Here is a 288,358-nt window from a genome sequence, read left to right on the forward strand (position 1 = left end):
AAACCACTTTGAACTCCACAGCTCTTCCAAGGGCATTGATATTGTCTTTTTATTCCACTGTAACCTCCACCATTCTTCCAAGGGGTATTGATATTGTCTTTTTAATGCACTGCGACCTCCACCACTCTTTCACGGGGCATTAAAACCATCTGGTTAAACCACTTTGAACTCCATAGCTCTTTCAAGAGGCATTGATATTGTCTTATTATTTCACTGTAACCTCCTCCACTCTTTCAACGTGCATTGATATTGTCTTTTTATTCCACTGCAACCTCCACCATTCTTCCAAGGGGCGTTAAAACTGTCTTGTTAAGCTACTGCGACCTCCACGTGTCTTCCACGGGGCATTGATATTGTCTTTTTAATCCACTGTGACCTCCACCACTTTTCCAAGGGGTATTAAAACCATCTTGTTAATCTAATGTGACCTCCACGTCTCTTTCAAGGGGCAATAAAACCATCTGGTTAAACCACTTTGAACTCCACAGCTCTTCCAAGGGGCATTGGTATTGTCTTTTTATTCCACTCTAACCTCCACCACACTTCCAAGGGGCATTGACATTGTCTTTTTATTCCACTGCGACCACCATCATTCTTCCAAGGGGCATTGATATTGTCTTTTTATTCCGCTGCCACCTCCATCACTCTTCCAAGGGGCATTGATATTGTCTTTTTAATCCACTGCGACCTCCACCACTTTTCCAAGGGGCATTAAAAACGTCTTTTTAAGCTACTGTGACCTACACGTCACTTCCGATCGGCATTAAAACCATCTGGTTAAACCACTCTGAACTCCACAGCTCTTCCAAGGGGTATTGGTATTGTCTTTTTATTCCACTCTAACCCACACCACTCTTCCAAGGGGCATTGACATTGTATTTTTATTCCACTGCGACCTCCACCATTCTTCCTAGGGGCATTAAAACTGTCTTGTTAAGCTACAGTGACCTCCACATCTCTTCCACGGGGCATTGATATTGTCTTTTTATTCCACTGCGACCTCCGACACTCTTCCAAAGGGCATTGATATTGTCTTTTATTCCACTGTAACCTCCACCACTGTTCTAAGGGGCATTAAAACCATCTTTTTAAGCTACTGTGACCTCCACGTCTCTTCCACAGGGCATTGCTATCGTCTTTTTATTCCACTGCGACCTACACCACTCTGCCAAAGGGCATTAAAACCGTCTTGTTAAGCTACTGTGACCTCCACGTCTCTACCACGGGGCATTGATATTGTCTTTTTATTCCACTGTAACCTCCACCACTCTTCCAAGGTTCATTGATATTGTATTTTTAATCCACTGCAACCTCCACCACTCTTCCAAGGGGCATTAAAACCGTCTTGTTAAGCTACTGTGACCTCCACGTCTCTTCCAAGGGGCACTAAAACCGTTTGGTTAAAACACTCTGTACGCCACAGCTCTTCCAAGGCGCATTGATATTGTCTTTTTATTTCACTGTAACCTCCACCACTCTTCCAAGAGGCATTGATATTGTCTTTTTATTCCACTGCGAACTCCGCCACTCTTCCAAAGGGCATTGATATTGTCTTTTTAATCCACTGTGACCTCCACGTCTCTTCCAAGGGGCATTAAATCCGTAAATTTAAACCACTCTGAACTCCACAGCTCTTCCAAGGAGCACTGGTATTGTCTTTTTATTCCACTCTAACCTCCAACACTCTTCCAAGAGGCATTGACATTGTCTATTTATTCCACTGCGACCTCCACCAATCTTCAAAGGGGCATTAAAGCCGTCTTGTTAAGCTACAGCCACGTCCATGTCTATTCCACGGGGCATTGATATTGGCTTTTTATTCCACTGTAACCTCCACCACTCTTCCAAGTGGCATTGACATTGTCTTTTTATTCCACTGCGACTTCCACCTCGCTTCTAAGGGGCATTGATATTGTCTTTTTAATCCACTGCGACCTCCACCACTCTTCCAAGGGGCATTAAGACAGCCTTGTTAAGCTACTGTGACCTACAGGTCTCTTCCAAGGGGCATTAAAACCGTTTGGTTAAACCACTCTGAACTCCACAGCTCTTCCATGGGGCATTGATATTGTCTTTTTATTCCACTGTAACCTCCACCACTCTTCCAAAGGGCATTGATTTTGTCTTTTTATTCCACTGCGACCTCCACCACTCTTCCAATGGGCATTGCTATTGTCTTTTTAATCCCCTGCAACGTCCACCACTCTTCCAAGCGGCATTAAAACCGTCTTGTTAAGCTACTGTGACCTCCACGTCCCTTCCACGGGGCATTGATATTGTCTTTTTATTCCACGGCGACCTCCACTACTCTTCCAAGGGTCATTGATATTGTCTTTTTAATCCACTGCGAACTCCACCACTCTTCCAAGTGGCATTAAAACCGTCTTGTTATGCTACTGTGACGTCGTCTTCTCTTCCAAGGGGCATTAAAACCATCTGGTTAAACCACTCTGAACTCCACCACTCTTCCAAGGGGCATTACAACTGTCTTCTTAAGCTACTGTGACCTCAACGTGTCTTCCACTGGGCATTGATATTGTCTTTTTAATCCACTGTGACCTCCATCACTTTTCCAAGGGGCATTAAAACCATCTTGTTAATCTACTGTGACCTCCATGTCTCTTCCAAGGGGTATTAAAACCATATTGTTAAGCTACAGTGACCTCCACATCTCTTCCACGGGGCATTGATATTGTCTTTTTATTCCACTGTAACCTCCACCAATCTTCCAAGGGGCATTGATATTGTTTTTTTATTCCACTGCGACCTCCACCACTCTTCCAAGGGGCATAAAAACAGTCTTGTTAATCTACTGTTACCTCCACGTCTCTTCCAAGGGGCATTAAAACCGTCAATTTAAACCACTCTCAACTCAGCAGCTCTTGCAAGGGGTTTGATATTGATTTTTATTCCTCTGTAATCTCCAGCACTCTTCCAAGGGGCATTGATATTGTATTTTTATTCCACTGTAACCCCCACCATTCTTCCAAGGGGTATTGATATTGTCTTTTTAATGCACTGCGACCTCCACCACTCTTTCAAGAGGCATTAAAACCATCTGGTTAAACAACCCTGAACTCCATAGCTCTTTCAAAAGGCATTGATATTGTCTTTTTATTTCACTGTAACCTCCACCACTCTTTCAAGGGGCATTGATATTGTCTTTTTAATCTACTGTGACCTCCACCACTTTTCCAAGGGGCATTAAAACCGTCTTGTTAATCTACTGTGATATCCACGTCTCTTCCAAGGGGCAATAAAACCAACTGGTTAAACCACTCTGAACTCCACAGCTCTTCCAAGGGGCATTGGTATTGCCTTTTTATTCCACTCTAACCTCCACCACTCTTCCAAGGGGCATTGACATTGTCTTTTTATTCCACTGCGACCTCCACAATTCTTCCAAGGGGCATTAAAACTGTCTTGTTAAGCTACAGTGACCTCCACATCTCTTCACAAGGGGCATTGATATTGTCTTTAAATTCCACTGTAACCTCCGCCACTATACCAAGGGGCATTAGTATTGTATTTTTATTCCACTGCGACCTCCACCACTCTTCCAAAGGGCATTGATATTGTCTTTTTAATTCACTGCGACCTCCACCACTCTTCCAAAGGTCATTAAAACCATCTTGTTAATCTACTGTGACATCCATGTCTCTTCTACGGGGCATTGATATTGTCTTTTTATTCCACTGCGAACTCCACCACTTTTCCTAGGGGCATTGATATTGTCTTTTTTTTTTACGGCGACATCCACCACTCTTCCAAGGGGTATTGGTATTGTCTTTTTAATGCACTGTGACCTCCACCACTCTTCCAAGGGGCATTAAAACCATCTGGTTAAACCACTCTGAACTCCATAGCTTTCAATAGGCATTGATATTGTGTTTTTATTGCACTGTAACCTCCGCCATTCTTCCAAGGGGCATTGATATTGTCTTTTTAATCCACTGCGACCTCCACCACTCTTCCATGGGGCATTAAAACAGTCTTGAAAAGCTACTGTGACCTCCACGTCTCTTCCAAGGGGCATTAAACCGTCTGGTTAAACCACACTGTACTCCACAGCTCTTCCAACAGGCATTGATATTGTCTTTTTTTTTTATTGTAACCTCCACCACTCTTCCATGGGGCATTGATATTGTCTCTGTTTTCCACTGCGACCTCCACCACTCTTCCAAGGGGTTTTGATATTGTCTTTTTTATCCACTGCAACCTCCACCACTCTTTCAATGGGCATTAAAACCGTCTTGTTATGCTACTGTGACCTCCACATCCCTTCCACGGGGCATTGATATTGTCTTTTTATTCCATTGCGACCTCCACCACTCTTCCAAGGGCATTTAAACCATCTTGTTAAGCTACTGTGACCTCCAAGTCTCTTCCAAGGGGCATTAAAACCGTCTTGTTAAACCGTTCTGAGCTCCACAACTCTTCCAAGGGGCATTGACAATGTCTTTTTATTCTATTGTAACCTTCTTCACTCTTCCAAGAGCATTGATATTGTCTTTTTACTCCTCTGCGACGTCCACGACTATTCCAAGGGGCATTAAAACCATCTTGTTAAGCTAGTGTGACCTCCAAGTTTCTTACACAGGGCATTGATATTGTCTTTTTATTCCACTGTAACCTCCACCACTCTTCCTAGGGGCACTGATATTGTCTTTTTATTCCGCTGTAACCTCCACCACTCTTCTAAGGGGCATTGATATTGTCTTTTAAATCCACAACGATCTCCACCACTGTTCCAAGGGGCATTAAAACCGTCTTGTTAAGCTACTGTCACCTCCACGTCCCTTCCAAGGGGCATTAAAACAGTCAATTTAAACCACTCTGAACACCACAGCTCTTGCTAGGGGCATTGATATTGTCTTTTTATTCCAATGTATCCTCCAGCACTCTTCCAAGGGGCATTGATATTGTCTTTTTATTCCACTGCCACTTCCACCTCTCTTCCAAGGGCCATTAAAACCGTCTTATTAAGCTACTGTGACCTCCACGTCTCTTTCACGGGGTATTGATATTGTCTTTTTATTCCACTGGGACCTTCACCACTCTTCCAAGTGGCATTGATATTGTCTTTTTAATGCACTGCGACCTCCACCACTCTTCCAAGAGGCATTAAAACCGTATTGTTAAGCTACTGTGACCTCCACGTCTCTTCCAAGGTGCATTAAAACTGTAAATTTAAACCACGCTGAACTCCACAGCTCTTGCAAGAGGCATTGATATTGTCTTTTTACTCCACTGTAACCTACAGCACTCTTTCAAGGGGCATTGATATTGTCTTTTTATTCCACTATGACTTCCACCACTCTCCCAAGGTGCATTAAAAACATCTTGTTTAGCTACTGTAATGTCCATGTCTATTCCACGGGGCATTCATATTGTCTTTTTATTCCACTGTATCCTCCACCACTCTTCCAAGGGGTATTGATATTGTCTTTTTATTACACTGCGACTTCCACCTCTCTTCTAAGGGGCATTGATATTGTCTTTTTAATCCACTGCGACCTCCACGACTCTTCCAATAGGTATTAAAAAAGTCTTGTTAAGCTACTGTGACCTCCACATCTCTTCCAAGGGGCATTAAAACCGTCTGGTTAAACCACTCTGAACTCCACAGCTCTTCCAAGGGCATTGATATTGTCTTTTTATTCCACTGTAACCTCCACCATTCTTCCAAGGGGTATTGATATTGTCTTTTTAATGCACTGCGACCTCCACCACTCTTTCAAGGGGCATTAAAACCATCTGGTTAAACCACTTTGAACTCCATAGCTCTTTCAAGAGGCATTGATATTGTCTTATTATTTCACTGTAACCTCCTCCACTCTTTCAACGTGCATTGATATTGTCTTTTTATTCCACTGCAACCTCCACCATTCTTCCAAGGGGCGTTAAAACTGTCTTGTTAAGCTACTGTGACCTCCACGTGTCTTCCACGGGGCATTGATATTGTCTTTTTAATCCACTGTGACCTCCACCACTTTTCCAAGGGGTATTAAAATCGTCTTGTTAATCTACTGTGACCTCCACGTCTCTTTCAAGGGGCAATAAAACCATCTGGTTAAACCACTTTGAACTCCACAGCTCTTCCAAGGGGCATTGGTATTGTCTTTTTATTCCACTCTAACCTCCACCACACTTCCAAGGGGCATTGACATTGTCTTTTTATTCCACTGCGACCACCATCATTCTTCCAAGGGGCATTGATATTGTCTTTTTATTCCGCTGCTACCTCCACCACTCTTCCAAGGGGCATTGATATTGCCTTTTTAATCCACTGCGACCTCCACCACTTTTCCAAGGGGCATTAAAAACGTCTTTTTAAGCTACTGTGACCTCCACGTCACTTCCGATCGGCATTAAAACCATCTGGTTAAACCACTCTGAACTCCACAGCTCTTCCAAGGGGTATTGGTATTGTCTTTTTATTCCACTCTAACCCACACCACTCTTCCAAGGGGCATTGACATTGTATTTTTATTCCACTGCGACCCCCACCATTCTTCCTAGGGGCATTAAAACTGTCTTGTTAAGCTACAGTGACCTCCACATCTCTTCCACGGGGCATTGATATTGTCTTTTTATTCCACTGCGACCTCCGCCACTCTTCCAAAGGGCATTGATATTGTCTTTTATTCCACTGTAACCTCCACCACTGTTCTAAGGGGCATTAAAACCATCTTTTTAAGCTACTGTGACCTCCACGTCTCTTCCACAGGGCATTGCTATCGTCTTTTTATTCCACTGCGACCTACACCACTCTGCCAAAGGGCATTAAAACCGTCTTGTTAAGCTACTGTGACCTCCACGTCTCTACCACGGGGCATTGATATTGTCTTTTTATTCCACTGTAACCTCCACCACTCTTCCAAGGTTCATTGATATTGTATTTTTAATCCACTGCAACCTCCACCACTCTTCCAAGGGGCATTAAAACCGTCTTGTTAAGCTACTGTGACCTCCACGTCTCTTCCAAGGGGCACTAAAACCGTTTGGTTAAAACACTCTGTACTCCACAGCTCTTCCAAGGCGCATTGTTATTGTCTTTTTATTTCACTGTAACCTCCACCACTCTTCCAAGAGGCATTGATATTGTCTTTTTATTCCACTGCGAACTCCGCCACTCTTCCAAAGGGCATTGATATTGTCTTTTTAATCCACTGCGACCTCCACCACTCTTCCAAGGGGCATTGATATTGTCTTTTTAATCCACTGTGACCTCCACGTCTCTTCCAAGGGGCATTAAATCCGTAAATTTAAACCACTCTGAACTCCACAGCTCTTTCAAGGAGCACTCGTATTGTCTTTTTATTCCACTCTAACCTCCAACACTCTTCCAAGAGGCATTGACATTGTCTATTTATTCCACTGCGACCTCCACCAATCTTCAAAGGGGCATTAAAGCCGTCTTGTTAAGCTACAGCCACGTCCATGTCTATTCCACGGGGCATTGATATTGGCTTTTTATTCCACTGTAACCTCCACCACTCTTCCAAGTGGCATTGACATTGTCTTTTTATTCCACTGCGACTTCTACCTCGCTTCTAAGGGGCATTGATATTGTCTTTTTAATCCACTGCGACCTCCACCACTCTTCCAAGGGGCATTAAGACAGCCTTGTTAAGCTACTGTGACCTACAGGTCTCTTCCAAGGGGCATTAAAACCGTCTGGTTAAACCACTCTGAACTCCACAGCTCTTCCATGGGGCATTGATATTGTCTTTTTATTCCACTGTAACCTCCACCACTCTTCCAAAGGGCATTGATTTTGTCTTTTTATTCCACTGCGACCTCCACCACTCTTCCAATGGGCATTGCTATTGTCTTTTTAATCCCCTGCAACGTCCACCACTCTTCCAAGCGGCATTAAAACCGTCTTGTTAAGCTACTGTGACCTCCACGTCCTTTCCACGGGGCATTGATATTGTCTTTTTATTCCACGGCGACCTCCACTACTCTACCAAGGGTCATTGATATTGTCTTTTTAATCCACTGCGAACTCCACCACTCTTCCAAGTGGCATTAAAACCGTCTTGTTGTGCTACTGTGACGTCGTCTTCTCTTCCAAGGGGCATTAAAACCATCTGGTTAAACCACTCTGAACTCCACCACTCTTCCAAAGGGCATTACAACTGTCTTGTTAAGCTACTGTGACCTCAACGTGTCTTCCACTGGGCATTGATATTGTCTTTTTAATCCACTGTGACCTCCATCACTTTTCCAAGGGGCATTAAAACCATCTTGTTAATCTACTGTGACCTCCATGTCTCTTCCAAGGGGTATTAAAACCATATTGTTAAGCTACAGTGACCTCCACATCTCTTCCACGGGGCATTGATATTGTCTTTTTATTCCACTGTAACCTCCACCAATCTTCCAAGGGGCATTGATATTGTTTTTTTATTCCACTGCGACCTCCACCACTCTTCCAAGGGGCATAAAAACAGTCTTGTTAATCTACTGTTACCTCCACGTCTCTTCCAAGGGGCATTAAAACCGTCAATTTAAACCACTCTCAACTCAGCAGCTCTTGCAAGGGGTTTGATATTGATTTTTATTCCTCTGTAATCTCCAGCACTCTTCCAAGGGGCATTGATATTGTATTTTTATTCCACTGTAACCCCCACCATTCTTCCAAGGGGTATTGATATTGTCTTTTTAATGCACTGCGACCTCCACCACTCTTTCAAGAGGCATTAAAACCATCTGGTTAAACAACCCTGAACTCCATAGCTCTTTCAAAAGGCATTGATATTGTCTTTTTATTTCACTGTAACCTCCACCACTCTTTCAAGGGGCATTGATATTGTCTTTTAAATCTACTGTGACCTCCACCACTTTTCCAAGGGTCATTAAAACCGTCTTGTTAATCTACTGTGATATCCACGTCTCTTCCAAGGGGCAATAAAACCATCTGGTTAAACCACTCTGAACTCCACAGCTCTTCCAAGGGGCATTGGTATTGCCTTTTTATTCCACTCTAACCTCCACCACTCTTCCAAGGGGCATTGACATTGTCTTTTTATTCCACTGCGACCTCCACAATTCTTCCAAGGGGCATTAAAACTGTCTTGTTAAGCTACAGTGACCTCCACATCTCTTCACAAGGGGCATTGATATTGTCTTGAAATTCCACTGTAACCTCCGCCACTATACCAAGGGGCATTAGTATTGTATTTTTATTCCACTGCGACCTCCACCACTCTTCCAAAGGGCATTGATATTGTCTTTTTAATTCACTGCGACCTCCACCACTCTTCCAAAGGTCATTAAAACCATCTTGTTAAGCTACTGTGACATCCATGTCTCTTCTACGGGGCATTGATATTGTCTTTTTATTCCACTGCGAACTCCACCACTTTTCCTAGGGGCATTGATATTGTCTTTTTTTTTTACGGCGACATCCACCACTCTTCCAAGGGGTATTGGTATTGTCTTTTTAATGCACTGTGACCTCCACCACTCTTCCAAGGGGCATTAAAACCATCTGGTTAAACCACTCTGAACTCCATAGCTTTCAAGAGGCATTGATATTGTGTTTTTATTCCACTGTAACCTCCGCCATTCTTCCAAGGGGCATTGATATTGTCTTTTTAATCCACTGCGACCTCCACCACTCTTCCATGGGGCATTAAAACAGTCTTGAAAAGCTACTGTGACCTCCACGTCTCTTCCAAGGGGCATTAAACCGTCTGGTTAAACCACACTGTACTCCACAGCTCTTCCAACAGGCATTGATATTGTCTTTTTTTTTTAATGTAACCTCCACCACTCTTCCATGGGGCATTGATATTGTCTCTGTTTTCCACTGCGACCTCCACCACTCTTCCAAGGGGTTTTGATATTGTCTTTTTTGTCCACTGCAACCTCCACCACTCTTTCAATGGGCATTAAAACCGTCTTGTTATGCTACTGTGACCTCCACATCCCTTCCACGGGGCATTGATATTGTCTTTTTATTCCATTGCGACCTCCACCACTCTTCCAAGGGCATTAAAACCATCTTGTTAAGCTACTGTGACCTCCAAGTCTCTTCCAAGGGGCATTAAAACCGTCTTCTTAAACCGTTCTGAGCTCCACAACTCTTCCAAGGGGCATTGACAATGTCTTTTTATTCTATTGTAACCTTCTTCACTCTTCCAAGAGCATTGATATTGTCTTTTTACTCCTCTGCGACGTCCACGACTATTCCAAGGGGCATTAAAACCATCTTGTTAAGCTAGTGTGACCTCCAAGTTTCTTACACAGGGCATTGATATTGTCTTTTTATTCCACTGTAACCTCCACCACTCTTCCTAGGGGCACTGATATTGTCTTTTTATTCCGCTGTAACCTCCACCACTCTTCTAAGGGGCATTAATATTGTCTTTTAAATCCACAACGATCTCCACCACTGTTCCAAGGGGCATTAAAACCGTCTTGTTAAGCTACTGTCACCTCCACGTCCCTTCCAAGGGGCATTAAAACAGTCAATTTAAACCACTCTGAACACCACAGCTCTTGCTAGGGGCATTGATATTGTCTTTTTATTCCAATGTATCCTCCAGCACTCTTCCAAGGGGCATTGATATTGTCTTTTTATTCCACTGCCACTTCCACCTCTCTTCCAAGGGCCATTAAAACCGTCTTATTAAGCTACTGTGACCTCCACGTCTCTTTCACGGGGTAGTGATATTGTCTTTTTATTCCACTTGGACCTTCACCACTCTTCCAAGTGGCATTGATATTGTCTTTTTAATGCACTGCGACCTCCACCACTCTTCCAAGAGGCATTAAAACCGTATTGTTAAGCTACTGTGACCTCCACGTCTCTTCCAAGGTGCATTAAAACTGTAAATTTAAACCACGCTGAACTCCACAGCTCTTGCAAGAGGCATTGATATTGTCTTTTTACTCCACTGTAACCTACAGCACTCTTTCAAGGGGCATTGATATTGTCTTTTTATTCCACTATAACTTCCACCACTCTCCCAAGGTGCATTAAAAACATCTTGTTTAGCTACTGTAATGTCCATGTCTATTCCACGGGGCATTCATATTGTCTTTTTATTCCACTGTATCCTCCACCACTCTTCCAAGGGGTATTGATATTGTCTTTTTATTACACTGCGACTTCCACCTCTCTTCTAAGGGGCATTGATATTGTCTTTTTAATCCACTGCGACCTCCACGACTCTTCCAATAGGTATTAAAAAAGTCTTGTTAAGCTACTGTGACCTCCACATCTCTTCCAAGGGGCATTAAAACCGTCTGGTTAAACCACTCTGAACTCCACAGCTCTTCCAAGGGCATTGATATTGTCTTTTTATTCCACTGTAACCTCCACCATTCTTCCAAGGGGTATTGATATTGTCTTTTTAATGCACTGCGACCTCCACCACTCTTTCAAGGGGCATTAAAACCATCTGGTTAAACCACTTTGAACTCCATAGCTCTTTCAAGAGGCATTGATATTGTCTTATTATTTCACTGTAACCTCCTCCACTCTTTCAACGTGCATTGATATTGTCTTTTTATTCCACTGCAACCTCCACCATTCTTCCAAGGGGCGTTAAAACTGTCTTGCTAAGCTACTTTGACCTCCACGTGTCTTCCACGGGGCATTGATATTGTCTTTTTAATCCACTGTGACCTCCACCACTTTTCCAAGGGGTATTAAAACCGTCTTGTTAATCTACTGTGACCTCCACGTCTCTTTCAAGGGGCAATAAAACCATCTGGTTAAACCACTTTGAACTCCACAGCTCTTCCAAGGGGCATTGGTATTGTCTTTTTATTCCACTCTAACCTCCACCACACTTCCAAGGGGCATTGACATTGTCTTTTTATTCCACTGCGACCACCATCATTCTTCCAAGGGGCATTGATATTGTCTTTTCATTCCGCTGCTACCTCCACCACTCTTCCAAGGGGCATTGATATTGTCTTTTTAATCCACTGCGACCTCCACCACTTTTCCAAGGGGCATTAAAAACGTCTTTTTAAGCTACTGTGACCTCCACGTCACTTCCAATCGGCATTAAAACCATCTGGTTAAACCACTCTGAACTCCACAGCTCTTCCAAGGGGTATTGGTATTGTCTTTTTATTCCACTCTAACCCACACCACTCTTCCAAGGGGCATTGACATTGTATTTTTATTCCACTGCGACCCCCACCATTCTTCCTAGGGGCATTAAAACTGTCTTGTTAAGCTACAGTGACCTCCACATCTCTTCCACGGGGCATTGATATTGTCTTTTTATTCCACTGCGACCTCCGCCACTCTTCCAAAGGGCATTGATATTGTCTTTTATTCCACTGTAACCTCCACCACTGTTCTAAGGGGCATTAAAACCATCTTTTTAAGCTACTGTGACCTCCACGTCTCTTCCACAGGGCATTGCTATCGTCTTTTTATTCCACTGCGACCTACACCACTCTGCCAAAGGGCATTAAAACCGTCTTGTTAAGCTACTGTGACCTCCACGTCTCTACCACGGGGCATTGATATTGTCTTTTTATTCCACTGTAACCTCCACCACTCTTCCAAGGTTCATTGATATTGTATTTTTAATCCACTGCAACCTCCACCACTCTTCCAAGGGGCATTAAAACCATCTTGTTAAGCTACTGTGACCTCCACGTCTCTTCCAAGGGGCACTAAAACCGTTTGGTTAAAACACTCTGTACTCCACAGCTCTTCCAAGCGCATTGATATTGTCTTTTTATTTCACTGCGACCTCCACCACTCTTCCAAGAGGCATTGATATTGTCTTTTTATTCCACTGCGAACTCCGCCACTCTTCCAAAGGGCATTGATATTGTCTTTTTAATCCACTGCGACCTCCACCACTCTTCCAAGGGGCATTGATATTGTCTTTTTAATCCACTGTGACCTCCACGTCTCTTCCAAGGGGCATTAAATCCGTAAATTTAAACCACTCTGAACTCCACAGCTCAACCAAGGAGCACTGGTATTGTCTTTTTATTCCACTCTAACCTCCAACACTCTTCCAAGAGGCATTGACATTGTCTATTTATTCCACTGCGACCTCCACCAATCTTCAAAGGGGCATTAAAGCCGTCTTTTTAAGCTACAGCCACGTCCATGTCTATTCCACGGGGCATTGATATTGTCTTTTTATTCCACTGTAACCTCCACCACTCTTCCAAGTGGCATTGACATTGTCTTTTTATTCCACTGCGACTTCCACCTCGCTTCTAAGGGGCATTGATATTGTCTTTTTAATCCACTGCGACCTCCACCACTCTTCCAAGGGGCATTAAGACAGCCTTGTTAAGCTACTGTGACCTACAGGTCTCTTCCAAGGGGCATTAAAACCGTCTGGTTAAACCACTCTGAACTCCACAGCTCTTCCATGGGGCATTGATATTGTCTTTTTATTCCACTTTAACCTGCACCACTCTTCCAAGGGGCATTGATTTTGTCTTTTTATTCCACTGCGACCTCCACCACTCTTCCAATGGGCATTGCTATTGTCTTTTTAATCCCCTGCAACGTCCACCACTCATCCAAGCGGCATTAAAACCGTCTTGTTAAGCTACTGTGACCTCCACGTCCCTTCCACGGGGCATTGATATTGTCTTTTTATTCCACGTCGACCTCCACTACTCTTCCAAGGGTCATTGATATTGTCTTTTTAATCCACTGCGAACTCCTCCACTCTTCCAAGTGGCATTAAAACCGTCTTGTTATGCTACTGTGACGTCGTCTTCTCTTCCAAGGGGCATTAAAACCATCTGGTTAAACCACTCTGAACTCCACCACTCTTCCAAGGGGCATTACAACTGTCTTCTTAAGCTACTGTGACCTCAACGTGTCTTCCACTGGGCATTGATATTGTCTTTTTAATCCACTGTGACCTCCATCACTTTTCCAAGGGGCATTAAAACCATCTTGTTAATCTACTGTGACCTCCATGTCTCTTCCAAGGGGTATTAAAACCATATTGTTAAGCTACAGTGGCCTCCACATCTCTTCCACGGGGCATTGATATTGTCTTTTTATTCCACTGTAACCTCCACCAATCTTCAAAGGGGCATTGATATTGTTTTATTATTCCACTGCGACCTCCACCACTCTTCCAAGGGGCATAAAAACAGTCTTGTTAATCTACTGTTACCTCCACGTCTCTTCCAAGGGGCATTAAAACCGTCAATTTAAACCACTCTCAACTTAGCAGCTCTTGCAAGGGGTTTGATATTGATTTTTATTCCTCTGTAATCTCCAGCACTCTTCCAAGGGGCATTGATATTGTATTTTTATTCCACTGTAACCCCCACCATTCTACCAAGGGGTATTCATATTGTCTTTTTAATGCACTGCGACCTCCACCACTCTTTCAAGAGGCATTAAAACCATCTGGTTAAACAACCCTGAACTCCATAGCTCTTTCAAAAGGCATTGATATTGTCTTTTTATTTCACTGTAACCTCCACCACTCTTTCAAGGGGCATTGATATTGTCTTTTTAATCTACTGTGACCTCCACCACTTTTCCAAGGGGCATTAAAACTGTCTTGTTAATCTACTGTGATATCCACGTCTCTTCCAAGGGGCAATAAAACCATCTGGTTAAACCACTCTGAACTCCACAGCTCTTCCAAGGGGCATTGGTATTGCCTTTTTATTCCACTCTAACCTCCACCACTCTTCCAAGGGGCATTGACATTGTCTTTTTATTCCACTGCGACCTCCACAATTCTTCCAAGGGGCATTAAAACTGTCTTGTTAAGCTACAGTGACCTCCACATCTCTTCACAAGGGGCATTGATATTGTCTTTAAATTCCACTGTAACCTCCGCCACTATACCAAGGGGCATTAGTATTGTATTTTTATTCCACTGCGACCTCCACCACTCTTCCAAAGGGCATTGATATTGTCTTTTTAATTCACTGCGACCTCCACCACTCTTCCAAAGGTCATTAAAACCATCTTGTTAAGCTACTGTGACCTCCATGTCTCTTCTACGGGGCATTGATATTGTCTTTTTATTCCACTGCGAACTCCACCACTTTTCCTAGGGGCATTGATATTGTCTTTTTTTTTTACGGCGACATCCACGACTCTTCCAAGGGGTATTGGTATTGTCTTTTTAATGCACTGTGACCTCCACCACTCTTCCAAGGGGCATTAAAACCATCTGGTTAAACCACTCTGAACTCCATAGCTTTCAAGAGGCATTGATATTGTGTTTTTATTCCACTGGAACCTCCGCCATTCTTACAAGGGGCATTGATATTGTCTTTTTAATCCACTGCGACCTCCACCACTCTTCCATGGGGCATTAAAACAGTCTTGAAAAGCTACTGTGACCTCCACGTCTCTTCCAAGGGGCATTGAACCGTCTGGTTAAATCACACTGTACTCCACAGCTCTTCCAATAGGCATTGATATTGTCTTTTTTTTTTAATGTAACCTCCACCACTCTTCCATGGAGCATTGATATTGTCTCTGTTTTCCACTGCGACCTCCACCACTCTTCCAAGGGGTTTTGATATTGTCTTTTTTATCCACTGCAACCTCCACCACTCTTTCAATGGGCATTAAAACCGTCTTGTTATGCTACTGTGACCTCCACATCCCTTCCACGGGGCATTGATATTGTCTTTTTATTCCATTGCGACCTCCACCACTCTTCCAAGGTCATTAAAACCATCTTGTTAAGCTACTGTGACCTCCAAGTCTCTTCCAAGGGGCATTAAAACCGTCTGGTTAAACCGTTCTGAGCTCCACAACTCTTCCAAGGGGCATTGACAATGTCTTTTTATTCTATTGTAACCTTCTTCACTCTTCCAAGAGCATTGATATTGTCTTTTTACTCCTCTGCGACGTCCACGACTATTCCAAGGGGCATTAAAACCGTCTTGTTAAGCTAGTGTGACCTCCAAGTTTCTTACACAGGGCATTGATATTGTCTTTTTATTCCACTGTAACCTCCACCACTCTTCCTAGGGGCATTGATATTGTCTTTTTATTCCGCTGTAACCTCCACCACTCTTCCAAGGGGCATTGATATTGTCTTTTAAATCCACAACGATCTCCACCACTCTTTCAAGGAGCATTAAAACAGTCTTGTTAAGCTACTGTGACCTCCTTGTCTCTTCCAATGGGTATTAAAACAGTCTGGTTAAACACTCTGAACTCCACAGCTCGGACAAGAGGCATTGATATTGTCTTTTTAATCGACTATAACATCCACCACTCTTCCAAGCGGCATTGATATTGTCTTTTTATTCCACTGCGACCCCCACCACTCTTCCAAGGGGCATTGATATTGTCTTTTTAATCAACTGCGACCTCCACCTCTCTTCCAAGGGGCATTAAAACTGTCTTGTGAAGCTACTGTGACCTCCACTACCTTTCCACTGGGCATTGATATTGTCTTCTTATTCCACTGCAACCTCCACCACTATTCCAAAGGGCATTGATATTGTATTTTTAATCCACTGCGACCTCCACCACTCTTCCAAGGGGCATTGATATTTTCTTTTTAATCCACTGTGACCTCCACGACTCTTCCAACGGGCATTAAAACCGTTAATTTAAACCACTCTGAACTCCACAGCTCTTCCAATTAGCACTGGTATTGTCTTTTTATTCCACTCTAACCTCCACCATTCTTCCAAGGGGCATTGACATTGTCTATTTATTCCACTGCAACCTCCACCACTCTTCCAAGGGGCATTAAGACGATCTTGTTAAGCTACAGTGACCTCCACAACTCTTCCATGGGGCATTAATATTGTCTTTTTATTCAACTGTAACCTCCACCATTCTTCCAAGTGGCATTGATATTGCCTTTTTAATCCACTGCAACCTCCACCACTCTTCCAAGGAGCATTAAAGCCGTCTTGTTAAGCTTCTGTCACGTCCATGTCTATTCCACGGGGCATTGATATTGTCTTTTTATTCCACTGCAACCTCCACCACTCTTCCTATTGGCATTGACATTGTCTTTTTATTCCACTGCGACTTCCACCTCTCTTCTAAGGGGCATTGATATTGTCTTTTTAATCCACTGCTACCTCCACCACTCTTCCAAGGGGCATTAAAACAGTCTTGTTAAGCTACTGTGACCTCCATGTCTCTACCAAGGGGCAATAAAACCGTCTGGTTAAACCACTCTGAACTCCACAGCTCTTCCAAGGGGCATTGATACTGTCTTTTTATTCCACTGTAACCTCCACCACTCTTCCAAGAGGCATTAATTTTGTCTTTTTATTCCACTGCCACCTCCACCACTCTTCCAATGGGCATTGTTATTGTCTTTTTAATCCCCTGCAACCTACACCACTCTTCCAAGGGGTATTAAAACCGTCTTGTTAAGCTACTGTGACCTCCACGTTTCTTCCACGGGGCATTGATATTGTCTTTTTATTCCACTGTGACCTCCACCACTCTTACAAGGGTCATTGATATTGTCTTTTTAATCCACTGCGAACTCCACCTCTCTTCCAAGGGGCATTAAAACTGTCTTGTTATGCTACTGTGACGTCGACTTCTCTTCCAAGGGGCATTAAAACCATCTGGTTAAACCACTCTGAACTCCACAGCTCTTCCAATTAGCACTGGTATTGGCTTTTTATTCGACTCTAACCTCCACCACTCTTACAAGGGGCATTGAAATTGTCTTTTTATTCCACTGCGACCTCCACCACTCTTCCAATGGGCATTAAAACCATATTGTTAAGCTACAGTGACCTCCACATCTCTTCCACGGGGCATTGATATTGTCTTTTTATCCCACTGTAACCTCCACCAATCTTCCAAGGGGCTCTGATATTGTTTCTTTATTCCACTGCGACCTCCACCACTCTTCCAAGGGGCATTACAACCGTCTTGTTAAGTTACTGTGACCTCCACGTCTCTTCCAAGGAGCGTTAAAACCATCTGTTTATTCCACTCTGAACTCCACAGCTCTTCCAAGGGGCATTATTATTGTCTTTTTAATTCCACTGTAACCTCCACCACTCTTCCAAGGGGCATTGATATTGTCTTTTTATTCCACTGCGACCTCCACCAGTCCTCCAAGAGGCATTAAAACCGCCTTGTTAAGCTACTGTGACCTCCACGTCTCTTCCACGGGGCAATGAAATTGTCTTTTTATTCCACTGTAACCTCGACCACTCGTCCAAGGGGCATTGATATTGTCTTTTTATTCCACTGCGATCTCCACCACTCTAACAAGGGGCATTAATAATGTCTTTTTATTCCACTGCGACCTCCCACACTCTTCCAAGGCTCATTGATATTGTCTTTTTAAACCACTGCGACCTCCACCACTCTTCCAATGGGCATTAAAACAGTCTTGTTAAGTTATTGTGACCTCCACATCTCTTCCATGGGGCATTGATATTGTCTTTTTGTTTAACTGTAAGCTCCACCACTGTTCCAAGTGGCATTGATATTGTCTTTTTATTCCACTGTTACCTCCTTCACTCTTCCAAGGGGCATTCATATTGTCTTTTTATTCCACTGCGACCTCCACCACTCTTCCAAGGGGCATTCATATTGTCATTTTAATCCACTGCGACCTCCACCACTTTTCCAAGGGGCATTAAAACCGTCTTGTTAAGCTGCTGTCACCTCCACGTTCCTTCGAAGGGACATTAAAACCATCAATTTAAACCACTCTGAACTCCACATCTCTTGCAAGGGGCCATGTCTCTTCCACAGGGCATTGATATTGTCTTTTTACTCCACTGGAACCTCCAACACTCTTCCAAGGTGCATTGATATTGTCTTTTTATTCCACTGAGACTTCAACCACTCCTTCAAGTAGCATTGACATTGTCTTTTTAATCCACTTCGACCTCCACCACTCTTCCAAGGGGCATTAAAACGGATTTGTTAATCTACTGTGACCTCCACGTGTCTTCCAAGTGGCATTAAAACCGTCAATTTAAACCACTCTCAACTCCAAAGCTCTTGGAAGTGGCTTTGATATTGTTTTTTATCCCACTGTAACCTCCAGCACTCTTACAAGGGGCATTGATATTGTCTTTTTATTCCACTGTGACTTTCACCTCTCTTCCAAGGGACATTAAAACCGTCTTGTAAAGCTACTGTGACATCCACATCTCTTTCACAGGGCATTGATATTGTCTTTTTATTCCACTCTAAACTCCACCACTCTTCCAAGGGGCATTGATATTGTCTTTTAATCCACTGCCACCTCCACCAATCTTCCAAGGGGCATTGATATTGTCTTTTTAATCCACTGCGACCTCCACCACTTTTCCAATGGGCATTAAAAACATCTTTATAAGCTACTTTGACCTCCAAGTCAATTCCACGGGGCATTAAAACCGTTATTTTAAACCACTCTGAACTCCACAGCTCTTGCAAGGGGCATTGATATTGTCTTTTTATTCCAATGTAACCTCCAGCACTCTACCAAGGGGTATTGATATTGTCTTTTTATTCCACTGCAACTTCCACCTCTCTTCCAAGGGGCATTAAACCGTCTTGTTAAGCTACTGTGACCTCCACGTCTCTTTCACGGGGCATTGATATTGTCTTTTTATTCCACTGTAACCTCCACCCCTCTTTCAAGGGGCATTGATATTGTCTTTTTATTCCACTGGGACCTTTACCACTCTTCCAAGTGGCATTGATATTGTCTTTTTAATCCACTGCGACCTCCACCACTCTTCCAAGGGGCATTAAGACCATATTGTTAAGCTACTGTGAACTCCACGTCTCTTCCAAGGTGCATTAAAACCGTCAATTTAAACCACTCTGAACTCCACAGCTCTTGCAAGAGGCATTGATATTGTCTTTTTATTCCACTGTAACCTACAGCACTCTTTCAAGGGGAATTGATATTTTCTTTTTATTCCACTACGACTTCCACCACTCTCCCAAGGTGCATTAAAAACATCTTGTTTAGCTACTGTAACGTCCATGTCTATTCCACGGGGCATTGATATTGTCTTTTTATTCCGCTGTATCCTCCACCACTCTTCCAAGGGGTATTGATATTGTCTTTTTATTCCCCTGTGACTTCCACCTCTCTTCTAAGGGGCATTGATATTGTCCTGTAAATCCACTGCGACCTCCTCCACTCTTCCAAGAGGCATTAAAACAGTCTTGTTAAGCTACTGTGACCTCCACATCTCTTCCAAGGGGCATTAAAACCGTCTGGTTAAACCACTCTGAACTCCACAGCTCTTCCAAGGGGCATTGATATTGTCTTTTTATTCCACTGTAACCTCCACCATTCTTCCAAGGGGTATTGATATTGTCTTCTTAACGCATTGTGACCTCCACCACTCTTCCAAAGGGCATTAAAACCATCTGGTTAAACTACTCTATACTCCATAGCTCTTTCAAGAGGCATTGATATTGTCTTTTTATTTCACTGTAACCTCCACCACTCTTTCAATGGGCATTGATAATATCTTTTTAATCCACTGTGACCTCCACCACTCTTCCAAGGGGCATTAAAACTGTCTTGTTAAGCTACTGTGACCTCCACGTGTCTTCCACGGGGCATTGATATTGACTTTTTAATCCACTGTGACCTCCACCACTTTTACAAGGGGCATTAAAACCATCTTGTTAATCTATTGTGACCTCCTCGTCTCTTCCAAGGGGCAATAAAACCATCTGGTTAAACCACAATGAACTCCACTGCTCTTCCAAGGGGCACTGGTATTGTCTTTTTATTCCACTCTAACCTCCACCACTCTTCCAAGGGGCATTGACATTGTCTTTTTATTCCACTGCGACCTCCATCATTCTTCCAAGGGGCATTGATATTGTCTTTTTATTCCACTCTAACCTCCACCACTCTTCCAAGGGGCATTGACATTGTCTTTTTACTCCACTGCGACCTCCACCATTCTTCCAAGGGGCATGAAAACTGTCTTGTTAAGCTACAGTGACCTCCACATCTCTTCCACGGGGCATTGATATTGTTTTTAAATTCCACTGTAACCTCCACCACTCTACCAAGGGGCATTGATATTGTAATTTTATTCCACTGCGACCTCCACCACTCTTCCAAAGGGCATTGATATTGTCTTTTTAATCCACTGCGACCTCCACCACTCTTCCAAAGGTCATTATAACCATCTTCTTAAGCTACTATGACCTCCACGTCTCTTCCAAGGGGCATTGATATTGTCTTTTTATTCCACTGCAACCTCCACCACTCTTCCAAGGGGCATTAAAACCGGATGGTTAAACCAATCTGAACTCCACAGCTCTTCCAATGGGCATTGATATTGTCTTTTTATTCCACTGTATCCTCCACCACTCTTCCAAGGGGCATTGACAGTGTCTTTTCAATCCACTGCGACCTCCAACACTCTACCAAGGGGCATTAAAACCGGATGGTTAAACCAATCTGAACTCCACAGCTCTTCCAATGGGCATTGATATTGTCTTTTTATTCCACTGTATCCTCCACCACTCTTCCAAGGGGCATTGACAGTGTCTTTTCAATCCACTGCGACCTCCAACACTCTTCCAAGGGGCATTAAAACCGTCTTGTTAACCTACTGTGACCTCCATGTCTCTTCCACAGGACATTGATATTGTCTTTTTACTCCATTGGAACCTCCAACACTCTTCCAAGGTGCATTGATATTGTATTTTTATTCCACTGAGACTTCAACCACTCCTTCAAGGAGCATTGACATCGTCTTTTTAATCCACTTCGACCTCCACCACTCTTCCAAGGGCCATTGATATTGTCTTTTTAAGCCACTGTGACCTCCACGTCCCTTCCAAGGGGCATTAAAACCATCAATTTAAACCACTCTGAACTCCACAGCTCTTCCAAGGAGCACTGGTATTGTCTTTTTATTCCACTCTAACCTCCACCACCCTTTCAAGGGGCATTGACATTGTCTATTTATTCCACTGCGACCTCCACCACTCTTCCAAGTGGCATTAAGACCATCTTGTTAAGCTACAGTGACCTCCACAACTCTTCCATGGGGCATTGATATTGTCTTTTTATTCCACTGTAACCTCCACGACTCTTGCAAGTGGCATTGATATTGTCTTTTTATTCCACTGCGACTTCCACCTCTCTTCTAAGGGGCATTGATATTGTCTTTTTAATCCACTGCGACCTCCACCACTCTTCCAAGGGGCATTAAAACAGTCTTGTTAAGCTACTCTGACCTCCACGTCTCATCCAAGGGGCATTAAAACCGTCTGGTTAAACCACTCTGAACTCCACAGCTCTTCCAAGGGGCATTGATATTGTCTATTTATTCTACTGTAACCTCCACCACTCTTCCAAGGGGCATTGATTTTGTCTTTTTATTCCACTGCGACCTCCACCACTCTGCCAATGGGCATTGTTATTGTCTTTTATTCCTCTGCAACCTCCACCACTCTTCCAAGGGGCATTAAAACCGTCTTGTTAAGCTACTGTGACCTCCACGTCCCTTCCACGGGGCATTGATATTGTCTATTTATTCGACTGCGACCTCCACGACTCTTCCAAGGGGCATTGATATTGTCTTTTTAATCCACAGCGAATTCCACCATTCTTCCAAGGGGCATTAAAACCATCTTGTTATGCTACTGTGACATCGACTTCTCTTCCAAGGGGCATTAAAACCATCTGGTTAAACCACTCTGAACTCCACAGCTCTTCCAAGGGGAATTTGTATTGTCTTTTTATTCCACTCTAACCTCCACCACTCTTCCAAGGGGCATTGACATTGTTTTTTTATTCCACTGCGACCTCCACAACTCTTCCAAGGGGCATTAAAACCATATTTTTAAGCTACAGTGACCTCCACATCTCTTCCACGGGGCATTGATATTGTCTTTTTATTCCACTGTAACCTCCACCAATCTTCCAAGGGGCATTGATATTGTTTTTTTATTCCACTGCGACCTCCACCACTCTTCCAAGGGGCATTAAAACCATCTTGTTTAGTTACTGTGACCTCCACGTCTCTACCAAGGAGCGTTAAAACCATCTGGTTATACCACTTGATCTCCACATCTCTTCCCAGGGACATTATTATTGGCTGTTTATTCCACTGTAAACTCCATCACTCTTCCAAGGGGCATTGATATTGTCTTTTTATTCCACTGCTACCTCCACCAGTCCTCCAAGAGGCATTAAAACCGTCTTGTTAAGCTACTGTGACCTCCACGTCTCTTCCACGTGGCATCGAAATTGTCTTTTTATTCCACTGTAACCTCCACCACTCGTCCAAGGGGCATTGATATTGTCTTTTTATTCCACTGCGACCTCCACCACTCTTCCAAGGGGCATTGATAATGTCTTTTTATTCCACTGCGACCTCCACCACTCTTCCAAGGCTCATTGATATTGTCTTTTTAACTACTGCGACCTCCACCACTCTTCCAAGGAGCATTAAAACTGTCTTGTTAAGCTATTGTGAGCTCCACATCTCTTCCACGGTGCATTGATATTGTCTTTTTATTTAACAATATCCTCCACCACTGTTCCAAGGGGCATTGATATTGTCTTTTTATTCCACTGTAACCTCCATCACTCTTGCAAGGGGCATTGATATTGTCTTTTTATTCAACTGTAACCTCCACAACTCTTCCAAGGGGCAATCCTATTGTCTTTTTAATCCACTGCGACCTCCACCACTCTTCCAAGGGGCATTAAAACCGTCTTGTTAAGCTACTGTCACCTCCACGCTGTTATGCACACGCCCGGACTGACTGGCATGTGCGGGAGAAGTAGTTCCACTGGACCATGAACCGGAGAGTGCCTGGAGGGGTGTGACTAAGTATCTGGCCGATCCGACCAAGGTGGCACGACGGCATACGACGCCAGTGCACCAGGGAGAAACCGGGCAGAGGGACCAGGTGCTACTCCAGGTCAAACTCCGGACACGGGGGTTGACCCACACAGGGATTACTGGAACTGGCAGGTTAGGCTGGCTCAGACTGGTGGATATAAGCGAACACGGCAGGTATGCAGACGGGTGGATACAAGCGAGTATGCAGGCAGGGAGGTACTGGCAGAAAGGACGGGCTGGAGCTCAGAGAGGACAAGGCCCAGTACAGACTGGGACACAGAAACAGAACCGCAGATGCGGTAGCCAAACACAGCAGAGAGGGAACGCCCGAAGCGGTGGGCAAGAGCAGAGCAGGACGGGACTGCCGGAGCAGCGAGCACAAGCAGAGCAGGACAGGACTGCCGGAGCAGCGAGCAGATGCAGAGCCGGACGGGGCTGCCGGAGCAGCGAGCAGAAGCAGAGCAGAAACCGCAGGAGCGGCAAGCAAGGCAAGAACAGAGTGGAAACCGCAAGAGCGGTAAACAAGGCAGGAGCAGAGCGGAAACCGCAGAGTGGCTAAGAAGGCCGCAGCAGAGCGGAAACCGCAGAGCGGCAAACAAGGCAGGAGCAGAGCGGAAACCGCAGAGCGGTAAACAAGGCAGGAGCAGAGCGGAAACCGCAGAGCGGAAAACAAGGCAGGAGCAGAGCGGAAACCGCAGAGCGGCAAACAAGGCAGGAGCAGAGCGGAAAACGCAGAGCAGCAAACAAGGCAGGAGCAGAGTGGAAACCGCAGGAGCGGCAAGCAAGGCAAGAGCAGAGCAGAAACCGCAAGAGCGGCAAGCTAAGCAGGAGCAGAGAGGAAACCGCAGAGCGCTAAACAAGGCAGGAGCAGAGCGGAAACCGCAGAGCGGCAAACAAGGCAGGAGCAGAGCGGGAACCGCAGAGCGGCAAACAAGGCAGGAGCAGAGCGGGAACCGCAGAGCGGCAAATGAGACAAGGCAAGGAGATAGGACTCTGTTCACAAAGAACAGACAGAGAAGGAAAGGCAGAACCAGAAGCACACAAAGTACTTACAAAGAAGTAGCGAGCGTACACTAAATTCACAACAGAGGTACAGAGACGACGAGAAGGAATTTAGGAGCAAGTTCAGACTCTGTAGAAAGGCGCAGAAAACAGACATAGAGGGAAAAGGGAGAAAAGGCTAAAGTAGAAACGAGGCACAGACAACTGGGAACAGAGGAACGGGAACAAATACAGCAAGGCTGGGACACAAACAGGACTCTGTTCAGACGGGAACAGATACCGCAAGGCACAGACAACTGGAAACAGAGGAACGGGAACAAATACAGCAAGGCTGGGACACAAACAGGACTCTGTTCAGACGGGAACAGATACCGCAAGGCACAGACAGGCAGATCTAGGAATACAGCCCCTAGAAGGCGAAAGAACAGGCTAGAAGCGTGTTCACAAGAACAGACCACAGTTCAGAAACAGAACTGGAGAACAGGCAGGAAAACAGGATAGGACCTGGCACGTCAGAGACAAAAAGCCAACTGACAGGACACAATGCTCAGGCGCCATCTTGAGGAAGAAGGTGGTATAAATACCCAAAGATGGACAGCAATAGGCTGAAGGTGCAACAGGGGCATGTCCGCAGCAGGTACAAGAAACAGGAAGTTCAGCGGGTGTCACCCTATGCAGCCAAAACAGACAAACAGACAGCAAGGAGGGAAGCCAGAGAGACATTCTGGACTGAAGATCAAGTGCGCGCTCTTGCACAGTGGGAGATGGACCACCATGCAAGGACGCCGCCAGGTATGTTACACACGTCCTTTCCAAGGGGCATTAAAACCCTCAATTTAAACCACTCTGAACTCCAGAGCTCTTGCAAGGGGCATTGCTATTGTCTTTTTATTCCAATGTAACCTCCTGCACTCTTCCAAGGGGCAATGATATTGTCTTTTTATTCCACTGCAACTTCCACCTTTCTTCCAAAGGGCATTAAAACCGTCTTGTTAAGCTACTGTGACCTCCACGTCTCTTTCACGGGGCATTGATATTGTCTTTTTATTCCACTGTAACCTCCACCACTCTTCCAAGGGGCATTGATATTGTCTTTTTATTCCACTGGGACCTTCACCAATCTTCCAAGTGGCATTGATATTGTCTTTTTAATACACTGCGACCTCCACCACTCTTCCAAGGGGCATTAAAACCACATTGTTAAGCTACTGTGACCTCCACGTCTCTTCCACGGTGTAGTAAAATAGTCAATTTAAACCGCTCTGAACTCCACAGCTCTTGCAAGAGACATTGATATTGTCTTTTTACGCACTATTTCAAGGGGCATTGATATTGTCTTTTTATTCCACTACGACTTCCACCACTCTCCCAAGGTGCATTAAAAACATCTTGTTTAGCTACTGTAACATCCATGTCTATTCCACGGGGCACTGATATTGTCTTTTTATTCCACGGTATCCTCCACCACTCTTCCAAGGGGCATTGACATTGTCTTTTTATTCCACTGCGACCTCCAGCATTCTTCCAAGGGGCATTAAAACTGTCTTGTTAAGCTACAGTAACCTCCACATCTCTTCCACTGGACATTGACGTTGTCTTTAAATTCCACTGTAACCTCCATCACTCTTCCAAAGGGCATTGATATTGTCTTTTTATTCCACTGCGACTTCCACTACTCTTCCAAGGGGCATTAAAACCGTCTTGTTAAGCTACTGTGACCTCAATGTCTCTTCCACAGGGCATTGATATTGCCTTTTTATTCCACTGGAAACTCCAACACTCTTCCAAGAGGCATTAATATTGTCTTTTTATTCCACTGAGACTTCAACCACTCCATCAAGGAGCATTGACATTGTCTTTTTAATCCACTTCGACCTCCACCACTCTTCCAAGGGGCATTAAAACAATCTTGTTAATCTACTGTGACCTCCACGTCTCTTCCAAGGGACATTAAAACCGTCAATTTAAACCACTCTCAACTCCACAGCTCGTGCAAGGGGCTTTGATATTGTTTTTTATTCCACTGTGACCTCCAGCACTCTTCCAAGGTGCATTGATATTGTCTTTTTATTCCACTGCGACTTTCACCTCTCTTCCATGGGACATTAAAACCGTCTTGTTAAGCTACTGTGACATCCACGTCTCTTTCACGGGGCATTGATATTGTCTTTTTATTCCACTGTAAACTCCACTACTCTTCCAAGGGGCATTGATATTGTCTTTTTATTCCACTGCCACCTCCACCACACTTCCAAGGGGCATTGATATTGTCTTTTTAATCAACTCCGACCTCCACCATTTTTCCAAGGGGCATTAAAAACGTATTTTTAAGCTACTGTGACCTCCACGTCACTTCCAATGGGCATTAAAACCGTCTGGTTTAACTACTATAAACTCCACTGCTCTTCCAAGGGGCATTGACATTGTCTTTTTAATCCACTGTTACCTCCACCACTCTTCCAAGGGGCATTGATATTGTTTTTTTATTCCACTGCAACCTCCACTACTCTTCCAAGGGGCATTGATATTGTCTTTTTATTCCACTGCGACCTCCACCACTCTTCTAAGGGGCATTGATATTGTCTTTTTAATCAACTGCGACCTCCACCACTCTTCCAAGGGCCATTAAAACCGTGTTGTTAAGCTACTTTGACCTCCACGTGAATTCCACTGGGCATTGATAGTGCCTTTTTATTCCACTGTATCCTTCACCACTCTTCCAAGGGGCATTGATATTGTCTTTTTAATCAACTGTGACCTTCACCACTCTTCCAAAGGGCATTAAAACCGTATTGTTAAGCTACTGTGACCTCCACGTCTCTTCCACTGGGCATTGATATTGTCTTTATTTTCCACTGTAACCTTCACCACTCTTCCTCGGGGCATTGATATTGTCTTTTTAATCCACTTCGACCTCCATCACTTTTCCATGTGGCATTAAAACCGTCTTATTAAGCTACTGTGACCTCCACTTATCTTCCAAGGGGCATTAAAGCCGTCAATTTAAACCACTTTGAACTCCACAGCTCTTGCAAGAGGCATTGATATTGTCTTTTTAATCCATTGTAATCTCCTGCACTCTTCCAAGGGGCATTGATATTGTCTTTTCATTCCACTGCGACTTCCACTACTCTTCCAAGGGGCATTAAAACCGTCTTGTTAAGCTCCTGTGACCTCCACGTCTCTTCCATGGGGCATTAAAAACGTCAATTTAAACCACTCTGAACTCCACAGCTCTTGCAAGAGGCATTGATATTGTCTTTTTATTCCACTGTCACCTCCACCACTCTTCCAAGGGGCATTGATTTTGTCTTTTTAATCCACTGCGACCTCCATCACTCTTCCAAGAAGCATTAAAACCATCCTGTTTAGCTACTGTGACCTCTACGTCTATTCCACAGTGCCTTAAAACCTTCTGGTTAAACCACTGTGAACTCCACAGCTCTTCCAAGGGGCATTGATATTGTTTTTTTATTCCACTGTAACCTCCACCACTCTTCCAAGGGGCATTGATATTGTCTTTTTATTTTACTGCGACCTCCACCACTCTGCCAGGGGGCATTAATATTGTCTTTTTATTCCACTGCGACCTCCACCACTCTTCCAAGGGTCATTGATATTGTCTTTTTATTCCACTGTTACCTCCACCACTCTTCCAAGGGGCATTGATATTGTCTTTTTATTCTACTGCGACCTCCACCTCTCTTCCAAGGGGCATTAAAACCATCTTGTTAAGCTACTGTGACCTCCAAGTCTCTTCCACGAGGCATTGATATTGTCTTTTTATTCCACTGCGACCTCCACATCTCTTCCAAGGGGAATTGATATTGTCTTTTTTTTCCACTGCGACCTCCACCACTCATCTAAGGGGCATTGTTATTGTCTTTTTATTCCACTGCGACCTCCACCACTCTGCCAAGGAGCATTAAAACCGTCTTGTTAAGCTACTGTGATGTCCACGTCTCTTCCACGGGGCATTGATATTGTCTTTTTATTCCACTGTAACCTCCACCACTCTTCCAAGAGGCATTGATATTGTCTTTTTATTCCACTGTAACCTCCACCACTCTTCCAAGGGGCATTGATATTGTGTTTTTATTCCACTGCGACCTCCACCACTCTTCCCAGGTTCAATGTTATTGTCTTTTAATCCACTGCGACCTCCACCACTCTTCCAAGGGGCATTATAACCATCTTGTTAAGCTACGGTGACCTCCACGTCTCTTCCAAGGGGCACTAAAACCGTTTGGTTAAACAACTCTGTACTCCACAGCTCTTCCAAGGGGCATTGATATTGTCTTTTTGTTTCACTGTAACTTCCACCACTCTTTCAAGGGGCATTGATATTGTATTTTTATTCCACTGTGACCTCCACCAATCTTCCAAGGGGCATTAAAACCGTCTTCTTAAGCTACTGTGACCTCCAAGTCTCTTCCATGGGGCATTAAAACCGTCTGATTAAACCGCTCTGAGCTCCACAGCTCTTTCAAGGGGCATTGACAATGTCTTTTTATTCCATTGTAACCTTCTGCACTCTTCCAAGTGCATTGATATTGTCTTTTTAATCAACTGCAACCTCCACCTCTCTTCCAAGGGGCATTAAAACCATCTTGTTAAGCTACTGTGACCTCCAAGTCTCTTCCACGAGGCATTGATATTGTCTTTTTATTCCACTGCGACCTCCACATCTCTTCCAAGGGGAATTGATATTGTCTTTTTTTTCCACTGCGACCTCCACCACTCATCTAAGGGGCATTGTTATTGTCTTTTTATTCCACTGCGACCTCCACCACTCTGCCAAGGAGCATTAAAACCGTCTTGTTAAGCTACTGTGATGTCCACGTCTCTTCCACGGGGCATTGATATTGTCTTTTTATTCCACTGTAACCTCCACCACTCTTCCAAGAGGCATTGATATTGTCTTTTTATTCCACTGTAACCTCCACCACTCTTCCAAGGGGCATTGATATTATGTTTTTATTCCACTGCGACCTCCACCACTCTTCCCAGGTTCAATGTTATTGTCTTTTAATCCACTGCGACCTCCACCACTCTTCCAAGGGGCATTATAACCATCTTGTTAAGCTACGGTGACCTCCACGTCTCTTTCAAGGGGCACTAAAACCGTTTGGTTAAACAACTCTGTACTCCACAGCTCTTCCAAGGGGCATTGATATTGTCTTTTTATTTCACTGTAACTTCCACCACTCTTTCAAGGGGCATTGATATTGTATTTTTATTCCACTGTGACCTCCACCAATCTTCCAAGGGGCATTAAAACCGTCTTCTTAAGCTACTGTGACCTCCAAGTCTCTTCCATGGGGCATTAAAACCGTCTGATTAAACCGCTCTGAGCTCCACAGCTCTTTCAAGGGGCATTGACAATGTCTTTTTATTCCATTGTAACCTTCTGCACTCTTCCAAGTGCATTGATATTGTCTTTTTAATCAACTGCAACCTCCACCTCTCTTCCAAGGGGCATTAAAACCGTCTTGTGAAGCTACTGTGACCTCCACGTCCCTTTCACGGGGCATTGATATTTTCTTTTTATTCCACTGCGACCTCCACCACTCTTCCAAGGGACATTAATATTGTCTTTTTATTCCACTGTGTTCTCCACGTCTCTTCCAAGGGGCATTGATATTGTCTTTTTATTTAATTGGAACCTCCACCACTCTTCCAAGGGGCATTGATATTGTCTTTTTCTTCCACTGTAATCTCCACCATTCTTCCAAGGGACATTGATATTGTCTTTTTATTCCACTGTAACCTCCACCACTCTTCCAAGTGGCATTGATATTGTCTTTTTATTCCACTGTAACCTCCACCACTCTTCCAAGGGGCATTGATATTGTCTTTTTTATCCACTGCGACCTCTACCACTCCTCCAAGGGGCTTTAAAACAGTCTTGATATGCTTCTGTGACCTCAACGTCTGTTCCAAGGGGCATTAAATACGCATGGTTAAACCACTCTGAACTCCACAGCTCTTCCAAGAGGCATTGATATTGTCTTTTTGTTCATCTGTAACCTCCACCACTCTTCCAAGTGGCATTGATATTGTCTTTTTTTTCCACTGCGACCTCCACCACTCTTCCAAGGGGATTTGATAGTCTTTTTAATCCACTGCGACCTCCACCACTCTTCCAAGGGATATTGATATTGTCTTTTTATTCCACTGCAACCTTCACCCTTCTTCCAAGGAACATTGATATTGTCTTTTTTTTCCACTGTAACCTCCACCACTCTTCTAAGGGGCATTGATATATTCTTTTTATTCCACTGCGACCTCCACCACTCTCCAAGGGGCATCGATAATGTCTTTTTAATCCACTGCGACCTCCACCACTCTTCCAAGGGGCATTAAAACCGTCTTGCTAAGCTACTGTGACCTCCACGTCTCTTCCAAGGGGAGTTAAAATCGTCAATTTAAATGACTCTGGACACCACAGCTCTTGCAAGAGGCATTGATGTTGTCTCTTTATTGCACTGTCACCTCCACCACTCTTCCAAGGGGCACTGATTTTGTCTTTTTAATCCACTGCGACCTCCATCTCTCTTCCAAGAAGCATTAAAACCATCTATTCCACGGTGCCTTAAAACCTTCTGGTTAAACCACTGTGAACTCCACAGCTCTTCTAAGGGGCATTGATATTGTCTTTTTATTCCACTGTAACCTCCACCACTCTTCCAAGGGGCATTGATATTGTCTTTTTATTTTACTGCGACCTCCACCACTCTACCAAGGGTCATTAATAATGTCTTTTTATTCCACTGCGACCTCCACCACTCTTCCAAGGGTCATTGATATTGTCTTTTTATTCCACTGTAACCACCACCACTCTTCCAATGGGCATTGATATTGTCTTTTTATTCCACTGCGACCTCCACCTCTCTTCCAAGGGACATTAAAACCATCTTGTTAAGCTACTGTGACCTCCAAGTCTCTTCCACGAAGTATTGATATTGTCTTTTTATTTCACTGCGACCTCCACATCTCTTCCAAATGGAATTGATATTGTCTTTTTATTCCACTGCGACCTCCACCACTCTTTGAAGGGGCATTGATATTGTCTTTTTAATCCACTGTGCCCTCCACCACTCTTCCAAGGGGCATTAAAACAGTTTTGATAAGCTACTGTGACCTCCACGTGAATTCCAAGGGGCATTAAAACCGTCTGGTTAAACAACTCTGAACTCCACAGCTCTTCCAAGAGGCATTGATATTGTCTTTTTATTCGACTGTAACCTCCACCACTCTTCCAAAGGGCATTAAAACCGTATTGTTAAGCTACTGTGACCTCCACGTCTCTTCCACTGGGCATTGATATTGCCTTTATTTTCCACTGTAACCTTCACCACTCTTCCTCGGGGCATTGATATTGTCTTTTTAATCCACTTCGAACTCCATCACTTTTCCATGTGGCATTAAAACCGTCTTATTAAGCTACTGTGACCTCCACTTATCTTCCAAGGGGCATTAAAGCCGTCAATTTAAACCACTTTGAACTCCAAAGCTCTTGCAAGAGGCATTGATATTGTCTTTTTAATCCATTGTAATCTCCTGCACTCTTCCAAGGGGCATTGATATTGTCTTTTCATTCCACTGCGACTTCCACCACTCTTCCAAGGGGCATTAAAACCGTCTTGTTAAGCTCCTGTGACCTCCACGTCTCTTCCATGGGGCATTAAAAACGTCAATTTAAACCACTCTGAACTCCACAGCTCTTGCAAGAGGCATTGATATTGTCTTTTTATTCCACTGTCACCTCCACCACTCTTCCAAGGGGCATTGATTTTGTCTTTTTAATCCACTGCGACCTTCATCACTCTTCCAAGAAGCATTAAAACCATCCTGTTTAGCTACTGTGACCTCTACGTCTATTCCACAGTGCCTTAAAACCTTCTGGTTAAACCACTGTGAACTCCACAGCTCTTCAAAGGGGCATTGATATTGTCTTTTTATTCCACTGTAACCTCCACCACTCTTCCAAGGGGCATTGATATTGTCTTTTTATTTTACTGCGACCTCCACCACTCTGCCAGGGGGCATTAATATTGTCTTTTTATTCCACTGCGACCTCCACCACTCTTCCAAGGGTCATTGATATTGTCTTTTTATTCCACTGTTACCTCCACCACTCTTCCAAGGGGCATTGATATTGTCTTTTTATTCTACTGCGACCTCCACCTCTCTTCCAAGGGGCATTAAAACCATCTTGTTAAGCTACTGTGACCTCCAAGTCTCTTCCACGAGGCATTGATATTGTCTTTTTATTCCACTGCGACCTCCACATCTCTTCCAAGGGGAATTGATATTGTCTTTTTTTTCCACTGCGACCTCCACCACTCTGCCAAGGAGCATTAAAACCGTCTTGTTAAGCTACTGTGATGTCCACGTCTCTTCCACGGGGCATTGATATTGTCTTTTTATTCCACTGTAACCTCCACCACTCTTCCAAGAGGCATTGATATTGTCTTTTTATTCCACTGTAACCTCCACCACTCTTCCAAGGGGCATTGATATTGTGTTTTTATTCCACTGCGACCTCCACCACTCTTCCCAGGTTCAATGTTATTGTCTTTTAATCCACTGCGACCTCCACCACTCTTCCAAGGGGCATTATAACCATCTTGTTAAGCTACGGTGACCTCCACGTCTCTTCCAAGGGGCACTAAAACCATTTGGTTAAACAACTCTGTACTCCACAGCTCTTCCAAGGGGCATTGATATTGTCTTTTTATTTCACTGTAACTTCCACCACTCTTTCAAGGGGCATTGATATTGTATTTTTATTCCACTGTGACCTCCACCAATCTTCCAAGGGGCATTAAAACCGTCTTCTTAAGCTACTGTGACCTCCAAGTCTCTTCCATGGGGCATTAAAACCGTCTGATTAAACCGCTCTGAGCTCCACAGCTCTTTCAAGGGGCATTGACAATGTCTTTTTATTCCATTGTAACCTTCTGCACTCTTCCAAGTGCATTGATATTGTCTTTTTAATCAACTGCAACCTCCACCTCTCTTCCAAGGGGCATTAAAACCGTCTTGTGAAGCTACTGTGACCTCCACGTCCCTTTCACGGGGCATTGATAATTTCTTTTTATTCCACTGCGACCTCCACCACTCTTCCAAGGGACATTAATATTGTCTTTTTATTCCACTGTGTTCTCCACGTCTCTTCCAAGGGGCATTGATATTGTCTTTTTATTTAATTGGAACCTCCACCACTCTTCCAAGGGGCATTGATATTGTCTTTTTCTTCCACTGTAATCTCCACCATTCTTCCAAGGGACATTGATATTGTCTTTTTATTCCACTGTAACCTCCACCACTCTTCCAAGGGGCATTGATATTGTCTTTTTATTCCACTGTAACCTCCACCACTCTTCCAAGGGGCATTGATATTGTCTTTTTTATCCACTGCGACCTCTACCACTCCTCCAAGGGGCTTTAAAACAGTCTTGATATGCTTCTGTGACCTCAACGTCTGTTCCAAGGGGCATTAAATACGCATGGTTAAACCACTCTGAACTCCACAGCTCTTCCAAGAGGCATTGATATTGTCTTTTTGTTCAACTGTAACCTCCACCACTCTTCCAAGTGGCATTGATATTGTCTTTTTTTTCCACTGCGACCTCCACCACTCTTCCAAGGGGATTTGATAGTCTTTTTAATCCACTGCGACCTCCACCACTCTTCCAAGGGGCATTAAAACTGTCTTGTTAAGCTACTGTGACCTCTACGTCCCTTCCACGGGGCATTGATATTGTCTTTTTATTCCAATGCGTCCTCCACCACTCTTCCAAGGGGCATTGATATTGTCTTTTTAATCCAGTGCGACCTCCACCACTCTTCCAAGGGATATTGATATTGTCTTTTTATTCCACTGCAACCTTCACCCTTCTTCCAAGGAACATTGATATTGTCTTTTTTTTCCACTGTAACATCCACCACTCTTCTAAGGGGCATTGATATATTCTTTTTATTCCACTGCGACCTCCACCACTCTCCAAGGGGCATCGATAATGTCTTTTTAATCCACTGCGACCTCCACCACTCTTCCAAGGGGCATTAAAACCGTCTTGCTAAGCTACTGTGACCTCCACGTCTCTTCCAAGGGGAGTTAAAATCGTCAATTTAAATCACTCTGGACACCACAGCTCTTGCAAGAGGCATTGATGTTGTCTCTTTATTGCACTGTCACCTCCACCACTCTTCCAAGGGGCACTGATTTTGTCTTTTTAATCCACTGCGACCTCCATCTCTCTTCCAAGAAGCATTAAAACCATCTATTCCACGGTGCCTTAAAACCTTCTGGTTAAACCACTGTGAACTCCACAGCTCTTCTAAGGGGCATTGATATTGTCTTTTTATTCCACTGTAACCTCCACCACTCTTCTAAGGGGCATTGATATTGTCTTTTTATTTTACTGCGACCTCCACCACTCTACCAAGGGGCATTAATAATGTCTTTTTATTCCACTGCGACCTCCACCACTCTTCCAAGGGTCATTGATATTGTCTTTTTATTCCACTGTAACCACCACCACTCTTCCAATGGGCATTGATATTGTCTTTTTATTCCACTGCGACCTCCACCTCTCTTCCAAGGGACATTAAAACCATCTTGTTAAGCTACTGTGACCTCCAAGTCTCTTCCACGAAGTATTGATATTGTCTTTTTATTTCACTGCGACCTCCACATCTCTTCCAAGTGGAATTGATATTGTCTTTTTATTCCACTGCGACCTCCACCACTCTTTGAAGGGGCATTGATATTGTCTTTTTAATCCACTGTGCCCTCCACCACTCTTCCAAGGGGCATTAAAACAGTTTTGATAAGCTACTGTGACCTCCACGTCTCTTCCAAGGGGCATTAAAACCGTCTGGTTAAACAACTCTGAACTCCACAGCTCTTCCAAGAGGCATTGATATTGTCTTTTTATTCGACTGTAACCTCCACCACTCTTCCAATGTGCATTAAAACCGTCTTGTTAAGCTACTGTGACCTCCACGTCTCTTCCAAGGGGCATTAAAACTGTCTGGTTAAACCATTCTGAACTCCACAGCTCTTCCAAGAGGCATCGATATTGTCTTTTTATTCCACTATAGCCTCCACCACTCTTCCAAGGGGCATTGATTTTGACTTTTTAATCCACTGCTACCTCCATCACTCTTCCAAGAAGCATTAATACCGTCTTGTTTGGCTACTGTGACCTCCACGTCTATTCCACAGTGCCTTAAAACCTTCTGGTTAAACCACTGTGAACTCCACAGCTCTTCCAAGGGGCTTTGATATTGTCTTTTTATTCCACTGTAACCTCCACCACTCTTCCAAGGGGCATTGATATTGTCTTTTTATTCTACTGTAACCTCCACCACTCTTCCAAGGGGCATTGATATTATCTTTTTATTCCACTGGGACCTTCACCACTCTTCCAAGTGGCATTGATATTGTCTTTTTAATCCACTGCGACCTCCACCACTCTTCCAAGAGGCATTAACACCGTATTTTTAAGCTACTGTGAACTCCACGTCTCTTCCAAGGTGCATTAAAACCGTCAATTTAAACCACTCTGAACTTCACAACTCTTGCAAGAGGCATTGATATTGTCTTTTTACTCCACTGTAACCTACAGCACTCTTCCAAGTGCATTGATATTGTCTTTTTAATCAACTGCAACCTCCACCTCTCTTCCAAGGGGCATTAAAACCGTCTTGTGAAGCTACTGTGACCTCCACGTCCCTTTCACGGGGCATTGATATTGTCTTTTTATTCCACTGCGACCTCCACCACTCTTCCAAGGGGCATTGATATTGTCTTTTTAATCCACTGCGACCTCCACCACTCTTCCAAAGGTCATTGATATTGTCTTTTTAATCCACTGTGACCTCCACGTCTCTTCCAAGGGACATTAAAACCGTCAATTTAAACCACTCTGAACTCCACAGCTCTTCCAAGGAGCACTGGTATTGTCTTTTTATTCCACTCTAACCTCCATCACTCTTCCAAGGGGCATTGACATTGTCTATTTATTCCACTGCGACCTCCACCACTCTTCCAAGGGGTATTAAGACCATCTTGTTAAGCTACAGTGACCTCCACAACTCTTCCATGGGGCATTGATATTGTCTTTTTTTTCCACTGTAACCTCCACCACTCTTCCAAGGGGCAGTGATATTGTCTTTCTAATCCGCTGCAACCTACACCACTCTTCCAAGGGGCATTAAAGCCGTCTTGTTAAGCTACTGTCACGTCCATGTCTATTCCACGGGGCATTGATATTGTCTTTTTTTCCACTATAACCTCCGCCACTCTTCCTAGTGGCATTGACATTGTCTTTTTATTCCACTGCGAATTCCACTTCTCTTCTAAGGGGCATTTATATTGTCTTTTTAATCTACTGCGACCTCCATGACTCTTCCAAGGGGCATTAAAACAGTCTTGTTAAGATACTGTGACCTCCACGTCTCATCCAAGGGGCATTAAAACCGTCTGGTTAAACCACTCTGAACTCCACCACTTTTCCAAGGGGCATTGATGTTGTCTTTTTATTCCACTGCCAACTCCACCACTCTTCCAAGGGGCATTGATATTGTCTTTTTAATCCACTTCGACCTCCACCACTTTTCCAAGGGGCATTAAAAACATCTTTTTAAGCTACTGTGACCTCCACGTCACTTCCAATGGGCATTAAAACCATCTGGTTTAACTACTCTAAACTCCACTGCTCTTCCAATGGGCATTGATATTGTCTTTTTAATCCACTGTTACCTCCACCACTCTTCCAAGGGGCATTGATATTGTTTTTTATTCCACTACGACCTCCACTACTCTTCCAAGGGGCATTGATATTTTCTTTTTATTCCACTGCGACCTGCACCACTCTTCCAAGGGCCATTAAAACCGTGTTGTTAAGCTACTGTGACCTCCACGTCTCTTCCACGGGGCATTGATATTGCCTTTTTATTCCACTGCAACCTCCACCTCTCTTCCAAGGGGCATTGATATTGTCTTTTTAATCAACTGTGACCTTCACCACTCTTCCAAGGGGCATTAAAACAGTCTTGTTAAGCTACTGTGACCTCGATGTCTCTTCCACGGGGCATTGATATTGTCTTTTTTTTCTACTGTAACCTCCACCACTCTTCCAAGGGGCATTGATATTGTCTTTTTATTCCACTGCGACATCCACCACTCTTCTTCGGGGCATTGATATTATCTTTTTAATCCACTGCAACCTCCACCACGTTTCCATGTGGTATTAAAACCGCCTTATTAAGCTACTGTGACCTCCACTTCTCTTCCAAGGGGCATTAAAGCCGTCTATTTAAACCACTCTGAACTCCACAGCTCTTGCAAGAGGCATTGATATTGTCTTTTTATTCCATTGTAATCTCCAGCACTCTTCCAAGGGGCATCGATATTGTCTTTTCATTCCACTTCGACTTCCACCACTTTAAAAAGGGGCATTAAGACCGTCTTGTTAAGCTGCTGTAACCTCCATGACTATTCCACGGGGCATTGATATTGTCTTTTTATTCCTGTGTAACTGTCACCACTTTTCTAAGGGGCAGTGATATTGTCTTTTTAAACCACTGCGACCTTCACCACTCTTCCAAGAGGCATTAAAACAGTCTTGATAAGCTACTGTGACCTCTACGTCTCAAACAAGTGGCAATAAAACCGTCTGGTTAAACCATTCAGTACTCCACAGTTCTTCCAAGGAGCATTGATATTGTCTTTTTATTCGACTGTATCCTCCACCACTCTTCCAAGGGGCATTGATATTGACTTTTTAATCCACTGCGACCTCCACGACACTTCCAAGTGGCATTGATATTGTCTTTTTAATCAACTGCGACCTCCACCTCTCTTCCAAGGTGCATTAAAACCACCTTGTTAAGCTACTGTGACCTCCACGTCCCTTCCACGTGGCATTGATATTGTCTTGTTAATCCACTGTGACCTCCACCACTCTTCTAAAGGTTATTGATATTGTCTTTTTAATCCACTGCGACCTCCACCACTCTTCCAAGGGCATTAAAATAGTCTTGTTAAGCTACTGTGACCTTCACGTCTCTTCCAAGTGGTATTAAAACCGTCTGGTTAAACCACTCTGAACTCTACAGCTCTTCCAAGGAGCATTGGTATTGTCTATTTATTCCACTCTAACCTCCACCACTCTTCCAAGGGGCATTGACATTGTCTTTTTATTCCACTGCGACCTCCACCACTCTTCCAAGAGGCATTAAGACCATCTTGTTAAGCTACAGTGACCTCCACAACTCTTCCACGGGGCATTGATATTGTCTTTTATTCCACTGTAACCTCCACCACTCTTCTAAAGGTTATTGATATTGTATTTTTAATCCACTGCGACCTCCACCACTCTTCCAAGGGCATTAAAATAGTCTTGTTAAGCTACTGTGACCTTCACGTCTCTTCCAAGGGGCATTAAAACCGTCTGGTTAAACCACTCTGAACTCCAAAGCTCTTCCAAGGGGCAATGATATTGTCTTTTTTTCCAATGTAACCTCCTAGACTCTGCCAAGGGGCATTGATTTTGTCTTTTTATTCCACTGCGACCTTAACCACTCTTCTAATGGGCATTGATATTGTTTTTTTAATCCACTGTGACCTCCACCACTCTTCCAAGGGGCATTAAAACCGTCTCGTTAAGCTACTGTCACGTCCATGTCTATTCCACGGGGCTTTGATATTGCCTTTTTATTCTACTGTAACTTCCACCACTCTTCCACGGGGCATTGATATTGTCTTTTATTCCACTGTAACCTCCACCACTCTTCTAAAGGTTATTGATATTGTATTTTTAATCCACTGCGACCTCCACCACTCTTCCAAGGGCATTAAAATAGTCTTGTTAAGCTACTGTGACCTTCACGTCTCTTCCAAGGGGCATTAAAACCGTCTGGTTAAACCACTCTGAACTCCAAAGCTCTTCCAAGGGGCAATGATATTGTCTTTTTTTCCACTGTAACCTCCTAGACTCTGCCAAGGGGCATTGATTTTGTCTTTTTATTCCACTGCGACCTTAACCACTCTTCTAATGGGCATTGATATTGTTTTTTTAATCCACTGTGACCTCCACCACTCTTCCAAGGGGCTTTAAAACCGTCTCGTTAAGCTACTGTCACGTCCATGTCTATTCCACGGGGCATTGATATTGTCTTTTTATTCTACTGTAACCTCCACCACTCTTCCAAGGGGCATTGATATTGTCTTTTTATTCCACTGCTACTTCAACCTCTCTTCTAAGGTGCATTGCTATTGTCTTTTTAATCAACTGCGACCTCCACCATTCTTCCAAGAGGCAATAAAACAGTCTTGTTAAGCTACTGTGACCTCCACATCTCTTCCAAGGGGCATTAAAACCGTCTGGTTAAACCACTCTGAACTCCTCAGCTCTTCCAGGGGGCATTGATATTGTCTTTTTATTCCACTGTAACCTCCACCATTCTTCCAAGGGGTATTGATATTGTCTTTTTAATGCACTGTTACCTCCACCACTCTTCCAAGGGGAATTAAAAACATCTGGTTAAACCACTCTGAACTCCATAACTCTTTCAAGAGGCATTGATATTGTCTTTTTATTTCACTGTAACCTCCACCACTATTCCAAGGGGTATTGATATTGTCTTTTTAATCCACTGTTACCTCCACCACTCTTCCAAGTGGCATTGATTTTGTTTTTTATTCCACTGCGACCTCCACTACTCTTCCAAGGGGCATTGATATTGTCTTTTTATTCCACTGCGATCTCCACCACTCTTCTAAGGGGCATTTATATTGTCTTTTTAATCAACTGCGACCTCCACCACTCTTCCAAGGGGCATTAAAACTGTCTTGTTAAGCTGCTGTAACCTCCATGTCTATTCCACGGGGCATTGATATTGTCTTTTTATTCCAATGTTACCTCCACCACTCTTCTAAGGGGCAGTGATATTGTCTTTTTAAACCACTGCGACCTCCACCACTCTTCCAAGAGGCATTAAAAACATCTTATTAAGCTACTATGACCTCCACGTCTCTTCCAAGGGGCATTAAAACCGTCTAGTTAAACCACTCTGAATTCCACAGCTCATCAAAGGGCATTGATATTGTCTTTTTATTCCACTATAACCTCCACCACTTTTCCTATGGGAATTGATATTGTCTTTTTATTATTATTATTATTATTTATTATTATAGCGCCATTTATTCCATGGCGCTTTACATGTAATAGGGATATAAATAACAAAAGCATTTACATAATCTTAACAAAACGAGTCAGCGACTGGTACAGGAGGAGCGAGGACCCTGCCCGCGAGGGCTCACATTCTAGAAGGCATGGGTGAGGATACATTAGGTGAGGGTAGAGCTGGTCGTGCAGCGGTGGTTACAGCAGGTTGTAGGCTTGTCGGAAGAGTTAGGTCTTCAGGTTTCTTTTGAAGGTTTCCAGGGTCGGCGAGAGTCTGATGTGTTGGGGTAGAGAGTTCCAGAGTAGGGGGGATGCACGGGAGAAATCTTGTATACGATTGTGGGAGGAGGAGATAAGAGGGGAGTAGAGAAGGAGATCTTGTGAGGATCGGAGGTTGCGTGCAGGTAAGTGCCGATAGACTAGGTCACAGATGTATGGGGGAGACAGGTTGTGGATGACTTTGTATGCCATGGTTAGAGTTTTGAACTGGATTCTCTGGGCAACGGGGAGCCAGTGAAGAGATTGACAGAGAGGAGAGGCCGGGGAATAGCGCGGGGACAGGTGAATTAGTCGAGCAGCAGAGTTTAGGATTGATTGGAGAGGTGCAAGAGTGTTGTAAGGGAGGCCACGGAGCAGGAGGTTGCAGTAGTCGAGGCGGTATATGATGAGGGCATGCACTAGTGTTTTTGCAGAGTCTTTGCTGAGGAATACACGGATCCGGGAGATGTTTTTGAGTTGGAGTCGGCAGGAAGTGGAAAGGGCTTGGATATGTGGCTTGAAGGAGAGATCAGAGTCCAGGGTTACTCCAAGGCAGCGAGCTTGTGGGACTGGGAAGCGTGAACAGCCATTGATGTTGATGGCTAGGTCAGATGGGGGATGTGAATGAGAGGGTGGAAAGATGATGAACTCTGTTTTATCCATGTTGAGTTTTAGAAATCAGTCAGAGAAGAAGGATGACATGGCGACCAGACATTGTGGGATTTTGGTTAGTAGGGAGGAGATATCGGGTCCAGAGAGGTAGATCTTTGTGTCGTCAGCATAGAGGTGATACTGAAAACCGTGAGACTCTATGAGCTTTCCCAGGCCAAAGGTGTAGATGGAGAAGAGCAGAGGTCCTAGAACTGAACCTTGGGGGACACCGACAGATAGGGGGCGAGATGAGGAGGTGGTGCGTGAGTGGGAGTCGCTGAATGTCCTGTCTGTTAAGTATGAGAAGATCCAAAATAGAGCCAAGTCCGTGATGCCAAGAGATGAGAGAATCTGGAGTCAGAGGGAATGGTCCACTGTGTCAAAGGCAGATGACAGGTCCAGAAGGAGATGGATGGAGTAGTATCACTTGGATTTGGCATTTAGTAGGTCGTTGGTGACTTTGGTCAGGGCAGTTTCAGTCGAGTGATGCAGTCGGAAGCCAGATTGCAGGCGGTCGAAGAGGGAGCAGGAGGAGAGGTGGGAGGACAGTTCAAGGTGGACATGTTGTTCTAGTAGTTTTGAGGCAAACTGGAGGAGTGATATGGAGCGGTAGCTAGTCAGAGAGTAAAGATCAAGGGAGTGCTTTTTGAGGATGGGTGTGATTGCGGCATGTTTGAAACATGAGGGGAAGACACCGGTTGTTAGTGACAGATTGAAGAGGTGGGTTAGGGTTGGGATGAAGGCTATGGTAAGGTTAGTGATGAGGTGGGATGGGATTGGGTCAAGTTCGCAGGTGGTGAGGTGTGACTTGGAGAGTAAAGAGGAGACTTGACCTTCTGTAATGGTGGAGAAGTGGGATTTGGAGGAGGAGGGTTGAATAGATATGAGGAGGGGTTGTGTGGACTTTAAGCAAAAGTTTTGTCTGATGGTGTCAATCTTCTGTTTGAAGAATGAGGCAAAGTCGTCGGCTGAGATGAGAGAAGAGGGAGGAGGTGCTGGGGGACGAAGGAGAGAGTTGAAAGTGTTAAATAGCTGTTTAGGGATGTGAGATAGGGAGGATATGAGAGATGAGAAGTAGGTTTGTTTTGCTGTAGTGAGTGCGGACTTGAAATTAGTGAGGGATTGCTTGAATGCGATGAAGTGCTCAATGGAGTGAGACCTTTTCATCTCCGCTCCGCAACCCTGGAGGCCCGGCGCAGTTCTTTAGTAAGTTTAGTGTGCCAGGGTTGCCTGTTGAATATGCGAGATGTGGTGTGTGTGAGAGGGGCGATCAAGTCTAGAGCTGCAGCTATTGTGGTGTTATATGAAGCAGCAGCAACATCTGCATCGTGTAAGGAATTTATGTCTGTAAGAGGGAGGAGGGATTCAGAGAGTGAGTGTAAGTCAAGGTGTTTGAGATTTCTGCGAGGGTATGCAAGTTTGTGGAGTGGGGATTGTTGCCACGGGGAGAAGAGAGACGAGAATGTAAGTAGACTGTGATCAGAGAGAGGGAGAGGGGAGATAGAGAGGTTAGATAGGGAACAGAGGTGGGTGAAGATGAGGTCCAGTGTGTGGCCATCTTTGTGGGTGGGTGTGGAAGACCATTGAGTGAGTCCGAAGGAGGAAGTGAGAGATAGGAACTTAGAGACAGACGAGTGGGAAGTGTTAATGGGGATGTTGACGTCACCCATTATGATAATGGGGATGTCAGTGGAGAGGAAGTGAAGCAGCCAGGTGGTGAAGTGGTCTAAGAAGGTGGTGGCTTGCCCTGGGGGTCGGTACACGACGGCCAGTTGGAGGTTGGAGGGGGAATAGATGCGCACACAGTGCACCTCAAAAGAGGGGAGTGTAACAGAGGGTGGCAGTGGGATTTGGGTGAAAGCGCAGTGTTCTGATAGGAGAAAACCTACGCCTCCGCCATGTTTACCGTTGGGGCGGGGGGTGTGGGAAAGGTGGAATCCGCCATATGAAAGTGCAGCTGGGGAGGCTGTGTCAGAGGGATTGAGCCAGGTTTCAGTGATGGCGATGAAGTTTGTTTGTAATGAAAAGATCGTGGATGAAGGAAAGTTTGTTGCAGACAGAGCGAGCGTTCCATAGAGCACCTGTTAGAGCAACTAAGGGAGTGGGGATAGGTTGGATGGGTATGAGGTTAGAAGGGTTGCGACAGTTTGTGGAAGGTCGTGGATAGGAGGAAGAAGTAACTGTGGGGATATGGCGAGGAGGACCAGGATTTGGAGAGATATCTCCAGCAGTGAGGAGGAGCAGAGAAAGTGTTAGCAGGTGGGAGCAAGAGAGAGCATGAGGTGGCTGTCTGTGTTTGGAGATCCAGGATTGAATGTTTAGGAATAATTTGGAGGAGGAGGTGAGATGAATGGAGAGAATGGAGGGAGAGATGAAGAGTTTCTTATTAGGTGTAGAGATTTGAGGGGTTAATAGAAAGTGGAGGACTATAGAGGAAAAAGGGAGAGCTAACAGAAACATAGTTAAAAGAGAGTAAGTGGTCAAAGTGTTGGTTACCTGACTCCTGCCCTGACTAACTGCCTCTGAAATAACTGCCACTTATCTCCGAAGCAACTTTGCACAAGAAGACTCGTGCACACCCCAGCACAAGTGCACCCCTTACAGAGCTTCTAAATATATAGGGCACATTAAACTATCAGGTGAAGGGCATTGTGGGAGCTGCATATGGCTAAATTAGCAGCTGGTCGTCTCACCAGGAGATGGCTGGGTGATCAAACACAGAGCTAGGACTCTAGTCTCTGCAGTTTAGCACCTCTAAAAATCAGATAAGATCTATAGTGGGGAAGGGACAGACATATGTGGGTATTGAATGGAGTGGGACAGATAACGCAGAGAAGTTATGCAGAGCATGAACCAGTGAGGTGAATCAGCAACGCAGAGCATTAGATTACAGCAGACACAGCAAGCAGAGAAGTTATGCAGAGCATGTACCAGTGAGGTGAATCAGCAAAGCAGAGCATTAGATTACAGTAGACACAGCAAGCAGAGAAGTTATGCTGAGCATGTACCAGTGAGGTGAATCAGCAAAGGAGAGCATTAGATTACAGTAGACACAGCAAGCAGAGAAGTTATGCAGAGCATGTACCAATGAGGTTATTCCACGGCGACCTCCACCACTGTTCTAAGGGGCATTAAAACCGTCTTGTTAAGCTACTGTGACCTCCACGTCTCTTCAACAGGGCATTGTTATTGTCTTTTTATTCCACTGAGACCTCCACCACTCTGACAAGGGGCATTAAAACCGTCTTGTTAAGCTTCTGTGATGTCCACGTCTCTTCCACGGGGGATTGATATTGTCTTTTTATTCCACTGTAACCTCCACCACTCATCCAAAAGGCATTGATATTGTCTTTTTATTCCACTGTAACCTCCACCACTCTTTCAAGGGGCATTGATATTGTCTTTTTATTCTATTGCGACCTCCACCAATGTTCCAAGGGGCATTTAAACCGTCTTGTTAAGCTACTGTGACCTCCAAGTCTCTTCCAAGGGGCATTAAAACCGTCTGGTTAAACCGCTCTGAGCTCCACAGCTCTTCCAAGGGGCATTGACAATGTCTTTTTATTCCATTGTAATCTTCTGCGCTCTTCCAAGTGCATTGATATTGTCTTTTTATTCCTCTGCGACGTCCACGACTCTTCCAAGGGGCATTAAAACCGTCTTGTTAAGCTACTGTGACCTCCAAGTTTCTTACACAGGGCATTGATATTGTCTTTTTATTCCACTGTAATCTCCACCACTCTTCCAAGGGGCATTGATATTGTCTTTTTATTTTACTGCGACCTCCACCACTCTTCCAAGGGGCATTAATATTGTATTTTTATTCCACTATGACCTCCATGTCTCTTCCAAGGGGCAATGATATTGTCTTTTTATTTAATTGGTACCTCCACCACTCTTCCAAGGGGCATTGATATTGTCTTTTTATTCCACTGTAACCTCCACCACTCTTCCAAGGGGCATTGATATTGTCTTTTTATTCCACTGCGACCTCCACCACTCTTCCCAGGTTCAATGTTATTGTCTTTTAATCCACTGCGACCTCCACCACTCTTCCAAGGGGCATTATAACCATCTTGTTAAGCTACGGTGACCTCCACGTCTCTTCCAAGGGGCACTAAAACCATTTGGTTAAACAACTCTGTACTCCACAGCTCTTCCAAGGGGCATTGATATTGTCTTTTTATTTCACTGTAACTTCCACCACTCTTTCAAGGGGCATTGATATTGTATTTTTATTCCACTGTGACCTCCACCAATCTTCCAAGGGGCATTAAAACCGTCTTCTTAAGCTACTGTGACCTCCAAGTCTCTTCCATGGGGCATTAAAACCGTCTGATTAAACCGCTCTGAGCTCCACAGCTCTTTCAAGGGGCATTGACAATGTCTTTTTATTCCATTGTAACCTTCTGCACTCTTCCAAGTGCATTGATATTGTCTTTTTAATCAACTGCAACCTCCACCTCTCTTCCAAGGGGCATTAAAACCGTCTTGTGAAGCTACTGTGACCTCCACGTCCCTTTCACGGGGCATTGATAATTTCTTTTTATTCCACTGCGACCTCCACCACTCTTCCAAGGGACATTAATATTGTCTTTTTATTCCACTGTGTTCTCCACGTCTCTTCCAAGGGGCATTGATATTGTCTTTTTATTTAATTGGAACCTCCACCACTCTTCCAAGGGGCATTGATATTGTCTTTTTCTTCCACTGTAATCTCCACCATTCTTCCAAGGGACATTGATATTGTCTTTTTATTCCACTGTAACCTCCACCACTCTTCCAAGGGGCATTGATATTGTCTTTTTATTCCACTGTAACCTCCACCACTCTTCCAAGGGGCATTGATATTGTCTTTTTTATCCACTGCGACCTCTACCACTCCTCCAAGGGGCTTTAAAACAGTCTTGATATGCTTCTGTGACCTCAACGTCTGTTCCAAGGGGCATTAAATACGCATGGTTAAACCACTCTGAACTCCACAGCTCTTCCAAGAGGCATTGATATTGTCTTTTTGTTCAACTGTAACCTCCACCACTCTTCCAAGTGGCATTGATATTGTCTTTTTTTTCCACTGCGACCTCCACCACTCTTCCAAGGGGATTTGATAGTCTTTTTAATCCACTGCGACCTCCACCACTCTTCCAAGGGGCATTAAAACTGTCTTGTTAAGCTACTGTGACCTCTACGTCCCTTCCACGGGGCATTGATATTGTCTTTTTATTCCAATGCGTCCTCCACCACTCTTCCAAGGGGCATTGATATTGTCTTTTTAATCCAGTGCGACCTCCACCACTCTTCCAAGGGATATTGATATTGTCTTTTTATTCCACTGCAACCTTCACCCTTCTTCCAAGGAACATTGATATTGTCTTTTTTTTCCACTGTAACATCCACCACTCTTCTAAGGGGCATTGATATATTCTTTTTATTCCACTGCGACCTCCACCACTCTCCAAGGGGCATCGATAATGTCTTTTTAATCCACTGCGACCTCCACCACTCTTCCAAGGGGCATTAAAACCGTCTTGCTAAGCTACTGTGACCTCCACGTCTCTTCCAAGGGGAGTTAAAATCGTCAATTTAAATCACTCTGGACACCACAGCTCTTGCAAGAGGCATTGATGTTGTCTCTTTATTGCACTGTCACCTCCACCACTCTTCCAAGGGGCACTGATTTTGTCTTTTTAATCCACTGCGACCTCCATCTCTCTTCCAAGAAGCATTAAAACCATCTATTCCACGGTGCCTTAAAACCTTCTGGTTAAACCACTGTGAACTCCACAGCTCTTCTAAGGGGCATTGATATTGTCTTTTTATTCCACTGTAACCTCCACCACTCTTCTAAGGGGCATTGATATTGTCTTTTTATTTTACTGCGACCTCCACCACTCTACCAAGGGGCATTAATAATGTCTTTTTATTCCACTGCGACCTCCACCACTCTTCCAAGGGTCATTGATATTGTCTTTTTATTCCACTGTAACCACCACCACTCTTCCAATGGGCATTGATATTGTCTTTTTATTCCACTGCGACCTCCACCTCTCTTCCAAGGGACATTAAAACCATCTTGTTAAGCTACTGTGACCTCCAAGTCTCTTCCACGAAGTATTGATATTGTCTTTTTATTTCACTGCGACCTCCACATCTCTTCCAAGTGGAATTGATATTGTCTTTTTATTCCACTGCGACCTCCACCACTCTTTGAAGGGGCATTGATATTGTCTTTTTAATCCACTGTGCCCTCCACCACTCTTCCAAGGGGCATTAAAACAGTTTTGATAAGCTACTGTGACCTCCACGTCTCTTCCAAGGGGCATTAAAACCGTCTGGTTAAACAACTCTGAACTCCACAGCTCTTCCAAGAGGCATTGATATTGTCTTTTTATTCGACTGTAACCTCCACCACTCTTCCAATGTGCATTAAAACCGTCTTGTTAAGCTACTGTGACCTCCACGTCTCTTCCAAGGGGCATTAAAACTGTCTGGTTAAACCATTCTGAACTCCACAGCTCTTCCAAGAGGCATCGATATTGTCTTTTTATTCCACTATAGCCTCCACCACTCTTCCAAGGGGCATTGATTTTGACTTTTTAATCCACTGCTACCTCCATCACTCTTCCAAGAAGCATTAATACCGTCTTGTTTGGCTACTGTGACCTCCACGTCTATTCCACAGTGCCTTAAAACCTTCTGGTTAAACCACTGTGAACTCCACAGCTCTTCCAAGGGGCTTTGATATTGTCTTTTTATTCCACTGTAACCTCCACCACTCTTCCAAGGGGCATTGATATTGTCTTTTTATTCTACTGTAACCTCCACCACTCTTCCAAGGGGCATTGATATTATCTTTTTATTCCACTGGGACCTTCACCACTCTTCCAAGTGGCATTGATATTGTCTTTTTAATCCACTGCGACCTCCACCACTCTTCCAAGAGGCATTAACACCGTATTTTTAAGCTACTGTGAACTCCACGTCTCTTCCAAGGTGCATTAAAACCGTCAATTTAAACCACTCTGAACTTCACAACTCTTGCAAGAGGCATTGATATTGTCTTTTTACTCCACTGTAACCTACAGCACTCTTCCAAGTGCATTGATATTGTCTTTTTAATCAACTGCAACCTCCACCTCTCTTCCAAGGGGCATTAAAACCGTCTTGTGAAGCTACTGTGACCTCCACGTCCCTTTCACGGGGCATTGATATTGTCTTTTTATTCCACTGCGACCTCCACCACTCTTCCAAGGGGCATTGATATTGTCTTTTTAATCCACTGCGACCTCCACCACTCTTCCAAAGGTCATTGATATTGTCTTTTTAATCCACTGTGACCTCCACGTCTCTTCCAAGGGACATTAAAACCGTCAATTTAAACCACTCTGAACTCCACAGCTCTTCCAAGGAGCACTGGTATTGTCTTTTTATTCCACTCTAACCTCCATCACTCTTCCAAGGGGCATTGACATTGTCTATTTATTCCACTGCGACCTCCACCACTCTTCCAAGGGGTATTAAGACCATCTTGTTAAGCTACAGTGACCTCCACAACTCTTCCATGGGGCATTGATATTGTCTTTTTTTTCCACTGTAACCTCCACCACTCTTCCAAGGGGCAGTGATATTGTCTTTCTAATCCGCTGCAACCTACACCACTCTTCCAAGGGGCATTAAAGCCGTCTTGTTAAGCTACTGTCACGTCCATGTCTATTCCACGGGGCATTGATATTGTCTTTTTTTCCACTATAACCTCCGCCACTCTTCCTAGTGGCATTGACATTGTCTTTTTATTCCACTGCGAATTCCACTTCTCTTCTAAGGGGCATTTATATTGTCTTTTTAATCTACTGCGACCTCCATGACTCTTCCAAGGGGCATTAAAACAGTCTTGTTAAGATACTGTGACCTCCACGTCTCATCCAAGGGGCATTAAAACCGTCTGGTTAAACCACTCTGAACTCCACCACTTTTCCAAGGGGCATTGATGTTGTCTTTTTATTCCACTGCCAACTCCACCACTCTTCCAAGGGGCATTGATATTGTCTTTTTAATCCACTTCGACCTCCACCACTTTTCCAAGGGGCATTAAAAACATCTTTTTAAGCTACTGTGACCTCCACGTCACTTCCAATGGGCATTAAAACCATCTGGTTTAACTACTCTAAACTCCACTGCTCTTCCAATGGGCATTGATATTGTCTTTTTAATCCACTGTTACCTCCACCACTCTTCCAAGGGGCATTGATATTGTTTTTTATTCCACTACGACCTCCACTACTCTTCCAAGGGGCATTGATATTTTCTTTTTATTCCACTGCGACCTGCACCACTCTTCCAAGGGCCATTAAAACCGTGTTGTTAAGCTACTGTGACCTCCACGTCTCTTCCACGGGGCATTGATATTGCCTTTTTATTCCACTGCAACCTCCACCTCTCTTCCAAGGGGCATTGATATTGTCTTTTTAATCAACTGTGACCTTCACCACTCTTCCAAGGGGCATTAAAACAGTCTTGTTAAGCTACTGTGACCTCGATGTCTCTTCCACGGGGCATTGATATTGTCTTTTTTTTCTACTGTAACCTCCACCACTCTTCCAAGGGGCATTGATATTGTCTTTTTATTCCACTGCGACATCCACCACTCTTCTTCGGGGCATTGATATTATCTTTTTAATCCACTGCAACCTCCACCACGTTTCCATGTGGTATTAAAACCGCCTTATTAAGCTACTGTGACCTCCACTTCTCTTCCAAGGGGCATTAAAGCCGTCTATTTAAACCACTCTGAACTCCACAGCTCTTGCAAGAGGCATTGATATTGTCTTTTTATTCCATTGTAATCTCCAGCACTCTTCCAAGGGGCATCGATATTGTCTTTTCATTCCACTTCGACTTCCACCACTTTAAAAAGGGGCATTAAGACCGTCTTGTTAAGCTGCTGTAACCTCCATGACTATTCCACGGGGCATTGATATTGTCTTTTTATTCCTGTGTAACTGTCACCACTTTTCTAAGGGGCAGTGATATTGTCTTTTTAAACCACTGCGACCTTCACCACTCTTCCAAGAGGCATTAAAACAGTCTTGATAAGCTACTGTGACCTCTACGTCTCAAACAAGTGGCAATAAAACCGTCTGGTTAAACCATTCAGTACTCCACAGTTCTTCCAAGGAGCATTGATATTGTCTTTTTATTCGACTGTATCCTCCACCACTCTTCCAAGGGGCATTGATATTGACTTTTTAATCCACTGCGACCTCCACGACACTTCCAAGTGGCATTGATATTGTCTTTTTAATCAACTGCGACCTCCACCTCTCTTCCAAGGTGCATTAAAACCACCTTGTTAAGCTACTGTGACCTCCACGTCCCTTCCACGTGGCATTGATATTGTCTTGTTAATCCACTGTGACCTCCACCACTCTTCTAAAGGTTATTGATATTGTCTTTTTAATCCACTGCGACCTCCACCACTCTTCCAAGGGCATTAAAATAGTCTTGTTAAGCTACTGTGACCTTCACGTCTCTTCCAAGTGGTATTAAAACCGTCTGGTTAAACCACTCTGAACTCTACAGCTCTTCCAAGGAGCATTGGTATTGTCTATTTATTCCACTCTAACCTCCACCACTCTTCCAAGGGGCATTGACATTGTCTTTTTATTCCACTGCGACCTCCACCACTCTTCCAAGAGGCATTAAGACCATCTTGTTAAGCTACAGTGACCTCCACAACTCTTCCACGGGGCATTGATATTGTCTTTTATTCCACTGTAACCTCCACCACTCTTCTAAAGGTTATTGATATTGTATTTTTAATCCACTGCGACCTCCACCACTCTTCCAAGGGCATTAAAATAGTCTTGTTAAGCTACTGTGACCTTCACGTCTCTTCCAAGGGGCATTAAAACCGTCTGGTTAAACCACTCTGAACTCCAAAGCTCTTCCAAGGGGCAATGATATTGTCTTTTTTTCCAATGTAACCTCCTAGACTCTGCCAAGGGGCATTGATTTTGTCTTTTTATTCCACTGCGACCTTAACCACTCTTCTAATGGGCATTGATATTGTTTTTTTAATCCACTGTGACCTCCACCACTCTTCCAAGGGGCATTAAAACCGTCTCGTTAAGCTACTGTCACGTCCATGTCTATTCCACGGGGCTTTGATATTGCCTTTTTATTCTACTGTAACTTCCACCACTCTTCCACGGGGCATTGATATTGTCTTTTATTCCACTGTAACCTCCACCACTCTTCTAAAGGTTATTGATATTGTATTTTTAATCCACTGCGACCTCCACCACTCTTCCAAGGGCATTAAAATAGTCTTGTTAAGCTACTGTGACCTTCACGTCTCTTCCAAGGGGCATTAAAACCGTCTGGTTAAACCACTCTGAACTCCAAAGCTCTTCCAAGGGGCAATGATATTGTCTTTTTTTCCACTGTAACCTCCTAGACTCTGCCAAGGGGCATTGATTTTGTCTTTTTATTCCACTGCGACCTTAACCACTCTTCTAATGGGCATTGATATTGTTTTTTTAATCCACTGTGACCTCCACCACTCTTCCAAGGGGCTTTAAAACCGTCTCGTTAAGCTACTGTCACGTCCATGTCTATTCCACGGGGCATTGATATTGTCTTTTTATTCTACTGTAACCTCCACCACTCTTCCAAGGGGCATTGATATTGTCTTTTTATTCCACTGCTACTTCAACCTCTCTTCTAAGGTGCATTGCTATTGTCTTTTTAATCAACTGCGACCTCCACCATTCTTCCAAGAGGCAATAAAACAGTCTTGTTAAGCTACTGTGACCTCCACATCTCTTCCAAGGGGCATTAAAACCGTCTGGTTAAACCACTCTGAACTCCTCAGCTCTTCCAGGGGGCATTGATATTGTCTTTTTATTCCACTGTAACCTCCACCATTCTTCCAAGGGGTATTGATATTGTCTTTTTAATGCACTGTTACCTCCACCACTCTTCCAAGGGGAATTAAAAACATCTGGTTAAACCACTCTGAACTCCATAACTCTTTCAAGAGGCATTGATATTGTCTTTTTATTTCACTGTAACCTCCACCACTATTCCAAGGGGTATTGATATTGTCTTTTTAATCCACTGTTACCTCCACCACTCTTCCAAGTGGCATTGATTTTGTTTTTTATTCCACTGCGACCTCCACTACTCTTCCAAGGGGCATTGATATTGTCTTTTTATTCCACTGCGATCTCCACCACTCTTCTAAGGGGCATTTATATTGTCTTTTTAATCAACTGCGACCTCCACCACTCTTCCAAGGGGCATTAAAACTGTCTTGTTAAGCTGCTGTAACCTCCATGTCTATTCCACGGGGCATTGATATTGTCTTTTTATTCCAATGTAACCTCCACCACTCTTCTAAGGGGCAGTGATATTGTCTTTTTAAACCACTGCGACCTCCACCACTCTTCCAAGAGGCATTAAAAACATCTTATTAAGCTACTATGACCTCCACGTCTCTTCCAAGGGGCATTAAAACCGTCTAGTTAAACCACTCTGAATTCCACAGCTCATCAAAGGGCATTGATATTGTCTTTTTATTCCACTATAACCTCCACCACTTTTCCTATGGGAATTGATATTGTCTTTTTATTATTATTATTATTATTTATTATTATAGCGCCATTTATTCCATGGCGCTTTACATGTAATAGGGATATAAATAACAAAAGCATTTACATAATCTTAACAAAACGAGTCAGCGACTGGTACAGGAGGAGCGAGGACCCTGCCCGCGAGGGCTCACATTCTAGAAGGCATGGGTGAGGATACATTAGGTGAGGGTAGAGCTGGTCGTGCAGCGGTGGTTACAGCAGGTTGTAGGCTTGTCGGAAGAGTTAGGTCTTCAGGTTTCTTTTGAAGGTTTCCAGGGTCGGCGAGAGTCTGATGTGTTGGGGTAGAGAGTTCCAGAGTAGGGGGGATGCACGGGAGAAATCTTGTATACGATTGTGGGAGGAGGAGATAAGAGGGGAGTAGAGAAGGAGATCTTGTGAGGATCGGAGGTTGCGTGCAGGTAAGTGCCGATAGACTAGGTCACAGATGTATGGGGGAGACAGGTTGTGGATGACTTTGTATGCCATGGTTAGAGTTTTGAACTGGATTCTCTGGGCAACGGGGAGCCAGTGAAGAGATTGACAGAGAGGAGAGGCCGGGGAATAGCGCGGGGACAGGTGAATTAGTCGAGCAGCAGAGTTTAGGATTGATTGGAGAGGTGCAAGAGTGTTGTAAGGGAGGCCACGGAGCAGGAGGTTGCAGTAGTCGAGGCGGTATATGATGAGGGCATGCACTAGTGTTTTTGCAGAGTCTTTGCTGAGGAATACACGGATCCGGGAGATGTTTTTGAGTTGGAGTCGGCAGGAAGTGGAAAGGGCTTGGATATGTGGCTTGAAGGAGAGATCAGAGTCCAGGGTTACTCCAAGGCAGCGAGCTTGTGGGACTGGGAAGCGTGAACAGCCATTGATGTTGATGGCTAGGTCAGATGGGGGATGTGAATGAGAGGGTGGAAAGATGATGAACTCTGTTTTATCCATGTTGAGTTTTAGAAATCAGTCAGAGAAGAAGGATGACATGGCGACCAGACATTGTGGGATTTTGGTTAGTAGGGAGGAGATATCGGGTCCAGAGAGGTAGATCTTTGTGTCGTCAGCATAGAGGTGATACTGAAAACCGTGAGACTCTATGAGCTTTCCCAGGCCAAAGGTGTAGATGGAGAAGAGCAGAGGTCCTAGAACTGAACCTTGGGGGACACCGACAGATAGGGGGCGAGATGAGGAGGTGGTGCGTGAGTGGGAGTCGCTGAATGTCCTGTCTGTTAAGTATGAGAAGATCCAAAATAGAGCCAAGTCCGTGATGCCAAGAGATGAGAGAATCTGGAGTCAGAGGGAATGGTCCACTGTGTCAAAGGCAGATGACAGGTCCAGAAGGAGATGGATGGAGTAGTATCACTTGGATTTGGCATTTAGTAGGTCGTTGGTGACTTTGGTCAGGGCAGTTTCAGTCGAGTGATGCAGTCGGAAGCCAGATTGCAGGCGGTCGAAGAGGGAGCAGGAGGAGAGGTGGGAGGACAGTTCAAGGTGGACATGTTGTTCTAGTAGTTTTGAGGCAAACTGGAGGAGTGATATGGAGCGGTAGCTAGTCAGAGAGTAAAGATCAAGGGAGTGCTTTTTGAGGATGGGTGTGATTGCGGCATGTTTGAAACATGAGGGGAAGACACCGGTTGTTAGTGACAGATTGAAGAGGTGGGTTAGGGTTGGGATGAAGGCTATGGTAAGGTTAGTGATGAGGTGGGATGGGATTGGGTCAAGTTCGCAGGTGGTGAGGTGTGACTTGGAGAGTAAAGAGGAGACTTGACCTTCTGTAATGGTGGAGAAGTGGGATTTGGAGGAGGAGGGTTGAATAGATATGAGGAGGGGTTGTGTGGACTTTAAGCAAAAGTTTTGTCTGATGGTGTCAATCTTCTGTTTGAAGAATGAGGCAAAGTCGTCGGCTGAGATGAGAGAAGAGGGAGGAGGTGCTGGGGGACGAAGGAGAGAGTTGAAAGTGTTAAATAGCTGTTTAGGGATGTGAGATAGGGAGGATATGAGAGATGAGAAGTAGGTTTGTTTTGCTGTAGTGAGTGCGGACTTGAAATTAGTGAGGGATTGCTTGAATGCGATGAAGTGCTCAATGGAGTGAGACCTTTTCATCTCCGCTCCGCAACCCTGGAGGCCCGGCGCAGTTCTTTAGTAAGTTTAGTGTGCCAGGGTTGCCTGTTGAATATGCGAGATGTGGTGTGTGTGAGAGGGGCGATCAAGTCTAGAGCTGCAGCTATTGTGGTGTTATATGAAGCAGCAGCAACATCTGCATCGTGTAAGGAATTTATGTCTGTAAGAGGGAGGAGGGATTCAGAGAGTGAGTGTAAGTCAAGGTGTTTGAGATTTCTGCGAGGGTATGCAAGTTTGTGGAGTGGGGATTGTTGCCACGGGGAGAAGAGAGACGAGAATGTAAGTAGACTGTGATCAGAGAGAGGGAGAGGGGAGATAGAGAGGTTAGATAGGGAACAGAGGTGGGTGAAGATGAGGTCCAGTGTGTGGCCATCTTTGTGGGTGGGTGTGGAAGACCATTGAGTGAGTCCGAAGGAGGAAGTGAGAGATAGGAACTTAGAGACAGACGAGTGGGAAGTGTTAATGGGGATGTTGACGTCACCCATTATGATAATGGGGATGTCAGTGGAGAGGAAGTGAAGCAGCCAGGTGGTGAAGTGGTCTAAGAAGGTGGTGGCTTGCCCTGGGGGTCGGTACACGACGGCCAGTTGGAGGTTGGAGGGGGAATAGATGCGCACACAGTGCACCTCAAAAGAGGGGAGTGTAACAGAGGGTGGCAGTGGGATTTGGGTGAAAGCGCAGTGTTCTGATAGGAGAAAACCTACGCCTCCGCCATGTTTACCGTTGGGGCGGGGGGTGTGGGAAAGGTGGAATCCGCCATATGAAAGTGCAGCTGGGGAGGCTGTGTCAGAGGGATTGAGCCAGGTTTCAGTGATGGCGATGAAGTTTGTTTGTAATGAAAAGATCGTGGATGAAGGAAAGTTTGTTGCAGACAGAGCGAGCGTTCCATAGAGCACCTGTTAGAGCAACTAAGGGAGTGGGGATAGGTTGGATGGGTATGAGGTTAGAAGGGTTGCGACAGTTTGTGGAAGGTCGTGGATAGGAGGAAGAAGTAACTGTGGGGATATGGCGAGGAGGACCAGGATTTGGAGAGATATCTCCAGCAGTGAGGAGGAGCAGAGAAAGTGTTAGCAGGTGGGAGCAAGAGAGAGCATGAGGTGGCTGTCTGTGTTTGGAGATCCAGGATTGAATGTTTAGGAATAATTTGGAGGAGGAGGTGAGATGAATGGAGAGAATGGAGGGAGAGATGAAGAGTTTCTTATTAGGTGTAGAGATTTGAGGGGTTAATAGAAAGTGGAGGACTATAGAGGAAAAAGGGAGAGCTAACAGAAACATAGTTAAAAGAGAGTAAGTGGTCAAAGTGTTGGTTACCTGACTCCTGCCCTGACTAACTGCCTCTGAAATAACTGCCACTTATCTCCGAAGCAACTTTGCACAAGAAGACTCGTGCACACCCCAGCACAAGTGCACCCCTTACAGAGCTTCTAAATATATAGGGCACATTAAACTATCAGGTGAAGGGCATTGTGGGAGCTGCATATGGCTAAATTAGCAGCTGGTCGTCTCACCAGGAGATGGCTGGGTGATCAAACACAGAGCTAGGACTCTAGTCTCTGCAGTTTAGCACCTCTAAAAATCAGATAAGATCTATAGTGGGGAAGGGACAGACATATGTGGGTATTGAATGGAGTGGGACAGATAACGCAGAGAAGTTATGCAGAGCATGAACCAGTGAGGTGAATCAGCAAAGCAGAGCATTAGATTACAGCAGACACAGCAAGCAGAGAAGTTATGCAGAGCATGTACCAGTGAGGTGAATCAGCAAAGCAGAGCATTAGATTACAGTAGACACAGCATGCAGAGAAGTTATGCTGAGCATGTACCAGTGAGGTGAATCAGCAAAGGAGAGCATTAGATTACAGTAGACACAGCAAGCAGAGAAGTTATGCAGAGCATGTACCAATGAGGTTATTCCACGGCGACCTCCACCACTGTTCTAAGGGGCATTAAAACCGTCTTGTTAAGCTACTGTGACCTCCACGTCTCTTCAACAGGGCATTGTTATTGTCTTTTTATTCCACTGAGACCTCCACCACTCTGACAAGGGGCATTAAAACCGTCTTGTTAAGCTTCTGTGATGTCCACGTCTCTTCCACGGGGGATTGATATTGTCTTTTTATTCCACTGTAACCTCCACCACTCATCCAAAAGGCATTGATATTGTCTTTTTATTCCACTGTAACCTCCACCACTCTTTCAAGGGGCATTGATATTGTCTTTTTATTCTATTGCGACCTCCACCAATGTTCCAAGGGGCATTTAAACCGTCTTGTTAAGCTACTGTGACCTCCAAGTCTCTTCCAAGGGGCATTAAAACCGTCTGGTTAAACCGCTCTGAGCTCCACAGCTCTTCCAAGGGGCATTGACAATGTCTTTTTATTCCATTGTAATCTTCTGCGCTCTTCCAAGTGCATTGATATTGTCTTTTTATTCCTCTGCGACGTCCACGACTCTTCCAAGGGGCATTAAAACCGTCTTGTTAAGCTACTGTGACCTCCAAGTTTCTTACACAGGGCATTGATATTGTCTTTTTATTCCACTGTAATCTCCACCACTCTTCCAAGGGGCATTGATATTGTCTTTTTATTTTACTGCGACCTCCACCACTCTTCCAAGGGGCATTAATATTGTATTTTTATTCCACTATGACCTCCATGTCTCTTCCAAGGGGCAATGATATTGTCTTTTTATTTAATTGGTACCTCCACCACTCTTCCAAGGGGCATTGATATTGTCTTTTTATTCCACTGTAACCTCCACCACTCTTCCAAGGGGCATTGATATTGTCTTTTTATTTTACTGCAACCTCCACCACTCTTCCAAGGGGCATTAATATTGTCTTTTTATTATACTATGACCTCCATGTCTCTTCCAAGGGGCAATGATATTGTCTTTTTATTTAATTGGTACCTCCACCACTCTTCCAAGGGGCATTGATATTGTCTTTTTATTCCACTGTAACCTCCACCACTCTTCCAAGGGGCATTAATATTGTTTTTTATTCCACTATGACCTCCATCTCTCTTCCAAGAAGTATTAAAATCGTCTTGTTTAGCTAATGTGACCTCCACGTCTATTCCACAGTGTCTTAAAACCTTCTGGTTAAACCACTGTGAACTCCACAGCTCTTCCAATGGGCATTACAACAGTCTAGATAAGCTACTGTGACCTCCACGTCTCTTCCAAGGGGCAATAAACGGTCTGGTTAAACCACTCTGTACTCCACAGCTCTTCCAAGAGGCATCGATATTGTCTTTTTATTCGACTGTAACCTCCACCACTATTCCAAGGGGCTTTGATATTGTCTTTTTATCCACTGCGACCTCCACCACTCTTCCAATGGGCATTAAAACCCTCTTGTTATGCTACTGTGACCTCCACGTCCCTTCCACGGGGCATTGATATTGCCTTTTTATTCAATTGCGACCTCCACCACTCATCCAAGGGGCATTAAAACCGTCTTGTTAAGCTACTGTGACCTCCAAGTCTCTTCCAAGGGGCATTAAAAATGTCTGGTTAAACCGCTCTGAGCTCCACAGCTCTTCCAAGGGGCATTGACAATGTCTTTTTTTTCCATTGTAACCTTCTGCACTCTTCCAAGTGCATTGATATTGTCTTTTTATTCCTCTGCGACGTCCACGACTCTTCCAAGGGGCATTAAAACCGTCTTGTTAAGCTACTGTGACCTCCAAGTTTCTTACACAGGGCATTGATATTGTCTTTTTATTCCACTGTAACCTCCACCACTCTTCCAAGGGGCATTGATATTGTCTTTTTATTCCACTGTAACCTCCGCCAATCTTCCAAGGGGCATTGATATTGTCTTTTCATTCCACTGCGACCTCCACCACTCTCTTAAGGGGCATTGATATTGTCTTTTAAATCCACAACGATCTCCACCACTCTTCCACGGGCCATTAAAACCGTCTTGTTAAGCTACTGTCACCTTCACGTCCCTTCCAAGGGGCATTAAAACCATCAATTTAAACCTCTCTGAGCTCCACAGCTCTTGCAAGGGGCATTGATATTGTCTTTTTATTCCACTCTAACCTCCATCACTCTTCCAAGGGGCATTAATATTGTCTTTTTATTCCACTGTGACCTCCACATCTCTTCCAAGGGGCATTGAAATTGTCTTTTTATTTAATTGGAACCTCCACCACTCTTCCAAGAGGCATTGATATTGTCTTTTTATTCCACTGTCACATCCACCATTCTTCCAAGGGACATTGATATTGTCTTTTTATTCTACTGTAACCTCCACCACTCTTCCAAGGGGCATTGATATTGTCTTTTTAATCCACTGCGACCTCTACCACTCCTCCAAGGGGCTTTAAAACAGTCTTGATAAGATTCTGTGACCTCCACGTCTCTTCCAAGGGGCATTAAAACTGAATGGTTAAACCACTCTGAACTCCACAGCTCTTCCAAGAGGCATTGATATTGTCTTTTTATTCAACTGTAACCTCCACCACTCTTCCAAGGGGCATTGATATTGTCTTTTTTTTCCACTGCGACCTCCACCACTCTTCCAATGTGATTTGATAGTCTTTTTAATCCACTGCGACCTCCACCACTCTTCCAAGGGGCATTAAAACCGTCTTCTTAAGCTACTGTGACCTCCACGTCCATTCCACCTGGCATTGATATTGTCTTTTTATTTCACTGCGACCTCCACCACTCTTCCAAGGGGCATTGATAGTGTATTTTTAATCCACTGCGACCTCCACCACTCTTCAAAGGGACATTGATATTGTCTTTTTATTCCACTGCGACCTTCACCCCTCTTCCAAGGAACATTGATATTGTCTTTTTTTTCCACTGTAACCTCCACCACTCTTCTAAGGGGCATTGATATTTTCTTTTTATTTCACTGTGACCTTCATCACTCTTCCAAGGGACATCGATAATGTATTTTTAATCCACTGCGACCTCCACCACTCTTCCAAGGGGCATTGATATTGTCTTTTTAATCCACTCTTACCTCCACGTCTCTACCAAGGGGCATTAAAACCGTCATTTTAAACCACTCTCAACTCCACAGCTCTTGGAAGGGGCTTTGATATTGTTTTTTATTCCACTGTAACCTCCAGCACTCTAACAAGGGGCATTGATATTGTCTTTTTATTCCACTGCGACTTTCACCTCTCTTCCAAGGGACATTAAAACCCTCTTGTTAAGCTACTGTGACATCCACGTCCCTTTCACCGGGCATTGATATTGTCTTTTTATTCCACTGCCACCTCCACCACTCTTCCAAGGGGCATTGGTATTGTCTTTTTAATCCACTGCGACCTCACCACTTTTCCAAGGGGCATTAAAAACGTCTTTTTAAGCTACTGTGACCTCCACGTCACTTCCAAAGGGCATTAAAACCGTCTGGTTTAACTACTCTGAACTCCACAGCTCTTCCAAGGGGCATTGATATTGTCTTTTTAATCTGCTCTTACCTCCACTACTCTTCCAAGGGGCATTGATATGGTCTTTTTATTCCACTGCGACCTCCACCACTCTTCTAAGGGGCATTTATATTGTCTTTTTAATCAAATGCGACCTCCACCATTCTTCCAAGGGCCATTAAAACCGTGTTGTTAAGCTACTTTGACCTCCACGTCAATTCCTCGTGGCATTAATACCGTCAATTTAATCCACTCTGAACTCCATAGCTCTTGCAAGGCGCATTGATATTGTCTTTTTATTCCAATGTAACCTCCAGCACTCTTCCAAGAGGCATTGATATTGTCTTTTTATTCCACTGCAACTTCCACCTCTCTTCCAAGGGACATTAAAATCGTCTTGTTAAGCTGCTGTGACCTCCACGTCTCTTTCACGAGGCATTGATATTGTCTTTTTATTCCACTGTAACCTCCACCACTCTTCTAAGGGGCATTGATATTGTCTTTTTATTCCACTGGGACCTTCACCACTCTTGAGGTGGCATTGATATTGTCTTTTTAATCCACTGCGACCTCCACCACTCTTCCAAGGGGCATTAAAACCGTATTGTTAAGCTACTGTGAACTCCACGTCTCTTCCAAGGTGCATTAAAACCGTCAATTTAAACCACACTGAACTCCACAGCTCTTGCAAGAGGCATTGAAATTGTCTTTTTATTCCACTGTTACCTACAGCACTCTTTCAAGGGGCATTGATATAGTATTTTTATTCCACTACGACTTCCACCACTCTCTCAAGGTGCTTTGAAAGCATCTTTTTTAGCTACTGTAACGTCCATGTCTATTCCACGGGGCATTGATATTGTCTTTTTATTCCACTGTATCCTCCACCACTCTTCCAAGGGGTATTGTTATTGTTTTTTTATTCCACTGCGACTTCCACCTCTCTTCTAAGGGGCATTGATATTGTCTTTTTAATCCACTGCGACCTCCACCACTCTTCCAAGGGGCATTAAAACTGTCTTGTTAAGCTACTGTGACCTCCACATCTCTTCCAAGGGGCATTAAAACCGGCTGGTTAAACCACTCTGAACTCCACAGCTCTTCCAAGGGGCATTGATATTGTCTTTTTATTCCACTGTAACCTCCACCATTCTTCCAAGGGGTATTGATATTGTCTTTTTAATGCACTGCGACCTCCACCACTCTTCCAAGGGGCATTAAAACCAAATGGTTAAACCACTATGAACTCCATAGCTCTTTCAAGAGGCATTGATATTGTATTTTTAGTCCACTGCGAACTCCACCCCTCTCCAAGGGGCATTAAAACCGTCTTGTTAAGCTACTGTGACCTCCACGTGTCTTCGAAGGAGCATTGATATTGTCTTTTTATTCATCTGTAACCTCCACCAATCTTCCAAGGGGCATTGATATTGTTTTTTTACTCCACTGCGACCTCCACCACTCTTCCAAGGGGCATTAATATTGTCTTTTTAATCCACTGCGACCTCCACCACTCTACCAGGGGGCAATAAAACCATCTTGATAAGTTACTGTGACCACCACATCTCTTTCAAGGGGAGTTAAAACCATCTGGTTATTCCACTCTGAACTCTACAACTCTTCTAAAGGGCATTATTATTGTCTTTTTATTCCACTGTAACCTCCACCACTCTTCCAAGGGGCATTGATATTGTCTTTTTATTCCACTGCGACCTTCACCAGTCCTCCAAGGGGCATTAAAACCAACTTGTTTAGCTACTGTGAACTCCACGTCTCTTCCACGGGGCATTGGGATTGTCTTTTAATTCCACTGTAACATCCACCACTCGTCCAAGGGGCATTAAAACCGTATTGTTAAGCTACTTTGACCTCCACGTCAATTTCACGGGGCATTAAAACCGTCAATTTAAACCACTCTGAACTCCACAGTTCTTGCAAGGGGCATTGATATTGTCTTTTTATTCCACTGTAACCTCCACCACTGTTCCAAGGGGCATTGATATTGTCCTTTTAATCCACTGCGAGCACGACCACTCTACCAAGGGGCATTGATATTGTCTCTTTAATCCACTGTGACCTCCACGACTCTTCCAAGGGGCATTAAAACAGTCTTGTTAAGCTACTGTGACCTCCAGGTCTCTTCCAAGGGGCATTAAAACCGTCCGGTTAAACCACTCTGAACTCCACAGCTCTTCCGAGGGGCATTGAAATTGTCTTTTTATTCCACTGTAACATCCACCACTCTTCCAAGGGGCATTGATTTTGTCTTTTTATTCCACTGTGACCTACACCACTCTTCCAAGGGGCATTGATTTTGTCTTTTTATTCCACTGTGACCTACACCACTCTTCCAAGGGGCATTGATATTGTCTTTTTATTCCACTGTAACCCCCACCACTCTTCCGAGGGGCATTGATATTGTCTTTTTATTTCACTGCGACTTCAACCTCTCTTTTAAGGGGCATTGATATTGTCTTTTTAATTCACTGCGACCTCCACGACTCTTCCAAGGGGCATTAAAACAGTCTTGTTAAGCTACTGTGAACTCCATGTCTCTTCCAAGGGGCATTAAAACCGTCTGGTTAAACCACTCTGAACTCAACAACTCTTCCGAGGGGCATTGATATTGACTTTTTATTCCCCTGCGACCTATACCACTCTTCCAAGTGGCATTGATATTGTCTTTTTAATCAACTGCGACCTCCACCTCTCTTCCAAGGGGCATTAAAACCATCTTGTTAAGCTACTGTGACCTCCATGTCTCTTCCACGGGGCATTGATATTGTCTTTTTTTTCCACTGTATCCTCCACCACTCTTCTAAGGGGCATTGATATTGTCTTTTTATTCCACTGCGAACTCCACCGTTCTTCCTCTTGGCATTGATATTGTCTTTTTAATCCACTGCGACCTCCACCACTTTTTCATGTGGCATTAAAACCGTCTTATTAAGCTACTGTGACCTCCACTTCTCTTCCAAGGGGCATTAAAGCCGTCAATTTAAAACACTCTGAACTCCACAGCTCTTGCAAGAGGCATTGATATTGTTTTTTTATTCCATTGTAATCTCCAGCTCTCTTCCAAGGGGCATTGATATTGTCTTTTCATTCCATTGCGACTTCCACCTCTCTCCCAAGGGACATTAAAACCGTCTTGTTAAGCTGCTGTAACCTCCATGTCTATTCCACCGGGCATTGATATTGTCTTTTTATTCCAATGTGACCGTCACCACTCTTCTAAGGGGCAGTGATATTGTCTTTTTAAACCACTGCGACCTTCACCACTCTTCCAAGGGGCATTAAAACAGTCTTGATAAGCTACTGTGACCTCTACGTCTCTTACAAGAGGCAATAAAACCGTCTGGTTAAACCATTCTGTACTCCACAGTTCTTCCAAGGAGCATTGATATTGTCTTTTTATTCGACTGTAACCTCCACCACTCTTCCAAGGGGCATTGATATTGACTTTTTATTCCACTGTGACCTACACCACTCTTCCAAGTGGCATTGATATTGTCTTTTTAATCAACTGCGACCTCCATCTCTCTTCTAAGGGGCATTAAAACCGTCTTGTTAAGCTACTGTGACCTCCACGTCCCTTCCATTGTTCATTGATATTGTCCTTTTAATCCACTGCGACTACGACCACTCTACCAAGGGGCATTGATATTGTCTCTTTAATCCACTGTGACCTCCACGACTCTTCCAAGGGGCATTAAAACAGTCTTGTTAAGCTACTGTGATCTCCAAGTCTCTTCCAAGGGGCATTAAAACCGTCCGGTTAAACCACTCTGAACTCCACAGCTCTTCCGAGGGGCATTGATATTGTCTTCTTATTCCACTGTAACATCCACCACTCTTCTAAGGGGCATTGATTTTGTCTTTTTATTCCACTGTGACCTACACCACTCTTCCAAGGGGCATTGATATTGTCTTTTTATCCCACTGTAACCCCCCCCACTCTTCCGAGGGATATTGATATTGTCTTTTTATTTCACTGTGACTTCAACCTCTCTTCTAAGGGCATTGATATTGTCTTTTTAATTCACTGCGACCTCCACGACTCTTCCAAGGGGCATTAAAACAGTCTTGTTAAGCTACTGTGAACTCCATATCTCTTCCAAGGGGCATTAAAACCGTCTGGTTAAACCACTCTGAACTCCACAGCTCTTCCGAGGGGCATTGATATTGTCTTTTTATTCCACTGTAACATCCACCACTCTTCCAAGGGGCATTGATTTTGTCTTTTTATTCCACTGTGACCTACACCACTCTTCCAAGGGGCATTGATATTGTCTTTTTAATCCACTGCGACCTCCACCACTCTTCCAAGGGGCATTAAAACCGTCTTGTTAAGCTACTGTGACATCGAAGTCTCTTCCAAGTGGCATTAAAACCATCTATTTAAACCACTCTGAACTCCACAGCTCTTCCAAGGGGCATTTGTATTGTCTTTTTATTCCACTCTAACCTCCACCACTCTTCCAAGGGGCATTGACATTGTCTTTTTATTCCACTGCAACCTCCACCACTCTTCCAAACGGCATTAAGACCATCTTGTTAAGCTACAATGACCTCCACAACTCTTCCACGGGGCATTGATATTGTCTTTTATTCCACTGTAACCTCCACCACTCTTCCAAGGGGCATTGATATTGTCTTTAAATTCCACTGCGACCTCCACCACTCTTACAAAGTGCATTGATATTGTCTTTTTAATCCACTGCGACCTCCACCACTCTTTCAAGGGCATTAAAACAGTCTTGTTAAGCTACTGTGACCTCCACGTCTCTTCCAAGGGGCATTAAAACTGTCTGGTTAAACCACTGTGAACTCCTCAGCTCTTCCAAGGGCCATTGATATTGTCTTTTTTTTCCACTGTAACCTCCAAAACTCTTCCAAGGGTCATTGATTTTGTCTTTTTATTTCACTGCGACCTTAACCACTCTTCCAATGGGCATTGATATTGTCTTTTTAATCCACTGCGACCTCCACCACTCTTCCAAGGGGCATTAAAGCCGTCTTGTTAAGCTACTGTCACGTCCATGTCTATTCCACGGGGAATTGATATTGTCTTTTTATTCCACTGTAACCTCCACCTCTCTTCAAAGGGGCATTGATATTGTCTTTTTATTCCACTGCGACTTCAACCTCTCTTCTAAGGGGCATTGATATTGTTTTATCAATCCACTGCGACCTCCACCACTCTTCCAAGGGGCATTAAAACAGTCTTGTTAAGCTACTGTGACCTCCACGTCTCTTCCAAGGGGCATTAAAACCGTCTGGTTAAACCACTCTGAACTCCACACCTCTTCCGAGGGGCATTGATATTGTCTTTTTATTCCACTCTAACCTCCACCACTCTTCCAAGGGGCATTGACATTGTCTTTTTATTCCACTGCGACCTCCACCACTCTTCCAAACGGCATTAAGACCATCTTGTTAAGCTACAGTGACCTCCACAACTCTTCCACGGGGCATTGATATTGTCTTTTATTCCACTGTAACCTCCACCACTCTTCCAAGGGGCATTGATATTGTCTTTAAATTCCACTGCGACCTCCACCACTTTTACAAAGGGCATTAATATTGTCTTTTTAATCAACTGCGACCTTCACCACTCTTTCAAGAACATTAAAACAGTCTTGTTAAGCTACTGTGACCTCCTCGTCTCTTCCAAGTGGCATTAAAACTGTCTGGTTAAACCACTCTGAACTCCTCAGATCTTCCAAGGGGCATTGATGTTGTCTTTTTTTTCCACTGTAACCTCCAAAACTCTTCCAAGGACCATTGATTTTGTATTTTTATTCCGCTGCGACCTTAACCACTCTTCCAATGGGCATTGATATTGTCTTTTTAATCCACTGCGACCTCCATCACTCTTCCAAGGGTCATTAAAACAGTCTTGTTAAGCTACTGTGACCTCCATGTCTCTTCCAAGGGGCATTAAAAACGTCTGGATAAACCACTCTGAACTCCACAGCTCTTCCAAGGGGCATTTGTACTGTCTTTTTATTCCACTCTAACCTCCACCACTCTTCCAAGGGGCATTGACATTGTATTTTTATTCTACAGCGACCTCCACCACTCTTCCAAAGGGCATTGATATTGTCATTTTAATCCACTGCGACCTCCTCCACTCTTCCAAGGGCATTAAAACAGTCTTGTTAAGCTACTGTGACCTCAACGTCTCTTCCAAGGGGCATTAAAACCGTCTGGTTAAACCACTCTGAACTCCACAGCTCTTCCAAGGCACATTGATATTGTCTTTTTATTCCACTGTAACCTCCAAAACTCTTCCAAGGGGCATTGATATTGTCTTTTTAATCCACTGCGAACTCCATCACTTTTCCAAGGGGCATTAAAACCGTCTTGTTAAGCTACTTTCACGTCCATGTCTATTCCACGAGGCATTGATATTGTCTTTTAATTCCATTGTAACCTCCACCACTCTTCCAAGGGGCATTGATATTGTCTTTTTATTCCACTGTGACTTCAACCTCTCTTCTAAGGGGCATTGATATTGTCTTTTTAATCATCTGCGACCTTCACCACTCTTCCAAGGGGCATTAAAACAGTCTTGTTAAACTACTGTGACTTCCACGTCTCTTCCAAGGGGCATTAAAACCGTCTGGTTAAGCCACTCTGAACTCCACAGCTCTTCCGAGGGTATTGATATTGTCTTTTTATTAAACTGTAACCACCACCACTCTTACAAGGGGCATTGATTTTGTCTTTTTATTCCACTGTCACCTCCACCACTCTTCCAAGGGGCATTGATATTGTCTTTATAATCCACTGCGACCTCCACCACTCTTCCAAGGGGCATTAAAACTGTCTTGTTAAGCTACTGTGACGTCGAAGTCTCTTCCAAGGTGCATTAAAACCATCTGGTTAAACCACTCTGAACTCCACAGCTCTTCCAAGGGGCATTTGTATTGTCTTTTTATTCCACTCTAACCTCCACTGCTCTTCTAAGGGGCATTGACATTGTCTTTTTATTCCACTGCGACCTCCACCACACTTCCAAGGGGCATTGATATTGTATTTTTAGTCCACTGCGAACTCCACCCCTCTCCAAGGGGCATTAAAACTGTCTTGTTAAGCTACTGTGCCCTCCACGTGTCTTCGAAGGGGCATTGATATTGTCTTTTTATTCATCTGTAACCTCCACCAATCTTCCAAGGGGCATTGATATTGTTTTTTTACTCCACTGCAAACCTCCACCACTCTTCCAAGAGGCATTAATATTGTCTTTTTAATCCACTGCGACCTCCACCCCTCTACCAGGCGGCAATAAAACCGTCTTGATAAGTTACTGTGACCACCACGTTTCTTCCAAGGGGCGTTAAAACCATCTGGTTATTCCACTCTGAACTACACAGCTCTTCTAAGGGGCATTATTATTGTCTTTTTATTCCACTGTAACCTACACCACTCTTCCAAGGGGCATTGATAATGTCTTTTTATTCCACTGCGACCTTAACCAGTCCTCCAAGTGGCATAAAAACCATCTTGTTAAGCTACTGTGACCGCCACGTCTTTTCCACGGGGCATTGGGATTAGCTTTTAATTCCACTGTAACATCCACCACACGTCCAAAGGGCATTAAAACTTTATTGTTAAGCTACTTTGACCTCCACGTCAATTCCACGGGGCATTAAAACCGTCAATTTAAACCACTCTGAACTCCACAGCTCTTGCAAGGGGCATTGATATTGTCTTTTTATTCCTATGTAACCTCCACCACTCTTCCAAGGAGCATTGATATTGTCTTTTTATTCCACTGCGACCTCCACATCTCTTCCAAGGGGCATTAAAACCATCTTGTTAAGCTCCTGTGACCTCCAAGTCTCTTCCACAAGGCATTGATATTGTCTTTTTAATCCACTGCGACCTCCACCTCTCTTCCAAGGATCATTCATATTGTCTTTTTATTCCACTGCGACCTCCACCACTCTTCCAAGGGTCATTGATATTGTCTTTTTATTCCACTGTAACCTCCACCACTCTTCCAAGGGGCATTGATATTGTCTTTTTATTCCACTGCGACCTCCACCTCTCTTCGAAGGGGCATTAAAACCATCTTGTTAAGCTCCTGTGACCTCCAAGTCTCTTCCACGAGGCATTGATATTGTCTTTTTATTCCATTGCGACCTCCACATCTTTTCCAAGGGGAATTTATATTTTCTTTTCATTCCACTGCGACCTCCACCACTCTTCCAAGGGTCATTAATATTGTCTTTTTATTCCACTGAAACCTCCACCACTCTTCCAAGGTGCATTGATATTGTCTTTTTTTTCCACTGCGACCTCCACCTCTCTTCCAAAGGGCATTAAAACCATCTTGTTAAGCTCCTGTGACCTCCAAGTCTCTTCCACGAGGCATTGATATTGTCTTTTTATTCCACTGCGACCTCCACATCTCTTCCAAGGGGAATTGATATTGTCTTTTTATTCCACTGCGACCTCCACCACTCTTCTAAGGTGCATTGATAATGTCTTTTTAATCCACTGCGACTTCCACCACTCTTCCAAGGGGCATTAAAACAGTCTTGATAAGCTACTGTGACCGCCACGTCTCTTCCAAGTTGCATTAAACCGTCTGGTTAAACCACTCTGTACTCCACAGCTCTTCCAAGAGTCATTGATATTGTCTTTTTATTCGACTGTAACATCCACCACTCTTCCAAGGGGCATTAAAACCGTCTTGTTAAGCTACTGTGACCTTCACGTCTCTTCCAAGGGGCATTAAAACCGTAAATTGATATTATCTCTGTTTTCCACTGCGACCTCCACCACTCTTCCAAGGGGCTTTGATATTGTCTTTTTATCCACAGCGACCTCCACCACTCTTCCAATGGGCATTAAAACCGTCTTGTTATGCTACTGTGACGCCCACTTCCCTTCCACGGGGCATTGATATTGTCTTTTTATTCCATTGCGACCTCCACCACTCTTCCAAGGGGCATTAAATCCGTCTTGTTAAGCTACTGTGACCTCCACTTCTCTTCCAAGGGTCATTAAAACTGTCTGTTTAAACCACTCTGAACTCCAAAGCTCTTCCAAGGGGCATTGATATTGTCTTTTTATTCCACTGTAACCTCCACCACTCTTCCAAGGGGCATTGATTTTGTCTTTTTATTCCACTGCGACCTCCACCACTCTTCCAATGGGCATTGTTATTGTCTTTGTAATCCACTGCAAACTCCACCGCTCTTCCAAGGGGCATTAAAACTGTCTTATTAAGCTATTGTGACCTACAGATCTCTTCCACGGGGCATTTATATTGTCTTTTTATTTAATTGTAACCTCCACCACTGTTCCAAGGGGCATTGATATTGTCTCTAAATTCCACTGTAACCTCCATCACTCTTCCAAGGGGCATTGATATTGTTTTTTTATTCAACTGTAACCTCCACCACTCTTCCAAGTTGCATTGATATTGTCTTTTTATTCCACTGCGACCTCCACCACTCTTCCAAGGGGCATTCATATTGTCTTTTTAATTCACTGCGACCTCCACCACTCTTCCAAGGGGCAAAAAAAAACGTCTTGTTAAGCTACTGTCACCTCCACGTCCCTTCCAAGGGGCATTAAAACCGTCGATTTAAACCACTCTGAACTCCACAGCTCTTGCAAGGGGCAATGATATTGTCTTTTTATTCCAATGTAACCTCCAGCACTCTTCCAAGGGGCATTGATATTGTCTTTTTATTCCACTGCAACTTCCACCTCTCTTCCAAGGGGCATTAAAACCGTCTTTTTAAGCTACTGTGACCTCCACGTCTCTTTCACGGGGCATTGATATTGTGTTTTTATTCCACTGTAACCTCCACCACTCTTCCAAGTGGCATTGATATTGTCTTTTTATTCCCCTGGGACCTTCACCACTCTTCCAAGTGGCATTGATATTGTCTTTTTAATCCACTGCGACCTCCACCACTATTCCAAGGGGTATTATAACTGTATTGTTAAGCTGCTGTGACCTCTACGTCAATTCCAAGGTGCATTAAAACCATCAATTTAAACCACTTTGAACTCCTCAGCTCTTGCAAGAGGCATTGATATTGTCTTTTTATTCCACTGTAACCTCCACCACTCTTCCAAGGGGCTTTGAATTTGTCTTTTTAATCCACTGCGACATCCATCACTCTTCCAAGAAGCATTAAAACCGTCTTGTTTAGCTACTGTGACCTCCACGTCTTTTCCACTGTGCTTTAAAACCTTCTGGTTAAACCACTGTGAACTCCACAGCTCTTCCTAGGGGCATTGATATTGTCTTTTTATTCCACTGTAACCTCCACCACTCTTCCAAGGGGCATTGATATTGTCTTTTTATTTTACTGCGACCTCCACCACTCTTCCAAGGATCATTAATATTGTCATTTTATTCCACTGCGACCTCCTCCACTCTTTCAAGGGTCATTGATATTGTCTTTTTATTCCACTGTAACCTCCACCACTCATCCAAGGTGCATTGATATTGTCTTTTTATTCCACTGCGACCTCCACCTCTCTTCCAAGGGGAATTGATATTATCTTTTTATTCCACTGCGACCTCCACCACTCTTCCAAGGATCATTAATATTGTCATTTTATTCCACTGCGACCTCCTCCACTCTTTCAAGGGTCATTGATATTGTCTTTTTATTCCACTGTAACCTCCACCACTCATCCAAGGTGCATTGATATTGTCTTTTTATTCCACTGCGACCTCCACCTCTCTTCCAAGGGGAATTGATATTGTCTTTTTATTCCACTGCGACCTCCACCACTCTTCCAAGGGGCATTAAAAGAGTCTTATTAAGCTTCTGTGACCTCCATGTCTCTTCCAAGGGGCATTAAACCGTCTGGTTAAACCACTCTGTACTCCACAGCTCATCCAAGAGGAATTGATGTTGTCTTTTTATTCGACTGTAACCTCCACCACTCTTCCAAGGGGCATTGATATTGTCTCTGTTTTCCACTGCGACCTCCACCATAGTGTTGAGCCACCCCCGTAGTGTTCGAGTTCGGTTCGGTTCGTCGAACACCCGTGTGTTCGCCGAACTGTTCATCGAACTGTTCGTCGAACACCTTCGAACACCGTTAAAACCAATGGCAGGCAAACAAAAACACATAGAAACACATAGAAAACACCTTCAAAGGTGTCCAAAAGCTGACAAACTGCTCAGAAGACACAACTAACACATGGAAAAGTGACAAGTACATATAGTCATGCGAAAAGAAAAGAGGTGGAGGAGTAAAAGGAGGGGGAGACACAGATATAGGCATGTCATGCCCTTCTAAAATCCAAAAAGTGAGAAGCCGACACGTTCAGTCCGCTCCTGCCCGTGCCACCTCCGCGTCGCCGGGTTTGTGCCAGAGCCGCGGTGAACCCTGATGGCCAGCCCCTCTCTCCCAATACTGGTGCCTGTCCGCTGGTGGGTCGAGCGAGCCCCCCTGTGGTGGAGGCAGCTCTAAGCTTTTTAATTTAAATTGTCTCTCTAATTTGAATGAATACACTTTAAATCCATTTACAAGGATCTATTGGAGGGCAAGTCTCATGCCAGCAGCCGCGTAATTCCAGCTCCAGTAGCGTCCACTAAAGCTGCTGCAGTTAAAAAGCTTTTATAAGGATCGAGCTCGGCTGTCCACCGCAAGGCATCCTACTGCCAGTCCCAGCCCCTATGCCTTGGGGTGCCTCCTGATGCTCTTCACTGAGTATCCCGTGGTCCCGAAGCATTTCCTTTGAAAAAATTAAGTGTCCAAACTACAGGTGGTGTAGCTTGGTTAACAGCCGGGATAATCCGCTGACTAGCAGACACTGCTACTAGGCACAAAGTATTTCCTGGGCTAGATGCAGTTAAAAATTTGTAATTAGATACTCTCGTTGGATGCTGAGAAAGCATTCCATAGAGTCTCCTGGCACGCCATATATGATTCTCTTAAAAAGCTTGGGGTAGGGGTCTAGGGGACCCTTTTATAGCCAAAATCACGGCCCTGTATCGCAATACGTCACCTAGGCTGAAGATAAATGGAACTGTAGCACCCTGAGGGCTCGGTTGCTACAGAGGTATTGCACCTCACCCAGAGGTGTGATATCTCACTCTCAGGTAAGGTTGTAGTGTGGATCAGGACCCGACACCTGCATGCATTACACCACATTGCCGTGGGGCAGGGCGACCAATATGCCCCTGAGATGGGCACGACAGTCCCTGTCCCTGGCTGGAGTGGGGGGAGGGAACACTGAGGAAGGGGAACCCTGTAGTGCAGGAGCAGGGAGGAAGCAGTTCCTGGGTGCATTGAGAAGGGAGTATAAAAGGTGGGCACCATCTTAGTTCAGTGCAGAGAAGTCTGAGCAGAAGTGGCAGGGAGCAGGGGCTCTGCATGAGCTCTGCTCCGGAGGCGGGCCTAGTAACAGAGGCCCAGGCCTGGAAGAGGGAGAAGGAAGGAAGAGGAGCGGAGAAGGCTCCAGGAACGAGGAACGAAGGGATCTCAGGGGTGTGGACGGGCGAGTCGCCACCGCACGCCCGAATCCACCTGCGTGGAGGGGTCAGGCCAAAGGGGGAGACCGGTCCCCGAAACTAGTGGAGGCAGGAAACGACCCTCAGCTAGAAACAGGAGGCTGTGACATTTTATGTGGCGCAGCCCCTCGCTACACCCGCTAGGAAGGCACCACATAGGGTCAGGGAAACTGGCGCCAAGTTTACCAAGAGGAGGCCCGAGGCAGCCGGACAGAAGGGTTGCTAAGAAAGGCCAGACAAAGGACACACAAAGGGGGTCCTGTGAAGCGCTCCAAAGTTATCTGGGAGTTGTCTGAGCCCCTCACCTGGTGAGCACAGTACGACGTGGGCAGCCGTTACCTGCAGACGTGGTCTGGATAATAAGAAATGTGAGTAAAGGCCCTGAACTGCATCACTGACTCCGTGTCATTACTGCTGCTGCCCTGCACCATCACCCCCATCCTCCGCATACACTGCCCTGAGGCTATACTCCTCCCGTGGGGAGTTATGCTACGCTCTGCTGCACCCACAACACCAGCCTCAGCGGTCTGCCCTGGAGCGGCGGTTCACTCTGACCGCAATCCACGGGTGGCGTAGTCGGACATTTAAACATCAAAACCACATAAATAGTTCCGCCACTGGTTTGACTGCCCTGAGCCACGGAACCGGGTTGCCGCCACGGAGACTACAACCACCAGCATCCACCAAAAAGGGTCCGGCTCCGGGTGTCCCAAGGCCCAGGGGGCACGTCAGAACATTTTCATCACCTTTCACAATCACCAATGGGACAAGGCAGGGATGTTCTCTGTCCCCTCTCTTATACATCCTAGTGACGGAGCACCTGCTCTCATCAATTCGCCATAACCCCAATATTAGGTGGATTGAGGTGGGAGGCACCGAGTACAAGTGCTCTCTATTTGCTGATGATGTCCTAGTATATATCACTCAATCACATATATCCATCCATGCTGTTATGGCTGAAATAGATCACTTTGTTACATGGTCAAATTTTAAAATCAATGCAGCGAAGTCTGAGGCCCTCGATGTCTCCCTCCCCAAATCCATATAGGATTCCATCCAGTCCAACTTTCCCTTTGCCTGGCCTTCACAGGGTATCAAATACTTAGGAATTCCTATTCATAGAGACCTCTCCCATCTATGTTATCTTAATGTTGGGCCCTTTATTGAACAACTCCATACAGACCACGGTTGGCAAGTTAGAACTGTAAGATTCACTACGTGAACCACTGGTGTTTTGTGGAAAAGCACATGTACACTGTGTTCCAAATTATTATGCAAAAAGTGTTTAGGAGTGATAAGGGAAGAATTTGTTTGTTTGGCAGTTAAACTCATTGATGGTGATGTGTGTCAGGGCTCTTTATATCACTGTAAGCAATTGCAGACACCTGTGCTAATTAGTTTGGCAGGTGTGTCCAATGAAAGGCAAGACTACTTAAGAAGGCTGTCTCACATTATTAAGCAGCCTACATTTTCTGCCAAAATGGGAAAGAAAAAGGATGTATCGGCTGCTGAGAAGCAACAAATTGTGGAGTGTTTAGGTCAAGGCATGACTACAATCAACATTGTGCGATGATCAGGATGAAGTGTCTTGGCAATCAAGAAGTATGTAGCTGATTCACAGTACACACGTGTGCGTGCTGATAAGGGCAAATTGAGGACTCTTTCCTACAGGCAATTACGTCAGGTTGAAAGAGCAGCGGCAAAAAAGCCTTGTCATAGCAGCAGACAAGTTTTTGAAGCTGCTTGTGCCTCCAACGTCCCCCGAACAACAAGATGCAGGGTCCTTCAGAGGTTTGCAGCTGTGCATACGCCATCCTGTCGACCTCCTCTATCCACTTCACACAAGCAGAAACTGCTCCAGTGGGCCAAACATTACATGAAGACTGATTTCAAAACTGTTTTGTTCACGGATGAGTGCCGTGCAGCGCTCGATGGTCCAGATGGATGGAGTGGAGGATGGCTGGTTGATGGACACCCCACGCAAACACGGCTACAGCGCCAACAAGGAGGAGGTGGAGTAATGTTTTGGGCTGGAATCATGGGGAGAGAGATTGTCGGCCCCTTTAGGATCCCTGAAGGCGCTAAAGATGAACTCCATAATGTATGTGGATTTTCTCAAACAGCACTTCCTGCCATGGTTCAAGAAGAAGAACCGTGTATTTCACAGCAAGATCATTTTTCTGCATGATAATGCACCATCTCATGCTGCACATAAAACATCTGCATCTCTGGCTGATATGGGCATAAAAGGGGACAAACTTATGGTGCGACCCCCATGCTCCCCTGACCTCTACCCCATTCAGAACCTTTGAAGCATCATTAAAAGGAGTGTCTATGATGGCGGGAGGCAGTTCACATCTAAGCAACAGCTCTGGGAGGGTATTCTGTCCTCATGCAAAACAATTGAAGCAGAAACCATCCAAAACCTGACAAATTCAATGGACGAGAGAGTTCAGAAGCTCCTATGTGAAAGGGGTCCTATGTGAAAATGTAACATCACCTAGAATAAAGTTTTGAGTTGAAAACTGTTTGATTTCAGTTTCTAACAACCTGCTAATGCTTATAATTTCAAAAATGACCATTTTTTTGGTCTTTATTAAAATGAAAAGGTTGATCGAAAAGTTTGGGGGATCTAAGAGTGTGGCAACCCAGTAGTCATGATTACTTCGAATTCTGACAATATGAGGGTCATGCTGCAGGTAGTGCAGCAAGAAGGCACTTATGTGTCTTGCGCATCTCGGAGCCCCAAAATTATTTTCCGGGCTAGATGCAGCTAAAAATTATTATTAATTTTAAATCTGGTGAAGCTTTAGTATAGATGGCCTAATAGGATCAGTGCTGCACACTGCTACAAAGCCCAAATTATTTTCCAGTCAAGATACAGATAAACATGATTAGTAATTTTAAATCTGGTGGAGCTTATTATAGATGGCCTAATAGAATCAGTGCTGCACACTGCTACAAAGCCCAAATTATTTTCCAGCCAAGATACAGATAAACATGATTAGTAATTTGAAAGCTTAAAACGGTTGGTAGGGTGATTTTAACCAATCATCAAGCTTTTACTCTCCCCAGGATGACACAGGGGTAGAAAAGTCGTTTCGGATCCATGATTTGTTCATCTTTATGAACGTGAGTCTGTCTACATTATCAGTGGAGAGCCGCGTGCGCTTATCTGTCAGCACACCACCAGCAGCGCTGAACACACGTTCAGACAGAACGCTGGCTGCGGGTCATGACAAGATCTCCAAGGCGTAAGTGGCTAGCTCTGGCCATTTATCCAGATTGGAAGCCCAAAAAGAGCAAGGGTCCAGTGACACAGTCGTGGCTTCAATGTTTACTTGGAGATACTCCTGTACCATCGTCTCTAGGCGTTGACTATGTGTCAGACTTCTTGTCTCCTGTGGCCTTGCAAAGGATGGGCTAAAAAAGTGGTGAAATGATTCCGCAAAATTGATGTTACCAGCAGATACTGTGGTTCTGTTACGGTTTGAGTGCTGAACACTTGACGGTCCCACGGTTGGCAAGTTGGAACTGTGAGATTCACTACGTGCACCACTGGTATTTTGTGGAAAAGCACATGTAAGATTCTGCAACAGTCTCTGCTGATACTCCTGCATGCGTGCATCCCTTTCTATGGCAGGAATAATTTCTGCAAATTTACTTTTGTACCGGGGATCTAACAGTGTGGCAACCCAGTAGTCAGGATTATTTCTAATTCTCACAATTCGAGGGTCATGTTGCAGGTAGTGCAGCAAGAAGGCACTCATGTGTGTTGCGCATCCAGGAGCACCAAGTCCCTGTTGTGTTGGTGGCGAGGTAACAATCATGCTTCCTTCCTCTGTCCTCTCCCCCCAACCTCGCACAACAGAAATGTGATCAAGGTCTCCCTCATCTGATGAGTCTTCCATCAGTTCGTCCTCCACTTCTTCCTGGGCTCCTGCACCTTCCTCACTAGTTTGGCTGCTACCATGCGCCCTGGTAAAACCATCTCCCCCACCCTCACATGCCTGCCGCCTTGGTGCTGCCGACCGTCTGGACCTTGCAGATGTTAGCCCTTCCGCATACAACTCCTCCTCCTCTACTTCCTCCACCTCCTCTTGTGCCACCACCTGACTCCGAATTCTGTTTAACATGTGCTCCAGCATGTAAATCACCGGAATGGTCATGCTGATAATGGCATCGTCAGCACTAAACATCTTCGTCGCCATTTCAAAACTGTGCAGAAGGGTGCATAGGTCCCTGATCTGAGACCACTCCTCCAGCGTGATTTGCCCCACCTCTGGATCTCGTTGGCCCAGGCTATACGTCAGAACGTATTGCACCAGGGCTTGTCGGTGCTGCCACAGTCGCTGCAACATGTGCACAGTTGAATTCCACCGGGTAGGCACATCGCATTTTAGCCGGTGAAGTGGCAGGCCCAACGACTTCTGTAGAGATGTAAGTCGCTGAGCTGCGGGATGCGAACGGCGAAAGTGAGCACACAGCGACCGTGCCCTCTGCAGAAGGCCATCTAGTCTGGGATAGTGGGCTAAAAATTGCTGGACAACCAGGTTCAACACGTGAGCCATACAAGGCACGTGTGTGACATTGCCCCGGCGAAGGGCCGCACCCAGGTTTGCAGCATTGTCGCACACGGCCTTCCCTGGTTTCAGGTCCAGTGGAGACAACCATTCATGAAATTGCTTCTCCAGAGCTGACCACAACTCCTCAGCTGTGTGACTCACATTTCCCAGACATTTCAATGTAAAAACCGCCTGATGACGTTGAGCCCTACTGCCAGCATAGTAAGGAGGTGTGCAGGATCCCTTCTGCGCAGTTAGAAAGCTTGTGGCATGACCAGACAGGCTTTGGGTGCAGGTGGAAGACCGAGAGGAGGTTGAGGAGGCAGAAGCAGTGGAGGAACTTTGACATAAAGAGGATTGACGCACAACTCGTGGGGACGGCAATACTTGGACAGCAGCCCCTTGTCCTGCTGTCACCATAGTTACCCAGTGCCCAGTCAGCGACATGTAACGCCCCTGTCCATGCCTACTCGTCCAAGTGTCTGTGGTGAAATGCACCCTGTCACACACAGAGTTTCTCAAAGAAGCGGTGATGTTGTGTGCGACATGCTGGTGGAGCATGGAAGTAGTGCCGACTGGGCATCTGGTACTGGGGCACTGCGACGGACATAAGGTCTCGAAAATCCTCTGTGTCCACCAGGCGGAAAGGCAGCATTTCTGTAGCCAAGAGCTTGCAGATGGTGAAATTCAACCTCTTAGCTTTCTCATGGCTAGGAGGAAATGGTCTTTTACTTGTCCACATCTGAGGGACCGAGGGCTGGCTATTGTGCTTAGACAGGGTTGATAAGGGTGTCCCCGGCAAATTGCCGGTCTGTGAGGAAGATGCAGGCGGACATGTTAGGTTGCCTTGATCCAAAGGTGGTGCTATCGATGTCGGACAGCGCTCAACACCAGCTGGTGTTACCACCTCCAAAGAAAATGATGACCTGCCAATCACGCTGGCTGTTGCGGGTAAAGAGGTGGCAGGTCTGCGCCCAAAAACAGGTGTGACTGCTGTCCCCCCAGTCACAGAGGATGAAGAGGCCGCGGATGCACAAGATATGGCAGACGGTGGTTGGCCCGGCCGGCTAGGCCGCATTGTAGCACACTGAGCTTCCCACTGCAACTTATGCTTCATGTCCATGTGCCGGTTCATGCATGAAGTACTCAAACTATGTATTTTTTGGCCTCTACTTAGCTTTTGCTGACAAATGTTACAGATAACACGAGTTGGGTCATCTTTATCGATCTGAAAAAATGCCCAGGCTATGCAAGGCTTAGCACCCATGCGACCTGAAGAGCCACCACGACTTGTGGTGAGAGGCAGAGTTGTGTTTGAGGATGCAGTTGTTGACGTGCTTCCAGTACTACGTCTCTGTCCAGGAAGGCGCAACCTGACCTCGTCGTCACTAGCATCTTCCTCCACCTCCTCTGCTGACCTCATCTCTTGGCTGACTGTGGGTTGACAGTAAGTGGGATCTCCAACCTCATCATCATCACCCTGTGCGTTATCACACCCGTCGTCCTCAGAGCCAACCTGTTCCTGCCCTGACAAAAAACTAAAGTTGTCGCTCCAATCAGGTATTTGAGTCTTATCATCGTCTTCCTCATTGTCTCCACCAACAGGAGTTACAGTTTGGGAATGAGGGTCTACATTATGGTCAGAACCTTCTGCGTCTGGTCCTGGATCCGACTCATAAAGATTCTGGGCATCAGTGCAGATCATTTCCTCGTCTGGATTCACAGAAGCGCTGGAGTCGACCTCTGTTTCCCAGGCTATAGTATGAGTAAACAGCTCTGCAGACTCAACCATCTGTTCTACCTCATACTCAGACGGGCAGCTGGAGATTTGGGAGCTGTGAGGAAGCAAGTGCGATTGGGGTGACACCTTTGAGGACTGGAGTATTTGTGATGTTGAAGTTGATGTGGAGGAGAGCCCACTTAAAGGAGCACTTGATATCCGTTGAAGAACCTGCTGTTTTTGTGCCTCATCTGGAATTTGTAGCGATTGGCGTGGCCATAAGAAAGGGATCTTATCACATTGTCCGCTAAAAGAAGTAGACATTTTAGTTTGGCTGGAAGATGGTCTTTCTTCTGCAGATGTTACTGTTGCTTTAACACCTACCCCACGGACACAACCTTTTTTCCCCTTCCCAACACGCCTATTCCCCTTTCCACCAGCAGCAGGCCTTTTTCCACTCATTTTGGTGGTTAACTAATTCACAACTCTGGAGTTGTTTGCACAAAAAAACAATGGATGGGAACCGAGCAGAGCTGAGTAGCCAAACTGTGATATTAGGCCAAAACTATTGGCTGGGTTAGATGCAGAAAAAAATTATATTCAATTTGCAACCTGATGGAGGTCAGTATAGATGGACTAATAGAGAAAGTCCCACACACTGCTAGAAGGCCAAATATTTTTTCAGAGCTAGATGCAGATAAAAATTATTTTTAATTTGCAACCTGATGGAGGTCAGTATAGATGGACTAATAGAGAAAGTCCCACACACTGCTAGAAGGCCAAATATTTTTTCAGAGCTAGATGCAGATAAAAATTATTTTTAATTTGCAACCTGATGGAGGTCAGTATAGATGGACTAATAGAGAAAGTCCCACACACTGCTAGAAGGCCAAATATTTTTTCAGAGCTAGATGCAGATAAAAATTATTTTTAATTTGCAAACTGATGGAGGTCAGTATAGATGGACTAATAGAGAAAGTCCCACACACTGCTAGAAGGCCAAATATTTTTTCAGAGCTGGATGCAGATAAAAATTATTTTTAATTTGCAACCTGATGGAGGTCAGTATAGATGGACTAATAGAGAAAGTCCCACACACTGCTAGAAGGCCAAATATTTTTTCAGAGGTAGATGCAGAATAAAATATATTCAGTTTGCAACCTGATGGAGGTCTGTATAGATGGATTAATAGAACAAGTCCCACACACAGCTAGAAGCCCAATATTTTTTCAGAGGTAGATGCAGAAAAAAATATATTCAGTTTGCAACCTGATGGAGGTCAGTATAGATGGACTAATACAACAAGTCCCACACACAGCTAGAAGCCCAATATTTTTTCAGAGGTAGATGCAGAAAAAAATATATTCAGTTTGCAACCTGATGGAGGTCTGTATAGATGGATTAATAGAACAAGTCCCACACACAGCTAGAAGCCCAATATTTTTTCAGAGGTAGATGCAGAAAAAAATATATTCAGTTTGCAACCTGATGGAGGTCAGTATAGATGGACTAATACAACAAGTCCCACACACAGCTAGAAGCCCAATATTTTTTCAGAGGTAGATGCAGAAAAAAATATATTCAGTTTGCAACCTGATGGAGGTCTGTATAGATGGATTAATAGAACAAGTCCCACACACAGCTAGAAGCCCAATATTTTTTCAGAGGTAGATGCAGAAAAAAATATATTCAGTTTGCAACCTGATGGAGGTCAGTATAGATGGACTAATACAACAAGTCCCACACACAGCTAGAAGCCCAATAGTTTTTCAGAGGTAGATGCAGAAAAAAATATATTCAGTTTGCAACCTGATGGAGGTCTGTATAGATGGATTAATAGAACAAGTCCCACACACAGCTAGAAGCCCAATATTTTTTCAGAGGTAGATGCAGAAAAAAATATATTCAGTTTGCAACCTGATGGAGGTCAGTATAGATGGACTAATACAACAAGTCCCACACACAGCTAGAAGCCCAATAGTTTTTCAGAGGTAGATGCAGAAAAAATATATTCAGTTTGCAACCTGATGGAGGTCTGTATAGATGGATTAATAGAACAAGTCCCACACACAGCTAGAAGCCCAATATTTTTTCAGATGTAGATGCAGAAAAAAATATATTCAGTTTGCAACCTGATGGAGGTCAGTATAGATGGACTAATACAACAAGTCCCACACACAGCTAGAAGCCCAATATTTTTTCAGAGGTAGATGCAGAAAAAAATATATTCAGTTTGCAACCTGATGGAGGTCTGTATAGATGGATTAATACAACAAGTCCCACACACAGCTAGAAGCCCAATATTTTTTCAGAGGTAGATGAAGAAAAAAATATATTCAGTTTGCAACCTGATGGAGGTCAGTATAGATGGACTAATACAACAAGTCCCACACACAGCTAGAAGCCCAATATTTTTTCAGAGCTAGATGCAGAAAAAAATTATATTCAATTTGCAACCTGATGGAGGTCAGTATAGATGGACTAATAGAATGATGCTATGCCCAAAAGATTTTACTTCACTAGGTGCAGTAAAAAACTGGTATTCTATACATGGGTCTTATATCTTGCAACACAGATAGGCTACTCCACTGACTAACACACTCTGCAATAGGCCAAAAAGGATTAGCTTTGCTAGATTCAGCCAAATGCTGTGAAAAAAACTTGCACAGCACTGGCACAGACCTGCCTGGCAAAAACTGATAGGAACTGATGTAACCTAGTCCTGAAAAGGACTCCAATTACAATTAGTCTTTACTCCCACAATCTATCTATTTAAGAGCACAGACCTGCCTGATAAAAGTCGTAGGAAATGCTGTAACCTAGTCCTTAAAAGGACTGCAATCACAACCATTCCCTACTCACAAGCTATCTGTAGATTTGTGCGAAAATTGGCTTGAAATTAACAAGGTATAGCGCACACAGCAACAGCGGTGCCGTCTAACACGCAGCTGCAGCAGTGAGAAAATGGTGGCGACGGGGAAAATGGCTTGGTCTTATAGGGCAAGGACATGTGACATACACTGCCAATGACACATGCCCTTGCTTGTGTGAAAAAAAGCACTTCGCTCCGTGTGTGCGCTGCTGATAGGCTGACAGATTGCACCTCCCCACTGTAAATGCGGGAAAGAGAAAAAAAAAATGGAGATCTTCATTGTTCCTGCAGAGATCCATCCCCTGCCCCTCCCCCCACCCCGCTGTACACTCAAACTGCGTATTAACATTAATTTTCATCATTACTGAGAAAAAATCCAGTTATGATTTTGGTGCACGAACAGTTATCGAACATAATCTCGAACAGCCGAATTTTTCTCAAATTGTTCGTGTTCGCCGAACGGCTCGAACACCCCCCAAAACAGCTCGAATTTGAGATTGGCAAACAGTTCGAGTAGAACAACGCTCATCTCTACTCCACCACTCTTCCTAGGGGCTTTGATATTGTCTTTTTATCCATTGCGACCTCCACCACTCTTCCAATGGGCATTTAAACCGTCTAGTTATGCTACTGTGAGCTCCACGTCCCTTCCACGGGGCATTGATATTGTCTTTTTCTTCCATTGCGACCTCCACCGCTCTTCCAAGGGGCATTAAAACCGTCTTGTTAAGCTACTGTGACCTCCAAGTCTCTTCCAAGGGGCATTAAAACTCTCTGGTTAAACCGCTCTGAGCTCCACAGCTCTTCCAAGGGGCATTGACAATGTCTTTTTATTCCATTGTAAAGTTCTGCACTCTTCCAAGTGCATTGAGTTTGTCTTTTTATTCCACCGCGACTTCCACAACTCTTCCAATGGGCATTGTTATTGTCTTTTTAATCCCCTGCAAACTCCAACACTCTTCCAAGGGGAATTAAAACCGTCTTGTTAAGCTACTGTGACCTCCACGTCCCTTCCACGGGGCATTGATATTGTTTTTAAATTCCACTGCGACCTCCACCACTCTTCCAAGGGGCATTGATATTGTCTTTTTAATCCACTGCGAACACCACCACTCTTCCAAGAGGCATTAAAACCGTCTTGTTATGCTACTGTGACGTCGACTTCTCTTCCACGGGGCATTAAAATCATCTGGTTAAACCTCTCTGAACTCCACATCTCTTCCACGGGGTATTGGTATTGTATTTTTATTCCACTGTAACCTCCACCAATCTTCCAAGGGGCATTGATATTGTTTTTTCATTCCACTGCGACCTCCATCACTCTTCCAAGGGGCATTAAAACCATCTTGTTAAGTTCCTGTGACCTCCACGTCCCTTCCACGGGGCATTGATATTGTCTTTTTATTCCACTGCGACCTCCACCACTCTTCCAAGGGGCACTGTTATTGTCTTTTTAATCCCCTGCAACCTCCACCACTCTTTCAAGGGGCATTAAAACCGTGTTGTTAAGCTACTGTGAACTCCACGCCCCTTCCACGGGGAATTGATATTGTCTTTTTATTCCACTGCGACCTCCACCACTCTTCCAAGGGGCATTGATATTGTCTTTGTAATCCACTGCGAACTCCACCGCTCTTCCAAGGGGCATTAAAACCGTCTTATTAAGCTATTGTGACCTACACATCTCTTCCACGGTGCATTGATATTGTCTTTTTATTTAACTGTAACCTCCACCACTGTTCCAAGGGGCATTGATATTGTCTTTAAATTCCACTGTATCCTCCATCACTCTTCCATGGGGCATTGATATTGTTTTTTATTCAACTGTAACCTCCACCACTCTTCCAAGGGGCATTGATATTGTCTTTTTATTCCACTGCGAACTCCACCACTCTTCCAAGGGGCATTCATATTGACTTTTTAATCCACTGCGACCTCCACCACTCTTCCAAGGGGCATTAAAACCGTCTTGTTAAGCTACTGTCACCTCCACGTCCCTTCCAAGGGGCATTAATACCGTCAATTTAAACCACTCTGAACTCAACAGCTCTTGCAAGTGGCATTGATATTGTCTTTTTATTCCAATGTAACCTCCAGCACTCTTCCAAGGGGCATTGATATTGTCTTTTTATTCCACTGTAACCTCCACCACTCTTCAAAGTGGCATTGATATTGTCTTTTTATTCCACTGGGTCCTTCACCACTCTTCCAAGTGGCATTGATATTGTCTTTTTAATCCACTGCGACCTCCACCACTCTTCAAAGGGGCATTAAAACAGTCTTGATAAGCTATTGTGACCTCCACGTCTCTTCCAAGGGGCATTAAAGCATCTGGTTAAACCACTCTGTACTCCACAGCTCTTCCAAGAGGCATTGATATTGTCTTTTTATTCGACTGTAACCTCCACCACTCTTCCAAGGGGCATTGATATTGTCTCTGTTTTCCACTGCGACATCCACCACTCTTCCAAGGGGCTTTGATATTGTATTTTTATTCCACTGTAACCTCCACCACTCTTCCAAGGGGCATTGATATTGTCTTTTTATTTTACTGCGACCTCCACCACTCTTCCAAGGATCATTAATATTGTCTTTTTATTCCACTGCGACCTCCACCACTCTTCCAAGGGTCATTGATATTGTCTTTTTATTCCACTGTAACCTCCACCACTCTTCCAAGGGGCAATGATATTGTCTTTTTATTCCACTGAGACCTCCACCACTCTTTCAAGGGGCATTAAAAGAGTCTTGTTAAGCTACTGTGACCTCCACGTCTCTTCCAAGGGGCATTAAACAGTCTGGTTAAACCACTCTGCACTCCACAGCTCTTCCAAGAGGCATTGATATTGTCTTTTTATTCGACTGTAACCTCCACCACTGTTCCAAGGGGCATTAATATTGTCTCTGTTTTACACTGCGACCTCCACCACTCTTCCAAGGGGCTTTGATATTGTCTTTTTGTCCATTGCGACCTCCACCACTCTTCCAATGGGCATTAAAACCATCTTGTTATGCTACTGTGAGCTCCACATCCCTTCCACGGGGCATTGATATTGTCTTTTTATTCCATTGCGACCTCCACCACTCTTCCAAGGGGCATTAAAACCGTCTTGTTAAGCTACTGTGACCTCCAAGTCTCTTCCAAGGGGCATTAAAACCGTCTGGTTAAACCGCTCTGAGCTCCACAGCTCTTCCAAGGGGCATTGACAATGTCTTTTTATTCCATTGTAACCTTCTGCACTCTTCCAAGTGCATTGATATTGTCTTTTTTTTCCTCTGCGACGTCCACGACTCTTCCAAGTGGCATTAAAATCATCTTGTTAAGCTACTGTGACCTCCAAGTTTCTTACACAGGGCATTGATATTGTCTTTTTATTGCACTGTAACCTCCACCACTCTTCCAGATGGCATTGAAATTGTCTTTTTATTGCACTGTGACCTCCACCTTTCTTCCAAGGGGTATTGATATTGTCTTTTTATTCCACTGCGACCTCCACCACTCTCCTAAGGGGCATTGATATTGTCTTTTAAATCCACAACGATCTCCACCACTCTTCCAAGGGGCATTAAAACAGTCTTGTTAAGCTACTGTGACCTCCTCGTCTCTTCCAAGGGGCATTAAAACCTTCTGGTTAAACACTCTGAACTCCACAGCTCTTACAAGAGGCATTGATATTGTCGTTTTATTCGACTGTAACAACCACCACTCTTCCAAGCAGCATTGATATTGTATTTTTATTCCACTGCGACCTCCATCACTCTTCCAAGGGGCAATAATATTGTCTTTTTAATCCACTGCGACCTCCACCACTCTTCCAAGGGGCATTGATATTGTCTTTTTAATCAACGGTAACCTCCACGTCTCTTAGAAGGGGCATTAAAACAGTCAGTTTAAACCACTCTGAACTCCACAGCTCTTCCAAGGAGCACTGGTATTGTCTTTTTATTGCACTCTAACCTCCACCACTTTTCCAAGGGGCATTGACATTGTCTATTTATTCCACTGCAACCTCCACCACTCTTCCAAGGGGCATAAACACCATCTTGTTAAGCTACAGTGACCTCCACAACTCTTCCATGGGGTATTGATATTGTCTTTTTATTCCACTCTAACCTCCACCACTCTTCCAAGGGGTATTGATTTTGTCTTTTTATTCCACTGCGACCTCTACCACTCTTCCAATGGGCATTGATATTGTCTTTTTAATCCACTGCTACCTCCACCACTCTTCCAAGGGGCATTATAGGTGTCTTGTTTAGCTACTGTCATGTCCATGTCTATTCCACGGGGCATTGATATTGTCTTTTTATTCCACTGTAACCTCCACCACTCTTCCAAGTGGCATTGACATTGTCTTTTTATTCCACTGTGACTTCCACCTCTCTTCTAAAGGGCATTGAAATTGTCTTTTTAATCCACTGCGTCCTCCACCACTCTACCAAGGGGCGTTAAAACAGTCTTGTTAAGGTACTGCGACCTCCACGTCTCTTCAAAGGGGCTTTAAAACCATCTGTTTAAACCACTCTGAACTCCACAGCTCTTCCAAGGGGCATTGATATTGTCTTTTTATTCCACTGTAACCTCCACCACTCTTCCAAGGGGCATTGATTTTGTCTTTTTATTCCACTGCGACCTCCACAACTCTTCCAATGGGCATTGTTATTGTCTTTTTAATCCCCTGCAACCTCCACCACTCTTCCAAGGGGAATTAAAACCGTCTTGTTAAGCTACTGTGACCTCCACCTCCCTTCCACGGGGCATTGATATTGTCTTTTTATTCCACTGCGACCTCGACCCCTCTTCCAAGGGGCATTAAAACCATATTGTTAAGCTCTAGTGAACTCCACATCTCTTCCACAGGGCATTGATATTGTCTTTTCATTCCACTGTAATCTCCACCAATCTTCCAAGGGGCATTGATATTGTTTTTTAATTCCACTGCGACCTCCATTACTCTTCCAAGGGGCATTAAAATAGTCTTGTTAAGTTACTGTGACCTCCATGTCTCTTCAAAGGAGCGTTAAAACAGTCTGGTTATACCACTCTGAACTCCACAGCTCTTCCAAGGGGCATTATTATTGTCTTTTTATTCCACTGTAACCTCCACCATTCTTCCAAGGGGCATTGATATTGTCTTTTTATTCCACTGCTACCTCAACCAGTCCTCCAAGAGGCATTAAAACCGTCTTGTTAAGCTACTGTGACCTCCACGTCTCTTCCACGGGGCATTGAAATTGTCTTTTTATTCCACTGTAACCTCCACCACTCTTCCAAGGGGCATTTATATTGTCTTTTTATTCCTCTGCGACCTCCACCACTGTTCCAAGGGGCATTAAGATGATCTTATTAAGCTACAGTGACCTCCACAACTCTTCCATGGGGCATTGATATTGTTTTTTTATTCCACTGTAAACTCTACCACCCTTCCAAGGGGCATTGATTTTGTCTTTTTATTCCACTGCGACCTCTACCACTCTTCCAATGGGCATTGATATTGTCTTATTAATCCACTACAACCTCCGCCACTCTTCAAAGGTGCATTAAAGACGTCTTGTTAAGCTACTGTCACATCCATGTCTATTCCACGGGGCATTGATATTGTCTTTTTATTCCACTGTAACCTCCACCACTCTTCCAAGTGGCATTGTCATTGTCTTTTTATTCCTCTGCGACGTCCACGACTCTTCCAAGGGGCATTAAAACCGTCTTGTTAAGCTACTGTGACCTCCAAGTTTCTTACACAGGACATTGATATTGTCTTTTTATTGCATTGTAACCTACACCACTCTTCCATGGGGCATTGATATTGTCTTTTTATTCCACTGTGACCTCCACATATCTTCCAAGGGGCATTGATATTGTCTTTTTATTCCACTGCGACCTCCACCACTCTCCTAAGGGGCATTGATATTGTCTTTTAAATCCACAACGATCTCCACCACTCTTCCAAGGGGCATTAAAACAGTCTTGCTAAGCTACTGTGACCTCCTCGTCTCTTCCAAGTGGCATTAAAACTTTCTGGTTAAACACTCTGAACTCCACAGCTCTTACAGGAGGCATTGATATTGTCGTTTTATTCGACTGTAACATCCACCACTCTTCCAAGCGCCATTGATTTTGTCTTTTTATTCCACTGCGACCTCCACTACTCTTCCAAGGGGCATTGATATTGTATTTTTAATCAACTGCGACCTCCACCTCTCTTCCAAGGGGCATTAAAACCGTCTTGTGAAGCTACTGTGATCTCCAAGTCCCTTCCACGGGGCATTGATATTGTCTTTTTATTCCACTGCGACCTCCACCACTCTTCCAAGGGGCATTGATATTGTCTTTTTAATCCACTGCGACCTCCACCACTCTTCCAAGGGGCATTGATATTGTCTTTTTAATCCATGGTGACCTCCACGTCTCTTCCAAGGGGCATTAAAACCGTCAATTTAAACCACTCAGAACTCCACAGCTCTTCCAAGGAGCACTGGTATTGTCTTTTTCTTCAACTCTAACCTCCACCACTTTTCCAAGGGGCATTGACATTGTCTATTTATTCTACTGCGACCTCCACCACTCTTCAAACGGGCATAAACACCATCTTGTTAAGCTACAGTGACCTCCACAACTCTTCCATGGGTCATTGATATTGTCTTTTTATTCCACTCTAACCTCCACTACTCTTCCAAGGGGCATTGATTTTGTCTTTTTATTCCACTGCGACCTCTACCACTCCTAAAATGGGCATTGATAATGTGTTTTTAATCCACTGCTACCTCCACCACTCTTCCACGGGGCATTAAAGCCGTCTTGTTTAGCTACTGTCACGTCCATGTCTATTCCACGGGGCATTGATATTGTCTTTTTATTCCACTGTAACTTCCACCACTCTTCCAAGTGGCATTGACATTGTCTTTTTATTCCACTGTGACTTCCACCTCTCTTCTAAGGGGCATTGATATTGTCTTTTTAATCCACTGCGACCTCCACCACTCTACCAAGGGGCGTTAAAACAGTCTTGTTAAGCTACTGCGACCTCCAAGTCTCTTCCAAAGGGCATTAAAACCGTCTGTTTAAACCACTCTGAACTCCACAGCTCTTCCAAGGGGCATTGATATTGTCTTTTTATTCCACTGTAACCTCCACCACTCTTCCATGGGGCATTGATTTTGTCTTTTTATTCCACTGTGACCTCCACAACTCTTCCAATGGGCATTGTTATTGTCTTTTTAATCCCTTGCAACCTCCACCACTCTTCCAAGGGAAATTAAAACCGTCTTGTTAAGCTACTGTGACCTCCACGTCCCTTCCACGGGTCATTGATATTATCTTTTTATTCCACTGCAACCTCCACTTATCTTCCAAGGGGCATTAAAACCATATTGTTAAGCTATAGTGACCTCCACATCTCTTCCACGGGGCACTGATATTGTCTTTTCATTCCACTGTAACCTCCACCAATCTTCCAAGGGGCATTGATATTGTTTTTTAATTCCGCTGCGACCTCCATTGCTCTTCCAAGGGGCATTAAAATCGTCTTGTTAAGTTACTGTGACCTCCACGTCTCTTCCCAGGAGCGTTAAAACAGTCTGGTTACACCACTCTGAACTCCACAGCTCTTCCAAGGGGCATTATTATTGTCTTTTTATTCCACTGTATCCTCCACCATTCTTCCGAGGAGCATTGATATTGTCTTTTTATTCCACTGCTACCTCCACCAGTCCTCCAAGAGGCATTAAAACCGTCTTGTTAAGCTACTGTGACCTCCACGTCTCTTCCACGGGGCATTGAAATTGTCTTTTTATTCCACTGTAACCTCCACCACTCGTCCAAGGGGCATTGATATTGTCTTTTTATTCCACTGCGACCTCCACCACTCTTCCAAGGGGCATTCAGACCATCTTGTTAAGCTACAGTGACCTCCACAACTCTTCCATGGGGTACTGATATTGTTTTTTTATTCCACTGTAACCTCCACCACTCTTCCAAGGGGCATTGATTTTGTCTTTTTATTCCACTGCGACCTCTACCACTCTTCCAATGGGCATTGATATTGTCTTATTAATCCACTGCAACCTTCACCACTCTTCAAAGGTGCATTAAAGCCGTCTTGTTAAGCTACTGTCACTTCCATGTCTATTCCACGGGGCATTGATATTGTCTTTTTATTCCACTGTAACCTCCACCACTGTTCCAAGTGGCATTGACATTGTCTTTTTATTCCTCTGCGACGTCCACGACTCTTCCAAGGGGCATTAAAACCGTCTTGTTAAGCTACTGTGACCTCCAAGTTTCTTAAACAGGACATTGATATTGTCTTTTTATTGCACTGTAACCTCCACCACTCTTCCAAGGGGCATTGATATTGTCTTTTTATTCCACTGTGACCTCCACCTATCTTCCAAGGGGCATTGATATTGTCTTATTATTCCACTGCGACCTCCACCACTCTCCTAAGGGGCATGGATATTGTCTTTTAAATCCACAACGATCTCCACCACTCTTCCAAGGGGCATTAAAACAGTCTTGTTAAGCTACTGTGACCTCCTCGTCTCTTCCAAGGGGCATTAAAACCGTCTCTTTAAACACTCTGAACTCCACAGCTCTTACAAGAGGCATTGATATTGTCATTTTATTCGACTGTAACATCCACCACTCTTCCAAGCGGCATTGATATTGTCTTTTTATTCCACTGCGACCTCCACCACTCTTCCAAGGGGCATTGATATTGTATTTTTAATCAACTGCGACCTCCACCTCTCTTCCAAGGGGCATTAAAACCGCCTTGTGAAGCTAATGTGACCTCCAACTCCCTTCCACGGGGCATTGATATTGTCTTTTTATTCCACTGCGACCTCCACCACTCTTCCAAGGGGCATTGATATTGTCTTTTTAATCCACTGCGACCTCCACCACTCTTCCAAGGGGCATTGGTATTGTATTTTTAATTCACGGTGACCTCCACGTCTCTTCCAAGGGGCATTGAAACCGTCAATTTAAACCACTCTGAACTCCACAGCTCTTCCAAGGAGCACTGGTATTGTCTTTTTATTCCACTCTAACCTCCACCACTTTTCCAAGGGGCATTGACATTGTCTATTAATTCTACTGCGACCTCCACCACTCTTCAAAGGGGTATAAACAACATCTTGTTAAGCTACAGTGACCTCCACAACTCTTCCATTGGGCATTGATATTGTCTTTTTATTCCACTCTAACCTCCACCACTCTTCCAAGGGGCATTGATTTTGTCTTTTTATTCCACTGCGACCTCTACCACTCCTTCAATGGGCATTGATATTGTCTTTTTAATCTACTGCTACCTCCACCACTCTTCCAAGGGGCATTAAAGCCGTCTTGTTTAGCTACTGACACGTCCATGTCTATTCCACGGGGCATTGATATTGTCTTTTTATTCCACTGTAACCTCCTCCACTCTTCCAAGTGGCATTGACATTGTCTTTTTATTCCACTGTGACTTCCACCTCTCTTCTAAGGGGCATTGATATTATCTTTTTAATCCACTGCGACCTCCACCACTCTACCAAGGGGCGTTAAAACAGTGTTGTTAAGCTACTGCGACCTCCACGTCTCTTCCAAGGGTCATTAAAACCGTCTGTTTAAACCACTCTGAACTCCACAGCTCTTCCAAGGGGCATTGATATTGTCTTTTTATTCCACTGTAACCTCCACCACTCTTCCAAGGGGCATTGATTTTGTCTTTTTATTCCACTGCGACCACCACCACTCTTCCAATGGGCATTGTTATTGTCTTTTTAATCCCCTGCAACCTCCACCACTCTTCCAAGGTGAATTAAAACCGTCTTGTTAAGCTAATGTGACCTCCACGTCCCTTCCAAGGGGCATTGATATTGTTTTTTAATTCCACTGCGACCTCCACCACTCTTCCAAGGGGCATTAAAATCGTCTTGTTAAGTTACTGTGATCTCCACATCTCTTCCAAGGAGCGTTAAAACCGTCTGGTTATACCACTCTGAACTCCACAGCTATTCCTAGGGGCATTATTATTGTCTTTTTATTCCACTGTAACCTCCACCATTCTTCCAAGGGGCATTGATATTGTATTTTTATTCCACTGCTACTTCCACCAGTCCTCCACGAGGCATTAAAACCGTCTTGTTAAGCTACTGTGACCTCCAAGTCTCATCCACGGGGCATTGAAATTGCCTTTTTATTCCACTGAAAACTCCACCACTCGTCCAAGGGGCATTGACATTGTCTATTTATTCCATTGCGACCTCCACCACTCTTCCAATGGGCATTAAGACCATCTTTTTAAGCTACAGTGACCTGCACAACTCTTCCATGGGGCATTGATATTGTATTTTTATTCCACTGTAACCTCCGCCACTCTTCCAAGGGGCATTGATTTTGTCTTTTTATTCCTCTGCGACCTCTACCACTCTTCCAATGGGCATTGATATTGTCTTCTTAATCCACTGCAACCTCCACCACTCTTCAAAGGTGCATTAAAGCCGTCTTGTTAAGCTACTGTCACATCCATGTCTATTCCACGGGGCATTGATATTGTCTTTTTATTCCACTGTAACATCCACCACTCTTCCAAGTGGCATTGACATTGTCTTTTTATTCCACTGCGACTTCCACCTCTCTTTTAAGAGGCATTGATATTGTCTTTTTAATCCACTGCGACCTCTATCACTCTTCCAAGGGGCATTAAAACAGTTTTGTTAAGCTACTGTGACCTCCACGTCTCTTCCAAGGGGAATTAAAACCGTCTGGTTAAACCACTCTGAACTAGACAGCTCTTCCAAGGGGCATTGATATTGTCTTTTTATTCCACTGTAACCTCCACCATTCTTCCAAGGGGTATTGATATTGTCTTTTTAATGCACTGCTACCTCGACCACTCTTCCAAGGGCCATTAAAACCATCTGGTTAAACCATCCTGAACTCCTTAGTTCTTTCAACAGGCATTGATATTGTTTTTTTATTTCACTGCGACCTCCACCACTCTTTCAAGGGGCATTGATATTGTCTTTTTATTCCACTGCGACCTCCGCCACTCTTCCAAGGGGCATTAAAACTGTCTTGTTAAGCTACTGTGACCTCCAAGTGTCTTCCACGGGGCATTGATATTGTCTTTTTAATCCACTATGACCTCCACCACTTTTCCAAGGGGCAATAAAACCATCTGGCAAAACCACTCTGAACTCCACAGCTCTTCCAAGGGGCATTGGTATTGTCTTTTTATTCCACTCTAACCTCCACCACTCTTCCAAGGGGCACTGACATTGTCTTTTTATTCCACTGCGACCTCCACCACTCTTCCAAGGGGCATTAAAACCATATTGTTATGCTACAGTGACTTCCACAACTCTTCCACGGGGCATTGATATTGTCTTTTTATTCAACTGTAACCTCCACCCATATTCCAATGGGCATTGATATTGTTTTTTTATTCCACTGCGACCTCCGCCACTCTTCCAAGGGGCATTAAAACCTTCTTGATAAGTTACTGTGACCTCCACGTCTCTTCCAAAGAGCGTTAAAACCATCTGGTTATACCACTCTGAACTCCGCAGCTCTTCCAAGGGGCATTATTATTGTCTTTTTATTCCACTGTAACCTCCACCACTCTTCCAAGGGGTATTGATATTGTCTTTTTATTCCACTGCGACCTCCACCAGTCCTCCAGGAGGCATTAAAACCATCTTGTTAAGCTACTGTGACCTCCACGTCTCTTCCATGGGGCATTGAAATTGTCTTTTCATTCCACTGTAACCTCCACCACTCGTCCAAGGGGCATTGATATTGTCTTTTTATTCCACTGCGACCTCCACCACTCTTCCAAGGGGCATTGATATTGTCTTTTTAATCCACTGCGACCACCACCTCTCTTCCAAGGGGCATTAAAACCGTCTTGTTAAGCTATTGTGACCTGCACATCTCTTCCACTGGGCATTGATATTGTCTTTTTATTTAACTGTAACCTCCACCACTGTTCCAAGGGACATTGATATTGTCTTTTTTTTCCACTGTAACCTACATCACTCTTCCAAGGGGCATTGATATTGTCTTTTTATTCAACTGTAACCTCCACCACTCTTCCAAGGGGCTTTGAAATTGTCTTTTTAATCCACTGCGACCTCCACCACTCTTCCAAGGGGCATTAAAACCATCTTGTTAAGCTACTGTCACCTCCATGTCCCATCCAAGGGGCATTAACACCGTCAATATAAACCACTCTGAACTCCACAGCTCTTGCAATGGGCATTGATATTGTCTTTTTATTCCAATGTAACCTCCAGCACTCTACCAAGGGGCAATGATATTGTCTTTTTATTCCACTGCAACTTCCACCTCTCTTCCAAGGGGCATTAAAACCGTCTTGTTAAGCTACTGTGACCTCCTCGTATCTTTCACGGGGCATTGATATTGTCTTTTTATTCCACTGTAACCTCCACCACTCTTCCAAGGGGCATTGATAATGTCTTTTTATTCCACTGGGACCATCACCACTCTTCCAATTGGCATTGATATTGTCTTTTTAATCCACTGCGAGCTCCACAACTCTTCCAAGGGGCATTAAAACAGTTTTGTTAAGCTACTGTGACCTCCATGTCTCTTCAAAGGGGAATTAAAACCGTCTGGTTAAACCACTCTGAACTAGACAGCTCTTCCAAGGGGCATTGATATTGTCTTTTTATTCCACTGTAACCTCCACCATTCTTCCAAGGGGTATTGATATTGTCTTTTTAATGCACTGCTACCTCCATCCTGAACTCCTTAGCTCTTTCAACAGGCATTGATATTGTCTTTTTATTTCACTGCGACCTCCACCACTCTTTCAAGGGGCATTGATATTGTCTTTTTATTCCACTGCGACCTCCACCACTCTTCCAAGGGGCATTAAAACTGTCTTGTTAAGCTACTGTGACCTCCACGTGTCTTCCACGGGGCATTGATATTGTCTTTTTAATCCACTATGACCTCCACCACTTTTACAAGGGGCAATAAAACCATCTGGCAAAACCACTCTGAACTCCACAGCTCTTCCAAGGGGCATTGGTATTGTCTTTTTATTCCATCCTAACCTCCACCACTCTTCCAAGGGGCACTGACATTGTCTTTTTAATCCACTGCGACCTCCACCACTCTTCCAAGGGGCATTAAAACCATATTGTTATGCTACAGTGACCTACACAACTCTTCCAAGGGGCATTGATATTGTCTTTTTATTCAACTGTAACCTCCACCAATATTCCAATGGGCATTGATATTGTTTTTTTATTCCACTGCGACCTCCGCCACTCTTCCAATGGGCATTAAAACCGTCTTGATAAGTTACTGTGACCTCCACGTCTCTTCCAAGGAGCGTTAAAACCATCTGGTTATACCACTCTGAACTCCGCAGCTCTTCCAAGGGGCATTATTATTGTCTTTTTATTCCACTGTAACCTCCACCACTCTTCCAAGGGGTATTGATATTGTCTTTTCATTCCACTGTAACCTCCACCACTCGTCCAAGGGGCATTGATATTGTCTTTTTATTCCACTGTGACCTCCACCACTCTTCCAAGGGGCATTGATATTGTCTTTTTAATCCACTGCGACCTCCACCTCTCTTCCAAGGGGCATTAAAACCGTCTTGTTAAGCTATTGTGACCTGCACATCTCTTCCACTGGGCATTGATATTGTCTTTTTATTTAAATGTAACCTCCACCACTGTTTCAAGGAACATTGATATTGTCTTTTTTTTCCACTGTAACCTACATCACTCTTCCAAGGGGCATTGATATTGTCTTTTTATTCAACTGTAACCTCCACCACTCTTCCAAGGGGCTTTGAAATTGTCTTTTTAATCCACTGCGACCTCCACCACTCTTCCAAGGGGCATTAAAACCATCTTGTTAAGCTACTGTCACCTCCACGTCCCATCCAAGGGGCATTAACACCGTCAATATAAACCACTCTGAACTCCACAGCTCTTGCAAGGGGCATTGATATTGTCTTTTTATTCCAATGTAACCTCCAGCACTCTACCAAGGGGCAATGATATTGTCTTTTTATTCCACTGCAACTTCCACCTCTCTTCCAAGGGGAATTAAAACCGTCTTGTTAAGCTACTGTGACCTCCTCGTATCTTTCACGGGGCATTGATATTGTCTTTTTATTCCACTGTAACCTCCACCACTCTTCCAAGGGGCATTGATATTGTCTTTTTATTCCACTGGGACCTTCACCACTCTTCCAAGTGGCATTGATATTGTCTTTTTAATCCACTGCGAGCTCCACAACTCTTCCAAGGTGCATTAAAACCACATTGTTAAGCTACTGTGACCTCCACTTCTCTTCCAAGGCGCATTAAAACCGTCAATTTAAGCCACTCTGAACTCCACAGCTCTTGCAAGAGGCATTGATATTGTCTTTTTACTCCACTGTAACCTACAGCACTCTTTCAAGTGGCATTGATACTGTCTTATTATTCCACTACGACTTCCACCACTCTCCCAAGGTGCATTAAAAACATCTTGTTTAGCTACTGTAACATCTATGTCTATTCCACGGGGCATTGATATTGTCTTTTTATTCCACTGTATCCTCCACCACTCTTCCAAGGGGTATTGATATTGTCATTTTATTCCACTGCGACTACCACCTCTCTTCTAAGGGGCATTGATATTGTCTTTTTATTCCACTGTGACCGCCACCACTCTTGCAAGAGGCATTAAAAAAGTCTTGTTAAGCTACTGTGACCTCCACATCTCTTCCAAGGGGCATTAAAACCGTCTGGTTAAACCACTCTGAACTCCACAGCTCTTCCAAGGGGCATAGATATTGTCTTTTTATTCCACTGTAACCTCCACCATTCTTCCAAGGGGTATTGATATTGTCTTTTTAATGCACTGCGACCTCCACCACTCTTCCAAGGGGCATTAAAACCATCTGGTTAAAAGACTCTGAACTCCATAGCTCTTTCAAAAGGCATTGATATTGTCTTTTTATTTCACTGTAACCTCCACCACTCTTTCAAAGGGCATTGATATTGTCTTTTTATTCCACTGCGACTTCCACCACTCTTCCAAGGGGCATTAAAACTGTCTTGATAAGCTACTGTGACCTCCACGTGTCTTCCACGAGGCATTGATATTGTATTTTTAATCCACTGTAACCTCCACCTCTTTTCCAAGGGGCATTAAAAACGTCTTGTTAATCTACTGTGACCTCCACGTCTCTTCCAAAGGGCAATAAAACCATCTGGTTAAACCACTCTGAACTCCACAGCTCTTCTAAGGGGCATTGGTATTGTCTTTTCATTCCACTCTAACCTCCACCTCTCTTCCAATGGGCATTGACATTGTCTTTTTATTCCACTGCGACCTCCATCATTCTTCCAAGGGGCATTGATACTGTCTTTTTATTCCACTGCCACCTCCACCACTCTTCCAAGGGGCATTGATATTGTCTTTTTAATCCATTGCGACCTCCACCACTTTTCCAAGGGTCATTAAAAACGTCTTTTTAAGCTACTGAGACCTCCACGTCACTTTCAATGGGCATTAAAACTCTCTGGTTAAACCACTCTGAACTCCACAGCTCTTCCAAGGGGCATTGGTATTGTCTTTTTAATCCACTCTGACCTCCACCACTCTTACAAGGGGCATTGACATTGTTTTTTTATTCCACTGCGACCTCCACCATTCTTCCAAGGGGCATTAAAACTGTCTTGTTAAGCTACAGTGACCTCCACATCTCTTCCACGGGGCATTGATATTGTCTTTAAATTCCACTGTAACCTCCACCACTCTACCAAGGGGCATTGATATTGTATTTTTATTCCACTGCGACCTCCACCACTCTTCCAAAGGACATTGATATTGTCTTTTTAATCCACTGCGACCTCCACCACTCTTCCAAAGGGCATTAAAACCATCTTGTCAAGCTACTGTGACCTCCACGTCTCTTCCAAGAGGCATTAAAACCATATGGTTAAACCAATCTGAACTCCACAGATCTTCCAAGGGGCATTGATAATGTCTTTTTATTCCACTGTATCCTCCACCCCTCTTCCAAGGGGCATTGTTGTTGTCTTTTTATTCCACTGCGACCTCCACCACTCTTCCAAGGGGCATTAAAACCGTCTTGTTAAGCTACTGTGACCTCCATGTCTCTTCCACAGGGCATTGATATTGTCTTTTTATTCCACTGGAACCTCCAACACTCTTCCAAGGTGCATTGATATTGTCTTTTTATTCCACTGAGACTTCAACTACTCCTTCAAGGAGCATTGACATTGTCTTTTTAATCCACTTCGACCTCCACCACTCTTCAAAGGGGCATTAAAACAGTCTTGTTAATATACTGTGACCTCCACGTCTCTTCCAAGGGGCATTAAAACCGTCAATTTAAACCACTCTCAACTCCACAGCTCTTGCAAAGGGCTTTGATATTGTTTTTTATTCCACTGTAACCTCCAGCACTCTTCCAAGGGGCACTGATATTGTCTTGTTATTACACTGCGACTTTCACCTCTCTTCCAAGGGACATTAAAACCGTCTTGTTAAGCTACTGTGACATCCACATATCTTTCCCGGGGCATTGATATTTTTTTTATTCCACTGTAAACTCCACCACTCTTCAAAGGGGCAATGATATTGTCTTTTTATTCCACTGCCACCTCCACCACTCTTCCAAGGGGCATTGATATTGTCTTTTTAATCCACTGCAACCTCCACCACTTTTCCAAGGGGCATTAAAAACGTCTTTTTAAGCTACTGTGACCTCCACGTCACTTCCAATGGGCATTAAAACCGTCTGGTTTAACTACTCTGAACTCCACTGCTCTTCCAAGGGGCATTGATATTGTCTTTTTAATACACTGTTACCTCCACCACTCTTCCAAGGGGCATTGGTATTGTTTTTTTATTCCACTGCGACCTCCACTACTCTTCCAAGGGGAATTGATATTGTCTTTTTATTCCACTGCGACCTCCACCAGTCTTCCAAGGGGCATTGATATTTTCTTTTTATTCCACTGCGACCTCCACAACTCTTCCAACGGGCATCGATAATGTCTTTTTAACCCACTGCGACCTCCACCACTCTTCCAAGGGGCATTAAAACCGTCTTCTTAAGCTACTGCGACCTCAACGTCGCTTCCAAGGGGCATTGTAATCTTCAATTTAAACCACTCTGAACTCCACAGCTCTTGCAAGAGGCATTGATATTGTCTTTTTATTCCACTGTAACCTCCACCACTCTTCCAAGGGGCATTGATTTTGTCTTTTTAATCCACTGCAACCTTCATCTCTCTTCCAAGAAGCATTTAAACCGTCTTGTTTAGCTACTGTGACCTCCACGTCTATTCCACGGTGCCTTAAAACCTTCTGGTTAAACCACTGTGAACTCCAGAGCTCTTCCAAGGGGCATTGATATTGTCTTTTTATTCCACTGTAACCTCCACCACTCTTCTAAGGGTCATTGATATTGTCTTTTTATTCCACTGTAACCTCCACCACTCTTCCAAGGGGCATTGATATTGTCTTTTTTTTTCACTGCGACCTCCACCTCTCTTCCAAGGGGCATTAAAACCATCTTGTTAAGCTACTGTGACCTCCAAGTCTCTTCCACGAGGCATTGATATTGTCTTTTTATTCCACTGCGACCTCCACATCTCTTTCAAGGGGAATTGATATTGTCTTTTTATTCCACTGCGACCTCCACCACTCTTCTAACGGGCATTGATATTGTCTTTTTAATCCACTGCGACCTCCACCACTCTTCCAAGGGGTCATTAAAACAGTTTTGTTAAGCTACTGTGGCCTCCACGTCTCTTCCAAGGGGCATTAAAACCGTCTGGTTAAACCACTCTGAACTCCACAGCTCTTCCAAGAGGCATTGATATTGTCTTTTTATTCGTCTGTCACCTCCACCACTCTTCCAAGGGGCATTAAAACCGTCTTGTTAAGCTACTGTGACCTTCACGTCTCTTCCAAGGGGCATTAAAACCGTAAATTTAAACCACTCTGAACTCCACAGCTCTTGCAAGAGGCATTGATATTGTCTTTTTATTCCACTGTAACCTCCACAACTCTTCCAAGGGGCATTGATTTTGTCTTTTTAATCCACTGCGACCTCCATCACTCTTCCAAGAAGCATTGAAAACGTCTTGTTTAGCTACTGTGACCTCCACGTCTATTTCAGGGTGCCTTAAAACCTTCTGGTTAAACCACTGTGAACTCCACAGCTCTTCCAAGGGGTATTGATATTGTCTTTTTATTCCACTGTAACCTCCACCACTCTTCCCAGGGGCATTGATATTGTCTTTTTATTTTACTGCAACCTCCACCACTCTTCCAATGGGCATTAATATTGTCTTTTTATTCCACCTCGACCTCCACCACTCTTCCATGGGTCATTGATATTGTCTTTTTATTCCACTGTAACCTCCAGCACTCTTCCAAGGGGCATTGATATTGTCTTTTTATTCCACTGCAAATTCCAACTCTCTTCCAAGGTGCATTAAAACCGTCTTGTTAAGCTTCTGTGACTTCCACGTCTCTTTCACGGGGCATTTATATTGTCTTTTTATTCCACTTTAACCTCCACCACTCTTCCAAGGGGCAATGATATTGTCTTTTTATTCCCCTGGGACATTCACCACTCTTCCAAGTGGCATTGATATTGTCTTTTTAATCCACTGCGACCTCCACCACTCCTCCAAGGGGCATTAAAACCCTATTGTAAAGCTACTGTGACCTCCACGTCTCTTCCCAGGTGCATTAAAACAGTCAATTTAAACCACTCTGAACTCCACAGCTCTTGCAAGAGGCATTGATATTGTATTTTTACTCCACTCTAACCTCCACCACACTTCCAAAGGGCATTGAGATTGTCTTTTTATTCCACTGCAACCTCCATAATTTTTTCAAGGGGCATTGATATTGTCTTTTTATTCCACTGCCACCTCCACCACTCTTCCAAGTGGCATTGACATTGTCTTTTTATTCCACTGCGACTTCCACCTCTCTTCTAAAGGGCATTGATATTGTCTTTTTAATCCACTGTAACCTCCACCACTTTTCCTATGGGAATTGATATTTTCTTTTTTTTATTATTATTATTATTTTTTATTATTATTATAGCGCCATTTATTCCATGGCGCTTTACATGTGATAGGGATATACATAACAAAAGCATTTACATGATCATAACAAAACGAGTCAGCGACTGGTACAGGAGGAGCGAGGACCCTGCCCGCGAGGGCTCACATTCTAGAAGGGATGGGTGAGGATACATTAGGTGAGGGTAGAGCTGGTCGTGCAGCGGTGGTTGCTGCAGGTTGTAGGCTTGTCGGAATAGGTGGGTCTTCAGATTTCTTTTGAAGGTTTCCACGGTCGGAGAGAGTCTGATATGTTGGGTTAGAGAGTTCCAGAGTAGGGGGGATGCACGGGAGAAATCTTGTATACGATTGTGGGAGGAGGAGATAAGAGGGGAGTAGAGAAGGAGATCTTTTGAGGATCGGAGGTTGCGTGCAGGTAAGTACCGGGAGACTAGGTCACAGATGTATGGGGGAGACAGGTTGTGGATGGCTTTGTATGCCATGGTTAGAGTTTTGAACTGGATTCTCTGGGCAATGGGGAGCCAGTGAAGAGATTGACAGAAAGGAGAGGCCGGGGAATAGCGGGGGGACAGGTGAATTAGTCGAGCAGCAGAGTTTAGGATAGATTGGAGAGGCGCAAGAGTGTTGTAAGAGAGGCCACGGAGCAGGAGGTTGCAGTAGTCGAGGCGGGATATGATGAGGGCATGCACTAGTGTTTTTGCAGAGTCTTTGCTGAGGAATGCACGGATTCGGAAGATGTTTTTGAGTTCGAGTCGGCAGGAAGTGGAAAGGGCTTGGATATGTGGCTTGAAGGAGAGATCAGACTCCAGGGTTACTCCAAGGCAGCGTGCTTGTGGGACTGGGGAGAGTGAACAGCCAGTGACGTTGATGGCTAGGTCAGATGGGGGATGTGTAAGAGAGGGTGGAAAGATTATGAACTCTGTTTTTTCCATGTTGAGTTTTAGAAATCTGTCAGAGAAGAAGGATGACATGGCGGACAGACATTGTGGGATTTTGGTTAGTAGGGAGGAGATATCGGGTCCAGAGAGGTAGATCTGTGTTTCGTCAGCATAGAGGTGATACTGAAAACAGTGAGACTCTATGAGCTGTCCCAGGCCAAAGGTGTATATGGAGAAGAGCAGAGGTCCTAGAACTGAGCCTTGGGGGACACCGACAGATAGGGGGCGAGATGAGGAGGTGGTGCGTGAGTGGGAGACACTGAAAGTCCTGTCTGTTAAGTATGAGGAGATTAAAAATAGAGCCAAGTCCGTGATGCCAAGAGATGAGAGAATCTGGAGTAAGAGGGAATGGTCCACTGTGTCAAAGGCAGATGACAGGTCCAGAAGGAGGAGGATGGAGTAGTGTCGCTTGGATTTGGCATTTAGTAGGTCGTTGGTGACTTTGGTCAGGGCAGTTTCAGTCGAGTGATGCGGTCGGAAGCCAGATTGCAGGCGGTCGAAGAGGGAGTAGGAGGAGAGGTGGGAGGACAGTTCAAGGTGGACATGTTGTTCTAGTAGTTTTGAGGCAAAGGCGAGGAGTGATATGGGGCGGTAGTTAGTCAGAGAGGAAGCGTCAAGGGAGGGCTTTTTGAGGATGGGTGTGATTGCGGCATGTTTAGAAGGGACCGGAAACAGGGGAAGGGCGGAGGAGTCTGTTTATATGTAAGGTCACGTCTAAAGCCCAGACTAAGGGAAGATATAGGAGAGGGAGAAGAGGGGGTCGAGTCCATGTGGGTAGAGATAGAGGGGGCAAAAAATAATAATAAAATATTACTGGGGGTCTGCTATAAGCCACCTAATATAACAGAGGAGAATGAGAAACTGCTATTAGGACAAATAGACAAAGTAGCAAAACATAATGAGGTGATTGTAATGGGGGACTTCAACTACCCGGATATTGACTGGGAAACAGAAACCTGTAGATCGCAGAAAGGAAAAAGGTTCTTGACAAATATCAAGGATAATTATCTCTCCCAACTAGTGCAGGAACCAACGAGAGGGAAGGCAGTGTTGGACTTAATATTGACTAATAGGCCTGATAGAATAACTGAGGTACAGATAGGGGGGCACCTAGGTAATAGCGATCATAATATTATCAATTTCAAAATGCCCTTCAGTAGGGTTATCAATAAGGGAACAACTAAAACATTAAACTTTAGGAAGGCGAAGTTTGATCAGCTGAAAGAAAACCTTCAACTTATTGACTGGGACAAAGTTCTTAATCAAGGAAATACGAATAGTAAATGGGAAACCTTCAAAAGAATTCTGAATACTCAGTGCGAGAGGTATATACCGTATGGGAATAAAAGGGCCAGAAATAAGAGGAAACCAATATGGTTGAATAAGAACGTAAAAGGGGCGTTAAATAGCAAAAAAGAGGCATTCAAGAGATTAAAACAGGAAAACAGCAAGGAGGCACTAATGTGTTACAAGGAAAAAACGAGAACCTGCAAAAAACAAATAAAAATAGCAAAGGAGGAAACAGAGAAACGTATTGCTAGGGAAAGTAGATCAAATCCCAAACTGTTCTTTACGTATATAAATAGTAAAAGGATTAAATCGAATAATATTGGACCGATAAAAAGTGATGAAGGCAAAATCATAGAGAAAGATGAGGATAAAGCTAATCTATTAAATAAATTTTTTTCGTCAACTTTCACAAAGGAAAAAGAACTAACAGGCGAAATGAGAAGTGACAAACTTAATCCTCCACTAAGTATGACAAATCTAACCCAAGCTGGGGTACAGAAACGCCTCAGTAACATTAAAATAAACAAATCACCAGGACCTGATGGCATACACCCACGGGTACTAAGGGAACTAAGTAATGTGATAGACAGACCGTTATATCTTATATTTAAGGACTCTGTTGAGACTGGGTCTGTACCACTTGATTGGCGACAGGCGAATGTAGTGCCAATATTCAAAAAGGGAGCGAAAAGTGACGCCGGAAACTATCGGCCGGTGAGTCTGACGTCCGTTGTGGGCAAAATTTTTGAAGGCTTTATTAATGAGGCAATCATGGAGCATCTTGATGCTAATAATCTATTAACCCCGAACCAACATGGATTCATGAGGAATCGCTCCTGCCAAACAAACCTGATTGACTTCTACGAGGAGGTTAGCTCTCGAGTAGATCAGGGGGAACCAGTGGATGTCGTGTATCTCGACTTCTCAAAAGCGTTCGATAGCGTGCCACATAATAGGTTGGTATACAAAATGAGAATGATGGGGCTGGGGGAAAATGTCTGCAAGTGGGTAGCTAACTGGCTAAAGGATAGAAGGCAGAGGGTGGTTATAAATGGAATATACTCAGATTGGGTAAGCGTCACTAGTGGGGTACCACAGGGGTCTGTACTAGGCCCAATGTTATTTAATATCTTTATTAACGACATAGTCAACGGGATAAATAGTAAAATATCAATATTTGCAGATGACACAAAGTTATGTAAAACAATTAATACAAAAGAGGACAGTGCAGACCTGCAGAGGGATTTGGATAAGCTGGGTAGGTGGAGCATTAAATGGCAAATGAGGTTTAACGAGGAGAAATGTAAGTGTGGGGGTCGTGATGACATTCCACTCGTCCTCCAGTCACTCCAAATTCAAACTATGAGCATGGGTCAACCATTCAAAGAATGAGTCAGACAACAAGCTGGTTCAAGCTCAGAGCATGCTCAGAAGACTACTACAGTCAACGTCCTCAGCATTGTTCTGAATTTATTTTTACATGCACAAATCTAAATACACTACATAATGGGGAGGGGATAGGGGTTGTCCGGGGCGGGGTAAACCATGAAATTCCAGTGTCTGGCCACTCCTGATTGGTCCACATCTCCTTATCTCAGTCTCTGGGCAGATATTGCAGCCGTCAGCTTATAATCTTGTTTCGTTTCTCTGAAATGTCTTGGCAACACTGGAAATGTCTTAGTTTAAGTTTCGATTTGAGTAATTACGTAGCAAGGAAAGCTTATTGTTATATGACACAAAATGGTGGTTAGTACATTAGCAAAAAAGCGTATAAAAGTTACAAAAGTATAAAAGTTACAAATATATATATTCTCTTTTACCCCGACATTCCCCCCTAAACACTAAGCTTTCCTTTGCTTCGGGCCTTTGAGACTGTCCATGTGTGGGGAGAGGGGAGGTGGATTTCTTCACCCAATCATCTTAGAAGCTGCCCCCTTATGGGACGCCCCCAGACAATTGAGCCCTATCCTGGATGACACATGGAGTTCTCCCAACTGACTCTAAACTAAATCTCTCAATTGGACTTTGTCATGGGGGGGCTGGTCAGGCTTGTTCAAAGGAGTGTATTTCTCTATATAAGGGGACTATGCAGCACAGGACCACCAGGCCCAATACTAGTAGACCTCCCATTACTAGACAAACTTGTTGGAGGAATCCCTTGAGCCCTCCCAACCAACTTGAGAAAAAGGAGGTATCTACCCCTGTGTGGTAGCTGTCCACCCTGGGACAGACAGTAAACATATGGAAAGGATATAGAAGAAGGTAGTCATCTTTTATAGGCTCGTTCTGTCTTTCTTGCAGTGGGAGGCGTGAATCCAGGTGCTCTTGCCCTCAAGCTTCAGAGCCGTCGGGGTGGTGAGAAGCACAGTGTACGGTCCCTCGAACCGCGGCTGGAGGCAGTCTTTCCGGACAAACTTCTTCACATACACTAGATCGCCTGGGATGAAATCATGTACTGCATCACCTGTAGATTCTGGGAGAGAAGCAGATACTGGAGAGCGGGTGTTAGTCAATTCTCTAGACAAAGCAATCACAAATTTTACCACTCTATCATGTGTTTCAGACAACTCTTGGGGCCTAATTTCTCCTATCTTGGGTGGGGTCCTAAACAAAATTTTATAGGGAGTTAGCCCATGTTTGGCCTGAGGAGTGTGTGTAATATGATACAATGCTATGGGGAGTAGGTCGGGCCAGGGGAGGGGATGATCTTGGGTCATTTTCAAGAGCTGGGTCTTGAGTGTGGAATTCATCCTTTCCACTTTGCCTGAACTGGCAGGATAGTATGGAGTCTGGAGGCCCAAATCTGTTCCCAACATGTTCCAGAGTTCTTCGTAAATATTTGTTGTGAAAGCTGGTCCTTGATCCGATTCTATGACTTGGGGAAACTCCAAATCTGCAGGCAATTTCAGTGATCAGTTTCTTGGCTGTGACTTTAGCAGTCATGTTGACGACCGGGTAGGCCTCGGGCGAGGCCCAAGAGAACATATCCACGGCTACCAAAACGTACTCCTATTTTCTTGCTTTAGACATTTGGATATGGTCGACTTGTATTCTCTGCCAAGGGTAGTCTGGTTTAGCCAGGTGTTGGAGAGGGACCCGTGCCGTACACGTTGGGTTGCAGGTAGCGCAGACAGAGCAGGATTTTGAGTACGCAGTCACAGTGGAAGAGATTCCGGGTGCAAAGTACAGTTTCTTGATACATGCCAAGGCTTGATTCTTTCCTCTGTGTGTAGGCCCGTGAGCCCATGCTGCCACAGCTGAGTACATGCATCTAGGCAAGCAAGGCTTCCCATCTACTTGGTAAAGAGTCGAGTTGACCTTTGAATCTTTGCGACCTGCCAGCACGGCTCCTGCCGCTTTCCATTGCTTGACTTCTTCAGTGGGGGGTCTTCCTTTGTTCCTCACACAATTTTTCTTCAGGCATCCTGACCCCCCTGGATTCCACTCGTGTCTCCGCTGGACTTGTATGGTCTTCCGCCGGCTGTTCTTTGGCTCTTGCTCTAGTGAGCGCCACAGCTACGGTTTGCAGAGTCTCTCCCATCTCTTCTTCCTTTTCCTGCCACTTTGATGACACATTCTCCACTGCTGCAGTCTTGGCTGCTTGGTCAGTTAGGTGGTTGCCCCTGGCTTCTCTGGATTCTAGTCTTCCATGAGCCTTGACCTTCATAACAGCAACCTGAATGGGTAGTTCCAGGGCCTTCATTAGGGCCTTAATCCATGAGACATGTTTCACTGGTGTACCTGCAGCTGTGATGAATTCTCTAGACTTCCACAAAAGTCCAAAATCGTTGCAAATTCCATGTCCATACCTGGAATCGGTATATATATATATTCGCCTTTGTTCCTGCTGCCAGGTGGCAGGCCTCTGTGAGAGCCACAAGTTCAGCTTCTTGTGCAGACATGTATGGTGGTAGAGCTTCAGCCTTCAGAACTGTTAGGTCTGTTGTGACAGCATATCCCGTGTGGAACTTCCCTTGAGGGTCTGCGAAACGGGATCCATCAGTCCATAGGTGCAAGGCAGGGTCTGCGAGCGGATGTGCCACCATATTCTCTGGAGCAGAAGTCTCTTCCTGCAAAATTTTTATACAATCATGAGGTTCCACCAATGGACCTTCACCCTCTTCACCTTCCCCCCTAGAAGGTGGAAGCAAAGTGGCAGGATTGATATTCAGACATCTGGTAAATGTTATATTGGAGGGCAACAATAGGGAACACTGCAGCCGCAGGTGTCTTTGGTTGGTGAGATGTTTCGGAAATGTTTGTTGCAGAACAGCTGAGAGATCATGACCGGCCTATATAAATAGATCATGTCCAAAGGCGATATCAGCTGACTTATCAAGGAGAATGTGAGCAGCGTGGACCGCCTTAAGGCACGTGGGGGCAGTTCGGGCGACAGGGTCCAGGCGGGCTGAGTAGTAGCCTAAAGGCCGATACTTATGATCATAGCGTTGTGCTAGAACTCCAGAGGCATGACCTTCCGATTCAGAGACAAAGAGGTGAAATGGCTGAGTATAGTCTGGTAAGCCCAAGGCCGGGGCAGAGACAACAGCCTGTTTAAGGCGGTCAAAACATAGTCTGTGTTGATGAGAAACACGTGGATCTTCAGCATGAAGCCAAACTGAGCCTTCATCCTTGAGACAGTCGTACAGAGGTTGCATGAGCTTTGAGGCATCAGGGATCCATTGCCTGCAGTAAGTGATGAGGCCAAGGAAAGTCTGCATAGCGGAGTAGGTGGTTGGGAAGGTGATATCCATGATGGCTTGCTTTCTTTCTTCAGTCAGATGTTTAGCACTTTATGATATACAATGTCCGAGGAAAATGACCTTGGGCAGACACCATTAGACTTTGCCTTTCGAGACTTTACAGTTAGCTGAGTGAAGAAACCAGAGAAGGGATTCTGACATCTCTGGCAAATTTTCTTCAGTGCCACATAGCAAAAGATCATCCACATACTGTAGAAGGGTGACCTGAGGGTTCTCTTGAACCCATGGCTCCAGAATAGACTTCATAGAATGAGTGAATTGGTTAGGAGAGTTCTGGGCTCTGCGGAGTCCTGGTCCATATAAACTGTGCTCCTTGAAAGGTGAAGGCAAAAAGAAACCACGAATCTTCGTGTAAAGGTATACTGAAGAAGGCGTTGGCCAGATCTAACACCGTAAACAAGGTGGCCGTTGGAGGCAGCTGAGACAAGAGGGTGTTTGAGTTGGGTACCACTGGAGTTTCTAAAATGGTAGCTGCATTGACGGCTCTGAGATCCTGAACCAACCGGTATCTTGGAGACTCTCCCGGAACGGTTTTCTTTTTTACAGGAAAGAGGGGTGTATTGCATGGAGATACACATCTGACAAGGACTCCTGATTCCAGGAGGGAAACGATTTGGGTACCCAAGCTTTGTTCGGGTGCAGCCTTGAGGGGGTATTGTGGCAACCGTGGATACCTGTGTCCAGGCTTGAGGTGTACTCGGACCGGGGGAACCTGCAGGAGGCCGACGTCCTCTGGCCCACTGGACCACAGAGAGTGAGGTTGTATGGTCATCATCATGAGAGGGAAGGCTTTAAGAACATAGCGGTCTTCAGTCCCTTGTTCGGAATGAGGGTCCCGCAAAAGAAGCTCCATACCATGGTTTCCGAAGGTAATTGTTGCCTTCATTCGCTCTAAGAGATCGGCTCCCAACAGATTGACAGGGCAAGTTTCAGAGACCAAGAATCTTGTGAGTACTCCGGTGAACGGTCCTGCAGACACAGGGACTGTGGGTGGAGAGGAAATATGTTGGCCTTCCACCCCAACACAGGTGAGGGTATCCAGTGATAGGGATACAGAAGGAGGGAGCTGTGCAGAGGAAATGACAGATGTGGCCGCCCCAGTGTCCACCAGGAACTCCAGTGGTTGATGGTCCACCTGTAAAATGACAGTCTCTGAGGATGTGGTCAAGGCTACCACACTCCCAACACAACATTCGTCCTTCAGAATCACGAGGTTGTCTTCTGTTTCTAGATGATCCCTTGTCATCTCTTCTGTCTTGTTTTCTATATGTGGGAGGAGTATCATCACCTGTGCCTTTAACCATTACCCACTTGATTCCATGTTGGTTGCCAGGGGTGGGTAGCTTTCATGAGCTTGATATACCATGGCAGGAGCGGTTTTCTTCTTTGGCTTAGTATCCTTTTCCATTTTTAGCATGGCTTTTTGGAAAGCTTTGACAATGTTCACTACGTCGTTGAAGGAAGAAGAACGAATCTCGGGGCGTACCCTCAGAACGTCATCTCTGAGAGCGTCTTCTAGGCCATCTACTAGGGCCTGAACCAACAGGGCGGCCTGCGTCTTGACGTGAGGACTGTATCCAAGATCCTCAAAATGCATGCTGAGTCTTGCAGCATATCTTTCCACAGAGTCATCAGGGTCTTGTTGAACATCTTGTACAGACCCAGCTTGATCTGACAAGCGATCCTGAGCCCAGGCTTTTAACTGTTTCATGTATTCTAGGCCGGATTCATACGTACTAAGGGATCCTGCTTTTGTGGAATCCCTGGCCTTTTGAAAGCTCTCCGTTTTCGGCTAAGTGAGCCTGGCATTCTGCAGCCAGAGTAGAACCAGCAGCAAGGGCAATTTTACGAGCCAATCCTCCAACATGGCTCATACAGGTGTTTGCAGGGTTGGCTATGGCCCCCACCCGATGTGTAAGGATGTCACCATAGCCTATTGACAGAGTGACAGGGTGTCCTGATGGGTCTACTAGATTCTGGGAGCGGCAGGGGTCCCAGACTTCTGAGGGGCTGGGGGGGGGGTGCTCTTTCAGCAGTTGCTTGGAGCAAGGGCCGGAGTATGGGTAATGGATATGGGGTGGAGGATGCCATAGGAGACTTATGGGGTAAAGGAGGGGGGGGGCTGGAGTATCTTGAGCCCATCCCTCATCTGGCTCCGTACCGTCTTGAGTAACAGTATGTTGGCGGAGGGAGAGCAGTCTGGCCTGAAATTCTGGGGAGTTGAGGAGGATATCCCCAGGGTTGTGGGTGACTCCCATAGGAAACAGGGGAAGCGTCTCAGCATCGTGGACTGGAGCAGAGGGTGTCACATTAGTTTCAGATGGGTGCTCTGGGACTGCGGGCTTTTCCACCTGTGCTGGTGGCTGGTAATATGCACCGGACGGATCTAGTAGTGGATATAGGCCGGATTGGGGCTTTCCGGGCCTCCCACAACAAGTAAGAGGTGTAGCAAGATGGCCGTGGGAGGGAGGAGTTAAAATGGAAGTGGGATTATTCTTGGAGGCAGGAAAAGGTGTAGTAAGATGGCCGTTGGAGGGAGGAGGTGGGAGTGGGGGTGGGATTGTTCTTGGGGGCAGGCTGGGCATCGTGCCATGGGCGGCCCGCCCAGAGTGGGTTTTGCTCTCCACACACCCGACACGTCCACCCCTCCGGTGATTTGTTGTTGGCACCATTATAGGGCGGTGGCTGAAGGCTCGGTGTAGTGACAGGCATTAACGGGGTTACGGCCAATTTAGGGTCACATAACAAATCACATTCTGCAGCTTTCATGTATCCAAACAAAGGCTCGGCATTCTCTGTCCCCCCCCTGCACCATCTACTCTAAGATGTGCTTGCAGAAATCCTCACCCAACTTTCCCAACTTCTGTGTAACACATTCATAAGCTTATCATGTTCTACAAATTCCTAACATTCTTCTTGCCTTCTTGCCTTCCCTTAACTCCACTAATTGGCTTAACCCCTACAGCAGCATTCCGCAACTTACGAAATCTTTCAAATTTGAATATACACAACATTTTCTTATAGAATGCAATGATCTGTCGCGACTCAGATCACTGGTGCAGCCGACAGGTCGCCACTCCTCAGTGTAGAGTACCCCTCAATACACTGATAAGACAGAGAGTACGCCTCAATCTGTCCCTTCCCTAACCTTGAATGGCGACTTTACAGTACGACTCACCACGGCACCCTGACAGCAGAACCCCTCCTTATGAGGTTTCTCTGTATAAGACGAAGAGTACACCTCAATTCGTCACAGACCCTTACAGCAGAACCCCTCCTTATGAGGTTTCTCTGTATAAGACGAAGAGTACACCTCAATTCGTCTTCCTTCCTACTACGGCACCACCCGTCAGTGTAGAGTACACCTCAATACACTGTTTCCTAACCTTGACTTTACAGCAGTCTCTGTATTAGACGAAGAGTACTCCTCAATTCGTCACAGATTCTGACAGCACAACACCTTACACTACAATTCAGGAATGCTTTGAAACTTCGACTATCAGTTACGGGAGGCAGCTATCTAAGAAAAGTACAGTGACCGGGGGAGGAGGAGGTGGTGTGCACACGAGCACGCGCAGGCATGCGACGTCACTCGGTTTAACACTTGCTGGTTCAGGACGTGGTGCGGGACGCCCAAGGTCTCACCACTCGACCGGTCACCCACCCAGATCCAACCTGACAACCCAACAGGAACCGCTGCGGCTGACACACAGGCAAGTGAGACATATAAAATACATCTCAACTTACCGTGTTCGATGGAGGTTGATCAGGCCTCAAATTCAGCCACCGCGGTCACCACCAGGGAAGTCAGCAATATGGGTCCGGGAGGGCGGCGTACCGCTAGCCACGCCCCACGTTGGGCGCCATTTGTGGGGGTCGTGATGACATTCCACTCGTCCTCCAGTCACTCCAAATTCAAACTATGAGCATGGGTCAACCATTCAAAGAATGAGTCAGACAACAAGCTGGTTCAAGCTCAGAGCATGCTCAGAAGACTACTACAGTCAACGTCCTCAGCATTGTTCTGAATTTATTTTTACATGCACAAATCTAAATACACTACATAATGGGGAGGGGATAGGGGTTGTCCGGGGCGGGGTAAACCATGAATTTCCAGTGTCTGGCCACTCCTGATTGGTCCACATCTCCTTATCTCAGTCTCTGGGCAGATATTGCAGCCGTCAGCTTATAATCTTGTTTCGTTTCTCTGAAATGTCTTGGCAACACTGGAAATGTCTTAGTTTAAGTTTCGATTTGAGTAATTACGTAGCAAGGAAAGCTTATTGTTATATGACACAAAATGGTGGTTAGTACATTAGCAAAAAAGCGTATAAAAGTTACAAAAGTATAAAAGTTACAAATATATATATTCTCTTTTACCCCGACATAAGGTCATACATATGGGAAGGAAAAATGGAAGTCACCAGTACTCACTGAATGGGAAACCATTGGGGAATTCAGAGATGGAGAAGGACTTGGGCATCTTGATTGATAGCAAACTAAATTGGAGTGCCCAAAGTCAGGCGGCTGCTGTAAGGGCAAACAGGGTAATGGGATGTATCAGAAGAGGTATAGCTGCAAAGGAGGAGAACATTGTTCTTCCACTGTACAAAGCACTGGTCAGACCACACTTGGAATACTGTGCTCAGTTATGGGCCCCAATATATAGAAAGGATATAAATGAGCTTGAAAAGGTACAAAGGAGGGCAACAAAATTAATAAAGGGAATGGAGGGACTGCAATACCCAGAGAGGTTGGCAAAACTAGAACTATTCAGCCTGGAAAAGAGAAGGTTGAGGGGGGACATAATAAATGTGTACAAATATGTTAGGGGACAGTATAGAGACCTTGCCCGGGATTTGTTCAAAAGGAGGGATATTACGGTAACAAGAGGGCATTCACTAAGACTGGAAGAGAAAAGGTTTCAGCACCAGCATAGGAAGGGGTTCTTTACGGTAAGAGCAGTGAGAATATGGAATTCACTGAGTGAGGAGACGGTAATGTCGGATTCACTAAACCAGTTCAAGCGGGGACTGGATGCTTTTCTAGATACCAGGCAGATTTCAGCATATACTTAAAAATAAAATAAAATAGTAGGTTGATACAGGGATTTATTCTGACTGCTGGTTTCAGAGTCGGGAGGGAATTTTTCCTCAGGTGAAGATTGGCTAAATCATTTGGGGTTTTTGCCCTCCTCTGGATCAACTTTAGCAATTACAGAACTAACAGGTCGAACTTGATGGACGCAAGTCTTTATTCGGCTTTACTAACTATGTAACTATGTTTGAAACATGAGGGGAAGACACCGGTTGTTAGTGACAGATTGAAGAGGTGGGTTAGGGTTGGGATGAAGACTGTGGTAAGGTTAGTAATGAGGTGGGATGGGATTGGGTCAAGTTCGCAGGTGGTCAGGTGTGATTTGTAGAGTAAAGAGTAGACTTGATCTTCTGTAATGGTGGAGAAGTGGGGTTTGGAGGAGGAGGGTTGAATAGATATGAGGAGGGGTTGTGTGGACTTTAGGCAAAAGTTTTGTCTGATGGTGTCAATCTTCTGTTTGAAGAATGAGGCAGAGTCGTCGGCTGAGATGAGAGAAGAGGGAGGAGGTGCTGGGGGACGAAGCAGAGAGTTGAAAGTGTTAAATAGCTGTTTAGGGTTGTGAGATAGGGAGGATATGAGAGATGAGAAGTAGGTTTGTTTTGCTGTAGTGAGTGCGGACTTGAAATTAGTGAGGGATTTCTTGAATGCGATGAAGTGCTCGATGGAGTGAGACCTTTTCCATCTCCGCTACGCAACTCTGGAGGCCCGGCGCAGTTCTTTAGTAAGTTTAGTGTGCCAGGGTTGCCTGTTTTATGTGCGAGATGTGGTGTGTGTGAGAGGGGCGATCGAGTCTAGAGCTGCAGCTATTGTGGTGTTATATGAAGCAGCAGCAACGTCTGCATCGTGTAAGGAATTTATGTCTGTAAGAGGGAGGAGGGATTCAGAGAGTGAGTGTAAGTCAAGGTGTTTGAGATTTCTGCGAGGGTATGCTAGTTTGTGGAGTGGGGATTGTTGCCCCGGGGAGGAGAGAGAAGAGAATGTAAGTAGGCTATGATCAGAGAGAGGAAGAGGTGAGTTAGAGAGGTTAGATAGGGAACAGAGGCGGGTGAAGATGAGGTCCAGTGTGTGGCCATCTTTGTGGGTGGGTGTGGAAGACCTTTGAGTGAGTCCGAAGGAGGAAGTGAGAGATAGGAACTTAGAGACAGACGAGTGGGAAGTGTTAATTGGGATGTTGAAGTCACCCATTATGATAGTGGGGATGTCAGTGGAGAGGAAGTGAAGCAGCCAGGTGGTGAAGTGGTCTAAGAAGGTGGTGGCTTGCCCAGGGGGTAGGTAAATGACGGCCAGTTTGAGGTTGGAGGGGGAATAGATGCGCACACAGTGCACCTCAAAGGAGGGGAGTGTAACGGAGGGTGGCAGTGGGATTTGGGTGAAAGCGCAGTGTTCTGATAGGAGAAAACCTACACCTCTGCCATGTTTGCTGTTGGGGCGGGGGGTGTGGGAAAGGTGGAATCCGCCATATGAAAGTGCAGCTGGGGAGGCTGTGTCAGAGGGGGTGAGCCAGGTTTCAGTGATGGCGAGGAAGGAAAGTTTGTTTGTAATGAAAAGATCGTGGATGAAGGAAAGTTTGTTGCAGACAGAGCGAGCGTTCCATAGAGCTCCTGTTAGAGCAACTAAGGGAGTGGGGATTGGTTGGATGGGTATGAGGATAGAAGGGTTGCGACAGTTTGTGAAAGGTCGTGGATAGGAGGAAGAAGTAACTGTGGGGATATGGCGAGGAGGACCAGGATTTGGAGAGATATCTCCATCAGTGAGGAGGAGCTGAGAAAGTGTTAGCAGGTGGGAGCAAGAGAGAGCATGAGGTGGCTGTCTGTGTTTGGAGATCCAGGATTGAATGTTTAGGAATAATTTGGAGGAGGAGGTGAGATGAATGGGGAGGATGGAGGGAGAGATGAAGAGTTTCTTACTAGGTGTAGGGATTTGAGGGGTTACTAGAAAGTGGAGGACTATAGAGGAAAAAGTGAGAGCTAACAGAAACATACTTAAAAGAGAGTAAGTAGTCAAAGTGTTGGTTACCTGACTCCTGCCCTGACTAACTGCCTCTGAAATAACTGCCACTTATCTCCGAAGCCACTTTGCACAAGAAGACGCGTGCACACACCAGCACCAGTGCACCCCTTACCGAGCTTCTAAATATATAGGGCACATTAAACTATCAGGTGAAGGACATTGTGGGAGCTGCATATGGCTAAATTAGCAGCTGGTCGTCTCACCAGGAGATGGCTGGGTGATCAAACACAGAGCTAGGACTCTAGTCTCTGCAGTTTAGCACCTCTAAAAATCAGATAAGATCTATAGTGGGGAAGGGACAGACATATGTGGGTATTGAATGGAGTGGGACAGATAAAGCAGAGAAGTTATGCAGAGCATGTACCAGTGAGGTGAATCAGCAAAGCAGAGCATTAGATTACATCAGACACAGCAAGCAGAGAAGTTATGCAGAGCATGTACCAGTGAGGTGAATCAGCAAAGCAGAGCATTAGATTACAGCAGACACAGCAAGAAGAGAAGTTATGCAGAGCATGTACCAGTGAGGTTATTCCTCTGCGACCTCCACCACTCTTCCAAGGGGCATTGATATTGTCTTTTTAATCCACTGCGACCTCCGCCACTCTTCCAAAGGGCATTGATATTGTCTTTTATTCCACTGTAACCTCCACCACTGTTCTAAGGGGCATTAAAACCATCTTGTTAAGCTACTGTGACCTCCACGTCTCTTCCACAGGGCATTGTTATTGTCTTTTTATTCCACTGCGACCTCCACCACTCTGCCAAGGGGCATTAATACCGTCTTGTTAAGCTACTGTGATGTCCACGTCTCTTCCACGGGGCATTGATATTGTTTTTTTATTCCACTCTAACCTGAACCACTCTTCCAAGAGGCATTGATATTGTCTTTTTATTCCACTGTAACCTCCACCACTCTTCCAAGGGACATTGATATTGACTTTTTATTCCACTGCGACCTCCACCACTCTTCCAAAGTTCATTGATATTGTCTTTTAATCCACTGCGACCTCCACCACTCTTCCAAGGGGTATTAAAACCGTCTTGTTAAGCTACTTTGACCTCCACATCTCTTCCAAGGGGCGCTATAACCATTTGGTTAAACCACTCTGTACTCCACAGCTCTTCCAAGGGGCATTGAGATTGTCTTTTTATTTCACTGTTACTTCCACCACTCTTTCAAGGGGCATTGATGTTGTATTTTTATTCCACTGTGACCTCCACCAGTCTTCCATGGGGCATTAAAACGGTCTTGTTAAGCTACTATGACCTCCAAGTCTCTTCCAAGGGGCATTAAAACCGTCTGGTTAAACAACTCTGAGCACCACAGCTCTTCCAAGGGGCATTGACAATGTCTTTTTATTCCATTGTAATCTTCTGCACTCTTCCAAGTGTATTGATAATGTATTTTTATTCCTCTGCAACGTCCACGACTCTTCCAAGGGGCATTATAAAAGTCTTATTAAGCTACTCTGACCTCCAAGATTCTTACACAGGGCATTGATATTGTCTTTTTATTCCACTGTAACCTCCACCACTCTTCCAAGGGGCATTGATATTGTCTTTTTATTCCACTGTAACCTCCACTGCTCTTCCAAGGGGCATTGATATTGTCGTTTTAATCCACTGCGACCTCCACCACTCTTCCAACAGACATTGATATTGTCTTTTTTTTCCTCTGCGACCTTCACCCCTCTTCCAAGGAACATTGATATTGTCTTTTTTTCCATTGTAACCTCCACCACTCTTCTAAGGGGCATTGATATTTTCTTTTTATTCCACTGCGACCTCCACAACTCTTCCAAGGGGCATCGATAATGTCTTTTTAACCCACTGCGACCTCCACCACTCTTCCAAGGGGCATTAAAACTGTCTTCTTAAGCTACTGCGACCTCAACGTCGCTTCCAAGGGGCATTATAACTTTCAATTTAAACCACTCTGAACTCCACAGCTCTTGCAAGAGGCATTGATATTGTCTTTTTATTCCACTGCAACCTCCACCACTCTTCCAATGGGCATTGATATTGTCTTTTTTTTTTACTGCGACCTCCACCACTCTTCCAAGGGGCATTAAAACAGTCTTGTTTAGCTACTGTGACCTCCACGTCTATTCCACGGTGCCTTAAAACCTTCTGGTTAAACCACTGTGAACTCCAGAGCTCTTCCAAGGGGCATTGATACTGTCTTTTTATTCCACTGTAACCTCCACCACTCTTCCAAGGGGCATTGATATTGTCTTTTTTTTTTACGGCGACCTCCACCACTCTTCCAAGGGGTTTTAATATTGTCTTTTTATTCCACTGCGACCTCCACCACTCTTCCAAGGGTCATTGATATTGTCTTTTTATTCCACTGTAACCTCCACCACTCTTCCAAGTGGCATTGATATTGTCTTTTTATTCCACTGTGACTTCCACCTCTTTTCCAAGGGGCATTAAAACGATCTTGTTAAGCTACTGTGACCTCCAAGTCTCTTCCACGAGGCATTGATATTGTCTTTTTATTCCACTGCAACCTCCACATCTCTTCCAAGGGGAATTGATATTGTCTTTTCATTCCACTGCGACCTCCACAAGTCTTCTAAGGGGCATTGATATTGTCTTTTTAATCCACTGCGACCTCCACCACTCTTCCAGGCGGCATTAAAACAAATTTGTTAAGCTACTGTGACTTCCACGTCTTTCCAAAGGGCATTAAAACCGTCTGGTTAAACCACTCTGAACTCCACAGCTCTTAAAAGAGGCATTGATATTGTCTTTTTATTCGACTGTCACCTCCACCACTCTTCCAAGGGGCATTTAAACCGTCTTGTTAAGCTACTGTGACCTCGAAGTCTCTTCCACGAGGCAATGATATTGACTTTTTATTCCACTGCAACCTCCACATCTCTTCCAAGGGGAATTGATATTGTCTTTTCATTCCACTGCGACCTCCACAACTCTTCTAAGGGGCATTGATATTGTCTTTTTAATCCACTGCGACCTCCACCACTCTTCCAAGGGGCATTAAAACAGATTTGTTAAGCTACTGTGACCTCCACGTCTCTTCCAAGGGGCATTAAAACCGTCAATTTAAACCACTCTGAACTCCACAGCTCTTGCAAGAGGCATTGATATTGTCTTTTTATTCCACTGTAACCTCCACCACTCTTTCAAGGGGCATTGATTTTGTCTTTTTATTCCACTGCGACCTCTACCACTCGTCCACTGGGCATTGATATTGTCTTTTTAATCCACTGCAACCTCCAACACTCTTCCAAGGGGCATTAAAGCCGTCTTGCTAAGCTGCTGTCACGTCCATGTCTATTCCACGGGGCATTGATATTGTCTTTTTATTCCACTGTAACCTCCACCACTCTTCCAAGTGGCATTGACATTGTCTTTTTATTCCACTGAGACTTCCACCTCTCTTCTAAGGGGCATTAAAACAGTTTTGTTAAGCTACTGTGACCTCCACGTCTTTTCCAAGGGGCATTAAAACCGTCTGGTTAAACCACTCTGATCTCCACAGCTCTTCCAAGAGGCATTGATATTGTCCTTTTATTCGACTATCACCTCCACCACTCTTCCAAGGGGCATTAAAACCGTCTTGTTAAGCTACTGTGACTTCCACGTCTCTTCCAAGGGGCATTAAAAACGTCAATTTAAACCTCTCTGAACTCCACAGCTCTTGCAAGAGGCATTAATATTGTCTTTTTATTCCACTGTAACCTCCACCACTCTTCCAAGGGGCATTGATTTTGTCTTTTTAATCCACTGCGACCTCCATCACTCTTCCAAGAAGCATTAAAAACGTCTTGTTTAGCTACTGTGACCTCGACTTCTATTCCACGGTGCCTTAAAACCTTCTGGTTAAACCACTGTGAACTCCACAGCTCTTCCAAGGCGCATTGATATTGTCTTTTTAATCCACTGTAACCTCCACCACTCTTCCCAGGGGCATTGATATTGTCTTTTTATTTTACTGCGACCTCCACCACTCTTCCAATGGGCATTAATATTGTCTTTTTATTCCACTGCGACCTCCACCACTCTTCCAAGGGTCATTGATATTGTCTTTTTATTCCACTGTAACCTCCACCACTATTCCAAGGGGCATTGATATTGTCTTTTTAATCCACTGCGACCTCCACCTCTCTTCCAATGGGCATTAAAACCATCTTGTTAAGCTACTGTGACGTCCAAGTCTCTTCCACGAGGCATTGATATTGTCTTTTTATTCCACTGCGACCTCCACATCTATTCCAAGGGGAATTGATATTGTCTTTTTATACCACTGCGATCTCCACCACTTGTCTAAGTTGCATTGATATTGTCTTTTTAATCCACTGCGACCTCCACCACTCTTCCAAGGGGCATTAAAACAGTCTTGATAAGCTACTGTGACCTCCACGTCTCTTCCAAGGGGCATTAAACAGTCTGGTTAAACAAGTCTGTACTCCACAGCTCTTCCAAGAGGCATTGATGTTGTCTTTTTATTCGACTGTAACCTCCACCACTCTTCCAAGGGGCATTGAGATTGTCTGTTTTCCACTGCGACCTCGCCCACTCTTCCAAGGGGCTTTGATACTGTCTTTTTTATCCACTGCGACCTCCGCCACTTTACCAATGGGCATTAATACCATCTTGTTATGCTACTGTGACCTCCTCGTCCATCCACGGGGCATTGATATTGTCTTTTTATTCCATTGCGACCTCCACCACTCGTCCAAGGGGCATTAAAACTGTCTTGTTATGCTACTGTGACCTCCAATTCTTTTTCAAGGGGCATTAAAACCGTCTGGTTAAACCGCTCTGAGCTCCACAGCTCTTCCAAGGGGCATTGGCAATGTATTTTTCTTCCATTGTAACCTTCTGCACTCTTCCAAGTGCATTGATATTGTCTTTTTATTCCTCTGCGACGTCCACTACTCTCCCAAGGGGCATTAAAACCGTATTGCTTATCTACTGTGACCTCCAAGTTTCTTACACAGGGCATTGATATTGTCTTTTTATTCCACTGTAACCTCCACCACTCTTCCAAGGGGCATTTATATTGTCTTTTTATTCCACTGTAACCTCCACCAATCTTCCAAGGGGCATTGACATTGTCTTTTTATTCCAATGCGATCTCAACCACTCTTCTAAGGGGCATTGATATTGTCTTTTAAATCCACAAACGATCTCCACCACTCTTCCAAGGGGTTTTAAAACAGTCTTGTTAAGCTACTGTGACCTCCTCGTCTCTTCCAAGGGCCATTAAAACCATCTGGTTAAACGCTCTGAACTCCACATCCCTTCCACTGGGCATTGATATTGTCTTTTTATTCCACTGCGAACTCCACCACTCTACCAAGGGGCATTGATATTGTCTTTTTAATCCAATGCGACCTCCACCTCTCTTCCAATGGGCATTAAAACCATCTTGTTAAGCTACTGTGACGTCCAAGTCTCTTCCACGAGGCATTGATATTGTCTTTTTATTCCACTGCGACCTCCACATCTATTCCAAGGGGAATTGATATTGTCTTTTTATACCACTGCGATCTCCACCACTTGTCTAAGTTGCATTGATATTGTCTTTTTAATCCACTGCGACCTCCACCACTCTTCCAAGTGGCATTAAAACAGTCTTGATAAGCTACTGTGACCTCCACGTCTCTTCCAAGGGGCATTAAACAGTCTGGTTAAACAAGTCTGTACTCCACAGCTCTTCCAAGAGGCATTGATGTTGTCTTTTTATTCGACTGTAACCTCCACCACTCTTCCAAGGGGCATTGAGATTGTCTGTTTTCCACTGCGACCTCGCCCACTCTTCCAAGGGGCTTTGATACTGTCTTTTTTATCCACTGCGACCTCCGCCACTTTACCAATGGGCATTAATACCATCTTGTTATGCTACTGTGACCTCCTCGTCCCTTCCACGGGGCATTGATATTGTCTTTTTATTCCATTGCGACCTCCACCACTCGTCCAAGGGGCATTAAAACCATCTTGTTAAGCTACTGTGACGTCCAAGTCTCTTCCACGAGGCATTGATATTGTCTTTTTATTCCACTGCGACCTCCACATCTATTCCAAGGGGAATTGATATTGTCTTTTTATACCACTGCGATCTCCACCACTTGTCTAAGTTGCATTGATATTGTCTTTTTAATCCACTGCGACCTCCACCACTCTTCCAAGGGGCATTAAAACAGTCTTGATAAGCTACTGTGACCTCCACGTCTCTTCCAAGGGGCATTAAACAGTCTGGTTAAACAAGTCTGTACTCCACAGCTCTTCCAAGAGGCATTGATGTTGTCTTTTTATTCGACTGTAACCTCCACCACTCTTCCAAGGGGCATTGAGATTGTCTGTTTTCCACTGCGACCTCGCCCACTCTTCCAAGGGGCTTTGATACTGTCTTTTTTATCCACTGCGACCTCCACCACTTTACCAATGGGCATTAATACCATCTTGTTATGCTACTGTGACCTCCTCGTCCCTTCCACGGGGCATTGATATTGTCTTTTTATTCCAATGCGACCTCTACCTCTCTTCCAATGGGCATTGATATTGTCTTTTAAATCCACTACAACCTCCACCACTCTTCCAAGGGGCATTAAAGTCGTCTTGCTAAGCTACTGTCACGTCCTTGTCTATTCCACGGGGCATTGATATTGTCTTTTTATTCCTCTGTAACCTCCACCACTCTTCCAAGTGGCATTGACATGGTCTTTTTATTCCACTGCGACTTCCACCTCTCTTCTAAGGGGCATTGGTATAGTCTTTTTAATCCACTGCGACCTCCACCACTCTTCCAAGGGGCATTAAAACAGTCTTGTTAAGCTACTGTGACCTCCAGGTCTCTTCCAAGGGGCAATAAAACCATCTGGTTAAACCACTCTGAACCGCACAGCTCTTCCAAGGGGCATTGATATTGTCTTTTTATTCCACTGTAACCTCCACCACTCTTCCAAGGGGAATTGATTTTGTCTTTTTATTCCACTGCGACCTCCACAACTCTTCCAAGGGGCATTAAAACCATCTGGTTAAACCACTCTGAACTCCACAGCTCTTCCAAGGGGCATTTGTATTGTCTTTTTATTCCACTCTAACCTCCACCACTCTTCCAAGGGGCATTGACATTGTCTTTTTATACCACTGCGACCTCCACCACTCTTCCAAGGGGTCATTAAAAAAATATTGTTAAGCTACAGAGACCTCCACATCTCTTCCACGGGGCATTGATATTGTCTTTTTATTCCACTGTAACCTCCACCAATCTTCCAAGGGGCATTGATATTGTTTTTTTATTCCACTGCGACCTCCACCACTCTTCCAAGGGGCATTAAAACCGTCTTGTTAAGTTACTGTGACCTCCACGTCTCTTCCAAGGAGAGTTAAAACCATCTGGTTATACCACTCTGAACTCCACAGCTCTTCCAAGGGGCATTATTATTGTTTTTTTATTCCACTGTAACCTCCACCACTGTTCCAAGGGGCATTGATATTGTCTTTTTATTCCACTGTAACCTCCATCACTCTTCCAAGTGCATTGATATTGTCTTTTTATTCCTCTGCGACGTCCACGACTCTTCCAAGGGGCACTGTTGTTGTCTTTTTATTCCATTGCGACCTCCACCACTCTTCTAAGGGGCATTGATAATGTCTTTGAAATCCACAACGATCTCCACCACTCTTCCAAGGGGCATTAAAACAGTCTTGTTAAGCTACTGTGATCTCCTTGTCTCTTCCAAGGGGCATTAAAACCGTCTGGTTAAACACTCTGAACTCCACGTCCCTACCATGGGCATTGATATTGTCTTTTTATTCAACTGTGAACTCCACCACTCTTTAAATGGACATTGATGTTGTCTTTTTTTGCCACTGTAACCTCCACCACTCTTCTAAGGGGCATTGAAATTTTCTTTTTATTCCACTGCGACCTCTACATCTCTTCCAAGTGGAATTGATATTGTCATTTTATTCCACTGCAACCTCCACCACTCTTCTAAGGGGCATTGATATTGTCTTTTTAACCCACTGCGACCTCCACCACTCTTCCAAGGGTCATTGATATTGTCTTTTTATTCCACTGTAACCTCCACCACTCTTCCAAGGGGCATTGATTTTTTCTTTTTATTCCGCTGCGACCTCTACCACTCTTCCAATGGGCATTGATATTGTCTTTTTAATCCACTGCTACCTTCAACACTCTTCCACGGGACATTAAAGCCATCTTGTTAAGTTACTGTCACGTCCATGTCTTTTCCACGGGGCATTGATATTGTCTTTTTATTCCACTGTAACCTCCACCACTCTTCCAAGTGGCATTGACATGGTCTTTTTATTCCACTGCGACTTCCACCTCTCTTCTAAGGGGCATTGATATTGTCTTTTTAATCTACTGCGACCTCCACCACTCTTCCAAGGGGCATTAAATCAGTCATGTTACGCTACTGTGACCTCCACGTCTCTTCCAAGTGGCATTAAAACAGTCTGGTTAAACCACTCTGAACTCCACAGCTCTTCCAAGGGGCATTGATATTGTCCTTTTGTTCCATTGTAACCTCCACCACTCTTCCAAGGGGCATTGATTTTGTCTTTTTATTCCACTGCGACCTCCACCACTCTTCCAATGGGCATTGTTATTGTCTTTTTAATACCCTGCAGCCTCCACCACTTTTCCAAGGGGCATTAAGACTGACTTGTTATGCTACTGTGACGTCGACTTCTCTTCCAAGGGGCATTAAAACCATCTGGTTAAACCACTCTGAATTCCACAGCTCTTCCAAGGGGCATTTGTATTGTCTTTTTATTCCACTCTAACCTCCACCACTCTTCCAAGGGGCATTGACATTGTCTTTTTATTCCACTTCGACCTCCACCACTCTTCTAAGGGGCATTAAAACCATCTTGTTAAGCTACTGTGACCTTCACAACTCTTCCATGGAGCATTGATATTGTCTTTTTATTCCACTGTAACCTCCACCACTCTTCCAAGGGGCATTGATTTTGTCTTTTTATTCCACTGCGACCTCTACCACTCTTGCAATGGGCACTGATATTGTCTTTTTAATCCACTACAACCTCCACCACTCTTCCAAGGGGCATTAAAGCCGTCTTGCTAAGCTACTGTCACGTCCATGTCTATTCCACGGGGCATTGACATTGTCTTTTTATTCCACTGTAACCTCCACCACTCTTCCAAGTGGCATTGACATTGTCTTTTTATTCAACTGCGACTTCCACCTCTCTTCTAAGGGGCATTGATATTGTCTTTTTAATCCACTGCGACCTCCACCACTCTTCCAAGGGGCATTAAACAGTCTTGTTAAGCTACTGTGACCTCCACGTCTCTTCCAAGGGGCATTAAAACCGTCTGGTTAAACCACTCTGAACTCCACAGCTCTTCCAAGGGGCATTGATATTGTCTTTTTATTCCACTGTAACCTCCACCACTCTTCCAAGTGGAATTGATTTTGTCTTTTTATTCCACTGCGACCTCCACGACTCTTCCAAGGGGCATTGTTATTGTCTTTTTAATCCCCTGCTACCTCCACAACTCTTCCAAGGGGCATTGACATTGTCTTTTTATTCCACTTCGACCTCCACCACTCTTCTAAGGGGCGTTAAAACCATCTTGTTAAGCTGCTGTGACCTCCACTTCCCTTCCACGGGGCATTGATATTGTCTTTTTATTCAACTGCGACCTCCAACACTCTTCCAAAGGGCATTGATATTGTCTTTTTAATCCACTGCGAACTCCACCACTCTTCCAAGGGGCTTTAAAACCGTCTTGTTATGCTACTGTGACGTCGACTTCTCTACCAAGGGGCATTAAAACCATCTGGTTAAACCACTCTGAACTCCACAGCTCTTCCAAGGGTCATTTGTATTGTCTTTTTATTCCACTCTAACCTCCACCACTCTTCCAAGGGGCATTGACATTGTCTTTTTATTCCACTGCGACCTCCACCACTCTTCCAAGGGGCATTAAAACCATATTGTTAAGCTACAGAGATCTCCACATCTCTTCCAAGGAGAGGTAAAACCATCTGGTTATACCACTCTGAACTCCACAGCTCTTCCAAGGAGCATTATTATTATCTTTTTATTCCACTGTAACCTCCACCACTGTTCCAAGGGGCATTGATATTGTCTTTTTATTCCACTGTAACCTCCATCACTCTTCCAAGTGCATTGATATTGTCTTTTTATTCCTCTGCGACGTCCACGACTCTTCCAAGGTGCATTAAAACTGTCTTGCTAAGCTACTGTGACCTCCAAGTTTCTTACACAGGGCATTGATATTGTCTTTTTATTCCACTGTAACCTCCACCACTCTTCCAAGTGGCACTGCTATTGTCTTTTTATTCCACTGTAATCTCCATCAATCTTCCAAGGGGCATTGATATTGTCTTTTTATTCCACTGCGACCTCCACCACTCTTCTAAGGGGCATTGATATTGTCTTTTAAATCCACAACGATCTCCACCACTCTTCCAAGGGGCATTAAAACAGTCTTGTTAAGCTACTGTGACCTCCTTGTCTCTTCCAAGGGGCATTAAAACCGTCTGGTTAAACACTCTGAACTCCATGTCCCTACCACGGGCATTGATATTGTCTTTTTATTGCACTGTGAACTCCACCACTCTTCCAATGGGCATTGATATTGTCTTTTTAATCCACTGCGACCTCCACCACTCTTCCAATGGGCATTGATATTGTCTTTTTAATCCACTGCGACCTCCACGTCACTTCCAAGGGGCATTAAAACCGTCAATTTAATACTCTCTGAACTCCTCAGCTTTTCCAAGGAGAACTGGTATTGTCTTTCTATTCCACTCTAACCTCCACCACTCTTCCAAGGGGCATTGACATTGTCTATTTATTCCACTGCGACCTCCACCACTCTTCCAAGGGGTATTAAGACCATCTTGTTAATCTACAGTAACCTCCACAACTCTTCCATGGTCCATTGATATTGACTTTTTATTCCACTGTAACCTCCACCACTCTTCCAAGGGGCATTGATTTTGTCTTTTTATTCCACTGCGACCTCTACCACTCTTCCAATGGGCATTGATATTGTCTTTTAAATCCACTGCTACCTCCACCACTCTTCCAAGGGACATTAAAGCCGTCTTGTAAAGCTACTGTCACGTCCATGTCTATTGCACGGGGCATTGATATTGTCTTTTTATTCCACTGTAACCTCCACCACTCTTCCAAGTGGCATTGACATGATCTTTTTATTCCACTGCGACTTCCACCTCTCTTCTAAGGGGCATTGATATTGTCTTTTTAATCTACTGCGACCTCCACCACTCTTCCAAGGGGCATTAAAACAGTCATGTTAAGCGACTGTGACCTCCACGTCTCTTCCAAGGGGCATTAAAACAGTCTGGTTAAACCACTCTGAACTCCACAGCTCTTCCAAGCGGCATTGATATTGTCCTTTTGTTCCATTGTAACCTCCACCACTCTCCCAAGGGGCATTGATTTTGTCTTTTTATTCCAGTGCGACCTTCACCACTCTTCCAATGGGCATTGTTATTGTCTTTTTAATCCCCTGCAACCTCTACCACTTTTCCAAGGGGCATTAAAACTGTCTTGTTAAGCTACTGTGACCTCCACGTCCCTTCCACGGGGCATTGATATTGTCTTTTTATTCCACTGCGACCTCCACTACTCTTCCAAGGGGCATTGATATTGTCTTTTTAATCCACTGCGAACTCCACCACTCTTCCAAGGGGCATTAAAACTGACTTGTTATGCTACTGTGACGTCGACTTCTCTTCCAAGAGGCATTAAAACCATCTGGTTAAACCACTCTGAACTCCACAGCTCTTCCAAGGGGCATTGATATTGTCTTTTTATTCCACTGTAACCTATACCATTCTTCCAAGGGGTATTGATATTGTCTTTTTAATGCACTGCGACCGCCACCACTCTTCCAAGGGGCATTAAAACCATCTGGTTAAACGACTCTGAACTCCATAGCTCTTTTAAGAGGCATTGATATTGTCTTTTTATTTCACTGTAACCTCCACCACTCTTTCAAGGGACATTGATGTTGTCTTTTTATTCCACTGCGACCTCCACCACTCTTCCAAGGGGCATTAATACTGTCTTGTTAAGCTACTGTGACTTCCACGTGTGTTCCACTGGGCATTGATATTGTCTTTTTAATCCACTGTGACCTCCACCACTTTTCCAAGGGGCATTAAAACCGTCTTGTTTATCTACTGTGACCTCCACGTCTCTTCCAAGGGGAATAAAACCATCTGATTAAACTACTCTGAACTCCACAGCTCTTCCAAGGGGCATTGGTATTGTCTATTTATTCCACTCTAACCTCCACCACTCTTCCAAGGGGCATTGACATTGTCTTTTTATTCCTCTGCGAACTCCATCATTCTTCCAAGGGGCATTGATATTGTCTTTTTGTTCCACTGCCACCTCCACCACTCTTCCAACGGGCATTGATATTGTCTTTTCAATACACTGAGACCTCCACCACTTTTCCAAGGGGCATTAAAAACGTTTTTTTAAGCTACTGTGACCTCCACGTCACTTCCAATGGGCATTAAAACCGTCTGGTTAAACCACTCTGAACTCCACAGCTCTTTCAAGGGGCATTGGTATTGTCTTTTTATTTGAATCTAACCTCCACCACTCTTCGAAGGGGCATTAAAACTGTCTTGTTAAGCTGCTGTAACCTCCATGTCTATTCCGCTTGGCATTAATTTTGTCATTTTATTCCACTGCGACCTCCATTATTCTTCCAAGGGGCATTGATATTGTCTTTTTATTCTACTGCCACCTCCACCACTCTTCCAAGGGGCATTGACATTGTCTTTTTATTCCACTGCGACATCCACCTCTCTTCTAAGGGGCATTGATATTGTCTTTTTAATCCACTGTAACCTCCACCACTTTTCCTATGGGAATTGATATTGTCTTTTTATAATTATTATTATTATTATTAATTATTATAGCGCCATTTATTCCATGGCGCTTTACATGTGATAGGGATATACATAACAAAAGCATTTACATAATCTTAACAAAACGAGTCAGCGACTTGTACAGGAGGAGCGAGGACCCTGCCCGTGAGGGCTCACATTCTAGAAGGGATGGGTGAGGATACATTAGGTGAGGGTAGAACTGGTCGTGCAACGGTGGTTACTGCAGGTTGTAGGCTTGTCGGAAGAGGTGGGTCTTCAGGTTTCTTTTGAAGTTTTCCACGGTCAGCGAGGGTCTGTTGTGTTGGGGTAGAGCGTTCCAGAGTAGGGGGGATGCAGGGAGAAATCTTGTATACAATTGTGGGAGGAGGATATAAGAGGGGAGTAGAGAAGGAGATCTTGTGAGGATCGGAGGTTGCGTGCAGGTAAGTACCGGGAGACTAGTTCACAGATGTATGGGCGAGACAGGTTGTGGATGGCTTTGTATGCCATGGTTAGAGTTTTGAACTGGATTCTCTGGACAATGGGGAGCCAGTGAAGAGATTGACAGAGAGGATAGATTGGAGAGGCGCAAGAGTGTTGTAAGGGAGGCCACGGAGCAGGAGGTTTCAGTAGTCGAGGCGGGATATGATGAGGGCATGCACTAGTGTTTTTGCAGAGTCTTTGCTGAGGAATGCACGGGTCCGGGAGATGTTTTTGAGTTGGAGTCGGCAGGAAGTGGAAAGGGCTTGGATATGTGGCTTGAAGGAGAAATCAGAGTCCAGGGTTACTCCAAGGCAGCGAGCTTGTGGGACTGGGGAGAATGAACAGCCATTGACGTTGATGGCTAGGTCAGATGGGGGATGTGAATGAGAGGGTGAAAAGATGATGAACTCTGTTTTATCCATGTTGATTTTTAGAAATCTGTCAGAGAAGAAGGATGACATGGCAGACAGACATTATGGGATTTTGGTTAGTAGGGAGGAGATATTGGGTCCAGAGAGGTAGATCTGTGTGTCGTTAGCATAGAGGTGATACTGAAAACCGTGAGACTCTATGAGCTGTCCCAGGCCAAAGGTGTAGATGGAGAAGAGCAGAGGTCCTAGAACTGAACCTTGGGGGACACCGACAGATAGGGGGCGAGATGAGGAGGTGGTGCATGAGTGCGAGACGCTGAATGTCCTGTCTGTTAAGTATGAGGAGATTCAAGATAGAGCCAAGTCCGTGATGCCAAGAGATGAGAGAATCTGGAGTAAGAGGGAATGGTCCACTGTGTCAAAGGCAGATGACAGGTCCAGAAGGAGGAGGATGGAGTAGTGTCGCTTGGATTTGGCATTTAGTAGGTTGTTGGTGAGTTTGGTCAGGGCAGTTTCAGTCGAGTGATGCGGTCGGAAGCCAGATTGCAGGCAGTCGAAGAGGGAGCAGGAGGAGAGGTGGGAGGACAGTTCAAGGTGGACATGTTGTTCTAGTAGTTTTGAGGCAAAGGGGAGGAGTGATATGGGGTGGTAGCTAGTCTGAGAGGAAGGGTCAAGGGAGGGATTTTTGAGGATGGGTGTGATTGCTGCATGTTTGAAACATGAGGGTAAGACACCGGTTGTTAGTGACAGATTGAAGAGGTGGGTTAGGGTTGGGATGAAGACTGTGGTAAGGTTAGTGATGAGGTGGGATGGGATTGGGTCAAGTTCGCAGGTGGTGAGGTGTGATTTGGAGAGTAAAGAGGAGACTTGACCTTCTGTAATGGTGGAGAAGTGGGGTTTGGATGAGGAGGGTTTAATAGATATGAGGAGGGGTTGTGTGGACTTAAGGCAAAAGTTTTGTCTGATGGTGTCAATCTTCTGTTTGAAGAATGAGGCAAAGTCGTCGGTTGAGATGAGAGAAGAGGGAGGAGGTGCTGGGGGACGAAGGAGAGAGTTGAAAGTGTTAAATAGCTGTTTAGGGTTGTGAGATAGGGAGGATATGAGAGATGAGAAGTAGATTTGTTTTGCTGTAGTGAGTGCGGACTTGAAATTAGTGAGGGATTGCTTGAATGCGATGAAGTGCTCGATGGAGTGAGACCTTTTCCATCTCCGCTCCGCAACCCTGGAGGCCCGGCGCAGTTATTTAGTAAGTTTAGTGTGCCAGGGTTGCCTGTTGCGTGTGCGAGATGTGGTGTGTGTGAGGGGGGCGATCAAGTCTACAGCTGCAGCTATTGTGGTGTTATATGGAGCAGCAGCAACGTCTGCATCGTGTAAGGAATTTAAGAGGGAGGAGGGATTCAGAGAGTGAGTGTAAGTCAAGGTGTTTGAGATTTCTGCGAGGGTATGCAAGTTTGTGGAGTGGGGATTGTTGCCCCGGGGAGGAGAGAGAAGAGAATGTAAGTAGGCTGTGATCAGAGAGAGGGAGAGGTGAGTTAGAGAGGTTAGATAGGGAACAGAGGCGGGTGAAGATGAGGTCCAGTGTGTGGCCATCTTTGTGGGTGGGTGTGGAAGACCATTGAGTGAGTCCGAAGGAGGAAGTGAGAGATAGGAACTTAGAGACAGACGAGTGGGAAGTGTTAATGGGAATGTTGAAGTCACCCATTATGATAGTGGTGATGTCAGTGGAGTGGAAGTGAAGCAGCCAGGTGGTGAAGTGGTCTAAGAAGGTGGTGGCTTGCCCTGGGGGTCGGTAAAAGACAGCTAGCTGGAGGTTGGAGGGGGAATAGATGCACACACAGTGCACCTCAAAAGAGGGGAGTGTAACGGAGGGTGGCAGTGGGATTTGGGTGAAAGCGCAGTGTTCTGATAGGAGAAAACCTACGCGTCCGCCATGTTTGCTGTTGGGGCGAGGGGTGTGGGAAAGGTGGAATCCGCCATATGAAAGTGCAGCTGGGGAGGCTGTGTCAGAGGGGGTGAGCCAGGTTTCAGTGATGGTGAGGAAGGAAAGTTTTTTTGTAATGAAAAGATCGTTGATGAAGGAAAGTTTGTTGCAGACAGAGCGAGCGTTCCATAGAGCTCCTGTTAGATCAACTAAGGGAGTGGGGATTGGTTGGATGGATATGAGGTTAGAAGGGTTGCGACAGTTTGCGGAAGGGTGTGGATAGGAGGAAGAAGTAACTGTGGGGTTATGGCGAGGAGGACCAGGATTTGGAGAGATATCTCCAGCAGTGAGGAGGAGCAGAGAAAGTGTTAGCAGGTGGGAGCAAGAGAGAGCATGAGGTGGCTGTCTGTGTTTGGAGATCCAGGATTGAGTGTTTAGGAATAATTTGGAGGAGGAGGTGAGATGAATGGGGAGGATGGAGGGAGAGATGAAGAGTTTCTTACTAGGTGTAGGGATTTGAGGGGTTACTAGAAAGTGGAGGACTATAGAGGAAAAAGTGAGAGCTAACAGAAACATAGTTAAAAGAGAGTAAGTGGTCAAAGTGTTGGTTACCTGACTCCTGCCCTGACTAACTGCCTCTGAAATAATTGCCACTAATCTACGAAGCCACTTTGCACAAGAAGACGTGTGCACACCCCAGCACAAGTGCACCCCTTACAGGGCTTCTAAATAAATAGGGCACATTAAACTATCAGGTGAAGGGCATTGTGGGAGCTGCATATGGCTAAATTAGCAGCTGGTGGTCTCACCAGGAGATGGCTGGGTGATCAAACACAGAGCTAGGACTCTAGTCTCTGCAGTATAGCACCTCTAAAAATCAGATAAGATCTATAGTGGGGAAGGGACAGACATATGTGGGTATTGAATGGAGTGGGACAGATAAAGCAGAGAAGTTATGCAGAGCATGTACGAGTGAGGTGAATCAGCAAAGCAGAGCATTAGATTACAGCAGACACAGCAAGCAGAGAAGTTATGCAGAGCATGTACCAGTGAGGTTATTCCACTGCGACCTCCACCACTCTTCCAAGGGGCATTGATATTGTCTTTTTATTCCACTGCGACCTCCGCCACTCTTCCAAAGGGCATTAAAACCGTCTTGTTAAGCAACTGTGACCTCCACGTCTCTACCACAGGGCATTGTTATTGTCTTTTTATTCCACTGCGACCTCCACCACTCTGTCAAGGGCATTAAAACCGTCTTGTTAAGCTACTGTGATGTCCACGTCTCTTCCACGGGGCATTGATATTGTCTTTTTATTCCACTGTAACCTCCACCACTCTTCCAAGAGGCATTGATATTGTCTTTTTATTCCACTGTAACCTCCACCACTCTTCCAAGGGGCATTGATATTGTCTTTTTATTCCACTGCGACCTCACCACTCTTCCAAGGTTCATTGATATTGTCTTTTTAATCCACTGCGACCTCCACCACTCTTCCAAGGGGCATTAAAACCGTCTTGTTAACCTACTGTGACCTCCACGTCTCTTCCAAGGGGCACTAAAACCATTTGGTTAAACCACTCTGTACTCTACAGCTCTTCCAAGGGGCATTGATATTGTCTTTTTATTTCACTGTAACTTCCACCACTCTTTCAAGGGGCATTGATATTGTATTTTTATTCCACTGTGACCTCCACCACTCTTCCAAGGGGCATTAAAACCATCTTGTTAAGCTACTGTGACGTACAAGTCTCTTCCAAGGGGCATTAAAACCGTCTGGTTAAACCGCTCTGAGCTCCACAGTTCTTCCAAGGGGCATTTACATTGTATTTTTATTCCACTGTAACCTTCTGCACTCTTCCAAGTGCATTGATATTGTCTTTTTATTCCTCTTCGACGTCCACGACTCTTCCAAGGGGCATTAAAACCGCCTTGTTAAGCTACTGTGACCTCCAAGTTTCTTACACAGGGCATTGATATTGTCTTTTTAATCCACTGCGACCTCCATCACTCTTCCAAGAAGCATTGAAACCGTCTTGTTAAGCTACTGTGACCTCCACCTCTATTCCACGGTGCATTAAAACTTTCTGGTTAAACCACTGTGAACTCCACAGCTCTTCCAAGGGGCATTGATATTGTCTTTTTATTCCACTCTAACCTTCACCACTATTCCAAGGGGCATTGATATTGTCTTTTTATTTTACTGCGACCTCCACCATTCTTCCAAGGGGCATTAATATTGTCTTTTTATTCCACTGTGATCTCCACGTCTCTTCCGAGGGGCTTTGATATTGTCTTTTTATTTAATTGGAACCTCCACCACTCTTCCACGGGTCATTGTTATTGTCTTTTTATTCCACTGTAACCTCCACCATTCTTCCAAGGGACATTGATATTGTCTTTTTATTCCACTGTAACCTCCACCACTCTTCCAAGAGGCATTGATATTGTCTTTTTATTCCACTGTAACCTCCACCACTCTTCCAAGGGGCATTGATATTGTCTTTTTAATCCACTGCGACCTCTACCACTCCTCCAAGGTGCTTTAAAACAGTCGTAATAAGCTTCTGTGACCTCCACGTCTCTTCCAAGGGGCATTAAAACCGCATGGTTAAACCAATCTGAACTCCACAGCTCTTCCAAGAGGCATTGATATTGTCTTTTTATTCAACTGTAACCTCCACCACTCTTCCAAGGGGCATTGATATTGTCTTTTTTTTCCACTCCGACCTCCACCACTCTTCCAAGGGGATTTGATAGTCTTTTTAATCCACTGCGACCTCCACCACTCTTCCAAGGGGCATTAGAGCCGTCTTGTTAAGCTACTGTGACCTCCACGTCCCTTCCACGGGCATTGATGTTGTCTTTTTATTCCACTGCGACCTCCACCACTCTTCCAAGGGGCATTGATATTGTCTTTTTAATCCACTGCAACCTCCACCACTCTTCCAAGGGACATTGATATTGTCTTTTTAATCCACTGCGACCTTCACCCCTCTTCCAAGGAACATTGATATTGTCTTTTTTTTCCAATGTAACCTTCACCACTCTTCTAAAGGGCATTGATATTTTCTTTTTATTCCACTGCGACCTCCACCTCTCTTCCAAGGGGCATCGATAATGTCTTTTTAATCCACTGCGACCTCCACCACTCTTCCAAGGGGCATTAAACCGTCAATTTAAACCACTCTAAACTCCACAGCTCTTGCAAGAGGCATTGATATTGTCTTTTTATTCCACAGTAACCTCCACCACTCTTCCAAGGGGCATTGATTTTGTCTTTTTAATCCACTGCGACCTCCAACTCTCCTCCAAGAAGCATTAAAAACGTCTTGTTTAGCTACTGTGACCTCCACGTCTATTCCATGGTGCCTTAAAACCTTCTGGTTAAACTATTGTGAACTCCACAGCTCTTCCAAGGGGCATTGATATTGTCTTTTTAATCCACTGCGACCGCTACCACTCCTCCAAGGGTCTTTAAAACAGTCTTGATAAGCTTCTGTGACCTTCACGTCTCTTCCAACGGGCATTAAAACCGTCTTGTTAAGTTACTGTGACCTCCATGTCTCTTCCAAGGAGCGTTAAAACCATCTGGTTATACCACTCTGAACTCCACAGCTCTTCCAAGGGGCATTATTATTGTCTTTTTATTCCACTGAAACCTCCACCACTCTTCCAAGGGGCATTGATATTGTCTTTTCATTCCACTGCGACCTCCACCAGTCCTCCAAGATGCATTAAAACCGTCTTGTTAAGCTATTGTTACATCCACATCTCTTCCACGGGGCATTGATATTGTCTTTTTATTTAACTGTAACCTCCACCACTGTTCCAAGGGGCATTGACATTGTCTTTTTATTCCACTGTAACCTCCATCACTCTTCCAAGGGACATTGATATTGTCTTTTTATTCAACTGTAACCTCCACCACTCTTCCAAGGGGCATTGATATTGTCTTTTTATTCCACTGCGACCTCCACCACTCTTCCAGGGGCATTCATATTGTCTTTTTAATCCACTGCGACCTCCACCACTCTTACAAGCAGCATTAAAACCATCTTGTTAAGCTACTCTCACCTCCACGTCCTTTCGAAGGGGCATTAAAACCGTCAATTTAAACCACTCTGAACTCCACAGCTCTTGCAAGGGGCATTGATATTGTCTTTTTATTCCAATGTAACCTCCAGCACTCTTCCAAGGGGCATTGATATTGTCTTTTTATTCCACTGCAACTTCCACCTCTCTTCCAAGGGGCATTAAAACCGTCTTGTTAAGCTACTGTGACCTCCACGTCTCTTTCACGGGGCATTGATATTGTCTTTTTATTCCATCGTAACCTCCACCACTCTTCCAAGGGGCATTGATATTGTCTTTTTATTCCACTGGGACCTTCACCACTCTTCCAAGTGGCATTGATATTGTCTTTTTAATCCACTGCGACCTCCACCACTCTTCCAAGGGCCATTAAAACCGTATTATTAAGCTACTGTGACCTCCACGTCTCTTCCAAGGTGCATTAAAACCGTCAATTTAATCCACTCTTAACTACACAGCTCTTGCAAGAGGCATTGATATTGTCTTTTTACTCCACTGTAACCTACAGCACTCTTTCAAGGGGCATTGATATTGTCTTTTTATTCCACTACTACTTCCAAAACTCTCCCAAGGTGCATTAAAAACATCTTGTTTAGCTACTGTAACGTCCATGTCTATACCACGGGGCATTGATATTGTCTTTTTATTAAACTGTATCCTCCACCACTCTTCCAAGGGGCAAGGATATTGTCTTTTAATTCCATTGCAACTTCCACCTCTCTTCTAAGGGGCATTGATATTGTCTTTTTAATCCACTGCGACCTCCACCACTCTTCCAAGAAGCCTTAAAACCGTCATGCTAAGCTACTGTGACCTCCACGTCTCTCCCACGGGGCATTGAAATTGTCTTTTTATTCCACTGTAACCTCCACCACTCGTCCAAGGGGCATTTATATTGGCTTTTTATTCCACTGCGCCCTCCACCACTCCTGCAAGAGGAATTGATAATGTCTTTTTATTCCTCTGCGACCTCCACCACTCTTACAAGGCTCATTGATATTGTCTTTTTAATCCACTGCGACCTCCACCACTCTTCCAAGGGCCATTAAAAGCGTCTTGTTAAGCTATTGTGACCTCCACATCTCTTCCACGGGGCATTGATATTGTCTTTTTATTTAACTGTAACCTTCACCACTGTTCCAAGGGGCAATGACATTGTCTTTTTATTTAACTGTAACCTCCACCACTCTTCCAGGGGGCATTGATATTGTCTTTTTATTCCACTGCGACCTCCACCACTCTTCCAAGGGGCATTCATATTGTATTTTTAATCCACTGCGACCTCCACCACTCTTCCAAGTGGCATTAAAACCGTATTGTTAAGCGACTGTGACCTCCTCGTCTCTTCCAAGGTGCATTAAAATCGTCAATTTAAACCACTCTGAGCCCCACAGCTCTTGCAAGAGGCATTGATATTGTCTTTTTACTGCACTGTAACCTACAGCACTCTTTCAAGGGGCATTGATATTGTCTTTTTATTCCACTACGACTTCCACCACTCTTCCAAGGTGCATTAAAAACATCTTGTTTAGCTACTGTAACCTCCATGTCTATTCCACTGGGCATTGATATTGTATTTTTATTCCACTGTATCCTCCACCACTCTTCCTAGGGGTATTGATATTGTCTTTTTATTCAACTGGGATTTCCACCTCTCTTCTTTGGGGCATTGATATTGTCTTTTTAATCCACTGCGACCTCCACCACTCTTCCAAGAGGCCTTAAAACAGTCTTGTTAAGCTACTGTGACCTCCACATCTCTTCCAAGGGGCATTAAAACCGTCTGGTTAAACCACTCTGAACTCCACAGTTCTTCCAAGGGGCATTGATATTGTCTTTTTATTCCACTGTAACCTCCACCATTCTTCCAATGGGTATTGATATTGTCTTTTTAATGCACTGCGACCTCCACCACTCTTCCAAGGGTCATTAAAACCGTCTTGTTAATCTACTGTGACATCAACGTCTCTTCCAAGGGTCAAGAAAACCATCTGGTTAAACCACTCTGAACTCCACAGCTCTTCCAAGGGGCATTGACAATGTCTTTTTCTTCCATTGTAACCTTCAGCACTCTTCCAAGTGCATTGATATTGTCTTTTTATTCCTCTTCAACGTCCACGACTCTTCCAAGGGGCATTAAAACAGTCTTGTTAAGCTACTCTGACCTCCAAGTTTCTTACACAGGGCATTGATATTGTCTTTTTATTCCACTGTAATCTCCACCACTCTTCCAAGGGGCATTGATATTGTCTTTTTATTCCACTGTAACCTCCACCAATCTTCCAAGGGGCATTGATATTGTTTTTTTATTCCACTGCAACCGCCACCACTCTTCTAAGGGGTCATTGATATTGTCTTTTAAATCCACAACGATCTCCACCACTCTTCCAAGGGGCAATAAAACAGTCTTGTTAAGCTACTGTGACCTCCTCGTCTCTTCCAAAGGGCATTAAAACCGTCTGGTTAAACACTCTGAACTCCACAGCTCTTACAAGAGGCATTGATATTGTCTTTTTCTTCGACTGCAACATCCACTACTCTTCCAGGCAGCATTGATATTGTCTTTTTACTCCACTGCGACTTCCACCACTCTTCCAAGGGGCATTGATATTGTCTTTTTAATCAACTGCGACCTCCACCTCTCTTAAAAAGGGGCATTAAAACCGTCTTGTGAAGCTACTGTGACCTCCACGTCCCTTCCACGGGGCATTAATATTGTCTTTTTATTCCACTGCGAACTCCACCACTCTTCCAAGTGGCATTGATATTGTATTTTGAATCCACTGCGACCTCCACCACTCTTCCAAGGGGCTTTAAAACCGTCAATTTAATTCACTCTGAACTCCACAGCTCTTCCAAGGAGCACTGGTATTGTCTTTTTATTCCACCGTAACCAAAACCACTCTTCCAATGGGCATTGATATTGTCTTTTTAATCCACTGCAACCTCCACCAATCTTCCAAGGGGCATTGATATTGTTTTTTTATTCCACTGCGACCTCCACCACTCCTCCAAGGGCATTATAACCGTCTTGTTAAGTTACTGTGACCTCCACGTCACTTCCAAGGAGCGTTAAAACCGTCTGGTTATACCTCTCTGAACTCAACAGCTCTTCCAAGGGGCATTAATATTATCTTTTTATTCCACTGTGACCTCCACCACTCTTCCAACAGTCATTGATATTGTCTTTTTATTCCACTGTAACAACGACCACTCTTCCAAGGGGCATTGATATTGTCTTTTTATTCCACTGCGACCTCCACATCTCTTCCAAGGGGCATTAAAACAGTCTTGATAAGCTACTGTGACCTCCACGTCTCTTCCAAGGGGCATTAAACCGTCTGGTTAAACCACTCTGTACTCCACAGCTCTTCCAAGAGGCATTGATATTGTCTTTTTTTTCGACTGTAACATCCACCTCTCTTCCAAGGGGCATTGATATTGTCTCTGTTTTAAACTGCGACCTCCACCACTCTTCCAAGGGGCTTTGATATTCTCTTTTTTATCCACTGCGACCTCCACCACTCTTCCAATGGGCATTAAAACCTTCTTGTTATGCTACTGTGACCTCCACGTCCCTTCCACGGGGCATTGATATTGTCTTTTTATTCCATTGCAACCTCCACCACTGTTCCAAGGGGCATTCAAACCGTCTTGTTAAGCTTTGTGACCTCCAAGTCTCTTCCAAGGGGCATTAAAACCGTCTGGTTAAACTGCTCTGAGCTCCCCAGCTCTTCCTAGGGTCATTAACAATGTCTTTTTATTCCATTGTAACCTTCTGCACTCTTCCAAGTGCATTGATATTGTCTTTTTATTCCTCTGCGACGTCCATGACTCTTCCAAGGGGCATTAAAACCGTCTTGTTAAGCTACTGTGACCTCCAAGTTTCTTACACAGGGTATTGATATTGTTTTTTTATTCCAATGTAACCTCCACCTCTCTTCCAAGGGGCATTGATATTGTCTTTTTATTCCACTGTAACCTCCACCAATCTTCTAAGGGGAATTGATATTGTCTTTTTATTCCACTGCGACCTCCAAAACACTTCTAAGGGGCATTGATATTGTCTTTTAAATCCACAACGATCTCCACCACTCTTCCAAGGGGCATTAAAACAGTCTGGTTAAACACTCTGATCTCCACAGCTCTTACAAAAGTCATTGATATTGTCTTTTTATTCGACTGTAACATCCACCACTCTTCCAAGCGGCATTGATATTGTCTTTTTATTCCACTGCGACCTCCACCACTCTTCCAAGGGGCATTGATATTGTCTTTTTAATCAACTGCGACCTCCACTTCCCTTCCAAGGGGCATTAAAACCGTCTTGTGAAGCTACTGTGACCTCCACGTCCCTTCCACGGGGCATTGATATTGTCTTTTTATTCCACTGCGACCTCCACCACTCTTCCAAGGGGCATTGATATTGTCTTTTTTAATCCACTGCGACCTCCACCACTCTTCCAAGGGCCATTGATATTGTCTTTTTAATCCACTGTGACCTCAACGTCTCTTCCAAGGGGCATTAAAACCGTCAATTTAAACCACTCTGAACTCAACAGCTCTTCCAAGGAGCACTGGTATTGTCTTTTTATTCCACTCTAACCTCCACCACTCTTCCAAGGGGCATTGACACTGTCTATTTATTCCACTGCGACCTCCACCACTCTTCCAAGGGGCATTAAGACCATCTTGTTAAGCTACAGTGACCTCCACAACTCTTCCATTGGGCATTGATATTGTCTTTTTATTCCACTGTAACCTCCACCACTCTTCCAAGGGGCATTGATGTTGTCTCTGTTTTCCACTGCGACCTCCACCACTCTTCCAAGGGGCTTTGATATTGTCTTTTTTATCCACTGCGACCTCCACCACTCTTCCAATGGGCATTAAAACCGTCTTGTTATGCTACTGTGACCTCCACGTCCCTTCCACAGGGCATTGATAATGTCTTTTTATTCCATTGTAACCTTCTGCACTCTTCCAAGTGCATTGATATTGTCTTTTTAATCCTCTGCGACGTCCACGACTCTTCCAAGGGGCATTAAAACCGTCATGTTAAGCTACGGTGACCTCCAAGTTTCTTACACAGGGCATTGATATTGACTTTTTATTCCACTGTAACCTCCACCACTCTTCCAAGGGGCATTGATATTGTCTTTTTAATCCACTGCGACCTCCACTACTCTTCCAAGGGACATTGATATTGTCTTTTTATTCCACTGCGACCTTCACTCCTCTTCTAAGGAACATTGATATTGTCTTTTTTTCCACTGTAACCTCCACCACTCATCTAAGTGGCATTGATATTTTCTTTTTATTCCACTGCGACCTCCACCACTCTTCCAAGGGGCATCGATAATGTCTTTTTAATCCACTGCGACCTCCACCATTCTTCCAAGGGGCATTAAAACCGTCTTGTTAAGCTAATGTGACCTCCACGTCTCTTCCAAGGCGCATTGAAACCGTCAATCTAAACCACTCTGAACTCCACAGCTCTTGCAAGAGGCATTGATATTGTCTTTTTATTCCACTGTAACCTCGACCACTCTTCCAAGGGGCATTGATTTTGTCTTTTTAATCCACTGCGACCTCCATCTCTCTTCCAAGAAGCATTAAGACCGTCTTGTTAAGCTACTGTGACCTCCAGGTCTATTCCACGGTGCCTTAAAACCTTCTGGTTAAACCACAGTGAACTCCACAACTCTTCTAAGGGCCATTGATATTGTCTTTTTATTCCACTATAACCTCCACCACTCTTCCAAGGGGCATTGGTATTGTCTTTTTATTTTACTGCGACCTCCACCACTCTTCCAAGGGGCATTAAAACAGTTTTGATAAGCTACTGTGACCTCCACGTCTCTTCCAAGGGGCATTAAAACCGTCTGGTTAAACCACTCTGAACTCCACAGCTCTTCCAAGAGTCATTGATATTGTCTTTTTATTCGTCTTTAACCTCCACCACTCTTCAAAGGGGCATTAATATTGTCTTTTTGTTCCACTGCGACCTCCACCACTCTTCCAAGAGTCATAGGTATTGTCTTTTTATTCCACTGTAACATCCACCACTCTTCCAAGGGGCACTGATATTGTCTTTTTATTCCACTGCGACCTCCACCTCTCTTCCAAGGGGCATTGATATTGTCTTTTTAATCCACTGTGACCTCCACCACTCTTCCAAGGGGCATTGATATTGTCTTTTTAATCCACTGTGACCTCCACGTCTCTTCCAAGGGGCATTAAAACCGTCAATTTAAACCACTCTGAACTCCACAGCTATTCCAAGGAGCACTGGTATTGTCTTTTTATCCCACTCTAACCTCCACCACTCTTCCAAGGGGCATTGACACTGTCTATTTATTCCACTGCGACATCCACCACTCTTCCAAGGGGCATTAAGACCATCTTGTTAAGCTACAGTGACCTCCACAACTCTTCCATGGGGCATTGATATTGTCTTCTTATTCCACAGTAACCTCCACCACTCTTCCAATGGGCATTAAAACTGTCTTGTTATGCTACTGTGACCTCCACGTCCCTTCCACAGGGCATTGATATTGTCTTTTTATTCCAATGTAACCTTCTGCACTATTCCAAGTGCATTGATATTGTCTTTCTATTCCTCTGCGACGTCCACTACTCTTCCAAGGGGCATTAAAACCGTCATGTTAAGCTACGGTGACCTCCAAGTTTCTTACACAGGGCATTGATATTGACTTCTTATTCCTCTGTAACCTCCACCACTCTTCCAAGGGGCCTTGATATTGTCTTTTTAATCCACTGTGACCTCCACCACTCTTCCAAGGGACATTGATATTGTCCTTTTATTCCACTGCGACCTTCAATCCTCTTCTAAGGAACATTGATATTGTCTTTTTTTTCCACTGTAACCTCCACCACTCATCTAAGGGGCACTGATATTTTCTTTTTATTCCACTGCGACCTCCACCACTCTTCCAAGGGGCATCGATAATGTCTTTTTAATCCACTGCGACCTCCACCATTCTTCCAAGGGGCATTAAAACCGTCTTGTTAAGCTACTGTGACCTCCACGTCTCTTCCAAGGGGCATTAAAACCGTCAATCTAAACCACTCTGAACTCCACAGCTCTTGCAAGAGGCATTGATATTGTCTTTTTGTTCCACTGTAACCTCGACCACACTTCCAAGGGGCATTGATTTTGTCTTTTTAATCCACTGCGACCTCCATCTCTCTTCCAAGAAGCATTAAGACCATCTTGTTAAGCTACTGTGACCTCCAGGTCTATTCCGCGGTGCCTTAAAACCTTCTGGTTAAACCACTGTGAACTCCACAGTTCTTCCAAGGGGCATTGATATTGTCTTTTTTTTCCACTGTAACCTCCACCACTCTTCCAAGGGGCATTGGTATTGTCATTTTATTTTACTGCGACCTCCACCACTCTTCCAAGGGGCATTAAAACAGTTTTGATAAGCTACTGTGACCTCCACATCTCTTCCAAGGGGCATTATAACCATCTGGTTAAACCACTCTGAACTCCACAGCTCTTCCAAGAGGCATTGATATTGTCTTTTTATTCGACTTTAACCTCCACCACTCTTCCAAGGGGCATTAATATTGTCTTTTTATTCCACTGCGACCTCCACCACTCTTCCAAGAGTCATTGATATTGTCTTTTTATTCCACTGTAACCTACACCACTCTTCCAAGGGGCACTGATATTGTCTTTTTATTCCACTGCGACCTCCACCTCTCTTTCAAGGGGCATTAAAACCAACTTGTTAAGCTACTCTGACCTCCAAGTCTCTTCCACGAGGCATTGATATTGTCTTTTTATTGCACTACGACCACCACATCTCTTCCAAGGGGAATTGATATTGTCTTTTTATTCCACTGCGACCTCCACCACTCTTCTAAGGGGAATTGATATTGTCTTTTTAATCCACTGCGACCTCCACCACTCTTCCAAGGGGTAATAAAACAGTCTTGATAAGCTACTGTGACCTCCACGTCTCTTCCAAGGGGCATTAAACCGTCTGGTTAAACCACTCTGTACTCCACAGCTCTTCCAAGAGGCATTGATATTGTCTATTTAATCGACTGTAACTTCCACCACTCTTCCAAGGGGCATTGATATTGTCTCTGTTTTCCACTGCGACCTCCACCACTCTTCCACAGGGCATTGATATTGTCTTTTTATTCCATTGCGACCACCACCACTCTTCCAAGGGGCATTAAAACCGTCTTGTTAAGCTACTGTGACCTCCAAGTCTCTTCCAAGGGGCATTAAAACCGTCTGGTTAAACCGCTCTGAGTTCCACAGCTCTTCCAAGGGGCATTGACAATGTCTTTTTATTCCATTGTAACCTCCTGCACTCTTCCAAGTTCATTGATATTGTCTTTTTATTCCTCTGCGACGTCCACGACTCATCCAAGAGGCATTGATATTGTCTTTTTAATCAACTGCGACCTCCACCTCTCTTCCAAGAAGCATTAAAACCATCTTGTGAAGCTCTGATCTCCACGTCTCTTCCACGGGGCGTTGATATTGTCTTTTTATCCACTGCGATCTCCACCATTCTTCCAAGGGGCATTGATAGTGTCTTTTTAATCCACTGCGAACTCCACCACTCTTCCAAGCGACATTGATATTGTCTTTTTAATCACCTGCGACCTCCACCTCTCTTTCAAGGAGCATTAAAACCGTCTTGTTAAGCTACTGTGACCTCCACGTCTCTTCCACGGGGCGTTGATATTGTCTTTTTATTCCACTGCGACCTCCACCACTCTTCCAAGGGGCATTGATATTGTCTTTTTAATCCACTGTAACCTTCACCACTCTTCCAAGGGGCACTGATATTGTCTTTTTATTCCACTGCGACCTCCACCTCTCTTTCAAGGGGCATTAAAACCAACTTGTTAAGCTACTCTGACCTCCAAGTCTCTTCCACGAGGCATTGATATTGTCTTTTTATTGCACTGCGACCACCACATCTCTTCCAAGGGGAATTGATATTGTCTTTTTATTCCACTGCGACCTCCACCACTCTTCTAAGGGGAATTGATATTGTCTTTTTAATCCACTGCGACCTCCACCACTCTTCCAAGGGGTATTAAAACAGTCTTGATAAGCTACTGTGACCTCCACGTCTCTTCCAAAGGGCATTAAATTGTCTGGTTAAACCACTCTGTACTCCACAGCTCTTCCAAGAGGCATTGATATTGTCTATTTAATCGACTGTAACCTCCACCACTCTTCCAAGGGCCATTGATATTGTCTCTGTTTTCCACTGCGACCTCCACCACTCTTCCACAGGGCATTGATATTGTCTTTTTATTCCATTGCGACCACCACCACTCTTCCAAGGGGCATTAAAACCGTCTTGTTAAGCTACTGTGACCTCCAATTCTCTTCCAAGGGGCATTAAAACCGTCTGGTTAAACCGCTCTGAGTTCCACAGCTCTTCCAAGGGGCATTGGCAATGTCTTTTTATTCCATTGTAACCTCCTGCACTCATCCAAGGGGCATTGATATTGTCTTTTTAATCAACTGCGACCTCCACCTCTCTTCCAAGAAGCATTAACACCGTCTTGTGAAACTCTGATCTCCACGTCTCTTCCACGGGGCGTTGATATTGTCTTTTTATCCACTGTGATCTCCACCACTCTTCCAAGGGGCATTGATAGTGTCTTTATAATCCACTGCGAACTCCACCACTCTTCCAAGGGACATTGATATTGTCTTTTTAATCAACTGCGACCTCCACCTCTCTTTCAAGGAGCATTAAAACCGTCTTGTGAAGCTACTGTGACCTCCACGTCTCTTCCATGGGGCGTTGATATTGTCTTTTTATTCTACTGCGACCTCTACCACTCTTCCAAGGGGCATTGATATTGTCTTTTTAATACACTGCGACCTCCACCACTCTTCCAAGGGGCATTGATATTGTCTTTTAATTCCACTGTAACCTCCACCACTCTTCCAATGGGCACTGATATTGTCTTTTTATTCCACTGCGACCTCCACCTCTCTTCCAAGGGGCATTAAAACCAACTTGTTAAGCTACTCTGCCCTCCATGTCCCTTCCAAGGGGCATTAAAACCGTCTGGTTAAACCACTCTGAACTCCACCACTCTTCCAAGGGGCATTGATTTTGTCTTTTTATTCCACTGCAACCTCCACCACTCTTCCAAGGGGCAATAAAAGTGTCTTGTTAAGCTACTGTGACCGCCACGTCCCTTCCACGGGGCATTGATATTGTCTTTTTATTCGACTGCGACCTCCACCACTCTTCCAAGGGGCATTGATATTGTCTTTTTAATCCACTGCGAACTCCACCACTCTTCCAAGGGGCATTAAAACCGTCTTGTTATGGTACTGTGACGTCGACTTCTCTTCCAAGGGGCATTAAAACCATCTGGATAAACCACTCTGAACTCCACAGCTCTTCCAAGGGGCATTTATATTGTCTTTTTATTCCACTCTATACTCCACCGCTCTTCCAAGGGGCATTGACATTGTCTTTTTATTCCACTGCGACCTCCACCACTCTTCCAAGGGGCATTAAAACCATATTGTTAAGCTACAGTGACCTCCACATCTCTTCCACGGGGCATTGATATTGTCTTTTTATTCCACTGCGACCTCCACCAATCTTCCAAGGCGCATTGATATTGTTCTTGTATTCCACTGCGACCTCCACCACTCTTCCAAGGGGCATTAAAACCGTCTTGTTAAGTTACTGTGACCTCCACGTCTCTTCCACGGGGCATTGAAATTGTCTTTTTATTCCACTGTAACCTCCACCACTCGTCCAAGGGGCATTGATATTGTCTTTTTATTCCACTGCGACCTCCATCAGTCCTCCAAGAGGCATTAAAACAGTCTTGTTAAGCTACTGTGACCTCCACGTCTCTTCCACGGGGCATTGAAATTGTCTTTTTATTCCACTGTAACCTCCACCACTCTTCCAAGGGGCATTGATAATGTCTTTTTATTCCTCTGCGACCTGCACCACTCTCCCAAGGTGCATTAAAACCATCTTGTTAAGCTATTGTGACCTCCACATCTCTTCCACGGGGCATTGATATTGTCTTTTTATTTAACTGTAACCTCCACCACTGTTCAAAGGGACATTGATATTGTCTTTTTATTCCACTGTATCCTCCATTACTCTTCCAAGGGGCATTGATATTGTCTTTTTATTCAGCTGTAACCTCCACCACTCTTCCAAGGGGCATTGATATTGTCTTTTTATTCCACTGCGACCTCCACCGCTCTTACAAGGGGCATTCATATTGTCTTTTTAATCCACTGCAACCTCCACCTCTCTTCCAAGGGCCATTAAAACCGTCTTGTTAAGCTACTGTCACCTCCACCTCACTTCCAAGGTGCATTAAAACCGTCAATTTAAACCGCTCTGAACTCCACAGCTCTTGCAAGGGGCATTGATATTGTCTTTTTATTCCAATGTAACCTCCAGCACTCTTCAAAGCGGCATTAATATTGTCTATTTAATCCACTGCGACCTCCACCACTCTTCCAAGGGGCATTAAAACCGTCTTGTTAAGCTACTGTCACCTCCACGTCCCTTCTAGGGGGCATTAAAACTGTCATTTTAAACAACTCTGAAGTCCACAGCTCTTGCAAGGGGCATTGATATTGTCTTTTTATTCCAATGTAACCTCCAGCACTCTTCCAAGGGGCATTGATATTGTCTTTTTATTCCACTGTAACCTCCACCACTCTTCCAAGGGGCATTGATATTGTCTTTTTATTCCACTGGGACCTTCACCACTCTTCCAAGTGGCACTGATATTGTCTTTTTAATCCACTGCGACCTCCACCACTCTCCAAGGGGCATTAAAACCGTATTATTACGCTACTGTGACCTCCACATCTCTTCCAAGGTGCATTAAAATTGTCAATTTAAACCACTCTGAACTCCACAGCTCTTGCAAGAGGCATTGATATTGTCATTTTACTCCACTTTAACCTACAACACTCTTTCAAGGGGCATTGATATTGTCTTTTAATTCTACTACGACTTCCACCGCTATCCCAAGGTGCATTAAAAACATCTTGTTTAGCTACTGTACCGTCCATGTCTATTCCACGGGGCATTGTTACTGTCTTTTTATTCCACTGTATCCTCCACCACTCTTCCAAGGGGTATTGATATTATCTTTTTATTCCACTGCGACTTCCACCTCTTTTCTAAGGGGCATTGATATTGTCTTTTTAATCCACTGCGACCTCCACCACTCTTCCAAGAGGCATTAAAACAGTCTTGTTAAGCAACTGTGACCTCCACATCTCTTCCAAGGGGCATTAAAACCGTCTGGTTAAGCCACTCTGAACTCCACAGCTCTTCCAAGGGGCATTGATATTGTCTTTTTATTCCACTGTAACCTCCACCATTCTTCCAAGGGGTATTGATATTGTCTTTTTAATGCACTGCGACCTCCACCACTCTTCCAAGGGGCATTAAAACCGTCTTGTTAAGCTACTGTCACCTCCACGTCCCTTCCAAGGGGCATTAAAACCGTCAATTTAAAACACTCTGAACTCCACAGCTCTTGCAAGGGACATTGATATTGTCTTTTTATTCCAATGTAACCTCCAGCACTCTTCCAAGTGGCATTCATATTGTCTTTTTAATCCACTGCGACCTCCACCACTCATCCAAGGGGCATTAAAACCGTCTTGTTAAGCTACTGTCACCTCCACGTCCCTTCCAAGGGGCATTAAAACCGTCAATTTAAACCTCTCTGAACTCCACAGCTCCTGCAAGGGGTATTGATATTGTCTTTTTATTGCACTGTAATCTCCACCACTCTTCCAAGGGGCATTGATATTGTCTTTTTATTCCACTGCCACCTCCACCACTCTTCCAAGGGGCATTGATATTGTCTTTTTAATCCACTGCGAACTCCACCACTTTTCCAAGGGGCATTAAAAATGTCTTTTTAAGCTACTGTGACCTCCACGTCACTTCCAATGGGCATTAAAACTGTCTGGTTTAACTACTCTGAACTCCACTGCTCTTCCAAGGGGCAGTGAGATTGTCTTTTTAATCCACTGTTATCTCCACCACTCTTCCAAGGGGCATTGATATTGTTTTTTTCTTCCACTGCGACCTCCACTACTCTTCCAAGGGTCATTGATATTGTCTTTTAATTCCACTGCGACCTCTACCACTCTTCTAAGGGGCATTTATATTGTCTTTTTAATCAACTGCGACCTCCACCACTCTTCCAAGGGCCATTAAAACCGTGCTGCTAAGCTACCTTGACCTTCACGTCAATTCCACGGGGCATTAAAACCGTCAATTTAAACCACTCTGAACTCCACAGCTCTTGCAAGGGGCATTGATATTGTCTTTTTATTCCAATGTAACCTCCAGCACTCTTCCAAGGGGCATTGATATTGTCTTTTTATTCCACTGCAACTTCCACCTCTCTTCCAAGGGGCATTAAAACCGTCTTGTTAAGCTGCTGTGACCTCCACGTTTCTTTCATGGGGCATTGATATTGTCTTTTTATTCCACTGTAACCTCCACCACTCTTCCAAGGGGCATTGATATTGTCTTGTTATTCCACTGGTACCTTCACAACTCTTCCAAGTGGCATTGATATTGTCTTTTTAATCCACTGTGACCTCCACCACTCTTCCAAGGGGCATTAAAACCGTATTGTTAAGCTTCTTTGACCTCCACGTCTCTTCCAAGGTACATTAAAACCATCAATTTAAACCACTCTGAACTTCACAGCTCTTGCAAGAGGCATTGATATTGTCTTTTTATTCCAATGTAACCTCCAGCACTCTTCAAAGAGGCATTAATATTGTCTATTTAATCCACTGCGACCTCCACCACTCTTCCAAGGGGCATTAAAACCGTCTTGTTAAGCTATTGTCACCTCCACGTCCCTTGAAGGGGGCATTAAAACTGTCAATTTAAACAACTCTTAACTCCACAGCTCTTGCAAGGGGCATTGATATTGTCTTTTTACTCCACTGTAACCTACAACACTCTTTCAAGGGGCATTGATATTGTCTTTTAATTCCAATACGACTTCCACCGCTATCCCAAGGTGCATTAAAAACATCCTGTTTAGCTACTGTACCGTCCATGTCTATTCCACGGGGCATTGTTTCTGTCTTTTTATTCCACTGTATCCTCCACCACTCTTTCAAGGGGCATCGATATTGTCTTTTTATTCCACCGCGACTTCCGACTCTTTTCTAAGGGGCATTGATATTGTCTTTTTAATCCACTGCGACCTCCACCACTCTTCCAAGAGGCATTAAAACAGTCTTGTTAAGCAACTGTGACCTCCACATCTCTTCCAAGGGGCATTAAAACCGTCTGGTTAAACCACTCTGAACTCCACAGCTCTTCCAAGGGGCATTGATATTGTCTTTTTATTCCACTGAAACCTCCACCATTCTTCCAAGGGGTATTGATATTGTCTTTTTAATGCACTGCGACCTCCACCACTCTTCCAAGGGGAATTAAAACCGTCTTGTTAAGCTACTGTCACCTCCACGTCCCTTCCAAGGGGCATTAAAACCGTCAATTTAAAACACTCTGAACTCCACAGCTCTTGCAAGGGACATTGATATTGTCTTTTTATTCCAAGGTAACCTCCAGCACTCTTCCAAGTGGCATTCATAATGTCTTTTTAATCCACTGCGACCTCCACCACTCTTCAAGGGGCATTAAAACCGTCTTATTAAGCTACTGTCACCTCCACGTCCCTTCCAAGGGGCATTAAAACCGTCAATTTAAACCACTCTGAACTCCACAGCTCTTGCAAGGGGTATTGATATTGTCTTTTTATTCCAATGTAACCTCCAGCACTCTTCCAAGGGGCATTGAGATTGTATTTTTTTTCCTCTGTAACCTCCACCACTCTTCCAAGGGGCAATGATATTGTTTTTTATTCCACTGGGACCTTCACCACTCTTCAAAGTGGCATTGATATTGTCTTTTTAATCCACTGCGACCTCCACCACTCTTCCAAGGGGTATTAAAACCGTATTGTTAAGCTACTGTGACCTCCACGTCCCTTCCAAGGTGCATTAAAACCATCAATTTAAACCAATCTGAACTCCACAGCTCTTGCAAGAGGCATTGATATTGTCATTTTACTCCACTGTAACCTACAACACTCTTTCAAGGGGCATTAATATTGTCTTTTTATTCAACTACGACTTCCACCACTCTCCCAAGGTGCATTAAAAACATCTTGTTTAGCTACTATAATGTCCTTGTCTATTCCACGGGGCATTGATACTGTCTTTTTATTCCACTGTATCCTCCACCACTCTTCCAAGGGGTATTGATATTGTCTTTTTATTCCACTGCGACTTCCACCTCTCTTCTAAGGGGCATTGATATTGTCTTTTTAATCCACTGCGAACTCCACCACTCTTCCAAGAGGCATTAAAACAGTCTTGTTAAGCTACTGTGACCTCCATGTCTCTTCCAAGGGGCATTAAAACTGTCTGGTTAAACCACTCTGAAATCCACAGCTCTTCCAAGTGGCATTGATATTGTCTTTTTATTCCACTGCGACCTCCACCACTCTTCCAAGGGGCATTAAAACTGTCTTGTTAATCTACTGTGTCCTCCACATGTCTTCCACGGGGCATTGATATTGTCTTTTTAATCCACTGTGACCTCCACCACTTTTCCAAGGGGCATTAAAACCATCTTGTTAATCTACTGTGACCTCCACGTCTCTTCCAAGGGGCAAAAAAACTGTCTGGTTAAACTAGTCTGAACTCCACAGCTCTTCCAAGGGGCATTGATATTGTCTTTTTTTTCCACTGCGACCTCCACCACTCTTCCAAGGGGCATTAAAACTGTCTTGTTAATTTACTGTGTCCTCCACATGTCTTCCAAGGGGCATTGGTATTGTCTTTTCATTCCACTCCACCCTCCACCACTCTTCCAAGGGGCATTGACATTGTCTTTTTATTCCACTGCGACCTCCATCATTCTTCCAAGGGGCATTGATATTGTCTTTTTATTCCACTGCCACCTCCACCACTCTTCCAAGGGGCATTGATATTGTCTTTTTAATTCACTGCGACCTCCACCACTTTTCGAAGGGGCATTAAAAACGTCTTTTTAAGCTACTGTGACCTCCACGTCACTTCCAATGGCCATTAAAACCGTTTTATTAAACCACTCTGAACTCCACAGCTCTTCCAAGGGGCATTGGTATTGTCTTTTTATTCCACTCTAACCTCCACCACTCTTCCAAGGGGCATTGACATTGTCTTTTTATTCCACTGCGACCTCCACCATTCTTCCAAGGGGCATTAAAACTGTCCTGTTAAGCTACAGTGACCTCCACATCTCTTCCACGGGGCATTGATATTGTCTTTAAATTCCACTGTAACCTCCACCACTCTACAAAGGGGCATTGATATTGTATTTTTATTCCAGTGTGACCTCCACCACTCTTCCAAAGGGCATTGATATTGTATTTTTAATCCACTACGACCTCCACCACTCTTCCAAAGGGCATTAAAACCATCTTATTAAGCTACTGTTACCTCCACGTCTCTTGCGAGGGGCATTAAAACCGTCTGGTTAAACCACTCTGAACTCCACAGGTCTTCCAAGGGGCATTGACATTGTCTTTTTATTCCACTGCGACCTCCATCATTCTTCCAAGGGGCATTGATATTGTCTTTTTATTCCACTGCCACCTCCACCACTCTTCCAAGGGGCATCGATATTGTCTTTTTAATCCACTGCGACCTTCACCACTTTTCCAAGGGGCATTAAAAACGTCTTTTTAAGCTACTGTGACCTCCACGTCACTTCCAATGGCCATTAAAACCGTTTTATTAAACCACTCTGAACTCCACAGCTCTTCCAAGGGGCATTGGTATTGTCTTTTTATTCCACTCTAACATCCACCACTCTTCCAAGGGGCATTGACATTGTCTTTTTATTCCACTGCGACCTCCACCATTCTTCCAAGGGGCATTAAAACTGTCCTGTTAAGCTACAGTGACCTCCACATCTCTTCCACGGGGCATTGATATTGTCTTTAAATTCCACTGTAACCTGCACCACTCTACAAAGGGGCATTGATATTGTATTTTTATTCCAGGGCGACCTCCACCACTCTTCCAAAGGGCATTGATATTGTCTTTTTAATCCACTACGACCTCCACCACTCTTCCAAAGGGCATTAAAACCATCTTGTTAAGCTACTGTTACCTCCACGTCTCTTCCGAGGAGCATTAAAACCGTCTGGTTAAACCACTCTGAACTCCACAGCTCTTCCAAGGGGCATTGATATTGTCTTTTTATTCCACTGTAACCTCCACCACTCTTCCAAGGGGCATTGATTTTGTCTTTTTGTGCCACTGCGACCTCCACCACTCTTCCTCGGTGCATTGATATTGTCTTTTTAATCCACTGCAAGCTCCACCACTCTTCCATGTGGCATTAAAACCGTCTTGTTAAGCTACTGCGACCTCCACGTCTCTTCCATGGGGCATTAAAACCGTATGGTTAAACCAATCTGAACTCCACAGATCTTCCAAGGGGCATTGATATTGTCTTTTTATTCCACAGTATTCTCCACCACTCTTCCAAGGGGCATTGATATTGACTTTTTAATTCACTGCGACCTCCACCACTCTTCCAAGGGGTATTAAAACCATTTTGTTAAGCTACTGTGACCTCCATGTCTCTTCCACAGGGCACTGATATTGTCTTTTTATTCCACTTCGACCTCCACCACTCTTCCAAGGGGCATTAAAAAATTCTTGTTAATCTACTGTGACCTCCAAGTCTCTTCCAAGGGGCATTAAAACCGTCAATTTAAACCACTCTCAGCTCCACAGCTCTTGCAAGGGGCATTGATATTGTCTTTTTATTCCAATGTAACCTCCAGCACTCTTCCAAGGGGCATTGATATTGTCTTTTTATTCCACTGCAACTTCCACCTCTCTTCCAAGGGGCATTAAAACCGTCTTGTTAAGCTGCTGTGACCTCCACGTTTCTTTCATGGGGCATTGATATTGTCTTTTTATTCCACTGTAACCTCCACCACTCTTCCAAGGGGCATTGATATTGTCTTGTTATTCCACTGGTACCTTCACAACTCTTCCAAGTGGCATTGATATTGTCTTTTTAATCCACTGCGACCTCCACCACTCTTCCAAGGGGCATTAAAACCATATTGTTAAGCTTCTTTGACCTCCACGTCTCTTCCAAGGTGCATTAAAACCATCAATTTAAACCACTCTGAACTTCACAGCTCTTGCAAGAGGCATTGATATTGTCTTTTTATTCCAATGTAATCTCCAGCACTCTTCAAAGAGGCATTAATATTGTCTATTTAATCCACTGCGACCTCCACCACTCTTCCAAGGGGCATTAAAACCGTCTTGTTAAGCTATTGTCACCTCCACGTCCCTTGAAGGGGGCATTAAAACTGTCAATTTAAACAACTCTGAACTCCACAGCTCTTGCAAGGGGCATTGATATTGTCTTTTTACTCCACTGTAACCTACAACACTCTTTCAAGGGGCATTGATATTGTCTTTTAATTCCAATACGACTTCCACCGCTATCCCAAGGTGCATTAAAAACATCCTGTTTAGCTACTGTACCGTCCATGTCTATTCCACGGGGCATTGTTTCTGTCTTTTTATTCCACTGTATCCTCCACCACTCTTTCAAGGGGCATTGATATTGTCTTTTTATTCCACCGCGACTTCCGACTCTTTTCTAAGGGGCATTGATATTGTCTTTTTAATCCACTGCGACCTCCACCACTCTTCCAAGAGGCATTAAAACAGTCTTGTTAAGCAACTGTGACCTCCACATCTCTTCCAAGGGGCATTAAAACCGTCTGGTTAAACCACTCTGAACTCCACAGCTCTTCCAAGGGGCATTGATATTGTCTTTTTATTCCACTGAAACCTCCACCATTCTTCCAAGGGGTATTGATATTGTCTTTTTAATGCACTGCGACCTCCACCACTCTTCCAAGGGGAATTAAAACCGTCTTGTTAAGCTACTGTCACCTCCACGTCCCTTCCAAGGGGCATTAAAACCGTCAATCTAAAACACTCTGAACTCCACACCTCTTGCAAGGGACATTGATATTGTCTTTTTATTCCAAGGTAACCTCCAGCACTCTTCCAAGTGGCATTCATAATGTCTTTTTAATCCACTGCGACCTCCACCACTCTTCAAGGGGCATTAAAACCGTCTTATTAAGCTACTGTCACCTCCACGTCCCTTCCAAGGGGCATTAAAACCGTCAATTTAAACCACTCTGAACTCCACAGCTCTTGCAAGGGGTATTGATATTGTCTTTTTATTCCAATGTAACCTCCAGCACTCTTCCAAGGGGCATTGAGATTGTATTTTTTTTCCTCTGTAACCTCCACCACTCTTCCAAGGGGCAATGATATTGTCTTTTTATTCTACTGGGACCTTCACCACTCTTCAAAGTGGCATTGATATTGTCTTTTTAATCCACTGCGACCTCCACCACTCTTCCAAGGGGTATTAAAACCGTATTGTTAAGCTACTGTGACCTCCACGTCCCTTCCAAGGTGCATTAAAACCATCAATTTAAACCAATCTGAACTCCACAGCTCTTGCAAGAGGCATTGATATTGTCATTTTACTCCACTGTAACCTACAACACTCTTTCAAGGGGCATTAATATTGTCTTTTTATTCAACTACGACTTCCACCACTCTCCCAAGGTGCATTAAAAACATCTTGTTTAGCTACTATAATGTCCATGTCTATTCCACGGGGCATTGATACTGTCTTTTTATTCCACTGTATCCTCCACCACTCTTCCAAGGGGTATTGATATTGTCTTTTTATTCCACTGCGACTTCCACCTCTCTTCTAAGGGGCATTGATATTGTCTTTTTAATCCACTGCGAACTCCACCACTCTTCCAAGAGGCATTAAAACAGTCTTGTTAAGCTACTGTGACCTCCACGTCTCTTCCAAGGGGCATTAAAACTGTCTGGTTAAACCACTCTGAAATCCACAGCTCTTCCAAGTGGCATTGATATTGTCTTTTTATTCCACTGCGACCTCCACCACTCTTCCAAGGGGCATTAAAACTGTCTTGTTAATCTACTGTGTCCTCCACATGTCTTCCACGGGGCATTGATATTGTCTTTTTAATCCACTGTGACCTCCACCACTTTTCCAAGGGGCATTAAAACCATCTTGTTAATCTACTGTGACCTCCACGTCTCTTCCAAGGGGCAAAAAAACTGTCTGGTTAAACTAGTCTGAACTCCACAGCTCTTCCAAGGGGCATTGATATTGTCTTTTTTTTCCACTGCGACCTCCACCACTCTTCCAAGGGGCATTAAAACTGTCTTGTTAATTTACTGTGTCCTCCACATGTCTTCCAAGGGGCATTGGTATTGTCTTTTCATTCCACTCCACCCTCCACCACTCTTCCAAGGGGCATTGACATTGTCTTTTTATTCCAATGCGACCTCCATCATTCTTCCAAGGGGCATTGATATTGTCTTTTTATTCCACTGCCACCTCCACCACTCTTCCAAGGGGCATTGATATTGTCTTTTTAATTCACTGCGACCTCCACCACTTTTCGAAGGGGCATTAAAAACGTCTTTTTAAGCTACTGTGACCTCCACGTCACTTCCAATGGCCATTAAAACCGTTTTATTAAACCACTCTGAACTCCACAGCTCTTCCAAGGGGCATTGGTATTGTCTTTTTATTCCACTCTAACCTCCACCACTCTTCCAAGGGGCATTGACATTGTCTTTTTATTCCACTGCGACCTCCACCATTCTTCCAAGGGGCATTAAAACTGTCCTGTTAAGCTACAGTGACCTCCACATCTCTTCCACGGGGCATTGATATTGTCTTTAAATTCCACTGTAACCTCCACCACTCTACAAAGGGGCATTGATATTGTATTTTTATTCCAGTGTGACCTCCACCACTCTTCCAAAGGGCATTGATATTGTCTTTTTAATCCACTACGACCTCCACCACTCTTCCAAAGGGCATTAAAACCATCTTATTAAGCTACTGTTACCTCCACGTCTCTTGCGAGGGGCATTAAAACCGTCTGGTTAAACCACTCTGAACTCCACAGCTCTTCCAAGGGGCATTGACATTGTCTTTTTATTCCACTGCGACCTCCATCATTCTTCCAAGGGGCATTGATATTGTCTTTTTATTCCACTGCCACCTCCACCACTCTTCCAAGGGGCATCGATATTGTCTTTTTAATCCACTGCGACCTTCACCACTTTTCCAAGGGGCATTAAAAACGTCTTTTTAAGCTACTGTGACCTCCACGTCACTTCCAATGGCCATTAAAACCGTTTTATTAAACCACTCTGAACTCCACAGCTCTTCCAAGGGGCATTGGTATTGTCTTTTTATTCCACTCTAACATCCACCACTCTTCCAAGGGGCATTGACATTGTCTTTTTATTCCACTGCGACCTCCACCATTCTTCCAAGGGGCATTAAAACTGTCCTGTTAAGCTACAGTGACCTCCACATCTCTTCCAAAGGGCATTAAAACCATCTTGTTAAGCTACTGTTACCTCCACGTCTCTTCCGAGGAGCATTAAAACCGTCTGGTTAAACCACTCTGAACTCCACAGCTCTTCCAAGGGGCATTGATATTGTCTTTTTATTCCACTGTAACCTCCACCACTCTTCCAAGGGGCATTGATTTTGTCTTTTTGTGCCACTGCGACCTCCACCACTCTTCCTCGGGGCATTGATATTGTCTTTTTAATCCACTGCAAGCTCCACCACTCTTCCATGTGGCATTAAAACCGTCTTGTTAAGCTACTGCGACCTCCACGTCTCTTCCATGGGGCATTAAAACCGTATGGTTAAACCAATCTGAGCTCCACAGATCTTCCAAGGGGCATTGATATTGTCTTTTTATTCCACAGTATTCTCCACCACTCTTCCAAGGGGCATTGATATTGACTTTTTAATTCACTGCGACCTCCACCACTCTTCCAAGGGGTATTAAAACCATTTTGTTAAGCTACTGTGACCTCCATGTCTCTTCCACAGGGCACTGATATTGTCTTTTTATTCCACTTCGACCTCCACCACTCTTCCAAGGGGCATTAAAAAATTCTTGTTAATCTACTGTGACCTCCAAGTCTCTTCCAAGGGGCATAAAAACCGTCAATTTAAACCACTCTCAGCTCCACAGCTCTTGCAAGGGTTTTGATATTGTTTTTTATTCCACTGTAACCTCCAGCACTTTTCCAAGGGGCATTGATATTGTCTTTTTATTCCACTGAGACTTTCACCTCTCTTCAAAGGGATATTAAAACCGTCTTGTTAAGCTTCTGTGACATCCACGTCTTTTTCACGGGGCATTGATATTGTCTTTTTATTCCACTGTAATCTCCACCACTCTTCCAAGGGGCATTGTATTGTCTTTTTATTCCACTGCCACCTCCACCACTCTTCCAAGGGGCATTGATATTGTCTTTTTAATCCACTGCGAACTACACCACTTTTCCAAGTGGCATTAAAAATGTCTTTTTAAGCTACTGTGACCTCCACGTCACTTCCATTGGGCATTAAAACTGTCTGGTTTAACTACTCTGAACTCCACTGCTCTTCCAAGGGGCATAGAGATTGTCTTTTTAATCCACTGTTATCTCCACCACTCTTCCAAGGGGCATTGATATTGTTTTTTTCTTCCACTGCGACCTCCACTTCTCTTCCAAGGGTCATTGATATTGTCTTTTAATTCCACTTCGACCTCTACCACTCTTCTAAGGGGCATTTATATTGTCTTTTTAATCAACTGCGACCTCCACCACTCTTCCATGGGCCATTAAAACCGTGTTGCTAAGCTACCTTGACCTCCACGTCAATTCCACGGGGCATTAAAACCGTCAATTTAAACTACTCTGAACTCCACAGCTCTTGCAAGGGGCATTGATATTGTCTTTTTATTCCAATGTTACCTCCAGCACTCTTCCAAGGGGCATTGATATTGTCTTTTTATTCCACTGCAGCTTCCACCTCTCTTCCAAGGGGCATTAAAACCGTCTTGTTAAGCTACTGTGACCTCCACGTTTCTTTCACGGGGCATTGATATTGTCTTTTTATTCCACTGTAACCTCCACCACTCTTCCAAGGGGCATTGATATTGTCCTTTTATTCCACTGGGACCTTCACCACTCTTCCAAGTGGCATTGATATTGTCTTTTTAATCCACTGCGTCCTCTACCACTCTTCCAAGGGGCATTAAAACCGTCTTGTTAAGCTACTGTCACGTCCATGTCTATTCCACCGTTTCTTTCACGGGGCATTGATATTGTCTTTTTATTCCACTGTAACCTCCACCACTCTTCCAAGGGGCATTGATCTTGTCTTTTTATTCCACTGCGACTTCTGCCTCTCTTCTAACGGTCATTTATATTGTCTTTTAAATCCACTGCGACCTCGACTACTCTTCCAAGAGCATTAAAACAGACGTGTTAAGCTACTGTGACCTCCACGTCTCTTCCAAGGGGCATTAAAACCGTCTGGTTAAAACACTCTGAACGCCACAGCTCTTTCACGGGGCATTGATAGTGTCTTTTTATTCCAGTGTAACCTTCACCACTCTTAGAAGGGGCATTGATATTGTCTTTTTATTCCACTGCGACATGCACCACTCTTCCAAGGGGCATTGATATTGTCTTTATATTCCACTGCGAACTCCACCACTCTTCCAAGAGGCATTGATATTGTCTTTTTAATCCACTGCGACCTCCACCACTTTTCCAAGGGGCATTAAAATCGTTTTGTTAAGCTACTGTGACCTCCACGTCACTTCCAAGGGGCATTAAAACCGTCTGGTTTAACTTCTCTGAACTCCACAGCTCTTCCAAGGGGCATTGATATTGTATTTTTATTCCACTGTAACCTCCACCACTCTTCCAAGCGAAATTGATATTATCTTTTTATTCCACTGTGACCTCCACTACTCTTCCAAGGGGTCCTTGATATTGTGTTTTTATTCCACTGCGACCTCCACCACTTTTCCAAGGGGCATTAAAACCGTCTTGTTAAGCTACTGTGACCTCCACGTCTCTTCCAAGGGGCATTAAAACCATCAATTTAAACCACTCTGAACTCCACAGCTCTTGCAAGAGGCATTGATATTGTCTTTTTATTCCACTGCAACCTCCACCATTTTTCCAAGGGGCTTTAAAACTGTCTTGTTAAGCTACAGTGACCTTTACATCTCTTCCACTGGGCATTGATATTGTCTTTTTATTCCAGTGTAACCTCCACCACTCTACCAAGGGGCATTGATATTGTATTTTTATTCCACTGCGACCTCCATCACTCTTCCAAGGGCATTGATATTGTCTTTTTAATCCACTGCGACCTCCACCACTATTCCAAGGGGCATTAAAACCATCTTGTTAAACTATTATGACCTCGATGTCTCTTCCACTGGGCATTGTTATTGTCTTTTTATTCCACTGTAACCTCCACCACTCTTCCAAGGGGCATTGAAATTGTCTTTTTATTCCACTGCTACCTCCACCACTCTTCCAAGGGGCATTAATATTGTCTTTTTAATCCACTGTGACCGCCACCATTCTTCCTTGTGGCATTAAAACAGTCTTTTTAAGCTACTGTGACCTCCACGTCTCTTCCAAGGGGCAATAAAACCGTATGGTTAAACCACTCTGAACTCCAAAGTTCTTCCAAGGGGCATTGATATTGTCTTTTTATTCCACTGTAACCTACAACACTCTTCCATGGGGCATTGATATTGTCTTTTTATTCAACTGAGACTTCCACCACTCCTTCAAGGAGCATTGACATTGTCTTTTTAATCCACTTTGACCTCCACCACTTTTCCAAGGGGCATTAAAACAGTCTTGTTAATCTACTGTGAACTCCACGTCTCTTCAAAGAGGCATTTAAACCATCAATGTAAACGACTTCCAACTCCGCAGCTCTTGCAAGGGGCATTGATATTGTCTTTTTATTCCACTGTAACCTCCACCACTCTTCCAAGGGGCATTGATATTGTCTTTTTTATCCACTTCGACCTCCACCACTTTTCCAAGGGGCATTAAAAAAGTCTTGTTAATCTACTGTAACCTCCACTTCTCTTCCAAGGGGCATTAAAACCGTCAATTTAAACTACTCTCAGCTCCACAGCTCTTGCAAGGGGCTTTGATATTGTTTTTTATTCCACTGTAACCTCCAGCACTCTTCCAATGGGCATTGATATTGTCTTTTTATTCCACGGCGACTTTCACCTCTCTTCCAAGGGACATTAAAACCATCTTGTTAAGCTACTGTGACATCCACATCTCTTTCACCGGGCATTGATATTGTCTCTTATTCCACTGTAACCTCCACCACTCTTCCAAGGGACATTGATATTGTCTTTTTATTCTACTGCGACCTCCATCACTGTTCCATGGGACATTAAAAAAATCTTGTTAAGCTACTGTGACCTCCATGTCTCTTCCACAGGGCATTGATATTGTCTTTTTCTTCCACTGTAACCTCCAACACTTTTCCAAGGGACATTGATATTTTCTTTTTATTCAACTGAGACTTCCACCACTTCTTCAAGGAGCATTGACATTGTCTTTTTAATCCACTTTGACCTCCACCACTCTTCTAAGGGGCTTTAAAACAGTCTTGTTAATATACTGTGAACTCTACGGCTCTTCCAAGGGGCATTAAAACCGTCAATTTATACCACTCTCAACTCCACAACTCTTGCAAAGGGCATTGATATTATCTTTTTATTCCACTGTAACCTTCAGCACTCTTCCAAGGGGCATTGATATTGTCTTTTTATTCCACTGCGACTTCCACCTCTCTTCCAAGGGGCATTAAAACCGTCTTCTTAAACTACTGTGACATCCACGTCTCTTTCACTGAGCATTGATATTGTCTTTTTATTCCACTATAACCTTCACCACTCTTAGAAGGGGCATTGATATTGTCTTTTTATTCCACTGCGACCTCCACCACTCTTCCAAGGGGCATTGATATTGTCTTTTTATTCCACTGCGACCTCCACCACTCTTCCAAGAGGCATTGATATTGTCTTTTTAATCCACTGCGACCTCCACCACTTTTCCAAGGGGCATTAAAATCATTTTGTTAAGCTACTGTGACCTCCACGTCACTTCCAAGGGGCATTAAAACCTCCTGGTTTAACATCTCTGAACTCCATAGCTCTTTCAAGGGGCATTGATATAGTCTTTTTATTCCACTGGGACCTCCACCACTCTTCCAAGGGGCATTTATATTGTCTTTTTAATCCACTTCGATCTCCACCACTTTTCCAAGGGGCATTAAAACCGTCTTGTTAAGCTACTGTGACCTCCACGTCTCTTCCAAGGGGCATTAAAACCATCAATTTAAACTACTCTGAACTCAACAGCTCTTGCAAGAGGCATTGATATTGTCTTTTTATTCCACTACGACCTCCATCTCTCTTCCAAGAAGCATTAAAACCGTCTTGTTTAGCTACTGTGACATCCACGTCTATTCCACGGTGCCTTAAAACCTTCTGGTAAAACCACTGTCAACTCCACAGCTCTTCCAAGGGGCATTGATATTGTCTTGTTATTCCACTGTAACCTCCACCACTCTTCAAAGGGGCATTAATATTGTCTTTTTTTTCCACTGCGACCTCCATCACTCTTCCAAGAGTCTTTGATATTGTCTTTTTATTCCACTGCGACCTCCACCTCTCTTCCAAGGGGCATTAAAACCATCTTGTTAAGCTACTGTGACCTCCAAGTCTCTTCCACGAGGCATTGATATTGTCTTTTTATTCCACTGCCACCTCCACATCTCTTCCAAGGGGAATTGATATTGTCTTTTTAATCCACTGTGACCTCCACCACTCTTCCAAGGGGCATTAAAACAGTTTTGATAAGCTACTGTGACCTCCACGTCTCTTCCAAGGGGCATTAAAACAGTCTGGTTAAACCACTCTGAACTCCACAGCTCTTCCAAGAGGCATTGATATTGTCTTTTTATTTGACTGTAACCTCCACCACTCTGCCAAGGGGCATTAAAACCGTCTTGTTAAGCTACTGTGACCTCCACTTCTCTTCCAAGGTGCATTAAAACGTCAATTTAAACCACTCTGAACTCCACAGCTCTTGCAAGAGGCATTGATATGGTCTTTTTATTCCACTGTAACCTCCACCACTATTCCAAGGGGCGTTGATTTTGTCTTTTTAATCCACTGCGACCTCCATCACTCTTCCAAGAAGCATTAGAACCGTCTTGTTTAGCTACTGTGACCACCATGTCTATTCCACGGTGCCTTAAAACCTTCTGGTTAAACCACTGTGAACTCCACAGCTCTTCCAAGGTGCATTGATATTGTCATTTTATTCCACTGTAACCTCCACCACTCTTCCAGGGGGCATTGATACTGTCTTTTTATTTTACTGCGACCTCCACCACTCTTCCAAGGGGTATTAATATTGTCTTTTTATTCCACTGCGACCTCCACCACTCTTCCAAGGGTCATTGATATTGTCATTTTATTCCACTGTAACCTCCACCACTCTTCCAAGGGGCATTGATATTTTCTTTTTATTCCACTGCGACCTCCACCTCTCTTCCAAGGGGCATTAAAACCATCTTGTTAAGCTACTGTGACCTCCAAGTCTCTTCCACGAGACATTGATATTGTCTTTTTATTCCACTGCGACCTCAACATCTCTTCCAAGGGGAATTGATATTGTCTATTTATTCCACTGCGACCTCCACCTCTCTTCTAAGGGGCATTGATATTCTCTTTTTAATTCACTGTGACCTCCACCACTTTTCCAAGGGGCATTAAAACCGTCTTGTTAAGCTACTGTGACCTCCACGTCTCTTCCAAGGGGCTTTAAAACCATCAATTTAAACCACTCTGAACTCCACAGCTCTTGCAAGAGGCATTGATATTGTCTTTTTAATCCACTGCGACCTCCATCTCTCTTCCAAGAAGCATTAAAACCGTCTTGTTTAGCTACTGTGACCTCCACGTCTATTCCACGGTGCCTTAAAACCTTCTGGTAAAACCACTGTCAACTCCACAGCTCTTCCAAGGGGCATTGATATTGTCTTTTTATTCCACTGTAACCTCCACCACTCTTCACAGGGGCATTGATATTGTGTTTTTATTTTACTGCGACCTCCACCACTCTTCCAAGGGGCATTAATATTGTCTTTTTTTTCCACTGCGACCTCCACCACTCTTCCAAGGGTCATTGATATTGTCTTTTTATTCCACTGCGACCTCCACCTCTCTTCCAAGGGGCATTAATACCATCTTGTTAAGCTACTGTGACCTCCAAGTCTCTTCCACGAGGCATTGATATTGTCTTTTTATTCCACTGCCACCTCCACATCTCTTCCAAGGGGAATTGATATTGTCTTTTTAATCAACTGCGACCTCCACCACTCTTCCAAGGGGCATTAAAACAGTTTTGATAAGCTACTGTGACCTCCACGTCTCTTCCAAGGGGCATTAAAACCGTCTGGTTAAACCACTCTGAACTCCACAGCTCTTCCAAGAGGCATTGATATTGTCTTTTTATTTGACTGTAACCTCCACCACTCTTCCAAGGGGCATTAAAACCGTCTTGTTAAGCTACTGTGACCTCCACTTCTCTTCCAAGGTGCATTAAAACTGTCAATTTAAACCACTCTGAACTCCACAGCTCTTGCAAGAGGCATTGATATGGTCTTTTTATTCCACTGTATCCTCCACCACTATTCCAAGGGGCGTTGATTTTGTCTTTTTAATCCACTGCGATCTCCATCACTCTTCCAAGAAGCATTAGAACCGTCTTGTTTAGCTACTGTGACCACCACGTCTATTCCACGGTGCCTTAAAACCTTCTGGTTAAACCACTGTGAACTCCACAGCTCTTCCAAGGTGCATTGATATTGTCATTTTATTCCACTGTAACCTCCAACACTCTTCCAGGGGGCATTGATATTGTCTTTTTATTTTACTGCGACCTCCACCACTCTTCCAAGGGGCATTAATATTGTCTTTTTATTCCACTGCGACCTCCACCACTCTTCCAAGGGTCATTGATATTGTCATTTTATTCCACTGTAACCTCCACCACTCTTCCAAGGGGCATTGATATTGTCTTTTTATTCCACTGCGACCTCCACCTCTCTTCCAAGGGGCATTAAAATCATCTTGTTAAGCTACTGTGACCTCCAAGTCTCTTCCACGAGGCATTGATATTGTCTTTTTATTCCACTGCGACCTCCACATCTCTTCCAAGGGGAATTGATATTGTCTATTTATTCCACTGCGACCTCCACCTCTCTTCTAAGGGGCATTGATATTCTCTTTTTAATTCACTGAGACCTCCACCACTTTTCCAAGGGGCATTAAAACCGTCTTGTTAAGCTACTGTGACCTCCACGTCTCTTCCAAGGGGCATTAAAACCATCAATTTAAACCACTCTGAACTCCACAGCTCTTGCAAGAGTCATTGATATTGTCTTTTTAATCCACTGCGACCTCCATCTCTCTTCCAAGAAGCATTAAAACCGTCTTGTTTAGCTATTGTGACCTCCACGTCTATTCCACGGTGCCTTAAAACCTTCTGGTAAAACCACTGTCAACTCCACAGCTCTTCCAAGGGGCATTGATATTGTCTTTTTATTCCACTGTAACCTCCACCACTCTTCAAAGGGGCATTTATATTGTCTTTTTATTTTACTGCAAGCTCCAGAACTCTTCCAAGGGGCATTAATATTGTCTTTTTTTTCCACTGCGACCTCCACCACTCTTCCAAGGGTCATTGATATTGTCTTTTTATTCCACTGCGATCTCCACCTCTCTTCCAAAGGGCATTAAAACCATCTTGTTAAGCTACTGTGACCTCCAAGTCTCTTCCACGAGGCATTGATATTGTCTTTTTATTCCACTGCCACCTCCACATCTCTTCCCAGGGGAATTGATATTGTCTTTTTAATCAACTGCGACCTCCACCACTCTTCCAAGGGGCATTAAAACAGTTTTGATAAGCTACTGTGACCTCCACGTCTCTTCCAAGGGGCATTAAAACCGTCTGGTTAAACCACTCTGAACTCCACAGCTCTTCCAAGAGGCATTGATATTGTCTTTTTATTTGACTGTAACCTCCACCACTCTTCCAAGGGGCATTAAAACCGTCTTGTTAAGCTACTGTGACCTCCACTTCTCTTCCAAGGTGCATTAAAACCGTCAATTTAAACCACTCTGAACTCCACAGCTCTTGCAAGAGGCATTGATATGGTCTTTTTATTCCACTGTATCCTCCACCACTATTCCAAGGGGCGTTGATTTTGTCTTTTTAATCCACTGCGACCTCCATCACTCTTCCAAGAAGCATTAAAACCGTCTTGTTTAGATACTGTGACCACCACGTCTATTCCACGGTGCCTTAAAACCTTCTGGTTAAACCACTGTGAACTCCACAGCTTTTCCAAGGTGCATTGATATTGTCATTTTATTCCACTGTAACCTCCACCACTCTTCCAGGGGGCATTGATATTGTCTTTTTATTTTACTGCGACCTCCACCACTCTTCCAAGGGGCATTAATATTGTCTTTTTATTCCACTGCGACCTCCACCACTCTTCCAAGGGTCATTGATATTGTCATTTTATTCCACTGTGACCTCCACCACTCTTCCAAGGGGCATTGATATTGTCTTTTTATTCCACTGCGACCTCCACCTCTCTTCCAAGGGGCATTCATATTGTCTTTTTAATCAACTGCAAACTCCACCACTTTTCCAAGGGGCATTAAAACCGTCTTGTTAAGCTATTGTCACCTCCACGTCCCTTCCAAGGGGCATTAAAACCGTCAATTTAAACCACTCTGAGCTCCACAGCTCTTGCAAGGGGCATTGATATTTTCTATTTTTTCCAATGTAACCTCCAGCACTATTCCAAGGGGCATTGATATTGTCTTTTTATTCCACTGCAACTTCCACCTCTCTTCCAAGGGGCATTAAAACCGTCTTGTTAAGCTACTGTGACCTCCACATCTCTTTCACAGGGCATTGATATTGTCTTTTTATTCCACTGTAACCTCCACCACTCTTCCAAGGGGCATTGACATTGTCTTTTTATTCCACTGGGACCTTCACCACTCTTCCAAGTGGCATTGTTATTGTCTTTTCAATCCACTGCGACCTCCACCACTCTTCCAAGGGGCATTAAAACCGTATTTTTAAACTACTGTGACCTCCACGTCTCTTCCAAGGTGCATTAAAACCGTCAATTTAAACCACTCTGAACTTCACAGCTCTTCCAAGTGGCATTGATATTGTTTTTTTATTCCACTGTAACCTCCACCATTCTTCCAAGGGGTATTGATATTGTCTTTTTAATGCACTGCAACATTCACCACTCTTCCAAGGGGCATTAAAACCATCTGGTTAAACAACTCTGAACTCCATAGCTCTTTCAAGAGGCATTGATATTGTCTCTTTATTTCACTATAACCTCCACCACTCTTTCAAGGGGCATTGATATTGTCTTTTTATTTCACTGCGACCTCCACCACTCTTCCAAGGGGCATTAAAACTGTCTTGTTAAGCTACTGTGACCTCCACGTGTCTTCCACGGGGCATTGATATTGTCTTTTTAATCCTCTGTGACCTCCACCACTTTTCCAAGGGGCATTAAAACCGTCTTGTTAATCTACTATGATCTCCACGTCTCTTCCAAGGGGCAATAAAACCATCTGGTTAAACCACTCTGAACTCCACAGCTCTTCCAAGGGGCATTGGTATTGTCTTTTTATTCCACTCTAACCTCCACCACTCTTCCAAGGGGCATTGACATTGTCATTTTATTCCTCTGCGACCTCCATCATTCTACCAAGGGGCATTGATATTGTCTTTTTATTTCACTGCCACCTCCACCACTCTTCCAAGGGACATTGATATTGTCTTTTTAATCCACTGCGACCTCCACCACTTTTCCAAGGGGCATTAAAAATGTCTTTTTAAGCTACTGTGACCTCCACGTTACTTCCAATTGGCATTAAAACCATATGGTTAAACCACTCTGAACTCCACAGCTCTTCCAAGGGGCATTGGTATTGTATTTTTATTCCACTCTAACCTCCACCACTCTTCCAAAGGGCATTGACATTGTCTTTTTATTCCACTGCGACCTCCACCATTCTTCCAAGGGGCATTAAAACTGTCTTGTTAAGCTACTGTGACCTCCACGTCACTTCCAAGGGGCATTAAAACCTCCTGGTTTAACATCTCTGAACTCCATAGCTCTTTCAAGGGGCATTGATATAGTCTTTTTATTCCACTGGGACCTCCACCACTCTTCCAAGGGGCATTTATATTGTCTTTTTAATCCACTTCGATCTCCACCACTTTTCCAAGGGGCATTAAAACCGTCTTGTTAAGCTACTGTCACCTCCACGTCTCTTCCAAGGGGCATTAAAACCATCAATTTAAACTACTCTGAACTCAACAGCTCTTGCAAGAGGCATTGATATTGTCTTTTTATTCCACTACGACCTCCATCTCTCTTCCAAGAAGCATTAAAACCGTCTTGTTTAGCTACTGTGACATCCACGTCTATTCCACGGTGCCTTAAAACCTTCTGGTAAAACCACTGTCAACTCCACAGCTCTTCCAAGGGGCATTGATATTGTCTTGTTATTCCACTGTAACCTCCACCACTCTTCAAAGGGGCATTAATATTGTCTTTTTTTTCCACTGCGACCTCCATCACTCTTCCAAGAGTCTTTGATATTGTCTTTTTATTCCACTGCGACCTCCACCTCTCTTCCAAGGGGCATTAAAACCATCTTGTTAAGCTACTGTGACCTCCAAGTCTCTTCCACGAGGCATTGATATTGTCTTTTTATTCCACTGCCACCTCCACATCTCTTCCAAGGGGAATTGATATTGTCTTTTTAATCCACTGTGACCTCCACCACTCTTCCAAGGGGCATTAAAACAGTTTTGATAAGCTACTGTGACCTCCACGTCTCTTCCAAGGGGCATTAAAACAGTCTGGTTAAACCACTCTGAACTCCACAGCTCTTCCAAGAGGCATTGATATTGTCTTTTTATTTGACTGTAACCTCCACCACTCTGCCAAGGGGCATTAAAACCGTCTTGTTAAGCTACTGTGACCTCCACTTCTCTTCCAAGGTGCATTAAAACGTCAATTTAAACCACTCTGAACTCCACAGCTCTTGCAAGAGGCATTGATATGGTCTTTTTATTCCACTGTAACCTCCACCACTATTCCAAGGGGCGTTGATTTTGTCTTTTTAATCCACTGCGACCTCCATCACTCTTCCAAGAAGCATTAGAACCGTCTTGTTTAGCTACTGTGACCACCATGTCTATTCCACGGTGCCTTAAAACCTTCTGGTTAAACCACTGTGAACTCCACAGCTCTTCCAAGGTGCATTGATATTGTCATTTTATTCCACTGTAACCTCCACCACTCTTCCAGGGGGCATTGATACTGTCTTTTTATTTTACTGCGACCTCCACCACTCTTCCAAGGGGTATTAATATTGTCTTTTTATTCCACTGCGACCTCCACCACTCTTCCAAGGGTCATTGATATTGTCATTTTATTCCACTGTAACCTCCACCACTCTTCCAAGGGGCATTGATATTTTCTTTTTATTCCACTGCGACCTCCACCTCTCTTCCAAGGGGCATTAAAACCATCTTGTTAAGCTACTGTGACCTCCAAGTCTCTTCCACGAGACATTGATATTGTCTTTTTATTCCACTGCGACCTCAACATCTCTTCCAAGGGGAATTGATATTGTCTATTTATTCCACTGCGACCTCCACCTCTCTTCTAAGGGGCATTGATATTCTCTTTTTAATTCACTGTGACCTCCACCACTTTTCCAAGGGGCATTAAAACCGTCTTGTTAAGCTACTGTGACCTCCACGTCTCTTCCAAGGGGCTTTAAAACCATCAATTTAAACCACTCTGAACTCCACAGCTCTTGCAAGAGGCATTGATATTGTCTTTTTAATCCACTGCGACCTCCATCTCTCTTCCAAGAAGCATTAAAACCGTCTTGTTTAGCTACTGTGACCTCCACGTCTATTCCACGGTGCCTTAAAACCTTCTGGTAAAACCACTGTCAACTCCACAGCTCTTCCAAGGGGCATTGATATTGTCTTTTTATTCCACTGTAACCTCCACCACTCTTCACAGGGGCATTGATATTGTGTTTTTATTTTACTGCGACCTCCACCACTCTTCCAAGGGGCATTAATATTGTCTTTTTTTTCCACTGCGACCTCCACCACTCTTCCAAGGGTCATTGATATTGTCTTTTTATTCCACTGCGACCTCCACCTCTCTTCCAAGGGGCATTAATACCATCTTGTTAAGCTACTGTGACCTCCAAGTCTCTTCCACGAGGCATTGATATTGTCTTTTTATTCCACTGCCACCTCCACATCTCTTCCAAGGGGAATTGATATTGTCTTTTTAATCAACTGCGACCTCCACCACTCTTCCAAGGGGCATTAAAACAGTTTTGATAAGCTACTGTGACCTCCACGTCTCTTCCAAGGGGCATTAAAACCGTCTGGTTAAACCACTCTGAACTCCACAGCTCTTCCAAGAGGCATTGATATTGTCTTTTTATTTGACTGTAACCTCCACCACTCTTCCAAGGGGCATTAAAACCGTCTTGTTAAGCTACTGTGACCTCCACTTCTCTTCCAAGGTGCATTAAAACTGTCAATTTAAACCACTCTGAACTCCACAGCTCTTGCAAGAGGCATTGATATGGTCTTTTTATTCCACTGTATCCTCCACCACTATTCCAAGGGGCGTTGATTTTGTCTTTTTAATCCACTGCGATCTCCATCACTCTTCCAAGAAGCATTAGAACCGTCTTGTTTAGCTACTGTGACCACCACGTCTATTCCACGGTGCCTTAAAACCTTCTGGTTAAACCACTGTGAACTCCACAGCTCTTCCAAGGTGCATTGATATTGTCATTTTATTCCACTGTAACCTCCAACACTCTTCCAGGGGGCATTGATATTGTCTTTTTATTTTACTGCGACCTCCACCACTCTTCCAAGGGGCATTAATATTGTCTTTTTATTCCACTGCGACCTCCACCACTCTTCCAAGGGTCATTGATATTGTCATTTTATTCCACTGTAACCTCCACCACTCTTCCAAGGGGCATTGATATTGTCTTTTTATTCCACTGCGACCTCCACCTCTCTTCCAAGGGGCATTAAAATCATCTTGTTAAGCTACTGTGACCTCCAAGTCTCTTCCACGAGGCATTGATATTGTCTTTTTATTCCACTGCGACCTCCACATCTCTTCCAAGGGGAATTGATATTGTCTATTTATTCCACTGCGACCTCCACCTCTCTTCTAAGGGGCATTGATATTCTCTTTTTAATTCACTGAGACCTCCACCACTTTTCCAAGGGGCATTAAAACCGTCTTGTTAAGCTACTGTGACCTCCACGTCTCTTCCAAGGGGCATTAAAACCATCAATTTAAACCACTCTGAACTCCACAGCTCTTGCAAGAGTCATTGATATTGTCTTTTTAATCCACTGCGACCTCCATCTCTCTTCCAAGAAGCATTAAAACCGTCTTGTTTAGCTATTGTGACCTCCACGTCTATTCCACGGTGCCTTAAAACCTTCTGGTAAAACCACTGTCAACTCCACAGCTCTTCCAAGGGGCATTGATATTGTCTTTTTATTCCACTGTAACCTCCACCACTCTTCAAAGGGGCATTTATATTGTCTTTTTATTTTACTGCAAGCTCCAGAACTCTTCCAAGGGGCATTAATATTGTCTTTTTTTTCCACTGCGACCTCCACCACTCTTCCAAGGGTCATTGATATTGTCTTTTTATTCCACTGCGATCTCCACCTCTCTTCCAAAGGGCATTAAAACCATCTTGTTAAGCTACTGTGACCTCCAAGTCTCTTCCACGAGGCATTGATATTGTCTTTTTATTCCACTGCCACCTCCACATCTCTTCCCAGGGGAATTGATATTGTCTTTTTAATCAACTGCGACCTCCACCACTCTTCCAAGGGGCATTAAAACAGTTTTGATAAGCTACTGTGACCTCCACGTCTCTTCCAAGGGGCATTAAAACCGTCTGGTTAAACCACTCTGAACTCCACAGCTCTTCCAAGAGGCATTGATATTGTCTTTTTATTTGACTGTAACCTCCACCACTCTTCCAAGGGGCATTAAAACCGTCTTGTTAAGCTACTGTGACCTCCACTTCTCTTCCAAGGTGCATTAAAACCGTCAATTTAAACCACTCTGAACTCCACAGCTCTTGCAAGAGGCATTGATATGGTCTTTTTATTCCACTGTATCCTCCACCACTATTCCAAGGGGCGTTGATTTTGTCTTTTTAATCCACTGCGACCTCCATCACTCTTCCAAGAAGCATTAAAACCGTCTTGTTTAGATACTGTGACCACCACGTCTATTCCACGGTGCCTTAAAACCTTCTGGTTAAACCACTGTGAACTCCACAGCTTTTCCAAGGTGCATTGATATTGTCATTTTATTCCACTGTAACCTCCACCACTCTTCCAGGGGGCATTGATATTGTCTTTTTATTTTACTGCGACCTCCACCACTCTTCCAAGGGGCATTAATATTGTCTTTTTATTCCACTGCGACCTCCACCACTCTTCCAAGGGTCATTGATATTGTCATTTTATTCCACTGTGACCTCCACCACTCTTCCAAGGGGCATTGATATTGTCTTTTTATTCCACTGCGACCTCCACCTCTCTTCCAAGGGGCATTCATATTGTCTTTTTAATCAACTGCAAACTCCACCACTTTTCCAAGGGGCATTAAAACCGTCTTGTTAAGCTATTGTCACCTCCACGTCCCTTCCAAGGGGCATTAAAACCGTCAATTTAAACCACTCTGAGCTCCACAGCTCTTGCAAGGGGCATTGATATTTTCTATTTTTTCCAATGTAACCTCCAGCACTATTCCAAGGGGCATTGATATTGTCTTTTTATTCCACTGCAACTTCCACCTCTCTTCCAAGGGGCATTAAAACCGTCTTGTTAAGCTACTGTGACCTCCACATCTCTTTCACAGGGCATTGATATTGTCTTTTTATTCCACTGTAACCTCCACCACTCTTCCAAGGGGCATTGACATTGTCTTTTTATTCCACTGGGACCTTCACCACTCTTCCAAGTGGCATTGTTATTGTCTTTTCAATCCACTGCGACCTCCACCACTCTTCCAAGGGGCATTAAAACCGTATTTTTAAACTACTGTGACCTCCACGTCTCTTCCAAGGTGCATTAAAACCGTCAATTTAAACCACTCTGAACTTCACAGCTCTTCCAAGTGGCATTGATATTGTTTTTTTATTCCACTGTAACCTCCACCATTCTTCCAAGGGGTATTGATATTGTCTTTTTAATGCACTGCAACATTCACCACTCTTCCAAGGGGCATTAAAACCATCTGGTTAAACAACTCTGAACTCCATAGCTCTTTCAAGAGGCATTGATATTGTCTCTTTATTTCACTATAACCTCCACCACTCTTTCAAGGGGCATTGATATTGTCTTTTTATTTCACTGCGACCTCCACCACTCTTCCAAGGGGCATTAAAACTGTCTTGTTAAGCTACTGTGACCTCCACGTGTCTTCCACGGGGCATTGATATTGTCTTTTTAATCCTCTGTGACCTCCACCACTTTTCCAAGGGGCATTAAAACCGTCTTGTTAATCTACTATGATCTCCACGTCTCTTCCAAGGGGCAATAAAACCATCTGGTTAAACCACTCTGAACTCCACAGCTCTTCCAAGGGGCATTGGTATTGTCTTTTTATTCCACTCTAACCTCCACCACTCTTCCAAGGGGCATTGACATTGTCATTTTATTCCTCTGCGACCTCCATCATTCTACCAAGGGGCATTGATATTGTCTTTTTATTTCACTGCCACCTCCACCACTCTTCCAAGGGACATTGATATTGTCTTTTTAATCCACTGCGACCTCCACCACTTTTCCAAGGGGCATTAAAAATGTCTTTTTAAGCTACTGTGACCTCCACGTTACTTCCAATTGGCATTAAAACCATATGGTTAAACCACTCTGAACTCCACAGCTCTTCCAAGGGGCATTGGTATTGTATTTTTATTCCACTCTAACCTCCACCACTCTTCCAAAGGGCATTGACATTGTCTTTTTATTCCACTGCGACCTCCACCATTCTTCCAAGGGGCATTAAAACTGTCTTGTTAAGCTACAGTGACCTCCACATCTCTTCCACGGGGCATTGATATTGTATTTTTATTCCACTGCGACCTCCACCACTCTTCCAAAGGGCATTGATATTGTCTTTTTAATCCACTGCGACCTCCACCATTCTTCCAAAGGGCATTAAAACCATCTTGTTAAGCTACTGTGACCTCCACGTCTCTTCCACGGGGCATTGATATTGTCTTTTTATTCCACTGCGACCTCCACCACTCTTCCAAGGGGCATTGATATTGTCTTTTTAATCCACTGCAACCTCCACCACTCTTCCATGTGGCATTAATACCATCTTGTTAAGCTACTGTGACCTCCACGTCTCTTCCAAGGGGCATTAAAACCGTATGGTTAAACCACTCTGAACTCCACAGCTCTTCCAAGGGGCATTTGTATTGTTTTTTTATTCCAGTCTAACCTCCACCACTCTTCCAAGGGGCATTGACATTGTCTTTTTATTCCACTGCGACCTCCACCACTCTTCCAAGGGGCATTAAAACCATATTGTTAATCTACAGTGACCTCCACATCTCTTCCACGGGGCATTGATATTGTCTTTTTATTCCACTGCAACCTCCACCAATCTTCCAAGGGACATTGATATTGTCTTTTTAATCCACAACGATCTCCAACACTCTTCCAAGGGGCATTAAAACCGTCTTGTTAAGTTACTGTCACCTTCAGGTCTCTTCCAAGGAGCGCTAAAAACTGTATGTTTATACCACTCTGAACTCCACAGCTCTTCCAAGGGGCATGATTATTGTCTTTTTATTCCACTGTAACCTCCACCACTCTTCCAAGGGGCATCGATATTGTCATTTTATTCCACTGCGACTTCCACCAGTCCTCCAAGAGGCATTAAAACCGTCTTGTTAAGCTACTGTGACCTCCACGTCTCTTCAACAGGGCATTGAAACTGTCTTTTTATTCCACTGTAAGCTCCACCACTCGTCTAAGGGGCATTGATATTGTCTTTTTATTCCACTGCGACCTCCACCACTCTTCCAAGGCTCATTTATAATGTCTTTTTATTCCACTGCGACCTCCACCACTCTTTCAAGGCTCATTGATATTGTCTTTTTAATCCACTGCGAACTCCACCACTCTTCCAAGGGGCATTAAAACAGTCTTGTTAAGCTATTGTGACCTCCACATCTCTTCCACGGGGCATTGATATTGTCTTTCTTTTAACTGTAACCTCCACCACTGTTCCAAGGGGCATTGATATTGTCTTTATTCAACTGTAACCTTCACCACTCTTCCAAGGGGCATTGATATTGTCTTTTTATTCCACTGTAACCTCCACCACTCTTCCAAGGGGCATTCATATTGTCTTTTTAATCCACTGCGACCTCCACCACTTTTCCAAGGGGCATTGTTATTGTCTTTTTAATCGCCTGCAACCTCCATCACTCTTCCAAGGGGCATTAAAACCATATTGTTAAGGTACAGTGAACTCCACATCTCTTCCACGGGGCATTGATATTGTCTTTTTATTCCACTGTAACCTCCACCAATCTTCCAAGGGGCATTGATATTGTTTTTTATTTAACTGCGACCTCCACCACTCTTCCAAGGGGCATTAAAACCATCTTGTTAAGTTACTGTGACCTCCATGTCTCTTCCAAGGAGCGTTAAAACCGCATGGTTATACCACTCTGAACTCCACAGCTCTTCCAAGGGGCATTAATATTGTCTTTTTATTCCACTGTAACCTCCACCACTCTTCCAAGGGGCATTGATATTGTCTTTTTATTCCACTGCGACCTCCACCACTCTTCCAAGTGGCATTTATAATGTCTTTTTATTCCACTGTGACCTCCACCCCTCTTCCAAGGCTCATTGATATTGTCCTTTTAATTCACTGCGACCTCCACCACTCTTCCAAGGGGTATTAAAACCGTATTGTTAAGCTTATTTGACCTCCACATCTCTTCCACGGGGCATTGATATTGTCTTTATTTTAACTGTAACCTCCACCACTGTTCCAAGGGGCATTGATATTGTCTTTTTATTCCACTCTAACCTCCATCACACTTCCAAGCAGCATTGATATTGTCTTTTTATTCAACTGTAACCTTCACCACTCTTCCAAGGGGCATTGATATTGTCTTTTTATTCCACTGTAACCTCCACCACTCTTCCAAGGGGCATTCATATTGTCTTTTTAATCCACTGCGACCTCCACTACTTTTCCAAGCGGCATTAAAACCGTCTTGTTAAGCTACTGTCACCTCCACGTACCTTCCAAGGGGCATTAAAACCATCAATTTAAACCACTCTGAACTCCACAGCTCTTGCAAGAGGCATTGATATTGTCTTTTTACTCCACTGTAACCTACAGCACTCTTTCAAGGGGCAATAATATTGTCTTTTTATTCCACTACGACTTCCACCACTCTCCCAAGGTGCATTAAAAACATCTTGTTTAGCTACTGTAACGTCCATGTCTATTCCACGGGGCATTGATATTGTCTTTTTATTCCATTGTGACTTCCACCTCTCTTCTAAGGTGCATTGATATTGTCTTTTTAATCCACTGCGACCTCCACCACTCTTCCAAGAGGCAATAAAACAGTCTTGTTAAGCTACTGTGACCTCCACGTCTCTTCCAATTAAAACCATCTGGTTAAACACTCTGAACTCCACAGCTCTTCCAAGGGGCATTGATATGGTCTTTTTATTCCACTGGGACCTTCACCACTCTTCCAAGTGGCATTGATATTGTCTTTTTAATCCACTGCGACCTCCACCACTCTTCCAAGGGGCATTGACATTGTCATTTTATTCCACTGAGACCTCCACCAGTCCTCCAAGAGGCATTAAAACCGTCTTGGTAAGCTACTGTGACCTCCACGTCTCTTCCACGGTGCATTGAAATTGTCTTTTATTCCACTGTAACCTCCACCACTCGTCCAAGGGGCATTGATATTGTCTTTTTATTCCACTGCGACCTCCACCACTCTTCCAAGGGGCATTTATAATGTCTTTTTATTCCACTGCGACCTCCACCACTCTTCCAAGGCTCATTCATATTGTCTTTTTAATCCACTGCGACCTCCACCACTCTTCCAAGGGGCATTAAAATCTTCTTGTTTAGCTATTGTGACCTCCACATCTCTTCCACGGGGCATTGATATTGTCTTTATTTTATCTGTAACCTCCAAAGCTGTTCCAAGGGGCATTGATATTGTCTTTTTATTCCACTGTAACCTCCATCACTCTTCCAAGGGGCATTGATATTGTCTTTTTATTCAACTGTAACCTTCACCACTCTTCCAAGGGGCATTGATATTGTCTTTTTATTCCACTGCAACCTCCACCACTCTTCCAAGGGGCATTCATATTGTCTTTTTAATCAACTGGGACCTCCACCACTTTTCCAAGGGGCATTAAAACCATCTTGTTAAGCTACTGTCACCACCACGTCCCTTCCAAGGGGTATTAAAACCATCAATTTAAACCACTCTGAGCTCCACAGCTATTGCAAGGGGCACTGATATTGTCTTTTTTTTCCAATGTATCCTCCAGCACTATTCCAAGGGCATTGATATTGTCTTTTTATTCCACTGCAACTTCCACCTCTCTTCCAAGGGGCATTAAAAAAGTCTTGTTAAGCTACTGTGACCTCCACGTCTCTTTCACTGGGCTTTGATATTGTCTTTTTATTCCACTGTAACCTCCACCACTCTTCCAAGGGGCATTAATAATGTCTTTTTATTCCACTGGGACCTTCACCACTCTTCCAAGTGGCATTGTTATTGTCTTCTTAATCCACTGCGACCTCCACCACTCTTCCAAGGGGCATTAAAACCGTATTGTTAAACTACTGTGACCTCCATGTCTCTTCCAAGGTGCATTAAAACCGTCAATTTAAACCACTCTGAACTCCACAGCTCTTCCAAGTGGCATTGATATTGTCTTTTTATTCCACTGTAACCTCCACCATTCTTCCAAGGGGTATTGATATTGTCTTTTTAATGCACTGCGACATTCACCACTCTTCCAAGGGGCATTAAAACCATCTGGTTAAACAACTCTGAACTCCATAGCTCTTTCAAGAGGCATTGATATTGTCTTTTTATTTCACTGTAACCTCCACCACGCTTTCAAGGGGCATTGATATTGTCTTTTTATTCCACTGCGACCTCCACCACTCTTCCAAGGGGCATTAAATCTGTCTTGTTAAGCTACTGTGACCTCCACGTGTCTTCCACGGGGCATTGATATTGTCTTTTTAATCCTCTGTGACCTCCACCACTTTTCCAAGGGGCATTAAAACCGTCTTGTTAATCTACTGTGACCTCCACGTCTCTTCCAAGGGGCAATAAAACCATCTGGTTAAACCACTCTGAACTCCACAGCTCTTCCAAGGGGCATTGGTATTGTCTTTTTATTCCACTCTAACCTCCACCACTCTTCCAAGGGGCATTGACATTGTCATTTTATTCCTCTGCGACCTCCATCATTCTACCAAGGGGCAATTATATTGTCTTTTTATTCCACTGCCCCCTCGACCAGTCTTCCAAGGGACATTGATATTGTATTTTAAATCCACTGCGACCTCCACCACTCTTCCAAGGGGCATTAAGAATGTCTTTTTAAGCTACTGTGACCTCCACGTCACTTCCAATGGGCATTAAAACTGTCTGGTTAAACCACTCTGAACTCCACAGCTCTTCCAAGGGGCATTGGTTTTGTCTTTTTATTCCACTCTAACCTCCACCACTCTTCCAAGGGGCATTGACATTGTCTTTTTATTCCACTGCGTCCTCCACCATTCTTCCAAGGGGCATTAAAACTGTCTTGTTAAGCTACAGTGACCTCTACATCTCTTCCACGGGGCAATGATATTGTATTTCAATTCTACTGTAATCTTCACCACTCTACCAAGGAGCATTGATATTGTCTTTTTATTCCACTGCGACCTCCATAATTCTTCCAAGGGGCATTGATATTGTCTTTTCATTCCACTGCCACCTCCACCACTCTTCCAAGGGGCATTGATATTGTCTTTTTAATCCACTGCGACCTCCACCACTTTTCCAGGGGGCATTAAAAAAGTCTTTTTAAGCTACTGTGACCTCCACGTCACTTCCAATGGGCATTAAAACCGTCTGGTTAAACCACTCTGAACTCCACAGCTCTTCCAAGGGGCATTGGTATTGTCTTTTTATTCCACTCTAACCTCCACCACTCTTCCAAGTGGCATTGACATTGTCTTTTTATTCCACTGCGACCTCCACCATTCTTCCAAGGGGCATTAAAACTGTCTTGTTAAGCTACAGTGACTTCCACATCTCTTCCATGGGGCATTGATATTGTATTTAAATTCCACTGTAACCTCCACCACTCTACCAAGGGGCATTGATATTGTATTTTTATTCTACTGCGACCTCCACCACTCTTCCAAAGGGCATTGATATTGTCTTTTTAATCCACTGCGACCTCCACCACTCTTCCATGTAGCATTAAAACCATCTTGTTGAGCTACTGTGACCTCCACGTCTCTTCCAAGGGGCATTAAAACAGTATGGTTAAACCAATCTGAACTCCACAGATCTTCCAAGGGGCATTGATATTGTCTTTTTATTCCACTGTATCCTCCACCACCCTTCCAAGGGGCATTGATATTGTCTTTTTATTCCAGTGCGACCTCCACCACTCTTCAAAGGTGCATTAAAACCGTCTTGTTAAGCTACTGTGACCTCCGTGTCTCTTCCACAGGGCATTGATATTGTCTTTTTATTCCACTGGAACCTCCAACACTCTTCCAAGGTGCATTGATATTGTCTTTTTATTCCACTGAGACTTCAATCACTCCTTCAATTAGCATTGACATTGTCTTTTTAATCCACTTTGACCTCCACCACTCTTCCAAGGGGCATTAAAATAGTCTTGTTAATCTACTGTGACCTCAACGTCTCTTCCAAGGGGAATTAAAACCGTCAATTTAAACCACTCTCAACTCCACAGCTCTTGCAAGGGGCTTTGATATTGTTTTTTATTCCACTGTAACCTCCAGAACTCTTCCAAGGGGCATTGATATTGTCTTTTTATTCCACTGCGATTTTCACCTCTCTACCAAGGGACATTAAAACGGTCTTTTTAAGCTACTGTGACATCCAAGTCTCTTTCACGGGGCATTGATATTGTCTTTTTATTCCACTGCCACCTCCATTAAAAACGTCTTTTTAAGCTACTGTGACCTCCACGTCACTTCCAATGGGCATTAAAACCGTCTGGTTTAACTACTCTGAACTCCACTGCTCTTCCAAGGGGCATTGATATTGTCTTTTTAATCCACTGTTACCTCCACCACTCTTAAAAGGGGCATTGATATTGTATTTTTATTCCACTGCGACCTAAACTACTCTTCCAAGGTGCATTGATATTGTCTTTTTATTCCACTGCGACCTCCACCACTCTTCTAACGGGCATTTATATTGTCTTTTTAATCAACTGCGACCTCCACCACTCTTCCAAGGGCCATTAAAACCATGTTGTTAAGCTGCTTTGACCTCCACGTCAATTCCACGGCGCATTAAAACCATCAATATAAACCACTCTGAACTCCACAGCTCTTGCAAGGGGCATTGATATTGTCTTTTTATTCCAATGTAACCTCCAGCAATCTTCCAAGGGGCATTGAAGCCATCTTGTTAAGCTACTGTCAAGTCCATGTCTATTCCACAGGGCATTTATATTGTCTTTTTATTCCACTGTAACCTCCACCACTCTTCCAAGTTTCATTGACATTGTCTTTTTTTCCACTGCGACTTCCACCTCTCTTCTAAGGGGCATTGATATAGTCTTTTTAATCCACTGCGACCTTCACCACTCTTCGAAGGGGCATTAAAACAGTCTTGTTAAGCTACTGTGACCTCCATGTCTCTTCCAAGGGGCATTAAAACCATCTGGTTAAACCACTGTGAACTCCACAGCTCTTCGAAGGGGCATTGAAATTTTCTTTTTCTTCCACTGTAACCTCCACCACTATTCCAAGGGGCATTGATTTTGTCTTTTTATTCAACTGCGACCTCCACCACTCTTCCAATGGGCATTGTTATTGTCTTTTTAATCCCCTGCAACCTCCACCTCTCTTCCAAGGGGCATTAAATTCGTCTTGTTAAGCTACTGTGAGCTCCACGTCCCTTCCACGGGCATTGATATTGTCTTTTTATTCCTCTGCGACCTCCACCACTCTTCCAAGGGACATTGATATTGTCTTTTTAATCCACTGCGAACTCCACCACTCTTCCAAGGGGCATTAAAACCGTCTTGTTATGCTACTGTGACGTCGACTTCTCTTCCAAGGGGCGTTAAAACCATCTTGTTAAACCACACTGAACTCCACAGTTCTTCCAAGGGGTATTTGTATTGTCTTTTTATTCCACCCTAACCTCCACCACTCTTCCAAGGGGCATTGACATTGTCTTTTTAAGCTACTGTGACCTTCACGTCACTTCCAATGGGCATTAAAACCGTCTGGTTTAACTACCCTAAACTCCACTGCTCTTCCAAGGGGCATTGATATTGTCTTTTTAATCCACTGTTTCCTCCACCACTCTTCCAAGGGGCATTGATATTGTTTTTTTGTTCCACTGCGACCACCACTACTCTTCCAAGGGGCATTGATATTGTCTTTTTATTCCACTGCAACCTCCACCACTCTTCTAAGGGGCATTTATACTGTCTTTTTAATCAAATGCGACCTCTACCACTCTTCCAAGGGCCATTAAAACCGTGTTGTTAAGCTACTTTGACCTCCACGTCAATTCCACGGGGCATTAAAACAGTCAATTTAAACCACTCTGAACTCCACAGCTCTTGCAAGAGGCATTGATATTGTCTTTTTATTCCAATGTAACCTCCAGCACTCTTCCAAGGGGCATTGATATTGTCTTTTTATTCCACTGCAACTTCCACCTCTCTTCCAAGAGGCATTAAAACCGTCTTGTTAAGCTACTGTGACCTCCACGTCTCTTTCACTGGGCATTGATATGGTCTTTTTATTCCACTGTAACCTCCACCACTCTTCCAAGGGGCATTAATATTGTCTTTTTATTCCACTGTAACCTCCACCACTCTTCCAAGGGTCATTGATATTGTCTTTTTATTCGACTGCGACCTCCACCTCTCTTCCAAGGGGCATTAAAACCATCTTGTTAAGCTACTGTGACCTCCAAGTCTCTTCTACGAGGCATTGATATTGTCTTTTTATTCCACTGCGACCTCCACATCTCTTCCAAGGGGAATTGATATTGTCTTTTTATTCCACTGCGATCTCCACCATTCTTCCAAGGGGCATTAAAACTGTCTTGTTAAGCTACAGTGACCTCCACATCTCTTCCACGGGGCATTGATATTGTCTTTAAATTCCACTATAACCTCCACCACTCAACCAAGGGGCATTGATATTGTATTTTTATTCCACTGCGACCTCCACCACTCTTCCAAAGGGCATTGATATTGTCTTTTTAATCCACTGCGACCTCCACCACTCTTCCAAAGGGCATTAAAACCATCTTGTTAAGCTACTGTGACCTCCACTTCTCTTCCACGGAGCATTGATATTGTCTTTTTATTCCACTGCGACCTCCGCTACTCTTCCAAGGGGCATTGATATTGTCTTTTTTTCCACTGCGACCTCCACCAATCTTACAAGGGGCATTTATATTGTCTTCTTAATCAACTGCGACCTCCAGCACTCTTCAAAGGGGCATGAAAACCATCTTGTTAACCTAATTTGACATCCACTTCAATTCCACGGTGCATTGATATTGTCTTTTTATTCCACTGCGACCTCCACCACTCTACCAAGGGGCATTGATATTGTCTTTTTATTCCACTGTAACCTACACCACTCTTCCAAGGGGCATTGATTTTGTCTTTTTATTCCACTGCGACCTCCGCTATTCTTCCAAGGGGCATTGATATTGTCTTTTTTTCCACTGCGACCTCCACCAATCTTACAAGGGGCATTTATATTGTCTTCTTAATCAACTGTGACCTCCAGCACTCTTCAAAGGGGCATGAAAACCGTCTTGTTAACCTACTTTGACATCCACGTCAATTCCACGGTGCATTGATATTGTCTTTTTATTAACTGTGACCTCCACCACTCTTCCAAGGGGCTTTAAAACTGTCTGGTTAAACCACTCTGAACTCCACAGCTCTTCCAAGGGGCATTGATATTGTCGTTATTTTCCACTGTAACCTCCACCACTCTTCCAAGGGGCATTGATTTTGTCTATTTATTCCACTGCGACCTTAACCACTCTTCCAAAGGGCATTGATATTGTCTTTTTAATCCACTGCGACCTCCACCACTGTTCCAAGGGGCATTAAAACCGTATTGTTAACTTACTGTGACCTCCACGTCTCTTCCAAGGTGCATTAAAACCGTCAATTTAAACCACTCTGAACTCCACAGGTCTTGCAAGAGGCATTGATATTGTCTTTTTACTCCACTGTAACATACAGCACTCTTTCAACGGGCATTGCTATTGTATTTTTATTCCACTACGACTTCCACCACTCTCCCAAGGTGCATTAAAAACATCTTGTTTAGCTACTGTAACGTCCATGTCTATTCCACCGGGCATTGATATTGTCTTTTTATTCCACTGTATCCTCCACAACTCTTCCAAGGGTATTGATATTGTCTTTTTTTTCCACGGTGACTTCCACCTCTCTTCTTAGGGGCATTGGTATTGTCTTTTTAATCCACTGAGACCTCCACCACTCTTCCAAGGGGCATTGAAACAGTCTTGTTAATCTACTGTGACCTCCACGTCTCATCCAATGGGCATTGAAACCGTCAATTTAAACCACTCTCAACTCCACAGCTCTTGCAAGGGGCTTTGATATTGTTTTTTATTCCACTGTAACCTCCACCACTCTTCTAAGGGGCATTGATATTGTCTTTTTAATCCACTGCGACCTCCACCACTCTTCCAATGGTCATTAAAATAGTCTTGTTAAGCTACTGTGACCTCAACGTTCCTTCCACGGGGCATTGATATTGTCTTTTTATTCCTCTGATACATCCACGACTCTTCCAAGGGGCATTAAAACCGTCTTGTTAAGCTACTGTGATATTCAAGTTTCTTACACAGTGCATTGATATTGTTTTTTTATTCCACTGTAACCTCCACCACTCTTCCAAGGGGCATTGATATTGTCTTTTTATTCCACTGCGACCTCCACCACTCTTCTAAGGGGTATTGATATTGTCTTTTAAATCCACAATGATCTCCACCACTCTTCCAAGGAGCATTAAAACAGTCTTGTTAAGCTACTGCTACCTCCTCGTCTCTTCCAAGGGGCATTAAAACCGTCTGGTTAAACACTCTGAACTCCACGCCTCTTACAAGAGGCATTGATATTGTCTTTTTATTCGACTGCAACATCCACCACTCTTCCAAGGGGCATTGATATTGTATTTTTAATCAACTGCGACCTCCAACACTCTTTCAAGGGGCATTAAAACCATCTTGTGAAGCTACTGTGACATCCACGTCCCTTCCACGGGGCATTGATATTGTCTTTTTATTCCACTGCAACCTCCACCACTCTTCCAAGGGTCATTGGTATTGTCTTTTAATCCACTGCGACCTCCACCACTCTTCCAAGGGGCATTGATATTGTCTTTTTAATCCACTGTGACCTCCACGTCTCTTCCAAGGGGCATTAAAACCGTCAATTTAAACCACTCTGTGCTCCACAGCTCTTCCAAGGAGCACTGGTATTGTCTTTTTATTCCACTGTAACCTCCACCACTCTTCCAAGGGGCATTGACATTGTCTATTTTTTCCACTGCGGCATCCACCACTCTTCCAAGGGGCATTAAAACTGTCTTGTTATGCTACTGTCACGTCGACTTCTCTTCCAAGCGGCATTAAAACCATCTGGTTAAACCACTCTGAACTCCACAGCTCTTCCAAGGCGCATTTGTATTGTCTTTTATTCCACTCTAACCTCCACCACTCTTCCAAGGTGCATTGACATTGTCTTTTTATTCCACTGCGACCTCCACCACTCTTCCAAGGGGCATTAAAACCATATTGTTAAGCTACAGTGACCTCAACATCTCTTCGACGGGGCATTGATATTGTCTTTTAATTCCACTGCGACCTCCAAAACTCTTCCAAGGGGCATTGATATTGTCTTTTTAATCCACTGCGAACCCCACCACTCTTCCAAGGGGCATTAAAACCGTCTTGTTATGCTACTGTGACTTCGACTTCTCTTCCAAGGGGCATTAATACCATCTGGTTAAACCACTCTGAACTCCACAGCTCTTCCAAGGGGCATTATTATTGTCTTTTTATTCCACTGTAACCTCCACCACTCTTCCAAGGGGCATTGATATTGTCTTTTCATTCCACTGCGACCTCCACCAGTCCTCCAAGAGGCATTAAAACCATCTTGTTAAGCTACTGTGACCTCCACGTCTCTTCCACGGGGCATTTAAATTGTCTTTTTATTCCACTGTAACCTCCATCACTCATCCAAGGGGCATTGATATTGTCTTTTTATTCCACTGCGACCCCCACCACTCTTCCAAGGGGCATTGATAATGTCTTTTTATTCCACTGCGACCTCCACCACTCTTCCAAGGCTCATTGATATTGTCTTTTTAATCCACTGCGACCTCCACCACTCTTCCAAAGGGCATTAAAACCGTCTTGTTAAGCTATTGTGACCTCCACATCTCTACCACGGGGCATTGATATTGTCTTTTTATTTAACTGTAACCTCCACCACTGTTCCAAGGGGCATTGATATTGTCTTTTTATTCCACTGTAACCTCCATCACTCTTCCAAGGGGTATTTATATTGTCTCTTTATTCCACTGTAACCTCCACCAATCTTCCAAGGAGCATTGATATTGTCTTTTTATTTCACTGCGACCTCCACCACTCTTCCAAGGGGCATTAAAACAGTCTTGTTAAGCTACTGTGACCTCCTCGTCTATTCCAAGGGGCATTAAAACAGTCTGGTTAAACACTCTGAACTCCACAGCTCATACAACAGTCATTGATATTGTCTTTTTATTCGATAGTAACATCCACCACTCTTCCAAGCGGCATTGATATTGTCTTTTTATTCCACTGCGACCTCCACCACTCTTCCAAGGGGCATTGATATTGTCTTTTTAATCAACTGCGACCTCCACCTCTCTTCCAAGGGGCATTAAAACCGTCTTGTGAAGCTACTGTGATCTCCAAGTGCCTTCCACGGGGCATTGATATTGTCTTTTTATTCCACTGCGACCTCCACCACTCTTCGAAGGGGCATTGATATTGTCTTTTTAATCCACTGCGACCTCCACCACTCTTCCACGGGGCATTGATATTGTCTTTTTAATCCACTGTGACCTCCACGTCTCTTTCAAGGGGCAATAAAACCGTAAATTTAAACCACTCTGAACTCCACAGCTCTTCCAAGGAGCACTGGTATTGTCTTTTTATTCCACTCTAACCTCCACCACTCTTGCAAGGGGCATTGACATTGTCTATTTATTCCACGGCGACCTCCACCACTCTTCCAAGGGGCATTAAGATCATCTTGTTAAGCTACAGTGACCTCCACAACTCTTCAATGGGGCATTGATATTGTCTTTTTATTCCACTGCAACCCTCACCACTCATCCAAGGGGCATTGATCTTGTCTTTTTATTCCACTGCGACCTCTACCACTCTTCCAATGGGCATTGATATTGTCTTTTTAATCCACTGCAACCTCCACCACTCTTCTAAGGGGCATTAAAGCCGTCTTGTTAAGCTACTGTCACGTCCATGTCTATTCCACAGGGCCTTGATATTGTGTTTTTATTCCACTGTAACCTTCACCACTCTTCCAAGTGGAATTGACATTGTCTTTTTATTCCACTGTGACTTCCACCACTCCTCCAAGGGGCTTTAAAACAGTCTTGATAAGCTTCTGTGACATCCACGCCTCTTCCAAGGGGTATTAAAGCCTCATGGTTAAACCACTCTGAACTCCACAGCTCTTCCAAGAGGCATTGATATTGTCTTTTTATACAACTGTAACCTCCACCAATCTTCCAATGGGCATTGATATTGTTTTTTTTTTCCACTGCGACCTCCACCACTCTTCTAAGGGGATTTGATAGTCTTTTTAATCCACTGTGACCTCCACCACTCTTCCAAGGGACATTGATATTGTCTTTTTATTCCACTGCGACCTTCACCCCTCTTCCAAGGAACATTGATATTGTCTTTTTTTTCCACTGTAACCTCCACCACTCTTCTAAGGGACATTGATATTGTCATTTTATTCCACTGTAAACTCCACCACTCTTCCATGGGGCATTGATATTGTCTTTTTATTCCACTGCAACCTCCACCACTCTTCCAATGGGCATTGATATTGTCTTTTTAATCCACTGCGACCTCTACCACTCCTCCAAGGGGCTTTAAAACAGTTTGATAAGCTTCTGTGACCTCCACGTCTCTTCCAAGGGGCATTAAAACCGCATGGTTAAACCACTCTGAACTCCACAGCTCTTCCAAGAGGCATTGATTTTGTCTTTTTATTCAACTGTAACCTCCACCAATCTTCCAATGGGCATTGATATTGTTTTTTTTTCCACTGCGACCTCCACCACTCTTCTAAGGGGATTTGATAGTCTTTTTAATCCACTGCGACCTCCACCACTCTTCCAAGGGGCAACGATAATGTCTTTTTAATCCACTGCGACCTCCACCACTCTTACAAGGGGCATTAAAACTGTCTTTTTAAGCTACTGTGACCTCCACGTCTCTTCCAAGGGGCATTAAAACCGTCAATTTAAACCACTCTGAAATCCACAGCTCTTGCAAGAGGCATTGATATTGTCTTTTTATTCCACTGTAACCTCCACCACTCTTCCAAGGGGCATTGATTTTGTCTTTTTAATCCACTGCGACCTCCATCTCTCTTCCAAGAAGCATTAAAACCGTCTTGTTTAGCTACTGTGACCTCCGCTTCTATTCCACGGTGCCTTAAAACCTTCTGGTTAAACCACTGTAAACTCCACAGCTCTTCCAAGGGGCAATGATATTGTCTTTTTATTCCACTGTAACCTCCACCACTCTTCCAAGGGTCATTGATATTGTCTTTTTATTCCACTGTAACCTCCACCACTCTTCCAAGGGGCATTGATATTGTCTTTTTATTCCACTGCGACCTCCACCTCTCTTCCAAGGGGCATTAAAACAATCTTGTTAAGCTACTGTGACCTCCAAGTTTCTTCCATGAGGCACTGATATTGTGTTTTTATTCCACTGCGACCTCCACATCTCTTCCAAGTGGAATTGATATTGTCTTTTTATTCCACTGCGACCTCCACCACTCTTCTACGGGGCATTGATGTTGTCTTTTTAATCCACTGCGACCTCCACCACTCTTCCAAGGGGCATTAAAACAGCTTTGTTAAGCTATTGTGACCTCCACGTATCTTACAAGGGGCATTAAAACCGTCTGGTTAAACCACTCTGAACTCCACAGCTCTTCCAAGAGGCATTGATATTGTCTTTTTATTCGACTGTAACCTCCACGACTCTTCCAAGGGGCATTAAAACCATCTTGTTAAGCTTCTGTGACCTCCACGTCTTTTCCAAGTGGCATTAAAACCGTCAACTTAAACCACTCTGAACTCCACAGCTCTTGCAAGAGGCATTGATATTGTCTTTTTATTCCACTGTAACCTCCACCACTCTTCCAAGGGGCATTGATTTTGTCTTTTTAATCCACTGCGACCTCTATCACTCTTCCAAGAAGCATTAAAACCGTCTTGTTTAGCTACTGTGACCTCCACGTCTATTCCATGGTGTCTTAAAACCTTCTGGTTAAACCACTGTGAACTCCACAGCTCTTCCAAGGGGCATTGATATAGTCTTTTTATGCCACTGTAACCTCCACCACTCTTCCAAGGGGCATTGATATTGTCTTTTTATTTTACTGCGACCTCCAACACTCTTCCAAGGGGCATTAATATTGTCTTTTTATTCCACTGCGACCTCCACCACTCTTCCAAGGGTCATTGATATTGTCTTTTTATTCCACTGTAACCTTCACCACTCTTCCAAAGGGAATTGATATTGTCTTTTTATTCCACTGTAACCTCCACCTCTCTTCCAAGGGGCATTAAAACCATCTTGTTAAGCTACTGTGACCTCCAAGTCTCTTCCACGAGGCATTGATATTGTCTTTTTATTCCACTGCGACCTCGACCACTCTTCTAAGGGGCATTGATATTATCCTTTTAATCCACTGCGACCTCCACCACTCTTCCAAGGGGCATTAAAACAGTCTTGATAAGCTACTGTGTCCTCCACGTCTCTTCCAAGGGGCATTAAACCGTCTGGTTCAACCACTCTGTACTCCACAGCTCTTCCAAGAGGCATTGATATTGTCTTTTTATTAAACTGTAACCTCCACCACTCTTCCTAGGAGCATTGATATTGTCTGTGTTTTCCACTGCGACCTCCACCACTCTTCCAAGGGGCTATGATATTGTCTTTTTTATCCACTGCGACCTACACCAATCTTCCAAGGGGCATTAAAACCGTCTTGTTATGCTACTGTGACCTCCATGTCCCTTTCACGGGGCATTGTTATTGTCTTTTTATTCTATTGCGACCTCCACCACTCTTCCAAGGGGCATTAAAACTGTCTTGTTAAGCTACTGTGACCTGCAAGCATCTTCCAAGGGGCAAAAAAACCGTCTGGTTAAACCGCTCTGAGCTCCACAGCTCTTCCAAGGGGCATTGACAATGTCTTTTTATTCCTTTGTATCCTTCTTCACTCTTCCAAGTGCATTGATATTGTCTTTTTATTCCTCTGCGATGTACACGACTCTTCCAAGGGGCATTAAAACCGTCTTGTTAAGCTGCTGTGACATCCAAGTTTCTTACACAGGGCATTGATATTGTCTTTTTATTCCACTGTAACCTCCACCACTCTTCCAAGGGGCAGTGATATTGTCTTTTTATTCCACTGTAACCTCCACCAATCTTCCAAGGGGCATTGATATTGTCTTTTTATTCCACTGCGACCTCCACCACTTTTCTAAGGGGCATTGATATTGTCTTTTAAATCCACAACGATCTCCACCACTCTTGCAAGGGGCATTAAAACAGTCTTGTTAAGCTACTGTGACCTCCTCGTCTCTTCCAAGGGGCATTAAAACCATCTGGTTAAACACTCTGAACTCCACAGCTCTTACAAGAGGCATTAATATTGTCTTTTTATTCGACTGTAACATCCACCACTCTTCCAAGCGGCTTTGATATTGTCTGTTTATTCCACTGCGACCTCCACCACTCTTGCAAGGGGTATTGATATTGTCTTTTTAATCAACTGCGACCTCCACCTCTCTTCCAAGGGGTCATTAAAACCGTCTTGTGAAGCTACTGTGATCTCCACGTCCCTTCCAGGGGGCATTGATATTGCATTTTATTCCACTGCGACCTCCACCACTCTACCAAGGGGCATTGATATTGTCTTTTTAATCCACTGCGACCTCCACCACTCTTCGAAGGGGCATTGATATTGTCTTTTTAATCCACTGTGACCCCCACGTCTCTTCAAAGGGGCATTAAAACCGTCAATTTAAACCACTCTGAACTCCACAGCTCTTCCAAGGAGCACTGGTAATGTCTTTTTATTCCACTCTAACCTCCACCACTCTTCTAAGGGGCATTGACATTGTCTATTTATTCCATTGCGACCTCCACCACTTTTCCAAGGGGCATTAAGACCATCTTGTTAAGCTACAGGTACCTCCACAACTCTTCCATGGGGCATTGATATTGTCTTTTTATTCCACTGTAACCTCCACCACTCTTCCAGGGGGCATTGATTTTGTCTTTTTATTCCACTGCGACCTTTACCACTCTTCCAATGGGCATTGATATTGTCTTTTTAATCCACTGCAACCTCCACCACTCGTCCAAGGGCATTAAAGCCGTCTTGTTAAGCTACTGTCACGTCCGTGTCTATTCCACGGGGCATTGATATTGTCTTTTTATTCCACTGTAAACTCCACCACTCTTCCAAGTGGCATTGACATTTTCTTTTTATTCCACTGCGACTTCCATCTCTCTTCTAAGGGGCATTGATATTGTCTTTTTAATCCACTGCGACCTCCACCACTCTTCCAAGGGGCATTAAAACAGTCTTGTTAAGCTATTGTGACCTCCACGTCTCTTCCAAGGGGCATTAAAATCATCTGGTTAAACCACTCTGAACTCCACAGCTATTCCAAGGGGCATTGATATTGTCTTTTTATTCCACTGTAACCTCCACCACTCTTCCAAGGGGCATTAATTTTGTCTTTTCATTCCACTGCGACCTCCACCACTCTTCCAATGGGCATTGTTATTGTCTGTTTAATCCCCTGCAACCTCCGCCACTATTACAAGGTGCATTTAAACCGTCTTGTTAAGCTACTGTGACCTCCACGTCCCTTCCACGGGGCATTGATATTGTCTTTTTATTCCACTGCTACCTCCACCACTCTTCCAAGGGGCATTGATATTGTCTTTTTATTCCACCACAAACTCCACCACTCTTCCAAGAGGCATTAAAACCGTCTTGTTATGCTACTGTGACGATGACTACTCTTCCAAGGGGCATTAAAAACATCTGGTTAAACCACTCTGAACTCCACAGCTCTTCCAAGGGGCATTTGTATTGTCTTTTTATTCCACTCTATCCTCCACCACTCTTCCAAGGGGCATTGACATTGTCTTTTTATTCCACTGCGACCTCCACCACTCTTCCAAGGGGCATTAAAACCATATTGTTAAGCTACAGTGACCTCCACATCTATTCCAAGGGGCATTATTATTGTCTTTTTATTCCACTCCGACCTCCACCACTCTTCCAAGGGGCATTAAAACAGTCTTGTTAAGCTATTGTGACCTCCACATCTCTTCCACGGGGCATTGATATTGTCTTTTTATTTAACTGTAACCTTCACCACTGTTCGAAGGGGAATTGATATTGTCTTTTTATTCCACTGTAACCTCCATCACTCTTCCAAGGGTCAATGATATTGTCTTTTTATTCAACTGTAACCTCGACCCCTCTTCCAAGGGGCATTTATATTGTCTTTTTATTCCACTGGGACCTCCACCACTCTTCCAAGGGGCATTCATATTGTCTTTTTTATCCACTGCGACCTCCACCACTCTTCCAAGGGGCATTAAAACCGTTTTGTTAAGCTACTGTCACCTCCACGTCCCTTCCAAAGGGCATTAAATCCGTCAATTTAAACGACTCTGAACTCCACAACTCTTGCAAGGGGCAGTGATATTGTCTTTTTATTCCAATGTAACCTCAAGCACTCTTCCAAGGGGCATTGATATTGTCTTTTTATTCCACTGCAACTTCCACCTCTCTTCCAAGGGGCATTAAAACCGTCTTGTTAAGCTATTGTGACCTCCACGTCCCTTCCAAGGTGCATTAAAACCGTCAATATAACCACTCTGAACTCCACAGCTCTTGCAAGAGGCATTGAGATTGTCTTCTTACTCCACTGTAACCTACAGCACTCTTTCAAGGGGCATTGATATTGTCTTTTTATTCCACTATGACTTCCACCACTCTCCCAAGGTGCATTAAAATCATCTTGTTTAGCTACTGTAACGTCCATGTCTATTCCACGGGGCATTGATATTGTCTTTTTATTTCACTGTAACCTCCACCACTCTTCCAAGGGGCATTGATTTTGTCTTTTTACTCTACTGCGACCTCCACCACTCATCCAATGGGCATGGTTATTGTCTTTTTAATCCCCTGCAACCTCCATCAATCTTCCAAGGGGCATTAAAACAATCTTGTTAAGCTACTGTGACCTCCGCGTCCCTTCCTCGGGGCATTGATATTGTCTTTTTATTCCACTGCGACCTCCACCACTCTTCCAAGGGGCATAGATATTGACTTTTTAATCCACTGCGAACTCCACCACTCTTCCAAGGGGCATTAAAACCGTCTTGTTATGCTACTGTGACGTCGACTTCTCTTCCAAGGGGCATTAAAACCATCTGGTTAAACCACTCTGAACACCACAGCTCTTCCAAGGGGCATTTGTATTGTCTTATTATTCCACTCTAACCTCCACCACTCTTTCAAGGGGCATTGACATTGTCTTTTTATTCCACTGCGACCTCCACCACTCGTCCAAGGGGCATTAAAGCCATATTGTTAAGTTACAGTGACCTCCACATCTCTTCCACGGGGCATTGATATTGTCTTTTTATTCCACTGCGACCTCCACCAATCTTCCAAGGGGCATTGATATTGTTTTTTTATTCCACTGCGACCTCCACCACTCTTCCAAGGGGCATTAAAACCGTCTTGTTAAGTTAATGTGACCTCCACGTCACTTCCAAGGAGAGTTAAAACCGTCTGGTTATACCACTCTGAACTCAACAGCTCTTCCAAGGGGCATTATTATTGTCTTTTTATTCCACTGTAACCTCCACTACTCTGCCAAGGGGCATTGATATTGTCTCTGTTTTCCACTGCGACCTCCACCACTCTTCCAAGTGGCTTTGATATTGTCTTTTTTATCCACTGCGACCTCCACCACTCTTCCAAGGGGCATTTAAACCGTCTTGTTATGCTATTGTGACCTCCACGTCCCTGCCACGGGGCATTGATATTGTCTTTTTATTCCATTGCAAACTCCACCACTCTTCCAAGGGGCATTAAAACCGTCTTGTTAAGCTACTGTGACCTCCAAGTCTCTTCCAAGGGGCATTAAAACCGTCTTGTGAAGCTACTGTGACCTCCACATACCTTTCACGGGGCATTGATATTGTCTTTTTATTCCACTGCGACCTCCACCACTCTTCCAAGGGGCATTGATATTGTCTTTTTAATCCACTGCGACCTCCACCACTCTTCCAAGGGGCATTGATATTGTCTTTTTAATCCACTGTGACCTCCAAGTCTCTTCCAAGTGGCATTAAAACCGTCTTGTTAATCTCCTGTGACATCAACGTCTCTTCCAAGCGGCAGTAAACCATCTGGTTAAACCACTCTGAACTCCACAGCTCTACCAAAGGGCATTGACAATGTCTTTTTATTCCACTGTAACCTCCACCACTGTTCCAAGGGGCATTGACATTGTCTTTTTATTCCACTGTAAACTCCACCACTCTTCCAAGGGGCATTTATATTATCTTTTTATTCCACTGTAACTTCCACCAATCTTCCAGGGGGCATTGATATTGTCTTTTTATTCCACTGCAACCGCCACCACTCTTCTAAGGGGCATTGATATTGTCTTTTAAATCCACAACGATCTCCACCACTCTTCCAAGGGGCAATAAAACAGTCTTGTTAAGCTACTGTGACCTCTTCTTCTCATCCAACGGGCATTAAAACCGTCTGGTTAAACACTCTGAACTACAGAGCTCTTACAAGAGGCATTGATATTGTCTTTTTCTTCGACTGTAAAATCCACCACTCTTCCAGGCGGCATTGATATTCTCTTTTTATTCCACTGTGACCTCCACCACTCTTCCAAGGTGCATTGATATTGTCTTTTTATTCAACTGCGACCTCCACCTCTCTTCCAAGGGGCATTAAAACCGTCTTGTGAAGCTACTGTGACCTCCACGTCCCTTCCACGGGGCATTGACATTGTCTTTTTATTCCTCTGCGACCTCCACCACTCTTCCAAGTGGCATTGATATTGTATTTTTAATCCACTGCGACCTCCACCACTCTTCCAAGGGGCATTGATATTGTCTTTTTAATCCACTGTGACCTCCACGTCTCTTCCAAGGGGCATTAAAACCGTCAATTTAATCCACTATGAACTCTACAGCTCTTCCAAGGAGCACTGGAATTGTCTTTTTATTCCTCTGCAACCTCCACCACTCTTCCAAGTGGCATTGATATTGTATTTTTAATCCACTGCGACCTCCACCACTCTTCCAAGGGGCATTGACATTGTCTGTTTATTCCACTGCGACCTCCACGTCTCTTCCAAGAGGCATTAAGACCATCTTGTTAAGCTACAGTGACCTCCACAACTCTTCTCTGGGGCATTGATATTGTCTTTTTATTCCACTGTAACCTCCAACACTCTTCCAAGGGGCAATGATATTGTCTTTTTATTCCACTGCGACCTCTACCACTCTTCCAATGGGCATTGATATTGTCTTTTTAATCCACTGCAACCTCCACCACTCTTCCAAGGGGCATTAAAGCCGTCTTGTTAAGCTACAGTCACGTCCATGTCTATTCCACTGGGAATTGATATTGTCTTTTTATTCCACTGCAACCTCCACCACTCTTCCAAGGGGCATTGATATTGTCTTTTTATTCCACTGCGACTTCAACCTCTCTTCTAAGGGGCATTGATATTGTCTTTTTAATCCACTGCGACCTCCACCACTCTTCCAAGGGGCATTAAAACAGTCCTGTTAAGCTACTGTGACCTCCACATCTCTTCCAAGGTGCATTAAAACCGTCTGGTTAAACCACTCTGAACTCCACAGCTCTTCCAAGGGGCATTGATATTGTCTTTTTATTCCACTGTAACCTCCACCACTCTTCCAAGGGGCATTGATTTTGTCTTTTTATTCTACTGCGACCTCCACCACTCATCCAATGGGCATTGTTATTGTCTTTTTAATCCCCTGCAACCTCCACCACTCTTCCAAGGGGCATTGATATTGTCTTTTTATTCCACTGCGACTTCAACCTCTCTTCTAAGGGGCATTGATATTGTCTTTTTAATCCACTGCGAACTCCACCACTCTTCCAAGGGGCATTAAAACAGTCCTGTTAAGCTACTGTGACCTCCACATCTCTTCCAAGGTGCATTAAAACCATCTGGTTAAACCACTCTGAACTCCACAGCTCTTCCAAGGGGCATTTGTATTGTCTTTTTATTCCACTCTAACCTCCACCACTCTTCCAAGGGGCATTGACATTGTCTTTTTATTCCACTGCGACCTCCACCACTCTTCCAAGGGGCATTAAAACCATATTGTTAAGCTACAGTGACCTCCACATCTCTTCCACGGGGCATTGATATTGTCTTTTTATTCCACTGCGACCTCCACCAATCTTCCAAGGGGCATTGATATTGTTGTTTTATTCCACTGCGACCTCCACCACTCTTCCAAGGGGCATTAAAACCGTCTTGTTAAGTTAATGTGACCTCCACGTCACTTCCAAGGAGAGTTGAAACCGTCTGGTTATACCACTCTGAACTCAATAGCTCTTCCAAAGGGCATTATTATTGTCTTTTTATTCCACTGTAACCTCCACCACTCTTCCAAGGGGAATTGATATTGTCTTTTTATTCCACTGCGACCTCCACCAGTCCTCCAAGAGGCATTAAAACCATCTTGTTAAGCTACTGTGACCTCCACGTCTCTTCCACGGTGCAATGAAATTGTCTTTTTATTCCACTGTAAACTCCACCACTCGTCCAAGGGGCATTTATATTGTTTTTTTATTCCACTGCGACCTCCACCACTCTTCCAAGGGACATTGATAATGTCTTTTTATTCAACTGCTACCTCCACCACTCTTCCAAGGCTCATTGATATTGTCTTTTTAATCCACTGCGACCTCCACCACTATTCCAAGGGGCATTAAAAAAGTCTTGTTAGCTATTGTGACCTCCACATCTCTTCCACGGGGCATTGATATTGTCTTTTTATTTCACTGTAACCTCCATCACTATTCCAAGGGGAATTGATATTGTCTTTTTATTCCACTGCGACCTCCACCACTCTTCCAAGGGGCATTAAAACCATCTTGTTAAGCTACTGTGATCTCCATGTCTCTTCCACAGGGCATTGATATTGTCTTTTTATTCCACTGGAACCTCCAACACTCTTCCAAGGTGCATTGATATTGTCTTTTTATTCCACTGAGACTTCAACCACTCCTTCAAGGAGCATTGACATTGTCTTTTTAATCCACTTTGACCTCTACCACTCTTCCAAGGGGCATTAAAACAGTCTTGTTAATCTACTGTGACCTCCACATCTCTTCCAAGGAGCATTAAAACCATCAATTTAAACCACTCTCAACTCCACAGCTCTTGCAAGGGGCTTTGATATTGTTTTTTATTCCACTGTAACCTCCAGCACTCTTCCAAGGGGCATTGATATTTTCTTTTTAACCCACTGCGACTTTCACCTCTCTTCCAAGGGACATTAAAACCGTCTTGTTAAGCTACTGTGACCTCCAAGTCTCTTCCAAGGGGCATTAAAACCGTCTTGTGAAGCTACTGTGACCTCCACATACCTTCCAAGGGGCATTGATACTGTCTTTTTATTCCACTGCGACCTCCACCACTCTTCCAAGGGCATTGATATTGTCTTTTTAATCCACTGCGACCTCCACCACTCTTCTGAGGGGCATTGAAACCGTCAATTTAATCCACTCTCAACTCCACATCTCTTGCAAGGGGCTTTGATATTGTTTTTTATTCCACTGTAACCTCCACAGCTCTTCCAAGGGGCATTGATATTGTCTTTTTAATCCACTGCGACCTCCACCTATTTTCCAAGGGGCATTAAAAACGTCTTTTTAAGCTACTGTGACCTCCACGTCACTTCCAATGGGCATTAAAACCGCCTAGTTTAACTACTCTGAACTCCACTGCTCTTCCAAGGAGCATTGATATTGTCTTTTTAATCCTCTGTTACCTTCACTACTCTTCCAAGGGGCATTGATATTGTTTTTTTATTCCACTGTGACCTCCACTACTCTTTCAAGGGGCATTGATATTGTCTTTTTATTTCACTGCGACCTCCACCACTCTTCTAAGGGGCATTCAAATTGTCTTTTTAATCATGTGCGACCTCCACCACTCTTCCAAGGGCCATTGAAACCGTGTTGTTAAGCTACTTTGACCTCCACGTCAATTCCACTGGACATTAAAACCGTCAATTTAAACCACTCTGAACTCCACAGCTCTTGCAAGGGGCATTGATATTGTCTTTTTATTCCAATGTAACCTACACCACTCTTCCAAGGGGCATTGATATTGTCTTTTCATTCCACTGCGACCTCCACCACCCTTCCAAGCGGCATTGATATTGTCTTTTTAATCCACTGCGACCTCCACCACTCTTCCAAGGGGCATTGATATTGTCTTTTTAATCCACTGTGACCTCCAAGTCTCTTCCAAGGGGCATTAAAATCGTCTTGTTAATCTCCTGTGACATCAACGTCTCTTCCAAGGGGCAATAAACCATCTGGTTAAACCACTCTGAACTCCACAACTCTACCAAAAGGCATTGACAATGTCTTTTTATTCCACTGTAACCTCCACCACTGTTCCAAGGGGCATTGACATTGTCTTTTTATTCCACTGTAAACTCCACCACTCTTCCAAGGGGCATTGATATTGTCTTTTTATTCCACTGTAACCTCCACCAATCTTCCAAGGGGCATTGATATTGTCTTTTTATTCCACTGCAACCGCCACCACTCTTCTAAGGGGCATTGATATTGTCTTTTAAATCCACAACGATCTCCACCACTCTTCCAAGGGGCAATAAAACAGTCTTGTTAAGCTACTGTGACCTTCTCTTCTCATCCAAGGGGCATTAAAACCGTCTGGTTAAACACTCTGAACTCCACAGCTCTTACAAGAGGCATTGATATTGTCTTTTTCTTCGACTGTAACATCCACCACTCTTCCAGGCCGCATTGATATTCTCTTTTTATTCCACTGCGACCTCCAACACTCTTCCAAGGGGCATTGATATTGTCTTTTTATTCAACTGCGACCTCCACCTCTCTTCCAAGGGGCATTAAAACCGTCTTGTGAAGCTACTGTGACCTCCATGTCCCTTCCACGGGGCATTGATATTGTCTTTTTATTCCTCTGCGACCTCCACCCCCCTTCCAAGTGGCATTGATATTGTATTTTTAATCCACTGCGACCTCCACCACTCTTCCAAGGGGCATTGATATTGTCTTTTTAATCCACTGTGACCTCCACGTCTCTTCCAAGGGGCATTAAAAACGTCAATTTAATCCACTCTGAACTCAACAGCTCTTCCAAGGAGCACTGGAATTGTCTTTTTATTCCACTCTAACCTCCACCACTCTTCCAAGGGGCATTGACATTGTCTATTTATTCCACTGCGACCTCCACCTCTCTTCCAAGAGTCATTAAGACCATCTTGTTAAGCTACAGTGACCTCCACAACTCTTCCATGGGGCATTGATATTGTCTTTTTATTCCACTGTAATCTCCACCATTCTTCCAAGGGGCAATGATATTGTCTTTTTATTCCACTGCGACCTCTACCACTCTTCCAATGGGCATTGATATTGTCTTTATAATCCACTGCAACCTCCACCACTCTTCCAAGGGGCATTAAAGCCGTCTTGTTAAGCTACTGTCACGTCCATGTCTATTCCACGGGGCATTGATATTGTATTTTTATTCCACTGTAACCTCCACCACTCTTCCAAGTGGTATTGACATTGTCTTTTTATTCCACTGCGACTTCCAGCTCTCTTCTAAGGGGCATTGATATTGTCTTTTTAATCCACTGCGACCTCCACCACTCTTCCAAGGGGCATTAAAACAGTCCTGTTAAGCTACTGTGACCTCCACGTCTCTTCCACGGGGCAATGAAATTGCCTTTTTATTCCACTGTAAACTCCACCACTCGTCCAAGGGGCACTTATATTGTTTTTTTATTCCACTGCGACCTCCACCACTCTTCCAAGGGACATTGATAATGTCCTTTTATTCCACTGCTACCTCCACCACTCTTCCAAGGCTCACTGATATTGTTTTTTTAATCCACTGCGACCTCCACCACTCTTCCAAGGGGCATTAAAAAAGTCTTGTTAAGCTATTGTGACCTCCACATCTCTTCCACGGGGCATTGATATTGTCTTTTTATTTCACTGTAACCTCCATCACTATTTCAAGGGGCATTGATATTGTCTTTTTATTCCACTGCGACCTCCACCACTCTTCCAAGGGGCATTAAAACCATCTTGTTAAGCTACTGTGACCTCCATGTCTCTTCCACATGGCATTGATATTGTCTTTTTATTCCACTGGAACCTCCAACACTCTTCCAAGGTGCATTGATATTGTCTTTTTATTCCACTGAGACTTCAACCACTCCTTCAAGGAGCATTGACATTGTCTTTTTAATCCACTTTGACCTTCACCACTCTTCCAAGGGGCATTAAAACAGTCTTGTTAATCTACTGTGACCTCCACATCTCTTCCAAGGAGCATTAAAACCATCAATTTAAACCACTCTCAACTCGACAGCTCTTGCAAGGGTCTTTGATATTGTTTTTTATTAAACTGTAACCTCCAGCACTCTTCCAAGGGGCATTGATATTTTCTTTTTAATCCACTGCGACTTTCACCTCTCTTCCAAGGGAGATTAAAACCGTCTTGTAAAGCTACTGTGACATCCACCTCTCTTTCACGGGGCATTGATATTGTCTTTTCATTCCTCTGTAAACTCCACCACTCTTCCAAGGGGCCTTGATCTTGTCTTTTTATTCCACTGCCAAATCCACAACTCTTCCAAGGGGCATTGATATTGTCTTTTTAATCCACTGCGACCTCCACCACTCTTTCAAGGGGCATTAAAACAGTTTTGTTAAGCTACTGTGACTTCCACGTCTCTTCCAAGGGGCATTGAAACCGTCAATTTAATCCACTCTCAACTCCACATCTCTTGCAAGCGGCTTTGATATTGTTTTTTATTCCACTGTAACCTCCACAGCTCTTCCAAGGGGCATTGATATTGTCTTTTTAATCCACTGCGACCTCCACCTATTTTCCAAGGGGCATTAAAAACGTCTTTTTAAGCTACTGTGACCTCCACGTCACTTCCAATGGGCATTAAAACCGCCTAGTTTAACTACTCTGAACTCCACTGCTCTTCCAAGGAGCATTGATATTGTCTTTTTAATCCACTGTTACCTTCACCACTCTTCCAAGGGGCATTGATATTGTTTTTTTATTCCACTGTGACCTCCACTACTCTTTCAAGGGGCATTGATATTGTCTTTTTATTTCACTGCGACCTCCACCACTCTTCTAAGGGGCATTTAAATTGTCTTTTTAATCATGTGCGACCTCCACCACTCTTCCAAGGGCCATTGAAACCGTGTTGTTAAGCTACTTTGACCTCCACGTCAATTCCACTGGACATTAAAACCGTCAATTTAAACCACTCTGAACTCCACAGCTCTTGCAAGGGGCATTGATATTGTCTTTTTATTCCAATGTAACCTACACCACTCTTCCAAGGGGCATTGATATTGTCTTTTCATTCCACTGCAACTACCTCTTCTCTTCCAAGGAGCATTAAAACCATCTTGTTAAGCTACTGTGACCTCCAAGTCTCTTTCACGGGGCATTGATATTGTCTTTTTATTCCACTGTAACCTCCACCACTCTTCCAAGGGGCATTGATATTGTCTTTTTATTCCACTGGGACCTTCACCACTCTGCCAAGTGGCATTGATATTGTCTTTTTAATCCACTGCGACCTCCACCACTCTTCCAAGGGGCATTAAAACCGTATAGTTAAGCTACTGTGACCTCCACGTCTCTTCCAAGGTGCATTAAAACCGTCAGTTTAAACCACTCTGAACTCCACAGCTCTTGCAAGAGGCATTGATATTGTCTTTTTATTCCACTGTAACCTACAGCACTCTTTCAAGGGTCATTGATATTGTCTTTTCATTCCACTACGACTTCCACCACTCTCCCAAGGTGCATTAAAAACATCTTGTTTAGCTACTGTAACGTCCATGTCTGTTCCACGTGGCATTGGTATTGTCTTTTTATTCCACTGTATCCTCCACCACTCTTCCAAGGGGTATTGATATTGTCTTTTTATTCCACTGCGACTTCCACCTCTATTCTAAGGGGCATTGATATTGTCTTTTTAATCCACTGCGACCTCCACCACTCTTCCAAGAGGCATTAAAACCGTCCTGTTAAGCTACTGTGACCTCCTCATCTATTCCAAGGGGCATTAAAACCGTTTGGATAAACCACTCTGAACACCACAGCTCTTCCACGGGGCATTGATATTGTCTTTTTAATCCACTGTGACCTCCACCACTTTTCCAAGGGGCATTAAAACCATCTTGTTAATCTATTGTGACCTCCACGTCTCTTCCAAGGGGCAATAAAACCATCTGGTTAAACCACGCGGAACTCCCCAGCTCTTCCAAGGGGCATTGGTGTTGTCTTTTTATTCCACAATACCCTCCACCACTCTTCCAAGGGGCCTTAACATTGTCTTTTTATTCCACTGCGACATCCATCATTCTTCCAAGGGGCATTGATATTGTCTTTTTATTCCACTGCCACCTCCACCACTCTTCCAAGGGGCATTGATATTGTCTTTTTAATCCTCTGCGACCTCCACCACTCTTCCAAGGAGCTTTAAAACCGTATTGTTAAGCTTCTGTGACATCCACGTCTCTTCCAAGGTGCATTAAAACCGTCAATTTAAACCACTCTGAACTCCACAACTCTTCCAAGGGGCATTAAAACTGTCTTGTTAAGCTACTTTGACCTCCACGTGTCTTCCACGGGGCATTGATATTGTCTTTTTAATCCACTGTGACCTCCACCACTTTTCCAAGGGGCATTAAAAACTTCTTTTTAAGCTACTGTGATCTCCACGTCACTTCCAATGGGCATTAAAACCATCTGGCTAAACCACGCTGAACTCCACAGCTCTTCCAAGGGGCATTGGCATTGTCTTTTTATTCCACTCTAACCTCCATCACTCTTCCAAGGGGCATTGACATTGTCTTTTTATTCCACTGCGACCCACACCATTCTTCCAAGGGGCATTAAAACTGTCTTGTTAAACTACAGTGACCTCCATATCTCTTCCACGGGGCATTGATATTGTCTTTAAATTCCACTGTAACCCCCACCACTCTACCAAGGGGCATTGATATTGTGTTTTTATTCCACTGCGACCTCCACCACTCTTCCAAAGGGCATTGATATTGTCTTTTTAATCCACTGCGACCTCCACAACTCTTCCTTCGGGCATTGATATTGTCTTTTTATTCCACTGCGACCTCCATCACTCTTCCTCGGGGCATTGATATTGTCTTTTTATTCCACTGCGACCTCCACCACTCTTCCTCGGGGCATTGATATTGTCTTTTTATTCCACTGCGACCTCCACCACTCTTCCAAGGGGCATTGATATTGTCTTTTTATTCCACTGCGACCTCCACCACTCTTCCTCGGGGCATTGATATTGTCTTTTTAATACACTGCAACCTCGACCATTCTTCCAAGGGGCATTAAAACCGTCTGGTTAAACCACTCTGAATTCCACAGCTCATCAAAGGGGTATTGATATTGTCTTTTTATTCCACTGTAACCTCCACCACTTTTCCTATGGGAATTGATATTGTCTTTTTATTATTATTATTATTATTATTATTATTCATTATTATAGCGCCATTTATACCATGGCGCTTTACATGTGATAGGGATATACATAACAAAAGCATTTACATAATCTTAACAATACAAGTCAGCGACTGGTACAGGAGGAGCGAGGACACTGTCCGTGAGGGCTCACATTCTAGAAGGGATGGGTGAGGATACATTAGGTGAGGGTAGAACTGGTCGTGCAGTGGTGGTTACTGCAGGTTGTATGCTTGTCGGAAGAGGTGGGTCTTCAGGTTTCTTTTGAAGGTTTCCACGGTCGGCGAGAGTCTGATGTGTTGGGGTAGAGAGTTCCAGAGTAGGGGGGATGCACGGGAGAAATCTTGTATACGATTGTGGGAGGAGGAGATAAGAGGGGAATAGAGTAGGAAATCTTGTGAGGATCAGAGGTTGCGTGCACTTAAGTACCGGGAGACTAGGTCACAGATGTATGGGGGAGACGGCTTTGGCTGTGGATGGGGATGGATGGATTTGTATGCCATGGTTAGAGTTTTGAACTGGATTCTCTGGGCAAAGGGGAGGCAGTGAAGAGATTGACAGAGAGGAGAGGCCGGGGAATAGCGGGGGGACAGGTGAATTAGTCGAGCAGCAGAGTTTAGGATAGATTGGAGAGGCGCAAGAGTGTTGTAAGGGAGGCCACGGAGCAGGAGGTTGCAGTAGTCGAGGCGGGATATGATGAGGGCATGCGCTAGTGTTTTTGCAGAGTCTTTGCTGAGGAATGCACGGATCCGGGAGATGTCTTTGAGTTGGAGTCTGCAGGAAGTGGAAAGGGCTTGGATATGTGGCTTGAAGGAGAGATCAGAGTCCAGGGTTACTCCAAGGCAGCGAGCTTGTGGGACTGGGGAGAGTGAACAGCCATTGACGTTGATGGCTAGGTCAGATGGGGGATGTGAAGGAGTGGGTGGAAAGAGGTGAACTCTGTTTTATCCATGTTGAGTTTTAGAAATATGTCAGAGAAGAAGGATGACATGGAGGACAGATATTGTGGGATTTTGGTTAGTAGGGAGGAGATATCGGGTCCAGAGAGGTAGAGCTGTGTGTCATCAGCATAGAGGTGATACTGAAAACCGTGAGACTCTATGAGCTGTCCCAGGCCAAAGGTGTAGATGGAGAAGAGCAGAGGTCCTAGAACTGAACCTTGGGGGACACCGACAGATAGGGGGCGAGATGAGGAGGTTGTGCGTGAGAGGGAGACGCTGAATGTCCTGTTTGTTAAGTATGAGGAGATCCAAGATAGAGCCAAGTCCGTGATGCCAAGAGATGAGAGAATCTGGAGTAAGAGGGAATGGTCCGCTGTGTCAAAGGCAGATGACAGGTCCAGAAGGAGGAGGATGGAGTAGTGTCGCTTGGATTTGGCATTTAGTAGGTCGCTGGTGACTTTGGTCAGGGCAGTTTCAGTCGAGTGATGCGGTCGGAAGCCAGATTGCAGGCGGTCGAAGAGGGAGCAGGAGGAGAGGTGGGAGGACAGTTCAAGGTGGACATGTTGTTCTAGTGGTTTGGAGGCAAAGGGGAGGAGTGATATGGGGCGGTAGCTAGTCAGAGAGGAAGGGTCAAGGGAGGGCTTTTTGAGGATGGGTGTGATTGCGGCATGTTTGAAATATGAGGGGAAGACACCGGTTGTTAGTGACAGATTGAAGAGGTGGGTTAGGGTTGGGATGAAGACTGTGGTAAGGTTAGTGATGAGGTGGTATGGGATTGGGTCAAGTTCTCTGGTGGTGACGTGTGATTTGGAGAGTAAAGAGCAGACTTGACCTTCTGTAATGGTGGAGAAGTGGGTGTTTGGAGGAGGAGGGTTTAACAGATATGAGGAGGGGTTGTGAGGACTTTAGGCAAAAGTTTTGTCTGATGGTGTCAATCTTCTGTTTGAAGAATGAGGCAAAGTCGTCGGCTGAGATGAGAGAAGAGGGAGGAGGTGCTGGGGGACGAAGGAGAGAGTTGAAAGTGTTAAATAGCTGTTTAGGGTTGTGAGATAGGGAGGATATGAGAGATGAGAAGTAGGTTTGTTTTGCTGTAGTGAGTGCGGACTTGAAATTAGTGAGGGATTGCTTGAATGCGATGAAGTGCTCGATGGAATAAGACCTTTTCCATCTCCGCTCCGCAACCCTGGAGGCCCGGCGCAGTTCTTTAGTAAGTTTAGTGTGCCAGGGTTGCCTGTTGAATGTGCAAGATGTGGTGTGTGTGAGAGGGGCGATCGAGTCTAGAGCTGCAGCAATTGTGGTGTTATATGAAGCAGCAGCAACATCTGCATCGTGTAAGGAATTTATGTCTGTAAGAGGGAGGAGGGATTCAGAGAGTGAGTGTAAGTCAAGGTGTTTGAGATTTCTGCGAGGGTATGCAAGTTTGTGGAGTGGGGATTGTTGCCCCGGGGAGGAGAGAGAAGAGAATGTAAGTAGGCTGTGATCAGAGAGAGGGAGAGGTGAGTTAGAGAGGTTAGATAGGGAACAGAGGCGGGTAAAGATGAGGTCCAGTGTGGGGCCTTATTTGTGGTTGGGTGTGGAAGACCATCGAGTGAGTCCGAAGGAGGAAGTGAGAGATAGGAACTTAGAGACAGACGAGTGGGAAGTGTTAATGGGGATGTTGAAGTCACCCATTATGATAGTGGGGATGTCAGTGGAGAGGAAGTGAAGCAGCCAGGTGGTGAAGTGGTCTAAGAAGGTGGTGGCTTGCCCTGGGGGTCGGTAAACGACGGCCAGTTGGAGGCTGGAAGGGGAATAGATGCGCACACAGTGCACCTCCAAAGAGGGAAGTGTAACGGAGGGTGGCAGTGGGATTTGGGTGAAAGCGCAGTGTTCTGATAGGAGAAAACCTACGTCTCCGCCATGTTTGCCGTTGGGGCAGGGGGTGTGGGAAAGGTGGAATCCGCCATATGAAAGTGCAGCAGGGGAGGCTGTGTCAGAGGGGGTGAGCCAGGTTTCAGTGATGGCGAGGAAGGAAAGTTTGTTTGTAATGAAAAGATCGTGGATGAAGTAAAGTTTGTTGCAGACAGAGCGAGGGTTCCATAGAGCTCCTGTTAGAGCAACTAAGGGAGTGGGGATTGTTTGGATGGGTATGAGGTTAGAAGGGTTGCGACAGTTTGTGGAAGGTCGCGGATAGGAGGAAGAAGTAGCTGTGGGGATATGGCGAGGAGGACCAGGATTTGGAGAGATATCTCCAGCAGTGAGGAGGAGCAGAGAAAGTGTTAGCAGGTGGGAGCAAGAGAGAGCATGAGGTGGCTGTCTGTGTTTGAAGATCCATGATTGAATGTTTAGGAATAATTTGGAGGAGGAGGTGAGATGAATGGGGAGGATGGAGGGAGAGATGAAGAGTTTCTTATTTGGTGTAGGGATTTAAGGGGTTACTAGAAAGTGGAGGACTATAGAGAAAAAAGTGAGAGCTAACAGAAACATAGTTAAAAGAGAGTAAGTGGTCAAAGTGTTGGTTACCTGACTCCTGCCCTGACTAACTACCTCTGAAATAACTGCCACTTATTTCCGAAGCCACTTTGCACAAGAAGACGCGTGCACACCCCAGCACAAGTGCACCCCTTACAGAGCTTCTAAATATATAGGGCACATTAAACTATCAGGTGAAGGGCATTGTGGGAGCTGCAAATGGCTAAATTAGCAGCTGGTCGTCTCACCAGGAGATGGCTGGGTGATCAAACACAGAGCTAGGACTCTAGTCTCTGCAGTTTAGCACCTCTAAAAGTCAGATAAGATCTATAGTGGGGAAGGGACAGACATATGTGGGTATTGAATGGAGTGGGACAGATAAAGCAGAGAAGTTATGCAGAGCATGTACCAGTGAGGTGAATCAGCAAAGCAGAGCATTAGATTACAGCAGACACAGCAAGCAGAGAAGTTATGCAGAGCATGTACCAGTGAGGTGAATCAGCAAAGAAGAGCATTAGATTACAGCAGACACAGCAAGCAGAGAAGTTATGCAGAGCATGTACCAGTGAGGTGAATCAGCAAAGCAGAGCATTAGATAACAGCAGACACAGCAAGCAGAGAAGTTATGCAGAGCATGTACCAGTGAGGTGAATCTGCAAAGCACAGCATTAGATTACAGCAGACACAGCAAGCAGAGAAGTTATGCAGAGCATGTACCAGTGAGGTTATTCCACTGCGACCTCCACCACTCTTCCAAGGGGCATTGATATTGTCTTTTTATTCCACTGTGACCTCCGCCACTCTTCCAAAGGGCATTGATATTGTCTTTTATTCCACTGTAACCTCCACCACTGTCCTAAGGGGCATTTAAACCATCTTGTTAAGCTACTGTGACCTCCACGTCTCTTCCACAGGGCATTGTTATTGTCTTTTTATTCCACTGCGACCTCCACCACTCTGCCAAGGGGCATTAAAACCGTCTTGTTAAGCTATTGTGATGTCCACTTTTCATTCACGGGGCATTGATATTGTCGTTTTATTCCACTGTAAGCTCCACCACTCTTCCTAGAGGCATTGATATTGTCTTATTATTCCACTGTAACCGCCACCACTCTTCCAAGGTGCATTGATATTGTCTTTTTATTCCACTGCGACCTCCACCACTCTTCCAAGGTTCATTGATATTGTCTTTTTAATCCACTGCGACCTCCACCACTCTTCTAAGGGGCATTAAAACCATCTTGTTAAGCTACTGTGACCTCCACGTCTCTTCCAAGGGGCACTAAAACTGTTTGGTAAAACCACTCTGAGCTCCACAGCTCTTCCAAGGGGCATTGACAATGTCTTTTTATTTCCCTGTAACTTCCACCACTCTTTCAATTGGCATTGATATTGTCTTTTTATTCCACTGTGACCTCCACCCCTTTTCCAAGGGGCATTAAAACCGTCTTGTTAAGCTACTGTGACCTCCAAGTCTCTTCCAAAAGGCATTAAAACCGTGTGGTTAAACCACTCTGAGCTCCACAGCTCTTCCAAGGGGCATTGACAATGTCTTTTTATTCCATTGTAACCTTCTGCACTCTTCCAAGTGCATTGATATTGTCTTTTTATTCCTCTGCGACGTCCACGACTCTTCCAAAGAGCATTAAAACCGTCTTGTTAAGCTACTGTGACCTCCAAGTTTCTTATACAGGGCATTGATATTGTCTTTTTCTTCCACTGTAACCTCCACCACTCTTCCAAGGGGCATTAATATTGTCTTTTTAATCCACTGCGACCTCCACCAATCTTCCAAGGGGCATTAATATTGTCTTTTTATTCCACTGTGACCCCACGTCTCTTCCAAGGGGCATTGATATTGTCTTTTTATTTAATTGGAACCTCCACCACTCTTCCAAAGGGCATTGATATTGTCTTTTTATTCCACTGTAAACTCCACCATTCTTCCAAGGGACATTGATATTGTCTTTTTATTCCACTGTAACCTCCACCACTGTTCCAAGGGGCATTGATATTGTCTTTTTATTCCACTGTAACCTCCAACACTCTTCCAAGGGGCATTGATATTGTCTTTTTATTCCACTGTAACCTCCACCACTCTTCCAAAGGGCATTGATATTGTCTTTTTAATCCACTGCGACCTCTACCACTCCTCCAAGGGGCTTTAAAACAGTCTTGATAAGCTTCTGTGACCTCCACGTCTCTTCCAAGGAGAATTAAAACCGCATGGTTAAAGCACTCTGAACTCCACTGCTCTTCCAAGAGGCATTGATATTGTCTTTTTATTCAACTCTGACCTCCACCACTCTTCCAAGCGGTATTGATATTGTCTTTTTTTCCACTGCGACCTCCACAACTCTTCCAAGGGGATTTGATAGTCTTTTTAATCCACTGCGACCTGCACCACTCTTCCAAGGGGCATTAAAACCGTCTTGCTAAGCTACTGTGACCTCCACGTCCCTTCCACGGGGCATTGATATTGTCTTTTTATTCCACTGCGACCTCCACCACTCTTCCAAGGGGCATTGATATTGTCTTTTTATTCGAATGTAACTTCCACCACTCTTCCAAGGGGCATTAAAACCATCTTGTTAAGCTACTGTGACCTCCACCTCTCTTCCAAGTGGTATTACAACCGTCAATTCAAACCACTCTGAACTCCACAGCTCTTGCAAGAGGCATTGATATTGTCTATTTATTCCACTGTAACCTCCACCTCTCTTCCAAGGGGCATTGATTTTGTCTTTTTAATCCACTGCGAACTCCATCACTCTCCCAAGAAGCATTAAAACCTTCCTGTTTAGCTACTGTGACCTCCACGTCTATTCCACGGTGCCTTAAAACCTTCTGGTTAAACCACTGTGAACTCCTCAGCTCTTCCAAGGGGCATTGATATTGTCTTTTTAATTCCACTGTAACCTCCACCGCTCTTCCAAGGGGCATTGATATTGTCTTTTTATTTTACTGCGACCTCCACCACTCTTCCAAGGGGCATTAATATTGTTTTTTTATTCCACTGCGACCTCCACCACTCTTCCAAGGGTCATTGATATTGTCTTTTTATTCCACTGTAACCTCCACCACTCTTCCAAGGGGCATTGATATTATCTTTTTATTCCACTGTGACCTCCACCTCTCTTCCAAGGTGCATTAAAACCATCTTGTTAAGCTACTGTGACCTCCACGTCCCTTCCACCGGGCATTGATATTGTTTTTTTATTCCACTGCGACCTCCAGCACTCTTCCAAGGGGCATTGATATTGTCTTTTTAATCCACTGCGTACTCCACCACTCTTCCAAGGGGTATTAAAACCGTCTTGTTATGCTACTGTGACGTCGACTTCTCTTCCAAGGGGCTTTAAAACCATCTGGTTAAACCACTTTGAACTCCACAGCTCTTCCAAGGGGCATTCATATTGTCTTTTTATTCTACTGTAACCTCCACCTCTCTTCCAAGGGGCATTGACATTGTCTTTTTATTCCACTGTAACCTCCACCAATCTTCGAAGGGGAATTTATATTATTTTTGTATTCCACTGCGACCTCCACCACTTTTCCAAGGGGCATTAAAACCGTCTTGTTAAGTTACTGTGACCTCCACGTCTCTTCCAAGGAGCGTTAAAACCGTCTGGTTATACCACTCTGAACTCCACAGCTCTTCCAAGGGGCATTATTATTGTCTTTTTATTCCACTGTAACCTCCACCACTCTTCCAAGGGGCATTGATATTGTCTTTTTATTCCACTGTGACCTCCACCAGTCCTCCAAGAGGCATTAAAACAGTCTTGTTAAGCTACTGTGACCTCCACGTCTCTTCCACGGGGCATTGAAATTGTCTTTTTATTCCACTGTAACCTCCACCACTCGTCCAAGGGGCATTGATATTGTCTTTTTATTCCACTGCGACCTCCACCACTCTTCCAAGGGGCATTGATAATGTTTTTTTATTCCACTGCGAACTCCACCACTCTTCCAAGGCTCATTGATATTGTCTTTTTAATCCACTGCGACCTCAACCACTCTTCCAAGGGCCATTAAAACCGTCTTATTAAGCTATTGTGACCTCCACATCTCTTCCACGGGGCATTGATATTGTCTTTTTATTCCACTACGACTTCCACCACTCTCCCAAGGTGCATTAAAAACTTCTTGTTTAGCTACTACAATGTCCATGTCTATTCCACGGGGCATTGATAATGTCTTTTTAATCCACTGTATCCTCCACCACTCTTACAAGGGGTATTGATATTGTCTTTTTATTTCACTGCGACTTCCACCTCTCTTCTAAGGGGCATTGATATTGTCTTTTTAATCCACTGCGACCTCCACCACTCTTCCAAGAGGCATTAAAACAGTCTTGTTAAGCTACTGTGACCTCCACATCTCTTCCAAAGGGCATTAAAACAGTCTGGTTAAACCACTCTGAACTCCACAGCTCTTCCAAGGGGCATTGATATTGTCTTTTTATTCCACTGTAACCTCCACCATTCTTCCAAGTGGTATTGATATTGTCTTTTTAATGCACTGCGACCTCCAGCACTCTTCCAAGGGGCATTTAAACCATCTGGTTAAACGACTCTGAACTCCATAGCTCTTTCAAGAGGCTTTGATATTGTCTTTTTATTTCACTGTCACCTCCACCACTCTATCAAGGGGCATTGATATTGTCTTTTTAATCCACTGTGACCTCCACCACTTTTCCAAGGGGCATTAAAACCATCTTGTTAATCTACTGTGACCTCCACGTCTCTTCCAAGGGGCAATAAAACCATCTGGTTAAACCACTCTGTACTCCACAGCTCTTCCAAGGGGCATTGATATTGTCTTTTTATTCCACTGCCACCTCCACCACTCTTCCAAGGGGCATTGATATTGTCTTTTTAATCCACTGCGACCTCCACCACTTTTCCAAGGGGCAATAAAACGTCTTTTTAAGCTACTGTGACCTCCACGTCACTTCCAATGGCCATTAAAACCGTTTCGTTAAAACACTTAGAACTCCACAGCTCTTCTAAGGGGCATTGGTATTGTCTTTTTATTCCACTCTAACCTCCATCACTCTTCCAAGGGGCATTGACATTGTCTTTTTATTCCACTGTGACCTCCACCATTCTTCCAAGGGGCATTAAAACTGTCTTGTTAAGCTACAGTGACCTCCACATCTCTTCCACGGGGCATTGATATTGTCTTTAAATTCCACTGTAACCTCCACCACTCTTCCAAGGGGCATTGATATTGTCATGTTAATCCACTGCGACGTCCACCACTCTTCCAAAGGGCATTAAAACCATCTTGTTAAGCTACTCTGACCTCCACGTCTCTTCCACGGGGCATTGATATTGTCTTTTTATTACACTGCCACCTCCACCACTCTTCCATGTGGCGTTAAAACCGTCTTGTTAAGCTAGTGTGACTTCCACGTCTCTTCCAAGGGGCATTAAAACCGTTTGGTTAAACCAATCTGAACTCCATAGATAATCCAAGGGGCATTGATATTGTCTTTTTATTCCACTGTATCCTCCACCACTCTTCCAAGGGGCATTGATATTGTCTTTTTATTCCACTGCGACCTCCACCACTCTTCCAAGGGTCATTAAAACCGTCTTGTTAAGCTACTGTGACCTCCATGTCTCTTCCACAGGGCATTGATATTGTCTTTTTATTCCACTGGAACCTCCAACACTCTTCCAAGGGGCACTGATATTGTCTTTTTATTCCACTGAGACTGCAACCACTCCTTCAAGGAGCATTGATATTGTCTTTTTAATCCATTTCGACCTCCACCACTCTTCCAAGGGGCATTAAAACAGTCTTGTTAATCAACTGTGACCTTCACCACAATACCAATGGGCATTAAAACCGTCTTGTTAAGCTACTGTGACCTCCACGTCTCTTCCACGGTGCATTAATATTGTCTTTTTTTTCCACTGTAACCTCCACTACTCTTCCAAGGGGCATTGATATTGTCTTTTTATTCCACTGCGACCTCCACCACTCTTCCTTGGGCATTGATATTGTCTTTTTAATCTACTGCGACCTCCACCACTTTTCCATGTGGCATTAAAACCGTCTTATTAATCTACTGTGACCTCCACTTCTCTTCCAAGGGGCATTAAAGCCGTCAATTTAAACCACTCTGAACTCCACAGCTCTTGCAAGAGGCATTAATATTGTCTTTTTATTCCATTGTAATCTCCAGCACTCTTCGAAGGGGCATTGATATTGTCTTTTCATTCCACCGCGACTTCCACCACTCTCCCAAGGGGCATTAAAACCGTCTTGTTAAGCTGCTGTAACCTCAATGTCTATTCCACGGGGCATTGATATTGTCTTTTTATTCCAGTGTAACCGTCACCACTCTTCCAAGGGGCATTAGAACAGTCTTGATAAGCTACTGTGACCTCTATGTCTCTTACAAGGGGCAATAAAACTGTCTGGTTAAACCATTCTGTACTCCACAGTTCTTCCAAGGAGCATTGATATTGTCTTTTTATTCGACTGTAACCTCCACCACTCTTCCAAGGGGCATTGATATTGACTTTTTATTCCACTGCGACCTCTACCACTCTTCCAAGTGGCATTCATATTGTCTTTTTAATCAACTGTGACCTCCACCTCTCTTCCAAGGAGCATTAAAACCGTCTTGTTAAGCTACTGTGACCTCCACCTCTGTTCCAAAGGGCATTGATATTGTCTTTTTAATCAACTGCGACCTCCACCACTCTTCCAAGGGCATTAAAACAGTCTTGTTAAACCACTCTGAACTCCACAGCTCTTCCAAGGGGCATTGATATTGTCTTATTTTTCCTCTGTAACCTCCAAAACTCTTCCAAGGGGCATTGATTTTGTCTTTTTATTCCACTGCGACCTTAACCACTCTTCCAATGGGCATTGATATTGTCTTTTTAAACCACTGCGACCTACAGCACTCTTCCAAGAGGCATTAAAACCGTCTTGATAAGCTACTGTCACGTCCATGTCTATTCCACCGGGCATTGATATTGTCTTTTTATTCCACTGTAACCTCCACCACTCTTCCAAGGGGCATTGATCTTGTCTTTTTATTCCACTGCGAATTCTACCTCTCTTCTAAGGGGCATTTATATTGTTTTTTAAATCCACTGCGACCTCCACCACTCTTCCAGGGGGCATTAAAACAGTCTTGTTAAGCTACTGTGACCTCCAGGTCTCTTCCAAGGTGCATTAAAACCATCTGGTTAAACCAATCTGAACTCCACATCTCTTACGAGGGGCATTGTTATTGTCTTCTTATTCCACTGTGACCTCCACCACTCTTCCAAGGGGCATTGATATTGTCTCTTTAATAGACTTCGACCTCCACCACTCTTCCAAGGGGCATTAAAATGGTCTCGTTAAGCTACAGTGACGTCGAAGTCTCTTCCAAGGGGCATTAAAACCATCTGGTTAAACCACTCTCAACTCCACAGCTCTTTCAAAGAGCGTTTGTATTGTTTTTTTATTCCACTCTAACCTCCACCACTCTTTCAAGGTGCATTCACATTGTCTTTTTATTCTACTGCGACCTCCACCACTCTTCCAAGGGGCATTGATATTGTTTTTTAGTCCACTGCATACTCCACCCCTCTCCAAGGGGCATTAAAACCGCCTTGTTAAGCTACTGTGACCTCCACGTGTCTTCGAAGGGGCATTGATCTTGTCTTTTTATTCCACTGCGAATTCTACCTCTCTTCTAAGGGGCATTTATATTGTTTTTTTAATCCACTGCGACCTCCACCACTCTACCAGGGGGCAATAAAACCGTCTTGATAAGTTACTGTGACCTCCAGGTCTCTTTCAAGGGGCATTAAAACCGTCTGGATAAACCAATCTGAACTCCACATCTCTTCCGAGGGGCATTGTTTTTGTCTTCTTATTCCACTGCAACCTCCACCACTCTTACAAGGGGCATTGATATTGTCTTTCTAATCCACTTCGACCGCCACCACTCTTCCAAGGGGCATTAAAATGGTCTTGTTAAGCTACAGTGACGTCGAAGTCTCTTCCAAGGGGCATTAAAACCATCTGGTTAAACCACTCTGAACTCCACAGCTCTTCTAAGGGGCATTATTATTGTCTTTTTATTCCACTGTAACCTCCACCACTCTTCCAAGGGGCATTGATATTGTCTTCTTATTCCACTGGGACCTTCACCAGTCCTCCAAGGGGCATTAAAACCATCTTGTTAAGCTACTGTGACCTTCACGTCTCTTACACGGGGCATTGGTATTGTCTTTTAATTCCACTGTAACATCCACCACTCTTCCAAGGGGCATTCATATTGTCTTTTTATTCCACTGTGACCTCCACCACTCTTCCAAGGGGCATTAAAACCGTCTTGCTAAACTACTGTGACCTCAAAGTCTCTACCACGGGTAATTGATATTGTCTTTTTATTCCACTGAAACCTCCACCACTCATCCAAGGGGAATTGATATTGTCTTTTTATTCCAATGTAACCTCCACCACTCTTCCAAGGGGCATTGATATTGTCTTTTTATTCCACTGTAATGTCCACCCCACTTCCAAGGGTCACTGATATTGTCTTTTTATTCCACTGCGACCTCAAACACTCTTCCAATGGGCATTGATATTCTCTTTTTAATCCACTGTGACCTCCACCACTCTTCCAAGGGGCATTAAAATAGTCTTGTTAAGCTACTGTGACCTCCACTCTCTTCCACGGGGCATTGATATTGTCTTTTTATTCCACTGAGACCTCCACCACTCTTCCAAGGGGCATTGATATTGTCTTTTTATTCCACTGCGTCATCCACCACTCTCCCAAGGGGCATTAAAACTGTCTTGTTAATCTGCTGTAACCTCCTTGTCTATTCCACGGGGCATAGATATTGTCTTTTTATTCCAATGTAACCTCCACCACTCTACTAAGGGGCAGTGATATTGTCTTTTTAAACCAATGCGACCTCCACCACTCTTCTAAGGGCCATTAAAACAGTCTTGATAAGCTACTGTGACCTCTACGTCTCTTCCAAGGGTCAATAAAACCATCTGGTTAAACCATTCTGTACTCCACAGTTCTTCCAAGGAGCATTGATATTGTCTTTTTATTCGACTGTAACCTTCACCACTCTTCCAAGGGGCATTGATATTGACTTTTTATTCCACTGCAACCTACACCACTCTTCCAAGGGGCATTTATATTGTCTTTTTAATCCACTGCGACCTCCACCACACTTCCAAGTGGCATTAAAACCGTCTTGTTAGCTACTGTGACCTCCACGTCCCTTCCACGGGGCATTGATATTGTATTTTAATTCCACTGCGACCTCCACAACTCTTCCAAGGAGCATTGATATTGTCTTTTTAATACACTGCGACCTCCACCACTTTTCCAAAGGGGAATTAAAACCATCTTGTTAAGCTACTGTGACCTCCACGTCTCTTCCAAGGGACAATAAAACCGTCTGGTTAAACCACTTTGAACTCCACAGCTCTTCCAAGGGGCATTGGTATTGTCTTTTTATTCCACTCTAACCATTACCACTCTTCCAAGGGGCATTGACATTGTACTTTTATTCCACTGCGACCTCCACCATTCTTCCAAGTGGCATTAAAATTGTCTTGTTAAGCTACATTGACCTCCACATCTCTTCCACTGGGCATTGATATTGTCTTTTTATTCCAGTGTAACCTCCACCACTCTACCAAGGGGTATTGATATTGTATTTTTATTCAACTGCGACCTCCACCACTCTTCCAAGGGGCATTGATATTGTCTTTTTAATCCACTGCGACCTCCACCACTTTTCCAAGGGGCATTAAAACCATCTTGTTAAGCTATTGTGACCTCGACATCTCTTCGACGGGGCATTGATATTGTCTTTTTATTCCACTGTAACCTCCACCACTCTTCCAAGGGGAATTAATATTGTCTTTTTATTCCACTGCTACATCCACCACTCTTCCAAGGGGCATTGATATTGTCTTTTTAATCCACTGTGACCGCCACCACTCTTCCTTGTGGCATTAAAACCGTCTTTCTAAGCTACTGTGACCTCCACGTCTCTTTCAACGGGCATTAACACCGTATCGTTAAACCACTCTGAAATCCAAAGATCTTCCAAGGGGCATTAATATTGTCTTTTTATTCCACTGTAACCTCCAACACTCTTCCATGGGGAATTGATATTGTATTTTTATTCAACTGAGACTTCCACCACTCCTTCAAGGAGCATTGACATTGTCTTTTTAATCCACTTCGACCTCCACCACTCTTCCAAGGGGCATTAAAACAGTCTTGTTAATCTACTGTGAACTCCAAGTCTCTTCAAAGGGGCATTAAAACCGTCAATTTAAACCACTCTCAACTCCGCAGCTCTTACACGGGGCATTGATATTGTCTTTTTATTCCACTGCGACCTCCACCACTCTTCCAAGGGGCATTGATATTGTCTTTTTAATCCACTTAGACCTCAACCACTTTTCCAAGGGGCATTAAAAAAGTCTTGTCAATCTACTGTAACCTCCATGTCTCTTCCAAGGGGCATTAAAACCGTCAATTTAAACCACTCTCAGCTCCACAGCTCTTGCAAGGGGCTTTGATATTGTTTTTTATTCCACTGTAACCTCCAGCACTCTTCCAAGGGGCATTGATATTGTCCTGTTATTCCACTGCGACTTTCACCTCTCTTCCAAGGGACATTAAAACCATCTTGTTAAGCTACTGTGACAACCACGTCTCTTTCACGGGGCATTGATATTGTCTTTTATTCCACTGTAACCTCCACCACTCTTCCAAGGGGCATTGATATTGTCTTTTTATTCCACTGCGACCTCCACCACTCTTCCATGGGACATTAAAAATATCTTGTTAAGCTACTTTGACCTCCATGTCTCTTCCACAGGGCATTGATATTGTCTTTTTATTCCACTGTAACCTCCAACACTCTTCCAAGGGGCATTGATATTGTCTTTTTATTCAACTGAGACTTCCACATCTCCTTCAAGGAGCATTGACATTGTCTTTTTAATCCACTTCGACCTCCACCACTCTTCCAAAGGGCATTAAAACAGTCTTGTTAATCTACTGTGAACTCCACGTCTCTTCCAAGGGGCATTAAAACCGTCTCTTTAAACCACTCTCAACTCCGCAGCTCTTGCAAGGGGCATTGATATTGTCTTTTTATTCCACTGTAACCTCCACCACTCTTACAAGGGGCATTGATATTGTCTTTTTATTCCACTGCGACCTCCACCACTCTTCCAAGGGGCATTGATATTGTCTTTTTAATCCACTTAGACCTCCACCACTTTTCCAAGGGGCATTAAAAAAGTCTTGTCAATCTACTGTAACCTCCATATCTCTTCCAAGGGGCATTAAAACCGTCAATTTAAACCACTCTCAGCTCCACAGCTCTTGCAAGGAGCTTTGATACTGTTTTTTATTCCACTGTAACCTCCAGCACTCTTCCAAGGGGCATTGATATTGTCTTTTTATTCCACTGCGACTTTCACCTCTCTTCCAAGGGACATTAAAACCATCTTGTTAAGCTGCTGTGACAACCACGTCTCTTTCACGGGGCATTGATATTGTTTTTTATTCCACTGTAACCTCCACCACTCTTCCAAGGGGCATTGATATTGTCTTTTTTTTCCACTGAGACCTCCACCACTCTTCCATGGGACATTAAAACCATCCAGTTAAGCTACGGTGACCTCCATGTCTCTTCCACAGGGCATTGATATTGTCTTTTTATTCCACTGTAACCTCCAACACTCTTCCAAGGGGCATTGATATTGTCTTTCTATTCAACTGAGACTTCCACCACTCCTTCAAGGAGCATTGACATTGTCTTTATAATCCACTTCGACCTCCACCACTCTTCCAAGGGGCATTAAAACAGTCTTGTTAATCTACTGTGAACTCCACGTCTCTTCCAAGGGGCATTAAAACCGTCTGCTTAAGCTACTGTGACATCCACGTCTCTTTCACGGAGCATTGATAGTGTCTTTTTATTCCACTGTAACCTTCACCCCTCTTAGAAGGGGCATTGATATTGTCTTTTTATTCCTCTGCGACATCCACCACTCTTCCAAAAGGCATTGATATTTTCTTTATATTCCACTGCGACCTCCACCACTCTTCCAGGAGGCATTGATATTGTCTTTTTAATCCACTGCGACCTCCACCACTTTTCCAAGGGGCATTAAAATCGTTTTGTTAAGCTAATGTGACCTCCACGTCACTTCCAAGGGGCATTGAAACCGTCTGGTTTAACTTCTCTGAACTCCACAGCTCTTCCAAGAGGCATTGATATTGTCTTTTTATTCCACTGTAACCTCCACCACTCTTCCAAGGGAAATTGATATTATCTTTTTATTCCACTGCGACCTCCACTACTCTTCCAAGGGGTCATTGATATTGTCTTTTTATTCCACTGTGACCTCCACCACTCTTCCAAGGGGCATTTATATTGTCTTTTTAATCCACTTTGACCTCCTCCACTTTTCCAAGGGGCATTAAAACTGTCTTGTTAAGCTACTGTGACCTCCACGTCTCTTCCAAGGGGCATTAAAACCATCAATTTAAACCACTCTGAACTCCACAGCTCTTGCAAGAGGCCTTGATTTTGTCTTTTTATTCCACTGTAACCTCCACCACTCTTCCATGGGGCATTGATTTTGTCTTTTTAATCCACTGAGACCTCCATGTCTCTTCCAAGAAGCATTAAAACCATCTTGTTTAGCTACTGTGACCTCCACGTCTATTCCGCGGTGCCTTAAAACCTTCTGGTTAAACCACTGTGAACTCCACAGCTCTTCCAAGGGGCATTGATATAGTCTTTTTATGCCACTGTAACCTCCACCACTCTTCCAAGGGGCATTAAAACAGTCTAGATAAGCTACTGTGACCTCTACGTCTCGTCCAAGGGGCAATAAAACCGTCTGGTTAAACCATTCTGTACTCCACAGCTCTTGCAAGAGGCATTGATATTGTCTTTTTATTCCACTGTGACATCCAACACTCTTCCAAGGGGCATTGATATTGTCTTTTTATTCAACTGAGACATCCACCACTCCTTCAAGGAGCATTAACATTGTCTTTTTAATCCACTTCGACCTCCACCACTCTTCCAAGGGGCATTAAAACAGTCTTGTTAATCTACTGTGAACTCCACGTCTCTTCCAATGGGCATTAAAACCGTCAATTGAAATCACTCTCAACTCCGCAGCTCTTGCAAAGGGCATTGATATTATCTTTTTATTCCACTGTAACCTCCAGCACTCTTCCAAGGGGCATTGATATTGTCTTTTTATTACACTGCGACTTCCACCTCTCTTACAAGGGGCATTAAAACCGTTTTCTTAAGCTACTGTGACATCCACGTCTCTTTCTCGGGGCATTGATATTGTCTTTTTATTCCATTGTAACCTTCACCACTATTAGAAGGGGCATTGATATTGTCTTTTTATTCCACTGCGACCTCCACCACTCTTCCAAGGGGCATTGATATTGTCTTTTTATTCCACTGCGACCTCTACCACTCTTCCAAGAGGCATTGATATTGTCTGTTTAATCCACTGCGACCTCCACCACTTTTCCAAGGGGCATTAAAATCGTTTTGTTAAGCTACTGTGACCTCCACGTCACTTCCAAGGGGCATTAAAACAGTCTGGTTTAACTTCTCTGAACTCCACAGCTCTTCTAAGGGGCATTGATATTGTCTTTTTATTCCACTGTAACCTCCACCACTCTTCCAAGGGAAATTGATATTATCTTTTTATTCCACTGCGACCTCAACTACTCTTCCAAGGGGCATTGATATTGTCTTTTTATTCCACTGTGACCTCCACCACTCTTCCAAGGGGCATTTATATTGTCTTTTTAATCCACTTTGACCTCCACCACTTTTCCAAGGGGCATTAAAACCGTCTTGTTAAGCTACTATGACCTCCACGTCTCTTCCAAGGGGCATTAAAACCATCAATTTAAACCACTCTGAACTCCACAGCTCTTGCAAGAGGCATTGATATTGTCTTTTTATTCCACTGTAACCTCCACCACTCTTCCAAGGGAAATTGATATTATCTTTTTATTCCACTGCGACCTCCACCACTCTTCCAAGGGGCATTGATTTTGTCTTTTTACTCCACAGCGACCTCCATCTCTCTTCCAAGAAGCATTAAACCGTCTTGTTTAGCTACTGTGACCTCCACGTCTATTCCACGGTGCCTTAAAACCTTCTGGTAAAACCACTGTCAACTCCACAGCTCTTCCAAGGGGCATTGATATTGTCTTTTTATTCCACTGTAACCTCCACCAATCTTCAAAGGGGCATTGATATTGTCTTTTTATTTTACTGCGACCTCCACCACTCTTCCAAGCGGCATTGATATTGTCTTTTTATTCCACTGCGACCTCCACCTCTCTTCCAAGGGTCATTAAAACCATCTTGTTAAGCTACTGTGACCTCCAAGTCTCTTCCACGAGGAATTGATATTGTCTTTTTATTCCACTGCCACCTCCACATCTCTTCCAAGTGTAATTGATATTGTCCTTTTATTCCACTGCGACCTCCACCACTCTTCTAAGGGGCATTGATATTGTCTTTTTAATCCACTGCGACTTCTACCACTCTTCCAAGGGGCATTAAAACAGTTTTGATAAGCTACTGTGACCTCCACGTCTCTTCCAAGGGGCATTAAAACCGTCTGGTTAAACCACTCTGAACTCCACAGCTCTTCCAAGAGGCATTGATATTGTCTTTTTATTCGACTGTAACCTCCACCACTCTTCCAAGCGGCTTTGATATTGGCTCTGTTTTCCACTGTGACATCCACCACTCTTCCAAGGGGCTTTGATATTGTCTTTTTTATCCACTACGACCTCCACCACTCTTCCAATGGACATTAAAACCGTCTTGTTAAGCTACTGTGAACTCCAAGTCTCTTCCAAGGGGCATTAAAACCTTCTGGTTAAACCGCTCTGAGCTCCACAGCTCTTCCAAGGGGCATTGACAATGTCTTTTTATTCCATTGTAACCTTCTGCACTCTTCCAAGTGCATTGATATTGTCTTTTTATTCCTCATGCGACGTCCACGACTCTTCCAAAGGGCATTAAAACCGTCTTGTTAAGCTACTGTGACCTCCAAGTTTCTTACACAGGGCATTGATATTGTGTTTTTATTCCACTGTAACCTCCACCACTCTTTCAAGGGCCATTGATATTGTCTTTTTATTCCACTGTAACCTCCACCAATCTTCCAAGGGGCATTGATATAGTCTTTTTATTCCTCTGCAAGCCTCCACCACTCATCCAAGGGGATTGATATTGTCTTTTTAATCCACTGCCACCTCCACCACTCTTCCAAGGGGCATTGATATTGTCTTTTTAATCCACTGTGACCTCAACGTCTCTTCCAAGGGAGCATTAAAACCGTCAATTTAAACCACTCCACAGTTCTTCCAATGAGCACTGGTATTGTCTTTTTATTCCACTCTAACCTCCACCACTCTTCCAAAGGGCATTGACATTGTCTATTTATTCCACTGCGACCTTCACCACTTTTCCAAGGGGAATTAAGACCATCTTGTTAAGCTACAGTGACCTCCACAACTCTTTCATGGGGCATTGATATTGTCTTTTTATTCCACTGTAACCTCCACCACTCTTCCAAGGGGCATTGATTTGGTCTTTTTATTCCACTGCGACCTCTACTACTCTTCCAATGGGCATTGATATTGTCTTTTTAATCCACTGCAACCTCCACCACTCTTCCAAGGGGCAATAAAGCCGTCTTGTTAAGCTACTGTCACGTCCATGTCTATTCCAAGGGGCATTAAAACCGTCTGGTTAAACCACTCTGAACTCATCAGCTCTACCAAGCGGCATTTATATTGTCTTTTTATTTGACTGTAACCTCCACCACTCTTCCAAGGGGCATTAAAACCGTCTTGTTAAGCTACTGTGACCTCAATTTCTCTTCCAAGGTGCATTAAAACCGGCAATTTAAACCACTCTGAACTCCACAGGTCTTGCAAGAGGCATTGATATGGTCTTTTTATTCCAATGTAACCTCCACCACTCTTCCAAAGGGCATTGATTTTGTCTTTTTAATCCACTGCGACCTCCATCACTCTTCAAAGAAGCATTAAAACCGTCTTGTTTAGCTACAGTGAACTCCACGTCTATTCCACGGTGCCTTAAAACCTTCTGTTTAAACCACTGTGAACTCCACAGCTCTTCCAAGGGGCATTGATATTGTCATTTTATTCCACTGTAACCTCCACCACTCTTCCAGGGGGCATTGATATTGTCTTTTTATTTTACTGCGACCTCCACCACTCTTCCAAGGGGCATTAATATTGTCTTTTTATTCCACTGCGACCTCCACCACTCTTCCAAGGGTCATTGATATTGTCTTTTTATTCCACTGTAACCTCCACCACTCTTCCAAAGGGCATTGATATTGTCTTTTTATTCCACTGCGACCTCCACCTCTCTTCCAAGGGGCATTATAACCATCTTGTTAAGCTACTGTGACCTCCAAGTCTCTTCCACGAGGCATTGATATTGTCTTTTTATTCCACTGCGACCTCCACATCTTTTGCAAGGGTAATTGATATTGTCTGTTTATTCCACTGCGACCTCCACCTCTCTTCTAAGGGGCATTGATATTGTCTTTTTAATCCACTGTGACCTCCACCATTCTTCCAAGGGGCATTAAAACAGTCTTGTTAAGCTACTGTGACCTCCATGTCTCTTCCAAGGGGCATTAAAACCGTCTGGTTAAACCACTCTGAACTCCACAGCTCTACCAAGGGGCATTTATATTGTCTTTTTATTCCACTGTAACCTCCACCACTCTTCCAAGGGGCATAGATTTTGTCTTTTTATTCCACTGCCACCTCCACCACTCTTCCAAGGGGCATTGATATTGTTTTTTTATTCCACTGCGACCTCCACCACTCTTCCAAGGGGCATTAAAACCATCTTGTTAAGCTACTGTGACCTCCAAGTCACCGTAACCGTATGGTTATACCACTATGAACTCCACAGCTCTTCCAAGGGACATTATTATTGTCTTTTTATTCTACTGTAGCCTCCACCACTCTTCCAAGCGGCATTGATATTGTCATTTTATTCCACTGCGACCTCCACCAGTCCTCCAAGAGGCATTAAAACGGTCTTGTTAAGCTACTGTGACCTCCACATCTCTTCCACAGGGCATTGATATTGTCTTTCCTTTAACTGTAACCTCCACCACTGTTCCAAGGGGCATTGATATTGTCTTTTTATTCCACTGTAACCTCCATCACTCTTCCAAGTGGCATTGATATTGTCTTTTTATTCAACTGTAACCTTCATCACTCTTCCAAGGGGCATTAAAACCGTCTTGTTAATCTATTGTGACCTCCAAATCTCTTCCACGGGGCATTGATATTGTCTTTCCTTTAACTGTAACCTCCACCACTGTTCCAAGGGGCATTGATATTGTCTTTTTATTCCACTGTAACCTCCATCACTCTTCCAAGTGGCATTGATATTGTCTTTTTATTCAACTGTAACCTTCACCACTCTTCCAAAGGGCATTGATATTGTCTTTTTATTCCACTGTAACCTCCACCACTCTTCCAAGGGGCATTCATATTTTCTTTTTACTCCACTGCGACCTCCACTACTTTTCCAAGGGGCATTAAAACCGTCTTGTTAAGCTACTGTCACCTCCACGTACCTTCCAAGGGGCATTAAAACAGTCAATTTAAACCACTCTGAACTCCACCACTCTTCCAAGGGGCATTGATATTGTCTTTTTAATCCACTGCGACCTTCACCATTCTTCCAAGGGGCATTAAAACTGTCTTCTTAAGCTACAGTGACCTCCACATCTCTTCCACGGGGCATTGATATTGTATTTAAATTCCACTGTAACCTCCACCACTCTACCAAGGGGCATTGATATTGTCTTTTTATTCCACTGCGACCTCCATCATTCTTCCAAGGGGCATTGATATTGTATTTTTATTCCACTGCCACCTCCACCCCTCTTCCAAGGGGCATTGATATTGTCTATTTAATCCACTGCGACCTCCACCACTTTTCCAAGTGGCATTAAAAACGTCTTTTTAAGCAACTGTGACCTCCACGTCACTTCCAATGGGCATTAAAACCTTCTGGTTAAACCACTCTGAACTCCACAGCTCTTCCAAGGGGCATTGGTATTGTCTTTTTATTCCACTCTAACCTCCACCACTCTTCCAAGGGGCATTGACATTTTATTCCACTGCGACCTCCACCATTCTTCCAAGGGACTTTAAAACTGTCTTGTTAAGCTACAGTGACCTCCACATTTCTTCCATGGGGCATTGATATTGTATTTAAATTCCACTGTAACCTCCACCACTCTACCAAGGGCCATTGATATTGTATTTTTATACCACAGCGACCTCCACCACTTTCCAATGGGCATTGATATTGTCTTTTTAATCCACTGCGACCTCCACCACTCTTCCAAAGGGCATTAAAACCATCTTTTTAAGCTACTGTGACCTCCACGTCTCTTCCACGGGGCATTGATATTGTCTTTTTATTCCACTGCGACCTCCACCACTCTTCCTCGGGGCATTGATATTGTCTTTTTAATCCACTGCAACCTCAACCACTCTTCCATGTGGCATTAAAAATATCTTGTTAAGCTACTGTGACCTCCACGTCTCATCTAAGGGTCATTAAAACCGTATGGTTAAACCAATCTGAACTCCACAGAACTTCCAAGGGGCATTGATATTGTCTTTTTATTCCACTGTAACCTCCACCACTCTTCCAAGGTACATTGATATTGTCTTTTTATTCCACTGCGTCCTCCACCACTCTTCAAAGGTGCATTAAAACCGTCTTGTTAAGCTACTGTGACCTCTATGTCTCTTCCACAGGGCATTGATATTGTCTTTTTATTCCACTGGAACCTCCAACACTCTTCCAAGGTGCATTGATATTGTCTTTTTATTCCACTGAGACTTCAACCACTCCTTCAAGGAGCATTGACATTGTCTTTTTAATCCACTTCGACCTCCACCACTCTTCCAAGGGGCATTAAAACCGTCTTGTTAAGTTACTGCGACCTCCACGTCTCTTCCAAGGATCGTTAAAACCGTGGGGTTATACCACTCTGAACTCCACAGCTCTTCCAAGGGGCATTATTATTGTCTTTTTATTCCACTGTAACCTCCACCACTCTTCCAAGGGGCATTGATATTGTCATTTTATTTCACTGAGACCTCCACCAGTCCTCCAAGAGGCATTAAAACCGTCTTGATAAGCTACTGTGACCTCCACGTCTCTTCCATGGGACATTGAAATTGTCTTTTTATTCCACTGTAACCTCCACCACTCGTCCAAGGGGCATTGATATTGTCTTTTTATTCCACTGCGACCTCCACCACTCTTCCAAGGGGCATTGATATTGTCTTTTTAATCCAGTGCGACCTCCTCCACTCTTCCAAGGGGCATTGATATTGTCTTTTTATTCCACTGTAACCTCCACCACTCGTCCAAGGGGCATTGATATTGTCTTTTTATTCCACTGCGACCTCCACCACTCGTCCAAGGGGCATTGATATTGTCTTTTTATTCCACTGCGACCTCCACCACTCTTCCAAGGGGCATTGATATTGTCTTTTTAATCTCCTGCAACCTCCACCACTCTTCCAAGGGGCATTAAAACTGTCTTGTTAAGCTACTGTGACCTCCACGTCGCTTCCACGGGGCATTGATATTGTCTTTTTATTCCACTGCCACCTCCACCACTCTTCCAAGGGGCATTGATATTGTCTTTTTAACGCACTGCGAACTCCAACACTCTTCCAAGGGTCATTAAAACCGTCTTGTTATGCTACTGTGACGTCGACTTCTCTTCCAAGGGGCATTAAAACCATCTGGTTAAACCACTATGAACTCAACAGCACTTCCAAGGGGCATTTGTATTGTCTTTTTATTCCACTCTAACCTCCACCACTCTTCCAAGGGGCATTGACATTGTCTTTTTATTCCACTGCGACCTCCACCACTCTTCCAAGGGGCATTAAAACCATATTATTAAGCTACAGTGACCTCCACATCTCTTCCACGGGGCATTAATATTGTCTTTTTATTCCACTGTAACCTCCACCAATCTTCCAAGGGGCAATGATATTGTTTTTTTATTCCACTGCGACCTCCACCACTCTTCCAAGTGGCATTAAAACCGTCTTGTTAAGTTACTGTGACCTCCACGTCTCTTCCATGGAGCGTTAAAACCGTATGGTTATACCACTCTGAACTCCACAGCTCTTCCAAGGGGCATTATTATTGTCTTTTTATTCCACTGTAACCTCCACCACTCATCCAATGGGCATTGATATTGTCATTTTATTCCACTGCGACCTCCACCAGTCCTCCAAGAGGCATTAAAACCGCCTTGTTAAGCTATTGAGACCTCCACGTTTCTTCAACAGGGCATTGAAACTGTCTTTTTATTCCACTGTAACCTCCACAAGTCGTCCAAGCGGCATTGATATTGTCTTTTTATTCCACTGCGACCTCCACCACTCTTCCAAGTCGCATTTATAATGTCTTTTTATTCCAATGCGACCTCCACCACTCTTCCAAGGCTCATTGATATTGTCTTTTTAATCCACTGCGACCTCCACCACTCTTTCAAGGGGCATTAAAACCGTCTTGTTAAGCTATTGTGACCTCCACATCTCTTCCACGGGGCATAAATATTGTCTTTCTTTTAATTGTAACCTCCACCACTGTTCCAAGGGGCATTGATATTGTCTTTTTATTCCACTGTAACCTCCATCACTCTTCCAAGCGGCATTGATATTGTCTTTTTATTCAACTGTAACCTTCACCACTCTTCCAAGGGGCATTGATATTGTCTTTTTATTCCACTGTAACCTCCACCACTCTTCCAAGGGGCATTCATATTGTCTTTTTAATCCACTGCGACCTCCACCACTTTTCCAAGGGGCATGAATAACGTCTTGTTAAGCTACTGTCACCTCCACTTACCTTCCAAGGGGCATTAAAACCGTCAATTTAAACCACTCTGAACTCCACAGGTCTTGCAAGGGGCATTGATAATGTTTTTTTTTTTTTCCAATTTAACCTCCAGCACTCTTCCAAGGGGCATTGATATTGTCTTTTTATTCCACTGCGACCTCCACCACTCTTCCAAGGGGCATTAAAACCGTCTTGTTAAGCTATTGTGACCTCCATGTCCCTTCCACGGGGCATTGATATTGTCTTTTTATTCCACTGCCACCTCCACCACTCTTCCAAGGGGCATTGATATTGTCTTTTTAATCCACGGCGAACTCCACCACTCTTCCAAGGGTCATTAAAACCATCTTGTTATGCTACTGTGATGTCGACTTCTCTTCCAAGGGGCATTAAAACCATCTGGTTAAACCACTCTGAACTCCACAGCTCTTCAAAGGGGAATTTGTATTGTCTTTTTATTCCACTCTAACCTCCACCACTCTTCCAAGGGGCATTGACATTGTCTTTTTATTCCACTGCGACCTCCACCACTCTTCCAAGGGGCATTAAAACCGTATTGTTAAGCTACATTGACCTCCACATCTCTTCCACGGGGCATTGATATCGCCTTTTTATTCCACTGTAACCTCCACCTATCTTCCAAGGGGCATTGATATTGTTTTTTTATTCCACTGCGACCTCCACCACTCTTCCAAGGGGCATTAAAACCGTCTTGTTAAGTTACTGTGACCTCCACATCTCTTCCAAGGAGCGTTAAAACCGTATGGTTATACCACTATGAACTCCACAGCTCTTCCAAGGGGCATTATTATTGTCTTTTTATTCCACTGTAACCTCCACCACTCTTCCAAGGGGCAATGATATTGTCATTTTATTCCACTGCGACCTCTACCAGTCCTCCAAGAGGCATTAAAGCCGTCTTGTTAGGCTACTGTGACCTCCACGTCTCTTCAACGGGGCATTGAAACTGTCTTTTTATTCCACTGTAACCTCCACCACTCGTCCAAGGGGCATTGATATTGTCTTTTTATTCCACTGCGACCTCCACCACTTTTCTAAGGGGCATTTATAATGTCTTTTTATTCCACTGCGACCTCCACCACTGTTCCAAGGCTCATTGATATTGTCTTTTTAATCCACTGCGACCTCCACCACTCTTCCAAGGGGCATTAAAACCGTCTTGTTAAGCTATTTTGACCTCCACATCTCTTCCACGGGGCATTGATATTGTATTTAAATTCCACTGTAACCTCCACCACTCTACCAAGGGGCATTGATATTGTATTTTTATTCCACTGCGACCTCCACCACTCTTCTAAGGGGCATTTATAATGTCTTTTTATTCCACTGCGACCTCCACCACTGTTCCAAGGCTCATTGATATTATCTTTTTAATCCACTGCGACCTCCACCACTCTTCCAAGGGGCATTAAAACCGTCTAGTTAAGCTATTGTGACCTCCACATCTCTTCCATGGGGTATTGATATTGTATTTAAATTCCACTGTAACCTACACCACTCTACCAAGGGGCATTGATATTGTATTTTTATTCCACTGCTACCTCCACCACTTTCCAATGGGCATTGATATTGTCTTTTTAATCCACTGCGACCTCTACCACTCTTCCAAAGGGCATTAAAACCATCTTCTTAAGCTACTGTGACCTCCACGTCTCCTCCACGTTGCATTGATATTGTCTTTTTATTCCACTGCGACCTCCACCACTCTTCCTCGGGGCATTGATATTGTCTTTTTAATCCACTGCAACCTCCACCACTCTTCCATGTGGCATTAAAACCATCTATTTAAGCTACTGTGACCTCCACGTCACTTCCAATGCGCATTAAAACCGTCTGGTTAAACCACTCTGAACTCCACAGCTCTTTCAAGGGGCATTGGTATTGTCTTTTTATTCCACTCTAACCTCCACCACTCTTCCAAGGGGCATTGACATTTTATTCCACTGCGACCTCCACCATTCTTCCAAGGGACTTTAAAACTGTCTTGTTAAGCTACAGTGACCTCCACATTTCTTCCATGGGGCATTGATATTGTATTTAAATTCCACTGTAACCTCCACCACTCTACCAAGGGGCATTGATATTGTATTTTTATACCACTGCGACCTCCACCACTTTCCAATGGGCATTGATATTGTCTTTTTAATCCACTGCGACCTCCACCACTCTTCCAAAGGGCATTAAAACCATCTTTTTAAGCTACTGTGACCTCCACGTCTCTTCCACGGGGCATTGATATTGTCTTTTTATTCCACTGCGACCTCCACCACTCTTCCTCGGGGCATTGATATTGTCTTTTTAATCCACTGCAACCTCAACCACTCTTCCATGTGGCATTAAAAATATCTTGTTAAGCTACTGTGACCTCCACGTCTCATCCAAGGGTCATTAAAACCGTATGGTTAAACCAATCTGAACTCCACAGAACTTTCAAGGGGCATTGATATTGTCTTTTTATTCCACTGTAACCTCCATCACTCTTCCAAGGGGCATTGATATTGTCTTTTTATTCCACTGCGACCTCCACCACTCTTCAAAGGTGCATTAAAACCATCTTGTTAAGCTACTGTGACCTCCATGTCTCTTCCACAGGGCATTGATATTGTCTTTTTATTCCACTGGAAAGTCCAACACTCTTCCAAGGTGCATTGATATTGTCTTTTTATTCCACTGAGACTTCAACCACTCCTTCAAGGAGCATTGACATTGTCTTTTTAATCCACTTCGACCTCCACCACTCTTCCAAGGGGCATTAAAACCGTCTTGTTAAGTTACTGTGACCTCCACGTCTCTTCCAAGGATCGTTAAAACCGTGGGGTTATACCACTCTGAACTCCACAGCTCTTCCAAGGGGCATTATTATTGTCTTTTTATTCCACTGTAACCTCCACCACTCTTCCAAGGGGCATTGATATTGTCATTTTATTTCACTGAGACCTCCACCAGTCCTCCAAGAGGCATTAAAACCGTCTTGAAAAGCTACTGTGACCTCCACGTCTCTTCCATGGGACATTGAAATTGTCTTTTTATTCCACTGTAACCTCCACCACTCGTCCAAGGGGCATTGATATTGTCTTTTTATTCCACTGCGACCTCCACCACTCTTCCAAGAGGCATTGATATTGTCTTTTTAATCCAGTGCGACCTCCTCCACTCTTCCAAGGGGCATTGATATTGTCTTTTTAATCCACTGTGACCTCCACGTCTCTTCCAATGGAGCATTAAAACCGGCAATTTAAACCACTCTGAACTCCACAGTTCTTCCAAGGAGCACTGGTATTGTCTTTTTATTCCACTCTAACCTCCACCACTCTTCCAAGGGGCATTGACTTGTCTATTTATTCCACTGCGACCTCCATCACTCTTCCAAGGGGAATTAAGACCTTCTTTTTAATCCACTGTGAGCTCCACATCTCTTCAAAGGGGCATTAAAATCGTCAATTTAAACCACTCTGAACTCTACAGTTCTTCCAAGGAGCACTGGTATTGTCTTTTTATTCCACTCTAACCTCCACCACTCTTCCATGGGGCATTGATATTGTCTTTTTATTCCACTGTAACCTCCACCACTCTTACAAGGGGCATTGATTGGTCTTTTTATTACACTGCGACCTCTACCACTCTTCCAATGGGTATTGATATTGTCTTTTTAATCCACTGCAACCTCCACCACTCTTCCAAGGGGCAATAAAGCCGTCTTGTTAAGCTACTGTCACGTCCATGTCTATTCCGCGGGGCATTGATATTGTCTTTTTATTCCACTGTAACCTCCACCACTCTTCCAAGTGGCATTGACATTCTATTTTTATTCCACTGCGACTTCTACCTCTCTTCTAAGGGGCATTGATATTGTCTTTTTAATCCACTGCAAGCTCCACCACTCTTCCAAGGGGCATTAAAACAGTCTTGTTAAGCTATTGTGACCTCCACGTCTCTTCCAAGGGGCATTAAAACCGTCTGGTTAAACCACTCTGAACTCCACAGCTCTAACAAGGGGCATTTATATTGTCTTTTTATTCCACTGTAACCTCCACCACTCTTCCAAGTGGCATTGATTTTGTCTTTTTATTCCACTGCGACCTCCACCACTCTTCCAATGGGCATTGTTATTGTCTTTTTAATCGCCTGCAACCTCCACCACTCTTCCAAGGGGCATTAAAACTGTCTTGTTAAGCTACTGTGACCTCCACGTCCCTTCCACGGGGAATTGATATTGTCTTTTTATTCCACTGCCACCTCCACCACTCTTCCAAGGGGCATTGATATTGTCTTTTTAACTCACTGTGAACTCCAACACTCTTCCAAGGGTCATTAAAACCGTCTTGTTATGCTACTGTGACGTCGACTTCTCTTCCAAGGGGCATTAAAACCATCTGGTTAAACCACTATGAACTCAACAGCACTTCCAAGGGGCATTTGTATTGTCTTTTTATTCCACTCTAACCTCCACCACTCTTCCAAGGGGCATTGACATTGTGTTTTTATTCCACTGCGACCTCCACCACTCTTCCAAGGGTCATTAAAACCATATTGTTAAGCTACAGTGACCTCCACATCTCTTCCACGGGGCATTGATATTGTCTTTTTATTCCACTGTAACCTCCACCAATCTTCCAAGGGGCATTGATATTGTTTTTTTATTCCACTGCGACCTCCACCACTCTTCCAAGTTGCATTAAAACCGTCTTGTTAAGTTACTGTGACCTCCATGTCTCTTCTATGGAGGGTTAAAACCGTATGGTTATACCACTCTGAACTCCACAGCTCTTCCAAGGGGCATTATTATTGTCTTTTTATTCCACTGTAACCTCCACCACTCATCCAAGGGGCATTGATATTGTCATTTTATTCCACTGCGACCTCCACCAGTCCTCCAAGACGCATTAAAACCGCCTTGTTAAGCTATTGTGACCTCCACGTTTCTTCAACAGGGCATTGAAACTGTCTTTTTATTCCACTGTAACCTCCACAAGTCGTCCAAGGGGCATTGATATTGTCTTTTTATTCCACTGCGACCTCCACCACTCTTCCAAGGCGCATTTATAATGTCTTTTTATTCCACTGCGACCTCCACCACTCTTCCAAGGCTCATTGATATTGTCTTTTTAATCCACTGCGACCTCCACCACTCTTTCAAGGGGCATTAAAACCGTCTTGTTAAGCTATTGTGACCTCCACATCTCTTCCACGGGGCATAAATATTGGCTTTCTTTTAATTGTAACCTCCACCACTGTTCCAAGGGGCATTGATATTGTCTTTTTATTCCACTGTAACCTCCATCACTCTTCCAAGCGGCATTGATATTGTCTTTTTATTCAACTGTAACCTTCACCACTCTTCCAAGGGGCATTGATATTGTCTTTTTATTCCACTGTAACCTCCACCACTCTTCCAAGGGGCATTCATATTGTCTTTTTAATCCACTGCGACCTCCACCACTTTTCCAAGGGGCATGAATAACGTCTTGTTAAGCTACTGTCACCTCCACTTACCTTCCAAGGGGCATTAAAACCGTCAATTTAAACCACTCTGAACTCCACAGGTCTTGCAAGGGGCATTGATAATGTTGTTTTTTTTCCAATGTAACCTCCAGCACTCTTCCAAGGGGCATTGATATTGTCTTTTTATTCCACTGCGACCTCCACCACTCTTCCAAGGGGCATTAAAACCGTCTTGTTAAGCTATTGTGACCTCCACGTCCCTTCCACGGGGCATTGATATTGTCTTTTTATTCCACTGCCACCTCCACCACTCTTCCAAGGGGCATTGATATTGTCCTTTTAATCCACTGAGAACTCCACCACTCTTCCAAGGGTCATTAAAACCATCTTGTTATGCTACTGTGATGTCAACTTCTCTTCCAAGGGGCATTAAAACTATCTGGTTAAACCACTCTGAACTCCACAGCTCTTCAAAGGGGAATTTGTATTGTCTTTTTATTCCACTCTAACCTCCACCACTCTTCCAAGGGGCATTGACATTGTCTTTTTATTCCACTGCGACCTCCACCACTCTTCCAAGGGGCATTAAAACCGTATTGTTAAGCTACAGTGACCTCCACATCTCTTCCACGGGGCATTGATATCGTCTTTTTATTCCACTGTAACCTCCACCTATCTTCCAAGGGGCATTGTTATTGTTTTTTTATTCCACTGCGACCTCCACCACTCTTCCAAGGGGCATTAAAACCATCTTGTTAAGTTACTGTGACCTCCACATCTCTTCCAAGGAGCGTTAAAACCGTATGGTTATACCACTATGAACTCCACAGCTCTTCCAAGGGGCATTATTATTGTCTTTTTATTCCACTGTAACCTCCACCACTCTTCCAAGGGGCAATGATATTGTCATTTTATTCCACTGCGACCTCTACCAGTCCTCCAAGAGGCATTAAAGCCGTCTTGTTAGGCTACTGTGACCTCCACGTCTCTTCAACGGGGCATTGAAACTGTCTTTTTATTCCACTGTAACCTCCACCACTCGTCCAAGGGGCATTGATATTGTCTTTTTATTCCACTGCGACCTCCACCACTTTTCTAAGGGGCATTTATAATGTCTTTTTATTCCACTGCGACCTCCACCACTGTTCCAAGGCTCATTGATATTGTCTTTTTAATCCACTGCGACCTCCACCACTCTTCCAAGGGGCATTAAAACCGTCTTGTTAAGCTATTGTGACCTCCACATCTCTTCCACGGGGCATTGATATTGTATTTAAATTCCACTGTAACCTCCACCACTCTACCAAGGGGCATTGATATTGTATTTTTATTCCACTGCGACCTCCACCACTTTCCAATGGGCATTGATATTGTCTTTTTAATCCACTGCGACCTCTACCACTCTTCCAAAGGGCGTTAAAACCATCTTCTTAAGCTACTGTGACCTCCACGTCTCCTCCACGTTGCATTGATATTGTCTTTTTATTCCACTGTGACCTCCACCACTCTTCCTCGGGGCATTGATATTGTCTTTTTAATCCACTGCAACCTCCACCACTCTTCCATGTGGCATTAAAACCATCTATTTAAGCTACTGTGACCTCCATGTCTCTTCCAAGGGGCATTAAAACCGTATGGTTAAACCAATCTGAACTCCACAGAACTTCCAAGGGGCATTGATATTGTCTTTTTATTCCACTGTAACCTCCACCACTCTTCCAAGGGGCATTGATATTGTCTTTTTATTCCACTGCGACCTCCACCACTCTTCAAAGGTGCATTAAAACTGTCTTGTTAAGCTACTGTGACCTCCACTTGTCTTCCGTGGGGCATTGAAATTGTATTTTTAATCCACTGTGACCTCCACCACTTTTCAAAGGGGCATTAAAACCGTCTTGTTAATCTACTGTGACCTCCAAGTCTCTTCCAAGGGGCAATAAAACCATCTGGTTAAACCACTCTGAACTCCACAGCTCTTTCAAGGGCATTGGTATTGTCTTTTTATTCCACTCTATCCTCCACCACTCTTCCAAGGGGCATTGACATTGTATTTAAATTCCACTGTATCCTCCACCACTCTACCAAGGGGCATTGATATTGTCTTTTTATTGCACTGCGACCTCCATCATTCTTCCAAGGGGCATTGATATTGTCTTTTTATTCCACTGCCACCTACACCCCTCTTCCAAGGGGCATTGATATTGTCTTTTTAATCCACTGCGACCTCCACCACTCTTCAAAGGTGCATTAAAACAGTCTTGTTAAGCTACTGTGACCTCCATGTCTCTTCCACAGGGCATTGATATTGTCTTTTTATTCCACTGGAACCTCCAACACTCTTCCAAGGTGCATTGATATTGTCTTTTTATTCCACTGAGACTTCAACCACTCCTTCAAGGAGCATTGACATTTTCTTTTTAATCAACTTCGACCTCCACCACTCTTCCAAGGGGCATTAAAACCATCTTGTTAAGTTACTGTGATCTCCACGTCTCTTCCGAGGATCATTAAAACCGTCTGGTTATAACACTCTGAGCTCCACAGCTCTTCCAAGGGGCATTATTATTGTCTTTTTATTCCACTGTAACCTCCACCACTCTTCCAAGGGGCATTGATATTGTCATTTTATTCCACTGAGACCTCCACCAGTAATCCAAGAGGCATTAAAACCGTCTTGATAAGCTACTGTGACCTCCACGTCTCTTCCACGGGGCATTGAAATTCTCTTTTTAGTCCACTGTAACCTCCATCACTCGTCCAAGGGGCATTTATATTGTCTTTTTATCCCACTGCGACCTCCACCACTCTTCCAAGGGGCATTTATAATGTCTTTTTATTCCACTGCGACCTCCACCACTCTTCCAAGGCACATTGATATTGTCTTTTTAATCCACTGCGACCTCCACCACTCTTCCAAGGGCCATTAAAAACGTCTTGTTAAGCTATTGTGATCTCCACATCTCTTCCACGGGGCATTGATATTGTCTTTCTTTTAACTGTAACCTCCACTATTGTTCCAAGGGGCATTGATATTGTCTTTTTATTCCACTGTAACCTCCATCACTCTTCCAAGGGGCATTGATATTGTCTTTTTATTCAACTGTAACCTTCACCACTCTTCCAAGGGGCATTGATATTGTCTTTTTATTCCACTGCAACCTCCACCACTCTTCCAAGGGGCATTCATATTGTCTTTTTAATCAACTGCGACCTCCACCACTTTTACAAGGGGGCATTAAAACCATCTTGTTAAGCTACTGTCACCTCCACGTCCCTTCCAAGGGGCATTAAAACCGTCAATTTAAACCACTCTGAGCTCCACAGCTCTTGCAAGGGGCATTGATATTGTCTTTTTTTCCAATGTAACCTCCAGCACTATTCCAAGGGGCATTGATATTGTCTTTTTATTCCACTTCAACTTCCACCTCTCTTCCAAGGGGCATTAAAACCGTCTTGTTAAGCTACTGTGACCTTCACGTCTCTTTCACGGGGCATTGATATTGTCTTTTTATTCCACTGTAACCTCCACCACTCTTCCAAGGGGCATTCATATTGTCTTTTTATTCCACTGGGACCTTCACCACTCTTCCAAGTGGCATTGTTATTGTCTTTTTAATCCACTGCGACCTCCACCACTCTTCCAACGGGCATTAAAACCGTCTTGTGAAGCTACTGTGACCTCCACGTCCCTTCCACGTGGCATTGATATTGTCTTTTTATTCCACTGCGACCTCCACCACTCTTCCAAGTGGCATTGATATTGTATTTTTAATCCACTGCGACCTCCACCACTCTTGCAAGGGGCATTGATATTGCCTTTTTAATCCACTGTGACCTCCACGTCTCTTCCAAGGGGCATTAAAACCGTCAATTTAAACCACTCTGAACTACACAGCTCTTCCAAGGAGCACTGGTATTGTCTTTTTATTCCACTCTAACCTCTACCACTATTCCAAGAGGCATTGACATTGTCTATTAATTCCACTGCGACCTCCACCACTCTTCCAAGGGGCATTAAGACCTTCTTGTTAAGCTACAGAGACCTCCACATCTCTTCCATGGGCCATTGATATTGTCTTTTTACTCAACTGTAACCTCCACCACTCTTCCAAGGGGCATTGATTTTGTCTTTTTATTCCACTGCGACCTCTACCACTCTTCCAATGGGCATTGATATTGTCTTTTCAATCCACTGCAACCTCCACCACTCTTCCAAGGGGCATTAAAGCCGTCTTGTTAAGCTACTGTCAAGTCCATATCTATTCCACGGGGCATTGATATTGTCTTTTTATTCAACTGTAACCTCCACCACTCTTCCAAGTGGCATTGACATTGTCTTTTTTTTCCACTGCGACTTCCACCTCTCTTCTAAGGGGCATTGATATTGTCTTTTTAATCCACTGCGACATCCACCACTCTTCCAAGGGGCATTAAAACAGTCTTGTTAAGCTACTGTGATCTCCACGTCTCTTCCAATGGGCAATAAAACCATCTGGTTAAACCACTGTGAACTCCACAGCTCTTCGAAGGGGCATTGAAATTTTCTTTTTATTCCACTGTAACCTCCACCACTATTCCAAGGGGCACTGATTTTGTCTTTTTATTCCACTGCGAACTCCACCACTCTTCCAAGGGGCATTAAAACCGTCTTGTTATGCTACTGTGACGCCGACTTCTCTTTCAAGGGGCATTAAAACCATCTTGTTAAACCACTCTGAACTCCACAGATCTTCCAATGGGCATTTGTATTGTCTGTTTATTCCACCCTAACCTCCACCACTCTTCCAAGGGGCATTGACATTGTCTTTTTATTCCACTGCGACCTCCACCACTCATCCAAGGGGCATTAAAACCATATTGTTAAGCGACAGTGACCTCCACATCTCTTCCACGGGGCATTGATATTGTCTTTTTATTCCACTGTAACCTCCACCAATCTTCCAAGGGGCATTGATATTGCTTTTTTATTCCACTGCAACGTCAACCACTCTTCCAAGGGGCATTAAAACCGTGCTGTTAAGTTACTGTGACCTCCACGTCTCTTCCAAGGAGCGTTAAAACCATCTCGTTATACCTCTCTGAATTCCACAGCTCTTCCAAGGGGCATTATTATTGTCTTTTTATTCCACTGTAACCTCCCCCACTCTTCCAAGGGGCTTTGATATTGTCTTTTTATTCCACTGTGACCTCCTCCTCCAGTCCTCCAAGAGGCATTAAAACGGTCTTCTTAAGCTACTGTGACCTCCACGTCTCTTTCACGGGGCATTGAAATTGTCTTTTTATTCCACTCTAACCTCCACCACTCGTCCAAGGGGCATTGATATTGTTTTTTTATTCCACTGCGACCTCCACCACTCTTCCAAGGAGCATTGATAATGTCTTTTTATTCCACTGCGACCTCCACCAGTCTTCCAAGAAACATTGATATTGTCTTTTTAATCCACTGCGACCTCCACCACTGTTCCAAGGGGCATTAAAACCATCTTGTTAAGCCATTGTGACTTCCACATCTTTTCCACGGGGCATTGATATTGTCTTTTTATTTAACTGTAACCTCCACCACTGTTCCAAGGTGCATTGATATTGTCTTTTTATTCCACTGTAACCTCCATCACTCTTCCAAAGGGCATTGATATTGTCTTTTTATTCAACTGTAACCTCCATCACTCTTCCAAGGGGCATTGATATTGTCCTTTTATTCCACTGCGACCTCCACCACTCTTCCAAGGGGCATTCATATTGTGTTTTTAATCCACTGCGACCTCCACCACTCTTCCAAGGGGCATTAAAACCGTCTTGTTAAGCTACATTCACCTCCACGTCCCTTCCAAGGAGCATTAAAATCGTTAATTTAAACCACTCTGAACTCCACAGCTCTTGCAAGGGGCATTAATATTGTCATTTTTTTCCAATGTAACCTCCAGCACTCTTCCAAGGGGCATTGATATTGTCTTTTTATTCTACTGCAACATCCACCTCTCTTCCAAGGGGCTTTAAAACCGTCTTGTTAAGCTACTGTGACCTCCAAGTCTCTTCCAAGGGGCATTGATATTGTCTTTTTATTCCACTGCGACCTTCACCACTCTTCCGAGTGGCATTGATATTGTCTTTTTAATCCACTGTGACCTCCATCACTCTTCCAAGGGGCATTAAAACCGTATTGTTAAGCTACTGTGACCTCCACGTCTCTTCCAAGGTACATTAAAACCGTCAATTTAAGCCACTCTGAACTCCACAGCTCTTGCAAGAGGAATTGATATTGTCTTTTTACTCCACTGTAACCTACAGCACTCTTTCAAGGGGCATTGATATTGTATTTTTATTCCACTACGACTTCCACCTCTCTTCCAAGGGGCATTAAAACCGTCTTGTTAAGCTACTGTGACCTCCACGTCTCTTTCACGGGGCATTAATATTGTCTTTTTATTCCACTGTATCCTCCACCTCTCTTCCAAGGGGCATTAATATTGTCTTTTTATTCCACTTAGACCTTCACCACTCTACCAAGTGGTATTGATATTGTCTTTTTAATCCACTGCGACCTCCACCATTTTTCCAAGGGGCATTAAAACCGTCTTGTTAATATACTGTGACCTCCACGTCTCTTCCAAGGGGCAATAAAACCATCTGGCTAAACCACTCTGAACTCCACAGCTCTTCCAAGGGGCATTGGTATTGTCTTTTTATTCCACTCTAACCTCCACCACTCTTCAAAGGGGCATTGACATTTTCTTTTTATTCCACTGCAACCTCCATCATTCTTCCAAGGGGCATTGATATTGTCTTTTTATTACACTGCCACCTCCACCACTCTTTCAAGTGGCATTGATATTGTCTTTTTAATCCACTGCGACCTCCACCACTTTTCCAAGGGGCATTAAAAACGTCTTTTTAAGCTACTCTGACCTTCACGTCACTTCCAATGGGCATTAAAACCGTCTGGTTAAACCCCTCTGAACTCCACAGCTCTTCCAAGGGGCATTGGTATTGTCTTTTTATTCCACTCTAACCTCCACCACTCTTCCAAGGGGCATTGACACTGTGTTTTTATGACACTGCAACCTCCACCATTCTTCCAAGGGGCATTAACACTGTCTTGTTAAGCTACAGTGACCTCCACATCTCTTCCACGGGGCATTGATATTGTCTTTAAATTCCACTGTAACCTCCACCATTCTAACAAGGGGCATTGATATTGTATTTTTATTCCACTGCAACCTCCACCACTCTTCAAAAGGGCATTGATATTGTCTTTTGAATCCACTGTGAACTCCACCACTCTACCAAAGAGCAATAAAACCATCTTGATAAGCTACTGTGACCTCCACGTTTCTTCCACGAGGCATTGATATTGTCTTTTTATTCCACTGCAACCTCCACCACTCTTCCTCGGGGCATTGATATTGTCTTTTTAATCCACTGCAACCTCCAACACTCTTCCATGTGGCATTAAAACCGTCTTGTTAAGCTACTGTGACCTCCACATCTCTTCCAAGAGGCTTTAAAACCGTATGCTTAAACCAATCTGATCTCCACAGATCTTCCAAGGGGCATTGATATTGTCTTTTTATTCCACTGTATCCTCCACCGCTCTTCCAAGGGGCATTGATATTGTCTTTTTATTCCGCTGCGACCTCCACCACTCTTCCAACGGGCATTTAAATCGTCTTATTAAGCTACTGTGACCTCCATGTCTCTTCCACAGGGCATTGATATTGTCTTTTTATTCCACTGGAACGTCCAACACTCTTCCAAGGTGCATTGATATTGCCTTTTTATTCCACTGAGACTTCAACCACTCCTTCAAGGAGCATTGACATTGTCTTTTTAATCCACTTTGACCTCCACCACTCTTCCAAGGGGCATTAAAATAGTCTTGTTAATCTACTGTGACCTCCACATCATTTCCAAGGGGCATTATAACCATCAATATAAACCACTCTCAGCTCCACAGCTCTTGCAAGGGGCTTTGATATTGTTTTTTATTCCACTGTAACGTCCAGCACTCTTCCAAGGGGCATTGATATTGTCTTTTTATTCCACTGTAAACTCCACCATGCTTCCAAGGGGCTTTGATATTGTCTTTTTATTCCACTTCCACCTCCACCACTCTTCCAAGGGGCATTGATATTGTCTTTTTAATCTACTGCGACCTCCACCACTTTTCCAAGGGGCATTAAAAACGTATTTTTAGGCTACTGTGACCTCCACGTCACTTCCAATGGGCATTAAAACCGTCTGGTTTAACTACTCTGAACTCCACTGCTCTTCCAAGGTGCATTGATATTGTCTTTTTAATCCACTGTTACCTCCACCACTCTTCCAAGGGGCATTGATATAGTTTTTTTATTCCACTGCGACCTCCACTACTCTTCCAAGGGGCATTGATATTGTCTTTTTAATCAACTGCGACCTCCACCACTCTTCCAAGAGCCATTAAAACCGTGTTGTTAAGCTACTTTGACCTCCACGTCTATTCCACGGGGCATTAAAACCGTCAATTTAAACCTCTCTGAACTCCACAGCTCTTGCAAGGGGCATTGATATTGTCTTTTTATTCCAATGTAACCTCCACCACTCTTCCTCGGGGCATTGATATTGTCTTTTTAATCCACTGCAACCTCCAACACTCTTCCATGTGGCATTAAAACCGTCTTGTTAAGCTACTGTGACCTCCACATCTCTTCCAAGAGGCTTTAAAACCGTATGCTTAAACCAATCTGATCTCCACAGATCTTCCAAGGGGCATTGATATTGTCTTTTTATTCCACTGTATCCTCCACCGCTCTTCCAAGGGGCATTGATATTGTCTTTTTATTCCACTGCGACCTCCACCACTCTTCCAACGGGCATTTAAATCGTCTTATTAAGCTACTGTGACCTCCATGTCTCTTCCACAGGGCATTGATATTGTCTTTTTATTCCACTGGAACGTCCAACACTCTTCCAAGGTGCATTGATATTGCCTTTTTATTCCACTGAGACTTCAACCACTCCTTCAAGGAGCATTGACATTGTCTTTTTAATCCACTTTGACCTCCACCACTCTTCCAAGGGGCATTAAAATAGTCTTGTTAATCTACTGTGACCTCCACATCATTTCCAAGGGGCATTATAACCATCAATATAAACCACTCTCAGCTCCACAGCTCTTGCAAGGGGCTTTGATATTGTTTTTTATTCCACTGTAACGTCCAGCACTCTTCCAAGGGGCATTGATATTGTCTTTTTATTCCACTGTAAACTCCACCATGCTTCCAAGGGGCTTTGATATTGTCTTTTTATTCCACTTCCACCTCCACCACTCTTCCAAGGGGCATTGATATTGTCTTTTTAATCTACTGCGACCTCCACCACTTTTCCAAGGGGCATTAAAAACGTATTTTTAGGCTACTGTGACCTCCACGTCACTTCCAATGGGCATTAAAACCGTCTGGTTTAACTACTCTGAACTCCACTGCTCTTCCAAGGTGCATTGATATTGTCTTTTTAATCCACTGTTACCTCCACCACTCTTCCAAGGGGCATTGATATAGTTTTTTTATTCCACTGCGACCTCCACTACTCTTCCAAGGGGCATTGATATTGTCTTTTTAATCAACTGCGACCTCCACCACTCTTCCAAGAGCCATTAAAACCGTGTTGTTAAGCTACTTTGACCTCCACGTCTATTCCACGGGGCATTAAAACCGTCAATTTAAACCTCTCTGAACTCCACAGCTCTTGCAAGGGGCATTGATATTGTCTTTTTATTCCAATGTAACCTCCAGCACTCTTCCAAGGGGCATTGATATTGTCTTTTTATTCCACTGTATCCTCCATTACTCTTCCAAGGAGTATTGATATTGTCTTTTTATTCCACTGCGACTTCCACCTCTCTTCTAAGGGGCATTGATATAGTCTTTTTAATCCACTGCAACCTCCACCACTTTTCCAAGAGGCATTAAAACAGACTTTTTAAGCTACTGTGACCTCCACATCTCTTCTAAGGGGTATTAAAACCGTCTGGTTAAACCACTCTGAACTCCACAGCTCTTCCAAAGGGCATTGATATTGTCTTTATATTCCACTGCAACCTCCACCATTCTTCCAAGGGGTATTGGTTTTGTCTTTTTAATGCACTGCGACCTCCACCACTCTTCCAAGGGGCATTAAAACTATCTGGTTAAACCACTCTGAACTCCATAGCTCTTTCAAGAGTCATTGATATTGTCTTTTTATTTCACTGTAACCTCCACCACTCTTTCAATGGGCATTGATATTGTCTTTTCATTCCAATGCGACCTCCACCACTCTTCCAAGGGGCATTAAAACTGTCTTGTTAAGCTACTGTGACCTCCACGTGTCTTCCACGGGGCATTGATATTGTCTTTTTAATCCACTGTGACCTCCACCACTTTTCCAAGGGGCATTAAAACCGCCTTGTTTGTCTACTGTGACCTCCACATCTCTTCCAAGGGGCAATAAAACCATCTGGTTAAACCACTCTGAACTCCACAGCTCTTCCCAGGGGCATTGGTATTGTCTTTTTATTCCACTCTAACCTCCACCACTCTTCCAAGGGGTATTGACATTGTCTTTTTATTCCAATGCGACCTCCATCATTCTTCCAAGGGGCATTGATATTGTCTTTTTATTCCACTACCACCTCCACCACTCTTCCGAGGGGCATTGATATTGTCTTTTTAATCCACTGCGACCTCCACCACTTTTCTAAGGAGCATTAAAAACGTCTTTTTAAGCTACTGTGACCTCCACGTCTCTTACAATGGGCATTAAAACAGTCTGGTTAAACCACTCTGAACTCCACAGCTCTTCCAAGGGGCATTGGTATTGTCTTTTTATTCCACTCTAACCTCCACCACTCTTCAAAGGGGCATTAAAACAGTCTTGTTAATCTACTGTGACCTCCACGTCTCTTCCAAGGGGCATTAAAACCATCAATTTAAACCACTCTCAACTCCACAGCTCTTGTAAGGGGCTTTGATATTGTTTTTTATTCCACTGTAACCTCTAGCACTCTTCCAAGGGGCATTGATATTGTCTTTTTATTCCACTGCGACCTCCACCATTCTTCCAAGGGGCATTAAAACTGTCTTGTTAAGCTACAGTGATTTCCACATCTTTTTCACGGGGCATTGATATTGTCTTTAAATTCCACTGTAACCTCCACCACTCTACCAAGGTGCATTGATATTGTATTTTTATTCCACTGCGACCTCCACCACTCTTCCAAAGGGCATTGATATTGTCTTTTTAATCCACTGAGACCTCCACGATTCTTCCAAAGGGCATTAAAAACATCTTGCTAAGCTACTATGACCTCCACGTCTCTTCCACGGGGCGTTGATATTGTCTTTTTATTCCACTGCAACCTCCACCACTCTGCCATGTGGCATTAAAACAGTCTTGTTAAGCTACTGTGACCTCCACGTCTCTTCCAAGGGGCATTAAAACCGTATGGTTAAACCAATCTGATCTCCACAGATCTTCCAAGGGGCATTGATATTGTCTTTTTATTCCACTGTATCCTCCACCACTTTTCCAAGGGGCATTGATATTGTCTTTTTATTCCACTGCGACCTACACCACTCTTTCAAGGGGCATTCAAACCATCTTGTTAAGCTACTGTGACCTCCATGTCTCTTCCACAGGGCAGTGATATTGTCTTTTTATTCCACTGGAACCTCCAACACACTTCCAAGGGGCATTGATATTGTCTTTTTATTCCACTGAGACTTCAACCACTTCTTCTAGGAGCATTGACATTGTCTTTTTAATCCACTTCAACCTCCACCACTCTTCCAAGGGGCATTAAAACAGTCTTGTTAAGCTACTGTGACCTTCACTTCTCTTCCAATGGGCATTAAAATTGTCTGGTTAAACCACTCTGAGCTCCACAGCTCTTCCAAGGGGCATTGATATATTTTTTTTTCCACTGTAACCTCCAAAACTCTTCCAAGGGGCATTGATTTTGTCTTTTTATTCCACTGCGACCTTAACCACTCTTCCAATGGGCATTGATATTGTCTTTTTAATCCACTGCGACCTCCACCACTCTTCCAAGGGGCATTAAAACGGTCTTGTTAAGCTACTGTGACATCGAAGTCTCTTCCAAGGGGCATTAAAACCATCTGGTTAAACCACTCTGAACTCCACAGCTCTTCCAAGGGGCATTTGTATTGTCTTTTTGTTCCACTCTAACCTCCACCACTCTTCCAAGGTGTTAGAACTCTCTTGTTAGGTTTTTTCTATCTTGCTGGTCACATGACCTTGTTTGCCTATTTAATCCTGCTCCGCCCTCCTGGCCTTGCTGGACTTGATTGTAATTTCTACTCTTAAGTTAGCCTGGTGCTTAGTTACCTTTCTCAGTCAGTTTTGCTAGGTCTTCGGACCTTTATGTTCTATGTTGTGTGTTTGTCTTTTACTGCTACAATTTCTGCTAGGAGGTGCCCAACTTTATCCCAGTCCCTAGTTCTTGTAGGGATCCCTCCCTTGCATCTATAGGTCTTCGTACAGACAAGCCGAGGACTTTAGCGGGTCTGATCGCAGGATCAGGTTCCCCGTTACATCGTAGGGATCTAGCTTAGTTCTATTGTAGGGACAGGTATCCTTTCTTTCCTTAGTGCTTGTAGCAGATCATAACAGTATGTCCAGCCCAAAAATATCTCTAAGGAAAGACTTCCAGTTTCCATCATGGTGTCGGTTCAGGATTTGGCTCAACGCCTGCAGGGGCTCTCTCTGGAGGTTGCCGAGCTCCAACAACACGTGAGTAGCTGTTCTGGAGCACATTTTGTGGAGCCTAAGGTACGTTTGCCTGATTTATTCTTTGGTGATCAACAGCAATTTTTTCCTTTAAAAATGCTTTTATTGTATTTTCGTTTGAGACCCAGATCCTCTGGTGATGAATCACAGTGCATAGGGTTCATAATGTCACTTTTGCGCAAAGAACCTCAGGGATGGGCCTTTTCTCTCCAACCTAGTGATCCATGCTTTAGATCAGTGGATAGTTTTTTTTATGCTTTGGGTTTGTTGTATGATGATCCTGATCGTGTCTCATCAGCTGAGACTGAATTAAGACATTTGGGGCAGGGATCAGGTAATGTGGAAAAATATTGTTCTCACTTCCGTCGGTGGTCTGCCCAGGTGGGGTGGAACGATTCAGCTTTGAAAAGTTTGTTTCTTGCAGGGCTAGGTGAAAGGGTTAAGGATTTGCTGATTGCTTATCCCACACCTGGAAACTTGCAGGAGGCTATGCAATTAGCTATACGGGTGGACAGGAGACTGCGTGCAAGGGTTAATGAAAGTAAATCCTCTGCCATGTCAGCTCGAGTTTTGAGAGGGTCTGTACTGACATTGGAGAGCCGATGGAGATTGGGACGATGGCACCCCGCTCTCAGGAAAAAGACCGCAGATCTTCTGAAGGTTTGTGCTTTTATTGCGGGAAATCTGACCATTTTATTAAGAACTGTGTGCTTCGTATGAACAAAGAAAAAAAAAAGGTCAGTTACGCCCGTATTGCCTGTTTAAATTCTAAGGGGGTATTTCTTTCTGCTACTACTGCTGCTCAGGAAGAATTAATTGAATTTTGGATATTTGTGGATTGTGGTTCTACTCTGAATGTGATTGATGGGGGATTCTTGGAAAAACTTAAATTAAAACCCAAACCTTTGTCATCCCCTATTGCTGTGGTTTCTGTCGATGGCTCCCCCTTGAAGAGTGTTACTCACAAGGTCTGTGAATTTCCCCTCACTATTAATGGCATTTACAAAGAAAATTTGGATTTGGTGGTATTAAATAATTTGCTTTCTCCAGTAATTTTGGGGTTACCCTGGTTAAAATTGCACAATCCTGTACTGGATTGGTCTACCAATGAAATTAAGTTCTGGAGTCCTAAGTGTTATGACAAGTGTTGTAACGGGCGTATTGCTGCGGTGAAAAAAGGGGAATTACCTGTACCTATTCAGGATTTTTGGAGAGTTTTTTCTGAGGAGGAGTCACAAATATTGCCTCCCCATAGAGACTATGATTGTACCATTGAATTTGTCCCTGGAGCCACTCTTCCTAAAAGTCGTTTATTTAATCTTACTATTCCTGAGAGAAAGGCTTTGGAGGAATACATACAGACAAGCTTGGTCGCCGGTCACATTAGGCCTTCCAAGTCTCCTGTGGCTGTTGGATTTTTTTTTGTTAAAAAAAAATTGGGTCCCAAGTTTGTAGGGCCCTTTAAGGTGCTTCAGGTAGTTAACCAATCTGCTGTTAGGTTGGAGGTTCCTACCTCCTGGAAGATTAATCCGGTGTTTCATGTTTCTCTGTTGAAAAGAGCTTATGTGTCGGATGGAGACGTCTCTGCCACTGTTCCTCCGTTGGTGGAGGACGGGGAATACGAAATTTCCCGCATCCTAAATTCTAGACGGTATAGAGGGAGTTTGCAGTATCTCGTCACTTGGAAAGGTTTCGGACCCGAGGATAACTCATGGGTGAGGGCGGATGATATTTCTGCTTCCAGACTTGTCAGAGCGTTTCACAAGAGGTTTCCTGATAAGCCTGGGCCTAGGGGATCCGGAGGATCCTCATAGAAGAGGGGGTACTGTTAGAACTCTCCTGTTAGGTTTTTTCTATCTTGCTGGTCACATGACCTTGTTTGCCTATTTAATCCTGCTCTGCCCTCCTGGCCTTGCTGGACTTCATTGTAATTTCTGCTCTTAAGTTAGCCTGGTGCTTAGTTACCTATCTCAGTCAGTTTAGCTAGGTGTTCGGACCTTTATGTTCTATGTTGTGTGTTTGTCTTTTACTGCTACAATTTCTGCTAGGAGGTGCCCAACTTTATCCCAGTCCCTAGTTCTTGTAGGGATCCCTCCCTTGCATCTATAGGTCTTCGTACAGACAAGCCGAGGAATTTAGCGGGTCTGATCGCAGGATCAGGTTCCGCGTTACATCGTAGGGATCTAGCTTAGTTCTATTGTAGGGACAGATATCCTTTCTTTCCTTAGTGCTTATAGCAGATCATAACACAAGGGGCATTGACATTGTCTTTTTATTCCACTGCGACCTCCACCACTCTTACAAGGGGCATTGATATTGTCTTTTTAGTCCACTGCGAACTCCACCCCTCTCCAAGGGGCATTAAAACCATCTTGTTAAGCTACTCTGACCTCTACGTGCCTTCGAAGGGGCATTGATATTGTCTTTTTATTCAACTGTAACCTCCACCAATCTTCCAAGGGGCATTGATATTGTTTTTTTACTCCTCTGCGACCTCCACCACTCTGCCAGGGGGCAATAAAACTGTCTTGATAAGTTACTGTGACCACCACGTCTCATCCAAGGGGCGTTAAAACCGTCTGGTTATTCCACTCTGAAATCCCCAGCTCTTCTAAGGGGCATTATTATTGTCTTTTTATTCCACTGTAACCTCCACCACTCTTCCAAGGAGCATTGATATTGTCTTTTTATTCCACTGCGACCTTCACCAGTCCTCCAAGGGGCATTAAAACCATCTTATTAAGCTACTTTGACCTCCACGTCTCTTCCACAGGGCATTGGTATTGTCTTTTAATTCCACTGGAACATCCACCACTCTTAAAAGAAGCATTGATATTGTCTTTTTAATCCACTGCGACCTCCACCACTCTTCCAAGGGGCATTAAAACCGTATTGTTAAGGTACTGTGACCTCCACGTCTCTTCCAAGGTGCATTAAAATCGTAAATTGAAACCACTTTGAACTCCACAGCTCTTGCAAGGGGCATTGATATTGTCTTTTTATTCCACTACGACTTCCACAACTCTCCCAAGGTGCATTAAAAACATCTTGTTTAGCTACTGTAACGTCAATGTCTATTCCACGGTGCATTGATATTGTCTTTTTATACCACTGAATCCTCCACCACTCTTCCAAGGGGTATTGATAATTTCTTTTTATTCCACTGCGACTTCCACCTCTCTTCCAAGAGGCATTAAAACCATCTTGTTAAGCGACTGTGATGTCGAAGTCTCTTCCAAGGGGCATTAAAACCATCTGGTTAAACCACTCTGAACTCCACAGCTCTTCCAAGGGGCATTTGTATTGTCTCTTTATTCCACTATAACCTCCAGCACTCTTCTAAGGGGCATTGACATTGTCTTTTTATTCCACTGCGACCTCCACCACTCTTCCAAGCGGCATTAAGACCATCTTGTTAAGCTACAGTGACCTCCACAACTCTTCCACGGGGCATAGATATTGTCTTTTATTCCACTATAACCTACACCACTCTTCCAAGGGGCATTGATATTGTCTTTTTATTCCACTGCGACCTCCACCACTCTTCCAAAGGGAATTGATATTGTCTTTTTAATCCACTGCGACCTCCTCCACTCTTCCAAGCGCATTAAAACAGTCTTGTTAAACTACTGTGACCTCCACTTCTCTTCCAAGGGGCATTAAAATCGTCTGGTTAAACCACTCTGAGCTCCACAGCTCTTCCAAGGGGCATTGATTTTTTTTTTTCCACTGTAACCTCCAAAACTCTTCCAAGGGGCATTGATTTTGTCTTTTTATTCCACTGCGACCTTAACCACTCTTCCAATGGGCATTGATATTGTCTTTTTAATCCACTGCGACCTCCACCAATCTTCCAAGGGGCATTAAAACGGTCTTGTTAAGCTACTGTGACATCGAAGTCTCTTCCAAGGGGCATTAAAACCATCTGGTTAAACCACTCTGAACTCCACAGCTCTTCCAAGGGGCATTTGTATTGTCTTTTTATTCCACTCTAACCTCCACCACTCTTCCAAGGTGTTAGAACTCTCTTGTTAGGTTTTTTCTATCTTGCTGGTCACATGACCTTGTTTGCCTATTTAATCCTGCTCCGCCCTCCTGGCCTTGCTGGACTTGATTGTAATTTCTACTCTTAAGTTAGCCTGGTGCTTAGTTACCTTTCTCAGTCAGTTTTGCTAGGTCTTCGGACCTTTATGTTGTATGTTGTGTGTTTGTGTTTTACTGCTACAATTTCTGCTAGGAGGTGCCCAACTTTATCCCAGTCCCTAGTTCTTGTAGGGATCCCTCCTTTGCATCTATAGGTCTTCGTACAAACAAGCCGAGGACTTTAGCGGGTCTGATCGCAGGATCAGGTTCCCCGTTACATCGTAGGGATCTAGCTTAGTTCTATTGTAGGGACAGATCTCCTTTCTTTCCTTAGTGCTTGTAGCAGATCATAACAGTAAGTCCAGCCCAAAAATTTCTCTAAGGAAAGACTTCCAGTTTCCATCATGGTGTTGGTTCAGGATTTGGCTCAACGCCTGCAGGGGCTCTCTCTGGAGGTTGCCGAGCTCCAACAACACGTGAGTAGCTGTTCTGGAGCACATTTTTTGGAGCCTAAGGTACGTTTGCCTGATTTATTCTTTGGTGATCAACAGCAATTTTTTCCTTTAAAAATGCTTTTATTGTATTTTCGTTTGAGACCCAGATCCTCTGGTGATGAATCACAGCGCATAGGGTTCATAATGTCACTTTTGCGCAAAGAACCTCAGGGATGGGCCTTTTCTCTCCAACCTAGTGATCCATGCTTTAGATCAGTGGATAGTTTTTTTTATGCTTTGGGTTTGTTGTATGATGATCCTGATCATGTCTCATCAGCTGAGACTGAATTAAGACATTTGGGGCAGGGATCAGGTAATGTGGAAAAATATTGTTCTCACTTCCGTCGGTGGTCTGCCCAGGTGGGGTGGAACGATTCAGCTTTGAAAAGTTTGTTTCTTGCAGGGCTAGGTGAAAGGGTTAAGGATTTGATGATTGCTTATCCCACACCTGGAAACTTGCAGGAGGCTATGCAATTAGCTATACGGGTGGACAGGAGACTGCGTGCAAGGGTTAATGAAAGTAAATCCTCTGCCATATCAGCTCGAGTTTTGAGAGGGTCTGTACTGACATTGGAGAGCCGATGGAGATTGGGGCGATGGCACCCCGCTCTCAGGAAAAAGACCGCAGATCTTCTGAAGGTTTGTGCTTTTATTGCGGGAAATCTGACCATTTTATTAAGAACTGTGTGCTTCGTATGAACAAAGAAAAAAAAAAGGTCAGTTACGCCCATATTGCCTGTTTAAATTCTAAGGGGGTATTTCTTTCTGCTACTACTGCTGCTCAGGAAGAATTAATTGAATTTCGGATATTTGTGGATTGTGGTTCTACTCTGAATGTGATTGATGGGGGATTCTTGGAAAAACTTAAATTAAAACCCAAATCTTTGTCATCCCCTATTGCTGTGGTTTCTGTCGATGGCTCCCCCTTGAAGAGTGTTACTCACAAGGTCTGTGAATTTCCCCTCACTATTAATGGCATTTACAAAGAAAATTTGGATTTGGTGGTATTAAATAATTTGCTTTCTCCAGTAATTTTGGGGTTACCCTGGTTAAAATTGCACAATCCTGTACTGGATTGGTCTACCAATGAAATTAAGTTCTGGAGTCCTAAGTGTTATGACAAGTGTTGTAACGGGCGTATTGCTGCGGTGAAAAAAGGGGAATTACCTGTACCTATTCAGGATTTTTGGAGAGTTTTTTCTGAGGAGGAGTCACAAATATTGCCTCCCCATAGAGACTATGATTGTACCATTGAATTTGTCCCTGGAGCCACTCTTCCTAAAAGTCGTTCATTTAATCTTACTATTCCTGAGAGAAAGGCTTTGGAGGAATACATACAGACAAGCTTGGCCGCCGGTCACATTAGGCTTTCCAAGTCTCCTGTGGCTGTTGGATTTTTTTTTGTTAAAAAAAAGGACGGCGGTTTACGTCCTTGTCTGGATTTTCGTGAGATTAATAAAATTACTGTACGCAATCCTTACCCACTGCCATTGATTCCTGATTTGTTTAACCAGTTAGTGGGGGCCAAGTGGTTCTCTAAAATTGATCTCCGGGGGGCATACAATTTGTTGTGCATGAAGGAGGGTGATGAATGGAAGACTGCTTTTAACACTCCTGTGGGTCATTTTGAGAACCTGGTTATGCCTTTTGGTTTTACCAATGCTCCAGCATTTTTTCAGAATCTTATTAATGACATCCTTAGACCTTTGATCGGCAAAAATGTGGTTGTGTATTTGGATGACATTTTGATTTATTCGCCTGATCTGGAGTCTCATTGGCGGAGCGTACGTGAGGTATTACAGTTATTAATTGACAATTCGCTTTTTGCTAAGCTGGAGAAATGTGAGTTTGCTGTACAGAGAATTAGCTTTTTGGGCTACATTATCTCCAGCGAGGGCTTTGAGATGGACCCTGTGAAGGTTCAGACAGTTCAGGAATGGCCTAGGCCTATTGGTTTGAAATCGATACAGAGGTTTTTGGGTTTCGCCAATTATTACAGAAAATTCTTTAAAAATTTTTCTATTATTGTCAAACCACTGACCGATCTCACCAGGAAAGGTGCTAATGCGGTTCAGTGGACTACTGAGGCCATTGAAGCTTTTGTGTTTCTAAAGGAGAGGTTCAGCTCTGCTCCCATCCTTATGCAGCCTGATGTGACTAAGCCATTTTTGGTTGAGGTTGATGCTTCTTCGGTGGGGGTCGGTGCGGTGTTGTCTCAGAAAAACAAGGATGGAGTACATCCCTGTGCTTTTTTTTCAAAAAAATTTTCTGAGACTGAACTTAATTATGATATTGGTAATCGGGAATTGCTGGCTATTAAACTCGCATTTGAACACTGGCGTCATTTCTTGGAAGGTGCTGAATTTCCCATTCACGTTTTCACTGATCATAAAAATCTGATCTATCTTGATGCTACCAAGAGCTTGAATGCCCGTCAGGATAGGTGGGCACTTTTTTTCTCGCGGTTTAATTTTTCCGTTACTTACATCCCGGGTACCAAGAATGTTAAAGCTGATGCTTTGTCTCGCAGCTTTTCTCCCATGGTCGGTGCTGAGGAGGAGGGGAGCATTTTACAAGAAGGTGTTGTGATTGCTGCATTGGACTCCGTTTTGGAAGATGAGATTCTTAAAGCACAGGAGAATGCCCCATCTAACACTCCCCATGGGAGGTTGTTTGTGCCTAGGACCTTTAGGAGAGATTTGTTTGTTGAGTGTCATGAGTCTCGGTTGGCAGGTCATCCAGGAATTTCTGAGACCAAGAGACTTGTGGGTCGCAGTTTTTGGTGGCCTGGATAGCAGAAGGAAGTCATTAAGTGGGTGCGTCAATGTACGGTGTGTGCTAGATCAAAGTCTTCACAAACTCCTGCAGCGGGGTTGCTTTGCCCTCTGGAGGTTCCTAGTGCACCTTGGACACATCTGGCTATGGACTTTATTACTGACCTTCCCCCCTCTGAGGGTTTCACAGTCATCTGGGTGGTCGTGGACCGTTTTAGCAAGATGTGTCACTTGGTTCCTTTCATCAAACTGCCCTGCGCTAAGACACTCGCTAAGGCCTTTGTCAAGGAAATTGTCAGACTACATGACGTTCCTACTGACATTGTTTCGGATAGGGGACCTCAGTTAGTGGCTCGTTTTTGGCGTGTTTTTTGTGACAGGTTGGGAGTTCATTTGTCTTTTTCATCCGGATATCATCCTGAGTCTAATGGCCAGACAGAAAGGAAGAATCAGGATGTTGAGCAGTTCTTGAGTTGTTTTGTGGCAGACAATCAGGAGGGGTGGTCTGAGTTTCTGCCACTTGCTGAGTTTGCTATTAACAACCATACATCCTCTTCTGCTGGTTGTTCGCCTTTTTTTGGTTGTTCTGGGAGACATCCGTCTTTTGGGTCATTCTCCAAATTGGTATCGGCTGTGCCTGAGGAGGAGAGTTTTTCCGGTGACTTGGAGAGAGTTTGGACGGATGTGCGTGGTAATCTTCAGGAGGCTAACAAAAAATCTAAGAGGTACTTTGATAGGAAACGGCAAGAGGTTTTGTTTGCTAATGGTGACATGGTTTGGTTGTCCTCTAAGAATCTGCGGTTGAGGATTCCTTCTAAAAAATTGGGTCCCAAGTTTGTAGGGCCCTTTAAGGTGCTTCAGGTAGTTAACCAATCTGCTGTTAGGTTGGAGGTTCCTACCTCCTGGAAGATTAATCCGGTGTTTCATGTTTCTCTGTTGAAAAGAGCTTATGTGTCAGATGGAGACGTCTCTGCCACTGTTCCTCCGGTGGTGGAGGACGGGGAATACGAAATTTCCCGCATCCTAAATTCTAGACGGTATAGAGGGAGTTTGCAGTATCTCGTCACTTGGAAAGGTTTCGGACCCGAGGATAACTCATGGGTGAGGGCGGATGATATTTCTGCTTCCAGACTTGTCAGAGCGTTTCACAAGAGGTTTCCTGATAAGCCTGGGCCTAGGGGATCCGGAGGATCCTCATAGAAGAGGGGGTACTGTTAGAACTCTCCTGTTAGGTTTTTTCTATCTTGCTGGTCACATGACCTTGTTTGCCTATTTAATCCTGCTCCGCCCTCCTGGCCTTGCTGGACTTCATTGTAATTTCTGCTCTTAAGTTAGCCTGGTGCTTAGTTACCTATCTCAGTCAGTTTAGCTAGGTGTTCGGACCTTTATGTTCTATGTTGTGTGTTTGTCTTTTACTGCTACAATTTCTGCTAGGAGGTGCCCAACTTTATCCCAGTCCCTAGTTCTTGTAGGGATCCCTCCCTTGCATCTATAGGTCTTCGTACAGACAAGCCGAGGACTTTAGCGGGTCTGATCGCAGGATCAGGTTCCGCGTTACATTGTAGGGATCTAGCTTAGTTCTATTGTAGGGACAGATATCCTTTCTTTCCTTAGTGCTTATAGCAGATCATAACACAAGGGGCATTGACATTGTCTTTTTATTCCACTGCGACCTCCACCACTCTTACAAGGGGCATTGATATTGTCTTTTTAGTCCACTGCGAACTCCACCCCTCTCCAAGGGGCATTAAAACCATCTTGTTAAGCTACTCTGACCTCTACGTGCCTTCGAAGGGGCATTGATATTGTCTTTTTATTCAACTGTAACCTCCATCAATCTTCCAAGGGGCATTGATATTGTTTTTTTACTCCTCTGCGACCTCCACCACTCTGCCAGGGGGCAATAAAACCGTCTTGATAAGTTACTGTGACCACCACGTCTCATCCAAGGGGCGTTAAAACCGTCTGGTTATTCCACTCTGAACTCCACAGCTCTTCTAAGGGGCATTATTATTGTCTTTTTATTCCACTGTAACCTCCACCACTCTTCCAAGGGGCATTGATATTGTCTTTTTATTCCACTGCGACCTTCACCAGTCCTCCAAGGGGCATTAAAACCATCTTGTTAAGCTACTGTGACCTCCACGTCTCTTCCACAGGGCATTGGTATTGTCTTTTAATTCCACTGGAACATCCACCACTCTTAAAAGAAGCATTGATATTGTCTTTTTAATCCACTGCGACCTCCACCACTCTTCCAAGGGGCATTAAAACCGTACTGTTAAGGTATTGTGACCTCCACGTCTCTTCCAAGGTGCATTAAAATCGTAAATTTAAACCACTTTGAACTCCACAGCTCTTGCAAGGGGCATTGATATTGTCTTTTTATTCCACTACGACTTCCACAAATCTCCCAAGGTGCATTAAAAACATTTTGTTTAGCTACTGTAACGTCCATGTCTATTCCACGGTGCATTGATATTGTCTTTTTATACCACTGAATCCTCCACCACTCTTCCAAGGGGTATTGATAATTTATTTTTATTCCACTGCGACTTCCACCTCTCTTCTAAGGGGCATTGATATTGTCTTTTTAATCCACTGCGACCTCCACCACTCTTCCAAGAGGCATTAAAACGGTCTTGTTAAGCTACTGTGACCTCCACATCTTTTACAAGGGGCATTAAAACCATCTGGTTAAACCACTCTGAACTCCACAGCTCTTCCAAGGGGCATTGATATTGTCTTTTTTATTCCACTGTAACCTCCACCATTCTTCCAAGGGGTATTGATATTGTCTTTTTAATGCACTGCGATCTCCACCACTCTTCCAAGGGGCATTAAAACCATCTGGTTAAAACACTCTAAACTCCATAGCTCTTTCAAGAGGCATTGATATTGTCTTTTTATTCCACTGTAACGTCCACCACTTTTCCTATGGGAATTGATATTGTCTTTTTATTAATATTATTATTATTATTATTATTTATTATTATAGCGCCATTTATTCCATGGCGCTTTACATGTGATAGGGATATACATAACAAAAGCATTTACATAATCTTAACAAAACGAGTCAGCGACTGGTACAGGAGGAGCGAGGACCCTGCCCGCGAGGGCTCACATTCTAGAAGGGATGGGTGAGGATACATTAGGTGAGGGTAGAGCTGGTCGTGCGGCAGTGGTTACTGCAGATTGTAGGCTTGTCGGAAGAGGTGGGTCTTCAGGTTTCGTTTGAAGGTTTCCATGGACGGGAATAGTCTGATGTGTTGGGGTAAAGAGTTTCAGAGTAGGGGGGATGCACGGGAGAAATCTTGTATACGATTGTGGGAGGAGGAGATAAGAGGAGAGTAGAGAAGGAGATCTTGTGAGGATCGGAGGTTGCGTGCAGGTAAGTACTGGGAGACTAGGTCACAGATGTATGGGGAAGACATGTTGTGGATGGCTTTGTATGCCATGGTTAGAGTTTTGTACTGGATTCTCTGGGCAATGGGGAGCCAGTGAAGAGATTGACAGAGAGGAGAGGCCGGGGAATAGAGGGGGGACAGGTGAATTAGTAGAGCAGCAGAGTTTAGGATAGATTGGAGAGGCGCAAGAGTGTTGTAAGGGAGGCCACGGAGCAAGAGGTTGCAGTAGTCGAGGCGGGAAATGATGAGGGCATGCACTAGTGTCTTTGCAGAGTCTTTGCTGAGGAATGCACGGATCCGGGAGATGTTTATGAGTTGGAGTCGGCAGGAAGTGGAAACGGCTTGGATATGTGGCTTGAAGGAGAGATCATACTCCACGGTTACTCCAAGGCAGCGTGCTTGTGGGACTGGGGAGAGTGAACAGCCACTGGCGTTGATGGCTAGGTCAGATTGGGGATGTGAATGAGAGGGTGGAAAGATGATGAACTCTGTTTTATCCATGTTGAGTTTTAGAAATCTGTCAGAGAAGAAGGATGACATGGCGGACAGACATTGTGGGATTTTGGTTAGTAGGGAGGAGATATCGGGTCCAGAGAGGTAGATCTGTGTGTCGTCAGCATAGAGGTGATACTGAAAACCGTGAGACTCTATGAGCTGTCCCAGGCCAAAGGTGTAGATGGAGAAGAGCAGAGGTCCTAGAACTGAACCTTGGGGGACACCGACAGATAGGAGGCGAGATGAGGAGGTGGTGCGTGAGTGGGAGATGCTGAATGTCCTGTCTGTTAAATATGAGGAGATCCAAGATAGAGCCAAGTCCGTGATGCAAAGAGATGAGAGAATCTGGAGTAAAAGTTAATGGTCCACTGTGTCAAAGGCGGATGACAGGCTCAGAAGGAGGAGGATGGAGTAGTGTCGCTTGGATTTGGCATTTAGTAGGTCATTGGTGACTTTGGTCAGGGCAGTTTCAGTCGAGTGATGCGGTCGGAAGCCAGATTGCAGGCGGTCGAAGAGGGAGCAGGAGGAGAGGTGGGAGGACAGTTCAAAGTGGACATGTTGTTCTAGTAGTTTTGAGGCAAAGGGGAGGAGTGATATGGGGCGGTAGCTAGTCAGAGAGGAAGGGTGAAGGGAGGGCTTTTTGAGGATGGGTGTGATTGCGGCATGTTTGAAACATGAAGGGAAGACACCGGTTGTTAGTGACAGATTGACGAGGTGGGTTAGGGTTGGGATGAAGACTGTGGTAAGGTTAGTGATGATGTGGGATGGGATTGGGTCAAGTTCGCAGGTGGTGAGGTGTGATTTGGAGAATAAAGAGGAGACTTGACCTTCTGTAATGGTGGAGAAGTGGGGTTTGGAAGAGGAGGGTTGAATAGATATGAGGAGGGGTTGTGTGGACTTTAGGCAAAAGTTTTGTCTGATGGTGTCAATCTTCTGTTTGAAGAATGAGGCAAAGTAGTCGGCTGAGATGAGAGAAGAGGGAGGAGGTGCTGGGGGACGAAGGAGAGAGTTTAAAGTGTTAAATAGATGTTTAGGGTTGTGAGATACGGAGGATATGAGAGATGAGAAGTAGGTTTGTTTTGCTGTAGTGAGTGCGGACTTGAAATTAGTGAGGGATTGCTTGAATGCGATGAAGTGCTCGATGGAGTGAGACCTTTTCCATCTCCGCTCCGCAACCCTGGAGGCCCGGCACAGTTCTTTAGTAAGTTTAGTGTGCCAGGGTTGCCTGTTGAATGTGCGAGATGTGGTGTGTGTGAGAGGGGCGATCGCGTCTAGAGCTGCAGCTATTGTGGTGTTTTATGAAGCAGCAGCAACGTCTGCATCGTGTATGGAATTTATGTCTGTAAGAGGGAGGAGGGATTCAGAGAGTGAGTGTAAGTCAAGGTGTTTGAGATTTCTGCGAGGGTGTGCAAGTTTGTGGAGTGGGGATTGTTGCCCCGGGGAGGGGAGAGAAGAGAATGTAAGTAGGCTGTGATCAGAGAGAGGGAGAGGTGAGTTAGAGAGGTTAGATAGGGAACAGAGGCGGGTGAAGATGAGGTCCAGTGTGTGGCTATCTTTGTGGGTGGGTGTGGAAGACCATTGAGTGAGTCCGAAGGAGGAAGTGAGAGATAGGAACTTAGAGACAGACGAGTGGGAAGTGTTAATGGGGATGTTGAAGTCACCCATTATGATAGTGGGGATGTCAGTGGAGAGGAAGTTGAGCAGCCAGGTGGTGAAGTGGACTAAGAAGGTGGTGGCTTGCCCTGGGGGTCGGTAAACGACTGCCAGTTGGAGGTTGGAGGGGGAATAGATGCGCACTCAGTGCACCTCAAAAGAGGGGAGTGTAACAGAGGGTGGCAGTGGGATTTGGGTGAAAGCGCAGTGTTCTGATAGGAGAAAACCTACGCCTCCGCCATGTTTGCCTTTGGGGCGGGGGGTGTGGGAAAGGTGGAATCCGCCATATGAAAGTGCAGCTGGGGAGGCTGTGTCAGAGGGGGTGAGCCAGGTTTCAGTGATGGCGAGGAAGGAAAGTTTGTTTGTAATGAAAAGATCGTGGATGAAGGAAAGTTTGTTGCAGACAGAGCGAGCGTTCCTTAGAGCTCCTGTTAGAGCAACTAAGGGAGTGGGGAATGGTTGGATGGGTATGAGCTTAGAAAGGTTGCGACAGTTTGTGGAAGGTCGTGGATAGGAGGAAGAAGTAACTGTGGGGATATGGTGTGGAGGACCAGGATTTGGAGTGATATCTCCAGCAGTGAGGAGGAGCAGAGAAAGTGTTAGCAGGTGGGAGCAAGAGAGAGCATGAGGTGGCTGTCTGTGTTTGGAGATCCAGAATTGAATGTTTAGGAATAATTTGGAGGAGGAGGTGAGATGAATGGGGAGGATGGAGGGAGAGATGAAGAGTTTCTTACTAGGTGTAGGTTTTGAGGGGTTACTAGAGAGTGGAGGACTATAGAGGAAAAAGTGAGAGCTAACAGAAACATAGTTAAAAGAGAGTAAGTGGTCAAAGTGTTGGTTACCTGACTCCTGCCCTGACTAACTGCCTCTGAAATAACTGCCACTTATCTCCGAAGCCACTTTGCACAAAAAGACAAGTGCACACCCCAGCACAAGTGCACCCCTTACAGAGCTTCTAAATATATAGGGCACATTAAACTATCAGATGAAGGGCATTGTGGGAGCTGCATATGCCTAAATTAGCAGCTGGTCGTCTCACCAGGAGATGGCTGGGTGATCAAACACAGAGCTAGGACTCTAGTCTCTGCAGTTTAGCACCTCTAAAAATCAGATAAGATCTATAGTGGGGAAGGGACAGACATATGTGGGTATTGAATGGAGTGGGACACATAAAGCAGAGAAGTTATGCAAAGCATGTACCAGTGAGGTGAATCAGCAAAGCAGAGCATTAGATTACAGCAGACACAGCAAGCAGAGAAGTTATGCAGAGCATGAACCAGTGAGGTGAATCAGCAAAGCAGAGCATTAGATTACAGCAGACACAGCAAGCAGAGAAGTTATGCAGAGCATGAACCAGTGAGGATATTCCACTGCGACCTCCACCACTCTTCCAAGGGGCATTGATATTGTCTTTTTATTCCACTGCGACCTCCGCCACTCTTCTAAAGGGCATTGATATTGTCTTTTATTCCACTGCGACCTCCACCACTCTGCCAAGGGGCATTAAAACCGTCTTGTTAAGCTACTGTGATGGCCACGTCTCTTCCACGGGGCATTGATATTGTCTTTTTATTCCACTGTAACCTCCACCACTCTTCCAAGAGGCAATGATATTGTCTTTTTATTCCACTGTAACCTTCCCCACTCTTCGAGGGGCATTGATATCGTCTTTTTATTCGACTGCGACCTCCACCACTCTTCCAAGGCTCATTGATATTGTCTTTTTAATCCACTGCGACCTCCACCACTCTTCCAAGGGGCATTAAAACCGTCTTGTTAAGCTACTGTGACCTCCACATCTCTTCCAAGGGGCACTAAAACCTTTTGGTTAAACCACTCTGTACTCCACAGCTCTTCCAAGGGGCATTGATATTGTCTTTTTATTTCACTGTAATTCCACCACTCTTTTAAGGGGTATTGATATTGTATTTTTATTCCACTGTGACCTCCACCACTCTTCCAAGGGGCATTAAAACCGTCTGGTTAAACCGCTCTGAGCTCCACAGCTCTTCCAAGGGGCATTGACATTGTCTTTTTATTCCATTGTAACCTTCTGCACTCTTCCAAGTGCATTGATATTGTCTTTTTATTCCACTGTAACCTCCACCACTCTTCCAAGAGGCATTGATATTGTCTTTTTAATCCACTGCGACCTCCATCACTCTTCCAAGAAGCATTGAAACCGTCTTCTTAAGCTACTGTGACCTCCATGTCTATTCCACGGTGCATTAAAACTTTCTGGTTAATCCACTGTAAACTCCACAGCTCTTCCAAGGGGCATTGATATTGTCTTTTTATTTTACTGCGACCTCCACCACTCTTCCAAGGGGCATTGATATTGTCTTTTTATTTAATTGGAACCTCCACCACTCTTCCAAGGGGCATTGATATTGTCTTTTTATTCCACTGTAACCTCCACCATTCTTCCAAGGGACATTGATATTGTCTTTTTATTCCACTGTAAACTCCACCACTCTTCCAAGGGGCATTGATATTGTCTTTTTATTCCACTGTATCCTCCACCACTCTTCCAAGGGGCATTGATATTGTCTTTTTATTCCACTGCGACCTCTAAAACTCCTCCAAGGGGCTTTAAAACAGTCTTGATAAGCTTCTGTGACCTCCACGTCTCTTCCAAGGGGCATTAAACCGCATGGTTAAACCACTCTCAACTCCACAGCTCTTCCAAGAGGCATTGATATTGTCTTTTTATTCAACTGTAACCTCCACCACTCTTCCAAGGGGATTTGATAGTCTTTTTAATCCACTGCGACCCCCACCACTCTTCCAAGGGGCATTAAAACCATCTTGTTAAGCCGCTGTGACCTCCACGTCCCTTCCACGGGTCATTGATATTGTCTTTTTTTTCCACTGCGACCTCCACCACTCTTCCAAGGGGATTTGATAGTCTTTTGATTCCACTGCGACCTCCAGCACTCTTCCAATTGGCATTAAAACCGTATTGTTAAGCTACTGTGACCTCCACGTCCCTTCCACGGGGCATTGATATTGTCTTTTTATTCTGCTCCAACCTCCACCACTCTTCCAAGGGCATTGATATTGTCTTTTTAATCCACTGCGACCTCCACCACTCTTCCAAGAGGCATTAAAACAGTCTTGATAAGCTACTGTGACCTCCACGTCTCTTCCAAGGGGCATTGATATTCTATTTTTATTCCACTGCGACCTTCACCCCTCTTCCAAGGAACATTGATATTGTCTTTTTTTTCCACTGTAACCTCCACCACTCTTCCAAGGGGCATTGATTTTGTCTTTTTAATCCACTGTGACCTCCATCACTCTTCCAAGAAGCATTAAAACGATCTTGTTTAGCTACTGTGACCTCCACATCTATTCAACGGTGCCTTAAAACCTTCTGGTTAAACCTCTGTGAACTCCACATCTCTTCCAAGTGGAATTGATATTGTCTTTTTATTCCACTGCGACCTCCACCACTCTTCTAAAGGGCATTGATATTGTCTTTTTAATCCACTGCGACCTCCACCACTCTTCCAAGGGGCATTAAAACAGTCTTGATAAGCTACTGTGACCTCCACGTCTCTTCCAAGGGGCATTAAAATCGTCTGGTTAAACCACTCTGAACTCCACAGCTCTTCCAAGAGGCATTGACATTTTCTTTTTATTCGACTGCAACCTCCATCACTCTTCGAAGGGGCATTAAAACCGTCTTCTTAAGATTATGTGACCTCCACGTCTCTTCCAAGGGGCATTAAAACCGTCAATTTAAGCCACTCTGAACTCCACAGCTCTTGAAAGAGGCATTGATATTGTCTTTTTATTCCACTGTCACCTCCACCACTCTTCCAAGGGGCTTTGATTTTGTCTTTTTAATCCACTGCGACCTCTATCAGTCTTCCAAGAAGCATTAAAACCATCTTGTTTAGCTACTCTGACCTCCACGTCTATTCCACGGCGCCTTAAAACCTTCTGGTTAAACCACTGTGTACTCCACAGCTCTTCCAAGGGGCATTGATAATGTCTTTTTATTCCACTGTAACCTCCAACACTCTTCCAAGGGGCATTGATTATGTCCTTTTATTTTACTGCGACCTCCACCAGTCTTCCAAGGGGCATTAATATTGTTTTTTTACTCCACTGCGACCTCCGCCACTCTTCCAAGGGTCATTGATATTGTCTTTTTATTCCACTGTAACCTCCACCACTTTTCCAAGGGGCATTGATATTGTCTTTTTATTCCACAGCGACCTCCACCTCTCTTCCAAGGGGCATTAAAACCATCTTGTTAAGCTACTGTGACCTCCAAGTCTCTTCCACGAGGCACTGATAATGTCTTTTTATTCCACTGCGACCTACACATCTCTTCCAAGGGGAATTGATATTGTCTTTTTATTCCACTGCGACCTCCACCACTTTTCTAAGGGGCATTGATATTGTCTTTTTAATCCACTGCGACCTCCACCACTCTTCCAAGGGGCATTAAAACAGTCTTGATAAGCTACTGTGATCTCCAAGTCTCTTCCAAGGGGCAATAAACCGTCTGGTTCAACCACTCTGTACTCCACAGCTCTTCCAAGAGGCATTGACATTTTCTTTTTATTCGACTGTAACCTCCATCACTCTTCCAAAGGGATTAAAACCGTCTTCTTAAGATACTGTGACCTCCAAGTCTCTTCCAAGCAGCATTAAAACCGTCAATTTAAACCACTCTGAACTCCACAGGTCTTGCAAGAGGCATTGATATTGTCTTTTTATTCCACTGTAACCTCCACCACTCTTCCATTGGCCATTGATTTTGTCTTTTTAATCCACTGCGACCTCCATCACTCTTCCAAGAAGCATTAAAACCATCTTGTTTAGCTACTGTGACCTCCACGTCTATTCCACGGCGCCTTAAAACCTTCTGGTTAAACCACTGTGTACTCCACAGCTCTTCCAAGGGGCATTGATAATGTCTTTTTATTCCACTGTAACCTCCAACACTCTTCCAAGGGGCATTGATTATGTCTATTTATTTTACTGCGACCTCCACCACTCTTCCAAGGGGCATTAATATTGTCTTTTTATTCCACTGCGACCTCCACCACTCTTCCAAGGATCATTGATATTGTCTTTTTATTCCACTGTAACCTCCACCACTCTTCCAAGGGGCATTGATATTGTCTTTTTATTCCACAGCGACCTCCTCCTCTCTTCCAAGGGGCATTAAAACCATCTTGTTAAGCTACTGTGACCACCAAGTCTCTTCCACGAGGCACTGATATTGTCTTTTTATTCCACTGCGACCTACACATCTCTTCCAAGGTGAATTGATATTGTCTTTTTATTCCACTGCGACCTCCACCACTTTTCTAAGGGTCATTGATATTGTCTTTTTAATCCACTGCGACCTCCACCACTCTTCCAAGGGGCATTAAAACAGTTTTGATAAGCTATTGTGACCTCCACGTCTCTTCCAAGGGGCATTAAACCGTCTGGTTCAACCACTCTGTACTCCACAGCTCTTCCAAGAGGCATTGATATTGTCTTTTTATTCGACTGTAACCTCCACCACTCTTCCAAGGGGCATTGATATTGTCTTTTTATTTAATTGGAACCTCCACCACTCTTCCAAGGGGCATTGATATTGTCTTTTTATTCCACTGTAACCTCCACCATTCTTCCAAGGGACATTGATATTGTCTTTTTATTCCACTGTAAACTCCACCACTCTTCCAAGGGGCATTGATATTGTCTTTTTATTCCACTGTATCCTCCACCACTCTTCCAAGGGGCATTGATATTGTCTTTTTATTCCACTGCGACCTCTAAAACTCCTCCAAGGGGCTTTAAAACAGTCTTGATAAGCTTCTGTGACCTCCACGTCTCTTCCAAGGGGCATTAAAACCGCATGGTTAAACCACTCTCAACTCCACAACTCTTCCAAGAGGCATTGATATTGTCTTTTTATTCAACTGTAACCTCCACCACTCTTCCAAGGGGATTTGATAGTCTTTTTAATCCACTGCGACCCCCACCACTCTTCCAAGGGGCATTAAAACCATCTTGTTAAGCCGCTGTGACCTCCACGTCCCTTCCACGGGTCATTGATATTGTCTTTTTTTTCCACTGCGACATCCACCACTCTTCCAAGGGGATTTGATAGTCTTTTGATTCCACTGCGACCTCCAGCACTCTTCCAATTGGCATTAAAACCGTATTGTTAAGCTACTGTGACCTCCACGTCCCTTCCACGGGGCATTGATATTGTCTTTTTATTCTGCTCCAACCTCCACCACTCTTCCAAGGGCATTGATATTGTCTTTTTAATCCACTGCGACCTCCACCACTCTTCCAAGAGGCATTAAAACAGTCTTGATAAGCTACTGTGACCTCCACGTCTCTTCCAAGGGGCATTGATATTCTATTTTTATTCCACTGCGACCTTCACCCCTCTTCCAAGGAACATTGATATTGTCTTTTTTTTCCACTGTAACCTCCACCACTCTTCCAAGGGGCATTGATTTTGTCTTTTTAATCCACTGTGACCTCCATCACTCTTCCAAGAAGCATTAAAGCGATCTTGTTTAGCTACTGTGACCTCCACATCTATTCAACGGTGCCTTAAAACCTTCTGGTTAAACCTCTGTGAACTCCACATCTCTTCCAAGTGGAATTGATATTGTCTTTTTATTCCACGGCGACCTCCACCACTCTTCTAAAGGGCATTGATATTGTCTTTTTAATCCACTGCGACCTCCACCACTCTTCCAAGGGGCATTAAAACAGTCTTGATAAGCTACTGTGACCTCCACGTCTCTTCCAAGGGGCATTAAAATCGTCTGGTTAAACCACTCTGAACTCCACAGCTCTTCCAAGAGGCATTGACATTTTCTTTTTATTCGACTGCAACCTCCATCACTCTTCGAAGGGGCATTAAAACCGTCTTCTTAAGATTATGTGACCTCCACGTCTCTTCCAAGGGGCATTAAAACCGTCAATTTAAGCCACTCTGAACTCCACAGCTCTTGAAAGAGGCATTGATATTGTCTTTTTATTTCACTGTCACCTCCACCACTCTTCCAAGGGGCTTTGATTTTGTCTTTTTAATCCACTGCGACCTCCATCAGTCTTCCAAGAAGCATTAAAACCATCTTGTTTAGCTACTCTGACCTCCACGTCTATTCCACGGCACCTTAAAACCTTCTGGTTAAACCACTGTGTACTCCACAGCTCTTCCAAGGGGCATTGATAATGTCTTTTTATTCCACTGTAACCTCCAACACTCTTCCAAGGGGCATTGATTATGTCCTTTTATTTTACTGCGACCTCCACCAGTCTTCCAAGGGGCATTAATATTGTTTTTTTACTCCACTGCGACCTCCGCCACTCTTCCAAGGGTCATTGATATTGTCTTTTTATTCCACTGTAACCTCCACCACTTTTCCAAGAGGCATTGATATTGTCTTTTTATTCCACAGCGACCTCCACCTCTCTTCCAAGGGGCATTAAAACCATCTTGTTAAGCTACTGTGACCTCCAAGTCTCTTCCACGAGGCACTGATATTGTCTTTTTATTCCACTGCGACCTACACATCTCTTCCAAGGGGAATTGATATTGTCTTTTTATTCCACTGCGACCTCCACCACTTTTCTAAGGGGCATTGATATTGTCTTTTTAATCCACTGCGACCTCCACCACTCTTCCAAGGGGCATTAAAACAGTCTTGATAAGCTACTGTGATCTCCAAGTCTCTTCCAAGGGGCAATAAACCGTCTGGTTCAACCACTCTGTACTCCACAGCTCTTCCAAGAGGCATTGACATTTTCTTTTTATTCGACTGTAACCTCCATCACTCTTCCAAAGGGATTAAAACCGTCTTCTTAAGATACTGTGACCTCCAAGTCTCTTCCAAGCAGCATTAAAACCGTCAATTTAAACCACTCTGAACTCCACAGGTCTTGCAAGAGGCATTGATATTGTCTTTTTATTCCACTGTAACCTCCACCACTCTTCCATTGGCCATTGATTTTGTCTTTTTAATCCACTGCGATCTCCATCACTCTTCCAAGAAGCATTAAAACCATCTTGTTTAGCTACTGTGACCTCCACGTCTATTCCACGGCGCCTTAAAACCTTCTGGTTAAACCACTGTGTACTCCACAGCTCTTCCAAGGGGCATTGATAATGTCTTTTTATTCCACTGTAACCTCCAACACTCTTCCAAGGGGCATTGATTATGTCTATTTATTTTACTGCGACCTCCACCACTCTTCCAAGGGGCATTAATATTGTCTTTTTATTCCACTGCGACCTCCACCACTCTTCCAAGGATCATTGATATTGTCTTTTTATTCCACTGTAACCTCCACCACTCTTCCAAGGGGCATTGATATTGTCTTTTTATTCCACAGCGACCTCCTCCTCTCTTCAGAGGGGCATTAAAACCATCTTGTTAAGCTACTGTGACCACCAAGTCTCTTCCACGAGGCACTGATATTGTCTTTTTATTCCACTGCGACCTACACATCTCTTCCAAGGTGAATTGATATTGTCTTTTTATTCCACTGCGACCTTCACCACTTTTCTAAGGGTCATTGATATTGTCTTTTTAATCCACTGCGACCTCCACCACTCTTCCAAGGGGCATTAAAACAGTTTTGATAAGCTATTGTGACCTCCACGTCTCTTCCAAGGGGCATTAAACCGTCTGGTTCAACCACTCTGTACTCCACAGCTCTTCCAAGAGGCATTGATATTGTCTTTTTATTCGACTGTAACCTCCACCACTCTTCCAAGGGGCATTGATATTGTCTCTGTTTTCCACTGCGACCTCCACCACTCTTTCAAGGGGCTTTGATATTGTCTTTTTTATCCACTGCGACCTCCATCACTCTTCCAATGGGCATTAAAACCGTCTTGTTATGCTACTGTGACCTCCACGTCCCTTCCACAGGTCATTGATATTGCCTTTCTATTCCATTGCGACCTCCACCACTCTTCCAAGGGGCATTAAAACCGTCTTATTAAGCTACTGTGACCTCCAAGTCTCTTCCAAGGGGAATTAAAACAGTCTGGTTAAACCGCTCTGAGCTCCACTGCTCTTCCAAGGGGCATTGACAATGTCTTTTTACTCCATTGTAACCTTCTGCACTCTTCCAAGTGCATTGATATTGTCTTTTTATTCCTCTGCAACGTCCACAACTCTTCCAAGGGGCATTAAAACCATCTTGTTAATCTACTGTGACCTCCAACTTTCTTACACAGGGCATTGATATTGTCTTTTATTCCACTGTAACCTCCACCACTCTTCCAAGGGGCATTGATATTGTCTTTTTATTCCACTGTAACCTCCACCAATCTTCCAAGGGGCATTGATATTGTCTTTTAATTCCACTGCGACCTCCACCAATCTTCTAAGGGGCATTGATATTGTCTTTTAAATCCACAACGATCTACACCACTCTTCCAAGGGGCATTAAAACAGTCTTGTTAAGCTACTGTGACCTCCTCGTCTCTTCCAAGGGGCATTAAAAGCGTCTGGTTAAACACTCTGAACTCCACAGCTCTTACAAGAGGCATTGATATTGTCTTTTCATTCGACTGTAACATCCACCACTCTTCCAAGCGGCATTGATATTGTCTTTTTATTCCACTGTAACCTCCACCACTCTTCCAAGGGGCATTGATTTTGTCTTTTTAATCCACTGCAACCTCCATCTCTCTTCCAAGAAGCATTAAAACCGTCTTATTTAGCTACTGTGACCTCCACGTCTATTCCACGGTGCCTTAAAATCTTCTGGTTAAACCACTGTGAACTCCACAGCTCTTCCAAAGGGCATTGATATTGTCTTTTTATTCCACTGTAACCTCCACCACTCTTCCAAGAGGCATTGATATTGTATTTTTGTTTTACTGCGACCTCCACCACTCTTCCAAGGGGCATTAATATTGTCTTTTTATTCCACTGCGACCTCCACCACTCTTCCAAGGGTCATTGATATTGTCTTTTTATTCCACTGTAACCTCCACCAATTTTCCAAGGGGCATTGATATTGTCTTTTTATTCCACTGTAACCTCCACCACTCTTCCAAGGGGCATTAAAACCATCTTGTTAAGCTACTGTGACCTCCACGTCTCTTCCAAGGGGCATTAAAACCGTCAATTTAAACAACTCTGAACTCCACAGCTCTTGCAAGAGGCATTGATATTGACTTTTTATTCCACTGTAACCTCCACCACTCTTCCAAGGGGCATTGATTTTGTCTTTTTAATCCACTGCTACCTCCATCACTCTTCCAAGAAGCATTAAAACCATTTTATTTAGCTACTGCGACCTCCACGTCTCTTCCAAGGGGCATTAAAACAGTCTGGTTAAACACTCTGAACTCCACAGCTCTTACAAGAGGCATTGATATTGTCATTTTATTCGACTGTAACATCCACCACTCTTCCAAGCGGCATTGATATTGTCTTTTTATTCAACTTCGACCTCCACCACTCTTCCAAGGGGCATTGATATTGTCTATTTAATCAACTGCGACCTCCACCTCTCTTCCAAGGGGCATTAAAACCGTCTTGAGAAGCTACTGTGACCTCCACGTCCCTTCCACGGGGCATTGATATTGTCTTTTTATTCCACTGCGACCTTCACCACTCTTCCAAGGGGCATTGATATTGTCTTTTTAATCCACTGCGACCTCCACCACTCTACAAAGGGGCATTGATATTGTCTTTTTAACCCACTGTGACCTCCACGTCTCTTCAAAGTGGCATTAAAACCGTCAATTTAAACCACTCTGAACTCCACAGCTCTTCCAAGTAGCACTGGTATTGTCTTTTTATTCCACTCTAACCCCCACCCCTCTTCCAATGGGCATTGACATTGTCTATTTATTCCACTGCGAACTCCACCACTCTTCCAAGGGGCATTAAAACCATCTTGTTAAGCTACAGTGACCTCCACAACTCTTCCATGGGTCATTGATATTGTCTTTTTATTACACTCTAACCTCCACCACTCTTCCAAGGGACATTGATTTTGTCTTTTTATTCCTCTGCTACTTCTACCACTCTTCCAATGGGCATTGATATTGTCTTTTTAATCCACTGCAACCTCCACCACTCTTCCAAGGGGCATTAAAGCAGTCTAGTTAAGCTACTGTCACGTCCATGTCTATTCCACGGGGCATTGATATTGTCTTTTTATTCCTCTGTAACCTCCACCACTCTTCCAAGTGGCATTGACATTGTCTTTTTATTCCACTGCGACTTGCAGCTCTCTTCTAAGGGGCATTGATTTTGTCTTTTTAATCCACTTCGACCTCCACCACTCTTCCGAGGGGCATTAAACCAGTCTTGTTAAGCTACTGTGACCTCCACGTCTCTTCCAAGGGGCATTAAAACCGTCTGGTTAAACTGCTCTGAACTTCACAGCTCTTCCAAGGGGCATTGATATTGTCTTTTTCTTCCACTGTAACCTCCACCTCTCTTCCAAGGGGCATTGATTTTGTCTTTTTATTCCACTGCGACCTCCTCCACTCTTCCAGTGGGCATTGTTATTGTCTTTTTAATCCGCTGCAACCTCCACCACTCTTCCAAGGGGCATTAAAACCATCTTGTTAAGCTACTGTGACCTCCACGTCCCTTCCACGGGGCATTGATATTGTCTTTTTATTCCACTGCGACCTCCACCACTCTTCCAAGGGGCATTGATATTGTCTTTTTAATCCACTGCGAGCTCCAACACTCTTACCAGGGGCATAAAAACCGTCTTGTTATGCTACTGTGACGTCAACTTCTCTTCCAAGGGGCATTAAATCCATCTGGTTAAACCACTCTGAACTCCACAGCTCTTCCAAGGGGCATTTGCATTGTCTTTTTTTTCCACTCTAACCTCCACCAATCTTCCAAGGGGCATTGATATTGTTTTTTTTATTCCACTGCGACCTCCACCACTCTTCCAAGGGGCATTAAAACCATCTTGTTAAGTTACTGTGACCTCCACGTCTCTTCCAAGGAGCATTAAAACCGTTTGGTTTTACCACTCTGAACTCCACAGCTCTTCCAAGGGGCAATATTATTGTCTTTTTATTCCACTGTAACCTCCACCATTCTTCCAAGGGGCATTGATATTGTCTTTTTATTCCACTGCAACCTCCACCAGTCTTCCAAGGGGCATTCATATTGTCTTTTTAATCCACTGCGACCTCCACCACTCTTCCAAGAGGCATTAAAACCATCTTGTTAAGCTACTGTGACCTCCACGTCTCTTCCACTTGGCATTGATATTGTCTTTTTATTATACTGTAACCTCCACCACTGTTCCAAGGGGCATTGATATTGTCTTTTTATTCCACTGTAACCTCAATCACTCTTCCAAGGGGCATTGATATTGTCTTTTCATTCAATTGTATCCCCCACCACTCTTCCAAGGGGCATTGATATTGTCTTTTTATTCCACTGCGACCACCACCACTCTTCCAAGGGGCATTCATATTGTCTTTTTAATCCATTGCGACCTCCACCACTCTTCCAAGGGGCATTAAAACAGTATTGTTAAGCTACTGTCACCTCCACGTCCCTTCCAAGGGGCATTAAAACCGTCAATTTAAACCACTCTGAACTCCACAGCTCTTGCAAGGGGCATTGATATTGTCTTTTTATTCCAATGTAACCTCCAGCACTCTTCCAAGGGGCATTGATATTGTCTTTTTATTACACTCCAACTTCCAACCCTCTTCCAAGGGGCATTAAAACCGTCTTGTTAAGCTTTTGTGACCTCCACGTCTCTTTCACGGGGCATTGATATTGTCTTTTCATTCCACTACGACTTCCACCACTCTCCCAAGGTGCATTAAAAACATCTTGTTTAGCTACTGTAACGTCCATGTCTATTCCACTGGGCATTGATATTGTCTTTTTATTCCACTGTATCCTCCACCACTCTTCCAAGGGGTATTGATATTGTCTTTTTATTCCACTGCGACTTCCACCTCTCTTCTAAGGGGCATTTATATTGTCTTTTTAATCCACTGCGACCTTCACCACTCTTCCAAGAGGCATTAAAATAGTCTTGTTAAGCTACTGTGACCTCCACATCTCTTCCAAGGGGCATTAAAACCATCTGGTTAAACCACTCTGAACTCCACAGCTCTTCCAAGGGGCATTGATATTGTCTTTTTTATTCCACTGTAACCTCCACCATTCTTCCAAGGGGTATTGATATTGTCTTTTTAATGCACTGCGACCTCCACCACTCTTCCAAGGGGAATTAAAACCATGTGGTTAAACCACTCTGAACTCCATAGCTCTTTCAAGAGGCGTTGATATTGTCTTTTTATTTCAATGTAACCTCCACCATTCTTTCAAGGGGGATTGATATTGTCTTTTTATTCCAATGCGACCGCCACCACTCTTCCAAGGGGCATTAAAACTGTCTTGTTAAGCTACTGTGACCTCCATCAGTCTTCCAAGGGGCATTCATATTGTCTTTTTAATCCACTGCGACCTCCACCACTCTTCCAAGAGGCATTAAAACCATCTTGTTAAGCTACTGTGACCTCCACGTCTCTTCCACTTGGCATTGATATTGTCTTTTTATTATACTGTAACCTCCACCACTGTTCCAAGGGGCATTGATATTGTCTTTTTATTCCACTGTAACCTCAATCACTCTTCCAAGGGGCATTGATATTGTCTTTTCATTCAATTGTATCCCCCACCACTCTTCCAAGGGGCATTGATATTGTCTTTTTATTCCACTGCGACCACCACCACTCTTCCAAGGGGCATTCATATTGTCTTTTTAATCCATTGCGACCTCCACCACTCTTCCAAGGGGCATTAAAACAGTATTGTTAAGCTACTGTCACCTCCACGTCCCTTCCAAGGGGCATTAAAACCGTCAATTTAAACCACTCTGAACTCCACAGCTCTTGCAAGGGGCATTGATATTGTCTTTTTATTCCAATGTAACCTCCAGCACTCTTCCAAGGGGCATTGATATTGTCTTTTTATTACACTCCAACTTCCAACCCTCTTCCAAGGGGCATTAAAACCGTCTTGTTAAGCTTTTGTGACCTCCACGTCTCTTTCACGGGGCATTGATATTGTCTTTTCATTCCACTACGACTTCCACCACTCTCCCAAGGTGCATTAAAAACATCTTGTTTAGCTACTGTAACGTCCATGTCTATTCCACTGGGCATTGATATTGTCTTTTTATTCCACTGTATCCTCCACCACTCTTCCAAGGGGTATTGATATTGTCTTTTTATTCCACTGCGACTTCCACCTCTCTTCTAAGGGGCATTTATATTGTCTTTTTAATCCACTGCGACCTTCACCACTCTTCCAAGAGGCATTAAAATAGTCTTGTTAAGCTACTGTGACCTCCACATCTCTTCCAAGGGGCATTAAAACCATCTGGTTAAACCACTCTGAACTCCACAGCTCTTCCAAGGGGCATTGATATTGTCTTTTTTATTCCACTGTAACCTCCACCATTCTTCCAAGGGGTATTGATATTGTCTTTTTAATGCACTGCGACCTCCACCACTCTTCCAAGGGGAATTAAAACCATGTGGTTAAACCACTCTGAACTCCATAGCTCTTTCAAGAGGCGTTGATATTGTCTTTTTATTTCAATGTAACCTCCACCATTCTTTCAAGGGGGATTGATATTGTCTTTTTATTCCAATGCGACCGCCACCACTCTTCCAAGGGGCATTAAAACTGTCTTGTTAAGCTACTGTGACCTCCACCAGTCTTCCAAGGGGCATTCATATTGTCTTTTTAATCCACTGCGACCTCCACCACTCTTCCAAGAGGCATTAAAACCATCTTGTTAAGCTACTGTGACCTCCACGTCTCTTCCACTTGGCATTGATATTGTCTTTTTATTATACTGTAACCTCCACCACTGTTCCAAGGGGCATTGATATTGTCTTTTTATTCCACTGTAACCTCAATCACTCTTCCAAGGGGCATTGATATTGTCTTTTCATTCAATTGTATCCCCCACCACTCTTCCAAGGGGCATTGATATTGTCTTTTTATTCCACTGCGACCACCACCACTCTTCCAAGGGGCATTCATATTGTCTTTTTAATCCATTGCGACCTCCACCACTCTTCCAAGGGGCATTAAAACAGTATTGTTAAGCTACTGTCACCTCCACGTCCCTTCCAAGGGGCATTAAAACCGTCAATTTAAACCACTCTGAACTCCACAGCTCTTGCAAGGGGCATTGATATTGTCTTTTTATTCCAATGTAACCTCCAGCACTCTTCCAAGGGGCATTGATATTGTCTTTTTATTACACTCCAACTTCCAACCCTCTTCCAAGGGGCATTAAAACCGTCTTGTTAAGCTTTTGTGACCTCCACGTCTCTTTCACGGGGCATTGATATTGTCTTTTCATTCCACTACGACTTCCACCACTCTCCCAAGGTGCATTAAAAACATCTTGTTTAGCTACTGTAACGTCCATGTCTATTCCACTGGGCATTGATATTGTCTTTTTATTCCACTGTATCCTCCACCACTCTTCCAAGGGGTATTGATATTGTCTTTTTATTCCACTGCGACTTCCACCTCTCTTCTAAGGGGCATTTATATTGTCTTTTTAATCCACTGCGACCTTCACCACTCTTCCAAGAGGCATTAAAATAGTCTTGTTAAGCTACTGTGACCTCCACATCTCTTCCAAGGGGCATTAAAACCATCTGGTTAAACCACTCTGAACTCCACAGCTCTTCCAAGGGGCATTGATATTGTCTTTTTTATTCCACTGTAACCTCCACCATTCTTCCAAGGGGTATTGATATTGTCTTTTTAATGCACTGCGACCTCCACCACTCTTCCAAGGGGAATTAAAACCATGTGGTTAAACCACTCTGAACTCCATAGCTCTTTCAAGAGGCGTTGATATTGTCTTTTTATTTCAATGTAACCTCCACCATTCTTTCAAGGGGGATTGATATTGTCTTTTTATTCCAATGCGACCGCCACCACTCTTCCAAGGGGCATTAAAACTGTCTTGTTAAGCTACTGTGACCTCCACGTGTCTTCCACGGGTAATTGATATTGTCTTTTTAATCCACTGCGACCTCCACCACTCTTCCAAGAGGCATTAAAACCATCTTGTTAAGCTACTGTGACCTCCACGTCTCTTCCACTTGGCATTGATATTGTCTTTTTATTATACTGTAACCTCCACCACTGTTCCAAGGGGCATTGATATTGTCTTTTTATTCCACTGTAACCTCAATCACTCTTCCAAGGGGCATTGATATTGTCTTTTCATTCAATTGTATCCCCCACCACTCTTCCAAGGGGCATTGATATTGTCTTTTTATTCCACTGCGACCACCACCACTCTTCCAAGGGGCATTCATATTGTCTTTTTAATCCATTGCGACCTCCACCACTCTTCCAAGGGGCATTAAAACAGTATTGTTAAGCTACTGTCACCTCCACGTCCCTTCCAAGGGGCATTAAAACCGTCAATTTAAACCACTCTGAACTCCACAGCTCTTGCAAGGGGCATTGATATTGTCTTTTTATTCCAATGTAACCTCCAGCACTCTTCCAAGGGGCATTGATATTGTCTTTTTATTACACTCCAACTTCCAACCCTCTTCCAAGGGGCATTAAAACCGTCTTGTTAAGCTTTTGTGACCTCCACGTCTCTTTCACGGGGCATTGATATTGTCTTTTCATTCCACTACGACTTCCACCACTCTCCCAAGGTGCATTAAAAACATCTTGTTTAGCTACTGTAACGTCCATGTCTATTCCACTGGGCATTGATATTGTCTTTTTATTCCACTGTATCCTCCACCACTCTTCCAAGGGGTATTGATATTGTCTTTTTATTCCACTGCGACTTCCACCTCTCTTCTAAGGGGCATTTATATTGTCTTTTTAATCCACTGCGACCTTCACCACTCTTCCAAGAGGCATTAAAATAGTCTTGTTAAGCTACTGTGACCTCCACATCTCTTCCAAGGGGCATTAAAACCATCTGGTTAAACCACTCTGAACTCCACAGCTCTTCCAAGGGGCATTGATATTGTCTTTTTTATTCCACTGTAACCTCCACCATTCTTCCAAGGGGTATTGATATTGTCTTTTTAATGCACTGCGACCTCCACCACTCTTCCAAGGGGAATTAAAACCATGTGGTTAAACCACTCTGAACTCCATAGCTCTTTCAAGAGGCGTTGATATTGTCTTTTTATTTCAATGTAACCTCCACCATTCTTTCAAGGGGGATTGATATTGTCTTTTTATTCCAATGCGACCGCCACCACTCTTCCAAGGGGCATTAAAACTGTCTTGTTAAGCTACTGTGACCTCCACGTGTCTTCCACGGGTAATTGATATTGTCTTTTTAATCCACTGTGACCTCCACACCTTTTCCAAGGGGCATTAAAAACGTCTTTTTAAGCTACTGTGACCTCCACATCACTTCCAATGGGCATTAAAACCGTCTGGTTAAACAACTCTGAACTCCACAGCTCTTCCAAGGGGCATTGGTATTGTCTTTTTATTCCACTCTAACCTCCACCACTCTTCCAAAGGGCAATGACAGTGTTTTTTTATTCCACTGCGACCTCCACCACTCTTGCAAAGGGCATTCATATTGTCTTTTTAATACACTGCGACCTCCACCACTCTTCCAAAGGGCATTAAAACCATCTTGTTAAGCCACTGTGACCTCCAGGTCTCTTCCTCCGTGCACTGATATTGTCTTTTTATTCCACTGCGACCTCCACCACTCTTCCTCATGGCATTCATATTGTCTTTTTAATCCATTGCAACCTCCACCACTCTTCCATGTGGCATTAAAACCGTCTTGTTAAGCTACTGTGACCTCCACGTCTCTTCCAAGAGGCATTAAAACCGTATGGTTAAACCAATCTGAACTCCACAGATCTTCCAAGGGGCATTGATATTGTCTTTTTATTCCACTGTACCCTCCACCACTCTTCCAAGGGGCATTGATATTGTCTTTTTATTCCACTGCGACCTCCACCACTTTTCCAAGGGGCATTAGAACCGTTTGGTTAAACAACTCTGAACTCCACAGCTCTTCCAAGGGGCATTGGTATTGTCTTTTTATTCCACTCTAACCTCCACCACTCTTCCAAGGGGCAATGACAGTGTTTTTTTATTCCACTGCGACCTCCACCATTCTTCCAAGGGGCATTAAAACTGTCTTGTTATGCTACAGTGACCTGCACATCTCTTCCACGGGGCATTGATATTGTTTTTGAATTCCACTGTAACCTCCACCACGCTACCAAGGGGCATTGATATTGTATTTTTATTCCACTGCGACCTCCACCACTCTTGCAAAGGGCATTGATATTGTCTTTTTAATACACTGCGACCTCCACCACTCTTCCAAAGGGCATTAAAACCATCTTGTTAAGCCACTGTGACCTCCAGGTCTCTTCCTCCGTGCACTGATATTGTCTTTTTATTCCACTGCGACCTCCACCACTCTTCCTCATGGCATTCATATTGTCTTTTTAATCCATTGCAACCTCTACCACTCTTCCATGTGGCATTAAAACCGTCTTGTTAAGCTACTGTGACCTCCACGTCTCTTCCAAGGGGCATTAAAACCGTATGGTTAAACCAATCTGAACTCCACAGATCTTCCAAGGGGCATTGATATTGTCTTTTTATTCCACTGTATCCTCCACCACTCTTCCAAAGGGCATTGATATTGTCTTTTTATTCCACTTCGACCTCCACCACTCTTCCAAGGGGCATTAAAGCAGTCTTGTTAATCTACTGTGACCTCCACGTCTCTTCCAAGGGGCATTAAGACCGTCAATTTAAACCACTCTCAACTCCACAGCTCTTGCAAGGGACTTTGATATTGTTTTTTATTCCACTGTAACCTCCAGCACTCTTCATAGGGGCATTGATATTGTCTTTTTATTCCACTGCGACTTTCACCTCTCTTAGAAAGGACATTAAAACCGTCGTGTTAAGTTACTGTGACATCCACGTCTCTTTCACGGGGCATTGATATTGTCTTTTTATTCCACTGTAAACTACACCACTCTTTCAAGGGGCATTGATATTGTCTTTTTAATCCACTGCGACCTCCACCACTCTTCCAAGAGGCATTAAAACAGTCTTGCTAAGCTACTGTGACCTCCACATCTCTTCCAAGGGGCATTAAAACCGTCTGGTTAAACCACTCTGAACTCCACAGCTCTTCCAATGTGCATTGATATTGTCTTTTTATTCCACTGTAACCTCCACCATTCTTCCAAGGGGTATTGATATTGTCTTTTTAATGCACTGCGACCTCTACAACTCTTCCAAGGGGCATTAAAACCATCTGGTTAAACCACTCTGAACTCCATAGCTTTTTCAAGAGGCATTGATATTGTCTTTTTATTTCACTGTAACCACCACCACTCTTTCAAGGGGCATTGATATTGTCTTTTTATTCCACTGCGACCTCCACCACTCTTCCAAGGGGCATTAAAACTGTCTTGATAAGCTACTGTGACCTCCACGTGTCTTCCACGTGGCATTGATATTGTCTTTTTAATCCTCTATGACCTCCACCACTTTTCCAAGGGGCATTAAATCCGTCTTTTAATCTTCTGTGACATCCACAGCTCTTTCAAGTGGCATTGGTGTTGTCTTTTTATTCCACTCTAACCTCCACCACTCTTCCAAAGGGCATTGACATTGTCTTTTTATTCCACTGCGACCTCCACCTCTCTTCTAAGGGGCATTGATATTGTCTTTTTAATCCACTATAACCTCCACCACATTTCCTATGGGAATTGATATTGTCTTTTTATTATTATTATTATAATTTATTATTATAGCTCCATTTATTCCATGGCGCTTTACATGTGATAGGGATATACATAACAAAAGCATTTACATAATCTTAACAAAACGAGTCAGCGACTGGTACAGGAGGAGCAAGGACCCTGCCCGCGAGGGCTCACATTCTAGAAGGGATGGGAGAGGATACATTAGGTGAGGGTAGAGCTGGTCGTGCAGCGGTGGTTACTGCAGGTCGTAGGCTTGTCGGAAGAGGTGGGTCTTAAGGTTTCTTTTGAAGGTTTCCACGGTCGGCGAGAGTCTGATTTGTTGGGGTAGAGAGTACCAGAGTAGGGGGGATGCACGGTAGAAATCTTGTATACGATTGTGGGAGGAGGAGAAAAAAGGGGAGTAGAGAAGGAGATCTTGTGAGGATCGGAAGATGCGTGCAGGTAAGTACCGGGAGACTAGGTCACAGATGTATGGGGGAGACAGGTTGTGGATGGCTTTGTATGCCTTGGTTAGAGTTTTGAACTGGATTCTCTGGGCAATGGGGAGCCAGTGAAGAGATTGACAGAGAGGAGAGGCCGGGGAATAGCGAGGGGACAGGTGAATTAGTCGAGAGGCACAGTTTAGGATAGATTGGAGAGGCACAAGAGTGTTGTAAGGGAGGCCACGGAGCAGGAGGTTGCAGTAGTCGAGGCGGGATATGATGAGGGCATGCACTAGTGTCTTTGCAGAGTCTTTGCTGAGGAATGCACGGATCCGGGAGATGTTTTTGAGTTGGAGTCGGCAGGAAGTGGAAAGGGCTTGGATATGTGGCTTGAAGGAGAGATCAGAGTCCAGGGTTACTCAAAGGCAGCGAGCTTGTGGGACTGGGGAGAGTGAACAGCCATTGACGTTGATGGCTAGGTCAGATGGGGGATGTGAATGAAAGGGTGGAAAGATGATGAACTCTGTTTTATCCATGTTGAGTTTTAGAAATCTGTCAGAGAAGAAGGATGACATGGCGGACAGACATTGTGGGATTTTAGTTAGTAGGGAGGAGATATCGGGTCCAGAGAGGTAGATCTGTGTGTCGTCAGCTTAGAGGTGATACTGAAAACCGTGAGAATCTATGAGCTGTCCCAGGCCAAAGGTGTAGATGGAGAAGAGCAGAGGTCCTAGAACTGAACCTTGGGGGACACCGACAGATAGGGGGCGAGATGAGGAGGTGGTTCGTGAGTGGGAGACGCTGAATGTCCTGTCTGTTAAGTATGAGGAGATCCAAGATAGAGCCAAGTCCGTGATGACAAGAGATGAGACAATCTGGAGTAAGAGGGAATGGTCCAATGTGTCAAAGGCAGATGACAGGTCCAGAAGGAGGAGGATGTAGTAGTGTCGCTTGGATTTGGCATTTAGTAGGTCGTTGGTGACTTTGGTCAGGGCAGTTTCAGTCGAGTGATGCGGTCGGAAGCCAGATTGCAGGCAGTCGAAGAGGGAGCAGGAGGAGAGGTGGGAGGACAGTTCAAGGTGGACATGTTGTTCTAGTAGTTTTGAGGCAAAGGGGAGGAGTGATATGGGGCGGTAGCTAGTCAGAGAGGAAGGGTCAAGGGAGTGCTTTTTGAGGATGGGTGTGATTGCGGCATGTTTGAAACATGATGGGAAGACACCGGTTGTTAGTGACAGATTGAAGAGGTGGGTTAGGGATGGGATGAAGACTGTGGTAAGGTTAGTGATAAGGTGGGATGGGATTGGGTCAAGTTCGCAGGTGGTGAGGTGTGATTTGGAGAGTAAAGAGCAGACTTGACCTTCTGTAATGGTGGAGAAGTGGGGTTTGGAGGAGGAGGGTTGAATAGATATGAGGAGGGGTTGTGTGGACTTTAGGCAAAAGTTTTGTTTGATGGTGTCAATCTTCTGTTTGAAGAATGAGGCAAAGTCGTCGGCTGAGATGAAAGAAGAGGGAGGAGGTGCTGGGGGACGAAGGAGAGAGGTGAAAGTGTTAAATAGCTGTTTAGGGTTGTGAGATAGGGAGGATATGAGAGATGAGAAGTAGGTTTGTTTTGCTGTAGTGAGTGCGGACTTGAAATTAGTGAGAGATTGCTTGAATGCGATGAAGTGCTCGATGGAGTGAGACCTTTTCCATCTCCGCTCCGCAACCCTGGAGGCCCGGCGCAGTTCTTTAGTAAGTTTAGTGTGCCAGGGTTGCCTGTTGAATGTGCGAGATGTGGTGTGTGTGAGACGGGCGATCGAGTCTAGAGCTGCAGCTATTGTGGTGTTATATAAAGCAGCAGCAATGTCTGCGTCGTGTAAGGAATTTATGTCTGTAAGAGGGAGGAGGGATTCAGAGAGTGAGTGTAAGTCAAGGTGTTTGAGATTTCTGCGAGGGTGTGCAAGTTTGTGGAGTGGGGATTGTTTCCCCGGGGAGGAGAGAGAAGAGAATGTAAGTAGGCTGTGATCAGAGAGAGGGAGAGGTGAGTTAGAGAGGTTAGATAGGGAACAGAGGCGGGTGAAGATGAGGTCCAGCGTGTGGCTATCTTTGTGGGTGGGTGTGGAAGACCATTGAGTGAGTCCAAAGGAGGAAGTGAGAGATAGGAACTTAGAGACAGACGAGTGGGAAGTGTTAATGGGGATGTTGAAGTCACCCGTTATGATAGTGGGGATGTCAGTGGAGAGGAAGTGAAGCAGCCAGGTGGTGAAGTGGTCTAAGAAGGTGGTGGCTTGCCCTGGGGGTCGGTAAACGACGGCCAGTTGGAGGCTGGAGGGGGAATAGATGCGCACACAGTGCACCTCCAAAGATGGAAGTGTAACGGAGGGTGGCAGTGGGATTTGGGTAAAAGCGCAGTGTTCTGATAGGAGAAAACCTACGCCTCCGCCATGTTTGCCATTGGGGTGGGGGGTGAGGTAAAGGTGGAATCCGCCATATGAAAGTGCAGCTGGGGAGGCTGTGTCAGAGGGGGTGAGCCAGGTTTCAGTGATGGCGAGGAAGGAAAGTTTGTTTGTAATGAAAAGATCGTGGATGAAGGAAAGTTTGTTGCAGACAGAGCGAGCGTTCCATAGAGCTCCTGTTAGAGCAACTAAAGAAGTGGGGATTTGTTGGATGGGTATGAGGTTAGAAGGGTTGCGACAGTTTGTGGAAGGTCGTGGATAGGAGGAAGAAGTAACTGTGGGGATATGGCGAGGAGGACCAGGATTTGGAGAGATTTCTCCAGCAGTGAGGAGGAGCAGAGAAAGTGTTAGCAGGTGGGAGCAAGAGAGAGCATGAGGTGGCTGTCTGTGTTTGGAGATCCAGGATTGAAAGTTTAGGAATAATTTGGAGGAGGAGGTGAGATGAATGGGGAGGATGGAGGGAGAGATGAAGAGTTTCTTACTAGGTGTAGGGATTTGAGGGGTTACTAGAAAGTTGAGGACTATAGAGGAAAAAGTGAGAGCTAACAGAAACATAGTTAAAAGAGAGTAAGTGGTCAAAGTGTTGGTTACCTGACTTCTGCCCTGACTAACTGCCTCTGAAATAACTGCCACTTATCTCCGAAGCCACTTTGCACAAGAAGACGCGTGCACACCCCAGCGCAAGTGAACCCCTTACAGAGCTTCTAAATATATAGGGCACATATTGTCTTTTTAATCCACTGCGACCTCCACCAATCTTCGAAGGGGCATTAAAACAGTTTTGATAAGCTACTGTGACCGCCACGTCTCTTCCAAGGGGCATTAAAACCGTCTGGTTAAAACACTCTGAACTCCACAACTCTTCCACGCGGCATTGATATTGTCTTTTCATTCCACTGTAACCTCCACCAATCTTCCAAGGGGCATTAAAACAGTCTTGTTAAGCTACTGTGACCTCCACGTCTCTTCCAAGGGGCATTAAAACCGTCTGGTTAAACCACCCTGAACTCCAGAGCTCTTCCAAGGGGCATTGATATTGTCTTTTTATTCCCCTGCAACCTCCACCACTCTTCCAAGGGGCATTAAAACCGTCTTGTTAAGTTACTGTGACCTCCACGTCTCTTCCAAGGAGCGTTAAAACCGTCTGGTTATACCACTCTGAACTCCACAGCTATTTCAAGGGGCATTATTATTGTCTTTTTATTCCACTGTAACCTCCACCACTCTTCCAAGGGGCATTGATATTATCTTTTTATTCCACTGTTACCTTCTCCAGTCCTCCAAGAGGCATTAAAACCGTCTTGTTAAGCTACTGTGACCTCCACGTCTCTTCCACAGGTCATTGAAATTGTCTTTTTATTCCACTGTAACCTCCACCGCTCGTCCAAGGGGCATTGATATTGTGTTTTTATTCCACTGCGACCTCCACCACTCTTTCAAGGGGCATTCATATTGTCTTTTTAATCCACTGCGACCTCAACCACTCTTCCAAGGGGCATTAAAACCGTCTTGTTAAGCTACTGTCACCTCCACGTCCCTTCCAAGGGGCATTAAAGCCATCAATTTAAACCACTCTGAACTCCACAGCTCTTGCAAGGGGCATTGATATTGTCTTTTTATTCCAATGTAACCTTCAGCACTCTTCCAAGGGGCATTGATATTGTCTTTTTATTCCACTGCAACTTCCACCTCTCTTCCAAGGGGCATTAAAACCGTCTTGTTAAGCTATTGTGACCTCCAAGTCTCTTTCACGGGGCATTGATATTGTCTTTTTATTCCTCTGTAACCTCCACCACTCTTCCAAGGGGCATTGATATTGTCTTTTTATTCCGCTGGGACATTCACCACTCTTCCAAGTGGCATTGATATTGTCTTTTTAATCCACTGCGACCTCCACCAATCTTCCAAGGGGCATTTTAACCGTCTTGTTAAGCTACTGTGACCTCCAAGTCTCTTCCAAGGGGCATTAAAACCGTCTGGTTAATCCGCTCTGAGCTCCACAGCTCTTCCAAGGGGCATTGACAATGTCTTTTTATTCCATTGTAACCTTCTGCACTCTTCCAAGTGCATTGATATTGTCATTTTATTCCTCTGCGACGTCCACGACTCTTCCAAGGGGCATTAAAACCATCTTGTTAAGCTACTGTGACCTCCAAGTTTCTTACACACAGGGCATTGATATTGTCTTTTTATTCCACTGTACCCTCCACCACTCTTCCAAGGGGCATTGATATTGTCTTTTTAATCCACTGCGACCTCCATCACTCTTCCAAGAAGCATTGAAACCGTCTTTTTAAGCTACTGTGACTTCCACATCTATTCCATGGTGCATTAAAACTTTCTGGTTAAACCACTGTAAACTCCACAGCTCTTCCAAGGGGCCTTGATATTGTCTTTTTATTCCACAATAACCTCCACCACTCTTCCAAGGGCATTGATATTGTCTTTTTATTTTACTGCGAACTCCACCACTCTTCCAAGGGGCATTAATATTGTCTTTTTATTCCACTTTGACCTCCACCACTCTTCCAAGGGGCATTGACATTGTCTTTTTATTCCACTGCGACCTCCACCTCTCTTGCAAGGGGCATTAAAACCGTCTTTTTAAGCTACATTGACCTCCACATCTCTTCCACGGGGCATTGATATTGTCTTTTTATTCCACTGTAATCTCCACCAATCTTCCAAGGGGCATTGATATTGTTTTTTTATTCCCCTGCGGCCTCCACCACTCTTCCAAGGGGCATTAAAACCGTCTTGTTATGTTACTGTGACCTTCACGTCTCTTCAAAGGAGCGTTAAAACCGTCTGGTTATACCACTCTGAACTCCACAGCTCTTCCAAGGGGCATTATTATTGTCTTTTTATTCGACTGTAACCTCCACCACTCTTCCAAGGGGCATTGATATTGTCTTGTTATTCCACTGCGACCTCCACAAGTGCTTCAAGAGGCATTAAAACAGTCTTGTTAAGCTACTGTGACCTCCACTTCTCTTCCACGGGGCATTGAAATTGTCTTTTTATTCCACTGTAACCTCCACCACTCGTCCAAGGGGCATTGATATTGTCTTTTTATTCCACTGCGACCTCCACCACTCTTCCAAGGCTCATTGATATTGTCTTTTTAATCAAGTGCGACCTCCACCACTCTTCCAAGGGGCATTAAAACAGTCTTGTTAAGCTTTTGTGACCTCCACATCTCTTCCACAGGGCATTGATATTGTTTTTTTATTTAACTGTAACCTCCACCACTGTTCCAAGGTGCACTGATATTGTCTTTTTATTCCACTGTAACCTCCATCACTCTTCCAAGGGGCATTGATATTGTCTTTTTTTTCAACTGTAACCTCCACCACTCTTCCAAGGGGCTTTGATATTGTCTTTTTATTCCACTGCGACCTCCACCACTCTTCCAAGTGGCAATCATATTGTCTTTTTAATCCACTGCGACCTCCACCACTCTTCCAAGGGGCATTAAAGCCATCTTGTTAAGCTACTGTCACATCCACGTCCTTTCCAAGGGGCATTAAAACCGTCAATTTAAACCACTCTGAACTCCACAGCTCTAGCAAGTGGCATTGATATTGTCTTTTTACTCCACTGTAACCAACAGCACCCTTTCAAGGGACATTGATATGGTTTTTTATTCCACTACAACTTCCACCACTCTCCCAAGGTGCATTAAAAACATATTGTTTAGCTACTGTAACGTCCATGTCTATTCCACGGGGCATTTATAGTGTCTTTTTATTCCACTGTATCCTCCACACTCTTCCAAGGGGTATTGATATTGTCTTATTAATCCACTGCGATCTCCACCACTCTTCCAAGAGGCATTAAAACCATCTTGTTAAGCTACTGTGACCTCCACATCTCTTCTAAGGGGCATTAAAACCATCTTGTTAAGCTATTGTGACCTCCACATCTCTTCCACGGGGCATTGATATTGTCTTTTTATTTAACTGTAACCTCCACCACTGTTCCAAGGGGCATTGATATTGTCTTTTTATTCAACTGTAACCTCCACCACTCTTCCAAGGGGCATTGATATTGTCTTTTTATTCCACTGGGACCTCCACCACTCTTCCAAGGGCCATTCATATTGTCTTTTTAACCCTCTGCGACCTCCACCACTCTTCCAAGGGGCATTAAAACCGTCTTGTTAAGCTACTGTCACTTCCACGTCCCTTCCAAGGGGCATTAAAACCGTCAATTTAAACCACTCTGAACTCCACAGCTCTTGCAAGGGGCATTGATATTGTCTTTTTATTCCAATGTAAACTCCAGCACTCTTCCAAGGGGCATTGATATTGTATTTTTATTCCACTGCAACTTCCACCTTTCTTCCAAGGGGCATTAAAACTGTCTTGTTTAGCTACTGTGACCTCCACTTCTCTTTCACGGGGCATTGATATTGTCTTTTTATTCCACTGTTACCTCCACCACTCTTCCAAGGAGCATTGATATTGTCTTTTTATTCCACTGGGACCTTCACCACTCTTCCAAGTGGCATTGATATTGTCTTTTTAATCCACTGCGACCTCCACCACTCTTCCAAGGGGCATTTAAACCGTCTTGTTAAGCTACTGTGACCTCCAAGTCTCTTCCAAGGGGCATTAAAACCGTCTGGTTAAACCGCACTGAGCTCCACAGCTCTTCCAAGGGGCATTGACAATGTCTTTTTATTCCATTATAACCTTCTGCACGCTTCCAAGTGCATTGATATTGTCTTTTTATTCCTCTGCGACGTCCACGACTCTTCCAAGGGGCATTAAAACCATCTTGTTAAGCTACTGTGACCTCCAAGTTTCTTACACAGGGCATTGATATTGTCTTGTTATTCCACTGTAACCTCGACCACTCTTCCAAGGGGCATTGATATTGTCTTTTTAATCCACTGCGACTTCCATCACTCTTCCAAGAAGCATTGAAACCGTCTTTTTAAGCTACTGTGACCTCCACGTCTATTCCATGGTGCATTAAAACTGTCTGGTTAAACCACTGTGAACGCCACTGCTCTTCCAAGGGGCATTGATATTGTCTTTTCATTCCACAATAACCTCCACCACTCTTCCAAGGGGCATTGATATTGTCTTTTTATTTTACTGCGACCTCCACCACTCTTCCAAGGGGCATTAATATTGTCTTTTTATTCCACTGTGACCTCCACCACTCTTCCAAGGGGCATTGACATTGTCTTTTTATTCCACTGCGACCTCCACTACTCTTGCAAGTGGCATTAAAACCATATTGTTAAGCTACTGTGACCTCCACGTGTCTTCCACGGGGCATTGATATTGTCTTTTTAATCCACTGTGACCTCCACCACTTTTCCAAGGGGCATTAAAACCATCTTGTTAATCTACTGTGACCTTCACGTCTCTTCCAAGGGGCAATAAAACCATCTGGTTAAACCACTCTAAACTCCACAGCTCTTCCAATGGGCATTGGTATTGTCTTTTTATTCCACTCTAACCTCCACCACTCTTCCAAGGGGCATTGACATTGTCTTTTTATTCCACTGCGACCTCCATCATTCTTCCAAGGGGCGTTGATATTGTCTTTTTATTCCACTGCCACCTCCACCACTTTTCCAAGGGCATTGATATTGTCTTTTTAATCCACTGCGACTTCCACCACTTTTCCATGGTGCATTAAAAATGTCTTTTTAAGCTACTGTGACATCCACATCACTTCCAATGGGCATTAAAACAGTCTGGTTAAACCACTCTGAACTCCACAGCTCTTCCAAGGGGCATTGGTATTGTCTTTTTATTCCACTCTAACCTCCACCACTCTTCCAAGGGGCATTGACATTGTCTTTTTATTCCACTGCGACCTCCACTACTCTTGCAAGTGGCATTAAAACCATATTGTTAAGCTACAGTGACCTCCACATCTCTTCCACGGGGCATTGATATTGTCTTTTTATTCCACTGTAACCTCCACCCATCTTCCAAGGGGAATTGATATTGTTTTTTTATTCCACTGCGACCTCCACCACTCTTCCAAGGGGCATTAAAACCATCTTGTTATGTTACTGTGACCTTCACGTCTCTTCAAAGGAGCGTTAAAACAGTCTGGTTATACCACTCTGAACTCCACAGCTCTTCCAAGGGGCACTATTATTGTCTTTTTAATCCACTGTAACCTCCACCACTCTTCCAAGGGGCATTGATATTGTCTTTTTATTCCACTGCGACCTCCACTAGTCCTCCAGGAGGCATTAAAACCGTCTTGTTAAGCTACTGTGACCTCCACGTCTCTTCTAAGGGGCATTGAAATTGTCTTTTTATTCCACTGTTACCTCCACCAATCTTCCAAGGGGCATTGATATTGTTTTTTTATTCCACTACGACCTCCTAAACTCTACTAAGGGGCATTGATATTGTCTTTTAAATCCACAACGATGTCCACCACTCTTCCAAGGGGCATTAAAACAGTCTTTTTAAGCTACTGTGACCTCCTCGTCTCTACCAAGGGGCATTAAAATTGTCTGGTTAAACACTCTGAACTCCACAGCTCTTACAAGAGGCATTGATATTGTCTTTTTATTCGACTGTAACATCCACCACTCTTCCAAGGGCATTGATGTTGCCTTTTTAATCCACTGCAAACTCCACCACTCTCTGAAGGGGCATTAAAGCCGTCTTTTTAAGCTACTGTCATGTCCATGTCTGTT

The sequence above is a fragment of the Phyllobates terribilis genome, unplaced genomic scaffold, assembly GCF_046119375.1.
Source record: "Phyllobates terribilis strain yellow unplaced genomic scaffold, ASM4611937v1 Scaffold_21__1_contigs__length_20361869, whole genome shotgun sequence".
Lineage (NCBI taxonomy): Eukaryota > Metazoa > Chordata > Amphibia > Anura > Dendrobatidae > Phyllobates > Phyllobates terribilis.